Raw genomic sequence first — 224,295 nt, 5'->3', positions numbered from 1 at the left:
CTGAAGATGATGCTGCAATGTATATTAGTGTTTTTTTTTACCTTGAATGCACGTACTGTAAATATATTGTCCAATACAAAAATAGGAGCCTTTAAAATAGCATAATAAGGACACAACAAATATAAAATAAAATGTGTATTAACTTAAACTGGTTAGATTAAACTTTGAAGCAATTGGGTGTAAAATTCAAGATGAAAAGATCACTGTATTACAGTTGAACATGTTGGCATGTTTGGAATAGCATACTACTCATACTATTTCAGCAGTAAGCAGTATGTAAACTGCACACAATAGGCCATTTTTCGCCATATAAAGAATACCCGAATGATTGGTGCAGACTTTTATGGAAGTAATAGTAATAATGATAGTATCCCACTATGCAATATGCTTGATTTTACCTTTAATTTCAAGTGTGACAATTTATCAGAACTTTTAGCATTTCTTTCTTGAATGAGTGATTATTTTAAGGGGTGATGAATTGAGAAATCAACTTTCCCTTGAGCTCTTGATATATAAAAGATCATGGTAATATAAGAATATCCTGTAAGTTTCAGAGCTGAAAACATCTTTGTTGACACCAGGCCCAGCAAACGATCGATTTTAAAATGTCTCATGGTCTCATATGACGTGAGAGTGTATTGAAGCACCGCCTCAACAGGAGAAGGACAACGCCTGATTCTGTAGCCCCGCCCACCGACTCGTGCCACATGACAGCTAAGAGCAGTATAGAGCTAAACAGCTTAGAATTTCTAAGCAGTAAACATCCCACACAAGATTTTCGGATTTGAATTTTTAAGCATTCGGATTCCAATATTATGAATGCATGGATGAACTTCATTTTTAATGAATATCCAGCTCCCGTGGGGAAGACATTGCACGTAATATGTTCATTTAACCACGGAGTCGTTTGTAAACAAGAGACTGGATTTGCAGACAGGATGAGATTACATGAACGAATGAAGCAACACACTAATGTGAGTTAAAAAAAAACGTTTTTATATGTGATAGTATTGCATTGTTACAGATAGTTTGATATATATGTGTACGTGTCTAACTGAACATACGTTAGCACGCTGTCACAGACTGGAGAATACTTTATTTGTGGTGTTCTTGGTTCATTACTGTCTTGATGTGCGTTGTTCACACTCTTGACTCGATATTTGAAGGGCACGCACACGCGTGTGTACGGTTCGCGGTTATATTCATCGATCGGACGGACCAAGTAATGTTAATAAAAAATATCATTCCAATCAATCGCGGGTGGATGAGAGATGAATCATTGTGTTTGTTTGATAAAGACATTTTGTCACTGACAGGAGGAGCAGAAGCTCATTAAATATGCAAATCTTATCCAATCCTAGCTGTGGGCGTTTACTTCCAAGTCTTCAGTGTGGCACGGCCATCAAAACCGAGCGTGTCTTGAGAGAGCCTCAAAACCAGGTCAGAAAATAGCCTATTACTTATTCATTATGATGTTTTTGAATGTAAAAACCATGCGAACGCAATAAGTTGACCTCAGACAACAGTACAAAAACATGTAAAAAGCCAGTTCATGACCCCTTTAATAGGTTTATATGTAATATTTAATATATTTGCATAATTTGTACTCACTCTTAGGAGTAATGGGTATTTACAGATCCTCTGGATGGGTGCAACCAGGTAGCCCTCCAAAGAAACCTCCGTGTTCTTCCTGCCGCCCAGCAACATGCAGTTCTTAAGAGACAAAAAAGCAAAAGAAGTCAGAAAATAAAAGAAAAATCCTCTGTGCAATCTTTACTAACACTATTTATTTGAACTTGAGTCTTAGAGGGATGATAGAATGGCACGTTTCCCCTCAAGGTCACGGCTATAAAACTGCCATTAAATCAAATTCAATTACAACCGTATAGCCACCACAGCATGAGTTCAAAGACTTAGGAAGCAGTAAATCTAAGAGCGCTCGCAATCCCACCATATAGATTACCAACAATATCCTTTACTCCTGAGAACAGTGCTTTTATTTCTGTTTTTTTATCTTAACGCCTTTTTTTTTTAAACATAGCAAACCATTAAGAGCATAAAGAATGTTAAATACAATACATTAAACATTACCTTAATAAAATCACCCATGTTTACAGTAATGCACTTACAACAAAATGCGATATAACGATTGAACTGGAACAAATGTTCAAATATACACAAGTTTTTACATTTCTTAAATGAATCCAGATGTAACCAATAACATAAAGCTTCAAAAATTTAACCGAGCAGCTTGTCTTTAATGTATGTTTTAGTGTTATTGAGGGGGTCAGTGCTTTATTGCAGTACATTACAAAGACAGAGAGTTGAAGGGCACTCCTGTCAGCTCGACCAGAGGAAATGAATTTGTGTCGGACTCTCCAAGGAGCTCCCAAGTATCGCAAGAGGTCATAAGATATAGTATTACACACACATGCCACTGGCCCCTCAGTGTTAGACCTGACCTTGGCCCGGTCCTGCCCATTACAATGCCCATTAATGAGCTCACCGTCCAGGGACAGGAATAGGAAACATGTCCAACAAAAAACATGAATCTTTATCATGTGTATTAATGCAAATGAAGAAAGGTTTGGCAGTGGCTAGGATGATGAGCATATATATATGCAGCCACATCATTTTTTCACGCTGCAGTGCATGCAGGGAACCTAAGCACCAGGAAAGCAATTGTTTTGATATTATTGTGATTCTACAGTATACTGCTATATTTCAATAATTTCCTCCTCCTGGTCAGTGTGAAGTCACAGTATGGTACATTTTTAATTGCAATAATTTGCAGAACGTCTACTGTAAAAAAGACTATCAGTATGGCAACTAGTAGCTATGAATATTGTAAATTCACACCAAAAATATATACAAAGCAGCATTAAGTGTCTTACCAGCAGAAGCGTGCGTACTGTCCTGATCTTATTAAGCTCCAGCAGAAGCCTCTGGGCTTTCTCGTGGTTCCCACAGTACTCGTCGTAAATCTGAAACCTTCCTCTCTGAGGAGATACATGGACACAAAAACACAAAATCATAGCCAGTCACATTCAGGAGGCCAGTTCTTTTAAACCTGCCTATATGACTAACTGCTTATTCTGGGATTTCACTCCTCATGTCCTTCAGAAATCCAGCATCTCTGAGGTTTTGCCCAGACACAGACGAAAGGCTGCCGGATTGAATAATAAAGCAATAAAGTAGTGCCTCCATCCCAAAACCACAAAACAGCATCTCATCCGAAGGACCCCTGCAGCTCTTCCCTCACAACTAGCTTTTTGACTCAAATATACAATTTATTTTCAATGACACAGGAAGGCAAAGGTGAAGACCCTTTTTTTTTTATTTTGCTGTTCTTAAAAAAAGTTTTAAAATTCTGTTTATCTATATCTATACTAAAAACTGTATATATATATATATATATATATATATATATATATATATATATATATATATATATATATATATATATATATATATATATATATATATATATATATATATATATATATATATACACAGACACACTCACCTAAAGGATTATTAGGAACACCTGTTCAATTTCTCATTAATGCAATTATCTAATCAACCAATCACATGGCAGTTGCTTCAATGCATTTAGGGGTGTGGTCCTGGTCAAGACAATCTCCTGAACTCCAAACTGAATGTCAGAATGGGAAAGAAAGGTGATTTAAGCAATTTTGAGCGTGGCATGGTTGTTGGTGCCAGACGGGCCAGTCTGAGTATTTCACAATCTGCTCAGTTACTGGGATTTTCACGCACAACCATTTCTAGGGTTTACAAAGAATGGTGTGAAAAGGGAAAAACATCCAGTATGCGGCAGTCCTGTGGGCGAAAATGCCTTGTTAATGCTAGAGGTCAGAGGAGAATGGGCCGACTGATTCCAGCTGAAAGAAGAGCAACTTTGACTGAAATAACCACTCGTTACAACCGAGGTATGCAGCAAAGCATTTGTGAAGCCACAACACGCACAACCTTGAGGTGGATGGGCTACAACAGCAGAAGACCCCACCGGGTACCACTCATCCCCACTACAAATAGGAAAAAGAGGCTACAATTTGCACGAGCTCCCCAAAATTGGACAGTTGAAGACTGGAAAAATGTTGCCTAGTCTGATGAGTCTCGATTTCTGTTGAGACATTCAGATGGTAGAGTCAGAATTTGGCGAAAACAGAATGAGAACATGGATCCATCATGCCTTGTTACCACTGTGCAGGCTGGTGTTGGTGGTGTAATGGTGTGGGGGATGTTTTCTTGGCACACTTTAGACCCCTTAGTGCCAATTGGGCATCGTTTAAATGCCACGGCCTACCTGAGCATTGTTTCTGACCATGTCCATCCCTTTATGACCAGCATGTACTCATCCTCTGATGGCTACTTCCAGCAGGATAATGCTCCTTGTCACAAAGCTCGAATCATTTCAAATTAATTTCTTGAACATGACAATGAGTTCACTGTACTAAAATGGCCCCCACAGTCACCAGATCTCAACCCAATAGACCATCTTTGGGATGTGGTGGAACAGGAGCTTCGTGCCCCTGGATGTGCATCCCACAAATCTCCATCAACTGCAAGATGCTAACCTATCAATATGGGCCAACATTTCTAAAGAATGCTTTCAGCACCTTGTTGAATCAATGCCACGTAGAATTAAGGCAGTTCTGAAGGCGAAAGGGGGTCAAACACAGTATTAGTATGGTGTTCCTAATAATCCTTAAGCTGAGTGTATATATATATATATATATATATATATATATATATATATATATATATATATATATATATATATATATATATATATATATATATATATATAAATAAAATAAATAATAATTAAAAATATTTTTTATCAAATCATTATTTTTCAGGATTATTTAACCATTTAATGTAAATTTAAAATATTCTATTTTTGTTTATATTTAATGACCCCAAACTGACCCTTATATATATTTATAGACAGTATTCTCTAGAGAGAGAGAAAAATCAGCCTAAGCTGGTTTGATTGTCTCAGGCTGGTCTGTTGGCTGGTTTTAGAGGGCTTTTTGGACACTTTTCTGTTGGTCAGACTGGGAGACCAGCCTAAATCAGCTAAGACAAGCTTAAACCAAGTGTTGTTGTTTTTAGCAGGGATGTGTGTAATACGGTGAGAAAAAGAGAGAGTGGCAGACAGAGACTCACAAAGTGCAGGAAGCAGCGTCCCACTTCGTGATACGGGTTGGGGTCAGACTGCAGAAGCTCTTCGACCATGGACAGGAAGTCCCTGTGCACAGACAGGATCTCTTCCAGGTTAGAAAACAGCACCTGTTGGGCGAACGCATGCATGGAAATGTTGACTTCATGACTGAGGGATTCAGAGGTACATTGTCTGGATCTGGAAAATCAACAATGCACTTCAAAAAGGAAGGTCGAGTAGTGGCTGTAACAGTGCATAGCACTCTCTTTGAAATATATGAATGTATATTTTTCGGATAGCAAAATATCAAACTAAGAATTGCAGCACAAGATAAAAAAAAAATTATGTGTCAAAGGTATAAAGTAAAAAATTAAGGCAATTATTAAGACATTTGGTTTGATATGTTATATATCTAATTATACCTAATCACATTAAGACATTTTAAATGTTTCTTAAGTATCCAAATACCAATGTATATGAAGACAAGCCAGCTATGTGCTGATGTATAGTCTATATTCAATAACTCTGGTCAGTAAGCATCCTGCACACACATCCTCAAACAGGTATGCTCAGACATGCTCTAAAAACATGCAAACAGCAGTCTGAACTTGTTTACATGACTGAGTATTCAAGCGCTCCACAGAATTCCCAATTAGAATGCATTGAGTTTACTGTCACGCACCACCAACCCGGCTGAAATGTATTGTTTAAAGAAATAGTTCAAATTTAGCAAATCATGAATATGCAAATTTTGTCAGTTTACTCACCCTCATGTCTGGCACATCATGATTCATAATGAGAGATGAGAGAACAATGACGTTTAATGTCACTGATGTCAAACCTCACGGCAATGTATCCACCTTATTTTTCAATGTGAAAGTAAGCTATTTTCTGTGAATGTGCGAGACTTCTGATTCATTAGCCACTATAGGGAAATAACGAGAACAATAACAAAGTGCTATAACTATTTGCACTACAACTTAAATTAAAGCTGCAAGCAGCGATGAAAGGGCCCTCGCACCCGTGCCACCACCACCCGGTGGCTTTAGCAAAACAGAGCATGTGGGCAATATGCATTTAAGTATATAAAAATATAAAAGTTTATCAACTTATTCAAATTATCAACTTCCGAGAAGCACTGGCCCGATCGGGTAAGTGACAGTTACGTCAACTGACCCGAGTGTCTTTCATGCTGGCCCCATCAGGCAGTCCTTATTGTTGAGCCCTGTAGTCTTATCTAACATTTATATTTTATGTTAGTTTAGTTTTTAATTCCCGAAAACTATTTTTAATAGTTTTAGCGAACAATAACACACCTTGTTCGTCATTTTTTTAACCTCATTCGCTTATCATGGTATGGAAAAGAGCAGCCTGGGCATTCTGCTAAATATCTCCTTTTGTATTTCATGGAATAAAAAAAGTAATGCAGGTTTGGAATGACATGAGGGTGGGTCAATGACAATTTTCATTGTTTAGTAAACTATTCCTTTAATAAATATCCATTTTTGAGGTTTGAATGTGCCCCTAAAACCAATCGTGTGTCCAAAACTCACCTTGACAGTCTCCTCTGTGATATTCTTATCAATTTTAGACACAGCATACTGATTGAGGCGATGAAGCAGTACCTGTTGGGGACACAGGAAAGAGGAGAATGTAAATAGTCAGCAAACAGGCCAAAATGTCTTTCTCCTTTGCACGGTCATCCATCGGAGAAAGAATGAGTTGAATATCCAATTGCAGCAAGCTGGATGGAGGGTCCCTGACCAACTGAAAATACAGCAAACCACAGCCAATACTAACGATCCAACATGAAATCCAATTTCTCCTCCGGATCATGGACAGCGGGGAATACATAACAAATGCAATTTACAACCTTCCCAAGGAGAAGGGAAAAGATGCCATAATACTGGGGGTTTGACAAAACAGGACTTGAGATAAAAACAATAGGAAGGAAGAGTGACTGCATTTGCCAAGAGACAGAAATAATAAATACAGTAAATCTTAGGCACATAGGTTTGATGAATAGCTGTGTCCACAAGTCACTTTGCATGAAGGAAATTTCAGTAAACACAAATAAATCCTATCACACAGTAAGATCTCTATTCGGAATGCTGATGGGGAGAATCGTTTCAATAAAAACCAAACTATCACATCTTATCTGAAGCACACGCTCACACTGTCACACTTGCTTTTTCTATTATAAAACAGCCTGAGATAATTGGGCTGTCATGTCTGGAATCTGGATTATAAACATCTCAAAGCTGGCTAAATAAAAGCGTGGTATCTTGTGGTTGCACATCTTGTTGATCTGTTAATACGAGCGAGGCAAAGGCTTTCGGAAACTCATTCAGAAATGTCTGGCTTGTTTAATAAGCATGCTAAATACAGGGTACGTGTTCAAACAGAAACCAAAAGAACATCTTTCATGAATTCAGCACTGTTGAATTGCTTAGAGGTTTGTGATAATACACTTCTCAATGTTTTTAAAGACAGTTCAGATGTATTAGAAATGATTTTGCTGGTGATATAAAATAAAGACTGATTGCCGAGATCACAACGATTTTTCAAAAGAATGTGATTAGACTATTTCTTTGTCTCACAAATCACAAGCATGAGAGCTTCAAGAAAACAGTTTTAAGTGTTTTAGTGATTCAATTTTAGTGATTCATCTTGGTGAATCAGATTAAACTGTTAAATTGAATGGATTTCAAATTCTGATTGGAGTCATTACTCAAAAGTTTTCACAAATGTCCAGGTGTGCTTTCACAAATATAAAATACAGATACATAGGTAAATATTGCTGTTTATTATATGTAATTGTACACATACATTATCGATCAAAAGTTTGAGTTAGGTACAATGTTTAAAGGGGTCATATGATGGTTCTAAAAAGAACATTATTTTGTGTATTTGGTTTAATGCGATGTGTTTACGCGGTTTTAGGTTCAAAAAGTAATTATTATTATTGTTGCTCCTCTATGCCCCTAGTTTCTGAAAAGCATTGATTTTTACAAAGCACATCGGTCTGAAAAGTGCGGTGTGCTCTGATTGGCCAGTGCATTGTGATTGTAGAAACTGTAGAAACAGTCCTCCAAAAAATGTGCAGCACACAGTCGAATATTTGGCATTTGGGTTGTATTTGGAAGGCCAAACAAAGTAGTTGACATGGGGTGCCAGCGACAACAATATTACAGCGAGAATAAAAGTTATACCTTCTATGCGTAAACATTTGGGCGGTGTTATGAAACTCTGCCCCCACATACGACGTAGATTTGTGTGGGGGGTTGAATGAAGCGTTTTAGGAAGGTGTGGCTGAGCCTTAACTTTTACAAAGAATATCTCTTTGGGTTTGAGACTTTGAGCTTTGTAACTCTGCAGATCTTACACATGCACAAACTGCTACATAACACACTAAAGAGAAAGGAAAACAAGAAATCGCATCATATGACCTTTAAACATCAATATGAAGCAAAATACGTTTGACTGGTATAGCATATGAGCAGACATTTGCGAATAAAAAAACTTTACGGCGGAGTCCTTTGCTCTTAGAAATGAACAGCTTTGCATGAGGAGAATAAATCCAGGATTATTGCTCAAACACGTCTCGAAATGATGTAGCTGAAGTAACGTTACAGCGCTTCACTAGATGTGTTTGTATGAGTTGATGTGTGGGCGTCGACTCTGGATCATCAGTATTTGAATCTCAATAGAACGCGCAATCCGTGGGCGTGGTCGCATTAGCATTAGTAAAGTGGCTCGCGGGTGACTGACTTCTATCGCTTTGCATAAAGACAGATTGCATAAACACAGAATATTTGTTTTCGATTTGGTTTACATTGTTTGAAACCTGACATTTCAGCGTTTTTTTAGACATATGTCTCATATTTGTGAAACAAGTATTCACTAAGCTAGAGTTCCTTTTCTGAAGACTATCTGAATGAAAGTCTTTGAGAGAGAGGCTGCAGATCGCGCATCATGTTTGTTTTCTTTATTTTGCAAAAAGAAAAACCTTTAGTTTTTACTGTGACTGTATACAAAAAAATAGAAACTTAACAGATTATAATGATGTATAAAACTTGCCTGAATGATAAAAAACAACAGAGTTATTTGAGTCTCTTTGGCACTGATAAGAAAAAAAGAGCCGGCACGACCGCCGACTCGAGGAGGTTAATGTTGTCCCTTATGCTCACCAAGGCTGCATTTATTTGATCAAAAATACAGTAAAAGCAATAATATTATGAAATATTATTACAATGTAAAATAACTGTTTTTATTTGAATATATTTTAAAATGTAATTTATTTCTGTGAGGTCAAAGCTGAATTTTCAGCATCATTACATCACATAATCTTCCAGAAATCATTCTGGTATGCTATTTGGGGCTTAATATTTTTGAGGAAAACGTGATACTTTTTTAAAATTCAGGATTCTTTGATGAATAAAAAAAATCAAAAGAACAGCATTTATCAAAGCAATTTTGGTATCAATGTAAACACCTTTACTCTCACTTTTGATCATTTTATATGCATCCTTGCTTAATAAAAGAATACATTTCCTTTTTTTTTTTTTTTTAATCCCAAATGATAGTGTAAATGAATATGATTATATATATATGTATATGTTCATTTGATGAAAAACATAATTGTTTTAACCAAATATGTGATCTTCTTGCATTAAACATTTGGAATACTTTGCAATATCTGTTTGGTTGAACTGATTGCTACTCTTATTGGGAAAAAACACCCTTTTTACGTCATTTCAAAGCAAATACATACATACATACATCAAAATATACATCAAAATATATACTGTCAAAATGCTGAAAGTAATATAAAAGTACCACAATATTACTGTCTGATTCTCACACTGTGCCATCCATAGCAATGCTTTTTGTAAGAGAAAACCCTTTCCTGTGATGTATATTTTCTTGGCAGAAAATGAGTGAAGCATCTAGTTGGTGCTAATAAGTTAAAGTTAAATAAGTTTATTTTTGTAAGGTTTTAACTTATAAGTTATAAGTTTTTATCTGAATCACTCTTCATATGGATGAGAAACTTAAGAAGAGCTATTTCACTGAAAATGCTAACTATAAAAACTACAATTTAATGACAGTACAGAAAACGAGGCATTTCCTGTTAGCATGTCTGTCTAAAGGGCTGTGCTGTAAACAGTTAGTCCACACTGCAGAGTGAGTGGGTCAAATATCCAAAGAGAGGCTCTCAACCGGCATGATAATCACATGCAAACTGAATGTGCTGATTACAAGGCCAAGAACTAACCACTTATATATTTCATCAACTGAAATTAAACCGTTCCAGAACTCTCTCTAAACGAAAAATCCAAACGAAAGGGTGAATAAGGAAGGAGGTAATCAAACCGGGCTCTTGATTGCGGCTCGGCTGCGCAGCTAAAGCCTTGGTGCTGATTATGTTTCTGTAGCTGTGCTCCATGGATACACGATTAGCAAGTGTAATGAACATGCGTGTGGAGTGTCAGCGAACAGCACCTTCCATTGGTTTGATGGGGCTGCTACACAGGCGTGCTAACTGCATGTAACTTCAGTTCACATTTGCATATGGTTTCATGTCATCTGAGCTTTAGAACAGAATTCGTCCCACTGCGATGAGTATAACTGAGGTTCTGCAGCTTTTAACCTTGCACACTTAATACATTTCAATCCTAGCCCAATTTCCACAGCAAATGCTACAGTATAATCTCATTAGATGCCTATGGAACTACATGACCAATTATCCCTCTAATTTCTGTTTTTGCTTAGTAACTATATATATATTTCTGGCCTAAAATCATCTTAAAATGTGTTTAATTTCTCATTGCTGCAGTTGATCTGACACTGCCAGCCATTTTGGCATGTCTTGTCTTATTATTTGCGCTTGGCCCCGGTATTGCAGCTTGCAGCTATATTTTTGCTTTGTTTCCAGATTCAATCATAGGCTCGTTCTTACGTAGGCTACTTGAGAACATACACACATGCACACTCTTTCAAAACGATGCTTTAAATCTCTTGACAAACTAAAATACATAAATTACATTTGTATGTATTCGAAATAAAAGATATAGATTGTACTGAATGTCAGCTTGCTTATTTTGCTCAAGATAATGATTCATTAGGGTTAGTTCACCCAAAAATGAATATAATGTAATTTATTACTCACCCTCATGCCGTTCTGAAGTCTGAAATCTAAAGGCTCAGTGAGGCCTCCATAGGGAGCAAAGCAATTTACACTCTCAAGACCCATTCATGTACTAAAAACATATTTAAATCAGTCCATGTGAGTACAGTGGTTCAATATTAATATTATAAAGCGACGATAATATTTTTGATGCGCCATAACGACTTATATAGTGATAACCAATTTCGAAACACTGATTCATGAAGATTCGAACTGTTATTAATCAGCGAGTCGAATCATGATTCGGATTGCGTATCAAACCGCGAAAACTGCTGATATCACGTGACTTTGTCGCTCCGACCCACTGAATCGACTCGCTGATTCGATACGCTCCGAAGCTTCATGCAGCAGTGTTTTGAAATCGGTTATCACTACACTATAAGTCATTATTTAGGTTTTTTTGGTGCACCAAAAATATTATCATCGCTTTATAATATTAATATTGAACCACTGTACTCACATAAACTGATTTAAATATGTTCTCAGTACATTAACCCCTTAACTGTCACTTGCCCGTATACGGGCATTCTACATTTACTTCACTATATTACTATTAAATCCTAATCTAGTCATGACAAACTATATATCATTGGAAAGGTCTAAGGCTCAAGAATACATATTTGTTGATGATTTTGCAGAAAATATATATTTTGGAAGAGTAATGGATTAATATATGACAAGAGTGACAAGAGTTTGCATCAAAAAATCTGTATCATTACAGGAGTTTTCACCTTTGTAACAAAAAGTCAACAACCACACTTTTAATCATTCAAACTTTGATTTTCATGCTAAAAGTTCATAACATAAACATTGATTCTAGTATTTAGCCAAAAATATTCAGAAAATAATATTATATATAGAGAATATCTGCCAGATCAATCTTTAGGAATCACCAATATGGTGTGTCTAACCCCTAGTGGATTTCTGGAGGTTATGCAGCTAAAAGTCTTACAGAAAACTCAATTTTTGAGTTTTTGACCTAAAATTTTGAACACAACTTGGTTAGAATTTTGACTTTGACTTTCTGTCTTTTTTAGGCTGAAACCTATATTAATTTATATATTTTTTTATAAAATAATTAATATTTATTTCATTATATTTTTATAACAATAAACTTAAATTTCAATAACTTTTATATAATTTAATTCTATAATTTCTTTCCACTTCAGCAATAATCTGCCAAGTGTCTTCTTTTAAAAGAGACCAACCATAAGTCTTTAGTCCAAAGGGTTCATGAATTACAACCATTTAAGTTTGGGTAGTGCATTTTCACGAAATGCTCAAAAAGGGGGGTGACAGGTAAAATTAATGGATCTTGAGAGTGTAAATTGCTTTGCCCCCTATGGAGGCCTCACTGAGCCTTAGGATTTTCAACAAAAATAGCTTCATTTGTGTTCCGAAGATGAACGGAGGTCTTACGGTTGTGTGGAACAGTATGAGGGTGAGTAATAAATGACATTATTTAAGTCCACATGTCATGCAAACAAGAAACTATACTTTTTACCACAGCTCGAGAGCTGTTGTTTCAACCACACAACTTTATGATGCCGTTTGTGAATGTTCGTTGGAACTAGTGTCTCGGTAAACAACGACTGGTTGAACTATGTTAATAATGACGGAACTTGCTATAATGGTTAGCTAACAATGCTTTTCGGGAAACGCACCCCTGGGCAGTTTCCCAGGGTCAGATGGGATTTGTTAAGGAAATGTTACACATCTGACTACATCACAATTAGAAGCTGGTCTTATTAAGTTTTAAAGGGAAAATTTGAAAAAAGAAAGAAAATGATTTTCTTTCTTCTGCTGAACACAAAGAGAAGATATTTTGATGAATGTTATCAAACTGACTTTCACCATATGGACAAAAAAAGAGAGGAACAAAAACACAGGTCTGGAACAAAATGAGGGCGAGTAAATGACTGCAGTTTTGGGTGAACTGTCCCTTTAAAGTTCCTTGTTTTGTCTACAGCCATACAATGAAAAAAAGACTGAATCAAGTACCAGTTCTGAGAATGAGAATTGAGGAAGGTCAATGAGGAACTTTGAGGTGGAAAGGTGGATGTGATCCAAGGAGACGGCAGGAAAAAACAACTTGTCCCTTTTAAAGAACACTTCACAAATATTCAGTCCAAAACACTTACTCATGTACCCATGGATGTGCACCACAAGCAGACAAACTCACATACACCTGCTGGCCACTGTCTCGTCAGCTTCAGACGGATGATTGCTGCAGTAAATCCAGCTTTTATTAGACAGCCTGGTGACCAAATACGAGAACGTTCTGAACCAGCACAGAGCCATAAAGTCATTCTCATACTACCTTCAATGCCAGCAGGGTTTCAGTTAAGTTCTCATAGAAAAATATTCAGACTGCAATGCAAATTATAGGGGGCTTTGAGGGGTTTTGACCACCTTAATTTGAGGCTGGAACCCTCCAGAAAGAATTTTAAACATGTATGTATACCGTTCAAAAGTTTGAAGTTGTTTTTTTTGTATTATTATGTTTTTGAAAGAAGTCTATTATGCTCACCAAGGCTGCATTTATTTGATCAAAAATACATTAAAACAGCAATATTGTGAAATATTATTACCATTTGAAATAACAGTTTTTTATATATTTTAAAATTCAATTTATTCCTGTAATGTAATTTATTCAGCAGCCATTACTCCAGTCATTCCCTCTATTTACTGCCTCCAGGAAGCAATAAATGTACAGTGGCATGTGTGTGTTTGTATGGGTTTGAATATGTTTATGCATTTGTCCAGCTAAGGAGACATTCCACCCCCAAATTCTACACAGTGGCCTGGGCTCATGCTCTGTTTACTTCTCGTGTGTATACATGCATGTGGTGGAAATTACACAATGCCAGTCTTCATTACGTAACTCTTCAGTTACAGATAGACGCCATTCAGTGGCCCTGCTTGTTTCTTTATGACAGGCCATAGCTTTGTAACACCACGCACAGTTATGTACTGTAATACTAAATTCCAGCATTTATCTCATCCAATCTCTGAATGATATGAGTACGGGAGGAATAGCTGTCTGTCATTCTCCCTGAAAAATACTTTGCACACACAATCATGTTCTTTCCAACCACAACTTAAGTATGACAGACAATTGACAGCCCTAGAAAATAGTCATGATGGATAAATGTTCCTCCTCTGCAACAACACAAGACAGATAAAGAAATCAAACCCAAGCCCATCCAGAGAGAAACTAAATCACAGCATAATACAAGTCTAGCATGTACCAATATTACAATTATGGTCCGATAATTATTTTCATAAATTACCAATATACTATTTTGTCTAAATAAATAGAAAAATAATATTTGAATTGTTTTTAAATGCGATTTAAGCATCACAATGTTGTAATGTACATTGTGATAAAAACTGGATATTAATTTTGAGATTACCTAAAAAAGAAATTCTAGATGTAAGTGTTAAGTTAGCATTAGATGACGGCAAAGATAATCTAAATGTCAAATAAGGCCTCATTTTAGATATTTTATTATTATTTTATTTATCAGTTGTGTACACCTGTAAAGAGCATGCACACTAAACATTTAACATGTGCCGATATATATGTAAAAAAAAAAAAAAAAAAGCAACAATATCAGTTGTGTACACCTGTAAAGAGCATGCACACTAAACATTTAACATGTGCCGATATATATGTAAAAAAAAAAAAAAAAAGCAACAATATATCCATACCTATGCAAGACAATTTTATGGAAAATCTCCCTCTTTTTCTCTCGTTCTAAATGTAGTGGCCTTTAACTAATCCTGAAAACCTGAACAAAAATAGAGTTAACCAAAGCTCTACATTACAGGGTCCCAGAATGGAAATACTGCATGACGTTTGCGGTCAATCACAGGTAACTTTCGATAATTTTCGTGCCTGCTGAAATGCAGACGCTCTCCATTCAAAACATAATTTTATGAATGGGTTCTTTGTTCTCTGATGATCCACTGATTCTCTGTTTTGTGAATTGGGTCAGGCTTTAGTTCAGTCTGTGAAAGAAAACATTCAGAGTCTGCACCAAGTCCACAGCACTGCATTTAAAGGGTTAGTTCACCAAAAATATTAAAATGATATCCTTTTTTACTCACCCTCATGTCATTCCAAACCCGTAAGACCTTTGTTCATCTTCGGAACACAAATTAAGATATTTTTGATGAAATCCGAGAGCTCTCAGGCCCCTCCATAGACAATATTTAAAGGGATAGTTCACCCAAAAATTTAAATTAGCCCATGAATTACTCACCCTCAAGTCATCCTAGGTGTATATGACATTCTTTTTTCAGACTTTTTCAGTCTTCAGAACTGCAGAGGCACTTTTAACACTTTTTCCATAAATTGAATACGGAAGGCGATCGGCCAAAACTTTACTTTATAAAGTTTTAAATATGGATATTTTTCTTACACAAACGCATCGATTCGCCCCCCGGAGCAATGTGGAGCACGTTATTTGACGGACAGATGCATTTTTTATGGACTTCAAAACCAAAGCAACAATTACTGCAATTATAAAGCTTGGATTAGCCAGGACTTTTTTAATATAACTCCGATTTTATCCGTCTGAAAGAAGAATGTCATATACACCTAGGATGACTTGAGGGTGAGTAAATCATGGGCTAATTTTCATTTTTGGGTGAACTAACCCTTTAATGAACACTTTCAAGGGCCAGAAAAATGGTAAAAACATTGTTAAAATAGTCCATGTGACTCCAGTGGTTCAACCTTAAAAAGGAATGATGAACGAGAATAATTTTTGTGCGCAAATAACAAACAAAATAATGACTTTATTCAACAATTTCTTCTCGTCTCCAACGCTGTTCATGTTGGTCAACTCCTGCTTCAGCATCACATGCATGCGTCATGGTGCTCAAGTGAACAGCATCAGCCAATGGTAAGCTGGCATTCTAGTGTAGCTCTGATTTAACTCAGAAGCGCTGTACTGCATTTACTACATCAACTGCATAGGAGACTGTCATAGACGTGAAGAAATTATTGAATAAAGTCGTTATTTTTGTTTGTTTTTTGCGCACAAAAAGTATTCTCTCCACTTCATAAAATTAAGGTTGAGCTACTTCTGGACCTTGAAAAATAATGAATTTGGTAATTAAATAGCTGTCTATGGAGGGGCAAGAGAGCTCTCGGATTTCATCAAAAATATCTTAATTTGTGTTCCGAAGGTCTTACGGGTTAGGAACGACATGAGGGTGAGCAATTTTCCTTTTTGGATGAACTAACTTTAAAGTCAAGGGGTCAAATGTTGGCTAATTAGTATGTTAGCTAGTTAGCCTTGCTGGTAGTTGATGTAACTACATCATCTAGTTACAAAATGCATCTTTATAACAATTAATAATAATTGATTAATAATAAAGCATCATCATTATTAATTTTTGGAACCAGATAATAATCATCACCATCATCATTAACACTTTAAAAAATATATATATATGAATTTTATTTTTTAATCCTGAACATTTATCTGTATTTGCTCATCATTCCTTTTTCCAGACAGATGATGAACATAAGTCTGAGACCAGCCTCCTCCTTCATATACCCACACCAGGGCGTCTGAGGAAATGGTCTGTGCTTTTCTTCCTGTGGAGGAAAAACTCAATTTACCAGGGCCTATTTCTGCACAACATCAACAAAGCCTGCATGCCATGAGAGGCTTTTGCTTTGTGACAGTGTGAGACTTTATACCAAATTTGGAGAAAGACAGTACGAGCAACAAAACAGGCTTTTCATCGATGATCCAAAGAAGAGAATAAAACAAGCCTGTGTTTTATGGCGGCTAATAACACCGTCAGGATCCATCCGAGCCTCCGCAGACCCTGATGGGAAACATCCACAGGAAACACTTACTATAAATACATGCCCTGGGAGCTAACATGCTGGTTTGGGACATGCTAAAACCTCACGTGTGCGTGGCGTTGTCTTTGTTATTATTAACAAAGACAAGGCTATTTTTCAATATATGTTTTTTTTTCCACAAACGCCCACCTGTCTAGGTCATGTAACCCGCTTTTATCATGCGTCTTCAACCTCGGACAGTTAGACACCACAAAGCACTACACCCTGTAGAGAAGACTAGCAATGGTTTTTGGAGACAACATGAGACACTGGCTTATAGGGCAGGGTATGAATACAGACTGACTGATTCTCTATATTTCAAAAACAAAACGTCCATTTTGCTGAAAGAAATTCAAATGAAACGAAATTCTCTGCAAATTATACAGCATTGGCAGAAGGCAGTAATTATACAGTGTTTCAGATTAATTTAAACGGGTAGCCCTTCTTTTGCAAACTGGCTAGTAAGAGTCATTTGTTCATGAATCGGATGGTCGCGCTTGATGGTATGTTTTGGCTGAGAGTTCAAAACTGCGGTTCAAAAGTTATTAGCATAAATATGAGTGCAACTTTCAACTGTTGGTGGTGCTAGAGGGATTGAGTTTGAGAAGACTCCAAATTTGCTGTGGTTAAAGGGATAGTTCACCCAAAAATGATCCCATAATTTACTCACCCTCAAGCCATTGGTGTATATGACTTTCTTTTTTCAGATGAACACAATCTGAGTTATATTAATAAATGCCCTGGCTCTTCCAAGCCTTATAATGGCAAAGAATGGTAAATGAGATTTTGAAGGTCAAAAAGGTGCATACATCCATCATAAACTTACTCCACACAGCTCCGGGGGGTTAATAAAGGCCTTCTGAAGCGAAGCGATGCGTTTTTGTAAGAAAAATATCCATATTTAAATCTTTATACCCTTAAATAACTAGCTTCTGGCAGACAACCATATGCAAGTCGACTTGCGGCAAAAGAGTAATCTGTGACGCGATGTATGTAACTCGTGACGCGTGAAACCTTTATTAACCCCCCAGAGCCGTATGGATTACTTTTATGATAGATGGATTCACTTTTTTGACCTTCAAAAACTCATTTACCATTCACTGCCATTATAAAGCTTGGAAGAGCCAGATTTTTTATATATAACTTCGATTGTATTTGTCTGAAAGAAGAATGTCATATACACCTAGGATGTCTTGAGGGTGAGTAAATCATGGGAAAATTTTCTTTTTTGGGTGAACTATCCCTTTAATGTTCAGACTGTCCTCTATCTATAGGTGCCAAATTTTTATCTGTGTGACTAACAAGTGTTGTGAATCGTAATACACTGATCACGATGTATGTTTTTGATTCAGTAAAAATAATCATTTCATAAGAGTAATTTGTTTGTGAATTGGACTACACTGGTCACACTGTATGGTTTGAATTACTTAAAAATAACCCGTTCATAGGAGTCATTTTGTTTATGAATCAGATTACACTGGTCACACTGTATGTTTTTGATTAACTAAAAATAGCCAGTTCAGAGTCATTTGTTTGTGAATCACATTCCACTGCTCACGCTTTATGGTTTTGATTAATAAAAAATAAAAAGTTAATAGGAGCCATTTGTTTAGGAATCCGACTACACCACTGTATGATTTTGATTAACTAAACATAACCATTTCATAAGAATAATTTGTTTATGAATCATACTACACTGATCACACTGTATGTTTTTGATTTAATACAAAGAACTTGATAAGAGTAATTTGTTCATTTATTGGATTACACTAGTCTTTAAGCCACTAAAAAGAACCAGTTTATAAGAGTCACTGAATGTTTAAGCCTCTAAAAAGAACCAGTTTATAAGAGTTCATGAATTGGACTACACTGGTCATGCAGTATGTTTTCGATTAAGTTCATAATAGTAATTTGTTCATGAATCGGACTACACAATACGATAAAGACTGCAAACCCACATTCATTATATAGGTGGCATTTCATCCAGCCGCTAAAACTTGAAACTGAAAAGACTGATTTGGGGATTTTTAGAATCATTATCAGTATTGTTTAAATGAAGAATGTTATTAATAATTTGTACCTAGCCCAAGAGATTGTGTCTCTCAGCCAGGCATCTTAACTACCTTAACCAGCTAAACAGCTTAGTCAATCCTAGACCCACTTGACACGAGAACAGTAAGGCTATGCTGGTCCACCAGCTAAAGAGGCACAAAAGAAGACTGGAATTCTTCCTCTTTTCTTCTTATGTTTAAGAAGAGCTGCCATGTGACACCCATAATTTGAATCCCACTGCAGCTCATAAAAACGATATGAGAAGCGATGGCTTAAGGGCCATGATTGTGTTGTATCAGCTCCCATGACAAATTTCCAACTGTCTCAATGACAAACAAATATGCAGTGTAATAGCATTTCCAAATGCTTCTACACATCTCCTATTATTATACTCATAATAGCAAATTCAATGTTACTGCATGTGCATATCAAAACTTATTGTTGTGTATCAAGGGGTCAAAATCCCATTACAGACTGAATGCGTCTGAATGCCCATGGTGACAAGCAGAATTTTAAACTGCACGTATCAAGCTCAGTCAGCATGCGTGGCACACACGCCTGTGCTATTGATTTGAATTCTGTCTTGGGTTGTTCAATAAAGCCAATTTTTACTGGATCTGATGCTATTGGGGATCTTAGAACCTCAGAATTGGTCGCAATTAGAAAATGTGAGCGGAGGAAAAGAGAGAAAACAACTTTGTCTTTCCTTTTGGAAATCCCTAAAGACAGCTTGAATGTCAATGAAAAGGGCCGGCCAAAAGTGCCCCCTCCAAGTGTTCTGGGATCAATGCCATCTTTGTGTATGAATGAACAGTGGCCCTCACTAACCCCTTAAGCATGCCAGTCACTCCGCTGGAGGCTGGGACTAGTTAGCAGAGTACAAGAGACAGGGAAGATGGCACCAGCGGTCTGTCGCCGATCACAGTGGAGCCACAAAGGACGGTCCTGCAAAGGTTTGAGGTGAATCAGACTTTGGAAGGCACCATGGAGTCTGTCAATGAATAAGAATTGGGGCTTAGCTTTAAAAGCTGCACTTGTGGTTTCCCGTTCCAGCAGCTAGCCTTTAACTGACCTGTATGATGAAACAGTGCTCACTCAATTTGTCACCTGGGTTGGACTTTTGATTATGTGCGGATTGAATAACAAATCAGAGATAAAGAAGAACTGCAGCCAAGAATTGACAATTTCCTCAAGCTGTTTCAAGCTTTAGGTCTCATAATACTGTACGTCATGATCTTTCACATGCCTTTTTACAGAATACAGATCCCAGCAATTGTGCTCAAGAACACATTAACATGTTTCAAAGCATGTATACTTGATATAATCTAGGTACTTCCATGATCGGTTCGATTCAATGCATTTTGTCTTTTGTTCCTTTTAAACGGAGTGTCTATTTACACCAAGTGCAAATAGCGTGCCTTGTTGGCAAGTGCTATTCGCAATAGCTCCGCCTAACAATGCCTGGTTTGGCCAAACAAGATTAAAAAAGACTCGTGTACTCAATGTCTTCAGTGGTGTAGTCAGTAAACCATAAGGCTTAAGGATCTAGGTTGACGTGATCGATCCGGGTTCAAATCCGCCTTTTGCAGAGCTCACTCCTTTTCCCCATCACATATCACATCGGAAAGGCATTTACTTTCAATAAAAATTAAGAACAATTTCTAAAAATGGAAATAAAGTGCCTAACAAAATCATTTAATAATAATAAAAGCATTTATTGGGTAGAGTTAAGGGTAGGTGTAGAGAGGGCTTTTATTGTCCCATTAAAGGAACACGCCACTATTTTTGGAAAATAGGCTCATTTTCCAACTCCCCTAGAGTTAAACAGTTGAGTTTTACCATTTTCGAATCCATTCAGCCGATCTCTGGGTCTGGCGGTAGCACTTTTAGCAGGGCCTGAAAATAGTCCCCAGCACGCTCTCTGTGCAAGCAGATTGTCACGTTGGACGGAAGTTAGCCTATTTTCAGGCACTGTTGCTTAATTCCCTACCGTATTGGAGATAAATGTAGTAGCACGTTGATCTGCGTTTCGTGGGTCTTTAATGCAGAGACTCCCCTCGTGTTTGCAGTTTAAATATAATGATGCATTTAAAAGTTAAAGGCCAAACGTATCATTACAAAAGTTCACAATGCTGTTGCAGATGAAATATAATGTGGATAATATTGAATAAATATCTTTTCGTCAGGTCAAATACTGATAATTGCTCACTCAAACCCCTTAATCTAACCCTCTCTACTTGGCTTAACCATCGGACTCGCATAACCGTCATGTTTGTAGTTTTTTTTGTTTTTGTTTTTTTCGAATCGAATCCTCGTCCATCTCGCACTGGGGTGTGGGCAATATCAGCCATTAGAGTGCGCATCGATCTGCACTTCGAATTCTGACTGGAAATAGTAGACCATCCGGGAATCTTTGGAATACTCTTTTCAACATACTATGATTTGGGACATACTAATTATATTTTTGAATACTATTTAGTATGGATAGTATGCAAATTGGGACACAGCATGTGTAATATCATTGTGCCTGCTGCACCCATGGTATGCCAGCAAAGTTCATTGATTATTACGCCGGAATGAGAGTATAGTTCCTAGCCATGTCAGTCTAGAGGTCTTTTCATTTTCCGTCTGTCTTCGTACACCATTTATAAGTATCTATTCATTTTAATATATTAGTATTGTAACACTATTTGCACTTACTAGTGTAAATAGCATCTATCACTATTTGCACTTAATAGCATATTTTCTTAGCAATTATCGCTAAGAAAATATGCTATTTTCACTTTGTGTAAATAGCCGCTGCCTTTTTTAATACATAGTCTGTTTGCTAAGTATTTTGATGCTATATACACTACCATGCAAAAGTTTAGGGCCAATATATTTGGCATTTGGAATATTTCTCTCAACGATAGTTTGCGAAATTGTGGCAACATTTGCATAATGCTAAACAAAACAACAGCTGTTACACCTGATGCCTACATCCACACACTTGCTGGAGGAAAAGGAACAGACACTGACTTACAGCTTTGTCATAGCAGACTTGAAATTAAGGTCGCTGACTAATAAAATGATCAAGTTACCAGTGCTGACTCAGAAAACGAGAATAAAAACATCATGTGCGTCACAGAAACATGGCTCTGATTCAATGTGGTTTCACCGGACATATTTCAACCAGACAGAATCATGAGCGTGAGCAACAACAAAGTAGGTGGACTTGGCTATTTTGTAAATAACATATTGTGCACCTCAAGACATATTATTGTCAATTTAGATTCCAGACTGGCGGCCTGAACGTAAAGTTGATTAGTCTTGTAAAAATAGAATGACAATATTTTACAGACGTTACACGTTTGTTCTAAAAAGTTTCAAAAGCTTAGGACAGTCACGCACCCCACCAATGATGTCAGGACAACCATCAGTAGGAACGAGCAACCAACAGTACATCAACCTGGCGACCTCCAGCATTGAAATCACTGTCAGCATGAAAAGGGCTTTACTTATGTACATTTGTTATATAGTGTTCCTTTGCCACCTCATCTCTCATATAAACTTGTCATTCAGCATCTGTCTGCTAACACCTGGGGCCGGTTGCACCAGCTGGACGTACAACGTGTTGTAAGACTAGATTGGACCTTTTAAATCCTGCGTAGGACTAATACCTTTTACACAATCTAGGTATAATGTATGTTTGAGACTAAGGGTCCGTTTACACAACACTGTTTTGAATTAAAAACAAAAAATTTGTATGCGATTTTGTCCATTTATTTACACAACAGCGTTTTGGGGGCCTAAAAATGCAAACTTGCCATCTAAAGTATAAGCATGTTTATTTTAATGATTGTTTTTTTTTGTTTTTTTTTTCATATTTCTAATTTATTAAATATTCATTAAATTAAATATAAATTATGTATATCTATCAGCCATCGGTCACCCCGCTCTCTAATGCTGCGTTCACAACGAACGCGAATAGAGCGTCTGGAGTGAGTGATTTCCATGTTAGGTCAATGTAAAGACGCATTGACCTGCGTCTGAAGGTCCTGCGGTGCAATAGACGAGTTTAGCGCGGTGCGATGGACGCGATTTCGCCTCATTCGCATGTCCAGTTCGTGCAAATGACGCAAATTGAGTGTCTTGTGCGAGTGATTTGATTTGGTGCTTTTTGTGCATTCACGCGTCTGACGTGATTCCCGTCTGAACTTTGGCGTCTGTTCACACCGCGTTAACCAATTAGGAGCCTGCTAAATGGAGTAAGTGACGTGATAAACGGGGGCAGGCCCGCCCGGAGTCACTCATTCAAAACAGTGGCTGTGTTTAAGGACTTGGCACTTAATCTGGACTGAAAGACTGAAGGACCTTGGCGTATTATTGCATTATTATGGTTTGACAATGATGAAAATTGTGGTTACTGTTCTTTCATGCATCTAATAAAAAAAAAATAATAATAAATAAAAAAGTCACTCTTTCAACGGCTGATATTGGCAGTGTGCAGTCATATGGAGCTATATGGGCGCAGGACAGGCGTAAGAACCGCTGAAAGCTGCCGTCATCCAGGCACAGCTCCTGGACCGCCTCAAATGCGCGATTTATATGCACGTCCAATTTGCTTTGGAGTTACACAATTCCAATTGAGTGGATTCAAAATGTTAAGCGTCCAAATAGACACGAATTTGACGCTCTATTCGCGTTCGGTGTGAATGCAGCATACGATATCGGCATCGGTCATCAAAAAAAAACAATATTGGTCGACCAATAGTTATAAAAAAAGAATCCTCAGAATTTATAACTCGCAATTGCGGGTTTATATCTCACAATTCTGAGAAAAAAGTCAGAGTGCCAGAGGCAAACTCGCAATTGTAAGAAAAAATGTCAGAATTGTTAACTAAGAATTGTCAGAATTCTGAGGAAAAAAAGCAATTATCTTTTAAATTGTTTTATTCTGAGGCGAAAGCAAGCTTCCATATCAAAGTGCAAGTTTTTGAAAACTATAACGTTGTTGTCTTTGTGTAAACTACAAAAACTTGAATATGTAAAAACGGTACACAGACTCTATCGGCATGTGGTGTTTCTTTACAAAATTAAATTTCCAACTACTGTATGCATAATACAGCATTTTTTGTCATTTTCACAGACGTTTCTGTTTTTAGTACATGTAGTACATGTTTAGTAGAGTCATGTAAACACCCTAAATCTTAGGCCTATGTGTGCAGGATAAGCATCAACCCTTAAGATGGGTGTTTCTACTGCACACTGCCAACAAAGGTAACTGACCTAACACAAAATATCTGTATGAAATTATGTTGGAAATATTAAATATGAACATACTGTATATCTGGGATTATTAGCAGAAATTGTATACCATGTATCATCCTGCTTGGAGGGACAGTATGGTTGGAAATAATATTTCACATCTTTAAGTCCAGCATAGAGATTACACCCAACTTTTTTCAACCAGCTGGTGTAACCGGCCCCAGAAGTGTGAGGAAGCGCACGATGAGAAGGCTTTGTGGGACCGTTACAAGGAAGCACGTTGATATAGCTATACAGGATATTTTGGAACTCAGTCACTGTACAAACACACTATGTCAACTTTCACACAATGATTGTGAACTGTTGCCACAACAACAAAACAAAATAACAAAGGGCATCAAGAACAGACTTGATTTATAGCGGTCCCTTCATCACTTCCGCCAGTTCCTAGCCTTTCACTTTGCTCACTACCCTTTACTTCCATGTGCACTTTATACTAAATGTTCCTGTTTTTCATCTGAATTTCTCCTTTGGGATCCAGACATTTTAAGAAATTCCAAGAACTGAGAAGGAATCCCAAATAGCGTCACTACAATAATGTAAATAATACTGTATATTCTGATATTTTACAACTATGCCTTTAGATCAACATTTAAAACAACATGTCTTGAGTGTATAGAGCTCAGAAAAACAGAATCGATAAAAAAGAGATATAGAAAAACAGACAATTTTTCAAATAGCACACTTTAAAGTCAACAGTAAATGGTATTTGCTGTGGATTGGTATTTACTCTTCTGTAAATATAGAAAGATGCAATGGAGAGAAAAATGCTAGCATAAAAACCTGATAATTGGTTCATATTAAAGGTGCACTATGTAACATTTTTTCAGTAAAATATTCAAAAACCACTAGGCCAGTGTTATATATTTTGTTCTGTTGAGTACTTACAATATCCAAAATGTTTCCAACTATTTGTAAATCGTGAGAAAATTGCTATTTTAACCAAGGAACCGGGACGTGTGAGGAAGTTGCCTGTGCATTGCGTTACCCCTGGTTTCCGGGGTTTTATTTTGCAGAAAAAATTTGATCTTACTGCAGTGTGAACAAGTGTCATAGCAGCAGCCAAGCGAACGCACAGAGTAACGTCATAACTTCATTTTCAACACACTCAGATGTATATAATATGATAAACAGAGCTACGTTACCTCATACTCATGACCAGAAAAGCGTAAGTCTTGCCGGCGACTATGCTATAATAAGAGTCCCGCTCCTCGCGAGACGTGTGTTCCGCTCTTCTTATTAACAATCGCTCCAGCGGCCTTGCTCAGCTCCCACAACACTCAGTCCTGCTCTGCTTCAAACTACAGTAATGTTAATAATCGCATCCATGAACATGATTTCTGCCCGAGTCCTATCCTGACTCTTTTTCACCGGCTGTGAGGTGAAGACCACATGTCCCAAGATTCTGCGCTCAAACGTGGCATCATCAAACTACGCCTTTGTTTTGAATAGGCGACCTCTAGTGGATGGAAATGTTACATAGTGCAGCTTTAATAAAACAATAAAGGTTCATATTGAATTTAATCTGACAAATTTTACTCTAAAACACTGAAAAATATGCTTTTTGGAAGTAAAAAATAATTATATAATTTATAAGAAAAACATATAAAAATGGGGCCCTTTCTATGAAAAAAGTTTGGTAACACTTTACAATAAGGTTTCATTTCACTATATTAGTTTAAATGAACTAACAATGAAAAAAACATTTATTAATCTTAGTTCACATTAATTTCAATATTTACTAATACATTATTAAAACCTTAATATTAATTAATGTTAACTAACGTAACCATATTATAAAGTGTTTTCTGTATTTATTTATTTTAATAAATAAGGTTTCCAGGTTTTTTTTCTTACGATGTATATTCAACAAGAGTACAGTAAATGTTAAAAAAAGAGAATGAAAATAATTAGTAAAAAATATTGTTTTCAGAGCATTCACAGCACAGATGGTTCTTGTGTGATGCATTAGATTCATTTTTTTATAATATAATAATAGTTTAAAGGTTTAAATACTTTAATTTAGGTTTAATTATGTTGAATTTCTGTTGTTTTTTTACAGTCAATTTCTGGGTTCACAATAGAGAATGTTGACATCATATTGTACTGCAACTGCAACACTGCGAGTTGCTATTTCACATGACCACGTACACTGATTTGAAAGGCCACCTGGCCAAGCAAAGATGCTTCATTCATCTCCTGGACTAACAGCCCATATTTAAAGCTCATAGAGGACAAATATTCCCAGAAAAGGTCACGATGACCCATGCTATATTCAAATAAAAAATGACCAAAAAACATCTGACCATTGGTTTTCTTATTCAGATGCTGTCTTCCAGAGACTGATCTGAGACAGATGCCCTGGCATAGACTCTAGTCGTGTGGAGCGGCCCGTGTGCCTCCGCAGCCAGCTCTATGTGCAGGGGAAGCAGAGCACAATGTAAAAGGAGGGGAGGGGCAGGAAGGAAGGAAATCCTGCTCACACTGACACAAAAGCTGAAGGAACTCAACGGACAGAGCTCCTCGTAGACCCCTGTGCACTCACAAACATGACACACAAGACTGCACACCAATGCAGTGGGACAGAGATGGATGCAAGTGTAAAACAATTTCAAAAACACACAAGAGGTTAATTATGGGACATGCGTGCAGATCACTATATATACTGTGGTAGTCCCAGTAGAATCAAATCAACTGCTCCCCAGATGCATAACAACGAGATAAAAAAAGAATTGTTGGATGATGTCAATTGAGAGAAAGCCCCGGAGGGCCATAAACTAAATCACTTCAGACTTTTTAAACAGTGTGGGACTTAGCTGAAGCCGAATGATGGAGGGCTTTCACAGGTGATTAGACGCTTCCAGCTCAATCACGGAAACAAACAACCTCAAGACCCCAACAGCAGGAAGGGCACAATTCCTCCCCACCAGCAACGACTTCCTTGTTCTTAAGCACCGTCATGTAAATTCAGACTGAATGCCGAACCTCACCTCTAAATTCCCCCAGGGGCACAAAAAGCCTCTGTTCTCTTCCATGAATTGGACTGTCACAGGAATAGAAAAATGGCTGACACATTTTGCGCTCATGCTGTGCATTTGGAATGAGGCAACCTGGCCCGAGCATCAGGGAGCTAGTTAAGCATACTGCTTAAAAAGAGCTCAGGATAAGATAAAGGAAGGCCTCTGCTGGTTATAACGTCTGTCTGCGGCACATGAGAACTCCTCAGAACATACAGTGGAAAAAGAAAGCCAAACTCATTAGTAAGATTGGAATCTTAATGATCCTCCATGTAGCAAGGGGAAAATGCAACTCCTTGTAAACAAAGTACTGAGACATAATGGATGGAACATATGCAGGAGGTGAAAGCTATAAAAAAAAATGGCATAAGACAGGGACAAAAAGCGTGTTAAAGTGAGAAAGAAAGTGATACTCCAAAAAGGAGTTTTGCAAACATTTCCCACTTTTCACCCCCGGTTTCACATAGGGTATTCCCAAACTATAATGCATGTTTGAGCTGTCTCAAATGAAAGTAACTTGCACTGACATATCTTAAAAAAATGTTAGTGCCATTGTTTTGTCTCAAGATGCACACCAGTAATGTTCCTTTCTAAGGCATGTTTATAAAAGCTACTTAAATGTTCTAATTGAACTAAGGCCTAATCCTGGCTTAAACTAAGCCCTGTCTGTGAAACCGGCCTTGATGTCTTAAATGCTTAAATGAAGATTAATTATTTTATCCTCTTTATGCTGTTCTTTTTCCACCTTTAATCAAATACACGCAGTGGGAAAGACTATCATTCCACTGCAAATTAACCCATAGGAATGTGTCTTTCATTCATCAGTGTTGGTTGACGTACCTTTTCATTTTCAAACACAAAGATAACCTAAACTCAAAAGTGTCAAATTTGAGAGCAAATGTTTGGGACTCAAACACAAATGTCAAACACTGATTCAAACAATAAAAGTGTCTAAAGGAAACAAAAGTTTTTGAGGGGAAGAGGGCATGATGATCAAGCCCGCAATTTTCCAGAGCAACATATGGATAAATCAGGATAGCAAGTGGAAGAGGTTGAGGATGGAGAACTCTGACCCCAAGGGACGGGGTTGCAAGGTTCACTGCCTGGCTGGGAAAAGATATGAAACCCTCCCTTTAGTATTAGAGCTGGTCATGTGACACCAACAAATCAACAAGCCTCAGACTGAATGTAAATAAACAGCGCAAGAGAGAAAGGCTAGCAGAGCAATTCAAGCATATATTGTCCTAGTTGACATCAGATTTGTGAGAAGAATCAACATTTACAAGAACCAAATAATATTCTTAGGCTAAAAGACAAAATGTGATTTAAGAATGTGATGCAGTGTTTCCCTCAAGCAAAACTCACCAAGGCATTGCTATGCAATTCCTAAGGTGTTCCAAAATTTAGCATGCTATGTGGCAAAATTTAAAGCTACACAATGTATTTTTTTCCACTGCTAGGGGTCGATAACCTCTTCAAAACAATAACAAAGGCGTATATTGATTACGCAGTGAATGACGGTGGAATCATGGAACTTGGATCTAATAATGTTTGTGGGGAAATAATGTTTATGGATGAGTGAATGCATTCATGTTTTTTAACATGACTGTGGTATGAAGCAGGGCGCGATTACTAATAAGAGACAGATATCAGCGCCACATGTGAGGATATAAAGAAATTAGGACATTTCATTCTACCGAACGACCCGCAAGTGCTGAATTACTACTCATACAGGTCAGTTTATTTGACTAATTAAAACTGTGAGGAAACGCAATGTCGTTTCATTTGGTCTACACTATCTAAACTGCATTTTTATGTGTTGAAAGTTATAATGTTATTCTGTGTGTTAGTTTGTTGGCTGTATGAGACTAGCAGTAAGCTACATCAACATTAGAACAACATTCTAATATTTTATCATGTTGAGCTACATAACATTGATTCATTGATGCTCACCTGACGTTACGCAGTTGTCCACGTCTGTTGCCATGGTTTCTATGGCAGTAAAACCAGAAACCGAGGGTAACACGGATATGACGCCATTGACAGGCAACTCCCTTACACGTCCGAGTTCCTTGGTTAAAATCGAAAATTTCTCACGATTTACAAATATTTGGAAACATTTGGGATATTGTAAGTACTCAACTAAACAAAATATATAACAATGGCCTAGTGGTTCTGGGATATTTTACCTCAGAAATCTTACATATTGCACCTTTAATATTTTTGAAAAGAGTAAAGTTTCCGAACAAAAAGATGCATTTACTCTTTCCAGAGTCAAATTTGCATGAAAGTGCAATTCCTAAAAAGCGCTGATAGGAGTGAAAAGTTCTGCATGTGATCTATTGATGACGTGCAAATTAAAGAGCACAGACACAGCCAGAACATTTACATAATGACCAACGCGATCTACCAAGAGTAGCGCAAATTAACGTCTAGTTTAAGACATGCTTTTGGCCGTTAAATAATGGAACAAATGCCAGTAAATTGACTCACCTTGAATGATTCATTTAAATACTCTCCTCCCATATATTTTGTGTCTGAAAGGGAAACTCCTACAAATGCATATACGTATGCAATAAGGTCAGCCTCAAAAATAACCCTTTCCACACCTTTTCAGAACTAATTCTTTAGTAAATCCTGACAGTAGTTTTTAATGCCAAAAGAGGGTTTGCGCTGACGCAAGCAGTTAGTAAATCTGGCCCTTAGTCTTGTTCTGATCAATAAGGGCGTTTTCACACCTGAAAGTCCGCACCAAGGTCCGAACCGAAGTTCATGTTTTAATACTTTTTATATATTCGGTTAGTTTTGGTTTGGTTTCACATTGCAATCATGTGAGCGGACTAAAGAACTTTACATGACGCACTTGCGTCCACTCGTCATCATCTATGTGGGCGGCATCTGGACATTGATTGGTTTGTAAACGGACGTGCGTCTGACGTCAGCGTCTTTGACAAGAGTGAATGAACGGACGCATATCATCGTTGCCACTATTGAACAGTGCGCATTGCTTGACTATTTTTTTATTCGTTACGCTTAAAAGTGGACATTTCAAGCTTTATATACACATATTTCTCATGTTTGTGAGGCAAGTAGCTGCTGAGTTTCGGTTTATTTGAGACCCGCTCCAGTTCATGTGTAAAGCATGTGATCGCTCCCGTGATTATTGTCTGCTATAGACTATTTGCTTCTTATTTATTAAATCCAGGCAATTATCTGATTAAACGTTGATTAAAATTAAGATACAATTTATACAAAACGAAATTCCCATTAAAGAAATGCTTTCTAAGCAAAATCATACAAAATTTCGTTCAAAATTATTTCTGACTTTCTGTCTACTGACATATTGCGCATATTTTCACTTTTCATAATCAATGTAGCCTAGATTGAATTTAAAAATAACGTTATAATATTTAAACATAAACAGGAACTTCCTGTAAATGGTCTGAAAGTACGAACCATACAGAAAATGCTTTCACACTAGAAACGAACCGAACCTTTGTTCAGTTTGATCCGGACCGAGACTACCTCTTTTCGTCGGACCAAATTTCGTCTGTTTGGTCCGGACCGTGGTACGGGGGAGGTTTCACACCTGTAATTTTGATTCGGACCAAACTGAAAAGTCCGAAAATCCGGACCAAACAAGGTAGGTGTGAAAACGCCCTCAAACTAAAAGTCAATGGAGTGACCAAGTGTAAATAGCCCATTAGGCATTTATTTAATTATTTAAGCCGGCTCAGCACTAGGTTTAATTTGTGTTTGTGGGTAAGCTCGTTGCACTTCTATTTTCAGTCTAATGAGTCAAACAGTAGGAATCCTTAAGTGTCAAAGTAATTTCAAAAACTAAACCACATCATCTTCAAACAAATTTCCAAATAGACTAAGAAATGTCCACAGGGACTTTAAAAACTTGTGTTTACCCCAAAAGCAAAATAAAAGCAGTTGCAATTTGTGGTGCAAAATCCCTTTTTGAAGTTTTATTATTAAGCCTTTTAAAAAAGTACATTGGGTGGTCAATTCCTCTAAACCCACAGGGTATTGCGAAAGGAAAACGCTGCAGAGGGACCACTTAATCCAGAGCTAAGACTCCAGAGAACACATTATGCAGCGACATGGCTCTGTTTTTCTACTAAAGAAGGACATGAAAGCTTTCCCCGTATTCACTCCTGTTGGATTCGCTCTACGAGTACTCCTGCATTCTCGTGCTGGTCAATTATACTTCTTATTTGCTTGTTCTCTGAGTGACCTATATCATAAACAAAACAAATTTAAAAAAGCTTCTATTTCTCTCAGCAAGGCACTTCTTATAGAGGATCATCATTCTTAGCCTCCAGTTAAGAAATACAAACATGATTATCTGAAACCTCCCACTATCAGATCTATATCGAGCTGTTACATAAGCCATTCTAGGGATATCTCTGAAGATATCTTTAAAGAGACTTCCTCAGTCTCATGTGAATTGCCAGACACTGTTCTTGGCTAATCTGATATCCAGACACAATTGCGTTGCATGCCAAGTAACTGTCAGTCGATGCAGCTGGTATTTTACACTAAATGTCAACACAACAACAGCTTTAAAGAACAATTTCTCTCCAAGAACAAGACTAAAATTGATCTAAACGAGCCAACCATCCCCTGTATTCAAACAAGGCAACTTGTCCGCCATTGTTTCCGAATTTCTTCTAACCTCTCCGGAATTCCTCCACCAGGAAATGTACTTTGCAACAGAGGGCAAAGAGCCCAGGCCCTCGCGTCACAGCATTACCTCCAGGCCGGTTCCACCGGGGAGCCATATTGTCTGGAGGCGACCCCCTTCATCTAATTCTCACAAACACAAAATGCCCTCTGTTCAGCATGGCACCGGTCCTTTGGGCCCTCCAGGCCATGAAACACCACCCCCGACAGCCATTGTCCTCTACTCTTGTTATCATCTAACTTCACTTCTGCACAGGCTTCCTTTAGCCTCCCGAGCCTAAAACTCTACCTTTTTTTTTTTTTTGGTCCAGACATATTGAGAAATTCTGATTAAGGCACATGGGTATTACTGTGGAAGATGATCGGTTGAAAGCGATCAGTCACAGACCTGCAGTGGCACCCGTGGAGGCTTTGATCCTTGAGAGCATGTGGGTGATATTTCCCAGTGACTTGGATTGATAAAGTTCCCTCCTTGACCTCCTAATCACACTCGGGGGTAAAACGGCAAGCTTTCATCATCAAAAGAAGCACATTTTTTTCACTTCTGTTGAATGAAGAAATGATGTTTAGCGCTGGCAATAAAACAAACTGAAATGGTTGGCTCAAAGTAAACTGGAACTTTTAAAGTGAGGTTGCAAATCTGCTCAAAAACTGTCCAATTATAACATGGCAGGACATTTTCTCATAAACTCTTTTCCAAATGAAAATAAGTGACTGAAAACACTGGATACGATGAAAAAAAAATGTTGTCTTAGCACAATGGATTACTGACAGGTGCTCCTTTGTGCTCACCACTACCTTTTGACTACATCCAAATGTAGTCCGAGTGATCCCTAATATGACCTGGTTAATAAAATAGTCATAATTCATTATTCTGGAGTTCTGTCTCCTAATACCAATTATGATATCCTCCACAGGCTAATGATTTATTTAAATGGCTCGAAATGGTCTGAACATAATGATTTCATTTTGTTTTAATCAAAATTAAATCCTCTATGCCAACATAGGAACCACTTGCGACAGTGTGGAATGTGAGCATGTGAATGTGCATGAAAGGTGGGAAACATGGGTCACTGAACTGTAACCTAACTCCATAGGTCTTCAGAAGAACCTCAAGACATATCAATCATGACATGTATCATCTGGTGGTTCATTTAGACTTAAATCATTTCAGACTTCAGAAAACTCCAAGCGCATTTCATGCTCTCTTCAATTTCCGATCAGTATTTAGCTTCAAACATGAATCGGTGATTAGTCACTAATTTCCTTATTTAAACAATGTGTTGCTTATGTGCATGAAAAATTATGCCTTACACAAACAAAAAAAATAATTTCCTTTCCTTCCTGCCTTCGATTCCCCTGTCAGGCCGAAGGGCTCACAGTATCCTATCCCTTCAGAAATTGTATTAGTTGGTACAGTGACAGTCCCAGTTTGCAAATTTGAGGTTTTCACTTTCAGTCCACCTGCTCTGCCTCAGTTCTTGGCTCAGACTCAAAGGCATTTACCCACCCTGCTCACTGAGCCTTAGCAAATCATAGACAGATGCATCCCTCATGGAGACATCCAGTATGGAGATTATAATCATATATAACATTTAGAACATGTTCCTGTTTAAGATAAAATCCTTTAATGTTATCTTAATTTTCATTCGCACGTGTTGATATCAGTTGTTTCTCCTAGAAACAGCAAATTGAGAATGTTGCTCAAGTCATCTACTTCTCAGATATTTATCCTGAGAAAAAGACCCAATTCCTAGCAAGCAATAGCAGTCATGTCACCGTCTCAGTTAACTATAGACCCCGATATAGTCTGGCTATGAGTAACCCACTTCTAGCCAAAATAACCTTGAATTTGGTTGGTCGTTTTTGCCAAAATAACTTGCGAGATGTATAATATTCCATCATGTAAGCAAAGTCAACAGTGATTGGAAGGTGTTTGGTTTCATTTCTTTGGTTAGATGTCTATTCAATTTTCACTCACAGCCCAAATGTTTCCTTGTTTTAGCCAAGACGTCAGGGCTGCGTTTGGACGGCTATATTAGATGTCTTTTAAACACAATATTTATTCCTAGGTAATCTCTCATGTGCACCCTTTAAAATATCAGAAAAAGTTCTCAACGATGTCTGAAACTGTCAAGATTTGACAAGATAAAACTCAGAAATGTCAATACGAACCAAAACATTTATCATTAGATTCTTCCAAAACCATATTATGCAAACTATGCAGTCCACAGTAGCTTACAAAAGTCAACATTTGTGTCTATGTTAATTTTAGGAGAAACATCTGAGGCAACTTGATATGCAACTGAGAGCTAGTCTCCTGAGCTATGAAACCTTCTGAGCAACAAACTTTTTTCTCTGAAAATTCAAGGATTGACTGCGGGTCAACAATAGGAAGAGAAGCGCCCCATTGCAGAAAAAACAAGAAGCACACTTTAAATTGAGACAAATTACTCTGGGCTTAGATAGAGCTTCAAACCAAATCGATCAGCGGGATTGACAGGCATGGCACGGTCTGGGTTTTGAGGTTCACCGCGAGACCTTTGTTGCTGCTCATTCACTCCAAGTCCAAGCACACTAAACAGACGCGTTCAGTACAGCCCATCTACACTGCAAGCGAGCGACACACAACAAAACAAGAGCGCGCCCATTCAGTTTGCGAATTGGTGGCCATTCGTCCAAATGAACTCCTAAAACGCACATACTTTTTTGCAAATACGCATATAATATGCATAATACATATGTTTAAACCGAAATGTAAACGTTTCAACCGCGATAAAAGTATTTCTTTAGCCAGACGCTAAAACTGATGGGTAACCATAGCAACAGTACGCCGCTTGTACGTTTTCGTTTAAATATCACAAAAAGTTAGTTCTATAGTTAGTCTTTAGTAGGCAGGCTATGTTAGTTTAGCAAACTGAGCAAATGGTCATTTGTATGGTCCTACTGAAACATCTTTAATAGTCGACCACCTGAAAATCGATGCATAACACGCAATTTGCTTCCATTATAATCAAATAGTCACTGCAAGTTTACCTTTAAATCACACCGTTCAACAAACTCACTGCATGTTCGCGCGCAGTTCTGAACCATGATGCGCGCGCTTGCAGGTTATACGTTAATTTGATTAGCGTCCCGTGACAAACCTTATAGATGGGCTATATCTAGCCAACATATGAATATATATATATATTAGCTAATGAAACAATTATTCAAGTCGAACTTACCGAGAGAAACTCCAGCGTCCCAACATAATCCCGTTCGGTCTTCAGAAGTTCGTTCAAAACACAAACTCTCAAACGAAGCTGTTTCTCTAAATCTTTCCCACTTTCGGCTCTGTGTTCGGCTTTGCTCTCCTCAGTCATTTCGATGTTCTTAAGAGTCTTCAAAGTTGCAATGGGGGAAAGTTTAAACGAACTGACGCCGGCTGGAGGTTTGAAACATGTTTTTTTTTTTTTTAAAGCAGCGGACAAATTCACCAGAACAAATGAACGCAATTCAAAAACAATCTACGAACCGGCTGCATTCAGAAGCAGCATCAAAGTTCAGCACTAGCCTACTAGTCTACACGCCTGAGAAAAGTGTAGTAATGGCTTTTGGACATCAATCAAAAACTTTGGTCCATGTGACTCTCAAGACCTTCATCCTAAATCCAGCCTCCCTTCAGCATGAAAAGGACAGGAAATAAATGGCTGGGAATTCGTGCCAGCACAGTGGGGAAATGTTGATGACATTGGGGGTAATTACAAATGCGAGCCTTTCCCAGACTCCAATATTAGTTACATTACTTTGAAAACGAATGTCACTAAAGAGAAGAGTTATGTTAGTTATGTAACAGCATGTACAGTAATGATGAAAGAAAAGGTTTCAAATGCTTCACAGATTATTCGAGCTTTTAAGTTTTTTTTTCAACTGTAAAACTAAATAGAATTTTGAGAAACTTTTCACATCTCTATCATAATATAATAGGCTACTTAATATTAGCAAATATTTGTTTTATAAATGTTTTAATATATAAGTTATTTAGCATTTGAACATGTCCATAGTTAATGTGATGAACTTAGTCTGCAAATACTAAACATTTTAGAGCAATTACTGAAAAAAAATGTGTCCGTGAAGATTTCCATAATTTCTTTGCAGGTGCCATTTGATTTTATTTATTTTTTTATTTTATGAAATAAATGTAGACACTTTTGCAATGCTTCACAGATTATTTGAGCTTTTGAATGTTCTTTTTTTTTTACCTGTAAAACTAAATACAATATTGAGAAACCTGTCAAATCTGTATCATTATACTTAATATTAGCACATTTTTTTGTAAATGTTTTTTAATATACAAGTTATTTAGCATTTGCTTACCTGTTGTTTTCAGTTGATTGTTTTGAAATGCAAGTAAATGGAGCTTAACATAAACCATATAAAAGTGTCACACATTATTAAATCCATCTTTCCCTAAAATAATTAAAAAGCAAGAGATAGAAAGAGAACAAATTTAGACTTTATGAGCATCATCATCATATGTTCCCAGATTCAAACTTAGCATATATGCTTGTTATTTCACACATTCACTAGTTATTAATGCAAGAAACCCCCTAAAATCTATCAAAACTGAGGATGCCCTTTCTGCTCAGCTCTGATATTTGACTCTCAAGCATGGAGGTCTTAAAATGTGGCATATGCTCATGTATTCTCAGAAGCAGGCTTACCCCTACGAACCCTGTGCAGTGTCTGCCAAATTGAAATAGTCAATAAAAATTTGATAATCCGAGCCAAATATTTAATACCGCACAGTTATTGACTCACTGAGCACAGTATCCTCTGGAGTGGTCAAATCAGAGGCCATCAACTAGCCTGGGTTAAAATGTTATGATGTGACCTGATATATGTTTAGTTTATGAAGACATGGGATACAGCAGCATCAGAGCTGAGTGGGTAAGATGACACTTCTTGCTATCAGACACTGCCCTCTAGTGTTAGAAAGTTACATCTAAAAGATATGGATTATGGAGTCACTTTTACTCTTGGTCTCAATGGGATAAAATAGAACATAGATTGTAAAGTCAAGTCAACTTTATTCATAGCGCTTTATACAATACAGATCGTTTCAAAGCAGCTTTACAGTGATAACAGGAAAATGATGTTGATTCAGTTCATTTTAAAGATCATCAGTTATTAAATTAGTTAATTTCATCTATAAAGCAGTTCTGCAAAAAAATGGTCATCATCCAGCTCAGTTCAGTTCTCGTCAGCACAGTCAGATCAATGATATTGTTGAATATTAAGTTTCGCAAGCCAGACAATGGCAAGGAACCCAAACTCCATCGGGTGACAATGGAGAAAATAAAATAAACATATAACAGAAACATTTAAAATGATGCATAGCTGGTTATTGTTGTTGATATTAAACAATGTTAATTTCAGTAATATATATTGTGATCCCAATTGCTAATATGTCCATGTAAATAATTAAATTAGTTGCAGAAGTATCATCTTATGTCTTTATAAAGGAGCCTAGAGATTCCTGAAAAATATTTAATTTATTGATTTATTAAAGCTATTGATTTATTATCTTTTATTATAGCTATTGATTTATTGTCTTTTATTATAGCTATTGATTTATTATCTTGTATTATAGCTATTGTTATTTTATTATAGCTATTGATTATGATATCTTTTATTTGAGCTATTATCTGATTTATTATAGCTATTGATTTATGATTTATTATCTTTTATTATAGCTATTGACTTATCTTGTATTAGCTATTGTTATTTTATTATAGCTAGTGATTTATGATTTATTTGTGATTTGTTATCTTTTATTTGAGCCATTATCTGATTTATTAGCTATTGATTTATGATTTATTATCTTTTATTATAGCAATTGATTTATTATCTTGTATTATAGCTATTGTTATTTTATTATAGCTATTGATTTATGAATTATTTATGATTTGTTATTTTTTATTTTGGCTATTATCTGATTTATTATAAGTATGATTTATTATCTTTTATTATAGCTATTGATGTATTATCTTGTATTATAGCTATTGTTATTTTATTATAGCTATTGAATAATGATTTATTTGTGATTTGTTATCTTTTATTTTAGCTATTATCTGATTTATTAGCTATTAATTTGTGATTTATTATTTTTTATTAAAGCTATTGTTATCTTATGTAATGACATTATATAACAATAGCTATAATAAATCAACATTTGTTTTAAAGAAAGATACAAATCTCAAAAGTCACAATAAAATTGATTTAACAACTGATATTCAAAGTTAAGACAAACCGTATTTGGACACTTTATGGTTGTCAAATATGGAACATGTTCATAGTTAATGTGATCAACTTGGTTAGTCTGCAAGTACTGAAAATTGAGCAATTACTGAACAAAATTGTTTTAAAAAAACACCAAAAACATGACGCTTTACCATAATTTCTTTGCAGGTGCCACTAGATTTTTTTTACAAATGAAATAAATTTATACACTTTTATGGGTGGCTTAAATGTCCAAATACTTATAACATCTGCAATTATTCATTGTAAATACTACAATGCTCAATAATGCATGAGGTTTTTAAAAGAAACTCATAATGAGTCATGGCCAGGAGATGGCAGCTTTGTCACTTCCGTGGGATGAAGAAAAAAAGGAGGGACTGAGAATATTAAATCCTTCACTGAATTGAACTGACAGCATTGATGTGCCAGCAAATGTTTCCCACAAAAAAATGACCTACTAAACATGATAAATAATGCAATAATGAAATGAAAATGCAGGGGTTCGATGAGGATTAGTGGATGGAATATATCATTGTTTTTGTGTAACTACAATAAAAGTCAATGGAAAGTCTCCACCTGTCAGGTGTATGTTCAGTTTGTTCTAGTTTTGTTTTTTCCTGTACCCGTCAAGTGTTCCTAGTTAGGTTCCATTGTTAATTTAGTTACACACCTGTTGATTAGCCTGCTTATTGTATTTAACGTGTTGTATTTAAATGGTATTAAGTTTTCCCAGTTCTTGGTTCGTGCAAGGTTATTATAGTTTGTTTTTATTTTAATGTCATTTTCAAATATGCAAAAAATATATATTTGTTTCATTAATGAGTAGTTTTAGTAATTAAAGTATGGCAGAATTAACAGAACACTTCCAGAGTGAAGAGTGCGAAGTCTGCGAACTACACAAGCTGTGCTCCTGTGTATAATAGAATACATCCATGTGTATTTATATAGGCTAATATAGATGTATCATTGATCAAATTGTCATATTTGAAAGTGCTAGATTTTTTTTTTACTTTTATTTATGATATTGCAACTGTTGTGTCTTACACATCATACCCATGAACAACTGCATATAAATCAAAGCATACTTGGACTCAAAAGGGCGGAGCCTCGATGTCTTTTCACCATGTTTATTTCAGTCAAACGTACAGTACTGTGATGATACACATTACAGGAGGGTGAATTCCCCTCTCAACTTCCAGTGAAGGGATTGTGGCAAGCAGGACGGGCCCGAGGATGGAACAAGGCCAGTGGCACAAGTGTTAATGAGCGTCACCTGCACGCCACACCGGACTCGAGTCTCACGGAGGAGCTCCGGAAGAATAAAAGGAGAAGCGCGACAGTGCAAGACAAATAGTCCAGGCCTGGTCCTCTCTTATGTTGTGTTTTATTATGTTTATATGCGGGAGACGTCCATGAGGGGCTGCCGCTTTACTTTCGTTTTGTTGTTTTTTCTTTATTTTACGATTAAAGTTTGTTGAACGTTTACCGGTTCCCCCCTCCTTCTTCCCTGAGCCTTTAAAGGGGTGGTAAAACACGATTTCACTTTTCTAACTTTAGCTAGTGTAATGTTGCTGTTTGAGCATAAACAACATCTGCAAAGTTACAACGTTCAAAGTTTAAAGCAAAGGGAGATATTTGCTTTTAAAGAAATCAATTTCTAAGGACTACAGCAAACGGCCGGTAGGCGACTACAGATATTCCTCCAGGGTTGCTGACATCACCAGTCCCAATATTTACATAAACTCCTCCTCCGTGAATATTAAATAAGGGGGGCGAGGTCATTTTGTATTGCTGTGGGGAAGAGTTGTGGTATAGTTAGTAGGCTGGAGTGTTGTTGCCGCAATGCCGAAGAATTTCATCCGGATTGCAGGTCCACTTTGTTCAGCCTTCCTAGGGACGGGGGTGTGTTGCAGTGCGTTTAACATACATGTTATATGCATGTGTGTATGAGACAGACATGGTCGCATTTGCAGCAGATATATGCTGCCCAAATAAATCAAAGCACGAGACAGACAGGGGTCGGAGGAGAAGACCGGAAAATGTGACATAATGGACAATATTCGTCTGTATTTGCAATACACAAGCCGCAGTTCAGCTGCGCGAGACAAACACTGCCAGTGTGAATGCACAACGGGCACGCGCGGCTCCCGCTGCACATTTCACGGAGGAAAGCTTCCACAATCTTCGCAAGTTCAATGAGGGATTCGCACAACGGCTTGTCCTGAAAGATGGATTTAAAAACAGAAGCTATTTACGGGCCACAACCTGTAAGTATGATTTATTTTTCGTCGATGTTTTTTCCTGTAATAGTTCGTATTGTTAATTGTACGCTGTAGGAAGGAAGTAAACAAATGACAACGCTGTTTGGCTCTGCAAACCAGTTTGCTAAATGCTCATTCATACTTAACGTTACACGCTTCGTGACATCACGTAAAACGCAATTACGTTGAAAAGGTCACGCTAGACGCAGGCGGAAGTACCGAGTCAGTTTTTACAAATGAGCGGAAGGAGGACCTATCCACATATTCAAACGTCTTTGCGTCTGCGCCTGCGTCTAGCATGACCTTTTCAACGTAATTGCGTTTTACGTGACGTCACGAGTGCGCATCACTGAACAGAGCAAGGCGAGCATTTGTGCTTATAAAACTTAAACTTTATTTATTTAAAAAAAAATTACCAATCGTTTCGCTAGATAAGACCCTTATTGATCGTCTGGTCCCGTTTGATGTGGTTTAAAGCCCTTTTGAAGCTGTACTGAACCTCTCATTTGGACCTTGAACCGTTTGGGGTCTATTGACTTCCATTATATGGAGAAATATCCTGAAATGTTTTCATCAAAAATCTTAATTTCTTTTCGACTGAAGACAGAAAGACATGGATATCTTGGATGACAAGGGGGTGAGTAAATTATAAGCAAAAGTTTATTTGAAAGTGAACTAATCCTTTAAACGTGTAAAAAAACATTATCCAAAATAAACCATGGAGATCAATCAGATTCAGACATGCATACATGATCCAGAATCAGATCTAGAGGCTGAAATTGAACAGGAGAAGCTGCAACGACGACTACAGCAGGACGTCTCTATGGTATGTAGTACTGTAACTGTAACTCTAAATATACTTGCTTAAAGGCTTGTCATGCACGAGTTTTGCAACATTTGTGTGTTTACTCGTGGTTTGGTTTATGGACCATTGTATGCGATTTAATGTTAGCAGTAGCAAGAGGAACGGTTTTGCACGTCAGACTAGTGTGTGCTTGCTTACATAGAAAAAAAATGGAACAGTAGCGCATTTGAATGAACGAGACGATAGCTAACAACACAAAGACATTTGAAGCAGTTTTACTCACCACCAGCTTCCAACACACAAGTCACGACCGTGAACCTTAATCGCTAGAACTGCTCCATCTTTCAGCATTAGACGAGCTACAAATCCGGAGTTGAACTGGGGCTTGTTCATAAACCATCGTCGCCGAAATTCAGGGAACAAACAAAAACACTTGCACAACTCCGTTGCTGCTCCAGAAAAACAAACTCCATCCACTGTCCCATTAGCGCTGGGTTCTTTGGGAAGCTGTGGAGGGTTGTCTTGCCCTGACAACCAAAAACACACATCTTTGGTGACATTGTTGATTTCGTGAAGTCCTGTGACTGCAGCGCAGCCGATGACTTCCCTAAAGCCGAGCACAGGGCGTGCATTTGCTCTCTCGCTCTAGTCGCACGCGCAGTGCACCCTTCCAGGAGAAGAGCCCGTACGGCCCGTACAAGGACATTCCGCCCTTGTTGACGTCACTTTGGCCCATACTCGGAAAAAAACTTTCCGAGACTTATGAGAAACCGGAATGAGTATTTTTGGCACAGAAATACTCCATCAAACATCCAACTTTTTTTTGTTGAAACTTTGGCCATGTTTACATGGGAATCCAAGTCTTTAACAGTGTAAAAAGCTCAATCTGCATGAAACAGCATTTCAGCCCCCCTTTAATCTATTAATCATATTGAATGTTCATTAGTTGCTGATGCAGTAATCATTAATAAATGGTTTGCTCTTCATGATTCATACATTAACTCATGATTAACGGTGCATTAGTTAAGCATGAATGAATGCATATTAGTGCACCCGTATTGTAAAGTGTTACGGAAACATGACGCAGCAAAATGGCGATTTCACTGTAAGGGGACCCGCGGTGTATGTAGATAGAAATGGCTCATTCTAAGTTAATAAAAACATAACGGTGCATTATTTAAGGTTTATACACCACTGAAAACATAGTTATGTATATTATATTGCATTTCTGTCAATAGATCCTTATAAATACTACACACTGCACCTTTAAAGACTGTTCTGTTTATATGCTCCTTCGTCATGCTGTAGTGGCCAAAATTTATATATACACTCACCTAAAGGATTATTAGGAACACCTGTTCAATTTCTCATTAATGCAATTATCTAATCAACCAATCACATGGCAGTTGCTTCAATGCATTTAGGGGTGTGGTCCTGGTCAAGACAATCTCCTGAACTCAAAACTGAATGTCAGAATGGGAAAGAAAGATGATTTAAGCAATTTTGAGCGTGGCATGGTTGTTGGTGCCAGACGGGCCGGTCTGAGTATTTCACAATCTGCTCAGTTACTGGGATTTTCACGCACAACCATTTCTAGGGTTTACAATGAATGGTGTGAAAAGGGAAAAACATCCAGTATGCGGCAGTCCTGTGGGCGAAAATGCCTTGTTGATGCTAGAGGTCAGAGGAGAATGGGCCGACTGATTCAATCTGATAGAAGAGCAACTTTGATTGAAATAACCACTCGTTACAACCGAGGTATGCAGCAAAGCATTTGTGAAGCCACAACACGCACAACCTTGAGGCGGATGGGCTACAACAGCAGAAGATCCCACCGACGGGTACCACTCATCTCCACTACAAATAGGAAAAAGAGGCTACAATTTGCACAAGCTCACCAAAATTGGACAGTTGAAGACTGGAAAAATGTTGCCTGGTCTGATGGGTCTCGATTTCTGTTGAGACATTCAGATCGTAGAGTCAAAATTTGGTGTAAACAGAATGAGAACATGGATCCATCATGCCTTGTTACCACTGTGCAGGCTGGTGGTGGTGGTGTAATGGTGTGGGGGATGTTTTCTTGGCACACTTTAGGCCCCTTAGTGCCAATTGGGCATCGTTTAAATGCCACGGCCTACCTGAGCATTGTTTCTGACCATGTCCATCCCTTTATGACCACCATGTACTCATCCTCTGATGGCTACTTCCAGCAGGATAATGCACCATGTCACAAAGCTCGAATCATTTCAAATTGGTTTCTTGAACATGACAATGAGTTCACTGTACTAAAATGGCCCCCACAGTCACCAGATCTCAACCCAATAGAGCATCTTTGGGATGTGGTGGAACGGGAGCTTCGTGCCCTGGATGTGCATCCCACAGATCTCCATCAACTGCAAGATGCTATCCTATCAATATGGGCCAACATTTCTAAAGAATGCTTTCAGCACCTTGTTGAATCAATGCCACGTAGAATTAAGGCAGTTCTGAAGGCAAAAGGGGGTCAAACACAGTATTAGTATGGTGTTCCTAATAATCCTTTAGGTGAGTGTATGTGTGAAGAAATATGTGGGAAGAAGAACTCACGGTATAAATAAAAATACTAAATTATTTGGCAAGAAAGGCAAACTCCAGCATATAATTAAATACGGGTTGTATTGTGTTATACAAAAAAGGCATAGAAAAAAAGCTCATAGGAAATAGAGCATACATTGACTGCAATGTAATCAGTTATAGATATTTTGTTGGTTCTCCCTTGTTTTTGATTACAGCAGCCATTCCCATGTATTGACTCAATAAACTTTGCACATGTGTCATGCAACTATTTTCCAATAAATTGAACAAGGGTTCAAATGAAATAATTCTGTGGACACATTCTCCTGCACATGGGCAATATTCAAAACCGATTGACCAGATTTAGTCATTTTAACAATATCCTCCTGGGTTGGACAACTCTTTCCATCTGGCCATTTTTACTAAAACCAACAGAATAACATCTCATAATATAGCTAATAGTTGCTTCATAGTGATTTATTGAATTATAGGCTGGGAATAATTCATGCAAGATTGGTGTGATTTCTTGGCACAATTCGGTGTCTTTCATTGCGTCACGACACATGTATTGTACAATTGAAATGTGGAACGCATACATTAGTTTTACACTGCAAGCACAGCTTCACAGCATACGTACAAAATATTGAATATTTCATTAAAAAAATAAAGTGCGAAGAAGCCAATTTTTCTAGTTGGACACTACTGTATATACACACACACATTCTTTCCCTCTTTCGTTGCTCTTTTTTGTTTGTTTTTTGCTTAGAATCATAGCGGTTTCATTTCCCTTTGAAATAATGCCCTTATTTTTACATCTAACACAACCCCACCTCAAACATCTGATGTAGTATTTATCTGACCCATGACTGTGAAGAAAAACATTTTCAGGGCTATGACAGATAAAGTGCTATATAAATATGGGCATGTTTCTTCAAATTCATATTTCTGTCTCAGTTCACTTCACCCCACATCTCTTTCCAGTAGACCGGGGGAAAGTTTAACACACTAAATTTATTCAGTCACACACAAGACTGATGGCACTTGACAACTCAATAAAGTTCTCCCCCTGCCTAAGAAAAAAACATGTGGTCTTACCCATTTATTAATTTATCTATCCAATCAGAACGAGAGGAGGCCTATATACATACGACTCACCTTTGTTGCTCAATAGTTTTCTGCATCCCTCCACCAGCCCGAATCCTCACTTTCGGTTCCTATCCCAGCCAAGGAGTACGGGGGGTACGGGGCAAATTCCGAGCTCAGAGCCCTCCCCTCGGCTCGGACAGCACGCCAAATTGGATTATTTGTAAAAGTGAACTCATGAAATATATTTTATATATTATAGGCTAGACAAACACACACACAAATGCCTCCGGACTGTAAGTTGAATCTTTGAAGTGCCAGTTCATGGCTCAGGATTACACTCAGAATCCAGTACAGGTGTCTGAGAAGAGATAAAATAACACATGGTTAGTTCCTGTAGGTCATAACAAATATGGTCACACCTGTACACATAAACACATTTTCCCACCCTGAAGGAGGCCAAAAACAACAGTAGGAAAGCCAGGTCTCAAACCGATGTAGCCCTATAGCCAACTAATTCTTGTGGAATAATACGAGTTGAAGTTTTCCAGCACTGGACTGGTGTCAAAAACACCTTCATCGTCTCTATGATAGATATGACTTAGGTTCCTCCATCATAAGCAGATTTTTTTTTTTTTTTTTTTTGCAATGCATTTTAGATTTGCTATAAATGTTTATATTTTTAAATGTTAAAGGTGCACTTATGTAATATTATTGCAGTAAATCCAAAACATCCAAAAACCACTAGGCCAGTAATATATATTTTGTTCATCTGACTATTTAAAATATCCGAAATGTTTCCAACTATTTTTAAATCATGATAAATTTGCTATTTTAACCAAAAGTCAGGACTTGTGAGGGAGTAGCCTGTCAATTGCGTCTATCTGCGTTACCCTCGGTTTCCGGTTTTATTCTGCAGAAACGATTTACTATCACTGCAATGTGAACAAGTGTCATAGCAGCCGCCGAGCGAACGCACAGAGTAACAACATAACATCATTAACACACTCAGATGTGTCTAATATGATAAACAGCTGCTTTACCTCAAACTCATGACTGGAAAAGTGGAAATGGCGCCGGCGACTGTGGCATAATAAAAGTCCCGCTGCTCGCGAGGCTTGTGTTGTGTTTATCTTATTGACAATCGCTCCAGCGGCCTTGCTCAGCTCCCACAACACTCGGTCCTGCTCTGCTTCATACTAATAATCGCATCCATGAACATGATTTCTGCCCCATTCCTATCCAGATTCTTTTCCACCGACTGTGAGGTGAAGACCACATGTCCTAAGATTCTGCGCTCAAAGCTGCCGTCATCAAACTACGCCTTTGTTTTGAATAGGCGACCTCTAGCGGGCGGAAAAGTTAGTGCAGGAAGGGCTTGACATTAAAGGGTTAGTTCACCCAAAAATGAAAATTCTGTCATTAATTACTTACCCTCATGTCGTTCGACACCCGTAAGACCTCTGTTCATCTTCGGAACAGAAATGAAGATATTTTAGTTGAAATCTGATGGCTCTGAAAGGCCTCCATTGACACAATGGCACGGTTCACTCTCAAGACCCTTAAAAGGTATTAAAGACGTCGTTACAAAGTCCATCTCACTACAGTGGTTCTACAATAACTTTATGAATCGGCGAGAATAGTTTTTGTGCGCAAAAAAAACCTAAATAACGACTTACATAGTGATGACGATTTCAAAACACGGCATCATGAAGCTTCGAAGCGTTATGAATCAGTGAGCCGAATGATGATTCGGATCGCGTGTCAAACCGCCAAACTGCTGAAATTTGGTGATTCAAACCGCTGAATCGACTCACTGATTCATAACGCTTCGAAGCTTCATGAGGCCGTGTTTTGAAATCGTCATCACTATGTAAGTCGTTATTTAGGGTTTTTTTGCGCACAAAAACTATTGTCGCCGATTCATAAAGTTATTTTAGAACCACTGTAGTGAGATGGACTTTGTAACGACGTCTTTAGTACCTTTTAAGGGTCTTGAGAGTGAACCGTGCCATTGTGTCAGTGGAGGCCTTTCAGAGCCATCAGATTTCAACTAAAATATCTTCATTTCTGTTCCGAAGATGAACGGTCTGAGGTCTGACGGGTGTCGAACGACATGAGGGTAAGTAATTAATGACAGAATTTTCATTTTTGGGTGAACTAACCCTTTAAGCCGGTTCACGTGCTTGTCCTTCAGACAAGTAACGTTAAATCTGTCACTCACTTGTTTGAGTAAAAAATGTGCTTGTCCGGATTTATTTGTTTTTCCATAATATTATTAAATATAGGCTATGCTTCAGCTTTCATTTTATTTTTTTATTTGATCCAGAAATTTAATTAGAATAAGACACTATAGGGTTTTTACCAATCAAATTAAATTATTTACACACAAAAAAAATTACAACTGCATTAAATAATGTAATGAGATGTTTGAATATACAAATAAAAAATAAACTAAACCACCAGTAGGTGGCAGCAGGTGATGGTCTTAATGAGTGAGTCATTGAGATGATTCATTCAAATGGATGATTCATTCAAGAATAAGGCAGTCGTTTACGAATAGGTCATTGAATATTTGATTCAACTGATTCATTCAAATGCTGAATCATTCAGTAACGGTCTGTTGCTGTGAGATGAGTAATGGTTCTGCTGTGGTCTTTGTTTGGAACTATTTTTGCTGCTGAAATCGAACAAAAACAGTGAATATTGCATCTAAAATGTAAGTAACTTAATGTGAATTAATTGTTTATGGAACCGTCATATGAAATCAGTGTCATTTTCAGTCGTGATGGTATTCAGGAAAACAGCACTCTTGGTTCTATGATGTTGCTTTACTGTAGGCTATCATATGTTATGAATATAAAAACTCCACAATTTGTAATGTTAACCGTGTATGTTAACTGAGTTTCTTTGTATGCGCGGCGCTCATTTGTTGTGATTTCTCCTCGAGAGGCTGCGCGAGCATCAACAGCACAACCTTGTTACCGTCAGGTATACATTATATATTTGTATCCACTATCGATCGACACTTACACTAAATGAATGCAGAATTATTGTTGCATTTTGGTGATTCCCTAGTTACTTTTTGACGTTTTAATCAGCTTGTCCGGTCGGGCAAGTAAAATTCTCTTTCACTTGCCCCTTCAAACAATCCACTTGTCCCGGACAAGCGTTAATGTCGAGACCTGTAGCTAGTGCACCTTTAAGTTCATTCTGAGTCTCTTTTTGCGAATTTGACAAAATCTTATCTATGTTAGCCAGCTAGAAAATATTATCGTTGTGACTAAAAAACCATCAGAATGTGCAACAACAATATTCATTTACCCAACACTTTAATCCAAAGTGACTCACAAATGAGGACTTGCAAAAAGCAGTTCATTTATCAATACGAAGGTTCAGACATCGTTCAGAATATAACAACAGAAAAACACTGAAACAATGACAAAGCTATAAATCAGGATACGGCCAATGGTGGGATTAAAACATGCTATATAGTGGGAGCAAACATGTCTCTTTCCTCTATAGAGCATGAAGTCTGAAATCCTGGTGTCTGAAATCATGTGTTTTTTTAACTCTGCTTTCATCTTCTGAGGTTCAGCGGCAGATAATGACAGAAGATCTGTCTCCACTAGAGCGGGAAGATCAGTAGGAGGAGTGGGAGGGACGGCTCTCAAGAAAGTAAATTGTCTATCCCATCCACAGGTAATTTTTTGCTGGGTTTCGTCTTTCTGATACATTTTCTTCTCAAGCCAACTCTCTCTCTCACTCAAGCTTAATGGGACACAGATCTTGAGTGAGAAATGTGCAGCTCTACAACAAAGCCCAATCTCCCATAAATCATAGATCAGTTCCTCATAACTATGATGTCACCCTATTGGGGCTGTTTGAGGATGATAAAAATGTGTTTTCATTTGGTTCTTGCCTGTGGCTTTCACATTTTCTGAGACAGTGACCTTTTATCGTTTTTAGCACCAGGGCTTCACTTGCTGGTTTCTATTACATAATGACTTCACACAAGCTTCGCTCGGACTGAGATATATGGCAGGCAATAAAAGAATGAACAGATTTAAGGTCTCTCACCAAATAAATGTCTGGGGAACATGTGTGTTATACAGAGTAAAGGGACCGGCACAAATCAAAGTTCTACTTGGTCAGGCATTGACAAATAAGGACCCCAAGGGTGATTGATATACGCTTGAGTTGAACTTCGTCCCATTAGCATTTCTCACACGTGCATTCATACATACAAAACCGTACTAAACTCTGTTTTCAATGAATCTACGATGTGAAACAAACAGTGTAGTATGATTCCTGAACGAATGACTCTTATGAACCATTTTAGTGATTTAAAACAGAGCACAACCAGTACATGACTTCCGAAACAAATGATTCTTATGAGCCGTTTCATTTTAGTGAAACAAAAACATACAGTGCGATCAGTGTACTTCGATTCCCAAGCAAATGATTCATATGAGATCTTTTGAAAGGATACATTTTAGGGAAACCAAAACAAACGAATGTGACAAGGATAGTTCGATTCTCCAGGGATGAGTCGGTTCTTTTTAGTAAATAGTACTAATAGTAGTAATAATACTAGGACTAGTATTAATCGCAAGACTTTGATTCCTGGGCAAAAGATTCATATGAACTGAGAACTTTTGAAAGGATTCCCTTTAGATTCTCGAAGGAATGTAATGTGTCAGTTCTTTTTAGTAAATCAAAAAAAATACAGCGCACTAATACTAATAATAATCGCAAGGCTTAAAACATTATTATTAGTAATAATCATAAGACTTTGATTATCGAGCAAATGATTCATATGAGCTGAGATCTTTTGAAAGGATTACTTTTAAATTATTGAAGGAATAATGAATCAGTTATTTTTAGTAAACCAAAAGCATACAGCGCATTAATACTAATAATAATCATTATTATTAGTAATATTCACAAGATTTTGTAAATCAATACTCACAATAATCATTGTAGACTGTTTTTTTTTCATTTGAAAACTTGTATTATGTATTTATTTTAGGGCTGTCAAAAGATTAATCGCGATTAATCGCATCCAAAATAAAAGTTTGTGTGTACATAATATATGTGTGTGTACTCTGTTAATTATTATTTATATATAAATACACACACATTCATGTATATATTTAAGAAATATTTGCATGTATATACATTTATATAATCTATAATATATATAAATATAAATGTTTTATATATAAAAATAATATTTTTTTCTTAAATATATACATGCTTGTGTGTGTGTGTGTGTGTGTTTATATATAAATAATAATTAACAGAGTACACACACACATATATTATGTAAACACAAACTTTTATTTTGGATGCGATTAATCTTTTGACAGCCCTAATTTATTTACATTATTTAAATATTAATATTTTTTTTTTAAATGTCTTTGTATTATTCTTAAAATTACATCATTTATCAACATTTTCCAAATATTTATTCTAAAAAAATGTATTCAAAATATTTATTCCAAAATATATAGTAAAAGAATCATTACAAGGAATTTGAATCATTAAAATCTTTTTTTGTATTATTATTATTATTATATGTATCTGTCATTTCTAAACAAGGAAGTGTTTGCATGACTTGCCATTTCTGCGTCTGCAATCCCAACAGCAATAAAACATCAGTACCACGTTCAGTCAGTAGTCGTTTAAAAAAATCACGTTTACTTCCAAACCTCCAGGCTTGAAGGACTTGTGTACTTGGCTGTCTTTTACTACCACAAAGCTATAAAGGTGTTTCAAACGGCCCCTTCAGCATCCCTGCAATAAGAGACCCAAACAAACCACCTTCAGTCTTCACCGCCCACCCTGCTTATTTATTTAAACTCCTCTGGTCCTCCACAAACCGTGAACACGATCACCTCTGGTTGAGAACCGAGTCCTGAATATGCCACTGTATGTCAACCTGTCCATATTCCTCAAAAACACTTCAGGGCTGTTTTTATTGAGTGCAAAACTTAACCACGGGTCAGAAATATGATTCTGTTGGGCAGCACATGTAGGGAAGCTGGTAAACGGCTATTTTTGTTATTGCTGAACGCAGGGGTTTTATGAGTCTTTTGAATGTGGAGGGTACGGTGGCCCAGCAGTGCAACAACACAACGAAATTCCCAATTCCACATGTGGTTGAAAGGTATAATTGTATAAATTAAAACATTTTTAAACTCATTTTAACATTTAAAAACAGACATGTTCAAATTCCAAAGCTTGATTGTATTGGTAAGACTGACTTTGGAATTTGTACGTCTTCTTTTTTTATGTTAAAAGTCATTTTAATTAATATAAATTATACGTTTCAACCACATGATGACGTTCCCTTAGGAATCGTGCTTATAAATATGCAGCTATAATGCAATTAGCGTAATGCCTGAATATACAAATGTGCAATTAAAGAATGATAGAATATCAAATTTAAGTTTTATGAAATATTTTTGCACACCGCATTCCCTGGGAGTTCTCCTGCGAAGGCTTCGTTTTCCATTTAGGACCAGCTTTTCCAGGATCAGCTTTCCTGTCGGTGCCTGTCTGTGAGGGTAATTTGTTGCACAGTAATTGGGTGTAAAACAGGTGGCGGAGTGTTAACACAGGGGGAAGCATTTGAAAAATGTGCTGCTGCCATGCAATTACAAAGCCCTGCTGGTTCAAGACCTTTAACCGCACTACAGACTGATAAATACAGAATCAAACGGAGGAATGCTGTGGCTACAGTTGACGGGAGTCGCCAAGAACTGGAGGGAGCTACTCAAAACAAATGTCAGTTGCTACCTCTTAAAAGGCGTCTCTGGAATGATAAGATAAATAAAGGAAGAATTAAATGAAATCATAAACATAATCAGTTCTACAATCGGTTCTAGGGTCTACACTAAACCCTTCAACTTTCAAACTCCTTGGTGTATGAGAGAGCGACTCCCATGTGGTATATTGCATAAATGTTTTCATCTATATATTACATTTTATATTTAATATAATTAGCCTGGCAGATAATAAAACCAGCAAGGGGGGGGGGGGGGGGGGGTTGGGGGGGGGCAGACATACCTTGAAGGAGAGACCTGAGCCATGTCACTTGTCCAGAATTTCATAGAAACTTGGAGTGGGCATTCACCAAAGTAATTTGCACAATAACACGCTAAAACCATTCAGAACACTCAAGCCACTGTGTGTGTGTGTTTGTGTGTGTACATGTTTTTCTATCCCGGTGGGGACTTTAACCTGAATACACACAGACTTATGGGGACTCGTGTCACCGTGGGGACATAAATTGAGGTCCCCTTGGGGAAACAAGCTTATAAATCATACTCAATGAGTTATTTTGAAAATATAAGCAGAAAGTTTTGTGATGGGTAGGTTAAGGGGTAGGGTTAGTGTAAGGGATAGAACAGTTTGTACAGTATAAAAACCATTACGTCTATGGAGAGTCCCCAGAAAGATAGCTCCAGGCTGTCTGTCTGTGTCTGTGTGTGTGTGTGTGTGTGTGTGTGTGTGTGTGTGTGTGTGTGTGTGTGTGTGTGTGTGTGTGTGTGTGTGTGTGTGTGTGTGTGTGTGTGTGTGTGTGTGTGTGTGTGTGTGTGTGTGTGTGTGTGTGTGTGTGTGTGTGTGTGTTTATGTTTTTCTATTCAAGTGGAGTGATTTGGGGTAGGGTAAGTGTAAGGGGAGAGGATATACAGTTTGTACAGTATAAAAACCATTACCTCTATGAGAGAGTCCCCACAAAAGTAAACCAGACATGTGTGTGTGTGTGTGTGTGTGTGTGTGTGTGTGTGTGTGTGTGTGTGTGTGTGTGTGTGTGTGTGTGTGTGTGTGTGTGTGTGAGTGTGAGTGTGAGTGTGAGTGTGAGTGTGAGTGTGTGTGTGTGTGTGTGTGTGTGTGTGTGTGTGTGTGTGGACTGGTAATCATCACGTTATGGGGACAAAATGTCCCCACAAAGATAGCAATATCCGAAATCCTCATCCTTGTGGGGACATTTTTAGGTCCCCATGAGGAAAACATCTTATAAATCAGACTAAGTGATGTTTTTTGAAAATGTAAAATTGCAGAATGTCTCCTGTGAGGGTTAGGTTTAGGGGCAGGGGCAGTGTAGGGGGATAGAATATACGTTGTGTACGGTATAAAAACCATTACGCCTATGGAAAGTCCCCATAAAAGATGAAAACACTACATGTGTGTGTGTTTATGTTTTTCTATCCAGGTGGGGTGATTTGGGGTAGGGTTAGTGTAAGTGTAAGGGGAGAGAATATACAGTTTGTACAGTATAAAAACCATTACATATGAGAGAGTCCCCACAAAAGTAAACCAGACGTCTGTGTGTGTGTGTGTTAATTAAAAAAAGGTAAATATGTTGCAGTTAATTATGTGTAGCCTATATTAAAAAGGCAAATAAAAGAAGAAGAAAAAACACACAACATCCATGACATCTACCGTGACGAGGCAGAATTCCGCTCTTAATAAATTTGAGCACTTCCACTGATCTCACTCCAAACAGGGATTCGGTTCCCAACCCCTCTGACACTCCACGTCACGTGACCACACTTCCAAAAACACTTTAAAAGACTCGGGATACCACCAGAATTCCCACATGAATGATTTCACACCTCTACGTCAAGAAATCGTCCCAGGAGTGGATAAACAGGACAGAAAAGTCTCAAAGTTCCTTACCCTGGGATGAGTTTCATTCAGCATCCATATATGCACAGCGCAGCCTCTGATTAACTGCTGCAGAATCGCCGTTTATTCATATAATAACTTAATATGGCATTGAGAATTATCACAGACTTGTCCAGTACTGTTTTACTCGGATGTGTTATCATGTTCAGCACCGCGCTCTATCCCGTCGACTCTTACCTCTACAACAACCGTTACGTCGGGTAAGTGTTTCATTCATTCAAAGTTTTTAAACTAGTGGGAGAGATGTCTGACTCGCGAACGAATTGTATTGAACAATTGGACTTGGGAGAATTTGTAATTCGCTCAAGTGGACACAGAATATAATAACATAATCAAACACATAACGGTAAATTATAGTTTTTAACTACATATTTATGGGATTAAATAAAAATAGCGTGTAAAAAGGCGCACGCGGTGACTTTGTGAATAGGTTGAGTCCGAGTCGGTTGGTTAAAAAGAATCGTCCGAAAGAACCGATTCGCTCAAATTAATCAGGTGTTTTATTTAGGAAGAATCCAGGGCGTAGGGACGAGGGGGAGTAGGCTAGTTAAATAGTTTTGAAGCATTGAAGTGCACTCTGACTAAAGACTAGAGATCAGTCTGTCTCTTCTTATGTCAACACCAGCTTTATACGACAAAGCAGTTTCAGCGGGCCAAGATTTTTCCATTGCTGAGTTTGAAAAGCACTCCCTTTAAGTGACATCTTAAAGTATGCATTTGGTCTCTCGACAGGTATAAGCACGAAGTGCAAAGGACTTGGAGATCATAATGGACGCAGAATGACAGTTTAGCAAACATTAGGCGCTGTGTGATCTTTTGTTTATTTTTGGTAGATTATCAGGTGGTTTGATGATAATGATCATCAAGGATCAGATTTTAAAAAAGTATTATTTTATCTATAGGCCTAAGTGAATTTCCTGGCAGATATATGGACTACCTGTACTTATGCTTCTGGATCTATCACCAATGTGACAGTTTTTTTTTTTTTTTTTTTTTTTTGTAAATGTCATGGAATAGATAGTCATATATCTATATTAGACCTAGGTACTTTTCTTTTAATAAAAATGAGGCCTACATTTCCAAGCCTTAAATGAAGATTAATACATTTTTAAAAAGTCACGGAAAAGTAGACCTTTTAGTGAACAGTAGCTAAACCGTGTTGGGGAAAGTTACTTTTAAAAAAATAATGCATTACAGTATTGTGTTACTCCTTAAATAAGTAACAAATTATGCATTAGTTACTTTTTATGGAAAGTAATGCATTAAGTAATTGCGTTACGTTTTCTCACTTGGGCTGGGCTTGCTTGTTTGTTTTTTAATGAACAAAAAAGTTAAATTTTTGGCAAATGTAAAGGCTCTTTTTCACCAAAAGTTAAATGAATAAGCCTCAGGCTGACGGAATGTACAGAAGGTAGAGTAGGGTGACCATATTTTGATTACCAAAAACCAGGACACTCGGCCCGGCAATGAGATACTCAAATGATACTCAAAGTTTACTCAAAGATTCCTTATTAATTTCAATACATTTAAAGTATGCCCCCTCTGTATGGATAGAAAATTGTTATATTAGGACCAGGACAGGACTTGAAAACAGGACATTTGGTCACCGTAAGGTAGAGCTCAAACAAACCTTTCATCTGAGCTGCCATTCTGGATTGCAGAAGAATAGGACGCAGGAAAAAGTTCAACACTCTTACTTAGCAATAAGTAATAGTTACTTGAAAAAAGTAATCTGATTATGTAACATACATTACTTGTAATGCATCACCCTGACACTGTTAGTGAATATAACGTTTTAGCTAGAAATTGCTCTTGTTGAATAAAATCTCTATGAAATTTTAATTCTGTCATAATTTTACTCTCATGGCATTCCAAACCAATATGACTTTATGTGAGAGAGAAAACTCAAATAAAAAGTCACTATACTTTCATTCCATCTTTTTCCACATAATGAAAGTGAATGGTGAATGGACGTTCTGCCTAACATCTCTTCTTCTGTTCCACATAGAAAAGAAAGTCAAATACTGGTTTGAAACAACATGAGAGAGTAAATTATGAGAGATTCTTGGTGAATTTGGGGTAAATTTTCATCTTTCCCTTTTATTGAGTGTGGGGTTTTACTGCTATTCTACTTTTGACAGCTCTACTTTCCTCGTGTAACAATATTCATTTTATTTCCGCTTTATACAGAGACCTAATTTCATCAGTATATCAATGTTAAGCATTTATACTTCAATTTTTTTCCATAGCCTCATTTATGAATTATTCATGCAAAGGAGCAAAATAATTCACAAAGAGGCGAAAACATTTGTTTTCTACTTGTCAAGTTAAAATTTCAACGTCCCATCAGTTGGCATTTTTTACAAGGTAGGGTCCTATAAATCCTTTCCTGTATCGGGTCAGTCATTGTGTTTTTCTCCATTCCATCAGATGGATGCTTTACATTGGGCTATAAAACGCACCAATCAACGCCTCTTCACGTATGTGAAGGTGTGAAGCCAAGAGGCATAACATCATTCCTCACACATTCACACACCAATGTGTGATTGACTTGCCAGCTGACATCAGACAGAGAAGGTCCTGGATGTTTCACTATGTATTATCAGAGCCGAAGTCAGGAAATAGAAACAACCAACAGGAAACACTAAAACAGACCGAACTGGGGGTAAAATCCCACAAGAAGTCCCCTATATAGTAAGCAAAATGAATGAGAGCATGAAGAACCTTCCACCCTGCAGCTGAGGAGGGGTTTATTATTTATTTAAAGCATACGCAGATATTGCATGACACCACACAATAAAGATTCTGTGGGAAATACCATCCAAGACATAAAATACCACACACAAAGACATTACAGGTGTGGCGTCAAGCGCAATTTCCTCTGCTCTGCTCTTACCATTAGTGGGAGATGACGTCCTTAATGATGAACTGAGACCAGTTTTGTGGCTTTCTTGTGTAATGATAGAGCTGGCATGGAGCTGCTTCGCACAATTACACCACAAAAAAGGAGAATGTAACCTGGAGCGTCAACGTCACTCAAAGCCTAAAATAGCAGATTGCTTTTAGTGATGTAATGAGGTCATCTTTGGTGTGTTTTGAACCGTTTCAGAGAAAATAACCCTCAGAGATGCCTTTATGTGTTTGCTGGCTCAATAAAACTGTCTGCTGGCTCCGTTGCTCTTGGAAATATTAACATTAATCACTAGTGCTATCGCTCATACTTAGAGTTAAGGATTCAAACGATCCCCTAACGCTAAGTATTGAATTTCAGCATGACATTTGTGGTACAAACTTAAATTGAACCTCAAATCATGCAACAATTTTTCTCACGATTTTCACTCGGGAGACAATATAATGGGCAAAAAAAGTCCTATAGACGTACACTAAAATAAACACAGGATTTTTTATTTACGTTGAAAATAGTTGTCCTGCTTAACATTTTTGTGGAAACTGTTATGCTTTTTTTCCAGAATTCTTTGAATAGAAAGTATTATAAAAATATCTACTTTTGATCAATTTATGCATCCTTGTTGATTTAAAAGTATTAATTTATTTCAAGCATAAATCTTAAACTTTTGAATGGTATGCAGAGCGTATTACCTAAATAATCAGTGTGAAATAGAAATTAATTGGTTTTATATAACAATAAAATTGACTTGGTCAATGTATTCAAGAGCCAGTGTGTACTTTACAATGATTGCAATGCTTTATTTCTGCAGTGATCAAGTGTTCAGAATAATCCCCAGCAGCAACATAGAGGTTCAAGCAGTCAAACAGCTTTTCCAAAACCTGACGGTGAGTCCCTTATTTCTACAATAATGTAACATTCAAAATGTGGACCCACTTTATATTAGGTGGCCTTAACTACTATGTACTAACATTTTAATTAATCATTTGATACAATGCACTTATTGTGTACATACATGTTTTTACATTGTACTTACATTTTAAAAAATACCTGCATGTAATTACGTCTGTAATTAATTTCTGTAGTTACATTTGTAATTACACAGTTGGCACTTCCCTTACACCTAACCCTACCCTTAAACTTACCCATATCACCACACATGTCCCTAACCCTACCCGTATCCCACCTCAATATCAGCAAAGGTGTTTTGCAATACAATTTGAACACAGTAAGTACATTGTACTTATTTTTTGATGTAAGTGCATAGTACTTAAGGCCACCTAATATAAAGTGGGGCCAAAAATGTGAAAGCAACCATAAAAAATGAAAGCAAACCACATGGAAACTGATGTCACTGCTATAGAAGATGAGTTGCGTTATATGTGAACGGCAAATAATGTCTATCGAAACATTTTCACCTATACTAGGTAAACAATTTTTAGTTTGGCAGCGGCTGTTTACACTAAGTGCAAATAGCAATAGACGCTATTTACACGTGTAAATAGCAACTAGATTATATTTACACTAAGTGAAAATTGCATTTTTCTTAGCGATAATTGCTATTTACACTAAGTTCAAATAGCGATAGATGCTATTTACACCAGGTGTAAAAAGCAACTAGATTCTATTTACACTTTTACACACATTTACACAAGTTAAAATTACATATTTTCTTAGTGATAGATGATATTTACTGCAGATAGCGATTAACTAAGTGAAATAGCATACTAAGGGAAAATAGTGATATATTCTATTTACACCAAAAGTAGCACTTCTTTGCAATATGTGAAAATAGTAGCCTAATTAGATGCTATTTATACTTTATTTTTACATATACATACTATTTGCACCTATAACAGTGTAAATTATTATATTTATAAAAAATATTAAATGGATTCCACCTTAATGGGACTAATCCTACCCAATAAATGCTTTTGTTATTATTAAACATTTCGTTAGGCACTTTATTTCCACTTTTACAACATTTTCTTAATTTTTATTGAAAGTAAATGCCTTTCCGATGTGATATGTGATGGGAAAAGGGAGAAGAGCGAGCTCGGCAAAAGGCGGATTCGAACCCTGGTCGATCGCGTCAACATAGATTTTCTCTCACAAAATGCTTTGACCACAACTAACAGCAAACACGACATCGGCAGGAATACAGTAAGAGCTTTGCTGTGTTGCATAACAGCGTCATTCATTATAACGGCAGTTTGGGCAAGTGTGCAGATACACTCGCGACGTGTGATTGACAGATCCGAACATTATAAAGAGAGTGTTCTTTGATCGCTAATCTAGCATCTAATCACAATTTAAATAACAGATTTATTTCATGCTACTAAGAGAAACGATGTGAGGTTGATCGCTTAGTCACTGGCTTGATTCACGGATGCATAAATGATTTATAAAGAAAGTCTGTGTGAACTTGAATATATAGCTACACATCAGAAATCACTGATCACAGATCAGGCATTAATGAACACTGTTACTCACTGTTTGTGGCGGTGCTGTCGAATCCATATCGTAAAAGCCCGTGCTGACAATGCGAAACGGAATCCATTTTCTCCTAATTCTCTGGGCGGGCAAAGCAGAGGAAGGGGAGGTAACGTTTCCCTGTATGTCGACATATAGGGAAGATTCCAGATCGGCTCGCCTGAGCTTTCATTTTCTCAAAGGCAGAGCAGGACACCCAGAACTCGGTTTACATCTATCAACATTTCTAGCCGCGTAGGGACCATATATAGGCTAGGGGAACTCATATTAATGTTAAAAAACCTCATAAAAGGAAATTTTCATGCCATGGGACCTTTAAAAATCTTGTTTGGGCCAACCAGGCATTGTTAGGCGGGGCTAGTGCGAATAGCACTTGCCAACAAGGCACGCTATATTGCACTTGGTGTAAATAGACACTCCATTTTAGTTTATCACAGTGCAACAGTCCTTATCTCACCCCCCCCCCCCCCCAAATATACTCTGACACAATGAAAGAAGGAATGTAGTACAATATATTAAAAGGCAAATGTCAACAGTAGCCTTTCATTTCCATAAGGTTAGACTAGCTATAGCTTATAGTTATGTCCATTGACAGGTCATTCAAATTAGCTGTGTATTCTGACAAAATGTTTGTGCAAGCAACATACACTCTTAAAAATAAAGATTCTTTATTGGCATCAATGGTTCCTGAAGAACCTTTAACATCCATAAAAAAGGCTCGTTATAGTGAAGAAAGGTTTATTACAATGTTCTTCACACTTAGAAAATAATGGTTCTTTTAATAACTCTTTATTGAAAGGTTCTTTGGGGTTCTTCTATGGCATCATTGCAAAAACCCTCTTGCAACCTATATTGTTAAGAGTGTATACATCACAAATATTTCATTATATCACAACATTAATAATATTTAATTATATCATATTATTTAATTATATTATAATTAAGACGTCATGATGCAAAAAAAATCCATCTGACATTTTTCTTTTATATAAGCATTTTTATCAGGCTCCTAAGTTTAGGTTCAGTGATTTCACTTTAATGGCATCTGAAAAGGTAATTAGTCAGTTATGCCTTATTTTCAAAAATGTCACCAATAAGAGTAAGATTAAAAACGCAAAATATCAGACAGTTCTTGCATCTGAAGTCTTCATTTTTTCCCCTGTCTGCCACCTTTAATGTCACCACTCAGGATAGTCTCTAGTGAAGCATTTGAGGAAACTTTTCTCAAAGGGACATAATCCCCGTTCACAGGCAACATGAAACGGAAACAGGAAATATATTTAAGTGTGAACACATGCACCTCAGCTGATCGAAAACAAGATATACTGACTGTAACGGTTTAGTCCCAAGGAAGATTAAAGAGGTTCCAATAAAGGTATTTATTATATCAAACAAACCAAATTAATCCACTGATGAGCAAGTAACCTGACAGTGCGTGAAGAACGTAACAATACCAGACACTGAATGATAGGAAATGAGGAACTTAAAGGATTAGTTCACTTTAAAATGAAAATCACCCCATGATTTACTCACCCTCAAGACATCCTAGGTGTATGACATTCTTCTTTCTGATGATGAGGCATTACACTTTCTTCGAAAGTTTGAATACGGAAGGCGGTCTGGCAGAAGCTAGATATTTTACTTTATAAAGTTTTAAATATGGATATTTTTCTTGTTTGTTAATGAATGTCTGGTAACTAATGACTGGTGGGAAACTAGAACAAAGGGAACAGGTAACTGAAGAGAAACAAACTAAAAGTCCATGAAAATTAAACTAAGCAGTGCATGACACTGACATGGTCATTTGAAGAAAATAACCCTGTTGAAAAAAACAGCATATGCTGGTGTTTTAAAGCATGGCAGCTGGTTTGAGCTGGTTTAAGCTGGTCCTAAAAACTAGCTCCAGCTCAGGACCAGCTTAACCCTAAAGCCGTCTTCTGGACAAATGAGGGCAAAATTTTTTATTTTTTTTAAATACTTTCCTTAATCTGTGCGGGACAAAACTTGGCTACTTTTCCTAAGTTTGCCACCTGAACACACAAAAACAATTGACTCGATTCTACAAAGTTAAGTGCTTGAAAAAAAAAAATGCCTGCCTTCGTGGACAAAAATGGGCACCCATAGGAATGAATGGAAAAAAACTGTAATTCCGAGCATATTTTTTTTATTTGTCCAATAAAAATCAATAAATCCAACACAATGCAGATCATACATACACACAAATAAATGAGTGAGCCTGTACAACATTCTCAATGTGGCACACACACACACACTCAAACACACACATCCACAAAAGCATTGCATTGAAAGCCATTGAATTAGCCTATAACAGAGTGAGTTTTAGTTCCCATTCAGTCGGTCACGTTCGACGTACGTCGGACGTACCGACGAATCGGGATCACTTCTGGGAGCCCCTATCAGCTTTGAGCTATCTAGAACCGGCCAATGAACAATTGGCGTGCGAGATTTGCATCTCGCGCCCCGCCCCGCCCCGCCCCGCACCGCGGGTATAAACAGGAAGCGAGAGCGAATGCACGCTGTCATTCACTTCGGAGCCACACAGGCGTATGAAGGACTCTTCTTCAAACAAGACGAGTATTTTTCGCTGCTATCAAGCAAGACTGTCTACAAACCGGAGAAACCAGAGGAGGACGCGTGTTGGAAGAACGGCACCTTTCAGTGGGATCCGCGCTGAACTCATCGAGCTGCCTCTGAGTGCAGAAAAACTGCTGTTATCACAGCAACCTGTTGGTCTGGGTAGAGCGTTTTTCCTGCTGAGTGCACGGGCTGCACTAACAATCCCGTGCGCTGTCGCGTTTCCCCCTGAGTGCTTCAGCACAGAGCGTTTTCCTCACAAAAGAGCTTCACGGGTGACGTGCCGTCTTTTTCAAGATGTCTTACCACCCATGCGTTTCTGGATGCGGTCGTTCCCTGTCCCCTGCTGACGGTCACAATCGCTGTCTCACGTGTTTGGGCACACAGCTTGTGTTCATGTTCATGTTCATGTTCCCACTGCGGGAACATGACTATCTCGGAGCTAAGATCGAGACTCTCCTACCTCTGGGCTGGGGGAGTCCCCTTACCCATCCCACGAACTAGGTCTACCCCTAACCCGGGTGGACCTGCTTCTTTGGATGGCCAGGGTGATCTGAGGATCACGTTTAGGGCAAACCCGCCGAGTGAATCTCCGCAGGCCCCTATTCCCTCTGCTCCGCAGCCGGTAGAGCCTCCAAGGGAACCCGCTGGACCCTCCCACGGGAGACCAGTGGTGACTTTTGGAGCTCCAGCGGACGAACAGATGTCGATCGCTGCATCGGAGGAGGAGTTTCAGTCCTCGGGGGATGAAGGGTCAGTTGTACTGCCTCCCTCTGGGAGAGTGGCAACGGCTGCCCCGGACCCTGAGATGGCTGCTATGCTTGCCCGGGCCGCCGAAAGGGTTGGGCTCGAGTGGAACCCTCCACCGTGTCCCGAACCCTCTAGGTTGGATGATTGGTTCCTCGGGGTGGGTCGCGCTGGTTCTCAGCGTCCCGCCCCGACACCTTTCTTCCCGGAGGTGCATGAGGAGCTCACGAGGTCGTGGACGGCACCTTTTTCTGCCAGAAACCGGCGGAGTGACTCCTCCCCCCTCACTACCCTCGACGGCGGGCTACCAAGGGTTACGTGGGGATCCCGCCAGTGGAGCGCGCCGTCGAGATGCAACTGTGCCTCTAACTGGCGCGGTGACCCACGTCTCCCGTCCCGGGCCTGTAAGTTCTCTTCCGGTCTGACCGGGAAGGCTTACAAGGCCTGCGGACAGGCTGCGTCCGCGTTGCATGGCATGCCGTTGCTTCAGGTCCACCAGGCCCAAGCACTCCTTGACATGCACGAGGGTAGGCCTGACCCAGAGCTCCTCCGGGAGCTCCGGACGGCGACGGACCTCGCCCTCCGGGCGACGAAAGTCACCGCCCGTGCCATCGGTCAGGCGATGTCCACGCTTGTGGTCCAGGAGCGTCATCTCTGGCTAAACCTGGCTGACATGAGGGAGACAGATAAATATCGGTTCCTGGACTCCCCCATCTCGTCAGCTGGGTTATTCGGCGACGCGGTCGAGAGCTTTGCCCAGCAGTTCTCGGCCGCCCAGAAGCAGACGGAGGCGATCAAACACATCCTGCCCCGGCGGCCCGCTGCTGCCTCCACCCCGCCGCCGGCGGAAGCGCCTCCGACTACTTGTCGTCGAGGACGTCCACCCGCCGCCGCCTCCGCCCCCGCCAAGGCACCGCAGCAGCCTTCCACCAGCCGACGGCGTGGGGCCGGCCACGGGAAGGATGTCCAGCCCGCTCAGGCCGCTGCCAAGCCAGGTGGCAAGCGCCGTCGCAAGCGACCCTGAGACGGGCCGCCCAGAGATGGAGGAGACTGCTCTGAGGGAGATGGCTGCAGCACCACTCCTTCCCCCGGAGGAGGGCCGGGGGAAAATCTTTTGTTTTTCTGTTCCGCTGCTGGTCCCAGTACCAGCGGCACCCAAAACATCAATAAAAGAGCAGTTTCCAATATCTCTGGGTGCCACCCTCAAGTACCTCTCCCTTCGCCAGCAGGGGACGCCGGCTGTCGGGACGCACACAAGCGGCCTCCCCACACTCGCACGTCCCCTCCGCGGATGCAGGTAAGTGTTGCACAGCACACTCAGATCCCGCTTCGGGCCGCTCCCATGCCGTCCGAGCCGGATCCCTGCGTTCCGCCTCGCTGCCCCGCTGCGGGTACGTCTGTGGTCCCGATGGTCCCCCTTGCTCGGAGTCTGGGAGCCTGGCTAGCGCTTCCCAGCCCGTCTCGGTGGCTCATCCGTACCATCAGACTCGGCTATGCGATTCAGTTCGCCCGGCGTCCCCCAAGTTCAGGGGCGTCCACTTCACGACTGTAGTGGAGGCGAGCGCCCCCGTGCTCAGGGCGGCGATCGCTGTCCTACTGGCGAAGGATGCGATAGAGCCGGTCCCTCAAGCCGATATGAGGTCCGGGTTCTACAGCCCGTACTTCATTGTACCCAAGAAAGGCGGCGGGTTACGACCGATCTTGGACCTGCGATTCCTGAACTGGTCCCTTCACAGGCTGCCGTTCACGATGTTAACGCAGAAGCGCATCTTCAGGTGCATCCGTCCCCGAGATTGGTTTGCAGCGATCGACCTGAAGGACGCGTACTTTCATGTCTCGATTCTCCCTCGACACCGGCCCTTTCTGCGCTTCGCGTTCGAGGGACGGGCATATCAGTACCGCGTCTTACCCTTCGGCCTGTCCCTGTCGCCCCGCGTCAACGAAGGTTGCGGAGGCGGCCATTGCTCCCATGAGAGAGCATGGTGTTCGCATCCTCAACTACCTCGACGACTGGCTGATTCTTGCCCAGTCGCGAGAGCAGTTGTGCGAACACAGGGACAAGGTGCTCAGTCACCTCAGCCAGTTGGGACTTCGGGTCAACTGGGAGAAGAGCAAACTCTGCCCCACGCAGAGGATCTCTTTTCTCGGTATGGAGATAGACTCGGTCGCCATGACAGCGCGCCTCAACGAGGAGCGCGTCCAGTCGGTGTTGAACTGCTTGAATTCGTTCAGAGGCAGGACAGCGGTACCACTGAAACATTTTCAGAGGCTCCTGGGGCATATGGCATCCGCAACCGCAGTAACGCCGCTCGGATTGCTTGCTTCATATGAGACCGCTTCAACGCTGGCTACACAATCGAGTCCCGAGATGGGCGTGGCACAGCGGTTCCCTCCGCGTCCAAGTGACTCCGAGGTGCCGCCAAACCTTCGGCCCGTGGTCGGACCCTCTGTTTCTCCAGGCGGGAGTCCCCCTAGAACAAGTGTCCAGGCACTCCGTTGTCTCCACGGATGCCTCATCCACGGGCTGGGGTGCCACGTACAACGGGCTTGCAGTTTCGGGTCTGTGGACGGGGCCTCAACTGCAATGGCATATCAATTGCCTCGAGTTGTTAGCAGTTCGTCTTGCTCTCAGCCGCTTCAAGGTGCCGCTCAGAGGCAAACACGTTCTGGTCCGGACGGACAACACTGCGGCCATAGCGTACATCAACAAACAGGGTGGTCTACGCTCAGGGTGGTCCGTCGCATGTCGCAACTCGCCCGCCATCTCCTCTTATGGAGTCAGAAGCATCTGAGGTTGCTTCGTGCCGTTCACATTCCGGGCCTGCTCAATCGTGCGGCCGACGAGCTGTCACGTCAGCAGGTACTTCCGGGAGAATGGCGACTCCATCCCCAGGCGGTCCAGATGATCTGGAGTCGTTTCGGGGCCGCACAGGTAGACCTGTTTGCTCCCCAGAGACGACCCACTGTCAGTGGTTTTATTCCTTGACCGAGGGGACCCTCGGGTCGGATGCCCTGGCCCACAGCTGGCCCCGGGAAGAACGCAAGTATGCGTTTCCCCCAGTGAGCCTTCTTGCGCAGACACTGTGCAAAGTCAGGGAGGACGAGGAGCAGGTCCTGTTGGTCGCTCCGTATTGGCCCAACCGGACTTGGTTCCCGGAACTAGTGCTCCTTGCGACAGCACCTCCCTGGCCCATTCCTCTGAGGCAGGACCTCCTGACTCAGAGACGGGGCACCCTATGGCACCCGCGTTCGGACCTCTGGAAACTCCATGTTTGGTCCCTGGACGGGACGCGGAGGGTCTAGGTGACCTACCGCAAGTGGTAGTTGACACCATCACTTCTGCTAGAGCCCCCTCTACGAGGCGCCTCTATGCGTTGAAGTGGAACCTGTTCGTCGATTGGTGCTCTTCTCGCCGAGAAGACCCCCGAAGATGTTCGGTCGCATCTGTGCTTACCTTTCTACAGGATGGGTTGGAGCGAAGGCTGTCTCCCTCCACCCTCAAAGTCTATGTCGCCGCTATCATGAGCTCGTAGATGCAAATCATGAGCTCGTAGATGCAAAATCTCTAGGTAAGCACGATCTGATCGTCAGGTTCCTTAGGGGAGCGAGGAGATTAAATCCGCCTCGTCCTCCCTCCATACCCTCTTGGGACTTAACTCTGGTGCTAACTGCACTACAGAGAGAACCTTTTGAGCCTCTGCAGTCAGCTGAGTTGAAAGTTCTGTCGTTAAAGACAATACTCCTGACTGCGTTGGCCTCCATCAAGAGGGTAGGGGACCTGCAGGCATTTTCGGTCGACGAATCGTGCCTGGAATTCGGGCCTGGTAACTCTCATGTGATCATGAGACCCCGGCCTGGATATGTGCCCAAGGTTCCCACTACTCCCTTCCGGGACCAAGTGGTGAGCCTGCAAGCGCTGCCTTCGGAGGAGGCAGACCCAGCCCTAGCTTTTCTCTGTCCCGTCCGTGCTCTCTGGACTTACGTGGACAGAACGCAAAGCTTCAGGACCTCAGAGCAGCTCTTCGTCTGTTACGGAGGACAGCAGAAGGGAAAGGCTGTCTCCAAGCAGAGGATGGCCCACTGGATAGTGGATGCCATCGTCTTGGCTTATCAGTCCCAAGACGTGCCCTGCCCGCTCGGGTTAAGAGCCCACTCCACTAGGGGTGTTGCCTCTTCCTGGGCGCTGGCTCGTGGCGCCTCGCTGACAGATATTTGTAGAGCTGCGGGCTGGGCGACACCTAACACGTTCGCTAGATTCTATAGCCTCCGTGTAGAGCCGGTTTCTTCCTGTGTGCTCACTTCCCATAGTCAGTAACACCGAAGTGCCCGTTCTAGTGTCGGCTTGCTGCGCCATTCCCTCCCCTATGGTAGACGGATGCGTGCGCTTATTCTGCTCCAGTCGAGTTCCCCGGAACGGCGAACCCTGTTGAGTCCTCCGCAACCCGCGGCAGTCGGACGTGGCGGAGCGTTCGACGCCAGGTCTAACACTCGTATGCATTGGTGGAACTTGTGTTAGGCTGGGTTCCATATGTAGTGACCCCCACGGCGGTCCCATATGTGTATTCTTCCACGGTACGGCTCCCTACGGCGAGCCCGTGTCTTTCCCTCGGCAGAGTTCCCTCTGCCGTCCTAGGTACGTGTTGTCCCCCTCCTAATTGGCCGGGGCCACCCCTGGGACTTCCGTATGTTGTGCTGCCCTCGGCCAGCCCATACGTGTATTCTCCACATGTTAACTCCCTCTGGGCATGATGTGGCTTCCGCAGCTGCCTTCACAGGCACGCTTTCCCAGCGTTATCCAATACAGTCGGCTGAGTGGGTCTTGCGGAACAGCAGCTTGACTCTCCCTGCGTGAACTTTCCCGCCCGCATCAGATCGGGGTCTGTGGGGCTCATCGCTGGGCGCTGGAAGTGGTAGTAACTATGGCGTTTTCCATAGGGGATCCCAATTCGTCGGTACGTCCGACGTACGTCGAACGTGACCGACTGAATGGGAACGTCTCGGTTACGTATGGTAACCCTCGTTCCCTGAAGGAGGGAACGGAGACGTACGTCCCGTCGCCACAGTTGCTGTACCATCACTGCAGGTTGAGCCATTACGTGTGGCTCCTCAGTGAAAAACAGCGTGCATTCGCTCTCGCTTCCTGTTTATACCCGCGGTGCGGGGCGGGGCGCGAGATGCAAATCTCGCACGCCAATTGTTCATTGGCCGGTTCTAGATAGCTCGAAGCTGATAGGGGCTCCCAGAAGTGATCCCGATTCGTCGGTACGTCCGACGTACGTCTCCGTTCCCTCCTTCAGGGAACGAGGGTTACCATACGTAACCGAGATGTTTCTCACAGTCACTCACACATACACAAACAAAAGAATCAAATGAACCAATAACTGGGCAATAAAAAAATAAAAAATAAAAAAAATAACCTGTTAAAACATTGGTTTACAGAATTCAGCCCATATGCAGCCATTGAGTTATTACCAATTAATACCATCATAGGTCACCAGATGTCACCAAAGTCACCACATTTTTAGGTTTTAGCTCTCTGGACTTGCTGATATGTTTTTTTTTTTAAAGAAATATTAAATATAATATAAAAATAAGTATATTTTACATAATAAATATGGTACTTTTAGAGGTAAATAAATTAATTAATAATATAAAATAATGGTTCTTTTAATAACTGTTTATTGAAAGGTTCTTTGGGGTTCTTCTATGGCATCAATGCAAAAACCCTCTTGCAACCTATATTGTTAAGAGTGTATAGCCTACATCACAAATATTTAATTATATTACGACATTAATAATATTTAATTTATATTAAATTATATTATATATTATATTATTTAATTATATTAAGACGTCATGATGCAACAAAAAAAAAAAACATCTGACATTTTTCTTTTAAATTAGCATTTTTATCAGACTCCTATGTTTAGGTTCAGTAATTTCACTTTAATGGCATCTGAAAAGGTAATTAGCCTTATTTTCAAAAATGTCACCAATAAGAGTAAGATTAAAAACGCTAATTTAAAAGAAAAATATCAGACATTAATACCCCAAAAATCACAAAAAAGGCATAAATTGATAGAATTAATTTTATCAAAGAAGGTGATATAACATTTATAAAAAAACATTTTTTGGAATCACACTTGTGACCTTCGTGCCCAAATGTGTCCACGAGGTCGGGATTAAAGGCTGTTATGCGAGGGTGGCTTGAGGGTTAAACCAGCTCATGACCAACTAAGGACCAGCATAAACCAGCTCAAATCCAGCTGCCATGCTTCAAAACATACCTAACCAGCATATGCTGTTTTTTCAACAAGGAAGTGTATAAGCTTATCAACAGCTCTTAATAAAAACATGACTAGTTAGACAACACAGAGTATCACATTTAGCCCGAATCCAATTGTATGTTTTAATTTTCTGAATATTATATATTATATGCACTTTATATTTAGGAACTAGATTCAACATTATAGATTTATAATTATTCTACAGCTAAAAAGTTTATCAAAAAGTCACATTTAATTATTTGCTTTGACTTTAGTAACACTATAAAAGCCAAGTATTTAATTTAACTAATATTACTTTGTCGTAATGGCATGCTTTGTTCTCACAGTATGAACACATCCACTTACTATAAAGTAAGGAACTATAAGGAGATTCATAAAGTACTGATGAAATGTGTCTATGGTAAGTGTAATATGATATCAGAATATCATCTCAAACTGAGCCGTGCTGAACTTTACAATGCTTGGTGTGGAGAGCTCAAAAAATAACACTAACATAGAGAGGTTTTCAGGTCTCCACTCACACAGAACGGTCTGCAAACTATTATATCAATTTAGTCATTGATAGGCTAGTGTGCTACTTGGCCGGATTTTCTTTTGGCTGAAGTAAGGCAGGGGTTGGCAAACAGGTGTCCAGGGACCCCCGGGGGCCACAAGAGAGTTTGAGGTCTGCAGAGAGAAAAGAAAACATTTTACATGCCTTTATTATTAATTTATTTATTTTCTGTTTTGATTATATTGATTGTGAAAAGCTGTATGAAAAATAGAATCAAGGTTATAGATTTAAAATTGTTCTAATGGTTAATTGCAGAAAAAAAAGAGACACAGAAGTCAAAGTCATTATTTTTAATAATTAGTTTTGGCTTCAGTACAAAACAATATAAAAGACAATGATTTAATTTAGATATAATATAAAGTAAAACTACACCATTCTGTCTGTTTGATTCATAAATGGGTCATTATGCATCAAAATATATCTGTCTTTATATAGGGAGTCTCTCACAAGAAAATGATTTAGCATAAAAGCATGAAAAACATATTCTTGTCCCTTACGAGCAGTACTCTTAGCTGTGTTTAGTACATTTTACCATATTTAAAGATGCAGTAAGCAATTTCTGAGAAATTTGAATTCTACCCAAACAAACACACCCCTCCCTTCATTGCTCCGCCCTCAAAATGCACTAGTATGCAATGCATAGTGGATGTCTCTTTATCAGAGCTGAAGCGAAGGAAAATAATGCTCACTCAAAACTGTCCTGCTACTATAGCTAACATTACAACAACAACAACATATCGTGGTTCTGTGAAACATAGCAAAACTCACGTATGGAGCAGAAACAAAGTAACCTTGGCGTCTGTTTTCAGGCCTTACCGTTCAGGTTTCTCCATCACTAGAAAGCTTTTCTAATATTAACGCAGATCCTAAAGCTCTTACCTGATCATAACCCTTTTTCTTCTAGTGCTATTCCTCTGAGCGTTTCTTTTGTAATGTCTCTCAGCCATCTCTCTTTCTACAGTCTTTTTCAAATCTCCCTCTTGCTCTCTCTTCACCCATCATGAGTGGATACGCCCCTTACTGCTGACTGGCTACAAGTGTGTTGTGCTGCTCAGTCCACTCCACTTTCAACAGTGTTTCTCAGAAATCACCTTTAATCCACTCCACAGATTCCCACCCGAAATTACAACAGAAATTGCCTTAAAAAATCATGCAGACAATCATTACTAACATTCCAGGTGTTTTTTTTTTTATCTCCTTATTTTTTACCATCTGCTTTTTTTTAGAAGACATGTTCGTCGTCTCAATCTCATGTTTTCTTTGTGTATGCAAAATCTGTTTCAAGATATAGGCCACACACCATCAAAACAAACGTGTCAAGTCCGTTTCAGCTGCCAGTTTTGTGAGCATCTGTTAGGAATGCAGCACGGCAGTGAGGAGTTTTTCTGCCTGCACATAACCAGCTCTGAGTGGATCTGTTTTATGACAGCTTTTAATCAAGAGGCATGAATTGAAGGGTTCTTTTTAGCATATGTCCTATATTATTACATGCATATACACATGTCATTTTCTTGTGATGCCCCCCTGATATGCAAATACATATCGTATGCCAGTTTAATTCAGAACTTTTTTTTAGTGCACCATTTTAGGTCTAGAAATTGTATTTGGTGTTAAGATGGTGATGGTGGTCTAGTGGGTTAAAGGTGTCATGAACTGGCTTTTTAAAAAAAAATTATACTGTTGTCTGAGGTCAACTTATGACGACGTTCGTGTGGGTTTTACATTCAAAAACATCATAATGAATAACTAATAGGCTATTTTCTACCCTGTTTTTGAGGCTCTCTCCTGGAACGCTCAGTTTTTATGGGCATACCGCACTGAAGACTTGTAAGTAAACGCCCACGGCTAGGATTGAATAAGATTTGCAGATTTGCTTGAGCTCCCCTGTCAGTATGTGGGAATTGTTTTGAAAGCGTGTGGGAAAAATTAGCCCACTTTTGGTAGCCCGTCTGGAAAGCACATAGCACCGGGACGTTGGGCTTTGCGAATCCCGAATCGCAATGAACCAACAACACCACAAATAAAGGATTCTTCAGTCTTTGACAGCGTACTAAGGTATGTTCAGTTAGACACGTACACATAGATATCAAACGATCTGTAAAAAAAAAAAACGATCTGTAACAATGCAATACTAACACATATAAAAAAAAATTTTTGTCACATTAGTGTGTTGCTTTATTCATCCATGTAATTTCATCCTGTCTGCAAATCCAGTCTCTTGTTTACAAACGAATCCGTGGTGAAATGAAGGAACAATTGCGCAATGTCTTCCCCACATGAGCTGGCTATTCATTAAAAATAAAGTTCATCCATGCATTCATAATATTGGTATCCGAATGACGCTTATGCGGTATGTTTATTGCTTAGAAGTTTGATCCGGTTTAGCTCTATGTAGGCCTATGTCATATCAGGCACGAGTCGGTGGGCGGGGGTACAGAATCAGATGTTGTTCTTCTTCTGTTGAGGCGGTGCTTCACTACACTCTGACGTCAAGGTGTGGCATATTCTGAGATCGATCGTTTGCTGGGCCTGGTGTCAATAAAAGCTTTTCTTTGACTAACAAGGAAGTTTTCTGCTCTGAAACTTACAGGATATTCTTATATTACCATGATCTTTTATATATCAAACGCTCAAGGGAAAATTGGGTTCTCAATTCAGGACCCCTTTAAACCACTAGTGGGTTAAGTCACTAAACTGATATGCAGAAGGTTTGCTGGTTCGATCCCAGCAGTCGCCACCACCAGTGTGTCCTTGAGCAAGGCACTTTACCCCATGTTGCTCCAGGGGGATTGGCCCTGTAATAAGTGCACTGTAAGTCGCTTTGGATAAAAGCGTCTGCCAAATGCATAAATGTAAATGTAAGATGGGCTACTTGAATAGCTCTACTCTTTGCAATCTTACTAAATCGGCCTGTTGTTGTAGCCAAAGTCAACAACATAGTGGCTTGGCAGGCGCACAGAGGCGGCTGATGATGCAAATCTGAGGTTATGCTTCAGGGACTGGTATCTGGGCTGCTACAAAGGCTCCGGCATATGTTGGCAATCTAAAGTGGTTTTGTGGATCCACACAGAAATGGATAATTTCGGTCAAACACTGTGATCATGTTGGCCCGCTGAAGCTCTGTGAATGGGCTGAGTCAGCAGGTCTCTGATCTACAGATCTTACAGCACTGGGAAAAGCTTTATCAGTAATCTCAACTCTAGTTCAAAGGTCTAACCATGTGTGAAACTGCTTGAATTTCAAGGACCCAATGTCTTCGTAAAGATTGCTTTATCTGTTAATTTGTGTCCATGAGCAAATATATTTATTTTGTTTGTAGCTAAATGGAACATAATAATGTTATGAACATGTTCTTACGTTGATAGCATAATTTACTCAACGTATGATTACATAAACGCAAGCGAGATCTCTTAAATATCTCCATTGCTTCTGCTAGACAGCGGTGAGATTAATGGAGTGTAAATTGAGACATCTCCAGCTTCTCAGGTGCAAAATACGCCGGTATAATCTCACATGCGTCTCCTCAAGTTTCACAATAAATCTCAATAGTGTCTGTGTTCATATTTGCTGAAACACCAAATTTGCAATCAAAGGTTTAGAAGTAAGTCAAATGAAGTAATTTCTCAAACATTTATCCAATTCTATGAGTTGCATTCATTTTATAGCTATTGTCAATCGCTATTTTAGCAGAAACATTGAAGAAAAAGTTACTTCAACTTTAACTTGCCCTCTACCATAGCTCTCAGATTTAATTTGCAATTTTACATACTCAGAGTGTCATGACCAGTTATGAAACACATGAAAACCAATGTTATTTGATATCAATGCGATCCAATCTGGTCTGCCTAAAGACCACAACTGAGATTTGACAATGACAGTGATGTTTGAGAAAGATATTTCCATGGAAGAAAGAATGTCATACAGGTTTGGAACAACATGAGGGTGAGGAAATGATGACAGGATGTTCACTTTCCTGAACATTCCTGCTTGACTGATCTCAATGATGTTCTGCAGGTGGACCTTTGGCAGCCCAACAGCGCATCTCTGATTCGAGAGAACAGCCCTGTAGACGTTCATGTGGGACGGAACACGACGCAATGGCTGAGAAGACATCTTCACCAAGCGCACATACACTATGAGTGAGTGTCCTCTTTATCCGTTAGAACTACCATTAGAGCGAACTCCTCTCTCATACTCCCGTGGGACAAACATCAGTTTCTGGGGGACATGCATTAGAGTTATCTACTCGAATCCTTCTGACTTTGATTTGCGTGTGCTGAAGGATCCAGAAACGAAAGAATAATACAGAGTTCTCTTTCAACCACTCGCTCCATCAATCATCCAGATCAAAAGTAACAATGAAGCTTATCTCATGCGCCACAGCCAGCAACACTTTCATTGTCATCCCTTTTCCCCAGGGAGGCCTTTTCTTTTATATCTTCTCTCCTTCTCATGGCTGAGGTATTTGAGCATATTAACGGGCAGAAGTGATACCTCTGAGGATTCTGGGTAATGGGATAGGTTGAGAGAGAGAGAAATGTGTGCATCTAGTGCTTTGTTTACTCTAGTTTGGTTTTGACAGGTCATAAAGATAAATTGTGGCATTCCCATTCTAGCCAAAAACTAATTTTATTCTGTTTTTTCATGTTATATCTTTGCTCTGTTTGTGACAAGATGATCAATGTTGGTGATATATAGAGTCTACCTTTGAACCTTAATTAGGAGGAAACATGGTAACACTTTACTTAAAGCCTTTATATATAATGCATGCAGAATTTGGATTTTTCCCACCTTGTTCTCGGAAATAACGTCTGGAATGCCACTCAAAGTCAGACATTTTAACTTGGGTTACATCGATCAGCCCCAACCTCAGCAAGACGTGCTATTTTACATCACTTCCGAGATGTTGGCAAGTCCTGCTTCCAATGAGGATAAACGTAAAACGTCTCGGTTATATATATATAACATTGGTTCCCTGAATAGCCAGTAGCGCTTAGCACCGCCCCTAGAAATATGCCACGTACAAATGAAGCACTTATCAAAATGTATGGGAAAGGCCGGCATCGCAGCGTCTCACTCCCTATTCAGGGGACCAAGGTTACATAACCGAGATGATCCCTTTCATAGATCCACTTCGACGTTGGGAAGCCGTTGCTATGGGAACGATATACCATAACGCCTTCCGCTCAAGCTCAAGTAGATAAAACTTGGGAGCCAGGAGCCATCCTCACATCCAGACTGTTGAATTTGATAAAGGTGTTTGGAGATGACCATCCTGCCGCAACACAAATATCTTCCAAAGAAGAGCCCTTAAAGCGAGCCTGAGTAGAAGCCATTCCTCTGGTGTAATGAACACGCACACCTAGAAGTGAAGCCATGTCACACGCCTCATAGGCCGCAGAGATAGCTTTGGTCACCCACTGAGACATCCTCTTTTTGGTGACAGCAGCTCCTGTCACCAAAAAGGCTAAGCCACCGGACTGTGCGGTGGACATAGATCTATAAAGGAGAAAAGGCCAAGAGGCTGTACACCACTCACAGCAGAGTCAGGAGGGGAAAAAGCCTCCAAGACCACCTGCTGGAAGCAAAATGGGGTCGACGCAACCTTAGAAACATACTCTGGTCTAGGTCGCAGCAAGACTTTAACCACCCGGGCTGATTGAAAGCCTGCAGGTCTCCTATACTCTTAAGAGGGTATAGAGCCACCAAAAAGACTGCCTTAAGGAACAAAATCTCCAATGGCTCAAATGGATGGCCTGCTAGACCCTCAAGGACAGATAAATCCCATGAAGGAATTCGTACAGGGCGGAACTGCCTAAAACTAGACCCTTGCAGAAAACGAGAAACCAGGGGTTGACGTCCAACAGAAACACCTCCTATTGGCACATACTCAGCAGATATAACTGCCACATAAACCTTAAGAGTGGCAGGGGCTGCCCCCGCCAAAAAACGACTTTGCAGGAACTCCAGTATTGAAGGTTAAATAGACAACAATCAGATAGACCGCTATAAGCGCCACTCACCTGTCATCGCATGTATCCATACACTTTCCGAACCTCATCGTGTCCACCTGAGAGGAGTAATATACTGCTCTAAAAATACTTGGCTTAGAACATGAGCATCTCTTTCCGATGGGCAACAGAAAATTTGCTTCCTTAAAAAAATGAAATCTGATGAAATGGCGTGTAGCACACTGATATGAAGCATACGTGATGTATTTCTCAGGGTGATGCTAAGCGCTTCTGGCAATAAAATGATGTGATGGTATAAGGGCTTCAGACATTCGTCACACTGAAGGTGTTCCCATAGCGACGGCTTCGTAGCGTCTAAGTGAATCTGTGAAATGGAAACAAACTTTAACATTAGACGTTAATTTCATGTAATAATACCTTGGTTTTTGCTATTCGTCAGCTGTTTTCAAAGTGATTTTGTTGTTTTTATTCAGTTTTTGCCATAATTAACACAAAAACACGATATACTCTCATTGTGTTGTGGCGACATCATGTGGTCAACATGTGAACGTGACATCTGATTGCCTGGAACTCACTGAGGTCTTGGACATTTAATTTTGATACATTTGAAGTCGAACCTCATCTGGAACTAGAATAAGGCCCTCATTTTGTTTAGTTCTTTATCTATTGGTGTTTGTAAAATAACCAACAACATGATGATGATTGTGACCTTGATACAAAGAACTTTACATGACTACTTTCCAAGTAAACTACAGTAACTAAGTGCAAAATAATGCAGTAAATATATTTCAAAATATATACTTGTATAATATTCAAACAAATAAATAAAACTGAAAGAAAGCGCTTAGCAATGCTGCACGTGGCAAATGGGGAAAAGTATAATTAATTGTCTAATTAATGTGCATATTATATATGTATTTTAAAATGTGTTCATTGCTTCCTTAAACTTGTGTGTTAGATGCAGAAATTAGTCCTCTGATCCAAGTAACCCTGAAAACGGCCATTAAACAGTTTGATACACAGTGCATGTGCTTTCAACGTCCCCTCCCTGACACCCCACTGTCTCCACAGGGTGCTCATTTCCAATCTCCAAACCGAAATTGAGAAACAGACCGGATACCGTTCCTCCAGGAAGCGCAGATCAGAATTGCAGTATGACTATGAAGTGTACCATCCTTTGGAAGAGGTGAGGGAATGGGTGGAAGTTAATACACATGGTCATTTTTATGTAGTAAGATGAAGAAGACAGAGATCAAATAGTTTTTTTCCCCCCTGTTTGCCATTCTATCTTTCTCTCAACAGAAGCTTGATTTTCACAGGCTAACAGTCTTTGATTTGAGAAGTGCATTTGCATTTAGTTGTGGCCCGTGCTCAAGAAAAACAGATCTCGGGAGGTTTTCTTCAGTGCCGCCCCAACCCATCATTAAACCTTTACTCACAGATCTTCTCCTTCAGACCGAGTGCCAACTTCAACTGAACGTGTGGCTATACAATTCCAGCTCTGTGATTTAGTCGCATGACAAGATGATGAATAGGAAACCCTTCAGAGCAGACGAGGGCTGGATTACATTCACTTTTATGGATATAATTCCTGTAGTACTCTTGTAAAGAAAACATCTGTAAAGAATGCATCAATTAACACTTGAAATCTCGAGCTTAGCTTTCACATATTAAAACGAACATGTCAAGACACAACTAACCTTTTTACTCAAAAGAAAAAACTGTAACAAGAGCTCTGATACTACTGGTTTTGTGTGGGTTTTTTTGGTATAACTTTACCACACTAATTTAATAATAATTCATTTAATATAATCATTAAAATGAATTCATTCACAAACAAATTCATTCATTCATTCACAAACAAACTCATTTATTAATTCGCTCACTCATTCATTCACAAATTAACTCATTCATTCACGAACTAACTCTTTCATTCATTCATTCATTCATTCATTCATGAACAAACCCATTCGTTAATTTATTCATTCATTCAATCACAAACTAACTCTTTCATTCATTCATGCACAAACTAACTCTTTCATTCATTCATGAACAAACTCAAACTCATTTATTCACTCATACATTTATGAACAAAACGCATTCATTTATTCACTCATTAATTCACAAACAAACTCATTAATTCACAAACTAACTCTTTCGTTTATTCACTCATTCACAAACACTCATTCATTCATTCATTCATTCACAAACTCATTAACTTTCTCATTCATTCACAAACTCATTTATTAATTCACAAAATAACTCTTATCAATTGATTTATTAATTCACAAACAAACTCATTCATTTCATCAAGTCACTCATTCATTCACAAAAATATTCATTCATTCATTCACTCATTCATTCACAAACAAACTCATTCATTTAATCAAGTCACTCATTCATTCATAAAACGTATTCATTCACTCATTCATAAACAAACTCATTCATTCACTCACTCATTCATTCACAAACTCATTAATTCACTCATTCATACACAAACAAACTCATTAATTCACTCATTCATTCATTCATTCACTCATTTACTCATTCATTCACAAACAAACTCATTCATTCTTTCACAAACTAACTCTTTCATTAATTCTTAAACAAACTCATTAAATTAACCCATTCATTCACAAACTCATTCATTCACTCATTCATTCACAAACAAACTCATTCATTCACTCATTCATTTAATCAAGTCACTCATTCATTCACAAACGTATTCATTCACTCATTCATAAACAAACTCATTCATTCACTCATTCATACACAAACAAACTCATTAATTCACTCATTCATTCATTCATTCATTCACTCATTTACTCATTCATTCACAAACAAATTCATTCATTCTTTCACAAACTAACTCTTTCATTAATTCTTAAACAAACTCATTAAATTAACCCATTCATTCACAAACTCATTCATTCACTCATTAATTCACAAACAAACTCATTAATTCACTCACTCATTCATTCATTCATTCACAAACAAACTCATTCATTCACTCATTCATTTACAAACAAACTCATTCATTCTCTCATTCATTCACGAAAAAACCCATTCATTCAACTTATTAATTTATTTGCGAACTCTTGCACTTATTAATTCATTCATGAATAAACTCATTCATTCATTCATTCACAAATGAACAAACTCATTTGATAAAGATTATTTTGTGTTCCACAGGGGAAAAATAGGTTTGGGAAACCATGAGTACATAATTATTATTATTATTTTTTTTTTCAAATATATACAATACATATAATTGCCGTAGCAATTAAAATGAGTGTCAACGCCTTGAGGAGCCACAAATTAGTTAGAAAGGAGTGCAGTCAGACACCAATAAAAATAGGCCAGACCTGCAAAATTAAATGTGTATAAAACACAGAAACCCTAATGTTTGAGTTTGACTTTCTGCTGCACAGATTTACACGAAAATAAACTGCATGTTAATCAGAAAAATTTGGGTCAAAATCTTTTCATCCTTTTCCACAGATCCAGAGTTGGATGTTTGAGATGAACCGGACCCACCCGCACCTGGTGGACCTGTTCTCTATTGGTCAGTCCTATGAGGGACGACCCCTCTATGTGCTCCAGGTAAAAGGTGAAGGGAAAGATGGCTAAATTTATGGCCATTTAAAATTTAAAATAAACACGCACACACACATGCTGACTTACTAGACGTGTTCTCTGCCCCTCTTCTGTCAGTTAGGAAAGAGAACACGTCCCTTTAAGAAGGCAATGTGGATAGACTGTGGAGTGCATGCAAGAGAATGGATTGGTCCAGCTTTCTGCCAATGGTTTGTTAAAGAGGTATGTGTTTTCTGTTTGCCACGGTTCACTTCATGCTGAGATTTAAATCACTGCCAATCAAAAACACCAAAATGGTTATGCATAGTATTACAGTACAATAGGGTCCATTAACAATTGTATTATTTGCATTTAAAAAATGAATGTGAAGCATTTAAATTTCAAAATCATAATATTCCAGATTTTCAATGTGGTTAATCAGATGATTCTGATTGAAGATTATTTTGTGACTATTGCTAGACGACACACTTATAACATTCAATGTTTTTATAACATTCAAGATTTGTATTGTTCTGTTTATTTGTGTATTCTGGGACTGTTTCATTCAGTGAGTCTCTAAATTCCTCCCAAATGAATCTGTATAATACATCAGAGCCTCCCCTGAGCTCATCCCATAAACTAATACCAAAGAGTGCCTCTGTGCCACACAAATAAACAGCTCTCAGATCAGAAGCTAACACTGAGTGAGACAAATTTAGAATTAGATAGAGATCAAAAAAGAGAGGGATGCAATACATTCAGTATACCACTATGAGGCAGAACTACTGTATGACAGAGAGCTAAAGCTGACTGACCCTGAAGTGAACGTTACAGCTCTATAGTTCTCCTTAATTCCCCAGCACTCATGATTTTTCTCTTGCTGCTGTTGGATTAGACTTTACACATAGTAACACTGCATCACTGCTAAATTAAACCAATGTAAAATTGTTCATATTTTACAAGACCAAAGGGAGCTTTTAATTATTGAGGAAGAGAATCATCATTGTCAGTATAGTTTACACAGACACAGCAGCTACTTTATGTTTAAAACTGCATAGTAACATACTACTTCTACCATTACTTTTTTACCATAAGCAATCATAACTCCAGTCTTCAGTGTCAGATGATCCTTCAGAAATCATTCTAATATGCTTATTTGGTGCTCAAGAAACATTTATTTTTTATATTAATGTAGTAAACAGTTGTGCTGCATACATTTTTTGTGGAAACCACAATGAAACCATTACATTTTACTAACGATTCTTTGATGCATAAAACGTTTTTTTTTTTTTTTTTTTAAACAGCATTTATACTGTCACCTTTGATCAATATAATGCATGCTTCTTTGGAAAAAAAATCTACCTCAAACTTCTGAACGATAGTGTACATTTTATAAAATGCAGTATAAAGCAAACTTTACAAAATACTGTACTTACTTACTTTACTGTACTTAAATACTATATTGTAGTATACTGTACTTACTTAAAATACTGTTCCTAAGATCCAATACTGTACCCAAGATGGTTGGACTACCAAAAGTTAAGACAATAATTTATGCAAAATAGTTATTTTGTATTTTTATAGTTTTTTTATAAAGGTAATAACCAGATGCCACTCTTACTTAAATATGCATGAGGTCTTATGACAACACTGAAATATTTATTATGGAACACTAAAATATTATATATATATATATATATATATATATATATATATATATATATATATATATATATATATATATATATATATAATGAATAATCTCTTCATCACGGCACCTGTTAGTGGGTGGGATATATTAGGCAGCAAGTGAAAATTGTCCTCAAAGTTGATGTGTTAGAAGCAGGATTTGAGCGAGTTTGACAAGGGCCAAATTGTGATGGCTAGATTCAGAGCATCTCCAAAACTGCAGCTCTTGTGGGGTGTTCTCGGTCTGCAGTGGTCAGTATCTATCAAAAGTGGTCAAAGGAAGGAACAGTGGTGAACCGGCGACAGGGTCATGGGGGGCCAAGGCTCATTGATGCACGTGGGGAGCGAAGGCTGGCCCGTGTGGTCTGATCAAACAGACGAGCTACTGTAGCTCAAATTGCTCAAGAAGTTAATGCTGGTTCTGATAGAAAGGTGTCAGAAAACACAGTGCATCACAGTTTGTTGCGTATGGGGCTGCATAGCCGCAGACCAGTCAGGGTGCACATGCTGACCCCTGTCCAGTGCCAACAGTGGGCACGTGAGCATCAGAATTGGACCACTGAGCAATGGAAGAAGATGGTCTGGTCTGATGAATCACGTTTTCTTTTACATCACGTGGATGGCCGGGTGTGTGTCTTTTGCTTACCTGGGGAACACATGGCACCAGGATGCACTATGGGAAGAAGGCAAGCCGGTGGAGGCAGTGTGATGCTTTGGGCAATGTTCTGCTGGGAAACCTTGGGTCCTGCCCTCCATGTGGATGTTACTTTGACACATACCATCTACCTAAGCATTGTTGCAGACCATGTACACCCTTTCATGGAAACAGTATTCCCTGGTGGCTGTGGCCTCTTTCGGCAGGATAATGCGCCCTGCCACGAAGCAAAAATGGTTCAGGAATGGTTTGAGGAGCACATCAAGTTTGAGGTGTTGACTTGGCCTCCAAATTCCCCAGATCTCAATCCAATCGAGCATCTGTGGGATGTGCTGAACAAGCAAGTCAGATCCATGGAGGATCCACCTCACAACTTAAAGGATCTGCTGCTAACATCTTGGTGCCAAATACCACAGCACACCTTCAGGGGTCTAGTGGAGTCCATGCCTCGACAAGCCAGGGTCAGGGCTGTTTTGGCAGCTAAAGGGGGACCAACAAAATATTAGGTCATAATGTTATGCCTGATCTGTGTATATATACAGCTCTGGAAAAAATGAAGAGACCACTTAACATTGAGAAATCAAATAAGCAAGAAGAAGTATACTGCACAGTATGTACAGTGCATAGTATGTTTGTAGTCCACTCCAAACTATATGGAGGGTTAAAAGTCAAGGAAGAAAACACACCCACGTGTGTGTGTGTGTGTGTGTGTGTGTGTGTGTGTGTGTGTGTGTGTGTGTGTGTGTGTGTGTGTGTGTGTGTGTGTGTGTGTGTGTGTGTGTGTGTGTGTGTGTGTGTGTGTGTGTGTGTGTGTGTGTGTGTGTGTGTGTGTGTGTATATATATATATTATATTTAATTGAAGAATGACCTGTTTTAATGGGCTATGATTAGAGGAACTGCACACACACTGCTGTGTCCTTGTTCAGAGTATTTTGCTGTATTGAAGTTTATCTGTGGGGAAAATGAGACACATTTCCGGCATCTCTTGAAGCCTGACACGATTCCATTCACTGTGAACGCAGGCACTGAACTCCTATCAACACGACTCCAACATGAGACGACTGATGAATCAGCTCAATTTCTACATTATGCCTGTCTTCAACGTAGACGGTTACCATTACAGCTGGAAGACGGTAACTATCTGTTTGTCATATGTCTAGATCTCAACATCTCTTCTGTGATGTATGCTGAGCTTACTGAAATGAAAAGTTGGCAGCTCTGTGCTGTTAAACATGCAGCATGTTTTGCCTTTCTTTAAAGCCGCCAGACATATCTGTGGTTTCTCTCTTAGGATCGCTTTTGGCGGAAAACACGGTCAAAGATTCCAAAGTATCATTGTCGGGGAGTGGATGCCAACCGAAATTGGAAAGTCAAATGGTGTGGTAAGTTATTTAATCTAATATTAGGAAGAATCAAAAGCTCCACATTAAAGAGGCCTGGTGTTCATATAGGAAATAAATAGGCATTCCAGAGAATGTAGACACCATGAAGAGGCCTGACACACAGATGAAACGTTTATCAACAGAATGACATATTTATATCGAAAACTATCTTGTACTTGAATTTCCCTATGCAATACATAAGGACATTTTTCCAATTTTACTAATATGTATGGAAGCTTGTTTCTGCCACTTAAAAAAAAAGGTAATTGTGACTTTTTATCTCACAATTCTGACTTTATTCCTCGCAATTGCAAGTTTTAATCTCGCATTTCTCACTTATTTCTAAGAATTGTGAGATATAAAGTCAGAATTACAAGATATAAAGTCGCAATTGCGAGTTTATATCTCACGTTCTGACTTTATATCAGAAAATTCAGAATTGCGAGATGTAAACTCACAATTGTGAAATAAAATATAAAAATTTTTATTTTGTGGCGGAAACAAGCTTCAATAAAACTCACAATTGCAAGTTATAAAGTCAGAATTGCGAGATTTTTGTCCCCTCAGAATTGGACTTTATAACTCACAGTTGCGAGTTTATATCTCATAATTCTGACTTTTATATCTCACAATTGTGAAAAAAATTTCAGAATTGTGAGACAAAAAGTTGCAATTATCTTTTAAATTGTTTTATTCCATGGCGGAAACAAGCTTCCATAAATATGGTATCAAATTTTATCTTAACGGGATCGAAAATAACATTTTAGTTGAAGAGAAAGTATTAAAACCAAAAATTCTAACATCTAACATCTTTTTGTTTTTTAACATGAAAACTTGTTTTAGGGCAGATTCAGGGCATGTGCTCTGTCTGAAGATTTGCTTTGTGGTTCCACTCATTTGATTTTCTCAAACTTTATGCTTTTACAGTCTAGTTCTAATATGTTTCTGAAAGACAAAGGAATAATGCTCCCCTAAAAACATTCACTCTTAATGCATTGGTAGATACCTGACACCAAGATAGAAAATACATAAGTGTAGAATGACGATGAGTCAGCAAAATGCCAAGGGAGGAAAGTAATAGTCATCTACGACATGCAACCTTGGACCAGAAAAGTCAAAAATGAAATGTTTACAAATACATTTTTTGCACCTGCTGTCTTTTCTCTCTCTGATAGATGAGGGTGCATCTCTGCACCCCTGTGATGATACATACTGCGGTCCCTTCCCTGAGTCAGAGCCTGAGGTCAAAGCTGTTGCCAAGTTTCTACGCAAACACAGGAAACGGGTCAAAGCCTACATCTCAATTCACGCCTATGCTCAGATGCTCCTCTATCCATATTCCTATAAATATGCCACTATACCAAACTTCAACTGTGTGGTGAGTGATTTCTGTCTGCAGAACTATCTTGAATGTGCCCATTTGGGAGGGGATCATTCAGTAATTATAATTTCAGAGCAACTCAAAAACGTTAGATGTATAAATATATAGAGTTATTTCAGATGTTCTCACAGGCTGCATGCATAAACAATAAGACAGTGCAACCAGTGTCCAGTTTGCAAGTAAATAACTCCTTCTGTATGAACAAGTTATTTTACTGAATCAAAAAGAGTGCAACCAGTGTTCTCCAATTTGTGAGTAAATGACTCCTATGAACAGGTTCTTTTTACTGAATCAAAAACCCTCAGTGTAACCCTAGTGTACTCTAATTTTATGAGTAAATGACTCCTATGAACAGGTTCTTTTTACTGAATCAAAAACCTTCAGTGTAACCAGTGCACTCTAATTTGTGAGCAAATTATTTCTATGAACAGGTTCTTTTTACTGAATCAAAAACCCTCAGCTGATCCAGTGTACTCTAATTTTATAAGCAAATTACTTCTATGAACAGTGTACTCTAATTTTATGAGCAAATGACTCCTATGAACAGGTTCTTTTTACTGAATCAAAAACCCTCAGTGTAACCAGTGTACTCTAAAGAAGAGTCTCTCGGGCTCTGCTCCAGGTGTGACGGCACCTCTGGATGAAGGCGTGAGCGGAGGGGACCGCGACCTCGGATTCCAAACTGGGAAAAACTGGTGGCTGGTAACCTAGACTACATTCAAACGGAGAGAGGCCCGTGGATGACACTGGCAACGAATTGTGAGCGTACTCCACTATTGAGAGTTGCTGACTCCAGGAGGAAGGATTCCTGGAAACCAAACATCGCAACACTCTCTCCAAGTCTTGGTTGGCTCTCTCGGTTTGTCCATTGCTTTGAGGATGAAACCCCGAAGATAAACTGACACTCGCCCCCAGAAGTCTACAAAACTCTTGCCAAAATTTGGACACAAATTGGGGACCCCTGTCAGACACCACGTCCATCGGGAGGCCATGTAGTCGAAAGACGTGATCAATGACAGTAACCGCTGTCTCCTTGGCTGAGGGTAATTTGGGTAAAGGAATAAAATGAGCCGCCTTCGAGAACCGGTCCACAACGGTCAAAACGACCGTCTTGCCCTGGGAGGGCGGGAGGGCGGTAATAAAATCTAGAGCGATATGGGACCAGGGTCTCGAAGGGACTGACAGCTGTTGCAATAACCCATCCGGAGGACGATTGGAAGTTTTACCAGTGGCACAAACCGAGCAAGCCAAGACAAAATTGCGGATGTCTCGAGCCATAAGTGGCCACCAGAATCGTTGTCTTACCAAATAACTGGTGCGGTGCACCCCTGGGTGGCAAGCTATGCTGGAACAATGTCCTCACTGAATAACGTTGCACCGATTTCCCTCTGGCACAAACAAACGATTCGGTGGGCAATCGGGCGGAGGCGTTACCCCTTCTAAGGCTGATATAACCTTCGATTCAATCTCCCACCTAAGAGTGGAGACAAAAAGGGTCTCGGGTAAAATACTCTCGGTAGTAGACGGGCGTTCGGATTGATCAAAAATTTGAGATAAAGAATCGGGTTTGATGTTTTTGGAACCCGGGCGGTACGAGAGTGAGAAGTCAAAACGTCCGAAAAAAAGTGCCCACCGAGCCTGCCTAGAGTTGAGTCTTTTCGCGGTTCTGATATATTCTAAGTTCTTGTGATCGGTCCAAACAATGAAAGGTACCCCTGACCCTTCCAACCAGTGACGCCACTCCTCCAGCGCTAACTTGACAGCCAACAACTCTCTGTTACCAATGTCATAGTTGCGTTCGGCAGGTGATAAACGATGAAACAAAAACGCGCAGGGATGCATCTTGTCGTCTGTGGAAGAACGTTGGGAGAGAACTGCTCCTACCCCCACCTCTGATGCGTCGACCTCCACCACGAACTGACGTGATGGAGCAGGTGCAACGAGAATGGGAGCCGAAACGAAGCGGCTTTTGAGTTTGACGAATACAGCTTCCGCTGTATCGGACCACCTGAACGTCGTTCTGGGGGAGGTCAAGGCAGTCAGAGGCGCGGCTAGTTGGCTGTAGTTGCGAATGAAACGCCGATAAAAGTTGGCAAATCCCAGAAACCTCTGTAGGGCCTTACGTGAATCCGGACTTGGCCAATCTATCACAGCCTTAACCTTGTCAGGATCCATACGCACTCCCTCAGACGAGACGATGTACCCTAGAAAAGGAACAGACTGTGCATGAAAAACGCATTTCTCCGCCTTGACAAAAAGCCCATTCGCTAACAACCTCTGAAGCACTCGTCTGACATGCTGAACGTGATCCTGGAGAGAAGATGAAAAAATCAATATGTCGTCTAGATAGACATATATGAACTGGTCGACCATATCTCTCAGCACGTCATTGACGAGTGCCTGGAAGACCGCTGAGGAGTTGGACAGCCCGAACGGCATGACCAAGTATTCAAAGTGCCCCCTAGGGGTATTAAATGCGGTCTTCCATTCATCACCCTTCCTTATGCGAACCAAATGATAAGCGTTACGTAAATCCAATTTTGTGAAGACGGATGCTCCCTGTAATCGCTCGAAAGCTGAAGACATCAGCGGCAAAGGATAAGTATTCTTTACCGTGATGTTGTTCAGCCCCCGGTAATCAATACACGGTCGCAGAGAGCCATCCTTCTTCCCCACAAAAAAGAACCCCGCCCCCGCTGGAGATGAGGAAGGGCGAATGAATTTGGATGCTAGTGAATCAGAAATATATTTCTCCATAGCCTCCCTCTCTGGAACAGAAAGTGAATATAATTTGCCCTTAGGCGGAGACTCACCCGGTACTAAGTCTATAGCACAGTCATAGGGACGATGCGGAGGAAGAGAAGCAGCACGAGACTTACTGAACACTCTCCTCAGGTCCTGGTACTCCACGGGCACGTTAGATAAATCCACTGCCTCCTCCTGGAACACAGAGACAGGAACAGACGAACAAGCAGACACTAAACAAGACTCATGACACAAACTACTCCACTCAGACACAGTGTTGTGGCCCCAATCGACTCTGGGGTTATGCTTGGTGAGCCACGGATGTCCAAGAACAACGGGTGCCAAAGGTGAGTTCATGAGAAAAAATGTGATGGTCTCTGTATGATTGCCGGATGTGATGAGAGTGATGGAGTCAGTAATGTGAGAAATGTTGGGTAGTGCTTGGCCATTGAGAGCGTTGACGGAGATGCGGCGTGTGAGTGGAGAGAAAGGAATCTGAAGTCCTTGAGCCAGTTTAAAGTCCATAAAATTACCTTCAGCCCCTGAGTCCAGTAATGCCTTGGTGTCGTGCATGTGAGCTGCCCACCTTAGTCTTACTGGGAGGAGTGTAGATGATGAGGTCTTCTCAGCGGAGATCCCACCCGATAGTAGCCTCAATGTTACTACCGGGCTTGATCTTTTACCGGGCAGGAGTGGATGAAGTGGCCCACCTTGCCGCAGTACAGGCAAAGTTCCTGGGATCTCCGCTTCTCTCTCTCCTCCCGGGAAAGCCGAGCTCTCCCCACCTGCATGGGCTCGTGATCGGCGACGGGGCTGACCGTTTCCCCTCTGCCGGACCGGGATTCCTCCACGCCACGAAACTGGTGATTCTGCTGGAATCGGCCCATTCTGCTCAACCGAGCGTTGACTCTTAGCGCCAGTTCAATGAGTCCATTCAAGCTGGTTGGAAGGTCCAACATATAAATCTCCTTTTGGACACGGTCAGCCAACCCATGCAGGAATCTGTCCCACTGCGCCTCCTCGTTCCAACGGCACTCTGCGGCCAGGGTGCGGAACTGGATGGAATATTCCGACACCGAGCGCTCTCCCTGGCGGGGATCGGCGAGTAATCTGGCCGCCTCCTTACCCGCCGTCGCACGATCGAAAACCCTCTTCATCTCCGCGGAGAGTGCCTGGAACGAGGTGCAGCATGGGTCTTGACTTTCCCACACCGCCGTTCCCCAAAGAGCCGCTTTTCCAGCCAATAAGGTGAGAACGAAGGCCACCTTGGACCGTTCTAGATGAAATGTCTGTGGTTGCAGGGAGAAATGCATTGAACAACGGGTCAGAAATGCTCTGCAATATTCAGGCTCACCTGCGTATCCCTCCGGGGTGGGCAATCGCGGCTCTCGTGGGGAACTCTCCTCCGTTGGTATAGGCTGCACGGGCGGTGTGGGTGGCGCAGTGGGAGTCCTTAGCAGTTGTAGTTGACGGGTGAGCTCGGACACCTGCGTCACAAGAGCTTGGACTGCCCGACCTGTGTGTGCGATACCTTCCTCTTGTTGATCCATTCTCGCTATGCTGCGTGCAGCGAACTCATCCCAGCTGGTTGCGCTTGCTGCATCCATCGTTGGTCAGATCGTTCTTCGACAATGACAGGCTCAGGATGCAAGTGCAAAACGCTCTTTATTAAATGACAAGGTTCGCGGTCAAAACCGGCAGTCCACACACACACACAGGTGGTCAGACAGACACAAGCTGGATGGTATGGTGACGCAGGGACTTCGGTGGACAGACGGTGATCGTGCTCAATCCAGGTGTGGTGAATCCTCGTGAAGGTGCCCGTAATCCCAGTGCTGAGTGGAGAATCCAGAACGAACACGACGAAGAACATGGAACCAGGAACCAGACGACAGCGAGGGACAACCAGGGCAGGAACACACACCGGGGAAACCACAACGATCTGACAACATGAGACACCAGTCACTGCACATATAAAGACACAAACAATTGGAACCAGCTGGCGCTGCTGATCAGCAGTGATCAGTGACCACGCCCACAGACACAACACGAGACGAGAGAGAGACAGCAGATTCATGAACCGTGACATTACAGACATTCTTCAAAATATCTTCTTTGGTGTTCAGCAGAACAAAGAAATTCATACAGGTGTGGAACAACTTGAGGGTGGGTAAATGACAGAATTTAAAATTTTGGGTGAACTATTCCTTATATATAAATGCATTTTCAGACACATTTACTTATTTTTAGTAGGTTTTGCATTAGAATATGTATCAACTGGATGGCTGTTAGCCCACACAATCTTTTGACTACACTTATCCCCAAGCATCCTTAATGATCGACTGGTTGAATACTTGAACCTCTGCTCTTCCCCCTCAGGAATCAGCAGCCCAGAATGCAGTGAGCGCTCTGTACTCGGCTTATGGAGTGAGATACAGATACGGCCCTGCCTCCACCACGCTTTGTAAGTCAGGCAGTGGGTCTTTTCTTCAATCACTGACATATAGCTACTGCATATATGAGTCATCAGCTCTCTGTAAACCCTCTCAGTTAGACGCCAATCTGTTTTCTGACTCATGACTCTTTCTATATCAACAACAGTCATATGTCCAGATGTGATGTAATGTGTTTCTTCAACTTGCAGATGTGAGTTCTGGAAGCTCAATAGACTGGGCCTATAAGAACGGGATCCAATATGCCTTTGCCTTCGAGTTGCGCGATACGGGATACTACGGCTTCTTGTTGCCGGAAGCCCTGATTAATCCCACCTGCACAGAGACAATGAGAGCAATAAAGACCATTGCCTCAGGCCTGCTGAAGAAATGTACCAAATGAAACTTTTTACTTGACTTTCACTCTTTTTCTTATATCTTCTCTCCATCGATTTCACATTTTAGCCCGTAAGCCATAGCAATATCTACTAGCTATGTACAAAAGTGCCTGCATTTTACAACAACAAAAAATTTTTTAATTAGAAACTAAGACTTATTTATTTTATAAGCTACTTTTATAAGCTTTACAATATGGAAGCTTGTTTCTGCCATGGAATAAAAAAGGTAATTGCGACTTATCTCACAAAGAAAAAAGCACATTTTGTTCTCGCAATTGTGAGTTTATATCTCGCAATTCAGACTTTATTTCATTTATAACTCGGGATATACACTCGCAATTAAAAAAACTTAATTGTGACATTTTATAGCGAGAAGTCAGAATTGTGAGATAAAAAGTCCCAATTACTTTATTATTTTTATTCCGTGGCTGAAAACAGCTTTTTATTAAACAAAAGATAAACAGTAAAGTAATGCAAGCACTTGAATTGTGAACTAAATACCTAAGAGGTGAATATACAGTGAGCACTTGCTATAAAGACAAGCTTCAAAATAACCCAAAGAATGTAAATAATACATAGTGCATCTTACAATGGGTTTATTTGAGTGTAGATGCCGTGTGCAGAAGCTGACGCTAAAAGACAGACTTTGATTTTGTTTTTAAAAAAAAGAAAAGGTAAAGGTAACCTGGGAATTCAACCGCTCAAATGAACCAGACAAGAATACATTACATTTGTTGTTTTGTTTGAAGAAAAGCCTGTTAAAGTAACTTTACCTTGTATAACGAACTGTACTTACAGGGACAGTGTTTACATTTGTCAAGTCTTTGGAGTTTTATTGTAATAAGCTAGTATTTATTTCAAATATTGAAAATATCCTTTGTTATAAAGTGTCTTGCAAGTTGGCATTTGAGATTTGTTTTCATTGTACACTGACTTTTGTATGGTATTGTTTATTTTACCAACAGGTAGATTATTAAAAGTATTTTTATCATGATGTAATTATGTAAAAACAGTCCACAATCACCAACAGGCTGCATCCAACCTCCAAGAACGGATTATATTATTTGATATAAGGCCTAAATTCCAAATAATGATAAATTACATAACAAATGTGAGAAATAAATACAAGATAAGCGTGGCTCTTAGCCCATAGACCCAGTCCATAATCCATCATTAAAGGGTTAGTTCACCCAAAAATGAAAATTCTGTCATTAATTACTAACCCTCATGTTGTTCGACACCTGTAAGACCTCCGTTCATCTTCGGAATACAAATGAAGATATTTTATTTGAAATCCGATGGCTCAGAAAGGCCTCCATTGGCACAATACACTTTACACTCTCAAGACCCATAAAAGATACTAAAGACGTTGTTACAAAATCCATCTCACTACAGTGGTTCTACAATAACTTTATAAAGCGACGAGAATAGTTTTTGTGTGCAAAAAAAACCCTAAATAACGACTTACTGTATATAGTGATGACCGATTTCAAAACACTGCATCATGAAGCTTCGAAGCGTTATGAATCAGTGAGTCGATTCAGCGGTTTGGATCGCCAAAGTCATGTGATTTCAGCAGTTTGTCGGTTTGACACGCGATCCGAATTATGATTCGACTCACTGATTCATAACGCTTCGAAGCTTCATGATGCTGTGTTTTGAAATCGGTCATCACTATATAAGTCGTTATTTAGGGTTTTTTTGCGCACAAAAAACATTTTCGTCGCATCATAAAGTTATTGTTTTATTGAACTAACCCTTTAAGCTCATTATAAGCAATATCACATGAGAAATATCAGATATTCAGTTCCATAGCATGATTGCAACTGTGATGTTTTATTTATACACAGCTGTATAACTAACAAGTTGATATATAGCAATTATGTCTAATTCCACTGCTGGGTCCAGTACAGTGGCCTAACTTTGTTTTTTAATACAATGAGATGTAAAATAACAATTGCAGAAAAAAATTGCATTACAATGTCCAGAAATCAATAGTTTCAATAGTACACAAGTTTAATTTATCGACAGAAGTCATGTTGAATGTGATAGTTTCATCCTACGTCTACTATAGCCTAGTATAAGTAATATGATCAATGTATAAATATGCATGGAATGCTTGTGGTGTAATGGAAGAGATTTTGTTAAGCGCAGCAGAGGTTCTAATCCGCCCTCGTATAGTTTTTTTTCGTAAAACTAAATGTGATTTCACCAGAACGAACAGAGAGTCTCTGCAACGTCAACTTTCACTGTTGTTAGTTGCACTCAAATCATCCTTGTTCATATTACTTAAAAAACTCATGTAATCTAGTTGTTTCTACTAAATATGAGTATTGTCAGCTTTACTTAATAAGTGTTTGTTCAGTCAACTTAAAGGGTTAGTTCACCCAAAAATGAAAATTCTGTCATTAATTACTCACCCTCATATCGTTCGACACCCGTAAGACCTCCGTTCATATTCGGAACACAAATGAAGATATTTTTGTTGAAAGCTGATGGCTGAGAAAGGCTTCAGATAGGCCTCCATTGGCATTCAGTACATTAATACTCCCAAGACCCATAAAAGGCACTTAAAACGTCGTTACAAAGTCCATCTCACCACAGTGGCTCTACAATAATTTTACGATGCGACGACAATAGTTTTTGTGCGAAAAAAAAAAATCAAAATAACACCTTTATCCAACTTGTTCTTGTCTTCCGTGTGTGCCTCCACGACGCATGCACGAGAATATGACGTAGCGCCGGGGTTCGGGAATCCATGAAATGCACACTTTAACCCCATTTTGAGAATTACGCCGAGACCTAAAGCACGATCTATGTAGAATTCAACAGCTTAAATACGCACGTCTTCCTCTGCTTGTAAACAAATCGCTTCTGGGTCATGTGTCCGAACTCTGGATCAGCGTAATATTCTCGTGCATGCGTCGTGGAGGCACACACGGAAGACAAGAACAAGTTGGATAAAGGTGTTATTTCGATTTTTTTTTGCACACAAAAACTATTGTCGTCGCATCGTAAAACTATTGTCGAGTCACTGTGGTGAGATGGACTTTGTAACGACGTTTTAAGTGCCTTTTATGGGTCTTGGGATTATAAATGTACTGAATGCCAATGGAGGCCTATCTGAAGCCTTTCTCAGCCATTAGCTTTCAACTAAAATATCTTCATTTGTGTTCCGAATATGAACGGAGGTCTTACGGGTGTCGAACGACATGAGGGTGAGTAATTAATGACAGAATTTTCATTTTTGGGTGAACTAACCCTTTAACATTGCTGTGCGAAACGAACAAACTGGGCAGTGGATCTGTAGTTCCCAGCTTGCTTTGCAAGGGACTGCATTAGGAGAGTAAATGTAGGGATTAAAGTGTTATTTTATCTTTTTCAGTAAAGGGAAAGATGTTGTTAGTTTATGTTAGTGTTATGTGCAGTTATGTTAAACATTTAGAGGAGTTTTTGTAATTGAAAATGGTGGTTACCATTATGCAGAAGAGTGGTGCCTGTGTTTAGGCTGTGGCCACTCGTACATTCATGTATTGGATGGACTTCCTGTTCTCAATTAAGTTATTTTTTTATTTTGTTTTTAATAATATGCTTCTTGTTATATTTAATAGTTTTCCACTTACACTTGTAGAGCAAGTAGTTAATTTAATAAGGTAAATTAAATCAATAAATGTGTTCACCTAACATAATAAACTTTTATAAATTTAACATAACATTAAAAATAAACTGCACATATAAATATTATGTAACAGTGACAAATTCAAATGGTTTGTATTCACTTAAAGAAATGTTGTCAGCTTTACTTGACTTTCTTTTGTTCATATAACTAAATTGTTATTTGTAAAAATGACTCAATATAGTTGTGTGGAACCACTTGACGCTGCTTTTTTAAGTAAATTCAAATAATTTTTTTGAGTGATAAGCGCTCATCTGTGTGAAGACCGCACAAACGCAGAGAGAGAACTGATAACAGCGGCAACGAGCACTCTCAAAAACAACACCTCCTCTTATTTGACACAAACGAACAAATTGCTAATCAAATGGAGATGCTTCTTTCTATTAGGTACATCCGTGCTGCGAGATGTTTCAAAAAATGATGGGGACAATATAGACCCTGGCAAAAAGGGGTAAGGACATGTCCCACCCGCAAATTACGCCTATGCATGAACATGATTCCTGTCTGATTCTTTTCCAACGGCTGTGAGATGAAGACGACAACTCCCAAGATTCCACACTTAATCTCTGCATCAACAAGCTACGCCTTTGTTTTGAATAGGCGACCTCTAGTGGCGAAAACTACATAGCATGCCTTTAAAAATGTATAAAACATTATATAAAATTTTAGATATGCCCTTCTTATTAACCCTTAAATAAATGGTTAAGTATATTTATTAATTTTACGTTCTAAATTGTATAAAATAGACAGCATTACTGTATATATGGCGTAGCCTTGACTCATCCTCCACATTTGATGTCAGCTTCTTTGTGTACAGTGCAATAGCAGTTCAGGCATCTTGTGAATACAACCTGAGAATTACTCATCCTGGAGAGCCAAAAACAAACATGCTTGATGAAGAGCAGTTTTTCTCATTACAGAGAGGGATGACTCATTAATCTCTCTTAAAACCAGTGTAGAGAAGAAAATGATAAATAAAAAGTATGTATGAGAAAAAAAAGAGTTAGTGCCTAAACATACATTTGTTTACTCTTGGAGGATATGAAGGCCAGTAAATAGCATCTAATGACAAACTCAAATATGGTAAAATGAATGAAGAAACACAGTTTTGAGGTTAATTGATCTAATTATTTGTCTCTGGAAAATAGTGTGACGTTGTATATATATAGTAAACCATACTCATATTTAAATAATGTAATGGACTACAATAAAAACACTGCTTTAACCAAGCAATTACATTTTTATTAAAATGTGCAAAAACTTTTTTTCAGCACAAAATTCACTTTTAGCATTGTTTAATGTAAATGCATTTAGGTCACAATGATTTTTATTAGCTGAATCATGACTACAACAAACTCATCTGGGACACATGCAATTACAATAAAACACAACGATTAAACTCAATAGAATGAAAAGGTATAAATACTAGTAGTCTTAAAACAGAAGGAAATTCCCTCGATTTTTTTAAAAGTGGGTTTTGATTTATAAGTACATAGTTATACTTCAAACGTGAATGTTGAAACTGTGTCAAAACATAAATTGCTAACAAGTTGCTTCATAACTTATGGACAACATTACCTCAGATATTTATGAATATATTTATGACCACATGGACGCGACGTTTTGTTTGACGTATCGGACAACCAGTTCGCAGCTTATTGGTTACTTTTTTATTTAGTCATTTATTATTTTATTTTGTGTTAAAATCTGTCTTAATTATTGTTATTTATACTTTATAATTTTGACACTCTCTCACTCTGCCTCACTGCGGCCGTTTCTACGTGTGTGACGTCATTTCCTTCCAACATGGCGCAGGCAGCAGGTCGCTGATGGAAAACTGAGGGATTTACCCCACCTTCTGGCTTTATTTATGTTTCTCTATTGAGGACACCATCCGCCGGAGAAAAACTCAATCATACGGGAATATCTAAAAATCGCGGATACAGCCTCCGTTGGGACAGGTCCTCCTCCACCCGTCGCAGCGCGTCATGTATGAAGGCAAAAAGACGAAAAACATGTTTTTAACCAGAGCTTTGGAAAAGATCTTGGCCGACAAGGAGGTGAAAAAGGCTCATCACTCGCAGCTGCGCAAAGCCTGTGAGGTGGCACTAGGTCAGTATGATTTCGATGCCTTGATTGCAGTGTTTTAGATGTTTAAGATCTGCATGTGTGGCTTTAATCCTGCCGGTAAAGAAACGAGCAGCTTCAGAATCCAGCAGCATTGCGGAAGTTATTATCATTCTACCTGAAAAACGTTTCGAGCTAAACCTGTACCTGTTCCTTTAGCATGAAATGTCGATGTTTATGCTCCCATTGCTTGAATAAGTCATATTTAGTGCATGCACGAATGAGGAAACAGGTAAAGGAAAGCAGGAACTGACAGGGCGAGTTATTCCTCTTTGACAGGAGCTTGAGAAAGACCCTTCATCATGCGGGCGGTGCACAGAATAAACTATGATTATTCAATTACAGGATACTTTTCAGCACTAAAAGCATTGAAAATGAGTGCTTCAAATTAATTTAAGTGTCATTGGTTTTGTTTTTATATCATTAAATATAAAGACGAAGACCCACCTGTCATATTACAATAACATTCTAGGTTTTCGTACTGTATAAGGTTCTTGTTCGACACTGCAACATACAAACTAAGCTGTCATGTCATCTAGATTCGCGTAAATCTGTTTGCACTATTCCAAATTCCCCTCAATAACAACAATGACTGGGCAAGATGGAGAGAAACGCAGGTGGGGATTCGTGTTTGCAATTGTGCTGTCGCAGAATTACTTAATTTGCCTTTAGATAAGATGAGTATATATATGCTTATAGAGGTTAAACTATATAAAAATGTATAGAAGCGATGCGCAATCATTGTGCCTTGCAGTCACAGCCTCCGCCGAATTGTTCACTTGAATCGGCTCTTTTGAATGATTCATCTGAAACGATTGGAAAGCGTTTGTAAATTACTCGGCTTTAATGTAGCGCATTTGACTCAAACCTAGCAATTTAAAAGATAACCCAATGATAAGCGGCTGTATTTTGTGACGAATTATCTATTTCGCACATACAAAAAGAACTGGTTAAACTGGCGCGGTCGCTTTTGCGAACACTTTTGTTTTGAGTGATGACTTAAACGAGTTGATGAATCGGTTCATTTGAACGTACTGTCCGAAATAACCGATTCGCTGAAATGAATCATACTAGTTTGCGATGGGCGTAACGGAAGTGTTGTGTGCAGGATGGGGTTATGCCAGTCTGCAAGGGGTTGTTTGGGATAAGGTGAATGTCTCTGCCTCTGTCATGCATTTCTCATTATCAGTGGTCAATAATGCATACACGGTGGAAGTTGAATTACAGTGCATTATTAAAGAGGGAAGAAAGCAATGGCTTCCAGGCTCCTGGAATCACATGCACCATGCATTGTGCATGCAATGTTATTGGTTCAGATGGCTTTGAGGCATTACAAACGGTGCTTTTTTTTAACACTAAAATATTTGATTCGTCTGGAAAGCATTAATCACAGAGTGTGATTTTAATAGGAATGGGATACTTTGATGTCTGTGAAACAAGCATCTTTCATATTCAGAGATATTTAGGCTGTGATTCAATTCACGTACAAGGAGATATGAAGATCTAAAGGACAGCCACAGTCAAATGTAGTGGGAGAAAGTTTAATCTATTTCATGCCGCTTGGCAAACATACAGAAAACTGTGAACCCTTTTTCTCTGTGCTTGTTAGTGAATAATTTAGATGATATCTTGTGAGCTGTGTTTTTACACCACTAAGACAAAGTTCCCAGCGCAGGCCTTATCCTCGGTCTCTGGCTACTTAAAAGATGAGACAGGCTTACACTGATTATGAAGGGCTGATGTATTCAAAATTGTGAGATGGGCATATGAATAATAATTGTGGTAAATTATTAAAGAATGTTATTAGTTAACAGTTTAGCTGTGTTTACCCCTTATGAAAAAACACTTATGCTTTACAATATAGAGATTTTCTGCTAAACAGCACAGGATTTTTGGTCCATTTTTGCATATATAGGATTGCATTTGGCCTTTTTCTTTGATGTCAGAGTTTTGACAGCATCTGTCAGTGAACTTTAGAGAAATTCTGTGGTAATTGTCGAACCACAGTTCATTTGTCACACCGGAGGGGGTCACACGCCTGAGCACTCTGGTTTCATCTACAATTTTTAGCATTGCCTCCAATGCTATAGCCTATATCTGAACATATATTGAGGAAGAAAGATATATCATGGGAAATGTTTGTTTTTTCTGTAAACTAAGTCTAGAGAGGAGCGTTGCCGGAAAGTCTTGGGAAAAAATGGGTCGCTAAAAGGCTATGAGAGTAAGGTGTTTGAAATATTATTCTTTGCACATAAACAGCAAGCATTATTTTCATGTTGAGCGTTGAAAGTGTCTAATAGTCTGCTGTAGGACCTTTCTTTTAAAGTAAATGTGTGCTTTGGGAAAATTAGGGACTTAAAGGGATAGTTCACCCAAATATAGTTCATAGTTCATGTCATTCCAAACCTGTATGACTTTCTTTCTTCTGTGGATACACAAATTAAGATATTTTGAACAATCTTGGTAACCAAACTGTTTTGGTTACCATTGACTTCCATTGTGTGGACAAATTCAAATGAATTTTGTCATAATATTTTTCCTAATATCTTTTATGTTCCACAGAAGTAAGAAAGTCACACAGTTTTAGAACAAACTAACGGTGAGCGAATGACTTTCATATATTTGGGTGCACTATCCCTTTAAATATCTGCTTTGAATCCCAAAGTCGTCATGATGTACGTGGATGTTGATATTTTCTGAATGTGTAGATGGATTTCATAATGACAGCCTACATATAAGAAGAGTTTCTTGTCCCTTAAGCGCAATAAATACTCGTGGAACAGGTAAAACAAGTTCTTTTTTCAGGCTAAACCTCTGTTCAGGCCGAATAGACAGGACCCCGGGGCTGAGTCTGATCCTTTTTTTTTTCTAACCGCACATCAACCTTAACAAAACTCTGTTGAGCAATCAAGAGAGCTCTAGTTTGTCGTACAGATTCAGGTCTTGAATATTTTGATAGGCTTAGATTGAGCTCTTGTCTGATGTGGATGTGGTGTCATTACCACATGATTTCGTACTGATTTTTTTGATTCGCAATCGCTTGGTACATCAAGGATTTCATTAATGCGTAATGGAGACGACACCAAAAATCTTTTGCTCCCTACAGGGTCCAAAATTAACAACCGTCAAGCTCCAGTGCAAATAAAAATGGTCTTGAAGGCTACTTTTTGTCAGGAATGTTGTGTAATACATTGTTGTGTTGTTTAAGGTTTCAATTGCAATGCAAGAATTATTATTCTTTCCCATTTTATTATCTTTAAAAAAAATATATTACGCAAATTCACAAATTCACGCATGAACAGTAGAGGCGCAGCTCTGCTGTGCTGCCATTTTGGATAATGGTAGGATAGGACGCAGGAGAAAGTTTTACCAATAAAAACAAAAAATCTAGTCATTTTCATCATCAAAGGTCAGCAGCAAGACATTGGTAAATTAAATATAAAGATAGATTAAATGCATAAAAATAGTTGTTTTATTTAACATTTAATTATTGGAGGTTTGCATAGTATTCTGATTTTGCATTTGACTGATTTTATTCATTTTGAGGAGTACAGAATCTTTATTTTGCAAGTGAGAAATAAATGCTCACTATAATAGAACAACAACAACCATCATATTTACACACAACGCCTCTGCACTTATTTTTCTCAACATGGGGGCAGGAGAGCTGTCAGTCAAACTAATGTGAAAAGTAACTCAGATATTTTGTTGCAAATTTGAAAAGTATTGCGTTACTTTACTAGTTACTTGAAAAAAGTAATATTATTACGCAACTCAAGTTACTTGTAATGCGTTACCCCCAACACTGCTTACATGTATACACAGTCATCTTTAATGTAATAAGTGTTAAATGTAGCCAATCACAGACATATTTGTTGAGCGTGTGAACGCAGTGGCCAATCAGATGTGCGTAAGTTAATTACAAAACGGCTGAGTTTTTGTTCAGCGCAAGTTCGACACGCTCGCAAATCCTTTCATTATATCTAGGGCTGCACGATTAATCGAAATCAAACCGCAATCGCGATTTGGCTTATGTGCGATTATGAAAGCACAAAGGCTGCGATTTTTATAAAATAAATAAATGCCCAGCGTGTCAGTGAAGAGCGGCTCTGTGATCAGTAAACGCTGCTCCGTCTGAAAGACTGTGAGTTTGAGTCGCTTTTAACGTGTGTTTGAAAAAGCAACACATGTCAAACCTCTTCACAAACTAGTATGTGAAGTGTTCATAAACCTGTTGTCCAACAAAATACGTTTAATAACACATTTTAACTCGCTTCATATCGTCAGTCGAGCTGATGTGGCTTCTTATCACAGAATGTCAATCAGCACTGAATACTTTATTATTATGAAAATACAGAGAAGGCTTGAAGAACTCAAATACACCATATCTTGTCGCAGAAGTATTATCTTCATGTTTATTATTAATCAGTCAAAGCGTTTTCTATCTTCGTTTTATTCAGCCTACAGCGCAAGCTTTCCTTTAGGGTTTTCCCTATGGGAAGGGATTTCCTGAAAACTAACGATTACTTCTTCTGAGGCAAATGTGGAGTTACTGCTCGAGGACGCCCTCTGGTTTCCAGTATGAATTATACATTTATTTAGAAGTATTTTTTCTTCTTATTTTCTACCGAAAAGTTGACAATCCAAATGTTATTCTTCAATGTACAGGAGTTTTAATCCCCACAGTGAATGCATAAGAGGCTCATATTTCATATTAAAGACATAGACTTTAAGAAATTGATATCACAGATAAAAAGCACAGATTTTATAATATATTTTTTACAATAAATCCTTAGACCTTTCTAATGATTTTTAGTCATAGGCTGTCTGCATACTAACAGGTAACCCATCATTTGTTTTGTAAAATAAGTTTTCTAGTAAAATATAATTATAATTATTATTATTATACTGTTATATTTATTCTTAAATGCTATTTTAGATTTTTATATTTTTTTAATTTAAATAATGAAAATGTTATTGTAATAGTAATATTTCTTATTTTTATTAAGCAATAATAATAATTATTATTATTATTATAAGCCATATTAATATATAAACACAAAATGTTAAATACACACTTCTCATTTGTAAAAAAAAAAAAAATAATAATAATCACATTTTAAATCGCAATCGCAATTTTAACCAGAATAATCACAATTAGATATTTTCCCCAAATCGTGCAGCCCTAATTTTATCCAACAAAGTATAAACACAATGTCAATAAGCGATTCATTGCACAGCTTCATTGATTATAATTGGAGTTTTCGCAAGAATGCAGCTTTATGTGAATCGCATTGTAATTGACAGCTTCGGTGATTATAATGGCAGCAATAATTGCTCACTTTCTATATATAATATATATTTTTTAGCTACACATTGCAAAGTTTCTGGATTGACAACTGTATTTAAATGCGTGATTGAATCCGATTGAGTGTGAACCTTAGCATTAGACGGAACAAAATCTGATTCTGTCAAATGATATGTGCATCAAGTCTTGGAGTGTAATAGGCCGCCACTTTTCCTATGTATTGTGTTACTTTGTTGTTCATTTTATTATTAACTTTTAAATTCAATTATATATATTTTCAGATTTTTAAAACATATATAAATTAATCTAAGCACTTTGTTTTATGATCTGCACTGACACTCTGATTATTTTTTTATTTCATGAATAAATAGGATACTATTATAATATTACAAACTATTTCTTTGCATTTATTTTGGATTTATTATCAGTACTGGGCTAAATTCACATGGGTGAATGGATATTTTTGACCCATGGGTTTGCAGTGTATTACCAAAATAACACTTGTCCGAATAATGCTGATTTTGTTCCTCCAATATTAATTTTGAACAGAATCTCAAAAGGAACTTAGTTGTTTGTTTGTTTTTGCTACAGCCACTACTTTTAAAGCCTATACTATCACAAATAGACTAACTGGCTAATATTCAATCTACTCACATTGTCTACAAGAGACCTGTGAAAAAACTGAGAGTAACTAGTTGGATCGGATGTCCGCATTTATTATTTAGCTTTTTCAGACTGATCATATATTACTCACGCCTTCTTACACTTCAGGCAGCTTTTAGCCCTTTCAGCACCTGCACTTTTCATTTATAAAGCCTCTTAAAGGGATAGTTCATCCAAAAATGAAAATTATGTCATTAGTTACTCACCCTCATGTCGTTCCAAACCCGTAAGACCTTCGTTCATCTTCGGAACACAAATTAAGATATTTTTGATGAAATCCGAGAGCTCTCTGACCCCTCTATAAACAGCAATTTAATTAACACTTTCAAGGTCCAGAAAGGTAGTAAAGACATAGTTAAAATAGTCCATGTGACTCCAGTGGTTCAATCTTAATTTATGAAGCGACGAGAATTACTTTTTGTTCACAAAAAAACATAAAAGTAACAACTTTATTCAATAATTTCTTCTCGTCTGCGTCAGTCTCCTACGCTGTTTACGTTGGTCAGCTCCTGCTTCAGCATCACATGCAATGGTCATGGTGCTCACTAGGGGTGCACCGAAATTTCGGCCGGCAAAAATGTTCGGACGAAAATGGCATCATCGGTTTCGGGCCAAAATAAAAGAAAAACAGCCGAAAACGTAAACCAAAAAATGAATGTCACCCGCCCCTCCCATCTGTGCGCATTGGTGTGATCGGTCTGAATTTTGTGCGGGATTTCACATAACGTTAATTCTACACATTCCCGCAGATTTCGCGCTCGCATCTGAAGCGCACACACACACACACACCGCAAAAAAACCGCCTCTGACATACAAGTGCAAAAATGAGCTCCTTTTTCCAGCTTATTAATGGTTAAATACACTAAAAAATGTCTCAATGTCCATCTTGGTGAGTATTAACGTAAACAGTCGTCCAGTTCAGGAAGAATGTGTAACAAGAACAGTGTTCGGGTCCATGCATACATCGGGTCTTAAAGGGACAGCAGTTATTTATTATTCAAACTACAAAAAGACAAACGATCACCTACTGCTCTTGACTGATTAACTTGTGTAACTTTAATGGATTAATCTGTATTTAATTTTTTACAATGAAAAAATCTGTGTGTGTATATATATATATATATATATATATATATATATATATATATATATATATATATATATATATATATATATATATATATATATATATATATATATATATATATATATATATATATAATATATAATATATATATTAGTTTACGTTTTAAAAAGAAGCAATTTTCGGCTTCAGTTTCGGTTTTCGGTTTCGGCCCAGAATTTTCATTTCGGTGCATCACTAGTGCTCACGTATGCAGCAGCAGCCAATGGTAAGCCGCCATTCTGCACTGTATTTACTACGTCAACAGCCTAGGAGACTGACACATACATGAAGAAATTATTGAATAAAGTCGTTATTTTTGTTTGTTTTTTGCGCACAAAAAGTAATCTCGCCGCTAAAATTAAGGTTGTACCACTGTAGTCACATTAACTATTATAATAATGTCTTTATTCTGTTTCTGGACCTTGAAAGTGGTAGTTAAATGGCTGTCTATGGAGGGGTCAGAACTTTCTCAGATTTCTTACAGTTTTGGAATGACATGAGGGTGAGTAATAGTGAGGAAACTGGTTAAAAAGAAGTTCAGAAACTAGAACAAAGTTAACTTTTCTGAGTTGCTTTTAGAATCATAATATAGACCGTTTTTAAAGACTCACTAGGGTAATGCATTAAAAAGCTGCCACACTGTGTTCTTGCGGGTTTTTGATGTATTTTATGCTCCTGTCTGTTTCTCCCCACTATAAATGCCCTCAGATTTGTACCCCTCTGGTGCCTGAAAGAACATAGATGAATTTTTTTTTTCTCTCAAATTGTTCTTTTGAACTTTTTAGTGCTGTAGGACCCATGACCGCACATGTGTGCGTGCACTTAATAAAGAAGGTGGAATTAAATGTGTGTGCGAGGGCCGCCTGGCTTATTCCGGCTCTGCTGGTGAGTATTGTTGCTTTGTGGACACATGTGAAAGAGGGGAATGAATTTTATTTTTTGTGGTCCTGGGTTTACTTTTAAGATGGTAGGTGCATCTTTGCACAGGTGTCTGAAAAGGCTCAAAAGATATAGAGCATTTCTGTTATTAAGATGCTATCTAACAGGTTGAAGACCCTGCTAGACTACATCATTCTACTCGTTGCTCCAACCTGTGCCATAGTTTCATAAATAGATTCGATTCTATTTATATTTACAAGGTTGTGATTTGGTTCAATTCTGATTAAATTTGGCATAGATTATGGGTGTTTATCAGGTACACTACATGGCAAATTTTCTCACAGACAAAAAATCTCAACTAATGCTGTTGGTACTACATTACTGGAATATTGATGGTTAAAATGAACTGATTTGTACTTAATTCAATAAATTAAACATTTTTATAAAAGCAAATTAATAATTTTTTTTTTCTGTAATTAATCGCGTTTTTAATATTTTTATACTGTAATAATTTCACAGTTACACTCTCCAAATGAATGTAGAACCAATTTAAAGAAAGTATTTAGAAAAAAATATTTGTTGTAATGGCATAATTTTATGAATGAAGGCCATCACTGATACTAATGCAGCTACTGATGTCTCTATGAAAATTATTTAAAAAAAATGTTTTATTTAATTGAACTTAAAACTATCTTCATATAAACCCATTACAATAAATGTCAATTTACAATTTACCTGTGGTCTTCCTACCTGTCTAATAGGAGATATACAGAAGTTGAATAAAGCTAAAATGTTCTCTTACATTTGTTCTTTGATGCCATTGCCGAACTTCTGACCTGCTGTTACGCGCATCTCATCTCACAACTCTTTACGTTTTTTTTAAAGACTTTATTTAACTAATTTAAGACTGCTCTGATGGGAATATTTGACAAAACGTGCATTTTGGCATAATTCTGTGTGTTATTGTTTGTTTAAGCACGAAAGAGAACTTGATTCCGGTTCATTGTCTGTGTGCACGATACTTGCGCGCATCTTTCTGTGCATCGTGTGTGTACTAGACATTCACAGACATTGCGTTCTCTTTTGTCTTGTCGCGCTTGAGCGGTTTAAAAGGATTTGCTTGAATAGGAGCGTGATCATATAATGTAACGCTAGCCCAAGTACGACAGACAAAATGGATGCTGTTAATTGCGCTAAAAAAAATTTGCGTTAAACTGAAAAAATTAATCGCACGTGTTAACACGCTAATTTTGACAGCACTAATAAAAGCACTACGCACAATTACACACAATGCAGTTTTTGTAATAATAAAGTTATAATGCTAACTTTATATTATTTACATAATTATGTTTTTACTCCAATTAGTTTTTTGAAATGTAAACATTTAATTGGTGGCTGTCATAACTTGACAGATTTATTCAAACATACATTGAATATTAAAAAAATATACTGAATATATAATATAGTGCATATATTTACTCTAGCTCCTCTCTAAAGTTAATTTTCTAGCTAACTAACGGGTTTATAAACACTGAATGGCTTTTCTGAGGTAAATGTAACATTACATGACATTGATTACAAGCTGTTTTATTGACGTCTTTCCACGGTTGAAACACTGATTGAACGATTATGAGACTTGATACATATTTCTGTAAGCTGTACTGTAACGTCTTTTAACGTACCTTCTGATGTTCATTCATGTTTATTTCGTGCTGTAAAGTCCAGTAGATCTCTTACCAGACTCTTTGTTTCATTACTGGCCTTTGTAAATAATGCATCATCGTTCAGTTGCGGTATCTCATTCAGCCTCTGACAGGTGTTGAATTAATCATAATTCTACCTCAAGCTAATGAGAGACAATACCATTTGACCCCCTATTTCTGTCCATAATCTTTTAGTGTGTTTGAGATCATACTGTAGTTACATTGGGAGTAGGTAGTTATAGTCACTCTGGGTTAATAGCAGGCTGATACTCGTCTTGCTTTATATCACTCTAGAGTAAGGATGTGCTTTTTGGTCCTTTTGATGGCTTGTTGGCTTTTGTGAAAGGTTCAGACTGCAAGGTGCCACCCAAAATGCCACTGTAACAAATCATGTTTTGTAGAAAGAAAAGAATTGATGTGTTTTGTGTGTAGGATCATTACTATTCTGGCCAACACGATAACCTGGTAATTAGGGGAGAGGGGGGGAATAATCATTAGTTCCAGCCCTAAATTGATTCAATCTTAACATCAAGCTGCTTTCAAAAGGTGATTTACTCTATTTTGCTACCATAGACATCAGTGTTTATCCGAACTATACACTTTTATCCCAGTACTTCTGTGATAATATGAACTATTTTAACAGAAATAATGATACTATGTGGTTGAAAAGACCATTTTGTGAAGATTTTTCACACATGACAACTGCTCTCTCTGGCTTAGCGGTAGCACCAACGCTGATTTGAATGTTCACTACTTCTCAAAAATGTAATTGACATAGCTGAATGTTGTCATTTAGGAATAAGATCACATGGGTGTTTGAATCAAGATTGTGATCTTTTTCAATTTAATCTGGTTAAACGAGTTAAATGAGTGTTAATTAAGGCCATGTTCACACAGCAACAGAATATGGATATAGATGGATATATAGATATTGTCAAAAGTACCAACTTCGGCACCAGGTCGGTACTGAAATGTAAAAAATGTGACGATACCAGCATTTCCCTCTAGCATTTTGAGCACTGTCGAATGTATTATTAAACATCTCTGATTGGCCGTTGTGTTCACTCGCTCAACATATATGTCTGTGATTGGCGACAATGATCAACGCTTCAAAAACATGTTGTAAATAGACATCTTTGACGCTTTTCACCGAGCGCTTACACAGATTTCAAACACTCACATTTTAAAATTTCAGTACTGACTTGGTACAGAAATCTGTACTTTTGACAACACTAACATAGACGGTGCGATATGGCGGAATACTTCCCGCCTTCTAAATAAAAGAGCCAATCACCAGTTGGTAAAGTCAGCTACTGTTAAAAGTGCCTGAAAAATGTTTTTGTTTATGCTATTTGAGCATAAGAAACTACAGTTCATGTCAGATTTTGTTTCTGATTTGAACTATGTTATTCAGTTATGAGCTCGGCAACAGTTTTCGAGATTTTAGGATTCCCCCATTCAAATAGATAAGACTTGGTCTTGGATGCCCGAAATAGCTAATATGGTCGCCTAGTGAATAGACTTTTCTTGATAGGGACTTTCGGTACTTGCTTTCTCAAACAGTTTGGTTATTTACAGGAATGACAACTGCATTCTGTAACTGACATTTCTGTAACTGACATTCTGTCACGCCCGTAAAATTTTTAGGACTCGCAACCACATTCTCGAAAATCCTGCGCTGTGTGATTGGAATCGGACTCTGCAACTAGTTGTCCGTAACGTCATGCAACGCAAGAAAGCTGTCTCTATTGTATGTCGCAGGTTTTCATATGGGGGTTTCGGTAACTTCCAGCAATGGAGATATGAGCTGTGTCATTTTGAAGGTTTTAGATCATGTCACTGTTCTCCACCAGAGCTGCTCCCGTCAGTTTTGTGTTCAACTCTAGACTCAAATGCTCCGCTCTCCACCCAGATATAAAAGCTGCTGTCGGTTAATGAAGATTTGACTGATGAACACACAACTCGATTGGACTTTTGCGTGTGAAAAAAATAATACGACTTTTCAGTTTTATGGACCGCTCCATGTTTGATATTACTTTGATCACTCTCGCTATGGTTACTGGTAAGAGAATACAGACTTGACCTCCGTTGCACGTTCATATTACAGACAGTATCCGAGATGTTGCTGTTTGAACGAGACATTTCGAGACTTACACCTGTAAATAAATATGATTGTCAATCCCAAAAACTGACAGTGTGCATGTAGCCTAAATGTCACTGTTTCAAAAAAAATTTTTGGCAGAATAATTTTGTTTGCTGAAATTTCTGTGTATATCGTTAATTATATTTACGTTATGGCTGATAGCGAAACATGGCGAATTTGAAAATTCTATTTTTGTCTCAATTGTCATTTTAAATGCTGCATGTGACATTTTGTTCCATTACATTGTGCTCTGTTTTTAAACGCAAGAACGCATCTCAGCTAAACGCCTCCTAAAAATGTGTTTAATCAGAGTCAGCTGAAACCATTTCATTGTTTTGAAGCAGAAACCACATTCACAGTGCTTTTTTTTGTCACAAAAACCATGGCTGGTTAACCAGTAGACTGAATCCATGTGGTTACACAGCACACATGCACTTGTTTTAAAAACTTGTTTGTCACAGTGTTGGTGTGATTAGTTGGCTGGGCCACACCAGGTCTACCCTCAAGCCCCACATGTTGCGTTGTCCGGACAACCTCCTTCAGCATTTCGTGTGCAGAGCTTAAATTTAATTACAGCTGGGTATTTTCTCTTTCTCCTATACAATGCAACTGTCAGTGGCCCATTTTTCCCTCCTCAAGCACAGAGGACCTGAGCCGGGTGTTTATCTCTGCGGGTGAAAAGAGCACGTCTCCCCTTCCAATGGGGCTCGGCTTTTTGGAGGAGTTTGTGTTTATGTGCATGTGAGAGATGATTTGTTTGTTTTTGGTGGGCGGATGCTTGATACTTCAACTGTGGGCTAAATAGATACATTATGCAAATTTGTCTCTGATGTTGTTTACCATCCATAGACTGACAGAAGGCCTTCATGATGACACTATCATCAAGGAACCAGTGCCAAATAAAACAGTTCAAGGTCCCTAAAAGGCTACCTGGTAGAGAGGGATGAATGTTTACAGGCATTTTGAAGTGTTCCTTTTTTAAACTACAACATTTTGGTTTGGCTAGAATCTATTTAAGTATGGTGCTTCATTTCATGTTATGTCCGATAATGATAAATGACCAATTTGTGGTGGTCAATCATCATTTTAAATGCTGCAAGTGGCATTTGGTTCTATTCTGTTGTGCTCCGTTTTTAAATGCAAGGTGAACCAATGCTCTCACTCAAATAGTTTTCAGGCATTCCATTAAGCAAACTCAGCACCTTTTATGGTTAATACTTACACCTTTACTGACAGGTGGAGCACAGCCCAGGTAAGAAATTCTTCAGGCTTGTTACCTGGATTGATTTAGATAACCATTTTAAGGTCAGATTCACTCAACAAAAACAAGTTTGTCTGCGTGGTTGTGTTCACATAAAGCCTAATCTAATAATTGACCTAACTTAGCCCTAAAGGGTGCATATTATTTACCTTAAAGTCAGCATGAAATAAATTCATCTGTTTCAACTTTACAGTTTTTTTTGTAACTGTATCATTTTTAATCAAAATATCATTAGCCGCTTTTCCACTGTCGGGCTAGTGCGAGCCTGGGCTTTCAACGTTCCAGGCTGGGCTAATAGTCTCAGACCTGTAGCACCGAGCCCAAAACCACACTGCATTTCCACCCTCGGGTTAGAAGCTCCACAGCGCTTCACTAAAACACGCCCGTAACACGCCTCTCTGGAACAACGTCACACAAACACGTCATTTCGCCAACAAATGGTGAAGTTTTATCAGAAAGAAATTACTGGAAACTAGCGAGATCGTAAAACAAATATGATAAAAGCAGCATTTTTGTTGATTACTTGACCCCTTAACTGTCACCCCCCGTTTTGAGAATACACATGAAAATGCAAACTTAAAGGGCTGTAATTCAAGAATGCGTTGGAATATAGATCTGTCTTGTTTTAAAGCAGATACTCAGATATAAGCAATTCAAAATATGAAAGTATGAAAAAGTTAAAATTTACTGTAAATAAAAAATACTGTACTAAATATTTTTTTAATTTATATAAAATATATATTTTACAAAAATGTTTTAATCTAAAATTACTATATAATCAAAGCCATATGTCTAACCAAGTTGTGTTCCAAATTTGAAGTTGATATCACAAAAATTGAAGTTCCCATGAGATTTTGTTTAGGCGCTGTACCACAAATAGCATTAAATTCCATTGATAGTTTTTTTTTTTTGCTGCATTTTCCTGTAAATTTCTGTCCAAATGTCACTTCCATCACAAAACTGTCACCAAATATGGAACCTTGAGACTCAGACCTTTCCGACGATATGAGTTTTGTCAAGATTAGTAAAGATTTTGATTATGAAGGAGTTATTACAAATAAATCTTGTAATATGAAACATGACACCGCCCACTAGGGGAGGAGCCCGCTAGAAGAATTCAAAGTACCATTTCCATGGTAACGCAACGTCCAATTTCAAAACGATTTTCACAGGATGAATTTTGAGTTCGTAAGCTTTCGAATGATACCTAATTTATGATAATTACTCAATTATATGATTCGAAAAAAAGGCGATCAAAAAAAAGAGTGCCAGGTGTCCCGCCAGCGGGACGGTGACAGTTAAGAGGTTAAAGATTTAAAACACAAGCATCGATGTTTTACAATATTAAGTGATACATTGATCATAAATAATTAATTTGCACCTTAGTCACACAAAATAAAGTGGTATTTACCGTTATTTCACAAAAAAATGACACGTACGTATTCAGTCGTGTCTGTTTATTTGTAGTCGCAGGACAATATGTTTACATCACATTTAGAAAGAACGATAATTTCTACAAATTTTCCACCAAAAATACGACCTGAGGAGCTTTAGCACTCTCCAGTGACAGTCCCAATACAGTTATATTTTCAGTCAGAGAAACAGAGGAAGCTCCCAAAAAACTGGAGTTGCTATATTTTATGCAGAGCTAAATATGGATATCAGACAGTACGGTATAAAGAGATGAGACTTACTGACAGTTAAATACATTGATAGCCTAAATGGTTGGTCTGGTTTCCGCAAGCGGCCATATTTTCTATTTTTACTATGGTAGTGCGCATTGTCTTTTGCATCACATTTAAATATTTCTGCCTTATACGGTGATCAGAATCCACATAAGATCAGAAACAGAAGTTATTTCAAACACTTGCTGCTGCCTGAAATTGACTTTTGAGCTCAAGCCTGAGCTGACCAAGGTAGTTTGTGAGCCAAAAAACCCTGCATGTTGGCCCAGAGGAAGCCCCGACGAGGCCCGATCAAGCCCCCGGAAGTGAAAGTGGAAATACAACTGGCCCTGGCACGCACTAGCTCACCCGCTTTGGTTTTATAATGAACATTTTAATACATTTTTTTAAACAATTTTTTAAAGCTTTAGATTTTACAAGGTCACTTTGCTGAACAAACAAACAAACAAAAAAGCCTGCAATTTGCCATACTGTTTGTTCTGCAACACATTCATTCAGGGTATGCAGACCTGTCTATAAGAACTACCTTCTGATTCCTAAAGTTCTCTGCCACGTTTATTCATTCTCCATGCACATAAGCTGTCCAATCCTAACCAGGGGGATGCAACGAAAATACTAGGTTTGTAAGGCAAGAGTTCATTTGAATAGTTTCTCTGGTTGTCAAGTGTGCCGTCTCGGCTTGAATGTGTGCGCTTTGAAATGGTAATGCATCTGTAGGAGTGAAGGAAAAAACGCACGACAGCTCTCAGGTAACAGCAGTCACCAATGAGAATTGGATTGGGGTTGGTTGGGAGGCTTGGTTTTGGTAAAGTCACCTCTTTTAAACAGATTTATGAGTGATTATTTGTGCTCAAATCACAACGTCAACCCTCCTAATTGGGCACAAAAACTGTGTAAGGATCAGTCCCGTCAAGCCTCTGTCTTTCGCCCTGGATGTGGGAATGTGTGAAATCTCTTTGACTGGAGAAGATCAAGTAGGCAAAGTTTTCCAAGAGCCTGAGGGACTTGAATCCAGACATCTTGTGAAAGAAGCTCTGCTTGGATGTATCTGTGTCTTGGCCTGAGAGTTACAGGATGATTCCACAGGAGAAAGGATGAAGGAGAATAACGCTTCAATGAGACCCCAACTAAGGTGTCTACTAGGTTTCCATTCACTCACCCTCTGGCTATGCAAACGGCTTCTGATTGATTTTGTCTTGTAGACTGCAGTTGTTGCATTAGTGTTGCCTTGGCGTTGATCACATGGTCTACTGCAGAACTCCCAAAGGACCCTACTGTTTATCTTTCCCCAGCGATGGAGCTGCTGCATGTGTGTACTGCAAAACACAACCCCATCATCCTCTCTGCTTTTTGCTTAATTAATGGAACAAAGCTCTCCCCGCAGCTGGAGACTGAATTAGCTCAGAGAGTTGTTTGCCCAGGTGAGGGTGTCTCAGAGCAGTCATCTCATTCCCACCATGCTGTTGTCTAAAACACCAAAGCAGGATACCAGTAAGCAAGTATATACATATTTGACATTTGCGATCGAGAATAGAAATATGTAATTACAGAGCTCCAATGCAATTATTGCCAGTGTGAAGGAGAGAGACTGTCAACAGTCGGGGCTTTCTGCCGTCCTACCGAGTGAAGCTCCCCATGGTGTAGCTGTACGGAGTGACATGTCACGGCATGCTTTCAGCCCACCATTTGCACCATGAGTGAAAGTAAAGCTATTTCTGCTTCATTAGAGTTGGGAATGACACCTCCGGAGCTTATATGTTCTCAGGTAGAACACGGACATCAGTGTTGCCAGGTCTGCGAAACAAAACCAGCCCAATTGCTAATCAAAAACGCTTCAACCCGGACTGCAAAAATAACCAGCGGCAACAGTGTAAAAGTAGACCAATTTCGTGCTACTACTGTGCCAATTCCGGACAATCATCGACAATTTGGCATTAATGAAGTCCCACACAAGCCCAACATTTCTGCCCAGTTAGTCTGTTCCTCAGTTTCTGTTTTCTGTTTAAGCAAAGAAGACCTTTGATATTAGATCCGTGGCTTAACGGTTGACGCAAGTGCCCCAACAAGTTGAGACTTGACGCTCAGTTTGACACAGATTGTTTTCTAGTCCAAATTGTTTTCTGTCTCTATTGTACCATCAATAAATGGGATGATATATTGCTACAAGGGTTGTTATTGTCACTTTGGCAGGTTGAATTGTATATATAATATATACATCTGAAAAAAAGGCATCTGAAATGATAAACTAAGATGAGAACTAAGTGTGTTCTCATCTTTCTGACACCGAGTTGACACATAAACCCCTCACTCGCTCATTTAATTTGCTCCTGATGAATATTGTTGCTGTTACATGGCTTGAATTTCTTGTGGGATTGTGCGTATTGGGCATAATTTTACTCATCCCGGAGATTTTGTGCTTGCAACCAAATTGCGCGCACATAAAAAAACACCTCTCAATACTAAATTGAGTTTTTTTCGCGGCTTATTAACTGTCAAATACACACAAAATAATGTCAAAATACACGTCTCGCTGAGTATTCATAATACATAAACACAGTCAGTTATATTTTAAGTGAAAGTAAACTGTTGAGAAAGTAAATGCATGTGTAACAGTATAATGATCCGTTCATCAGGTCTTAAAGTGACAGCAGCCGAATGTACCTGCTGCCAAATTATGAGATAATATAAAAAATATCTATATGCCAGTTTTTCCCAGTCGTGTCGATGCCAAAATTGTGGCCAGTGAAAATGCTGAGTGGCTAGTAACTTTGGAAATCCACTAGCCACAGTGGCTGCTGAGCAAAAAAGTTAACGGAGTATCTATTTACACCAAGTGCAAATAGGTCGCCTTGTTGGCTAGTGCAGTTTACACTAGCTCCTGGTTGGGCCACACAAGATTACAAAGGATGTAGCAGTTTCAACATATTCAGTGGTGTAGTCAGTAGAACGTAAGGCTTATGTAACTAGGTTTTGACGCAATCAACCCGGGTTCGAATCTACCTTTTGTCGAGCTCGCTCTTCTCCCTTTTCCCATCACATATCTACGGTGGCCCAGTAGTGCACAACACAACCAAATTAAAAAAGGATACATAAGTTCACAACACAACGGAATGAAGCCACAACACAACGGAATGAAGCCACAACACAATGAAAAATCCACAACACAACGAAATCAAGCCACAACACAATGAAAAATCCACAACAGAACGAATTCAAGCTACAACACAACGAAATAGCCACAACACAACGGAAATGCTCCCGACCACTAGGGGACTCTCGGAATGCGGTAAAGTTAGTTTTCCTTGCTTTGTTCTATAGATTCGCCAATCTTACAAATATTTAAACACTACGATCAGTATTAAGTGTGTAGTTGTATATCGACATGAAATATAAATTAAAAATCACCTACGTGCATAATAGCTGCATATTTATACTCGAGAACGCTTTGACCCGCTGCCACAGCGCTAAGGGAGCGTCTGCCAATTCCACCAAGTTGAAACATATAATTTGTATGAATTAAATTAACTTTTTTTTAATTTTCAAATTCCAATGTTGTGTTGTGCATTATTAAGTCTGTTTTACTAATACAATCAAGCTGTGGAATTTTAACATGTCTGTTTTTAAATGTTAAAAGCAATTTTAATTCATACAAATTATACGTTTCAACCAATTGGTGGAATTGGCAGACGTTCCCTTAGCGCCGTGGTATCGGGTCAAAGCATTCTCGAGCATAAATATGCAGCTATAATGCATGTAGGTGATTTTAAATACATACTACATACTGTTAAAACTAATTGTGGTATTGATATCTTTGTAAGATTGACGATTCTATAGAACAGTGGCAACTTTACCGCGCTCCGAGTGCCCCCGAGTGGTTGGGAGCATTTCCGTTGTGTTGTGGCTTGATTTCGTTGTGTTGTGGCTTGTTTCCGTTGTGTTGTGGCTTGTTTCCGTTGTGTTGTGGCTTGATTTCGTTGTGTTGTGGCTTTTCCGTTGTGTTGTGGCTTGTTTCCGTTGTGTTGTGGCTTGATTTATTTGTGTTGTGGCTTTTTCGTTGTGTTGTGAACTTATGTTTGCTTTTTATATTTCGTTGTGTTGTGCACTACTGGGCCACCGTACATATCACATCGGAAAGGCATTTACTTCCAATGAAAAAAAATAAATAAATAAATCTAAAAGTGGATATAAAGTGCCTAACGAAATATTTGATAATAAAAGTTTATTGGGTAGGGTAGGTGTAGGGAGGGCTTTTATTGTCCCATTAAGTCCATCCAGTTAATAATTTTAATAAATATAATCATTCACACTCTGTTTTTATTGCATCCTGTTAATGTACAGCCATACTGAGGTGCAAATAGTATGCATCTCCCAAAAGAAAGTATAAATAGCATATAGGCTACTATTTTCACTGCCTTTACATGGTGTAAATATATCATTATTTTCACAAATAGCCACTAGCAAAAGTTAGTCAATCCCTGTTTATAGGATATTGGATATTTAATTCTTCATGCTCATTTCCTCTAATTTTATATTTAGATTACCCTTGCCATCTTATGATCACTGAAGTTGATCTTTAAAACACAAATAATTGTATAACCCTTTTAAATGTAGGCTAATCTTTATCAAATCTCAAAATGAATATGTATTTTTCACACTGTTGTGGTGCCTAAATTCACTTGTAGCATTTAAAACGTTTGTTTTAGTTTTTTCAGTGTTTTATTTGTCATTTATTTGGATAAAGTAGTAATGTTTTCTCCCTAGGAGATTGTAATCATACCATCAGCGACTTGGTAAGATCACCCAGAGTGAACGAACGCAGTCATCCTAGAGCCTCGCTATATCAATTATTTGGTTGCAGGTTTGGTTTACATTAATGCTAGTGTCATTGCTTGGGCTGGAGTGAATCATGGCTCTGTGCAGTGTAGGTGATTGTTGCATCATAGTTTTTTTTTTTTTTTTTACATTATTTCATCTTGCTGAACTGTCAGCTCTTGTCCTTAGAGAACAATTATCTCTAAGCTGCCATCAGCACATCCCGCGCTAATACATAATTCATACTGGTTATGAGTGTTTATTTTATCGTAAAGCACAACTGTTTCTGTAACATTCTCTCAGAGATGTTTTACACCTAAATGTGACCATGATAATAAGTTAATTTCTATAATTTGGAAAAATGTTGTCACATCTTTTTTCTTTTGATCAATGCATATGTGAGACTGGTTAGTTGACTAGTCATTCAGGGGACTAGTTAATTTTGAAGATATGTAGTTTTACACATCCCATTATATGACGTTCAGCAAATCTTATTGTTTGTTACACACTCTCGTTCTCTTTCTTTGGCTGCTGATGAATACAGTTGGCCTGCTTGAGTCTATTTATTTTCCCATGGCTATGCGGAATGCCGCGTGTCCCAGTCCAGGGATTCGCAGAAGGTCTGGAGGCCCTGCTAAACTCGACAGGGGACACAGGGAAGCGCCTTCTAATGTGGGTCAGTGCGGATTTAGGGTGCACAGACAGCTCTGTGCTCGTCGTTCACCACACGGACATTCATTATGTAGATCATTTCATTTGAAACCAGCCTCGCTAATGCTTTTTAGACAGTATTTGCTTTGGAATCCTCCAGACCCAGAACTGCATGAACTCTATGGAGTTAACAGAAGGTTTATTTATTTTTCACGCTTTTTTTGGAAATTCTGAGTGCTGTGTGGCACAGTCAGATTTCATCAGTCCTTTAAAGCTGATTGTAACTGAAAGAAACTTAATTATGCAGTGTCATAATATGTTGTCCCAACTGTCAGCTCAGAAAGCGTGGGCGCTGGCTGCTTTTCAAGAGCATAATGGTGCCAACTGTTAGAATGCACCGGTATGGGGTACAGTAAGACTGTGTTTTGTGCTACTCATCAGATTTTTAAGATGTATAGGATGTTCGTAGCTCAATGATTAAGAAGCAAGCATGGTTCAGGGCTCCAGACTAACTTTTTTCACTAGGATATCAGTGGCCCCCAACTGAAAGTTTTAGGGGCACAACCAGAAATTTTAGGGGCGCACACCGTAAATCAACATGCTAGCCAAATCTACTAATTTCCACTGTATTACTAATAGGGATCGGTATCGTTAAGGTTTTAATGGTATTACTACTCTTACCAATACTGCTTATCGATCCGGTACTTTAACAGTATTCTTATCGGTTCTTTTTATTATACTTTATTTAATTTTTTTTATTAAAAAAAAAAACATAATTAAGAACATAATTAACATGGCTTTATAATCTGAAAAATAAAATATCTATAGCAAAAGAAACCGCAAAGTTTGAACAAAAATATAAAACATCTATTTGTAAATGGACCAGTGTGCAGGCATTCGGAAGGTCTTAACATTAATATTACAGTAGAGAACAAACCTACAAAGAAATCTAATAAAGTAATGAAATGTAAAATAACACAGCATAGTTTTCACTGTATAAATTGATAGATTAATGCTTATAAAAGCTAAAGTTATTAATTCAAGAGATATGAATATTTTCTATTTGCCTTTTGTTCGATTCGAATTAATGGCTCAATCGTCAGCAGGTTTATTAGACGCTGCCCCTTTAAGACCGATCGAATGTAGAACTAATAATATCATATTCTCCTATTTCTCCGAACTATTTACGCCCATTTAAGATATAAACTGTTAAAATAACTACTCTCCAATCTCAATTTTTTGTATTTATTTGTTGTTTATTAGATGGTTTAGACGCGCACACGGAGCCTAAAATATTAAGTGCAAGTCGGTCCATTTCGCAGCACACACACATAAGCCGCCTTGAAGTTGGAAACAGAGTCTCTTGCGCGGATTATTGTGCATTTAATAACTCTTTATTATCAAACACATCCCGCAGTTTAGCAACAGTAGAGAGACTGCAGTTTACAACAATCACTGAATCTGACGTTTAGTTTAGGTTTAAGGAGAAATGACAGCGCAGCTGTGAAGGGAAGGATGAGCTCGACGGAACACGGCTATAGGAATAGTTTTACCTCATATCATCTTGTTATAATTCTTGGAAGCCAAAATCGAAAATAAAATTAGATTAATATCACAGCACATCCCTAAAGTTTAAGCAGACTAAACTTCTGTGTAGTTCTCTTGGCCATCGTCACTCATTAAGCTGACTGTGGTGTTGTGTGCGCTCGAGCTCCACGTGAAAGAGCTCTCGCTCGCTTTCTCTCTCTTCTGGATTGCGAATGGCAAAAATGCATCACGGACAAATTATTTAATATTATCTCATATAGAAACGGCTGGCAAAGATAGAATTTGCCAGACATAACGTCTATCAATTATAATTAGTAAGTGTATTTTCTTAATTTCTCCAGTACCGACAGCAGGCAAATTTACTGGTCGCACATGTGCGACTGGATGTAAAATTCAGTCGCACACTCTCAAATTTTAGTCGCAAAATGCGACCATTTAGTCGCACTCTGGAGCCCTGTGGTTGCAAGTTGAATTCCTGTTTAATTCCTTTAAGTCTATTATCAAACAGCTAATAATGATCACACATGCAATCTGTTATGGCAATATAGTGCCTGTGTTGAATAGGCATACATGTAAAATACAGTAGGACAGTGTTTAGTTCTGTGCAGTTGGTCTCATTATTTACTGTATGAATATGCACTACCATTCAAAAATTTGTCGGTAAGATTTTTTTTTTTTTTTTGAAAGAAATTAATACTTTTATTCTGCTCGGGTGGATTAAATTGATCATAAGTGGCAGTAAAGACTTTTATAATGTTACAAACGATTTTGGTTTCAAATAAATGCTGTTCTTTTGAATATTTCGCGGTTTCCCCAATGAAATATTAAGCAGCACAACTGTTTTCAACATTGATAATCAATACGCATATTAGAATGATTTCTTATGGATCATGTGACACTGAAGAGAAGAGTAATAATGCTGAAAATTCAGCTTTGTCATCACAGGAATAAATTACCGTTTAAAATATATTAAGATAGAAACCAGTATTTCACAATGTTACTGTATTTTTGATCAAATAAATTGGTGAACATAAGAGGCTGACAAACTATTCAGACTTTCTTTAGAACTAAAACTGTAGAAATATGGGTTATGGTTGATTAAATTCCTGTTTATTCAACGACACACACAGTCACGACCAGCAAATATTGATTAATACAGTTGAATTTACGTGACTGCATTCCTGTATATTCAATGTCCCAATACATGTGATTCATTTAATGAATGTATTATTTAATGACATAATTAAAATGACGCTCATGCCTCTAGATAGGATGCTTTTCTGTAAGATTTTACTTTGCAATTCAGCTGTGATGTAGAGGCTGTGATTTGTTTTCCTTGATTTGTTTGCTCAAGCCCAAAGCCTTTCTCAAGGTCAGTTCACTGCTTTCTCTTAAGATTAGAAAAATAAGTGCATTGAATGGACCTAATGCAATAGATTGAAAGGATACATTTAGACCAAGGGTGTTTTCAGTATTGAAATTTCAGGTAGCACAATACATGTTGTTGCTCTCTGGGAAATTATCATGTTGCTATGGTTTCCATGTTTTACCAGGGACAGTCTACCACTAAAACTGATTAAACCGATCTACATCATGCACTGCGGTGAACCCACTGACTACAGCTACTTTAGTTAAATCAAACCAGTCAGAGACCTAAGCAGGAAACCAAGCTCTTAGGAGAAAGGGTTCTATATACAATCTTAAAGGGTTCTGTCAGGCACTTCTTCATATATTTTAATATAATATCGTTTTTTTTTTTAAATATTCTTTTTTAATTTTAATTAAATGTTTATTAATCTTGTAAGCATGCTTTATCTCAAAAAAATAATAAAAAGAAATTAAATAACGCATTAAACATGAAAGTATTATGCAATCATCTGAGACATTTCTCCTTATACAGTACCTTTTTGCCATAAAGGATTGTTTAAAATTGAGTCAAGAACCCTAGGGATCTATAGCGCGAAATAAACATGAATGAACATATGAACGTGTGTTAAAAGATAGAGTACAACTTACCGAAATCCGTATCATGTCACATGGAATCACTCGATCAGTGTTTCAAACGCGGAAAGGCATCAGTAAAACAGCTTGTAAACAATGTAATGTAACACATTTACCTCAGAAAAAAACATCCAGTGTCCATATTCGTTAGTCAGCTAAAACAAATTGATTCTAGAGAGGAGCATTTTGCTAAATAAATGCACCATATTACATTTTCATTATAATTTTTTAATGTTCTTCAATATTTAATGCATGTTTGAATTAATCTGGCAAGTTTTTATGACAGCCACCATTCAAATGTTTATATTTCAAAAAAGATGTATATGATTATATGATTATGTAATTTGTAAAGTTAATATTATAACTTTATTATTATAAAAAATATTGTAATTTAAGTGTTTGTACAAATCAGTTCATTTTTACCTTTAATATTATAGTACAACTGACTCCCATAGTTTACAGCATTAGTTAAGAGATTTGTTTTCCCAAATTTGTTTCATATTTTAGATTTAACGCGAGATTTGTTTTACATTCAAAAATGTGTCATGTATTGTACCTGATATATATACAAGATAATCAATATTGAACCAAGCCTTTCCAAAGTTTTTTTGTGACAATGTATTTATTTCATTTAACTCATTGTTTTTTTTATGACAAAAACAAAATAGTTTTTCCGTTATCACAACTGTTCTAACACTGGTTATTCAATTAACAGATATTACTGTTACTAAACTCTGCTCAAAAGAAAACTACTTCCAAATTGATCCATATCGTGATACGTATCGTATCGTGACTTCAGTATCGTGACATTGTTGGTGATACACAGCCCTAGGGTTTTGGAACAGGGGTGGAAAAAACTGTGGCTCTTCGAAATGGCAACAACACGCTACCAAAGCAGATGGTCTTCTTCGTCTTCTCTAGCACAGCTCAACCAGGCATCGCCCCTTTTTTTTGAATATTCCGTGGGCGGGGATTATTTAAATCAGTGACATTGGCTATGTTTACATGCACACGTTTTGTTTCGATTGATGAATCTGAATGTAGTGTTTACATGAATAATGAATAAAGTGATCGGGTTGATGTGTGCGTTAATATGTCAAGCTTCTAATCAGAATAGATTTTTTGACATGCACACACTTCACAGATATAAATAGCTTCCCACTGTTTGCACATACTATTCTCCTACATTGCTTCTTTTATTTGTTTTGAAGAGCACACTTAATATTTATCTATTTCCAGAGATGACGGAGCGCATGAACCGTTACGCCGTGCTGTGCTGCTTATATTTATCAAACAGTAAAAACGCCTCTTCCAGGGCCTAAAATAAAGTGTCTGTGGTTGCGAGTATGAAGTGAGGACTGATGGAACCCACTTTACAGACGATGAGTGGTAGGAGAATTTTAGAATAACACACAAGTTATTTAACAACTGCAGTTTGTTCCGCAAGTCATACGTCATTACGCCATTGCTATGTCATAAAGTGCTTTGAAAAGTGCTTTCTGTTAAAGAGAATATGTCCCTTTAGAGTGGACTTTGAGTTTTGCAACCTTGCAGATGCTCAAACATCAACATTAAACACTAACTAAAGTTGAAAAAGTGAAAAAGCATAATATGACCCCTTTAATAAACTCAGTTGCCTAGCTTGCCTTCAGTAAATTCACTTAATTGTCTAAGAGAATGATTTGTAAAACTGAAATATCAGTTGACCTTATGTTTACTTTATTACCTGACACAGACAAAAATGTATCAATCAAAGCTCAACTTTGGGAATGATAGAGAAACAGGGAAAGGAGACTTGGGGTGCTTTCACACCTGAGCATTTGTTTCGGAACCTGGTGCGTTTTCTCCCTTGGTTCGGTTAGTTTAGGCATATGTGAACACGCTCGGATCCGCACCAAAACAATCGCTCCGAGACCGCCTGAATGAGGCTGTGGTTCGCTTGAGATGTGAAAACAATCCGACCCAACAGACCAAATTATTCATAATGGGAAATGTGCTATATAAATAGCAGTAGTGTCTGATTCTGTAAGTGAGTACATCATAGTTGAAAACCAAAAGAGTTCCTCTTCACCTTAAAATGTTGTGTACTTGCATTGTGTAACTGTAGTATATAATTAACAGCGGGAATGATGGCTACATTCGTATTGTGTTTGTGTGTGTCTCGACAGTTACAAATAAAGCCACAATAAGCTCATGGAGCGAACTTGTCAATCATTAAGGTTGGTTACCGTTCACATTTTAACCGGTACCGGTACCTGAAATTCGGTACCTTTTTTCGGTACTTTTGGGATGTTTACATAAATAACTAAAGAACCTGTAAGTCATTTATAAAAGTGTTATTGACATTATGCCAGAGCTGATCTGGTCGCTGTCTGCCATTGTCTGTGATGTTTGATTACTGTAATATTTACTAGTAAATAGTAGGCTACTAGGTACTTAATTTAATTCATAAAAACAACCATATTATTATTTTTTCTTTTTAATTTCATTTCTATGAAAAGATTTCCCACAAATGATGTGTAATGTATTTTCTGGTAATCAAATGAAGACATAAAACATTAATTTAATTTATATTTTAATTTAATTAAACTTTTTTTGTGCTGCACAACTGAGCTTTATAATTATGGTTAAAATTAAAACATGAGGAAAAAATTTAATTTATAAAAAAAAAAAACTTAAAAAATAAAGTTTTGATAATGTATTATTACTTTAGTGTTATTATTATTATTACATTGAGACATATATAAATTCTACTGTAGGCCTACAACAGTCATTTATTTGTCAAGTTAGCCGAACTTTTATTTTGACGGGTTGCCGTGAATACATTTTTAGTTTCTGTATGTTTATGATATGACAGTAGGTTTTCTCAAGTAAGACGGTAAAATGCTGATGAAGTGACTCTCGTGGCTCTGGAGATGACGTTCGTGCGTTCATGTCCTCATATGAGAGAGGCAGAGATGGAAACAAGCGACCGCCACGCGCGATTCTGAGTGTGTGTGTGTGTGTGTGTGAGGTAAACCCATAGACTGTAAACTGCGCATCTGCGCATTCATTCGCACAGAGACACGCATGATTCGTATTTAAATGGTCTTTTTGCGGTTTAATATTCATAGACACTAGTCTATATCACAATATGGGTTCTTAGGCACCGAAATTTTGTACCTACCGATTGATTTAATGTGAATCGGTACTCGGTAGTACCCAAATAATTCGGTCGGTGCCCTTAAAAGTATCGAGTTCGGTATCCAACCCTATCAATCTTGTTGATGGATGACACAGAGGAAACTCAGACCAATAAGAGGGAAGTTGTACTTGCTAAACACATTTTGGTACGCTTTGAGAGGTTGCATTGTGAAAGCGAACCGAACCAAGAAGAAAATGCAACAACATTTGGAACAAAACAAACGATCTATAGGTGTGAAAATGCCCTTAGAGAAAAAGAAAGGGAGAAGGTGACAGAGGAAGAGCAGGTGACATAATTTATGCTTCTGCCCACTCAATGTGGTTTTAAAGCTATTGTTATCCTTTTTTTGGCCTTCAACACATCTTAAAATGCACATAAGGAAATCAAAATTTTCTCAGGGGAGCATACCTCCCTAGCAAGATCAATTTTGTGACCTTGGTAATTCTAAAACCCTGCATACGGCCCTGCTAAACAGATCAAAATAAGAAATGCATTTATAAACTAGCCGATGTCAGTATTCGGCTAGTTGGACAAACTTCAACTAGTAGTCTAATGTGACCCATTTCCATTTTGAACCTGGTGTGTAAATTGGGAAAAGATACCGATGTTAGCTCTTTGTTTTCAAAGTGTAATTAGACCACCGCTGCTAAATTAATATAAAATGCTAATTATAGCTAATATTGAAGTATGGTACCAGCTATATCCCTAATATTTTTGGAAACTCACGCAGAGTGATGGAGAATGATCTGACTGTAAGCTGACACCAGCGCTCAATATTCTGTCCATGTTCGGTGGCAGTTCAGTGTGTTGGAGGGCTGTCTGTCAGCAGAGCGTGTAGATGTCATTATGCTGCTATACTCGTCATTGTTTACTGCCGAGAGGAGGAAGGACAGTGCTCTTTCTACAGTATTACATTGTTCCCGTGCCGAGCACTTAGTCATTCTTGACTGCAGCTGCTCGCTGAGACCACTTGTTTAGAATAAACATTTTCAATCCAAAACAACTTTCTATACACCAGCACAGATTGAAGTAGTCAGATATTCTGACCTGTGAACGGCACGGCTGACGTACGTCGGCGCAAAGTGCTTGTACGCTAATGAAGCCAGGTGTTAAAACTGATTTAAAGCCTAATTTATGTCATGTTGAAGCTTTCAGGAGTTTGCAGCGAGTACCTCCGACTCTGGGCCTCTCGTTAGTACATTTTTGCAACACTCTGAATGCATTTCTGATGCAGTTAATGACTGGTTTCAGAGGAAGAGGTGTTAAAGGGTCCACACGTAATTAAATTCTTTAGTGTTAGCACTGAAAATGGCTCTCGACAGAAGGATATTCTGGTAGTCATGTAAATGAACGAGCTGTCTGTGTGTTTGCTGTCATTGATCGAGCCCTTGCATTTTGTATTATAAAATATTTAGGTTTTTTTTTTGCCAGATTTTTATTTTGCTTTCAACTACCAATAATAGTGTGGAAAGGCAGGTGCTCACAGTTAAAAGAGCGGATGACCTGTTTGGTAGATTGTGCATTTACATTGGCTGGACCAGCCTATAATATAATAAATATAATATAATATAATATTTTTAACGTAGATCGATAGATAATTAATTGAATATAATGTACATATAAATATATATTTAATACGTAACGCATATAAATTACATTTTTAATTAAAATACCTAAAATAAATTTAAGGAATGTTAGTTCTAAAACAATTATACTGTAACATTTTCAGAATAAAAGAAATGGCCCACCCTTTGCAGCTATAACAGCTTCAACTCTTCTGGGAAGGCTGTTTCCACAAGGTTTAAGAGTGTGTTTATGGGATTTTTGTCACCATTCTTCTAGAAACACATTTGTGAGGTCAGGCACTGATGTTGGACGAGAAGGCCTGGCTCGCAGTCTCCGTTCTAATTCATCCAAAAGGAGTTCTATCGGGTTGAGGTCAGGACTCCACACCAAACTTGCAGGCCAGTCAAGTTCCTCCACACCAAACTCGCTCATCCATGTCTTTATGGACCTTGCTTTGAGCACTGGTGAGCAGTCATGTAGGAACAGAAAGGGGCCATTCCCCAAACTGTTTGGGAGCATGAAATTGTCCTAAATGTCTTGGTATGCTAAAGCATTAAGAATTCCTTTCACTGGAACTAAGGGGCCAAGCCCAACCCCTGAAAAACAACCCCACACCATAATCCCCCCTCTACCAAACTTTGCACTTGGCACAATGCAGTCAGGCAAGTACACTCTAAAAAATGCTGGGTTAAAAATAACCCAAGTTGGGTTGAAAATGGACTAACCCAGCGATTGGGTTGTTTTAACCCAGCGATTGGGTTGTTTTAACCCAGCAATTGGGTTGTTTTAAGCAAACATTTAACCCAACCGCTGGGTTAAAACAACCCAAATGCTGGGTTAAAACAACCCATTTGCTGGGTTAGTCCATTTTCAACCCAACTTGGGTTATTTTTAACCCAGCATTTTTTAGAGTGTACCGTTTTCCTGGCAACCGCCAAACCCAGACTCAACCATCGGATTGCCAGACAAAGAAGCGTGATTGGTCACTCCAGAGAACACGTCTCCACTGCTCTAGAGTCCAGTGGCGGCGTGCTTTACACCACTGCATCCGATGCTTTGCATTGCACTTGGTGATGTAAGCCTTGGATGCAGCTGCTCGGCCATGGAAACCCCTTCCATGAAGCTCTCTACACAGTGTTCTTGAGCTAATCCGAAGGCCACACAAAGTTTGGAGGTCAGTAGCTGTTGACTCTGCAGAAAGTTGGTGACTTCTGTGCACTGTGTGCCTCAGCATGTGCTGACCCCACTCTTTGATTTTACGTTGCCTACCACTTTGTGGCTGAGTTGCTGTTGTTCCCAATTGCTTCCACTTTGTTATAATACCACTAACAGTTGACCGTGGAATATTTAGTAGTGAGGAAATATCAGGAATGGATTTACTGCACAGGTGGGAACCTATCACGGTACCACGCTTGAATTCACTGAGCTCCTGAGAGCGACCCATTCTTTCACACATGTTTGTAGAAGCGTCTGCATGCCTAGGTGCTTGATTTTATACACCTTTGGCCATAGAAGTGATTGTAACACCTGAATTCAATGATGTGAAGGGGTGTCCCAATCATTTTGGCTATATATATATAAATATGAATATATGAATGATATAAAATAATTCATACATTTTAATATAAAATACTATAAAAAATAGAGTTTTCTTTATCTTAATATTTGTATTTAATTAATATTTTTAAGACCACTCAGATTTGCATAATGCTATATTGTATCTTAAGCTTCTCTTAAACTCTTTGTGTTTCCCTGGCAGTAGACAGTAAACAAGTCAAGTGTCTGATTAAGCCTGTATTTATAGCTGCTTTCAATTCAACCGCATTAGTCCCTATGGGGTGCTAGTTTGTTTGTTTGTTTATTTATTTATTTATTTTTTTGTTTACCACACTCATGTGACTGTTTTCTTTTTTTCTTTTGCAGAGGAAATAAAGGCGGAATCTGAGAAATTAAGGTAAGTCGATATCTTATGCCACACCCCAGCTGTTGAGATATTGAATGTGTATTTCAAATCTCCCTTCATTGTTGTCAAGTTCAATGCTTGTAATGCAGCGCTGACATTTTCCAGAGAGTAACCACACGCGGCCCCTTTGTGTTTTGTCTGCTGCCCTGCCCTCTTTGTGATTTGTGAGTGTGTGCTCAGTGCCAGTGAAAAACACCCCTCGCAGCCTGTGTTGTTAATGTGCTTGGAGACCTTGCTGTGTGTCTAGGACATAGGAATGAGACGTACTGTGCTCAGGGCTCTCTGCAGGGCCAGGGCAGCCCGTTCTAAAGTCCTACCTCACCTCCCTCAGCCCTTGATCTTAGAGACAGCATTGCATTCCCCCTCTGCATCCATTCATTCACAGCTCACCTGATTCAACCCATCTGTCTCGCTTTCATTTCCATATCCTTGTCTTTTGGTATTTCTCTCCTTTGTTGTTTACAGATTTCTGTTTTGAAGCAAGGAGCACTCCTTCCAAACCGTGGTTCTATTTTTAGTACCATTTTTTTTTTAATTGACAAACCATTTCTCACAGCAAAACTCTTTGTGAAAATGAATCTTTAACTACACTTTTTTTTCTTAGAAACATATTAGTGTGTAAAATGTTGGTTCAATAACCAAACGGATGGATTCATTGAGTTATTTGTACTGATTCGTCTTGATTCAAATAGTCTTTTTGACTAATTCATAAAAAACAGCCCATTGAAATAATTCGAAAATTAACATAATTTAATTGTGTGTAACACACACACACACTCATACTTTTTAATGTTTTTGAAAGTAATTTATGGTCTCCAAGGTTGCATTAATTTGATCAAAAATACAGTAAAACAGTTATATTTTTAAATACTACAATTCATAATAACGGTTTTCAGCAGCCATGATACTTGTAATCAGATTAATTTTCGATTCCGCTTATCGTGTGTGTGTGCGCATTGTAATGTGATTTCAAACATTTTCAATTGCAAGAAGACGCGAAAGAGAACTCAATTATTTTAATAATGTTTATAATTTATACTAGTTTATAAATATATTTATATATTTTTAAATACCATGGTATTTTTAATTAAAACCATAATGAAATGTTAGTGTTCTTTAGGCTTCTGATTTTTTTTGTAGGCTGTTGATTTTTGTTCATGAAAATCAGCTGTGACAAAACATTTTGCCAAAAGACACAGAATAAATATGTTTAACAAAATGTTTTTACCTGACTGGAATCGAAACTGGAAATCGATAGGAATCAGAATCGATAAGCAGAATTGTAATCGCTAAAATTCAAACGATACTCAACCCTAGTTTTCAGTGTCACATGATCCTTCAGAAATCATTCTAATATGCTGATGCTGTTGTGCAGTAGATTTACCATGTTAGTACGCATTTGTCGATTTGTACAATATAATGTAAGGTTTTATTTTTGGGGACATTTTAAGATTTTGAAAATGCCATATTCATGTTTTTTTCGTGATATTTTTCAGGAACGTTATGGGTTCAATGCAGGTTAAGCTCTCTCACAGGAAATGCATTTCTTTGGGCCCCTGGAATTTTCAAACATTTAAATACACACTGATTGCCTTATACATATTAACATACAGTATATGTGAAGCTATATACAGTAACTCATCACCATGCATCATTAAAGGGTTAGTTAACTCACTTCAAAATTAAAATTCCCTAGTATTTTACTCAACCCCATCTCATCCAAGATGTTCATGTCATTCTTTCTTAAGTCGAAAAGAAATTACGTTTTTTGAGGAAAACATTCCAGGATTTTTCTTCACATATTGGTTTTCAATTGCAACCAAAATGTTGAAGGTCAAAAACAATGCAGTTTCAAAGGTCTTCAGACACTCTGCGCGGTCCCAGACGAGGAATAGGGTCTTATCTAGTGAAACGATCTGTCTATTTAAATTTTTTTAAATAAAAATACTTTTTAGCCTAAATTGCTCATCTTGCATTGCGACGTGCTAGTCACACTAGACGTAGGCAGAAGTACCGCCCCCCTGTTTACAACGTGCACACGCGAAGACTAATACAAATGCCCTTTACCAAAAAACAAAAAAGGTATAACTGTTGTCAGACAATTTTGAAGATGAAGTGTTTTTTTCGTAAAGGGAGGTTTTTTTAGTCCTCGTCTTGGTCGCTTGGAGCGGTACTTCTATCTATGTCTAGTGTGACGTTTTCGACGTGATTTGCCCAATCACTAGCACATTGCAGAGCAGCGCAATTCGAGCAATTTAGGTTAAAAAGTATATTTTATTTGTAATTTTTTAAAAAATTGGCCTATCGTTTCACTAGATAACACCCTATTTCGCGTCTGAAGCCCTTCGAAGACCTTTGAAACTGCATTGATTTGGACCTTGAACATTTTGGTTGGAATTCAGTCCTTCCAGAAAAATGCGGCTTTTTTTTGTGATTTTTGCGGGCAAAAATCCTTGATTATGCGGCACGTTTTCTTAAAAAATGCGATGAAAAATGCGGGATATTTATGCAATTTTATGCGATAAAATTGCGGGAACTTGCAAAAACTGCGGTTTGATGAGAAAGAGAAAAAAAGCACTGCATCACAGAAAGTGCTGGAATATTTAAGTTCTCATCTTGTTTTATTGAAGACCTTAATAATGGCTCAATTTACAAAACATTTAGTCAATCAAGTTCTGTAGCTTTACAAAAGGAATATGCTACAACTTCTGAAAAAATTAATAAATAACTTCCTGTTTTACAGATGTCGCTATACAAAACAGACATTTGAGTGCTTCCAATGCACAAAGTGCAATCTCTTAAAGGGTTAGTTCACCTAAAAATGAAAATTCTGTCATTAATGACTTCCCTTTATGTTGTTGGACACAAATTAAGATATTTTAGTTGAATTCCGATGGCTCAGAAAGGCCTCCATTGGCACAATGTACACTCTCAAGACCCATAAAAGGTAGCCTACTAAAGACGTCGTTACAAAGTCCATCTCACTACAGTGGTTCTACAATAACTTTATGAAGCGACGATAATAGTTATTGTGTGCAAAAAAAACTAAATAACGACTTATATAGTGATGACTGATTTCAAAACACAGCATCATGATGCTATGAATCATCGAGTCGATTCATGATTCGGATCGCGTGTCAAACTGCTGAAATACGTGACTTTGGCGATCCAACCCGCTGAATCGACTCATTGATTCATAACGCTTCAAACCGCTGAATCGACTCATTGATTCATAACGCTTCAAAGCTGTGTTTTGAAATCAGTCAGCACACAGGGAAACTGCTTTGCTCTTTTGCTGTTATTTTTGTTGGCCAATGGGAGTTTGTGCTTCATCATGGTTTCACCGGTATCTATGGTTTCTCCACGGGGTTTGAAGCTTTTCGATGACGTTCGCGTCGGGTAATCACGTCACTTCAAAACGTTCCCATGGCAATAGGCGGAAATGGCGGCTCTTGTGTGAAGTAAACGAAAATTTTTCAACTTTCTGCTAATATATATGACTTTTTTTGCAACGAAAATGCGGGGATTATGAAATCATGATAGCCCCGCATATTTTGCACGCGGAAATAGGCAATTTATGCGGCGAAAGTGCGGCGTATTTGAAAAAATGCGGCCCCCGCATGAATATGCGGACTTTGGCTGATTATGTGTTAAATCAAGCGATCGCATAATCGCGTTTTTCTGGAGGGACTGGGAATTGAAAACCATTATGTGAAGAAAAATCTTGCAATGTTTTCCTCAAAGAAACTTAATTTCTTTTTGACTGAAGAAAGACAGACATGAACATCTTGGATGAGATGGGTGTGAGTAAAATGTCAGGACATTTTCATTTTGAAGTGAACTAATCCTTTAAACAGTAAAAAGGTATGAGCTGGAAAATTCTGCCTTTTCTCTTACCTCATAGTCTTCCTTTTGTTAAATGCATTTTTACAAATTGAAGCACGTTCAAAAATATTTTCTGGGGAAATCAGTATGCCACAAATGCTCTCATAAGATCTTAAATTGTAATCTTTTAAAAGAGCACTAAAGATGATTCTCTCTTGATGTCTCGTCGCTGCACAATGCTTACGGCTATTTGTGCTCTGCCTGATTACCAACTTGGTTTAACGCTATAGCAATAAGAGTCCTCTGGAGGGTTTGTTTTGGTGAGGGCAGAGAGAGAGAAACAGGGAGAGTTCAGGCTGAATGAGAGATGTGTGAGGTAATCTCTGGACCCGGTGGAACTCTAGTCTTTTCCCTTGTAGCTTGGCTACAGCTCAATTTATGTCAATTATAAATATGAGCTAGCTAATCCCTCCACAGACAGATTAATGAGATTGAATGAAGGAGAAGTGAAGAGAGGAGAGGAGGGGAATAGAGCCGGGCCAATGGGAAGAGGTTTATTATACTGTAGCAGCCTCCCGCTGACTCAGCCTGAGACGCGCCAGCTAACTGCGACCTCATGGGCATCAGTGGTTCCATGAAGAACCTTTAACATTCATGGGAAACTTTCCACGGCACAAAAGGTTCTTTATTGAGGAAAAGGATTCTTTAGATTATTCAAATGTTCAACAGTAAGAAAAATATTGTTCACTTAAAGGTTCTTTGGGATCCCAAAATGGTTCTCCTATGTCAATGTTGTCAAAACCTCCTTTTGGAACCTTAAGTGTACAACGTTACAATGTTTTTGTTTTTCCTATAATATTTTGTTTTCGCGGTTACCGATTCATTCCATGATTTAGACTTGATGTGTTGGATTCAGAATGGTTCAGCAATTATTCATTTACATATTCATAAAATTCACCATTCGAGTTTGTATACGACATAGGCATCATTTTTGTACTGTCTTTTCATTTTGTGTATGATACAAGCTTCAAATTTACAAAAATCTTCATAAAGAAGAGAAATTCTGTGGAGTTCGTATATTCTTTCGAACATTTTTTCTTACAGAATATTTTGGGGCTTTATCTGAGTGTATAGCGGTTCTTGCTGAAGACTCACTGATCTCTTGTAATATTAATATTTATTATATGTAGCTAGTGTTACGTTTTAGGGCTTAATATTTGAAACAACCCAATAAATTAATTAAACATCTTGCTTGACTTTAGAACGATATTTAAAAAGACAGACAAGAATACAAAGAATGCAACATTTTCTGAGAAATTTTCTTGAGTTAGAAAAAAACTAAGGAAATAGCAGTTAAGAATAATGTTATTCATTTAGAATAATGTTATAATATTTTGCAAATCCGGCCCCCCAGTTCTTTTTAACTAAAAAGATTCATAAAAGATCCCTGAACTTTTTTTTTTTTGAGTTTGTGGTTTTAATCAGACTCAGTCAGTGAATCATTCATAGTCATTACTCACTAAACCCCCAAAAAAAATTTGGATATGTCTGATCCTGCTAACTTTTCTGTGATTTACTTTAAGTTTGTGAGACTTAAATCAGTCTATTTACTGACTGACTTGTATGACAACTTGTAATTAAAGATACATATTCACAACAGAGTTTTGTTGTAATAACATGTTAGAATCATAATCAGCCATAATCAACCCTTCAAAATACTCCGATTTGAGGCACTCTAATCTCGAATGCTACATAGTACGGATAGCATGCAAATGCATCCCTTCCATTCCTTTGCTCTCTTTCACTCTCTCTTCTATCATGTTCCTTCCTTTAGTGCTCCATTTTACTCTTCATCACTCTACTCTACTCAATTCCATTCTTTTTATCTCCCCCATCCTCCTCCCTGTGTCCCACTGCTCTCATCAACTCGTCTTGCTGAAGGAAATCATAATGCTCCGTCCTAGCTAAACCACAGCAGTCCCAGCTTAGCCTGGCACCTCTCCAATTCCAATGCTCATCTCAAGTGGATACAGTGGCTGAATATAAAGCAAGAGTTTGCAGTCTATATAAGCATACAGTACCTATCAAAAGTTTGGAAACATTACAATTTGTTCATGTTTTTGAAAGTAGTCTCTTATGGTCACCAAGGCTGCATTTATTTAATCAAGAATACAGTAAAAACAGTAATATGGTGAAATATATTACAATTTAAAATAATTTTCTATTTTAATAAATGTAATGGGATGACAAATCAGAATTTTCAGCATCCATTACTTCAGTCTTCAGTGTCACATGATCCTTCAGAAATCATTCTAATATGCTGATTTGCTGCTCAATAAACATTTCTTCTTATTATCAACATTTTCGTGTAAACAATAGCTGCGTTTATATTACCCTTCAAATTGTGCAAATTGAAAATGTGAAAAATTTACCCAATGGAAACGCGTACATTTAGCAAAAACTCCCATATATAGCAAAAAAGTTCTCAAGCTTCCATGAGGTGGTTTTCCAGGCAATTCGAAAAAGGAATATTTTGCAAACCTGCAATGGAAAAAAAATGTCCCGCATGTACAGGTCACCTGATGTACGTAAAAGTCACATGATCATTTTGAATCCACAGTTCCTCTGTGAAATCGTGTACTATAACCTCCCAGAAATACCTCATATGTGGCAGCTTCCAAGTATAAGGGGCTTTCCTTGCCATTAATGCTTGGATAACACACCTACGTCTCCCAACATCCGATGCCATGATTTTTGGAATGACTTATCGTGAGAGGAAAACATTTAACAAACACAAAAATGTTTTTTATATCACAAACACAAAAAGGGAATTGCAACTTTTTTCTTGCAAATTCTCGCCATTTTGAGTTTACATAATTATGATATAATGTGTTATAGATTTGGGGTAGAAACTCGCAATTGCGTGTTAAAAAGTCAGAATTGTGAGATATAATGTTAGAATTGTGTGATATTATCTTGTAATTGCATTATAAAGTCAGAAGTGCAATGTAAACTCCCAATTGCATTATAAATTCATAATTGCACGATATAAACTTGCGATTCTGATGTTTTCTTGCAATTACGAGTTTATATCTCGCAATTCTTACTACTTTGTCTTTATAACTCGCAATTGTGTGTTTATATCAGAAATATGTAAACTTGCAATTGCGAGAGAAACTCAGAGTAGCGAGATAAAAAGTTCCAATTACATTTTTTTTTTTTTTCTGTGCCGGTAACTAGATTCCATGATTTTTGGAATGGTTTATTGTGAGAGGAAAACCTTGCATAACATTGGTTAATGGAAACGCCGTAATTTTGCAGCAGTTTTTTATCGACATTTAGAAAATATTGCAAATATTTTGCGCAAACCTGTAATGGAAGCCAGGCTATTGGTACCATTCAAACAATTGTGGTAAGATTTAACAAAAGAAAAAGAAAAAAATAATACTTTTATTCTTCAAGGATGCATTAAATAGATCAAAAGTTACAGTAAAGACATTTATAATGTTACAAAAGATTTATATTTAATAAAGGCTTTAATAAATGTCATAAATACATTTAGGCCTAATAAATGCAAATAAATGCTGTTCATTGAACTTTCTTTTCATCAATGAATCCTGAAAAAAGTATTACCATTTCCACAAAAATATTAAGCAGCAATGTTTTCAACTTTGATAATAAGAAATGTTTTTTTGATCGGCAAATCATCATATTAGAATGATTTCTGAAGCATCATGTGACACTGCAGACTGGAGTAATGATGCTGAAAATTCGTCTTTGTCATCACAGGAATAAATGTTAAAATATTCAAATACAAAACAGTTATTTTAATTTGTAATAATATTTCACAATAGTAATGTTTTTACTGTATTTTTGAGACTTCTTTCAAAAACAACTTTTGACAAGTACTATGTAAAAAAGTATATGCAATGCATTACTCATCATCAGCCATAATACAGTGTCATATCTTATATTATCTTAACTTCGGAGCTTTTTTCAGCTAACATTGATGTGCAATTAATTGAAATATATTCAATTAATTATTCAGCATATCATGTAGTTAATTAGGTTGAAGTGATTTTCAGCCCCTATTCAGTTAAAATGATGGACGCTTTTATTTTTGTTTTGTAGCCCACCGGCTGGGGACAACAAGTCAAGTTCCAGTACTCTGCCGCCAATCAAATCCAAGACCAACTTCATTGAAGCAGATAAGTACTTCCTGCCGTTTGAGTTGGCCTGTCAGTCCAAATGTCCACGCATCGTCATCACCTCTCTAGACTGTTTACAGGTCAGCGCCTTACAACAAACTCATGACAGGATTTTTCTTATGATGAGGATGTTTCATCTCATACACTGTGTTCATGATTTTTCAGAAACTCATAGCATATGGTCACCTGACGGGGAGCGCTCCAGACAACACAACCCCAGGAAAAAAGCTCATCGACAGGATCATAGAGACTATATGTGGCTGTTTCCAAGGACCACAGACGGATGAAGGCATCCAGTTGCAAATTATAAAGGTCAAATATTTTTATGGGTGATTGCTCACAAATATGTGGAGTAAATAATGCCATGTTTTTGTTTTTAAATTCAGAAACAATGCTAGCTGTAGGGTATATGGGTGATGTTCATACAGGAACATCAATATTGCAATATTAAAGTACATCTGGAAGTTATAACAGAAGTATCTTCAATAAGATAAATATTAGATAAAAATTTCACATCTCATCCTAACTACACGCGACGCGATACAATTCCAGCGAAAAGCAACATGTCTGTCCACACCAGACTACGAGATGCGACAAATCAATCAAAAACCACAGCCAATCAGAACTCTCGCGGAAAGTGTACGGCACCAGAGATTAATCTTGATCGCACTCGCAAGGAAATGGATTAGTATATAATCAAATTCACAAATATTACACCATTTAAACATTAATAAAATACATACTGAGTTACTAAAACAATCTTTGTCATAGAATATACTTGTTTGAACGTTCTTGTTTCCATTTGTTTTAATTATAAGGTCTGAGGTGAATTATCCATTGTTGCTTTTAGTACAACTGCTTTACAAAGCTGGGAGCGCTAAATGATGATTCAAAGTAACATTACACATTTTTAACATTAAATAAAGCACATAAACACTACCCGAGATTATCATTGCCATGTTTTGTGTTGCTATTTCAGCCGCAGATTCGTCGTGTGTCGCCGTCGCGGCTGGTTAGGACAAAAACTCTAATTAACATGGAAAAGATACATTTTATCGCGCGGCGTCGCATGTAGTTAGGACACGGTGAAAGATGCACATTAAAATTATATAAAAAAACTCCAGCAGAAAGAAAGTGATTTGAGTGATTACAAAGGATCAACACATAAAAATGAACAGATAAAAAAACTTGTATAGAGCAAATAAACAAATCGTATGTATTTTGAGTATGTAGTAGAGCTGCATGATATGGATGAATTGAGAATCGCAATTTTTGTGTGTGTTTCAAATAGAGATTACGATTCTCCCACGATTCTGAACAGACAACTAAACAAAATAACATGTAATTTACTAGAGCGAATTGCTGCAGTCTATTTAAAATTTGAATAAATGAATGAATGATTCAATGACTCATACATAAATACTTAATTTGTTTCATTACTGTATGAATCAGCGTTTTTTTTTTAACACATCTCTTAAAGGGATACTCCACCGTTTTTTCATATTAAACTGTTATTCCCTTAACTAAGACGAGTTGATACATACCTCTCTCGTCTCAGTGCGTGCACTTAATCGCTCCTACACAGAGCCGTAGTTCACTGACAAGCGGAGCCATATCGCATTAATTATCGCAGGCGATACGTCCGTGATGATTAATGCGATATGGCTCAGCTTGTCAGTGAACTACGGCTCTGTGTAGTAAATGCCGCTCCATCTGAAAGCAGGAGATGACGATTTACTACTAATCAAGGAACCGGCTTTACTGACGAGATGCGCATAACAATGTCATGCGATATATCGCCCAGCCCTACCTACTTCATCATTGCAACTTTGGCCCCGCCCTAATGGCGTGTTAGTGAGATGACGAATGTCTTGTTTACATTGTGTTTGCACTGTTAGTTATGATGAAAGCGTATATGGGCAGAAATCGAGTTGAAATGACGATATCACCACATGATACCTCATGCGCCCAATGTGTTTGTGATCGGCTACAATGCTCATCACTGCAACCTTTCATAACCCCTTTAAATAAATGATTCAATGACAAATACATTTTTTACAGTAACTTGTCACCACCTATCATTACAATCGTTATTTGGAGCGCCATGTCCCTTTCTAGAGGTGATTTACTCTATTTTACTCTTCCGTTGACATCAGTGTTCTTTTCTGATAATATGAACACAGAAATAACGATACTGTGTGGTTGAAAAGACCTTTTTCACACCTATACTGCTCTCCCTGGCTCAGCGGCAACACAAAATTCAAACAGATTTGAATGTTCCGGTGTGATTTTTGTCAAAGGTTTAATAGACACAGGCGAAACGTTGTCGTTTAGGAACGAGATCGCAACCTTTTAATGATTAATCGTGCAGCTCTAGTATGTAGGTACATCTCTCTGATTCTTTATGTGGAACTGCCCTAACCTGTAGTGCTCAGATTTCCATAGCGTCATTTGCCTAAGCTATTGTTTTACAAATCTCATTGTGGAATGTAGAGCGGCAGGACAAGCACGGCTTCTGAAAGCTGCTGAACTCCTTCATACCGCCACATGTCAAGCTTAATCTGTTTGAACTTTACTGAGATTCCCGCAGCTAAAGTAATAAATAATAACGCTCCCATATTGTCTGGATACATTCCTAGGATTTATCTCTACAGTTGTGGCTTAGCTTTCTCTGCAGTGACATTTGTGTTTGTTTGTCTTTGCTCCGGCCCCCGACAGGCCTTGCTCACAGCCGTGACCTCGCAGCAAATAGAGATCCATGAAGGCACGGTGCTGCAGGCCGTAAGAACGTGCTACAACATCTATCTGGCCAGTAAGAACCTCATCAACCAGACCACGGCCAAAGCCACCCTCACGCAGATGCTGAATGTGATATTCGCCCGCATGGAGAACCAAGCAGTGAGTGCATTTGACACTTCTCCTGTGGTAATATGGGGAAATGACATCCTGATCTAACATCTCTTCTTTCTTTTTGGTTGATGCCTCTCCTCCTCCTCCTCCCCCCCTCAAAATATAGCTTACAAATCACAAGATCAGTTGGTCTTTGGCATCAAGAAAGCGAGATCGTCAGGTAAAGAGTGACAGGACTGCCTTGAAATTTGCTTGATCTGAAGTATTTTTCTGGTTTGTGTACATCAGCTCCATCCGTCACTCTCGCACTCTGTTTCTCTCTCCGATCTCTCTCAGACGTCTAGCTCCAGTCTGCTTGCCTTGGCTTCATTGCGTTTTTTGCCTGCTGTCGTCCCCTCCATGACAAATGAGTTCCTTTCACCTGTCTTACCATGTTTATGTGTTGTGTAAGAGCTTTCTCTCATATGTTAGGCCCCGTTTACACCTGGTAGTAACATCCGTCTCGGATGATTTGTTCACAAGTGGTCAGTGAAGACAGCTGTTGACACCTGGTATTAATATTCGTCTTTTGTGAACGCGTTTGGGTTTCGAGGACAGAGTCTCTAATTCATGACGACATATGTTGATCTTTAGGACTGGGTTGCTTTTCTTGACGTTTTTGAGATGTTGTTTAGTCTTTTTGGCAATATTCAGCATACACTACTATTTAAAAGTTTGGGATCATTGAGATTTAAAAAAAAAAAAGTATTTTATGTTCTCCAAGGCTGCATTTATTTGATAAAAAATACAGTAAAAACTGTAAAATTGTGAAATATTATTACAATTTAAAATAGCTGTTTTCTATTGTATATTAAATGCATTTCTATAATGGCAAAGCTGTATTTTCAGCATCCATTACTTCAGTCTTCAGTGTCACGTGATCCTTCAGAAATCATTCTAATATGCTGACTTGCTCAATAAACTTTTCTTATTATTATCAATTTTGAAAACAGTTGTGTTGCTGAATATTGTGAAAATGTTCTTGTGTAAAATCCTTTGATGAATTTATTTGAAATAGAAATCTTTTGTAACATAAGTATCTTTGCTGCCACTTTTGATCAAATGTAATGCGTCCTTGCTGAATGTAAGTGTTAATTTATTCCCAAACTTTTAAAAGGAAGTGTATATCTTGAAAATGTAAGCTCTGAAATGGATTCAAGTGGAACAGAGGAACCAAACGTTTGTTGTAGGTTCCAAATGTTGAATTCAAATCTAGTCGAAATAAGGTTTTTACCACTTTTTTTTCAGTGTTTGACTAAAATATAAAATTATTTTCAATTATTGAAATTTGTAACTAAAATATTTATGTAAAGAATTTTTATTTTAATACATAAATGATAATTCTCATTGGAGAATTGTACAGAATCTTTTTAGTGTTTAGGAAACTTGGTGACCAAATAAAAAGCGCATTAAACGTGATATTAACAATGGTGCTTAATTTTACATACGGCTACAAAATCATTGCTGATATATTGTGAATATTGAATATCAAGAAGGGAAGAATGGAGGGGAAAAAATGTATGGAGGTATGTATGGAGGAAATAAAACACAGTTTTTTCCAAAACGCACTTAAAGGGTTAGTTCACCCGAAAATGTAAATTCTCTCATCATTTACTCACCCTCAAGTTGTTCCAAACCTGTATACATTTCTTTGTTCTGCTGAACACAAAGAACGATATTTGGAAGAATGTTTGTAACCAAGCAGATAGAGCAACCATTGACTACCATAGTAGGGAAAAAAATACAATGGTAGTCAATGGTTGCTCTATCTGCTTTGTTACAAACATTCTTCCAAATATCTTCCTTTGTGTTCAGCAGAACAAAGAAATGTATACAGGTTTGGAACATCATGAGGGTGAGTAAATGATGACAGAACTTTCATTTTTGGGTGAACTATCCCTTTAATCTTGCTATAAACATGATGTTTTTTGATTGGTACACAATTATTTTAGTAGAGGGTTAAAGGAATAGTTGCCCCAAAAAAGAAAATTGTCATCATTTAATCATCCTCAAGTTGTTCCAAATCTGTATGAATTTCTTTCTTCTACTGAACATAAAAGAAGATATTGTGAAGAATATGGGGAACTAAACTAAATACTATGGAAGTCAATGGGGTCCATCAACTGTTAGATTAGCGACATTCTTAAAAATATCTTCTTCGGTGTTCAGTAGAACAAAGAAATTCATACAGGTTTGGAATAACTCGAGGGTGAGTAAATTATGACAATTTTCACATTTTGGGTCAACTATTCCTTTAAATTGTATTAAAAAGAGGGTGTGTCACATGATTGTTGTCGAGGATGAGGACATGTTTTCGTGATGGGATCAAAAAACGTTTTAGACCTTGTTTACGAGCGTATTTAGGTCTGTCATTTGTGATTAGATCATCCGAGATGGATGTTGAGACCAGGAGCAAACGCGATCTGTCTCTATCTTTGTGGTTTAGATGGCTGCATGTGGATGAGGACAGTGGGGTGCAGTTTAGATGTTTCACGGTCGCTGCGCTGATCAAAAGATGCCTCTTTAAAAGTGAGGCTTGCGGTTTTGGCACAAGCAAAACACACTGTCACACTGTTAGCAGTTTGGACAGAGCGTGACACATTGTGACACAGCCAGACACATCATGCATAACTAATCAGCTATACAATATTGAAGATGTGTTTGTTTTGCCAACACAGACCAGACCATATCAGACCACCTGAATTCAACTGAAAGCTTTGGAGAAGGGACATCTTTGTCCCTCATATTTTATTAATAGGCATCTTGCAATAAAAGGTCCTTCTGGGTTTATGGATGGATGCAGTACTCAACAGTCTGCTTACTAACTAGGGTTCCATGGTATATCGGTACATAAAAGTTAAAAACTGAAATATATTCTGTCATTTATTTATTAGACAAATCCATGTGGTATGTTTAACAAAAGTATCTGCACTCTTTATAATGCAGAATTTAATTACTATATATTTAGATTTATTTATTATTTGTATTACCGTACTTTTTATGTATTATATCTATAATCTATAATACATTCAATTATGTAAACTGCAAATGATTTACATGCATTTATTTGTTTGTTTATTTATTTGCATATTCTTTCAGTTGAATTAAAAAATATTTTAAAAGTCTAGTTTAATTTTATGAGTTGCTAAGCCCTTGCTATCTTGCTAAACCAAGATATTGGTACACAATTTTTTTATTTTACTATATATTAGAGGCTGGTATAGTGCCAAAATGTAATTTATTTATTTAAATTGAATTAATAAATCTCTTAACAGCTCTAGTTACATTTTATGTGTTGCTAAGACCTAAGGTATTGATTAACCATCAACACCAAGGTAACGCAGGGTGGTATTGCACCAAAGCCAAAATATTGGTAATGATCCAGCCTTATTGATATCTGTACTCTAGACATGTCCAGTATGAAAAATAATATCTTAGTCAGTTGGTCTGAAGTTGTATTATCTACCAGCTCCATTCGAATTCAGTTGTTGTACATGGACTATTTGCACCCTGGGCAATTCTATTTATTTACATTTTTATTAATGATATTTGTCTTCTGAGACAGACTAAATTATTTATTTTGTCCTAAGGTAAAATCATCAGTTTTGGATTGCATAATGTGGCATGCTTGCGTCACTGATGGCTGATTTTTTTTTTGTTCCACAAAAGGAAGTCATACCGGTTTAAAACTACGTGAGGGTGTGTAAATGATGACAGAATTTTCTTTTTACACTTATCTTATTTTGAAACGCCAATGTAAGCATGTGTGCGTAGTTCAGATTGTCATTCCAGGTGCATGTAATCAAACCACCATCTGTCTCTATGAACACAGACATTGTCTTCACGTACAGTAAGATGCTATAAAGATCCTGGTCTTGTGTTTTTTTGTTTTTTAATGATGGGAACAACCTGTATTCCTAAACACAATTATTTGCCCCCTGTTCAGAGAAATGGATGTACATCAGCGTGGCTTTGGGTTCCCGGCCTCCCAGGAGGGAACATGAGTCTATAAACTCCCTGATACATGTTTAAAATGACTTGACCTTGTGTGTGTGTTCCAGCTGCAGGAAGCCAAGCAGATGGAGCGGGAGAGGCACAGGCAGCATTCTCCTGTCAGCCAGCAAGAACCAGAGTCTCCTGGACAGCCGCACACTGACACCCCTGGCAAAAGCCTCCCCGCCGAGGCCAATGGTGGACCAGGACATCAGGGCAGCAAGGTTGAACAGGGATCCCCACCGTACGAGAGTCCCGAGCCAGAGAACGGCACCGAATTCTGCCCTGCGGAGAATGAACAGACCGAGGCAGACCAGGCCACTGCAGCTGCGCAAAGTAAAGAGAAGCATGCAAACATGCAGAGATTAATTTATCTTTACGGTTTATGTTTATGTAAATTATTATGCTAATTTCTCTAAATGACTCTAGACACCAGTGGAATATTCTATGAGAGTGATTATAAATGTGACTAAAAGGTAGGGTTTAAAACACAATTTTTACCAAAATACTTTTTAAAAGCCTTACATAGATTTTAATTTTCTGTTTGAAGATTTGTTTATTCTCTTTTGAACTATATTTTTGTGTTTATTTATTGATTCCACTTTGTTCTTGCCATGAAAATGATGTGGCGTTAAAGGCATAGTTCATTTAAAAATGAAAATTCTGTCCTCACTCATACCCTCATAACATTGAAACCCAAAAGACTATGGTTATTCTTCGAAGCACAAATTAAGTTATATTTAAAATGTGAATTAAAGCCTAATTTAAATCTGTTCGTCATGTAAAGTGGTTGTATCTCTTCACAAGACTCGGATTAAACCAGTCAATTCATATGGATTTGATTTTACGACTCCTTTATGACTATTTTGGATCTTCTAAGCTTTACCTGGGCTTTAAATGGAGGGTGGGAAAACTCTCAGGTTTCATTAAAAATCATTAAAAAATGTGCTTCAAAGATTAACCAAAGGCTTTCATTTTTGTGTGAACTATCCCTTTAATTTAGCATCATTACTATTTTTAGTTGGTCTCTCCCCTCCTCTCAACACTGCTAGACACACACAAGCATCTCTGATTCCTAGTCATTATGAGTTAATCGTGTATTCAGGCTTGACATCAAAAATGATGTGACACTATTGGAAAACTGTGTCAGTGTCTCTCAGTCTTACGTAATTTTAAATGCACTGCTTTCCGTCAGAAGATCACCCAGTTACAAGCAGTATGGAGTTCCCTCTTAATAGCACTTATTAAAGTTATATTGGGAAACTGAAAACATGGATTTATTGTGAATACACAGTGTGCTTGGAGGGAAAGTCCTCCTATCGCATAATGAACGTCTGACTAGACAGAATTAGAAGCTTAACTGTACTCTTCTGTCTTTTAGATGCGGCAGAGCATGGCACGGAAGTCACCGCGGAAGAAGAAAGGCAGAACTATGAAGAGAAGGCACAGGAGATTGTACAGAGCATATTGCAAGAAGTCGTAAACACAGTAGCGGGAGGCGAGTTGCATTCTTCATATATATATATATATATTTATATGTGTGTATACATTTATACCGATGATAAACTTGAAACATGCAACATAGAACATGAATCAACACATGTACGCCTGACCAATGAAAACATAAACCAAGTGCTCTACAATGATACGTGAGACAGGAGTGCATGATGAATGAAAGAATGAACTCTCACAACAAGAGAAAACATGGAGCATGTTTATTTTATGGGTGAACTGTCCTTGAGGGAAGCAAATCTTATGTTGTTGGATAGCTAGGCTAGAGGCTGTTTGATTTGAGTAGTGATACACTTTTAACCATCCCATTGGACCCAGCCTGAAGTCTGTTTTACCATGTTCAGAAGTTAAGGAAAGCCGTGAGAGTGAAGCTGAACCAGCTGAGAGCATTCCAAACTCTTTGGAAGAGGAGGGAGGGTTGGGCAGCGACAATGAAAATGTTCACGCCAACGGCATCCCTGGCACACCCATTTCTGCGAGCTTCACGCCGTCCCTGCCCGACGACAGACTGTCTGTCTCCTCCAATGACACTCAGGTACCGATTTCCACTTCTCCCATGAAAGGTATAAAATAGAAAATGATCTTGCTTTGCAGCTAGTTTACGTAATTGTTTCTGACTGGATTGTGTATCCAGAACTGTAACTACATTGATTTAACAGTTGAATTCTTCAAAACTTTATTCTAGAGTTTGTTTGCAACGATAAAATCATATCATTATAACATAAAATCATAAACCATGATACCCTCTATAATAACCTAATAATTATGTCAAGTGTTGTGTTATATTAACAAACTGCTTATTGTGAAATGTTTTGTAAAAAATGCAGTCCTTCCTCATTTTTTTGAATGAGCAGTTGGAAGTAGTAAAGCATAGACACTTGTGAAGGAAAGTTGCATAAAAATGTATGAACAGAAAAATATATATATATATATTTTTTTTTTTTCTAAGCCAGTTACATAAAAACATAGATTGGTCTAATTTGACGCAGAACAGTAAGACTAATTACCCCTAACTAACTGTTAGTTGGTCATACTAGTTCTTAAGGCACAGTCTTTACATAATGGCTATGTTTATGCAACTGGCCCCTGGTGTGTTTCGGGTTTGCTTATAATTAAAAGTCCCACACTATACATCAAATCTGGATATTATTATTATTTGCTTACACAAACATTTATTCAACATAAACTCTTGTATCTTCTCTCGGGGCTGCCTCATCACAGGAAAGAAAGACTTAGAACATTATTTAACGTATATTACAGTATATTGCCAAAAGTTTTGGGATGCCTGCCTTTACATGCACATGAACTTTGACATCCCATTCTTAATCTGTAGGGTTTAATATGGAGTTGGCCCACCCTTTGCAGCTATAACAGCTCCAGCTTTTCTGGGAAGGCTTTCCACAAGGTTTAGGAGTGTGTTTATGGGATTTTTTGACCATTCTACTAGAAGTGCATTTGTGAGGTCAGGCACTGATGTTGGACGAGAAGGCCTGGCTCGCAGTCTCTGCTCTAATTCATCCCAAAGGTGTTCTATCAGGACTCTGTGCTGGCCAGTCAAGTTCCTCCACACCAAACTCGCTCATCCTTGTCTTTATGGACCTTGCTTTGTGCACTGGTGCGCAGTCGTGTTGGAACAGAAAGGGGCCATCCCCAAACTCTTCCCACAAAGTTGGGAGCATGAAATTGTCCAAAATGTCTTGGTATGCTGAAGCATTAAGAGTTCCTTTCACTGGAACTAAGGGGCCAGGCCCAACCCCTGAAAGACAACCTCACACCATAATCCCCCCTCCATTAAACTTTACACTTGGCACAATGCATTCAGGCAAGTACCGTTCTCCTGGCAACCGCCAAACCCAGACTCGTCCATCGACTGCCAGATAGAGAAGCATGATTGGTCACTCCAGAGAACACGCCTCCACTGCTCTAGAGTCCAGTGGCGGTGTGCTTTACACCACTGCATCCGACACTTTGCATTCCACTTGGTGCTGTAAGGCTTGGATGCAGCTGCTCGGCCATGGAAACCCATTCCATTACGCACTGTTCTTGAGCTAATCTGAAGGCCACACAAAGTTGGAGGCCACTCTGCCGAAAGTTGGTTACATCTGTGCACTGTGTGCCTCAGCATGTGCTGATCCCGCTCTTTGATTTTACGTGCTTACCACTTTGTGGCTAAGTTGCTGTTGTTCCCAATTGCTTACACTTTGTTATAATACCACTAACAGTTGACTGTGGAATATTTATTAGTGAGTAAATTTCACGAATGAACTTACTGCACAGGTGGGAACCTATCACAGTACCACGCTTGAATTCACTGAGCTCCTGAGAGCGACGCATTTTTTCACAAATGTTTGTAGAAGCATCTGCATGTCTAGGTGCTTGATTTTATAAACCTGTGGCCATGGAAGTGAATGGAACACCTCAATTCAATGATGTGGAGGGGTGTCCCAATACTTTTGGCAATATAGTGTATATAATATATGGATTTTACTAGTATAGGCACGATAATCATTTTATTACCTCTCGCTATCGTATCAGCAGAATCAAATATCGATTGACCTCTAATTTGTCTGTATTGATATACAAGTAAATAAACCAATTTCAGTACATATGTATATGTTGAATAAAACATGTATTATTAAGTATCTTAAACTTGCAGTTACTCTGTTTTGCAGTTGAATTTTGGTTATTTTGGTTTTGCTATATATAGACATGCGGTATTCATTTTATTTGTGTAGGTCTTTTGAGTCTGCAAAATTTGGTTTTGAAAACTCTGCAGAAAGTCTGTTATTAAACGCAAAGATATTAGTGTATTTTTTAACTGCCATATTGTATATACTTAATAGACTGTAATACCAGTTTAATGGTCTGTTGCATTTTTAACGGTTATGTGCTATATAGATGATGATTAATTTTTCCGGCAGTTAAATATGATTGTCTTAAGAGGCTAACATGAGCATTTCTCCCACAGGAATCAGGAGCTACCACTGGTCCAGCACCAGGTGCAAAGTTTTCCCACATTCTCCAGAAGGATGCATTCTTGGTGTTCCGTTCACTCTGCAAGCTCTCCATGAAGCCTCTTTCAGACGGTCCCCCTGATCCAAAGTAAGCCTGTCTTTCTAAATAAAACATCTGACTGTATACAAATGGAATTGTTTGTTTGTTATGCCAAATGTTGTTCCAAAAAATGACATCTCCAGTCAGGGTTCAATTGAGTTGTGGTTTTGTGGTCTCTTTTTATATTCTAACCTTAGATCTGTAATTGGTCGGAGACATTTTAGAGCAAGAGTGTTGGTGGCATCAGCTATTGTCCTTTAACAGGTGAATAGGGCTGTCAGAGGGCAAGAGCGATGTTCCTCCCCATCAGTTGAAGAGAAAAGGGAGCCATTCATCCTGGTGTGTCTTCAGAGGCAGTGAGGCAGGAAGCTTGTTTCAGTGCTATTGATCACTCTTTGTCAAATGGGATGAGACCTGTTGACTCCTTTTGATTTACCTCAGGGCAGGACTTGGACTTTATTTATTGGTGCATACTGAGGCAAGCGTCACTATTATTACTGTGTATACTTTATGATCAGGACAGTTTTTGACTAGAGGACAATAAAAGGGGCTTAAAGTCCCATTGATTTTTTTTTTAAGCACATGACAACTGCCTACAGCACCTTAGCAATGCCCTGACAACCACCCAGAACACAATAGAATTGACAGAGTTTTGTAGAGACACCACTTCACAATTTAATTCAGAAAATGTAGCTTTAGATTGTCATTATTATATAGCTTGATGTAGCATAGTTTTGGTAGCTAATACTGTAGAGTGCAATTGGATTCTGTTGCTGTATCGTTTTGAGATTTCCTGAAATATTATTAATGTTTTATTTAATAATTAAATTCCTAAAAAAATTATATTTGAATAAATCTGTATATTTTTTGTTTCTGTAATTAGTGGAAATCCAAAGTCCAGTGTTGTTTTAGTATTATACTATTACAGTGTGTGTTCATATTTTTAATTGGCTTTTATTTTTATATTTTTAGTTTTAGTAATTTTCTTGTGTTCTTTTGTCACTTTTATTAGTTTTAATTTTTATATTTCTATATAGCTTTAATACATTTTTTAGTTTTAGTCATTTTAGTACTTCAATTCAAACGTATTACAATTAGTAGCCAAAGCAACATTTCTAAATGTTTTTCATCTAATATTTATGTTTTATTTCAGGTTTATTTCTATTTCCCGAAAACGATACTCGGTTACTTAACGTAACCTCGGTTCTCTCTAGAAGAGGGAACGAGTATTGCGTAAGTTCCTTACGCTACGGGAAAGTATTCTTTCTTCGAGATTTCTGAAAAACCCAAAATTATCCTTAATTTTGTAACATTGTCAACGCAGTGCGGCAGCCTGGCAGACCATAGCAGGCTATTCCAGCGTGCTATTGGCTGCTCTGCTGGCAACTGCAGCAGCCTATCGGTGAGCCCGCGTGACGTGGCGACCAATGAGGGCGCTTCGCGCCCACCTGGCTTCATTTGCCTACAGGTGGGGCGTGGCCACGTGTATATAAGCAGGGCTCACGGGCTGCATATTCGGTTTTCTTAGTTCTGAAGCGTAAAAGCCAGCGGGGCGCACGGCAAGGAACGCAATACTCGTTCCCTCTTCTAGAGAGAACCGAGGTTACGTTAAGTAACCGAGTATCGTTCTCTTACGAGAGGTTCTCTCGTATTGCGTAAGTTCCTTACGCTACGGGAACATATTGTCAACGCCGTGCGCGCCTCGCATACAGCATATGTATCCCAGGGAACCGGGGACCATAACACTGCTCGGGCAGGGTGGCCGGTAAAGAAAAAACGGGCCACCACATATACAGACACTTCATTCGAACTGACGGGTGGTTTACGACGGGTGGTTACAACACCCTGTCCCATGAATGAGGGAACGGCACCTGCCGGTCTCCTTCAAATTCACCACACCTTGTCTCATGAATGAGGGAGCGGCAACGCCGGTCGCCTTCAAATTCACAATATCTTGTTATATGAGTGAGGTAACGGCACCGCCGGTCACCTTCAAACTCACAACAGCTCGTCTCGTAAATGAGGGAACGGCACCGCCGGTCTCCTTCAAATTCACATGAGCCTAGTACCGAACTTACTACCAGTATGTGAGCTATGTCTGCGCAGAATCACTGGGCAGAACCAACGGCCCTATTGAACTGATAACACTTTCGCCTGTAAGGCAGGAACTTCCAGATTGTAAAATCTCACGAACGTAGACGGGGAGGCCCAGCCTGCCGCCATACAGATATCGTGGATGGAAATCCCTCTGGCCCAAGCCCACGAAGAGGCCATGCCTCTGGTGGAGTGTGCTCTGACACCTAGCGGGCACTGCAGGTGTTTGGAAGCGTATGCAGTTGCAATCGCGTCCACTATCCACCTGGACAGGGTCTGTTTCGAGGAGGCGAGACCTTTAGTGCGCCCACCAAACGAAACAAATAGCTGCTCAGAACGCCTGAAGGCGGCGGAGCGTGTGACATAAACCCTCAATGCCCTGACAGGGCAGAGGAAATTGCCACCGTCCCCCTCATCGGATGCTGGCAGAGCCGAGAGGGAGATAATCTGCGCCCTGAAGGGAGTGCCGATCGCTTTGGGGACATAACCATGCCTCGGTCTGAGAATGACCTTAGAGTCATTAGGACCGAACTCCATACACGTCGGGCTCACTGAGAGCGCGTGTAGATCCCCCACGCGTTTCACTGAAGCCAGAGCTATCAGAAACGTGGTTTTCAGCGAAAGGAACCTTGGTTCCACAGTCTCGAGCGGTTCAAAGGGATGAGCCTTCAGGGCCTCTAGGACCAAGGCCAGATCCCATATAGGAACCGACGGGGGCCGCGGGGGATTCATCCGTCTGGCTCCTCTGAGGAAACGGACGATGAGCTCGTTCCTTCCTAGCGTGCTACCTAGCGTCGTCTGAGCGTACGCTGCTATAGCCGCCACATACACTTTGAGCGTGGAAGGGGACCTGCCCAATTCCAAAAGCTCTTGGAGGAAGGAGAGCACCCGCTGGACCCCACATTGCTGTGGGTCCAATCCCTTGGAAACACACCACTCAGTGAACACCGACCACTTAGAACTATATAACCGCCTCGTCGAGGGGGCTCTAGAGTGTGAAATCGTGTTCATAACCCCTTCGGGCAGGTCAACGGGTATCCGTTGGTCACCCATACATGCAGAGACCATCGCTCTGGATGGGGATGCCAAACTGAGCCTCCTGCTTGAGAGAGAAGGTCTGCTCTCAGCGGAACTGGCCAGGGGGGTGAGTGCGACAGCTTCACCAGCTCTGGGTACCAAATCTGGTTCTCCCAGCGCGGTGCTATAAGGAGCACCGGACGGCGCGTTTCCCTGATTTTCGCTATGACCTGGGGCAATAGGGAGATCGGCGGGAAAGCATACAGCGGGAGGCTGGGCCAAGTTTGGGACAGCGCATCCTCGCTTTTGGACAGAAACGTCGGGCAGCGGGCGTTCTCTTTTGTTGCAAAGAGGTCGAGCTCCGCTCTGCCGAACAGGCGCCATACCAGCTGGACTGTCTGGGGGTGCAGGGACCATTCTCCTGGGAGAATGAGGCCCCTGGACAGCTTGTCCGGGCCCACATTGAGGTGGCCCGGCACGTGCGCAGCTCTCAACGAGCGCAGCGAGCTGTGTGCCCACACGAGCAGGCGTTCTGTCAGATTGCCCAGACCTCTGGACCTGACACCGCCCTGCCGGTTCACGTAGGACACCACTGTGGTGTTGTCCGACCGGACTAACACATGGTGTCCTCGTATAAGCGGGAGAAACTGCTTGAGCGCGTTCTCTACCGCTATCATCTCCAAACAGTTTATGTGTAGGAGTTTTTCCTCGCTCGACCAAAGGCCCGAGGCTGATCTGCCCTCGAAAACGGCGCCCCAACCCGTGGTGGAGGCGTCCGTCGAGATGACCTTGCGGTGTGAGATGGCTCCCATCGTCACTCCCCTCTGGTACCAGTCGGCTACTAACCAGGGCTCTAGGGCTGACACGCAGCCCTGAGTCACTCTGATCCTGAAGCCACCGGACGCCCAGGCCCTGTGAGGCACTCGGGCGTTTAACCAGCATTGCAGCGGGCACATGCGCATTAAGCCCAGCTGGAGCACAGCTGCAGCTGAGGCCATACGTCCCAGCATCCTCTGAAACAGCTTGAGAGGTGCGATTTTGCCTGGCCGAAAGTACGCAGCCATGCGCCGAACTTGGCGCGCGCGATGGGGTGACAGGCGGGCTGACATTGCCACAGTGTCCAGATTCAAACCCAGAAATGAGGTTGATTGCGTGGGCACTAATGAGCTCTTGGTCCAATTGACCGTGAGCCCTAGGCTGTCCAGATGGCTGAGCAGCATTGCCCTGTGGGCGAGGAGCTCGGCCTCCGACTGCGCCAGGATGAGCCAATCGTCCAGATAGTTCAATACTCGCATCCCTCGATTTCTCAGAGGAGCGAGGGCCGCGTCCATGCACTTCGTAAATGTACGGGGTGCTAGTGACAGGCCGAACGGAAGGACGGTGTATTGATAAGCCTGGCCGTCGAAGGCGAATCGTAAGAATGGCCTGTGACGCGGCGTTATCTTGATTTGAAAATATGCATCTTTCAAATCTAGGGAGATTAGCCAGTCTCTCGGGCGAATATGCGCGAGGATCTGCTTGGTCGTGAGCATCTTGAACGATCTTTTCATAAGAGCTTTGTTCAGACGCCTCAGATCCAGAATCGGTCTGAGCGACCCATCCCTTTTTGGCACGAGAAAATACCGGCTGTAAAAGCCTGACTCGCTCATAGAGTGGGGAACCGGTTCTATAGCCCCTTTGCACAGCAGCGTGGCTATTTCTGCTCGAAGTAGATGTGCTACTTCCTCGCTCACTCTCGTCTCTGTACGCGCACAGAAGCGCGGAGGGCGGCGAGCGAACTGCAGAGTGTAGCCGTGCTTCACTGTTTTCAGCACCCATTCTGATACACCTGGAATGGCTTCCCACGCTCTCGCGTGCGCCACACGGGATAGAACGGCCTCCGGGCTCGAAACGCCGCGCTTCGCGGGTTTGACGGCCCGTATAGGAGGGGCGGGCGCAGTGCGCGCGCTCTCTGTGCTGTGGGCCAGCCGATCGCTCGCGATGGCTGGCCGCCCTACACACTGCATCTCTGCCGCTTCGAGCGGGGAGTGGCTTGTGTGCGGCCCTACACTCATCGCTCCGGCCACCCTGGGCGGAAAATAAATGGTGTGTGGCGTGGCGCGTGGCGCCTGAGGCATAATGTTCGCGAAAATGTGTGAGCGCGTTTGAGCGGGCACAACTCTTACGCGTGGAACATGACCGGTTAAGAGTGGCTGTGTGACAGCGCGTGTGGTGGTTAGTCGTGGACGCAAACAAGCGGACACGTGACCTAACTCTAGCACTCGAGCGGCCGGTGGCCGCTTTATGTGAGTGGGGGACACAGGGTTTATAGTGCTTGTGTGCAGGGGTGAACACAGAAAAGTGGGCACATTTACTGCATTTGAAACACATACGGCGCGAGCCGTGCGACCAGAAATAATGCAACTTTTGTGATTTCTCTGGTTCGCCGTAAAAACGGCGGTTATTGACAGGCGAGAAGGCATTTTTGCCGGCTCGTTGGCTGCGTGAAATCCATCTGCAGCAGCCACAGTGGTGGGGGCTGACAGGAAAAAGAGTTTTGACGGTGGTCCGGCCGCGGCGGGACTTAACCGTCGTTTCTCGCCTCTTGCTAGGAGGACTTTGGAGGCTCGGGCTTCAGCGTGATCCTAGGCCGGGGGCCCCGAGGTGGAGGCGGCTTACCACGGCTGGAAGAGCGCGATCTGGGGCGGCCGCTCGGTCTTCTCTGAGACGAAGGGGGCCGCGCTGGGCGCTGCGCGGAGCTCGTTGCTGGCTGGTCACGAGGACGGCGAGCAGCGGAGCTATTGCTAGCGCCGGGGCGTCGAGGCAGGAAAAGGTTCATGGCCTGCGTCGTTTTCTGCACTTCGGAGAAACGGTCGACGATCCCCTTGACCGCTGGTCCGAAAAGCCCAGACGGAGAGAGCGGGGCGTTTAGGAAGGCCGCGCGCTCTGTTTCTCGCATGTCCGCGAGCGTGAGCCAGAGGTGGCGCTCAGCTACCGTGAGGGAGGCCATAGAGCGTCCGAGGGCCTGTGCTGCGGTCTTGGTGGCGCGAAGGGAGAGATCCGTCGCGCTTCGCAAATCCGTGATTAACTCAGCGTCACAGCATTTCTCGTCCATGTCGCGGAGGAGATTAGCTTGGAGGATTTGCAGCACGGCCATAGAGTGCAGAGCGGACGCAGCTTGACCGGAGGCAGCGAAAGCGCGGCCGATCAGCGATGACGTCACTCTGCAGGCCTTAGACGGGAGGGCAGCCTTTGAGCGCCAACCAGAAGGCGGGCAAAGGTGCGCTGCGACCGCCTCTTCCACCGGAGGGATAGCGTTGTAGCCTTTCTCGGCCGCGCCGTCAACTTGTGAGAGCGTCGAAGAAGCCTGAGACGAGACCCTCGCGGAGAATGGCGCATTCCAGGACTTTGCGAGCTCCTCGTGAAGCTCCGGCAAAAAGGGTGCAGTCCTGGAGGTGGGCGCACGGCGGCGACTGTTTAGGAAGCATCAGTCAAGTCGGTTCGGCGCTGCCACCTTGGGCGGGGCCCATTCGAGGCCTAGCTGCTCGACAGCCCGGGTGAGAAGGCGCAAGAGTTCGGCGTCCTCACCCGCTCGAGAGCGTCCGGAGCCCCGGACTGAAGAGGACGCGGAAGACCAGTCCTCGCTGTCGGAAGCCATGAGGGAGCAGCTGTCGGCGCGTTCCGCGGCCGCATCCGCCTCATCCCCGGAGGCGGCAACAGAAATGGCGGCCTGGGGTGGGGGCGGGGAAGGCGAGAGTGAAGCGGGCGGGAAAGGTTCCGGCGAGCTTCTCTCTGCGAGCTCCGGAGTCCGCTGCGAGCGGCGCTTCTTCTTGCGCGGCGTGGCAGGGACTGGAGGGATATCATCTTCGAACAGGACGAGTCGAGCCCGCAGGGTCGACATCGTCAGTTCTTCGCACTCTTGGCATCCGCCAGCGTGGAGTGCGGCGGCGGCGTGATCACGGCCCAGGCAGAGAGCGCAGATCACATGGCGGTCCCCGGAGCTGAGCTGCGCGTGACACGAGCCGCAGGTGGAACGAGACATTTGTATCAACGCTCGGCTCTTTTTGTGAAAAGTGTGACGCAGCGGCGACAACACTTTGAGCGTAAAAGGATATGGGGCTGCCGGATAGCAGAGCAGGCACGGAAGGCTGAAGGTGGCGCGATGCTGCCGGCTTCCTCAGGCGCTGTCCTCTGCTTGCTTGTCTGCGCGGTCACGGCGGCGGGTTCCAGATCCAGCGATGCGAAGGGCTTCGCTGAAGAAAAGAAAATCGAATATGCAGCCCGTGAGCCCTGCTTATATACACGTGGCCACGCCCCACCTGTAGGCAAATGAAGCCAGGTGGGCGCGAAGCGCCCTCATTGGTCGCCACGTCACGCGGGCTCACCGATAGGCTGCTGCAGTTGCCAGCAGAGCAGCCAATAGCACGCTGGAATAGCCTGCTATGGTCTGCCAGGCTGCCGCACTGCGTTGACAATGTTACAAAATTAAGGATAATTTTGGGTTTTTCAGAAATCTCGAAGAAAGAATACTTTCCCGTAGCGTAAGGAACTTACGCAATACGAGAGAACCTCTCGTAAGAGAACCATTTCTAATAGTTTTAGTTAACAATAACAACACATCTGTAGTTGCAGCATTATTCTTTTCTCTTGAACAATAATCTACAATATATTTATGATTGAATACTTTTGGAGTTATTTTACAACTAATGTCTGCAGCAAAACATGTATTAATTTAGAATTATTTTATTGTTTTCTTAATACATGACATTCTTTGGGCAATAAGAAATTTTAAGTATTTAGAACAGTCAATAAAAATTTATTTTTAATGGTGTCTTTGATGAAAGCAACAAATTAAGATTTGTCTTTGCCCTTGGCACAAGTATTTGACATGGAATGAAGAATGAATGCATCAGACATTTTTTTAATTCACTTCCTGCAGATCCCACGAGCTGCGGTCCAAGGTCCTCTCGCTGCAGCTCCTCCTGTCCATCCTGCAGAACGCTGGGCCCATCTTCAAAACCAACGAGATGTTCATCAACGCCATCAAGCAGTACCTGTGCGTAGCGCTGTCTAAAAACGGTGTCTCCTCCGTCCCCGAAGTGTTCGAGCTGTCACTGTCCATCTTCCTCACCCTCCTGTCCAACTTCAAGACACATCTCAAGATGCAAATTGAGGTGCCTGAACTCAGTTCCCCCCGAATTGTAATGTGTTTGTGCATCTTGCCCTGATGGCGTCAGTCTGTGGAGTGTCTAGCTGACAGTGTGGATTTATTTGAGCTTGGGTTTAGGATGAAAGCTTGTAATTCTGCCTGTGTGTGTGTGTGTGTGTGTGTGTGTGTGTGCGTGTGTGCGTGTGTGCGTGTGTGCGTGTGTGCGTGTGTGCGCGTGTGCGTGTGCGCGTGCGCGTGTGCGTGTGCGTGTGTGCCTCATTCCAGACGAGTGTGTTGGGATTTGTTGTTTACGGTGTTTTGTAGTAATATTTCTCACTTAGATGGTGTTGTCAAGACTATTGAGCAACTTGATCAGTTACTGACTTAGTTATGAATATTTTAGCTTTTTAAGTGAAAACCAAATTTATGACCAATTTAAAAAAAAATTCTCCTCAGGTGTTTTTCAAAGAGATTTTTCTTTATATTCTGGAAACGTCCACAAGCTCATATGACCACAAGTGGATGGTCATTCAGACCCTCACCAGAATATGTGCAGGTATGAAAGGCTTTTTTAAAATCTCACTTTCAAAGATATTAGAGAGATTTTTCAATGACTTATTTATGCCATTTCTTCCCTCCCAGATGCCCAGAGTGTGGTAGATATCTATGTTAATTATGATTGTGACCTGAATGCTGCTAATATTTTCGAGAGGCTGGTGAATGACCTCTCAAAGATTGCACAAGGCAGAGGAGGCCATGAACTGGGTACAAACCCACTTCAGGTAAACACACGGGTTGGTTCATTACCCATAACATCTTCACTTCACTCACCCTCATTTAGTTCATGAGCTCACAAAATTTTAACAACATTTGAAGTGTTCTTTCCCATACAAAATTGTAATAATGTTTCACCATTTTACTGTATTTTTGCTTGGACTTTTAAAAAACATTAAAGATAAAAACACAAAAATATTAACCTTATATTTGCACATCTAAATATTTAGAAATATTAAAAATGTGTTCCTATTTGTTAATAAACTAAAATACAGCTTTATAAAACTTGGAAAAAAAAGGCACAGAAATCTCACATGGACTACTTTTATGATTTTAGAAGTTTAATAGTCCCTGTTCAAAATACTTTTTTTCTCACAAAAGAAAAATAATAATGCTGACTTGGAATGGCTAAATTACAAGAACTGTTCTTTTATAATAGTATTAGTGATCCTAGCTCATGTTGTCCCTCAGGAGCTGACTCTAAGGAAGAAAGGACTGGAGTGTCTGGTGTCCATTCTCAAGTGTATGGTGGAGTGGAGCAAAGACCAATATGTCAACCCCAATTCCCAGACAAGTCTCGGTAAGGCAAACCTTTAGCCTCTGTGGAACAAAACATCAATACTATCTCCTAAACCAGTATAATACCTGCAGAACCTTGCTTAGCCCCTCTATATCCTGATATGCTTTGGATCCAAGCGGTTGCATTACATATTCCAGGTTACGGCCCTGGCTCTTCTAAATGAGTCTCCTCAGAGTGCATTTATGCTGCTTTCCAGAGTTTTCTTTCTTGTGCAGAACCAAATGGATAAACAGTTGCTTTTGAGGACAGCGCACTAGGAGTCCTGTGCCTCAAAGAGAGGCAGGAAATGCTATTCGCCGTGATGGCTACGCAGGCCTTTCATCTTAATCAAACAGGCTTGAGGCTGTTATTCCTCACCGAGGCAATCCCTGACATCAGGGAGGCAGGCTGCAGGCTCCCTGAACACTGCAAAGCAGAGCTTTCTTGTATGAGCTGGGAACATGTGCCTGGCTAAAGACCCTACCTCTTCTGAGTGTAGGGCATTTAGGTCTAATCAAGCTTGGCTTTATTGGCTTTCAGGAGGAGAGGCTCTGATGGACTAAAATAAAAAAAATTCTCTGTAGCCTCAAGCCCACCTTAGGTTTTCAGATATTAGCCAATCTGAAACCAGAGAGTCTTACTTACTTTTAAATGACAAATTGACCACTGAAAATCCAAACACACCATTGGAACCACTCAGAACACCTTAGTAACTACTTAGCAACGCCCTAGAAACTAAAAAAACTATTGGAACCACACAGCAATGCGCTAACAACCTCTCAATACGCCTTAGCAACCACCTAGCAATGCCCTAGACACCACCCAGAACACCTTAGCAACGCCCTAGAAACGACACAAAAACAAACCTCTTGGAACCACATAACAATGTGTTAACAACCACTCAATATGCCTTAGCAACAACCTGGCAACACCCAAAACACTTTTGGAACTGCACAGCAATGCCCAACAACTACTCAGAACATCTTAGCAACCACCTAGCAATGCCCTAGAAAGCACCCAAAACACTCTTGGAACCACATAGTAATGCACTAACAACAACTCAGAACATCTTACCAACCACCTAGCAACGCCCTAGAAACCATCCAAAAACAGTATTGGAACCACCTAGATTTGGGCTAACAAATTGTCAGAACCACATAAAATATAAAATGTGTTTGTTTATTGTATGATAGTGGTAACCATTATTTTTTTTTTGTTTAATAAATATAGTATCCATATTATTTTAGTGGAAACAATGTTTACAATGGCAAATCTTTGTAAGAAACGGCTTTAACCTTTCATCTTGACCAAATTGCTAATCTTATATGGCCGTATGTCCTAATCGGCCAGTCAGATTTTTAGCATACTTATCTGGGTAACTCTAACTAATCAAGACTTTCAGGTTCTTGTACTCTCGTCATGCTGGCCAATCAATCTTTGTTCTTTTCTCTTAACGGACGCACATCAAAAGGGAGAGCAGGTAACGGCCGTTTGTAGTGACATTAGAATTGATTGCAGTAGCTATTGTTGCGTAAACTAGATAGTGGTCTCTTAATAGTTTCTTTGTCTTGTGGCTGTATTAGCTGTTGTATATCAAACAAGTAAATTATGTTTTGTTTGAAGCTTAAGACGAACGGGTAAGTATTTCCCAGCTGCTACCGGCTCCTCTGATCTCTTAGAGAGAGAAAACTATGAGAAATGAGGAAGTGACCCGACAGCTCATGTTACAGCGATAGCTACCCGCTAAATCTTTTACAGTGTTTCCAGTGTGTAATAAGACCCTGCAAACTGCAACCCTGGCCTCCACGTACCCAAACCGCATGTTTGTCTTGCGTGCACCAACTTCAGATCTGCTACTTTGTGTATTCAGGTCACGCTGCTCTTTCTCCAGTCCCCATCTTGCTGTTTTTGTGATACGAGTCAGCCGAGGCCAAAGACTTTATTAGAGAAGTGTTGTGTTGGGAAACTCGTATAGTGAGCTGAGCCAGAGAAAAGACTTGATACACCAACATGCATTTCAGCCAACCAGGACTCCAATGAATCATGCTGTCTCTAGTCCCTAGGCTGCAGGGGCTCATGGTGTTTCACAAAACGGCTCATCTTTTTTTTGCTTTCTCTGAAATTGCATCTGAATGTCATTCCTCTTCTCTCTCGATCAGGCCAAGAAAAGCCTTTAGAGCAGGAAACCAATGATTCGAAGCATCCAGAAACGATTAACCGCTACGGCAGCATAAACTCATTGGACTCCACCGCCTCGTCAGGCATCGGGAGCTACAGCACGCAGATGTCCGGGACGGACAACCCTGAGCAGTTTGAGGTCCTCAAACAACAGAAGGAGATCATAGAGCAAGGCATTGACCTGTAAGCCATTACGTTGGAATCAAAAACATGAAATCAATCTCTGCACTATACATGCTGTTGACAAAATTACTATCAATAGATATTTGTATGGAAATTGCTTAGTTTACCTATCTTATACCTATCTATGTCCAGTCCTGCCCCAACCCCAATTAAACATGCCTTAACCAGCTGATTAAAGTGATAGTTCACCCAAAAATGAAAATGTTGTCATCATTTACTCACGCTCATGTTGTTGCAAACCTGTATGAGTTTCTTTGTTCTGTTGATCACAAAATCAATTATTTTAAAGAATGTTTGTAGCCAGACAGTTGACGGTAGTCATTGACTTCCATAGTATTTTTTCCTACTATGGAAGTCAATGGCTACTGTCAACTGTTTGATTACAAACATTCTTTAAAATATCTTTGTTCAACCGAAGAAAGAAACTCGCGCAGGTTTGGAACAACGTGAGGGTAAGTAAGAAAGGAACAATTGATGATAGGCTGTTGAAATATTAGGAAAATAATTGTGCATTGGGTGTGCATTATTTTTCAATAATTCAACAGCCCAGAGTCAATTATTCTGCTTGTACTACGGTTATCACACCTCAAAACATTGTTCAGATGGTTTATTTCAAGACATTTTGTCCTTAAAACGCTTTTGTGTGCAGGACTAATTTCTTACACATCTAAACCCAAGCCTCTGTTGCTAATTCCAAAACATAATTTTAGAGCTAGTAATGGAGGCTTGAGCCACTGATAGCAGACTAATGCGGTTATTAATGCAGTGAGTTATTAGAGAGAGAGAGTGTATGTGGATTACCTCAGTTTCTACGTCTCTTTCAACAGTTTTCGGCAGCAGCGTCTACTAGTACGAAACTGTAAGAACGATGCCTTAATTACCTCGCTAGTGACAAATGTCATGTAGCTTTTAAGTTGCTAAACTATTTTACTCTTAAAATCATTAGAGCCGCACTGACAACACGTTTCTGTGCGAGTGTGTGTGTCCGTACTGTATGTTTACGTGTTTGAGTTGGAGAGCAGAGAGTACATAATAAAACGTAATTTTGTGGTAAAAAAACATGGAAATAATTAGTTGTTTTTATCCTATTGTTTACTATATTTATTTGCTTGGTCAGTGTTGTTTTGGGTTTTGGTTCTTTTGCTGTTGTAGGCTGTATAGACAGACATTTGAAATCATTTGGTTGAGTGATATGCAACTGTAACGTTAGTTAACGGGGAGGAGAATATCGGTTCACAACGATGTTTGTGGGTGCACGACATTATACGGGGAAGAAAACAGTATGGTGCTTAATTTAGTCCAGGAGCTCCGGTTGGATGATGTGCAGTTTGCAGCATATTTTAGACTTAACAAAAGTCATTTTGAAGACCTGCTACAAATCATTGTTCCGACACTAGCACAATTTGTTGATATACCGGCACCTTCTCTTTTTTTCTTGTTATGGAAACCATTCAGGTCTTGCTACTCGCTTGTCATTGGTCAGCTTTCAAAAAGGCGCACCAGAAAAGTTTACAATTTTTCAACTTAAAAAGACACTCTGAGCTGCAGAAAAAGACGTTGGCGTTTTAAAAAAGCACTCAATTTTTTTGAAAACACGGTTTACTCCATAGGATTATAATGTAAAATAGACACTGGCAGCTTCAAAAAAGATGTCAACTGTGAACACGCCCTGAACACATTCATCAACCAATCAGATTTTAAACATTCAACAGCCCCGTAGTATAAGTGATGACAATTTTCGTTTTTGGGTGAACTATACCTTTAAGGTCTTCAGGCATACTAGAAACTTACTGGCAGGTGAACTAATCTCTTCAGGATGTCGGCCCTCCAAGTGCAAGTTTAGATATCTTAAAGGGTTAGTTCACCCAAAAATGAAAATTCTGTCATTAATTACTTACCCTCATGTTGTTCGACACCTGTAAGACCTCCGTTCATCTTCGGAACACAAATGAAGATATTTTAGTTGAAATCCGATGGCTCAGAAAGGCCTCCATTGGCACAATGCACTGTACACTCTCAAGACCCATAAAAGCTACTAAAGTCCATCTCACTACAGTAGTTCTACAATAATTTTATGAAGCGACGAGAATAGTTTCTGTGCGCAAAAAACCCCCTAAATAACGACTTTAGTGATTACCGATTTGAAAACACGGCATCATGAAGCTTCGAAGCGTTATAAATCAGTGAGTCGATTCAGCAGTTTGGATTGCCAAAGTCACGTGATTTCAGCAGTTTGTCGGTTTGACACTCGATCCGAATCATGATTCGACTCCCTGATTCATAACGCTTCAAAGCTTCATGATGCTGTGTTTTGAAATCAGTCATCACTAAATAAGTCGTTATTTAGGCGTTTTTTGCGCACAAAAAATATTCTTGTCACTTCATACATTTATTGTAGAACCACTGTAGTGAGACGTCTTTAGTACCTTTTATGGGTCTTGAGAGTGTACAGTGCATTGTGCCAATGGAGGCCTTTCTGAGCCATCGGATTTCAACTAAAATATCTTCATTTGTGTTCCGAAGATGAACGGAGGTCTTACGGGTGTCGAACGACATAAGGGTTAGTAATTAATGACAGAATTTTCATTTTTGGGTGAACTAACCCTTTAAAGGTTAAGTGTATAAGTTTTGTAGCACTATCAGAACCAATTGGAATTAATAAAAATAATTGCTTACAAATAGTTTTCATAAAAACACTTCCCCATCTACCAGACAAACGGGTAGTCCCGCCTCGAACAGTTGAGCCAGTAGTTGAAATGTTGGGCTCAAACAAACAGAGCAATCTAAAAGGGTTCATATGGATTCCTGAGGAATCCAATTTCACTTGATCTTTTGAGATAAAAAGTCTACTATGAAATTCTACTGTATCTTTTGGACTTTTTTCCCCCAGTGAAAAAAGATACAGTGAAAATGGCTCGTTCTGAACTTTTGCAACTTTCACTTGTCAGATGGATGATAACACCTTCAATTTAAACATAACTGCCCGCATTTAGACTTCAATAACAGCTATTTGGTATTCAGAAACAAAAGAATAAAATTGATCAAAGTGTGTAGCACCTACAACTCTGCATTTCCTTCTCAGGAAACTGTTAAAGTGCAACTACCATTTTGTTTTATAATAGGGCTGTCAAAAGATTAATCGTGATTAATCGCATCCAAAATAAAAGTTTGTGTTTACATAATATATGTGTGTGTACTCTGTTAATTATTATTTATATATAAATACACACACATTCATGTATATATTTAAGAAATATTTGCATGTATATACTGTATATACATTTATATAATCTATAATATATATATAAATATAAATGTTTTATATATAAAAATAATATTTTTTTCTTAAATATATACATGCTTGTGTGTGTATTTATATATAAATAATAATTAACAGAGTACACACACATATATTATGTAAACACAAACTTTTATTTTGGATGCGATTAATCGCGATTAATCTTTTGACAGCCCTATTTTATAAATAAAAGCAGCAAAAACCACACATTTAACAGTGAGAGGGAGGTGACAAAACAAAATTATGACTCTTTTTGGTGCAAACACCTTTACTAACATCATAACATCAGGGGAAACCATGAACCCTTTCACAGACAAAAACACACTGCAGTGCAGACGTTACCTTCAGAATGCAAAATGTGAATATGTTGATCATATGTTCTATTTACCACAATGCACAGGTTCAACAAAAAACCAAAGAGGGGCATTCAGTACCTGCAGGAACAAGGCATGCTGGGAACCACGCCCGAAGATATCGCCCAATTTTTACATCAAGAGGAAAGGCTTGACTCTGTAAGTCATTGTTTACCTGCAATATTTTCCCTTGCCATGTTTCTTCCCTGTACTGTGGCCTAGATCCAATCCATTTTTACATTACAGCAGTATACTGTAATAAAACTCTCTGTAGCTGCAGGGCTTCCTGAAAAACAAAGTAAAAAATATAAAATAAATTAAGACGCTCCAGACAAGTGTTACCAAACTTCCACTTAGAGATGATTTGATCCTTCAGTGTGATGAATTGGCAACTCATTTGCTCGTTCATCCAGCCTCAAAAGACTAGCAGTAATGGGTAAAGACAGCCCCTTATATCTGCCCTAAAATTAGGGCACTTCAGCCGAACAGCCCTCAACCTCCTGAATGACTTGAGATGTGTGTGGAATACTTTGAGAGACGTTGCATTTCAATGATGCTCAATGATTTCTCCAGTCAGTAGTGTCTGTCAGTGTGGCTTTAGAATATAGCATGGAGCATGTGTTTTTGAGTTATAAAACATGATTTTTCTGCTATTTATTTCTCTACCTACACAATCAATATGTGACTCATTCGCTCTTCTGTTTCCAACATGACAGATCCAGGTAGGAGAGTTTCTCGGAGACAACGATCGCATCAATAAAGAGGTTATGTATGCCTACGTCGACCAAATGGATTTCCAGGGCAAAGACTTTGTGCCAGCGCTGCGCACGTTCCTCGAGGGTTTCCGTCTGCCCGGAGAGGCCCAGAAAATCGATCGACTGATGGAGAAATTTGCTGCTAGATATTTAGAATGCAACCAAGGGTGAGTGCGCCGATCCCCATCTGTTTCAACAGATTAACTTACATCTCTAATTATGCCGCAAACACTGCACTCAGTCGCTGTTTGTCTCTTTTATCTCTCTCCTTAGGCAAACACTCTTCGCCAGCGCAGACACAGCATACGTCCTCGCGTATTCAATCATCATGTTGACTACAGATCTACACAGTCCGCAGGTTAGTGCACCGAGTGCTGATTGTTCACTGAAATCTTCAGCGAATGCAGGATGCATTTTCTTTTCATTCCCGAGTCTATGAATGTTAATGTGAACGTCGGAGCTGGAAACGGCTGTTTGGCATTCAATCTTGATATGCGAGCGGAATAGCTAAATCTAGGGTGATGGATGTTTCTGAAACGCAACAGAAAACAAGAGGAAGAACGTTACTGATCTGTTGTTTCCTTTATCTTGGCACAGGTGAAGAATAAAATGACGAAAGAGCAATACATCAAGATGAACCGAGGTATCAATGACAGTAAAGATTTACCAGAGGAGTATCTCTCAGCCATTTATGATGAAATCGCAGGGAAAAAAATATCTATGAAGGAGACAAAGGAATTACATATCAAGTCAAATAAGCAAAGTGAGTATTTGGCATACCGACAAACATGGTGACAATATCATAGAATCAAATAAACTTTTGAATCATGTGCATAGAAAAGCTACGATTGGCCAAATGTCTTTTTGCTTGATGGGGTCATGGCAGTCCTTATAATTATTTTACAATAATGACTTGTAGACTGTACATCAGTGGTTCCTCTACCAGGGGGCCGGGGCCCACTCGGGGGCCTTAACAAAATTGGGGGCATCCAGATTACTTAAATTCATTTAAAATACGATAAAACAAGCTAAAAATCTGGATATTTGGCTTTTTTTATATGAATGTAATTTAAATAATTATTAAATTAGTAATCAGTATAGTTATTTATAATTTGTATTATATGTTTCTTTTTTTTTATAATTAACCAATAATAATTTATAATTAAAATAAAACAATTAAATAAATAACTTTTATATTTAAATACAAGCTATTGGACTTCCAAGCGAACAAATGAACATTTATGTTCTGCTGTCTCTAGAGATATAAGGAGTATTCTGATATTTTGAGGTGTGGTTTGTGTTAACTGGTGGAGCTTTTGCTACTGTCTCTGGATCAGGTGTGGCCAGTGAGAAGCAGAGGAGGCTTCTGTATAATGTTGAGATGGAGCAGATGGCAAAGACAGCCAAGGCTCTGATGGAGGCTGTGAGCCACGTTCAGGCCCCCTTCACCAGCGCCACCCACCTCGAGCACGTCAGACCAATGTTTAAGGTATTCTGTGCATGCACATACACATACATGTTTAAGATCTTCTGTGCATGCACTTCCACATGCATTCTGTTTGGATGCACATACCCATCCCATATTTTCTTGATCTCTCATAGCTGGCCTGGACACCCTTTCTGGCTGCGTTCAGCGTGGGTCTGCAAGACTGTGATGACACTGAGGTGGCTTCTTTGTGTCTTGAGGGAATCCGCTGTGCTATCAGGATAGCATGCATCTTCAGCATTCAGGTAATTTCACACATTGCATTAACCGTGGAGAGGTCATTTACTAAAGCCGAGAAAGGCCTAGCATTTGCTTGCATTACTGTTCAGTCTCTGTCTGAATAAGCCATTTTAAAAACTTTAAAAACAAAAAAAAAAGGAATAGTTATTATCCTTTGTGTCATTCCAAACCTTCTGTGGAACACAAAAAAGATATTTTGAGGAATGTGCATGTTGCTGTTTTCCATACAATTACAATAAATGAAGATTAGAGCTGTAAAGCTTCAAAAAGAATGCAAAAACATTATAAAAGTGGTCCATATGACTACATTCCAAGTCATATGGTAGCTTTCAGTAAGAAACAGACCAAACAGAAACCCTCCGAAAGGTTTTTGTTCTCTTTTGATTCGTTCCAGTTGGAGCGAGACGCATACGTTCAGGCTCTGGCCCGCTTCACGTTGTTGACGGCCAGCTCGGGCATCACCGAGATGAAGCAGAAGAACATCGACACCATCAAGACCCTCATTACAGTGGCTCACACGGATGGAAATTACCTAGGAAACTCCTGGCATGAGGTGAGCACTTGCCAAACCCAGCCCTTTGATTGGCCTGCATAGTTCCTATGCGCTGTGATCGGCAGATTTTGAGAGGTGTTATCATTCTCTCTGTGTGCGCTGCAGATCCTGAAGTGCATTAGTCAGTTGGAGTTGGCCCAGCTCATCGGAACAGGAGTGAAGGCTCGGTACATATCAGGAACCGTACGGGGGAAGGAAGGCTTCATCACCAGCACCAAGGAACAGACGTCTGATGAGTACCTGGGCTTGGGTCAGTCAATCACACTTCACACGAGCAATAACGATCATCTCGTTATTACTGAAAATGTTTGTTTCAGAAAAAGCACAGTTTAATAATTAAATGATTTTAAGAATTTAAGATATTAAATGATATGATGTGGATAAATGAATAGCTAAATGTTTAGATTTTTTTTTCTCTCCATTATTTAGAATTTTGGACTTAACAGATGAAAAGGATGCAGCATGGCAATAATTAAATGATTTTAAGATTATATTTATGTTGATAAATCCCTGAAATGTTTAACATGTTTAAATTAATAGATAGTTTTTGTACAGTTGTCAGATTTTTTACAATTTAGTTTGTTTGGTCTATAAAGTGAGTATGATATTGAACATGTTTGACAAAATATTGACTGAATTTAAAAAGACAAAAACTGTGACATTTAACACAAGCACCATCTGCATTGCAGCTTTTCCTTTTGCCATTGCATCATCAAAACGTTTTATCTAAAGCTTAAATATGATCCATTAAGATAGCTTTATCATAATCCAGTATAATTATCCAGCAGTGTGAAAATAATCCAACTGTGCTTTTTCTCACAATAGGAGGGAACGTTGATCGCAAACAGATCGCAAGCATTCAGGAGTCTATCGGGGAGACCAGCTCACAAAGTGTGGTAGTCGCTGTGGACCGGTATGATGGTTATCATTCATTCTGATGAACCTCATAATGTAACAAACACTAATATGCTCCTGGAATGTTATTAACGCAAATATTCTTCACTGCAGGATATTCACAGGCTCTACCAGACTTGATGGAAATGCTATTGGTAAGTACAAGACTTCGCATTAACATTTATGCATTTGGCAGACATGTATATTTAAGACTTACACTACTGTTCAAAAGATTTCTTTTAGAAGTCTCTAATGCTCACCAAGACTGCATTTATTTGATCATAAATACAGTAAAAACAGTAATATTGTGAAAAATTATTACCATTTTAAAATAAAGGTTTTCGATTTCAATATATATTGAAATGTAATTTATTTCCATATTGCAAAGCTTAATTTTCAGCATCATTACTCCAGTCTTAAGTGTCACATGATCCTTTAGAAATTATTTTAATATGCTGATTTTAGTGCTCAAGAAACATTTCTTATTATTATCAATGATGAAAAGGTTGTGTTGAGAAATATATATATATATATATATATATATATATATATATATATATATACATACATACATACATACATACATACATACATACATACATACATACATACATACATACATACATACATACATACATACATACATACATACATACATACATACATACATACATACATACATACATACATACATACATACATACATACATACATACATACATACATACATTCATTCATTCATTTTTATTTTTTTAAGAATTGTTTCATGAATTTAAGCATTTATTTGAAATTAGAAATCTTTTGTAAGATTTTAAGTGTTTTGCTAGGGGTGTGACGAGACTCGAGACACAAGATTGGGTTCACGAGAACGAGACAAGATTTTTGCACAGTATTTCTAAGAAATCCTCAATGACAAAATTCATGACTGGAAAAATAGTCTGCGGGAGCATTTTGAAATGTTTTAACTAATCATCTTGTAATGAATGTCATTTCAGTTTTACTTTCTGAGTATGAATGATCAAATGCATTGAAATACAACAATATACAAGCACTGTAACAAACAAACTCAACTGATTGGCTCTTCAGATCTTACTGTACATGAATTATGAGCTCCCAGAACTTCTGACTGAGGCTGCATGTGACCTCCTAATTGAAGTCCTTGCCACAAATTGAACATAGTAACAAAAAGAAAAGTTTTTTTCTTAGTCTTATTAAATGCAAACCATAAGTGCAACCATAATCAAAGTACTCTCTCAATATTCAAAGTGCAAACAAAGACTAACAGAGAGCAGAGCTAAGTTATAACTACACAGCCCAGCCTAAGATAGCTTTGATATTGGGAGACTGTAATTTGCGTGCATCAGGGAGACAGTGTTAATTTTGACAGCAAATTTTGATTTAGTTTTAGTCATATTTTAGTCACCTGAATTGTTTTTAGTTTAAGTCTAGTTTTAGTTGACTAAAATCTAATGAGTTTAGTTAAATTGTAATACATTAAGCATTTAAGCATTACATAACCAACTGTCACTTGACCTGACATTTTGACATCATTTTGTTTTTGACATTAAAAATACACGAAAGCTCAATTCACTTTTTTGTTTGTTTTTTTTAAAAACATCTATATAGTTTTTGTAACTTTCTATTTCTGTTTTAGTTAGTAGGCCATATCAGGTTAAGCCAAAGCTTCAAATTAGTTTTATTTTATTTTTTTAATTTCAGTTAACATTTATTTAATTTAAAGTAATGAAGATTTTTTTTTAATGGTTTTAGTGAACTATTATAACCCTGATACTTAATTGAATATTTGTCAAATACTGGTCTTTCCTCCTGACTATAAATTAAATGGGAATGAAATCAAATACAGTTTATTGTGTAACCAAAAACGAATATATAATGCGTGACTTTTAATTATAAACAAGCTCGAAATACACATTGACTCTTATTTTGAAATGCGCCTTACTATTGCAGTTGCAGGATGCTTCAAGTTCAGATGAGGGAGATAAAATATGCATTTTTACAATCGTCTAAAACATATTACTATATAAACCTCGTAAAGTAAACATTGTCATTATTCATCAGCATTAGTTCATAAACAATTGCCTGGCATAAATGTGCGCTATTCATTGATTGAACCGCTCTGGAGCGCTGTATTGGGGATGCGTGAGCCTGTAGAGTGCGCAACAGCGCCGTGTTTTCCAGCGGTTAGATCAGCACGCTCAAATCAAATGTGCGCATCTGTTACACAGGATATCAGTTTTGACTGGATCTCTTCCCTAATCGTCCCTCCCTAACATTTTCGTCTCGTTTTTATTTGTTGACGAAAATGACAGTTGATTTTCATCTTAGTTTTTGTCATCCAACACTAGTTTTAATTTAGTTATCGTCTCGTTTTCGTCAGTGAAAAAAGGTTGTTGACGAAAATTGATGAAAATTATTCGTCAACGAAATTAACACTGCAGGGAGCTCGCGTTTACTTTCGCTTTCGATTCACGATCGCACGTACGCTGTGTATAGGGAGCGGCGGTGCTGAGCGTGCATCCTACAAGATAAGACATTTATCAGACGCTTGGCTCTGTTGCGCATGAATCCTCCGCCATGGTCAACTTCTGTCAATCTTCTCACCTTACTCTCGTCACATTATCAGTGAACTGTGATTCCTGCAGCTCAGATGCAGTCGCACACAGAGCAGAGCAGACGTTTAAAATAGTTTAAAATTGAAGCGGCCGTTAATCCAACTGAATTAAATGGTTTTTATTTCCATATAAAAGCAAAGCTATAGTGTAGGATGTAATGTACACGTAGCGGTGGCATGTTCTATGCTAATTTCACCCTCACTTTATTGCGATATCGCGAGACAGCTTTTCGACGAGAAATCTCTTCCCATTTTAATTTTGCGAGATCTCGTGGCACTTGTCAAACCCCTAGTTTTTACTGTCACTTCTGATCAATTTAATGCATCCTTGCTGAATTAAAGTATTAATTTCTAAAAAAAAACGAAAAACTTTTGAACAGTAGTGTATATTGCATTCAAACTGTATTTTATCAGTATTTGTTTCTGGGATTCAAACCCATGACCTTAACGTTGCAAGCGCCACACTCCTTTCAATTCTGAGAAGATTTAAGTGACACCTTATTGTGTCTTGCAGTGGACTTTGTCCGATGGCTGTGTGCTGTATCGATGGATGAATTGGCTTCCCCTACACACCCTCGAATGTTCAGTCTGCAGAAGATCGTGGAAATATCGTACTACAACATGGGTCGTATCAGGCTACAGTGGTCCAGGATATGGGAGGTTATAGGGGATCATTTCAATAAGGTGAGTTCAAAGCAGCCACCAAATCAACGCTGGAAGGAAATCAGTCCATGAAGAGTGTGTGTCTCGGTGGCTTTGTATGATATCAGAGAAATCTAATGACGCTTTTAAATTTCACTCTGCCTGCGGGAGGGCATATCTAATAGATTGAAGAAGAGCCGAAAATGAAAACACAGCACTTTCGTTGCTTTAATGTTCCCCGTCTCTTTCACTCTCTGTTTTGGCCCAGGTCGGCTGTAATCCCAATGAGGATGTTGCTATTTTCGCTGTGGACTCTTTGAGGCAGCTATCCATGAAATTTTTGGAGAAGGGGGAGTTGGCCAATTTCAGATTCCAGAAGGATTTCCTCAGGCCGTTTGAGCACATAATGAAAAAGAACAGGTGAGCGTGTCAATTTACACTGCGATTAAAGTGAAATATCACTTAATAACGCAGGTCAGACCTTCATATATAGAGTGTCAGTTGAATAACCAAACAAATTGTAATGAATGCATGGTTTGACGTACAACTGTGCAAGTCTTGCCTTAAGAGAGGTTAGAGGCGCAAAGCTTGTTTTGAGCGTAGCTGTTTTTCTCTCTCAGGCAGATGTACTGCTTCTAAATGTCATCTTCTGAAGGGCTCTGTTCTGGATTCAGGAGACTGGAATGCCTTGCATCCACATATTTTTTTAAATCTTCATGTCATGTTCAGTGTCTTGTTTACATATATAAAATGTTCTCCTTTTAAGTGTTGGTAAACATTTTTGATCATTCAGGAAATGTATTGTAGACATAAACAAAGGTTTGGTTTATTAATCTAGCTACATTACATTAGGCTGACAAGATGTTGGGTCTGGGAACACACCATTGGCAGGGCTCAATCCGAAGGGCGGGAAAAACGGTTGTCTTTCAAATTCCCTCTGCACGCAATAGGATAGCGCTACAACCAACCAGAGCAACGAAGAAGGTGAAGCGGAGCTAGTTGATAAGATTAAACTTTCGCCGTATCCGGTCGACAAAACTGCGAACACATCTACCTTTCTTAAGAATGACTTCAGTGCTGTTCTTTGTTCTTTTCTCAAAGAAAAGCTTAACTCCAAGTCTTCCAAAGCCGATTCGAAAGACCGCTGTTCGCCAGCTTTTTTGTTTACAAGTAGCATGCGGAACCGCCGCAACTCTGCCGTCATTATGTTAAGCCCGCCCACCAACTAAATACACGATATGATTGGCCTGACCAGAGTTTAGTTTTTCCTGCTCGGTCGCAAGCCAACGGAGACTTGCTAGACGCCCTGGCTGCAAATTAGATTTGCTGCCACTAGGGTGCATCTAGATTTCTAGACTAACATTACATAGTTCTAAATTCCTTTCTTTAACATGCTTGGTGTATGGAACCATTGAGAATAACTAAAAAAAATGTAATCAAGTGACAGTAGATCCATAGTGTAACTTTTCCAAAGTCAAACTAATTTTCTGAAAAGTAGGCACTGCCTTAAAAGTAAGTTTAGTTAATCAGTGTGTTACGATCACTTTATTAAAAATAATTATTTTAGGATTATTTATACACTATTATAGCATTCATTAATATTGTGAATTTGATTTGTTTTTATATTTTCAGGTATCATTTTAGTTTTAGTGATTTGGGTATTTGATTTTGTCATTTTTATTAGGGTTTTTTATTTATTTATTTATTTTTATCTACCTTTGAATATAACTGAAATAAGTTTTTATGTAAATTTTTTCATCACATTTTTATATATTATTTGATTTCAGCTATATTTCAATTGAAATTTTAGTTTTAGTTAACAATAACAACACTGGTTATGAACAATTAATTTTAATAAATTGCTTTTAAGATTCACATTGTCATCACTCAGTATTTGAATTTTGTAGTGAAAAACATTTTATTAAATGCTGCTGTTCAAATTCAATTATGTAAAGTATTTCAGTTTTATTTTGTGTACATTTAGTACATTTTCAAATATGATGCTTCCAACTTCCAACATTAAATTTCTCATTGCGCCAAAGTAGCTAACTACTTTTTCGAAAATGTAGCCTGACTACTTTAAATTATATGCAGCATGGCAATCTTTACTTTCAAAGTAGCTTCTTCATCACTGCTATATTAGCTCATATGGACCCTGCAGTACTCATTAGGCTTAGTGAGTGAACACACACACACACACAGACACACACACGGTGTCAGAAGCCATCATGACTAAACTCCATGACTGATGGAGAAAAATGAACTTGTCTACACACGTTTGCCCCTGCAGAATGAGATGAAGAGAACGAGTGTGTGTATGTTTTTTTCCTGCTTTATTCACATGCTGCTTCTGTATCTACAGATCTCCTACCATTAGGGACATGGTGGTCCGCTGCATAGCCCAGATGGTCAACTCTCAGGCTGGGAATATTAGATCAGGGTGGAAGAACATTTTTTCTGTGTTTCATCTCGCTGCCTCCGATCAGGATGAGAGCATAGTGGAGCTGGCCTTCCAGACAACTGGACACATCGTCAGTAAGTGCCTCCATGGAGATCAAGGATACTCTGATTTAGGATACAAGACAGGAATAAATATTTAAGAGGCTTTCGTAATACACTGGGGTTCAATAGTCTGAGACCACAATTATTTATTCTTTTTTTTATTATTATTATTAAACCTGGAAATAAACAGAAAGTTTTACCACTTGAAAAGATTGAACACATAATAAAAAATCATAATATGGTTATACGAATCACAACATTGTTTCATTTATTATGAAAATGTTTGGTTTAAATGAGAAAAAGCTAAATTGAAAATTTTCACTGGTGGATCAACTTTTAGATTTTACTTTATATTACCTGCAATATATAGTTCAAGTACATATTTTATTTAAAAAATATATATTTTTTAAATTTAATTTAATTACCTTTTTTTTCTGTACACTATATTTGTGCCAGAAAGTGATTTAGTTTAGAATAATTTATATAATTATAAATAAGTTATTTAGATTTGATATTTATGGTATTTATTATTTATCATTTCCATACTTATAATTACACAGACTGTTTTTGCTTTTGAGCTTTAAAGGTGCAGTGTGTACATTTTAGTGCCATCTAGCGGTGAGGTTGTGAATTGCAATCACCCACCGCTCACCCCTCCCTTTCGAAACACATAGAGATGCTACGGTGGCCAACACAGGACAAAAATGTCGTCATCGGAGAGCACAGAGAGTGACTAGCGCTCTGTAGAGAAGTTTTCCGTTTAGGGCTACTGTAGAAACATGACGGCACAAAATGACGATTTCACTGTAAGGGGACCCGCGGTGTACGTAGCTAGAAATGGCTCATTCTAATGTAATAAAAACATAACGGTACATTATTTAAGATCTATATACACCACTGAAACAGTGTTAATTTTGACAGCATATTTTGATTTAGTTTTAGTCATAGTCTTTTGACTAAAATGCCATTTAGTTTTAGTCATATTTTAGTCACCTGAATTGTTTTTAGTTTTAGTCTAGTTTTAGTCGACTAAATACATACGATTTTAGTCGACTAAATCTACAGTAGATTTAGTCTCGTAAAATCTAATGAGTTTAGTTAAATTGTAATACATTTAAGCATTACATAACCGACTGTCACTTGAACTGACATTTTGACATCATTTTGTTTTTGACATGTAAGGCCCGTGAAATTGGTCCAATCTGCCGGTTCGCCAATACACAGGGAAGGTCACACGTGTTCTGTCCTTATTCATGCAAAGTATTGGTTGGTTAAATTTGTCATATATTAATCATATATTTACTCGTTTATTTCATCTGACTCCATAAATGAAAGGTTTTAATAATATCTGTGCCTCACTAAAAGTGAGCGAATGTTTGACTATTCCTTTTAACCATCAAGTGAACAAAGTCAAAATCAGTTTGAATAATCAAATGTAACAATTTATTATGTCAGGTAAATGTATCATGCCAATTCCATTATCAATTCAAAGATAATCGATACGAAACATCAAATGCTCAGGATTAAGTAAAGAGAAGATGTTCACCCAACTTTAAGAAGTACATGAGGCTGAGAGATTTCTCCCTCAGCCTCACGGGCCGACCTCAAGTACAGGAAAGGCCTCGAACTCTCTGCTGCATCTCCTTAAATAGCCAGACCTCTTTTACATGGAAACATGTGCTAACAAAAGAAATTTACATGCAGTGGTCGCACCTTAATGGGGGTTGGTGAACATTTGCTTGAGATAACCACCTTCTTTTCTAAGTCAGTTGTCCATAAATTCTTAAAACCTTATTACCTTTTATTTTATCTATCTGGATATGAGATATCTGTACCACTCACTTTGAGACATTTCAAATGACACCAAAAACATAACAGTCAATGATAAAACATTCACATTAAACCATATTCTTGTGTGAGTTATTAGTAGTTTGTGGAAGTGAGGTTGTGTGGGGACCCTTTGTCTCAGAATAGGGCCTCAACCAGTATTTTCAGTCTTACAGATTCCCTCCTTGATCCCGTGGGTCACATTCTGATGAACACTTACGGGGTCACAGTAAGACGTTTGTTATAATCCTTGAAGATGCAGCACAAAAATTGTTTTTGCAATGTTGGCATCTGTAGAAGCTCAGTGGGCTGTGTTCACCTGCAGTACACCTGTTCTCACCAGGTGTATAGCTTGAGTCCGGCAGGTGGATGGATGCGTTCAGGTTCTCTTCCTGTATTCCTGTGACGTGAGCAAAGTTCATAGAGTCAATCTGGACCTCTTGTGACTTGATCAGTTAACGTGTCATTCCTTCATGGGGAAACTTCCGCTTCCCTGGCACCTTCTCAACGATGAGGATCTGACCCTGTGGTCTGGGCAGACCTCAGTGGATGAAGGGGTTCTCCTTTGACACCTGAAAAGCATCTTAAATGTCCGATTCACGATTGAGCACATATATGAACTTACAGTCGTAAGGAAATGCATAGGAATGCATAATGCAAAATCATGTCATGTTCAATGTAAAATACCATGTTCATGTCAGCAAATGTGAGTGGTACATTTGGTCTCATTAATTACCTGATTTTTAATTACCATTCCAATAGTACTCCTATAGTGGGTCAATGAAGGACAAAGGAAGATCTTATAAGCTCTTATCCTGTTTCTAGAAATATTTCAATAAATGGCATTCTAACAAATCAACCAGTGCTGGGTTAAATCAACATTTCATGAAGAGTGTCAGCTAAATTTTGGTCTAACCAAACATAGAGATTCAATTGAATTGATGTCCAAAAACATTGTTGTGAGTAAATCAAAATAAGTTTCAGAAATTAAAATCAAAAGATTCAGAAATGTTTTCTGAATTACTCAAAGAAATAAGCAGAAATCAAAATTAAAATCAAAATAAGTTTCAGAAATGTAGCAAGTGGTCGGTGTAAACCAATCAATGGTTTTGTGTGAGAGTGTTTTTTAGAATGTCAGAGTGTGTGTGTGTGTTACATTAGTTGGCAGTTTGTTGTGAATAGCGTATGCTGTTCTTTGTGTCTCTGTTAGACAATGATCATGAGATCAACTCCACCCTGTGTGTGTGAAGCTATCTGGTCTACCCCAGGTGATGATGCTGTGAGGGTATAGTGATGGAGGGGTGTGTTCAGTGTTCATGTCTAGGAGATGGGTGGAATCTAATCTATAACAATTGTGTTGCAAATTTCGATCCAGTTCTAAACTGGGAGGTCATATTTATGCAGTGATGTGACAGTGTGACGTGTGAAAAGGCCTTTTATAATGTCTTTTCACCCATCTCCCGAGTCTCAATTCCGCTGTCATGGATTTGCTCCAGGTGGACTCCACCATTTTGCAGAAGTAAGCCTGAGACAGAAAACAGAGGAGAGCGAACCACAGATAATTCCAATATTTTAAAGCATTAAATTCAGACGTGTGGAATTCTTTTACTTGTTCCATTATCATGTAAGTTGCCATTTTAATTCCAGATGTCACATGAAACCGAGTTTCATTGACCAAGTCTGAATTGTTTATTATATTACATTTAGTTGTTGCACAATTGTTTGCTATTACCTGTGCCACAATTCTAGCCGTGTTTTTTAACGGTGAAAAATAAATGCAGACCTCTACCCTTTTTTGGCACTGGGTAGCACACAAACGAAATTCTGTTTCAGAAATTGACGATTTCGAATTGACGAAAGTCACACTTCTACAATTATTGTCCTGCTCGGCGAATGTAATATAATGTTTATTATAATTCAAGTTATAATATAATTATAAGATCTACATTCGCTGTTTCTCTTTTTTCTTTTCTAGGTTTCAAATACCTTTTCTTCTCATTTAGTCTTTTTAAATGGCTATTTTAACGTTTGATTCTTCCATTTACTCTTTTTAATTTGTATTTTACCCGCTCAATTTAGGAAACTATATCGCTCCGAGTTCCTCACCAAGGTCTCCTTAACAAGTGGTCAGTTCCGAAGATCAGGAGCTGAGGCAGTTGGCTAAATATCTAGGACTTTGCCGTACACGCGCAACAATCAAAGATATATTATATAGCCCCCTTGGATGCCCTTCAAGAACTCAATTCAATCTTATCATTAAATTAGAACCGAAGTCATCGGAAGCGTCCAAGCTAGGTTAACCTAGTCAGACTAACCCTTCCCCTCATCCGAGTCGCCCGCACACTCCCTGATATCAGTTATTAGCCGTCGCTAACCTCTGACGCACCCTTGTAGCAATATACGAATCCATTAATCTTATTTGGGAAAAACAAATCTCAGAGTAATTCAGAATAAATTCAAACGTGAGAATTTATGATTTTTGTTCAAAATTCAGAGTTGTTACGTTCTCTGACGCGTCTCTGGAACGTTGAATATGACAAGGTTTTGTTTTCAGATAGACACACGTGTTTAATTCAGTTTACACAGGACACATGGCCTAGAATACAACATCTACAACCTTTTTACCTAAGTGTTCCAAACTTTTGACATAATAGCATAACTTAGGGTCTATGCCATTATTATTGTTCTCTTGTACAGTGTGCATACTGCCAGTTGTTTCGCCTGGATGTATTTTAAGTTGGTACCAGGCGGTTATGTTGTGCATGAATGTGGGTGCTCGAGTGTATCCTGAAAAGCTTTCAACAGGTGGGTGTGTACTACCTGACCTACAGCAAATTTGTGGTGCACAATTTGGTTCCGGTGCTAAACCGGGAGGCCATGTAAATGTCTCTTTGGGTGTGATAGCAATTTTTGGCATGGATGGCCCCTTAGAGTATTTCCACACCCACCTCCCGCAATTCAGGTTGTGTGTGAGTGAAACCCTTTGGCCCAGTCTGATGCACGTGGGCCCTGATATTTTTCTCTCTTCCGGTCTCCATGGGATTGCTGCAGTCAACCTGGAAGACATGAAGAGGAAAACATTGACAATTATTTATTTATTCTGTGTACCTTTGAATAGTTTGCACTGTGACATGTGATACCATCTCAATTTTCCTTTTACGGATGTGGCCACACAGCTGTTGCATACAGCTTTAATTTCATATGGTCCATGCCATCGGGGCGTGAAAGCTCCTTGTTTCACAAAGACGCGTATCATTATCATGTCCCCTTCTGAGAATTTCACCTCAGAGTTTGGGTTGAATTGTGCATCGTTCATCAGATCTGACTGCTGTTGTTTCAGAGCAGCGTGTGCATGTAGCACTTCCAGCCTCTCTTGTAATCGTTTTAACACAGACTGTTGTGTTGCAATCACGTCGAGGTCACCATTTTGTAAGGCCCGTGAAATTGGTCCAATCTGCCGGTTCGCCAATACACAGGGAAGGTCACACGTGTTCTGTCCTTATTCATGCAAAGTATTGGTTGGTTAAATTTGTCATATATTAATCATATATTTACTCGTTTATTTCATCTGACTCCATAAATGAAAGGTTTTAATAATATCTGTGCCTCACTAAAAGTGAGCGAATGTTTGACTATTCCTTTTAACCATCAAGTGAACAAAGTCAAAATCAGTTTGAATAATCAAATGTAACAATTTATTATGTCAGGTAAATGTATCATGCCAATTCCATTATCAATTCAAAGATAATCGATACGAAACATCAAATGCTCAGGATTAAGTAAAGAGAAGATGTTCACCCAACTTTAAGAAGTACATGAGGCTGAGAGATTTCTCCCTCAGCCTCACGGGCCGACCTCAAGTACAGGAAAGGCCTCGAACTCTCTGCTGCATCTCCTTAAATAGCCAGACCTCTTTTACATGGAAACATGTGCTAACAAAAGAAATTTACATGCAGTGGTCGCACCTTAATGGGGGTTGGTGAACATTTGCTTGAGATAACCACCTTCTTTTCTAAGTCAGTTGTCCATAAATTCTTAAAACCTTATTACCTTTTATTTTATCTATCTGGATATGAGATATCTGTACCACTCACTTTGAGACATTTCAAATGACACCAAAAACATAACAGTCAATGATAAAACATTCACATTAAACCATATTCTTGTGTGAGTTATTAGTAGTTTGTGGAAGTGAGGTTGTGTGGGGACCCTTTGTCTCAGAATAGGGCCTCAACCAGTATTTTCAGTCTTACAGACATTAAAAATACACAAAAGAGAGTTCACTTTTTTGTTGGTTTTTAAAAACATCTATATAGTTTTTATAACTTTGTATTTCTGTTTTAGTTAGTATATCATGTTAAGCTAAAGTTTCAAATAAGTTTGTTTATTTATTTTTTTAATTTCAGTTAACATTTATTTAATTTCAAGTAACAAATATTTTTTTTAATGGGTTTTAGTTAACTATTATAACCCTGATACTTTATTGAATATGTGTCAAATACTGGTCTTTCCTCTTGACTATGAATTAAATGGGAATGAAATCAAATACAGTTTATTGTGTAAGCAAAAACAAATATATAATGCGTGACTTTTAATTATAAACCAGCTGGAAATACACCGGGACTCTTATTTTGAAATCTCGCCTTACTATTGCAGTTGCAGGAGCTCATTCAAGTTCAGATGATGAGATAAAATATGCATTGTTACAACCATCTAAAACACATTACTATATAAACATCATAAAGTAAACATTGTCATTATTCATCAGCATTAGTTCATAAACAATTGCCTGGCATAAATGTGTGTTATTCATTGATTGTGAGCCACTCTGGAGCGCTGTATTGGGGATGCGTGAGTGAGCCTGTAGAACACGCAACAGCGCCGTGTTCTCCAGCGGTTAGATCAGCACGTTCAAATCAAATGTGCGCATCTGTTACACAGGAGTCAGGACATCAGTTTTGACTGGATCTCTTCCCTAATCGTCCCTCCCTAACATTTTCGTCTCGTTTTTATTTGTTGACGAGAATGACAGTTGATTTTCATTATAGTTTTTGTCATACAACACTAGTTTTTATTTAGTTATCGTCTCGTTTTCGTCGGTGAAAAAAGGTTGTTGACGAAAATTATGACAAATTATTCGTCAATGAAATGAACACTGCACTGAAAACATAGTTATGTGTATTATATTGCATTTCTGTCAATAGATCCTCGTAAATACTACACACTGCACCTTTAAGTCTTCTAAATGTAATAAGGTACCATGCATGTAAAATGAGCAACAAACGTCTGCAAAGCTGCTAAATATGCTGAATAGTCATTGATATGTAAATGTGGGCGGTCGTAGGTTAATGTGATCATGGTTGTGACACCATTGCCATGACGGTGAGCTTTGGTGGATTGGGAAGGAAGATTTGCATTGTAAACATTTACTTTGAATTAATTTGTATTTGTATAAAATGCTGTTTGTTAAAGGCTCTGCCATCTCTTTTCACCTCACAGCGAATGTATTTGAGAAGCATTTCCCAGCTACCATCGACTCCTTCCAAGACGCTGTCAAATGTCTGTCTGAGTTCGCTTGCAATGCTTCTTTCCCTGACACCAGCATGGAGGCCATCCGTCTCATCCGCCACTGCGCTAAATACGTCTCCGACCGACCTCAGGTCAGTGCTAACGAGTGCGCTCTCCATAACGCTGAATTATGATCTGACCCCGGGTCAGGCTTTCCACAGATATTCACTGAATGGATTACACTTAAGGAGAGCACAAGGCACTTTTAATGAGGAAATTCTCATTACCAGGTGCCTTAATGAGAAAAACCCTAGGCCTTTAGTAAGTAGATGGAAAATGTAAGCAATCTATTTTCTGCTCTTCATGAAGGGTGATTGTGTTATGAGCTGAGTTTGTGCCTGTGTCTCTAAAGTGAAGATTAGCGAAGGCAACCCACAAGGAGACCTCCACCTCATCTCACCGAGGGTTGCCAGATTGGGGCAAAAACCTTTTGATCTATAAATGCAGCTTATAGTCAAGCGGCATGTGCTTGAGTATGTGCTAACATGCGATATCAAAGCAAATGTGGCTCTGTGAGCGAACTGCTTATGTTTGTGCCGGCAGGCGTTTAAAGACTGCACCAGTGATGATATGAACGTCGCGCCGGAGGACCGCGTCTGGGTGAGAGGCTGGTTCCCCATCCTCTTTGAGCTGTCATGCATCATCAACAGGTGTAAACTGGACGTCCGGACCAGGTCAGAGCCAAAATATTTTTTTTTTCTTCAAATAAATATATCAGTTTCAACAACATTTTAAGCAGCCCAACTGTTTTGTTTTTTTAACTGGATAATAATAAGAAATATTTATCGAGCAGCAAATCAGCATATTAGAATGATTTCTGAAGGATCATGTGATACTGAGACTGGAGTTATGGCTTTTGAAAATATATTAATTTAGAAAATAGTTATTTTACATTTGTAATGTTTTAGGTGCTGGTTTTGAAATGTACAGTATTGTCAATCTTTTCCCACTCCTTACAGTATATTATTGTTTTATTTGTCAGGGGTCTGACAGTGATGTTTGAGGTGATGAAGACGTACGGTCACACCTACGAGAAACACTGGTGGCAGGATCTGTTCCGCATTGTGTTCAGGATCTTTGACAACATGAAGCTTCCTGAGCAACAGACTGAGGCAAGTCAACATCAGCACTGAAATCTGTCCTAGAAGAACATAAGATCTCCCTTTTTAGGATATGTCACCAGCACAGATATTGCTTGGACTGGGACTCTCTCTGGCATTCATATAATCATATGGTACCCACTCCTGTATCTTCATGTCAGCACGGAAAACTGTGGCTAATGTTCGGGTTTGTTTCTTCCCACAGAAAGCGGAGTGGATGACCACCACCTGTAATCATGCACTTTATGCTATCTGTGACGTTTTCACGCAGTACTTTGAATCTCTGAGTGATGTTCTGTTAGATGATATCCTCTCTCAGCTCTACTGGTGTGTGCAGCAAGGTCAGTGTACACAATAGACAAGATACAATTGCAGTACATTTACAGTGAGCCTGTTGAGAAAACAATACACATTGTGCAAACTACTGATGACTAGAAGATTTGTGTATGGACAGTTCACTGAAATACATATGTAAATGATTACTTCAGGTCATAATTTCACTTGCTCATCTCTCCTCACAGATAATGAGCAATTAGCGAGATCTGGCACTAATTGCCTTGAAAACGTGGTCATCCTCAACGGTGAGAAGTTTAACCCTGAGACCTGGGACAAGACATGCAACTGTATGCTAGATATCTTCAAAACCACCATCCCACACATGTGAGTTTCAGAATTTATAATGGGTCATTTTACAAAATGAATGCCATGTATGTCCCCAGTGTACATGTGTAAAAATGACATTCAATTGTGAAAGAATTCAAAAATGACTTTTAAAAGTAATCAACTAATCCATAAATAAAAAAATGTATCCTTATGGCGTCCTTGTTTCACGAATGTGAACCCTTTAAAGATGAGTTTATCAGCAACTATTATCTTGAAATATCAACCCTGTTACTATGATTTTGTTTAGTAATCAACAGATTTTTAAATACCGGTACTCAATATTTGTACAAATGTCTACATTCAATTATCTTGTAGCTAAATTACCTGTAAAACTGTCAACCCTGTTACTGATTTTGTATAGCAAACAACTGATCAACATATAATATTTGTAGAAATATCTCCATTAAATTCTCTTTCTAATAAGCATCTTGTAGCTAAATTAACTGTAAAACAGTCACCACTTTTACTATGATGTTGTATAGTAAACAACTGATTATTAAACACTTGATATTTGTAGAAATATCTCCATTAAATTCTCTTTCTAATAAGCATCTTGTAGCTTAATTAATTGTTAAACAGTTACCCCTGTTATTATGATTTTGTATAGTAAACAACTGATTATTAAACACTTGATATTTGTAGAAATATCTGCATTAAATTATCTTTTTAATAAACATCTTTTAGCTAAATTTACTATAAAACTGTCAACCCTGTTACTGTTGGTGTGTACAGTAAACAACCGAAAATTAAATACTTAATATTTGTCCAAACATCTCCATTAAATTAAATTTCTAATTAACATCATCTAGCTAAATTAACTAAAAGTCAACCCTGTTACTATGATTTGGTATTCTAAACAACTTATTAAACACTCGTTATTTGTAGAAATATCAGCTGTAGAAAACAACTGATTATTAAATACTTCATGTTTTTAGAAATAGCTGCAATAAATATTCAGCCCTGTTACCATCAAACCCTGTCCACTTTCGAAGGCACACTTATATAACAAATATTTTTGAATGTATTATTTTAACCTGACATGACAATCCTATGAACTTTTTGAATGCATTATTACATCCCAACATAAATTAAATGTGTTCATTTAGCTTGAGATGGCACAATGCAATTGATAAGCACTTTAAAACGCTATATTTGTCTGTTCAAAATGGCAAAAATGTACTTCACCTTATCAAACTTTAAAAAGCACCTGCTGTATAGCTCTAACTATTTGTTGTTTACAGGCTATTGACGTGGAGAGCGGCTGGTACAGAGGGAGATCACGTGACACAGCTGGACTCTGATAAACAGCTGGTATGCAAATAATATTTCCAGACTGTGCTAAATGTGGAAGTGTTCATGGAGGGTCATCATACCCAGATGCTCTTCTAGCGCTGTGCTGTAGGAGTTCCTCTAATGCTATAATATTAATAATAAGTACTTATCTGGTGCTTACAGGACTCCATTTCCCAGAAGTCAGTGGATATTCAGACTCGATCAGATGACCAGCAGTCTGTGAACAGTATGGAGAAGGCTTTGGCTGACAACCGCAGACAGAGTCAGTTCAGTGTTGCTTTAGGCACGTATCATGGTGGCCAACCATTAAGATCATTGTTCTTCGTTGATTTTTTTGTTGTTGTTGCTTCATATTTCATAACTGAAAGATTTGAAGCTCAACAAAATTGATGAATATTGTTAATTGTAAATTTTAGCACTCATTATACAACTGTAACGCCACAAATTACCTATTAGAATCAAGTTGTCCAGAGACCCATGTAATCATTTTAATGAATCGTATTTAACAGTATTGTTTTAGACCAGATTTTAGCCTGATTTCATAATACACACAAAACACATTGAAACATATCAGCTGGTCAGCTGTTCATTTTGTGCTTCCAAATGTGACCTCCCCAGAAGCCCAGGAACAGAGGCTGTTTGCAGCTCTGCTCATAAAGTGTGTGGTCCAGCTGGAGCTCATTCAAACCATAGACAACATTGTGTTCTTTCCTGCAACCAGTAGGAAGGAGGATGCTGAAAACTTGGCAGCAGCACAGGTACCAGTTCAGGATCTTTACAAACTCTGATTATGAACAAATGTGTCAGGTTTTTATATATATATACTTTTGGCTACTTTTATTGAAAGGAGAGTTTAGAAAGAGAAATAGGAATGCAATCACATTGCCATATTGCGTCGCCCCCGTCAGTATTATTCTTATACTATTTTAGTATTTATTAATCTAGTATAGTATTTATTAATATTTTAAATTGTTATATTTTATTTTTATATTTTCAATTTTCTTTAAAAAATATTGTAATTGTGTTGTTGTTTTTGTCCATTTTTTTAAATATATTTATTTATATGCAGCTTTAATTATTTTTTTATATTTTTTTTTTTTCAGTTTTAGTTTGTCATTTTAGTACTCCTACTTATTTCGGTTAGTTGCCAAAGCAACATTTCTAATTTTCATTTATAGAGTTTAAGTTTTCAGTCTAATATCTAATATCTGTCTATTTTAATTCCCAAAAACGTTTTAAATAGTTTTAGTTAACAATGCCAACACTGGCCCACGAGTACAGCTAATTTTTTAATACTGTTAAAAAAAAAAGTGTGTGTGTGTGTGTGTGTGTGTGTGTGTGTGTGTGTGTGTGTGTGTGTGTGTGTGTGTGTGTGTGTGTGTGTGTGTGTGTGTGTGTGTGTGTGTGTGTGTGTGTGTGTGTGTGTGTGTGTGTGTGTGTGTGTGTGTGTGTGTGTGTGTGTGTGTGTGTGTGTGTGTGTGTGTGTGTGTGTGTGTGTGTGTGTGTGTGTGTGTGTGTGTGTGTGTGTGTGTGTGTGTGTGTGTGTGTGTGTGTGTGTGTGTGTGTATATATATATATATGGGTGTGTGTGTGTTTATATACATGTAAATGTTGAATTGATATGATCTAGAAAATGTTGCTAATTTGTTGACATTTCATCTTTTTATATATATTTTATCTGTCAAAAGAATAAAGGACCTGTGTTTAAAAAGCAAAATGAAACAGGCATAATGTGAAAGTAGTTTTTTATTTATTTATTTTTACTAAAAGTTCTGAGAAAAAAGTGGAAATAAAAAATAATCTTCCAGTTAAATTCTGCTCTATTAGTAATAATACGTTCAAAATAATATTTTATTAATAATAAAAGAATAAAGGTTTGCAAACCCCTATGCTAGGCCACAACAAACATTTATTGACTTGAACTTATTAACAGATTTATGAAGATTTTGTCTTGTGTATATGGTGTGTATGAAGTTATAGTCAGTTCTAAATGAAGTGTGTTTTCCTGCAGAGAGATGCTTTGGATGCCGATGTACATGTGGATACTCAGGACCAGGGAATGTATCGCTACCTGACCTCAGAACAGCTCTTTAAACTGCTCGACTGTCTGCTGGAGTCTCATCGCTTTGCCAAGGCCTTTAACTCCAATAATGAACAGAGAACCGCACTGTGGAAAGCTGGTCAGTACTACTGATTTTTTTGTTGTTGTTAGAATCTTGAGATCCAATAAATATATCCATTGTTATGACTTCATTTCTCAACATCTACAAAAGCCGCCACATAGCTTACAGGCCACGTCGTATCAAGTCCTCCGTTATCAGATAGTCACCTGTGTGGCCTAATGGAAAGTCTGTGTTACGTCTGGCTTGATTTCTTCTCCCGTCCCACATAAAAAGAGCTCATTGTGTCTCTGTGTGTGATCAGGTTTCAAAGGGAAGTCGAAGCCCAATCTGCTGAAACAGGAGACCAGCAGCCTGGCGTGTGGCCTGCGTATCCTCTTCCGCATGTACACGGACCAGAGCAGGCAGGACGCCTGGGAGGAGGTGCAGAGGAGACTGCTCAAGTAAGACATCACTGTCACGTTCGTGACTGGAACTGCTGTGCTCTCAGGCCCTGTGGCCATGTAAACATTATTGGGCTAATTACATGCTCATAGCTTCTGCTGTCTTTTGTACACGGTACAGTTCACATCTTCTCCGTCCCCATTTTAGCTTACAGGCGGCTTTTGATATGTTAATAATGGACTACCACTATAACAGAAATCTATGGCGCCCCTAAAGGGACAAAAAAATTATTTGTCAATGCTTTTGCGTTCTCTCACAATTGTTTTGTGTTCCCCCTAGAAACTTTGCGTTCTCTTTGTGCTTTATTACTATTGATATGAAACAAAGTCTAAGATTTCAAATTACATCTATTTTTTTAACGAAATTCAAAAACATATACCGTTTTGGCGCTGTGGCGCGAGATCGCTCTGCCGCAGCTCAGCTCAAGAGAACCGGCAGCGCGGAGCAAACATGAACGGATCTTCTCTTCCGCCTTATACCAGTTACAGCACGAAATAAACATGAACGAGCTTCTGAAAGTGTGTTAAAAGATGCAGGACAACTTACCGAAATCCATATCATGTCACATAGAATAACTCAAGCAGTGTTTCAACCGCAGAAAGACATCAGTAAAAGGGCTTGTAAACAATGTCATGTAACGTCACATTTTCCTCAGAAAAAACATATCCAGTGTCCATAAACTCGTTAGTCAGCTAGAAAAATTAACTCTAGAGAGGAGCATTTAGCTAATTATATGCACCACATTACATAGGATATTCATTGTCAATATTTAATGCATGTATGTATGAATAAATCCATTTAAATGTTTATATTTCAAAAACCTAATTGGAGTAGAATTATGATTCTGTAATTGTAAAGTTAATATTATAACTAATATTATATATATAAAAAAAACAATTAAGTGTCATTTAAGTGTTTATATACAAATCTCTTCATTTGTACCTTCAATATTATTAGGCTAATGTGGTATCAACTGACTCCCATAGTTTACAACATTAGTTCAGAATGTGTTTTTCTTGAGAACATTTTCCATGTATTATACCTAATACATATCCAAAATAATCGATATTGAATTTAATCGAAAATAATCGAAAATCGAATCGAATGGTTGTGAATCGAAATCGAATCGAATTGTGAAATTGGTGTCAATACCCAGCCCTAGTTTCAACTCATAACGGGGAACAAACAAACACACTTGCAGAACTCCATTGCTGCGCCGGAAAAACAAACTGCATCCACTGTTTCCTTAACCTTCTTCAGCTTCCCAAATAACCCAGCGTTATCTTTCCCTCACAACCAAAAACACACTTCAAACACACTTCCCGTCCTTCGGAGGAGACGTTAAATCGAGGTCCTGACTCTCTGTGGTCATTAAAACTCCCATGGCACTTCTCGTAAAAGTGTAGGGGTGTAACCCTGGTGTCCTGGCCAAATTCCCTCCATTTGCCCTTACCAATCATGGCCTCCTAATAATCCCCATCCATTGAATTGGCTCTTATCGCCCTCTCTCCTCTCCACCTATAGCTGGTGTGTGGTGAGTGCACTGGCTCCGTTGTACTGTGACTGCCGTCGCATCATCCATGGATGCTGCACACTGGTGGTGGTTGAGGAGAGACCCCTGACATGAGTGTAAAGCGCTTTGGGTGTACAGTAGTACATATGAAAGTGCTATTTAATGCCTCATTCATTCATTCATTAGTGACATTGTTGATTGAGAACATGAGAATCCAACTCTTTAACAGTGTAAATAAGTCAGAATGCATTTCAATGATTTTGAGAAATCTCATACTGCACCTTTAAGTCTAGAGTCCTCAAATGTTCAGAATCTAAAACACTCGGCAGTGCATTAAAAGCCACGTGGGTTCTTCATTCTAATTTGTTCATTTTTATGATGGACAAAGGTCATTCTGCCTTATATTTCCTGAAGTGAGAGTGTGGGATTGCTTTATTGAATTGGGATTGGTTCTCTGGCTTGAATCCAGCAGAGAAAGACTGTTTCATGCACCATTAGGGCTTTGTTTTGTTAGATTAGTTTGGTAAGAAACATTAGTGTTAGCAAATTAAGTTTTAAAACAAGAAACTCACTTCACTGAGCACTAATTTGACTCTATCCCAGTCTCAGACCTGTATCCTCCCATTTGGCATGACTCTCAGACTACACTGCTAATAGGGTGCAGTCATGAGAAAGAGGGCAGGTCAGACTCTGACTTCCTTGTCTGCAGGAAGACACTAATCATTTGCGGTGTTCACCGAGCCCAGCGGCCCAGCAAGAGACACGCTTAACCAGGCCAAAGGGGATTTAGGTGAGATTAGGTCATGACGATTGAAGGAAGCTGCAAGGCAGATGGGGGGTTATATAAGACAATGAAGGGGAGGAGCCTATCAGAGGTCATGACAGAGGTCACCAAGCCTATATTCAAGACAGTTTTGATATATGTGTAATATTTATTTATAAATCTTAAACCCTCTCCCTTTTCTGTCTGTCAGCGTGTGCAGTGACGCTGTGGCTTATTTCCTGACGCTGACGTCTGAGAGCCACCGTGAGGCCTGGACCAATCTACTGCTGCTCTTCCTTACCAAAGTGCTCAAGATCAGCGATGACAGGGTGAGTGTCTGATTCACTGCAGATGCATTTCCCAGCATTTCCCAACTGGGGGTTTGCGATCCTCTAGTGCTTCATGATGGAACTGCAGTCCATGCCATTTAAAATGATAATGTATCAGTTTGAAAGCATTTAAACTTTAAACTTCAAGGTAAGTTTTATAAATCTTATATTTTAGCATGAATAATTTCAGTCCTAGTCTCTGGTCAGTACTGCATTTGAGTATACTTAATAGCATTTAAGTGGAAAAAAATTATTATATAAAGTTTTGGTTACACTATTATTTTAAAGTGATGTTGTTACAGTGTAATTACACATAAGTGAGTAATATTAATTAACAAAATGTATTTATTATAGGTTTAAGATTTGGTTTAGGGTTAGCTTTTTGTAATTATGTATGATTTACTCTTATCACTATAGTAAGTACAGGGCTCGACATTAAGCCTGTTCACACACTTGTCCTTCGGACAAGTAAATCTGTCATTCACTTGTCCGAGTAAAAAATTTGCTTGTCCGGATTTTTTTTTGTAAATATAATCTATTCTGAAGTAATATTCTCACCAGTATTCAATCAGCTTTGACATATTTAAATATGCATATTTGTGATATTTTTACCTTTTTATAAAGGGCATTTTTCCATAATCTTATTAAATATAGGCTATGCTTCAGCTTTCCTTTTATATTCTTAAATTTGATCTATAAATTAAATTAGAATAAGACACTATAGGCTGTTACCAATCAAATTAAATCATTTACACTGAAAAATGAGATTATTTTCAATATTTTTGAATATACAAATAAGAAATGTTGGAAAGATGAAACTAAACCACCAGTAGGTGGCAGCATGTGACCTTCTTAATGAGTGAGTCATTGAGTCGATTCGTTCAAACGGCTGATTCATTCAAGAATTAGGCGGTCGTTTATCGAACAGGTCATTGAATCTTTGATTCAACCGATTCATTTAAACGTTGAATCGTTCAGTAACACGACTTTGCTGTGAGATGCGTTACGGTTCTGCTGTGATATTTGTTTGGAACTATTTTTGCTGCTGAAATAGATAAAAAACAGTCCATATTGCATCTAAAATGTAAGTGACTTGATGTTAACTAATTGTTTATGGAACTGCCGTATAAAATCAGTGTCATTTTCAGTCGTGATGGTATTCAGGAAAACAACACGCTTGTTAGTGTGATGTTGCTTAACTGTATCATATGTTATAAATATAAAAACTACACAATTTTAACCGTGTATGTTAACTGAGTTTCTTTGTATGAGCGGCGCTCATTTGTTTTCGATATTCTCCTCGAGAAGCTGCGCAAGCCTCAACAGCACAACCTTGTTAACGTCAGTTCGTTTTATATTATTATCCACTATCGATCTCCACTAGGCATGTGCCGGTATCAAATTTTCATGTTGCGATTAATTGCTGAAGCTTTTATCACGGTATACGGTATTATCACGATATTGAAATAAGTTGCAAAAAAAGTGTTGTCATACTATAACAGGTTAAATCTTTCTTATAACAAAAGAACCAAACATTTAAATACAATAAAGCAATACACAAAACTGTATAAAGTAAACAAATATTTAAAACAGATTAAAGTGCAAAAGAATTACAAAGAACAATAGGTATGCTGAAATGTACATTTAACTAAGATTAATACATGCTTTAGAAGTATTTTTCATTGTCAGTTTGTTAATGAAGGAACTAATGTTAAATACTTGTATTTAAAAGCCTTGTAAAGTGTATGATTGAACAACAGTCAGAACATATTCAAACAATATCTAGGGCATGTAATTTAGTCCAGATTAAAATATAAAATGCAAGTTTGAAAATGAATAGCCTTAAGTCTTTAAGTATTATGTATTAGGTTATGTGATTACTGGAGAAACGGCTGCATTTCTGCTGTTCCGTCAGCGGCCTCTGCTGTCGAAGAATGAATGTGCACTTCAGCGTGTCTCCTCATTCCGCCATGTGCTCGGCTCATGCACGGTCTATTTACATCAGTGCGCGTTCCTCTTTGACATGTTTTTCATTTTAAACGGTTGATGGGTAAAGTATTCTTAAAATTCATTCTAAAAATCGGAATAATTCGTAATAAATAATTATTCACGGTATTTTGAAGTGCCCACGATAACAATATTGTGCATGTTCATTATTGCAGTATATCGTATTACCGTTTACCGGCACATGTCTAATCTCCACTTACACTAACTGAATGCAGAATCATTATTGCACTTTGGTGATTCCCTAGTTATTTTTTGTTTTGACGTTTTACTCAGGATACTTGTCCGTCAAGAAAGTAAAATTATTTTTCACAAGCGGACAAGCGTTAATGTTGAGCCCTGAAGTACATAACGTCTAAAGCCCCGTTCACACCGCCAGCGACACGCAGTGACAAAGCGACACGATCCCATTCATTTCAATGGAGCGCTGGCGACTTCCGGCGACACGAGCGACAGTGACCGTTGGCGATAGAATGTGGCCGTGTCAAGCGACACGAGACAAGCGACAAAAGTTCAGAAATTTCAACTTTATGCAAATGAGAAGCGATTTTCGCGAGCGACAACCTATAGGAGTGAAGTCATTGGAGTGCACGTGATCCGTCTGCTGTACTGCTACTGCGGTGTCGTGTTAAGATGGAGGAGATGTTGATTTTAGATGTTAGCAATTTCCCTGTTCTTTACTATATGTCTCTGTGTACATACAGAGACACATTTAAAAAAAAATGATGCATGGAAGGACGAGGGTGATCTGCTAATGACGTTTATAGGCAACCCGTAGTGGGAACGCCCACTAGCGACATGAATCTCTGGCGCTGGCGACATGCAGCGACATCATCGCTGGCGGTGTGAACGGGGCTTAACTCTCCTTAAAGTGTTACCAAAATATGTGTGTGTGTGTGTGTGTGTGTGTGTGTGTGTGTGTGTGTGTGTGTGTGTGTGTGTGTGTGTGTGTGTGTGTGTGTGTGTGTATATAAAATAAAGACCAAGTTTCACATTATATGCGTTTTATTTTGATTTATTAAATACAGGTCACCGATTCCCTTATTCTTTTGACATATAAAATATAAAAAAGAACAAATGTCAACAAATAAGTAATATTTTCTAGAGCATATTTTTTACACACGCACGTATATGCACATATATATTTACTTAATATGTAAGCTATATAAAATATTTAAATGTACTTTGTTTTTTAATATTTAGTAAATGTTTTTAAATACTTTATATTTGTTAATAATTTAATACTTTTGTTTTATATTATTATATACACTACCGTTCAAAAGTTTGTACGATTTATTTTGTAAAGAAATTAATATTTTAATTCAGCAAGGGGCTCATTAAATTGATCAATTGTGACAGTAAAGACTATGATAATGTTACAAAAAAAAAATATTTTAAATAAATGCTGTTAATTCGAACGTTCTATTCATCAAAGAATTCTGTACTACGGTTTCCACGAAAATATTAAGCAGCGATGTTGTTTGCATTGATGATGAGCAATATTTTTTGAGCCTCAAATCAGCATATTGGACTGATTTCTAAAGGATCATATGACACTGAAGACTGGAGGAATGATGCTCAAAATACAACTTTGCCATCACCGGAATAAATAACTTTTTAAAATATATTCCAATAGAAAACAGTTATTTTTAGGGCTGTCAAAAGATTAATCGCGATTAATCCAAAATAAAAGTTTGTGTTTACATAATATGTGTGTGTGTACTCTGTTAATTATTATTTATATATAAATACACACACATTCATGTATATATTTAAGAAATATTTGCCTGTATATACATTTATATAATCTATAATATATTTAAATATAAATGTTTTATATATAAAAATAAAAGTAAATTCTTAAGTATATACATGAATGTGTGTGTATTTATATATAAATAATAATTAACAGAGTACACACACATATATTATGTAAACACAAACTTTTATTTTGGATGCGATTAATCGTGATTAATCTTTTGACAGCCCTAGTTATTTTAAATTGTTATAATATTTCACAATATTACTGTATTTTGGATCAAATAAATGCAGGCTTGATGAGCATAAGAGACTTCTTACAAAAACTTGCCAACCCTAAACTTGTGATATACTTATTTTAATAATTTAGTGAATGTAATAATAGTAGTCCATATCACAGAAGCTGGATCCTTTTAACAGAAAATCGTTTCAATCCTAAATCGAACTAATTCATATCATTCACATCATTAAAGCTCAGTCAGGGTACTAATCATCAATTCGTCATATTTGTGTTCTCTTTGCAGTTCAAGGCCCACGTGTCCCGATACTACCCTCTGCTTTGTGAGATCATGCAGTTTGACCTGATCCCGGAGCTGAGGGCCGTCCTGCGCAAGTTCTTCCTGCGCATCGGATTGGTGTTCCAGATCACCCAGAGCTTTGAACCAGATCAGCCTCCGGGTGTCCAAACTCCCATCAACGCCTAGAAGCAGCAGCAGTGCCTGTCCCTGAACGCTACAGACGAGAGTCTCCTCTTTTCACCTGCTGTCTGAAACACTGCAGGACACGATCATCCGATCTCCTCTAACTGACGAGGAACGAGGAGATCTAGAAAACGTCCGATTCTACGGTACTGAAATCAACCCCCCGCCTGCCCTTTCAGGATCTGCTCTGGACAAGCAGCCAATAGCAGAACAGGAACCGTCTCCCACCCACCGGACAAATGACCAGGCCTTGTACAATAGGATCCAATTATCTAGAAGATCGTGAAGATGCTGAATATCGCTACTACTATACGAATCGCTTGACCTTTGAGATCTTCAAAAGGTCCAGATATATTTCAAAACAGTGTCTTGGCATTATATTAAAAGCTGTTTGAAGAATGACAGAGGGGTTGCATATCAAGCAATGTGATGTGATGTTTCTCAAGTGAATCAGATTGTTTTGGGTTTTTTTGTCTTTTTTTGTTGCATTTGCACCGCTAATGGCTAACATTAGCATAAATAACTCCGAAGAAACTAGTTGTACAGAATTCCAGCTTTGTAATATAATCTCACAACACTAGATTTTGTTTTTCTGTACCCTTGTTTGTTTGTTTGTTTGTTTGTTTGTTTCTCGGAAATTTGCTGCACTTGTTTTCTTGATCAAAATGCACTGGAGATTTTTACTTTTGTGATAAATTATTGAACTATGCCATCTTTCCCTCCATAACTGTCCAGCTAGAGATTTCTAATACGATATAAAATGATTAGTTCGATTTACTCCATTTTATATATGCTGACACTTTTTTAATTAAACACAGAGGGCAACGGAGATCCTTCGAAAAGGAAAAATACTGGAACTTGAAAATTGTGGGTGACTTACATGTGAGCTGCATCTGAATCACTGGTTTGTATCCCTATTTGAAGTTTGGCTTCACTCTACGTGTACAAATTTTTAAAAAAAAGTTAATATATTTAAAATCTTCTCTTCGGTTTTGGGGGTGGGATGTATTGTATAGAAATTAATGATAGCTGCGCTTTAAAACTGTTGATGGAATAAGGATCTGAAGCATTCCTGACTAGTGAGGGTAAACTGTAATGGTACAGCCCTGTAAAGTTTTCTATATGGAATAAAATGATCTGTACAACTCTATACGACACTGGTCATCATCGCCGCACACATTCTAATCAGGTCAGAGGTCAATAAAGATTTGGAACTTGGTGCATTTGCCCTGATGAATTTTGAATCCTTTTAGGGCAGGGGTTTTTACTAAGTGACTACCAATATAAAAAGCCTGAGCTTCTGGATCTTCAGAAGAGTGAAAAATGTTGATGAAAATGAAATGTTTCTTGAGCATCAAACCAGCATAGAATGATTTCTGAAGGATCGTGTGACACTGAAGCTGAAAACTCAGCTTTGTCATCACAGGAATAAATTACATTTTAAAATATATCAAAATAGAAAATAGTAATTTTTTCGTAATTTTTATTTCTCCACAACAAACGTCACATTGTGAGCCGTTTGAAAATGACGGAATGAGTCCAGCGTGTGTATGTCAAGAAATACACTACACTATTTTTGAAATCAAAATGGACAGTTCTTATTTTTTATGGAAAATTCCAGTATTTGCAATTTTGTAATTAATTGTGCCGATCTTTAATCAAAATAACTTCTAATCGGAATAACTAATCTCTTCTCTGATTATGACGTGTTTACTGGCGCGAGTAGGGATGCTCTTTTTAAAACTCTATTTGGTGCACTTTAAAGGGATAGTTCACCCAAAATGAAAATTCTGTCGTCATTTACTCTTCCTCGTGATGTTCCAAACCTGTATGGGTTTCTTTCTTCTGCTGAACACAAAAGAAGATATTTTGAAGAAAGTTTGTACCCAGGCTGCTTTGAGGGCACCATTGACTTCCATAGTAGGAATGAATCTTCCAACATAAAGAAATGTACATGTTTGGAACAACTTGAGGGTGAGTAAATGACAGAATTTTCATTTTTGGGTCAACTGTCCCTTTAAGCAGTCAGAACCTGTAATCACTTTTTTGAATTTTAATTTTTTTATTAATGTACTTAAATTATCATGTCATTATTTGTCCCATTTTTATCAAAATATTTTTTATAAATATTATAAATTAATAATACAATTTATTAGGCTATAATCTATTAATTAACCTGTCTAAAAAAAATATCATTCTGCCGAGCTCTGATAATGTATGGAATATAATATTAATATATTATCCATAAAAAAAAAATATATATATATATATAGGCCTATAGAAGCACTGTTGTGTCTTGTCACATAGACCGGTCTGTCAGCGCTGCTTCAAGTCAGACAGTCTGAGCAACTGAAATGCTTCTCATAAAGTGTGCAGTTGGCCTGGGGTTCATCATGAGTTACTGGACAGACCCATTGATACCTTTTTGATATTCAGCTCTATATCTGGAGATCCTCTTGCGTTCAAACAGTGAACGCGACGCGAGCTCATGTTTTAAAAAAAACCGCGCAAGTTTACAGGCACAGCCCATGTTCTCCAGACTCCGCCGCTATGGCAACAAGCCGCTAAAACGCAATAACGCACAAATGAGCTTCTCTACGACTTGTTGTGAAATAGATTTCTTTATATTTGCTATCCGTATTCTCCACACTGCACTCTCCTTGTGTTTATTGAACTATGTGTTGAACTACAAATCGCGTCCCGTATTGGTTTGATACAGGACGTCATTTTGCTTGTAAATACGGGACGATTCCGTATTTTAACGGGACGGGTGGCAACCCTAGAAGGTTACAGTAATCATTAACTGACAGTTTTGGGAGACGCGATTTCGATGGAGGTCCTGCTTTGTCATAACACTGTACATCACGAGAGAAATAAAGACAATCCCTACTTCCGTTTCATGACGACTTTAAGACAGTTTTATGTTCGCAGACATCATGTGCATTACAGGGAAAAAAATACAGCGTTTAAAAATTCTTCAAATATTTTATTAAGAGTCAATAGACTCAATTACATTACCTTCATTTTTATACAAGTTTGCTTATGCTTGCATAAGCTCATATTTCCTACTTACAATTCATCTGTAAATAATCATTAAAAACATCACAAATTGCTTGCAGCATTGGAAGTACAGATCTCTCACCTGACAAACAAACAGAATTCATGCAGTTTACACATTCATACACTGAAGCATTAAAGTTCATTTCTCTCTGACTGGAGGGAACAGACTTGACTAATGCTCCAAAAACAGACTCTTAATACTACAGGAAGTGTTCCGGAACTTCCTAAATGTAATATTTCATTTCACGACAATTTACAGTCTTAAAGAAACTTGACTGATAAATTGTTAACGTTCATCTTTGGCCTCATGTATACGAGTTTGTTTAAACTTGTTCTCTATAAAATAGCTGTACAAAGAGATTTAACCATGGTAAGTGGATGGCCCTTCCCAATCCTGGCCTGCATAGTTTCGGCTGGATGGCCTGCGACCGCCCATGAATCTCTTCAGCGTATCTGAGGAACTCGGACGCAACCAGGGCTCTGTGGCAATGGTGTCAATGGAAACGCGTCGGTTGGTTGCAGGAGTCTGTGGCCATAGCTCCTCCCCTTCCTCAGCTGACATGTCCCCTAGACAGCAAAAAAAGATACACATCTCAATGCTTCTGATTAACTAGTTTGTGTTCAGCAAGCTAATGATTTAGCATAGCACTAACTGTTTAAGAGAAGCTAGAACATCGTTGTTCAGTTAGGATTCTAGATTACCCACCCTTAAATGTCAGATAAAAGTTAAACCGCTGTGGTTGGTCGCATTAACCCAATCAAAGAATGGAAAAGAACCTACTTATACTACACCCTAAAAGTATGTACTGTTTTTGTGAAGAAAAAGTACATACTTTTGAGTGTGTGGCAGAAGAGTAGGCAAGCTTTGGGACATACTACTGCATCTTTAAAGGAACACGCCGAAGTTTTGGGACTTTAGCTTATTCACCGTATCCCCCAGAGTTAAATAAGTCCATACATACCATTCTCATCGCCGTGAATGCTATAACTCTGTCTGACGCACCCACCGCTAGCCTAGCTTAGCACAAAGACTGGAGGTAAACGGCTCCAGCTAGCCTACTGCTCAATAAGTGACCAAATAACGCCAACATTTTCCTATTTACATGTTGTGATGTGTAGTTACGTTGTGTACTTAGACCGACGGTAAATTAAAAGTTGCGATTTTCTAGACCGATATGGCTACGAACTATTCTCTCATTCCTGCGTAATAATCAAGGAACTTTGCTGCTGTGCCATGGGTGCAGTGGCGCAATGATATTACGCAGCGCCTGAAAATAGTCCCCAGCACGCTCTCTGTGCAAGCAGGTTGTCACATTGGTTGTGTTGAGGGAAGTTAGCCTATTTTGCGCTGTGTAATATCATTGCGCCGCTGCACCCATCGGACGGCAGCAAAGTTCCTTGATCATTACGCAGGAATGAGAGTATAGTTCCCAGCTAGCCTTGATGCCAGCCGAACTTAGCCACGCCCACAACATTTGAGCTCGGGCAGTTTGGTCTGGACTTGATCCGTAGAGGAGTAATTATGCCCAACCAGAAACAGTTCGGACCAATGAAATTGTCAGGGCGGGCTTTAGACGATGATGGACAGATGATCAACAGTAACGTAATCATCCACGTCACCAAAGAGTGCTTGGGTTGAATTTGTTCTAATCCTAAACGGAGAACTTGTTCGTATATATGCATTCACCTTTACTATTTCTCTCAGAAATGATGATCGTGTTGGTCAGGGTTCCCACTCTTTTTCAGCGATCATTTTCCAGGACTTTCCAGGATATTTTAAATTTTACTACAGTGAGAATAAAAGACAAGGATCATTCCTAAAGTAATATATTGCTCTCTAAGTCTTTAAAAGGCGCACAGTTTATTGCCATGACTTAACTATAAAATCAGTTTTTAATATGAGCTCTTAATCATACATTATGACTAAGGAAGCTTGTTTCCGCCACAGAATTAAAAAAAGGGTAATTGTGACTTATCTTGCTATTCTGAATTTTTTATTTTTTTTTTTTTGCAATTGTGATTTTCTCGCAAAAAAAATATTTTTTCCCTCAAACTTTTTGACTTTATGTCAATTCTGAGAAAAGTAATAATTGCAAGATATAAACTCGATATTGCAAGAAAAAAAGTCAGAATTTCGCAATTCTGACTATATCTCAAAATAATTCTGAGTGAGATCCCACCCCTATGGGCGTTGGTTATGGGGTTGAAAACATGCAGAACTGGCTCCTTTAGTCTATAGCCTCTGGCCAAAAATCCTCCAATGACACAAAATGACGATATTTGCGTCATCGTAGGATTTTTTCCAGAAATAAAATGCATAATTCTCTCGTCTCAGGGGGATATGAGGGTGGAAAGTACCATAATTCCAATATACTACCGGGTTTCTACTGATACAAAGCTTAATGCTAAATCACTGAAGTTACCCTTTAACTTTTTTTAAAATAATTTTCCAGGACAACAACAAGTTTTTCCAGGACATTTTACATTTTCTCTAACTTTCCATGTGTTTTCCAGGACTGGAAAATGTATCATACATTTTCCAGGTTTTCAAGGTTTTCCAGGACAAGTGGGAACCCTGGTTGGTAAGTACTCTGTGTATCCTTAAAATCTTTTTTTACAACAACGGCAAAGATCGTTTACACTCATCTTTTTCTTCTAACGTTACTTATTCCAGTGTGCGCGCAGACAGGGTTGCCAAGTTTTTATAACAAAACCCGCCCAATTGCTACTCAAAACTAGCCAAAAACAAGCCCAATAGCTTTACAGGGGGGGGGGGGGGGGGGGGGGCTGCCTGCTAAAATTTGCATTCCTGGGTCTGTATATCACATAATTGGGGTCGCTTCAACCTGCGGACTTGGAAAACAACCCGCGGACTTGGCAACACAGTTGAGTTCTGTTGACATTTGACAACTAATGTAATGCGTCGGTCGATCCGTTGCTCTGATTGGTTGTAGGTCTATCCAATTGAGGTCTTTCCTGATTCGGTTGAAACACGCCCCATTATCACAGCCCAACGGAGCAGTATCAGACTCATATTCTGACTAGAATTGAAGCTAGTTCCTAGCCATATCGGTCTAGAAAAACGCAACTTTTCATTTTCCGTCGGTCTTAGTACACGATGTAACTATACACATCACGACATGTAAATAGGAAAATGTTGGCGTTATTTTGTCACTTATTGAGCAGTAGGCTAGCTGGAGCCGTTTACCTCCAGTCTTTGTGCTAAGCTAGGCTAGCGGTGGATGCGTCAGACAGAGTTATGGCACGCACGGAGATGAGAATGGTATGTGTGGACTTATCTAATTCTGGGGGATACGGTGAATAAGCAAAAGTCCCAAAAAGTCGGCGTGTTCCTTTAATGAATGGACAGCTCTGTCGTTTAGTTACGTGCATCCTGTCACCGTTTATACTGCCCTGTCAATCATCTTATCACAGTTAAAATCCTCCAAATTCAATGTAATTTAATTTCCTACCGTATCGGAGAGAAATGTAGTAGCACGCTGACCTGCCATTCGAGGGTCTTTCATGCGGAGAACTCTCCTCGTGTGTTTGCAATTTGCATAATGATGCATTTAAAAGTTAAAGCTACACCGTGTAACTTTTTTAGTTTATTCTTAGCTAAAAATACTTAGTTCTCTTTCAGAAATATATGTGCTCATTAATGTATATTTACTTCTTTCAAGTAATATAGTATTCTCGTAAGTTTATAATATGCCATTGAAAATACATACGGGTGAGGGGTTCGAATACCGGTCGCCATGTTGCCCCTCCATTTTGAAAGTACATTAGCCAAAGAGGGACATACCCTTAAATTCAAGCTTCGCCTTTCGCGTTTTAACACTCGATGGCACCGTGTCGAATGTGGACGAACTGGAAGCCATGTTAATCTAAATCGGCCACCGTAGGAGTTAAAACGAAATCGGAATTGAGAGGAACAGAAACAAAAAAATTCTCTGGATGGTCATATACCTTTTCACCACTAGATGGGGGAAAATATCACAGTGTAGCTTTATTGACCAAATGTATCATTACAAAAGTTCACAATGCTGTTGCAAATGAAATAAAATGAGAATAACATTGAATAAAGAATTTTTCGTCAGGTTAGATACTGAAAATGAATCACTCAAACCCCTTTATCTAAACCTTTCCTACTTAACTGTCGGACCCGAACATCTGCCATGTTTGTAGTTTTTTTTAACACTTTTTATCCATGTTTGTAGTTTTAGAGTGTGCACAGATCTGCACTTCGGATTTACAGCGGAGACAATCCGGGTATCTTTGTAATACTCATTTCAACATACTATGATTTGTGACACTAATTTTAAATTTCGAATACTATTTAGGACAGATAGCATGCAAATTTGGATGCAGCATTTGTCTAGAGCTCCATATTAAGCTGCAATATTGACCAGACCATTGTAGTCTGGCCGGGCGAGAGTAACCAACCATAAGCGATTATCCTTCCGGATTCAGAGTTCCTGACCTGATCTCCAGTCATGTTCTCTCATGTTGTTCAGCGTTGTCATCTTGTTCTTTGTGCGCTCCCTCAGCCGCTCTATTTCTGTGCTGGTTAGCGAGTGCAGTGACTGGTTGTCAGGACCACTGTCAGGTCGAGTGTACCGGTTTACCACATCCTATCAACAACAAAATAAAGTACAGCCATTCAGCGCTTTATGGATGCATTCAATAAAACAAAACAAAAAGTCTAGCTCTGTTCCAAAACCTGACTGAAGGCTTCTAAAGAGTAGGTAGGCTTCAAAGATACCTTGTTTTGACCAAATTCTAAGGCAGAGAAGACAATTGCTAGTAGTAGACATTAACAAAAAAACCAGCTTGTGTAAACCGTATTAAAACAAATTGATATTAAATTAAATAGGACCTGCGTAATTCTGCTGTGGACAGCATCTTCCTTTGGCAAGGCCCCTTAGAGTGCATTAAATGCATGCGTAACAGACATAAATGGCCAGTAAGAGCTGTGCGTGTAAGCCTCACACCCCTGGCCTCAAGAGGCACACTAGAGACTGTGGTCTTTAGCCTCCTTGTTACCACGCCTGCATCCTACGCCGGAGACCCCGGTTAAAATCCTGCTCTAAGTGGGTCGAGCAGGACCGGTTACACATGCCCAGAGAAAAAAAGCATGATACTGATCAGTTGAACACTCATTGTTGTGCATTATGCGATAGAATGAGTGCACTGGATAATGTCCACTATGGTTTGGTACACCACTGCAAAAGGCACTTCCCTCAAATAATGCACTATATAAGGGTCTAAGGGTCAAATATGCATATCTACCTTTTCTATATAGGGGGAAAGGGTTGTATGTCTGAATTCACAGCATTCACAGCAGTAGGCATAAAGACCTACTACTTCTAAAGTGTGCATCTAGTGTAGGCCTGTCACGATAACAAATTTTGCTGGACGATAAATTGGCCAAGAAATGATTGCGATAAACGATAATATTGTCGTTCTGAGACCATTTTCATTTAAAATAATGGTAATGGCATAATAATGCAGGTACACCTTTTCAAAGATCAATAAACTTTTATTTCTAAAGACTATTTAACACTGAAAACAGAAAGCTTTTTAAAATATCCAAAATAAATGAACAAAACAACCAAAACAAAAATCAATGGACTCTCAGTCTGTTAACAAAAAATGCACTTGAATAAACAGCTGGGAAAACTGCAATGGATGATTGTGTTTTAGGTAGTGCTGGGAATCGATGATAAAAAAAAAATAAATAAAAAAAAAATAAAAAAAAAAACGCATTGTTTTCTGTAATTAATCACGATTAATACGTTTTTAAATGTTTTGATATTGTAATAATTTAAGTTACTCTTCAAATTAATGTAGAAACAATTTATTGACAGCATATTTTAAATATGTGTTGTATTGTCATGCATGTTTTTATGAATGAAGGCCAGTATCACTGATGTCTCTATGCTGTTAGACATATACAGAAATGTAACAGTTATCAAAACACCTTCCTTAACTGCATAATTAATAAGTGAAATATAGATTAATCATCATTAAAGCTACAATTTTCTCTGTTCTCGTTGTTCTTTGATGAACATTAATGACAGGCATCATCAGTGCTCCTGTCACTTTAAGAATGGCGCAGATCTCATGCGCTGTGACTATCCTGCGCATCTCATTCCTCACAACTCTTGAAATTCATTTAAGACGTTATTTAACTAATTTAAGACTCCTAATATGAGAATACTCAAAATTCTATGTGGTGTTGTTATTATTGTTTGTTCGTGAGCTAAAGAGAACTCGATGGGAGCAGGAGACTGGCGCGAGTCTGTCTGTGCGTCGAGTGTGTGTGTCAGGACATTGACATATAGCACATTCTCTTGTGTCTTGACTCTTGTCGTGCTTAAGCATTTACATGTATAAGAACGTGATCATATAATGTAACGCTCGGCAAAAATGGATATAAAAACGGACGCTGGCAATTACAGCGGCCGGAAAAATTATCAAGTAATTATTCAAAGTACCTACTGAGAGAGTATGTAATTTCGGTCATAGCCAAAGACAACGTCGATTATACTTTGTCCGACATCTAAGTATCAATAAACTATTTTACACAATATTTGTGTGCCACGTTTTTCATCATGCCAACATGAAACTCCAATGGAATCAACCGTGAGTCGAGATGAGCACTATTTTTGCCTATGTAGAGTGTTCCAAATCAGTTAGTTACAAGATTCCACTGCAGTTAAGATGCAGGCTTACAAACATATTTTTGCATTGCACAGTCTAGCATAGAAAAACTATGGAAAAGCAGCGCAGACGTGTTTGACCATTGTGATATCGTCTCTTTTTCAGCGTCTCGCACATGACATGCTTTTCTAAAAACATAACTATGCCTGCATCCAAAATCACAATCAATGCGTGTAGTAGACATACTACTCTACATTTTCCACCTACTATATAGTAAGGAAGTGTGCAATTTCAGATGCAGCCAATACTTTCCATTTTCCCCCCACATATTCTAAAGCACCACGTTCTGTTGAATGACAGTTTGGAAAGTAGCTGCCCATGTACGATATGATTAGCAAGGCAGCTAAGTTTTGGAACAGAGCTAATGACTTTGCCTTGGTCAAGTGAGGTTGTAGTTGTGTACAACTAGGGTCTCTTACATCAGACATGTCTCCCTTCCTAACTGCCGGTCTCGCTCTCTGGTCACGCCGAGATTGCAGACGGAATGAATCGCCACTAGGGTCTGTGAAGAAACAACTGATTGGTTATTTACAGCCGACAAATGTTCAGCAACAGCCGGCTCTGCAGTCATTCCTCTCTCGAGGTTCTCTCTAGCTCAAAACATGCACGATTCAAGCAATCAAAGCTTGGTAATTGAAACTGAGCAAATGAAATGGCATTTAATGAATGAGACTGAGACTGGTGACTGCTGATCTCTCGGTGCCGCTGAGGACAGGCGTTATCCTCATCCCAGAGTCAATCTCTCTTCTGTCTTGTATTCATAGCTGTCATCCGTCCCTGGTGGCAGTGACAGCAGCTGTCTGACGGTGGTGTCACGCATTGTCTGCTGTTCATACTGACACACGCTCACCCATACTTCCCACAGACGTCTATTGTTTCTAAATGATGTTAACTGATGTGACCCAACTCTAATGCTACCCATAAAGTGTCTTTTAAATTACAGATCACATTATATTACTATAGCTAAATGGTTAAATTAAAAATGACCTAAAAATCATAATAACATGATTTAGAGGTAGGATGCAGGGGAATAGGATCTTGCATGTCATTGAGACTGTGTTGCACAAGCACTGTAACTCAACTTACGTGTATGTGTTTAGTTTTTTTGAAGTATGGCCTTTAAACTATATATCAAAATACTTCATGGCCGAATATGTTCTGTGTACACTCTTAATGGGATAGTTCACCCAAAAATGAAAATTCTGTCATCATTTACTCACCCTCAAACCTGTATTACTTCAAAATATCTTTTGTGTTAAACAGAAGAAAAGAAGAATATTGGTAACCATTTGACTTCCATTGTGAGGACATAGACACTGATACATCTCTCAAAACTATTTATTTTATATTCAAAAAAGAAAAAGTCATACAGGTTTGGAACCACACGAGGGTGAGTAAAAGATGAACGGTTTTTTATTTTTGGGCGCACTGTCCCTTTATGTATTATGTATACAGGTGGATGTAGTTTAAATGTAATCTAAAAGTCTAAACTTTTCAGGTGAAAAAGCATTTGTGACATGTTGGTGAGTAAAACGCTTCCCTCCGTTTTTCATTTTAGGGGAACTTACCAATAAAGGCACTCTCTGAGTCTAACAGCAAGCGTCTGCCCGGATCCTCTGCAGAATTCAGCCTCTGGGGGGATAAACACATCAATAAAGACGTCAAGTCAATAGCCAGAACCGTCAGACAGTGCTAACGGAGTGCAGATACCCTTTAAGGGCTCAGAAAAATGGGTCAGGAAAAAACATAGTCGATTTATTTGTGGCGCACAAGTCAAGGTAGACCCACCTGCTTATGATGCTGCTGTCCTGAAGACACCACATCAAAGTAATCTGCCCAGGGAAAACAGTTTTGAGTTTATATTTTATATTCATATATTCAGTAAATATTAAAAACTTACATGCGGGGCCGGTTCTAGGCATGGGCAAGGGTGGGCTGAGCCCACCCAAACGTCTGCCTTGCCCACCCAATCAGAATCTAGGAACTGATAGTGTTCATTTGTTTTTTACGATCTGAGATGGGCTCTGTGTTGAACGTTTAGATGAAGGGCTGTAGAATGCCCCAAACAATCATAAAAATAACACCAGAAATGTGCAGTATTTTTTCGTTTATTAAAGGAACACGCCAACTTTTTGGGACTTTGGCTTATTAACTGTATTCCACAGAGTTAGATAAGTCCATACATACCATTCTCATCTCTGTGCGTGCCATAACTCTGTCTGATACACCCCCCTGCTAGCCTAGCTTAGCACAAAGACTGGAAGTATATGGCTCCAGCTAGCCTACTGCTCAATAAGTGACAAAATAACGCCAACATTTTCCTATTTACATGTTGTGATGTGTATAGTCACAGCGTGTACAAATAACAAGGTTGCATGAGACAGCCATCTTATAAACGTATACATACTGGGGACTATATTATCACTTATCTAACTCTGGGGAATACAGTTAATAAGCCAAAGTCCCAAAAAGTGAAACTGAAAATAACGGCGCAGCGTCTTATAGGCTGCGCGCGCTTCCGTCTGTAGCAGAAAAGCAGAGGCTGCAGTCACGAACAAAAATGTGTAAAAATATTTGTGTGCTATTAAGGTAATTACGAGTTGTAGTATTTGTGAATATGTATCTTGCGGTGTGGTCATGAATATGCCGCTCTGATTTGATTTTTTATTCATGCCAAGTTGAAATTAGCTTAAAAAACTTGCTCATTTAAGAACGTACATGTATTGCATGGACAGAGCTAGAACATAATGTAGCTAAGTGTTTAAAATGCATAAGTGTTTAAAATGCAAATGCATAGTTCAGTTGAAACCTTGCCCTCTTTGGCTTGCTGTTGATGCTGTAAACTGAATGTACTGTTTAAATAACAGCACTGAAATAAAAATGCACTGTTTATCTTTTAATCAGTTTAGGGCCATTCACACAGGATGCGTTTTAGCGGTTAAAAACGCAATATGCAGGTCTAGAGAGACGGGGGTTTTTTTATGTTAAATGAGAAGATGCGAGCGCTACAGTCTAAGGTGATGTTTACATTAAAAACGATAGAAAAGTAGTGCAATAAAATAAAAAAAACATCCTGTGTGGCATTTAATTGCCCCTTTCCACGGAATTAAAGTTGCATTCATTTCTATATTAACATGTAGGCTTCCATTCTGTTTTATTTCCAAATAATTGCCAATAATTCTGACATCAAAAAAGCCCATCCCTCACAAACAGACTGACCAGCAGCTCTGCCCCTCCTCAGGCTGTTGATGGTTCGTTGCTGTTGTCGTAACAGAGCCTGTTGCTGGATATCTAGACTGTGATCATCACTGGGGGGGTCAGGATATGTCTGCCGCACCTCCTCACGAGATGCACCATCTGATAACACAACAAACACACACAGATAAGAGTCATCCTCTCCTCCAGGAATACAGCATCACTGACAGATAATGAAGGGATGTTGAATAGAGATATGGACAAATATAATCACGGAAAACACAGACTCATATTGTAAAACACTGTTGTCCATCACACATTACAGGAGAACTGCAGCTCTGCCATGGCCAAACCAGCTGACACAGAGATGTAGAGAGAGAATCAGAGCTGAATAAAGAGCATGACAAAGCAAGGGCATGGAGCCATGCGCTGAGTCACGGCTCACAGAGATGCTACTTATTTCTCTCCTGCTGGGGGGTTTGATGACTGATACGACCATTCAACCCATGGGGTGAGCTGATGGAGAGGAAGAGCTGTTGAATCCATCTTCTGAGCAGATTAGGAAGTCTTTTAACCTTCTCCTCTGCTCAGAACTTGGATGCGGACATTGGATATAAAACAATGCAGCTTTCACTGACTCCAGGTTTTTGCTCTTGGGAATTGGGATGCAAGTGTAATTGATTTTAAGCCTCAAATTTAAATTCCAACGATAATTCATAGTAGCTAAAATAGTATTCTCCTGTTGAATCCTTCTCGATTCGCATCTGTGCTAACAACCCCAACAAAATATAGATTGCCTACTTCTAACAGTGGTATTTTATTATTATTATTTATTATTATTATTTATATAATATTATAGTATTTATTAATATTTTAAATTAACCTTTATTTTTTATTTGAAGTTTTAAAGTCATTTTGATATGTGCTTTTTTCTATTTTTTTTTTTTCATTTTCATTTTTAGTTCAGTAATTGTTGTACTTCAACTTAAAAATATTATTTCAGTTAGCTTCCAATGCAACATTTCTAATTTTCTTTTAATGTAATATTTAAACTTTATTTCAGCTTTATTTCAATTAACAAACCAAATATTAATAGTTTTAGTTAACTAACTATAACACTGATTACCAATGGATCCTTTTTTATTAACTTCATCCATCCATCCATAAAATCTATCCATCCATCAGATCCATTCATCCATCCATCCATAAGATCCATCCAACCATCATATCCATTCATCCATCCATCCATCTATCCATCCATCCATCCATAAGATCCATCCATCCATCATTCTGGATCTTTAAAGTTTAACTTAAAAGCCTGAAACCTAAAATCCATTTTACGGCCAGTCAGTCAACATGGCGGCCATCTTGGCATGTCACTAATTTAGCCAGTGTGTTAAAGTGTGACCTCAAAATGTATTTGGAGAGCAGATGGCAGTTTTTTGAGGTTACACTGAAGCTAACAAAGGATCGGAGCATCAACAACAGGAAACGAGTGCGGCTGTTGGTGGACATTTGAAGTTAATAAAGGCTGGTGAATGGGATTTCGGGAGCCATCATGGCTGTGAAGAGTCTTTTTGAGAGTGAAATTACAGGCCCATTGAAGTCATTGTTCTGCAAAGGTTTTTCAAGCAAAAGACAGGAAACTCAGTGTGACATTTACCTCTGTACTTCAGCTGGTTAAACTGTTGTAGGTTGTGCATGTTGGAAGCTGCAATGGTCTGGGAAGCCGGCCTCCTGGTGGGTACTTGTTTGCGTAGTCTTGCCACTTCAAAGACATCCTGCGGGAGGTGTTCTCTTGGCCTGTTCAATATGTAAGGCATAATGCACAGTGGGTCAGGATGACGAAACAAACCATGACGGGATGATCAGGTGCATCATTCTGAAGGGATTTATTTTGTAATATTGACCTGTTGACTGCACATTATCAACAATGTATTACATGCCTACTTACCAAATATACAAATATACCATAGAATATTGTTCACTTAGGTTGTTTGTGGAGGCACACGTGTTCTGAATGTGTCTGTGCAGGATGTTTGTTTATTACCGTACCTGCCATGAACAGGAGGGGTGTGGTCATTTCCATTGGACTGTATTAACTGTCCCTCCAGACGTCTCTGTTCACTCCGCAGCTGCCTACGCAAGGCTGATAACTCCCTGATCACTGTCTGCTTTTCTTCTAAAACACAAAGACAGTATAAAGTTCAGGGACTTTGCATGCACTCTAGCCATCGCAGCTGTAAAGGACAGTGATATAAGTTACCTGTGGCCCTGATCTCGTTCCTGCGGGCAGGCACCGGGGGAGAATGCGGTGCTGACATCGAGCGCATCTAATTCAAGACAGACAGGGAAAACTGTGATTAGTTAATTTACATGTCATTCCCTCAGACGTTCCCGTCTAAAGTGGGCAGTTCTTGGCCAGAATACGCTGCAATGTGGACCCTAATTTGGTCCTTCTTCAACAGTGGTTGATTTTTGTCATCAAAACTAACAGATTTGAACTTTTTTTGTTTTATGTCATTTCCACCACAGAAGGCAGTTAAACACAATATTCTCATTTGATTTGAGATGTGGCGGAAATGACAATGAGGTGGGAATTTTCATGACTTTTAGAGGCAATTCTCCTGTGATGGTGATGCATGTACATATACACTCACCTAAAGGATTATTAGGAACACCTGTTCAATTTCTCATTAATGCAATTATCTAATCAACCAATCACATGGCAGTTGCTTCAATGCATTTAGGGGTGTGGTCCTGGTCAAGACAATCTCCTGAACTCCAAACTGAATGTCAGAATGGGAAAGAAAGGTGATTCAAGCAATTTTTAGCGTGGCATGGTTGTTGGTGCCAGACGGGCCGGTCTGAGTATTTCACAGTCTGCTCAGTTACTGGGATTTTCATGCACAACCATTTCTAGGGCTTACAAAGAATGGTGTGAAAAGGGAAAAACATCCAGTGTGCGGCAGTCCTGTGGGCGAAAATGCCTTGTTGATGCTAGAGGTCAGAGGAGAATGGGCCGACTAATTCAAGCTGATAGAAGAGCAACTTTGACTGAAATAACCACTCGTTACAACCGAGGTATGCAGCAAAGCATTTGTGAAGCCACAACACGCACAACCTTGAGGCGGATGGGCTACAACAGCAGAAGACCCCACCGGGTACCACTCATCTCCACTACAAATAGGAAAAAGAGGCTACAATTAGCATGAGCTCACCAAAATTGGACAGTTGAAGACTGGAAAAATGTTGCCTGGTCTGATGAGTCTCGATTTCTGTTGAGACATTCAGATGGTAGAGTCAGAATTTGGCGTAAACAGAATGAGAACATGGATCCATCATGCCTTGTTACCACTGTGCAGGCTGGTGGTGGTGGTGTAATGGTGTGGGGGATGTTTTCTTGGCACACTTTAGGCCCCTTAGTGCCAATTTCTGACCATGTCCATCCCTTTATGACCACCATGTACCCATCCTCTGATGGCTACTTCCAGCAGGATAATGCACCATGTCACAAAGCTCGAATCATTTTAAATTGGTTTCTTGAACATGACAATGAGTTCACTGTACTAAAATGGCCCCCACAGTCACCAGATCTCAACACAATAGACCATCTTTGGGATGTGGTGGAACGGGTAGCCTGGATGCCAGCCGAACTTAGCCTCGCCCACAACATTTTTACACGGGCAGTTCAGTCTGGAATGATCCGTAGAGAAGGAATTATGCCCGAACAGAAACTGCTCGGACCAATGAATTTGTCAGGGCGGGCTTTAGACGATGATGGACAGATGATAAACAGTAACGTTATCATCCACGTCACCAAAGAACGCTTGGGTTGAATTTGTTCTAATCCTAAACGGAGAACTTGTTCGTATATGCTCCGGGGTATCTCCGGGGGAAAAAAAGGCATTTGGGGGGTAAAATGCCTTTTTTCTCCGGGGGAAAAAAAGGCATTTGGGGGGTAAATTATGTGTTATTTTGGCAGGGCTGCCTGCTAATATTCGCATTCCTGGGTCTGTATATCACATAATTGGGGTCGTTCAACCCGCGGACTTGGCAACACAGTGCAGTTGAGTTCTGTTGACATTTGACAACTAACGTTATGCGTCGCTCCGTTGCTCTGATTGGTTGTAGGTCTATCCAATTGAGGTCTTTCCTGGTTCGGTTGAAACACGCCCCATAATCACAGCCCAACGGAGCAGTATCAGACTCAAATTCTGACTAGAATTGAGTATGACGACGTCAGGCTATGGAACGGGAGCTTCGTGCCCTGGATGTGCATCCCACAAATCTCCATCAACTGCAAGATGCTATCCTATCAATATGGGCCAACATTTCTAAAGAATGCTTTCAGCACCTTGTTGAATCAATGCCACGTAGAATTAGGCAGTTCTGAAGGCGAAAGGGGGTCAAACACAGTATTAGTTTGGTGTTCCTAATAATCCTTTAGGTGAGTGTATGGTTGAACATTAGAGGACAAATTAAACTAGTGAGAGTGTTAAGTGTTTTAAAGCGATTCATTTCTAGTGTGCCCATAATTGAAGAAAACACCCAAGCATTGCTGTCTAAACGGCATGTGAAGCATGATTTAATTGTGTGTCACTTACAGACACAGTTGCAGAGGAGCGGTGGCTCTCCACCGATGGAGGTCTAGGCGTCTGCTGACGTAGTTGCTTCTGCAAGGCTGGTAGGGGTGGTGACGGTGCCCTGTGGACCTTTTGGTATTTGAGAATGATGTGTCAGTACAAAAAAGGATGTTTGGTTTGAGGTAAAAGCCTTATGAACAAATCTAACAGACTTAAAAATGTGCACCCTTCACCTCCAGATGTGTCTGCTGCTCTCTCTCGTGTCTCTTCCTCAGGACGTCGTTCTCCTTCTCCTCTGCTTCTTTCTTCAGTTTCTCAGCCTCTTTACGGCGCTCTTCGGCTTGCCTGCTCAACTCCTCATTTTTGGTTATTTGCTGCAAAATGTGTGACAGAAAGGAAGTGCATCCTATGACTCTGTACCTTTCTTTCAACATAAGGGTGGTCATATTTTCAGTTCCTCAGCTCCTTTTGTGCGTGAAATCCAGTCATTCCAATAGGAATCTCGCATGATTTCTCTTACTTTTCACATTGACCATCACAAAGCTGCTTGGTTTGAAAGTGACTTCTGTGTTAGCTGTGCTTTATACGTCGCTACGCTATTGACAATAGACAATGGAAGTTTTTTTTTAAGGTCAAGGGCTCAGGGTTAGCATGGTCCAGTTAGCCCCTGCTGGAAGATACTGTAACTGCTCCATTATGAAGGCAAAAAGCATATTTTTTTCATTGATGGCATCAAAAATAGCTGCTTGTTAGGAATCATAAGGGATAGTTTTTATCAATTATGCCATGTTTGGTTAGAACACTGTGTTAAAGGTCAAAGTGAATACATCGTCCTTACAGCAGGCCATTTTTGGGATTCATATGATATAACTGCAAATCAAGAACCTCTTTCTCTTTCCGACGCTTCCTCTCCTGCTCTTCTTCATACTCCCTTTCTATCCGGGCTCGCTGTTCGGCCAGCCGTCTCTCTTCTTTCTCATCCTCGAGCCTGCTCAGCTCCCTCTCTTCTGCCTCCTTTCTCCTCTTTTCCTCGATCTGTTCATCCCAAAGATGATGACAAGGTGAAATGGCAAGCCAAAAGCACAAACAACATAATACAAAGCTGACTGAATGAGGCAAGTGGGTCCGTACCTGTTGTTTTAAACAATCTTTGTACATTTCCTGGTCATGGAGCTGCTGTGGAGTCGGCAGTTCGTTGAAAAGTTTACCCCGTGCTTGTACAGGTGGCTGAGAAGAGAAAACACCTGCAGGCTCTACAGGGGTAGAAAAGATTTGGGTTTTCGCAAAGGTCTTTTATTTTTAGCTTCTAAAAGGCTTGATCCACAAGGTCAGAAGTTGCCCACCTTTTTTAATAATTTTCATACATGGTTATATTTATTCTTCAGTAAATATAAATAACTTGTACATATTTCTTTGTATTTTCCTAAATTTCTATTTGTTTTATTTAGAAGGTCACAGACCATATGCAGTACCATCAGTGACCACTGGCTGAAAACCTGCTCTAAGTGGATGTCATTACAAATATTTAAAAGTTCTATTCCAAGTAAGTTACACACTTTTTGTGATTGTGAGACAAATTGTAATTCAGTAGCCACAGTTACTTGATGCATAAAGTGAAGTTACTGTCACCTGTCCTAGAAGATACTGGAATCTGGGCCACTCTGCCTCCGGAATCATATGCTTCCACATTTGATTTATGCATTCGTTTCAAATCACCTGGAAACACAGAGACATAACTATGATTTAATTACTGTTATGAAAAATAAAATCACTATGACTGATGCCACAAAATTTCAGTATCAGTATGACAGTAAAAATGGATGGATGGATGACAGATAGACAGAGAGATAGTGCATACAAGTTACATAACTACATTATATAGCTGTGTTCGGAATTTTCAATACCCCTTGTAACATCTGCATAATTATAAATTAGCATTTAAAAAAGGATTATAAACACTATAGCCCTGTAGAAACTTATTAACAAATATTTAAGTATATTGAACCTTAATGAGCATCAATTACGGTTTGTAGAGTTCTGTGTTAGTGTGTTAAGTGCCTCTCTTGACTTGTTGAATATGTCAGGGTTCCCACATCTTTTGACCAATGAAACCTTATCTGTGTCTTTTACATCTTTTACAATCATTCATGATTACTGGGGAAGGATTTCACTCACAAAGAACATTTCTAGCTGATGAGATATTTCTGAGTGAGGCAAAGCTAGAAAAAGAAAATCATATTCACTATAGGAATTCTCATGATTATTCCTTGACTTTTTTTCTTGATTTTCTACATGACTGTAGGAACCCTGATACATATAAACATCTGTGTCAAATGTCAAATAACTTCAGAGTAGTACTAAATAAAACAATAAAAATCCATTCGAATTTGATTAATATCTGGCAGATTCAAAGGGTATGTAAACAATTAAAAAAAAAAAAAAAAAAGGTTTTCGCAATACTCCCACTAATGGTCCACCATTTGCAGATTGCACTAGTTAAAGCCTTATTAAACTGCAGTGATTGCAGCTGACAGTGCACAGGGAGTTGACTGAGTGAAGTGTGAACTGTGCATGCGTACTGATGAGATTTCCACGATCGTCCCTAAGAGGGGCTCCTCCTCCTGCTCTTCCCCAGGGCACGTAGGCCTTCATCTCAGCTTCTAGTTTAGCGTCATACAGCTCTTTTTCCACCTTCTCACGATACCGTCTCTGCTGTCGTTCTTGAATCTGTGCTCCAAAATTCAGATAATTAGGCTTTGTTCACACAGTGCATCATCTGATTTGTTTTTCAGACAAGAAAAAAAAAAGTTTAAATCCTATCTGCCGCATATTGACAAATGAAAACTGAAATAAAGTGTTTGTTCTTCAATCTACAAATAAACTAAATGGGAGAGTTGGATATGAGGAAAAAGTGATGCCTACCTGAACAAAGCCTCAATGTCAAATATTGTAAGAATATAACATCAAAATCAAAGTAGCATTACTCAACATGTTGTAATCAGACTTTAAATGTAACCTTTGAGAAGACTTTCAGTGAACAACTTTAAAGTAACCCTAATCTGCCTCTAGATTCCCCTTACCTTGGGAAATAGTGGATTCTGCTCTGATCTCTTCCTGTCAGACTGCTGAAGTTCTTGGTGAACTCACTCAACAGCACAGATTAGCATTCAAGGCCATCCGTCTTCAAACCCTTCCCTGCACTATTTCAGACTCAATGATCTTGTAACCAGGCAGTTAAACAAACATCTTTCCAGCTATATACCTTTTAATATCAAGTTCCCCTGAGGAAATAGAGGAAGATAATGCAATTTATCCTCCCTGAGTCCTTCTCCTGTGTCCACATTGACACCCACTGAGCGAAACTTAAACCTGCAGCCGAATCAAGCATGTCACTTCATTACATCTATGCTTTGCAACAGTATATCACCACGTTCCATAAATATGGTACTTTTTGATGTCCAATTGCAGTTTTAAAATCATTAGAGGCACAAAATTCTTTTGTTTTGTTTAGTATGAGTCAAAATCTGTTAAGGGGTAATTAAATGCAACAAATCATGTGAAAATTGATCATCTTTTATTGGAAAATAAAACAATTGTATCAAATTGCCTTAATCTTCTAAACAACTGAGAAGGCAGCCATTTTGAGCTTTAATATTGCAACCGACAGTTTTTGACAGACGTGATGATAACATGCGTAAGGGGTGATTTTAATTTTTTGGGTAATTATAAAACGAGCTGGAGACGTTCAAAATGCAGTTCATTATACTTATTTTTTATGAAAATGTATTTCATGGCTTAAATAAATTACGTTACTCAGAGACCGACACATTTGCCTTGTCAAAAATTTTACATTTAGCGGTCACAAATTCATTGACTTGAAAATCAGGAAAGGAGTGGTTTTGATGCACAAAGTAGTTTTTATTGTCTCTTATAACTAAAATATTTTATTTAAAGCCATAATAGTAAAAGAAAATCACAAACTGTTGTTCCATTATTAGCCCTTTGCAGATTTTGACTCAAATAGAAAGCTTTTATATACACTACCGTTCAAAAGCTTGAGGTCAATACGATTTTTTTTTAAAGAAAATGATACTTTTATTGAACAAAGATACATTAAATTGATCAAAAGGTGACATTTATAAGTAAATAAATGCTGTTCTTTTGAACTTTCTATTCAAAGAATCCTGAAAAAATGTATTGACAAAAATATTAAGCAGCACAAATGTTTTAAACATCGATAATAATAAATAAATGTTTCTTGATTACTTTTTAAAATATATTACAATAGAAAAGTTTTTAAATTGTAATAAAATTTTCACATTATTACTGTTTTACCTGTGTTTTCTATTAAATAAATGCAAATTGGTGAGAATAAGAAACTTTTTTCAAAAATATTTAAAAACCCCAAACTTTTGAACGGTAGTGTACACTACTTTCATCTAACATAATTCATTAAAATTATTTAATTTTAATTAATATAATCTTAAAAAGTAGCTGGCTTTAATAAAGATGCCTGTATCATCCCTCTTTAAAGGCTTAGTTCTCCCAAAAATGAAAATTCTGTCATTAATAACTCACCCTCATGTCGTTCCAAACCTGTAAGACAAATCATCTTCGGAACACAAAGTAAGATATTTGACAGCTATGCAACTACCACTTTGACGTTGCAAAACATTCATAAAGAGACAGTAAAGCTAATCCATATGAATCGAGCGGTTTAGTCCAAAATTTCTGAAGAGACTTGATCGCTTTATATGCTTAACAGATATATTTTAGGCTTTTATTCACATATCAACATTCATCAATGCACCCATAAGTTGTGGTAATCATATTCTGTGTCTCTTCAGAAAATTTGGATCTCACTGATCCGTTTTATGAACTTTTTGAAGCGTCAAAGTGGTAGTTGCGTAGCTGTCAATGGAGAGTACAGAACCGTCTCCGATTTTGTTAAAAATATCTTCACTTGTGTTCTGAAGATGAACGAAAGTCTTACGGGTTTGGAACAACACAAGGGTAAGTAAATGATGACAATTTTTTTTTTTGGGGTGAATTAACCGTTTAAATGACTTGTCCCATGTTGGAGTTTTTGACTTTCTAAACTGTATAAAACAATTAAAATGCATTTTTGAGCATTAAAATGTAAATCTGTGTAACCCTGTTACTGCAGCTTTCCTTAAAAAAAATCTTTAAACTAGGGGGATTAAAATAATAATTTTGACCATTTCTATGGCATGACAATTAAATAATTTCACACCATAAAATATTGTGAAAGTACCTGCTGCTTAAGGGCTTCCTGATAGTTAACAGCACTTTCCATGGGCTGCTGCAGCCGCTTGGAAGAAAAGAATGCTGGTCCCGAGGGAACAACTCCAGCATGGCTGATCGGTCTAAGGAAAGACAGAGATGAGCATCATGTTATTCTGGTATATATGAATAAATGTGCCCCCTATTGGCACCTCAACATAACTTAAAATTACCAAAGCAACATTATAAATCTATTTAGAAATTCATATTTCCACAGAAATTTTGACAATTTTTTTGTCATTTCAATATGAAAGTTATGTATGAAAAATGTGCCTACTGTGTGAGGCCTTCAGAGGGAGGCTGCAGAACGTGTGCTTCTGGAGGGATGTGTGACTGTTGACCCCCAGCTGGTCCATCTAACACACAAAAAAACAAACACATTTTAAACAGGCATTCAACAGCTATATTTATCATGAAATAAATGAAACAGCTATATTTATCAGGGGACCCAAGCTAGAATGCATCTACTGAAGAGACAACTTTCATATTACAATATAATACTACTCATAAAGACTAACAACACAGATATCAATAAAATGACATAGCATACATTAGCACAGATGTGTTTAGTTTAACCAGATTTGGTATAAATGATATTTGTGATTATGCTAAAGCAAAGATAGGCCACTTACAATTGGCCAGATTGGGGTCTAGAGGATTTCTGGCTCCATAATAGTAATATGCATTATCATAAGGAGTTTGATAGGAGTCAGTGAGGGAGGGACCCAACGGAGGACGTACACCTGTAATTCTGACATCAGAGAACAGACGCATTTCATTAAACATGCAACAAAATAGTGTCTATAGTATTATTGAGGCATATTATTAAATACTTTAACTTTTGTTATTTCAGTTAATTCAGTTCAATCTCAGTACAATTGTTACTTCAGTGCAAAATCTAGGAACACAACACAAAATCTAACACAAACCTTGGAGCAACTATTTCCCCCAGGGTTCTTGAGAGGCTTCTGTGATTGTCTTCAGTAACAGGGATGTAACCATTGGCCCCAAACCCTGCTCCAGCCTCCAGGCCAAGGCCTGATGTGTTAGCCAGCCGGCTTAAGACAGTGGTGTGGTCCAGAGACGGAGACTGGAAAGCAACACGAGGTCTCTCGGGGGGTGCGCTCTCCCTTGGTGCTTGTAGAAGTTTCTCTTCTTTGAGCCGCCTGGCAGAGTCAGCCCTGAAGAGCTCAAGACCCAGCCCTGGGTGGTAAGGCACATCCCTTCTCCTGCCCTCGTATTCCCGGGTCACGGCACCAAATTGTTTGATTCGGTCTGGCTGTGGGAAACAAGGTGATATAACTGTAAATAGGAGCACAGCAGTTGTTGCACAGCTATGGCTGCAGTGAAAATGTGTTAAAGCCCAAGATACTGGGTCAATCTCAAAAGTTCCAAAGTGAGAGAAGAGAAAAATTTACTTGACGTTTGAACACAATATTACAAGTCTTTTAAAGTCATACAATAGTTCTGTGTGAGGAACAGGCCGAAATTATTCACTGATAATCACCAATTTAGAACATTGTGAATGTGTTGTATGAACAGGATTTTTTTTGTTGTCCTTCTGGGAACTTATTTAAAACAAAAGCTGAAGAAAGCTTCTTTAAATATTTCTACTTACCCAGAAAAATAACAGCATATAGGTTTAAAACAACATGAGGTTGTTGAAAACATGTTTTATTGATTTTCTATTTGAAAAATTCCATTATGGAAAAACATCTTAATAGTCATTCAAGAAAATTAAGCAAATTTTTCAAACCATTTTGGATCATTCATTTTTATGACAATTTAAAAGACAAAATTATATATTTTGTATATATTATTATATTATTTCGCATAAAATGGGCTTAATTTTCTTTTTTTTCACAGAATATTTATGCAAAATATTATTTATTTCCTATTCTTTAATGTTGTGAAGAATTCATTCAAAATGTATATTTAAATATAAAGTATGAAAAAAAATCTATACAAATATATAAAACAATGAATTATCAAAGTTATCAAAGATTAAAAATCTGACGACCTTCACCTTCTTTTCTGGATCAACAGCGCCTGTTGCAGCCACTCTCATCTCAAGCTCCTTTTCCCTGAATAATTGAGTTTAGATGGTCAAGTGAATATTTGAGGCCATAAAGATTTGAATTACAATACCCACAAATCAGCATATCAAATCGTTTCTCACTTCCTTTTGTTCTTCTGTTGTTCGGCTATTTGCTGTAGCAGCTCAAGTTTGTAACGTTCCTTCCTCCTCTGAGAGGCCCCATCCCCTTCAGTAGTACCTATATGACCCAGTCACAGAAATTATAGACACATTTTTATATATATACACCGTAAATAAAGTTTTGATTTGACCTTACCAATCATGAGTCCTGTCGCAAACTCTGTCATCTGGTCGTTGACCGATCTGTTTTGCGCTCGAGTCGGTGCTTGTAGACTACAATAAAATCACACAAAGCAAAAAAGGCCATAAAACTCCATCCAGTGTCTTACACTAAAAACACACCCTGATCGCTGCAGCTCCGGCCAAACCATTACGTCACATACACACACACAGTGGATTAAAGAGCCTGGCTGCAGAGCCATCAGATGCTTTGAGCCTCTGCATCAACACCAATCAATACAATCCTACTGATAGAATGGATAATAAATCCAGCCGATCCAACACAGCAAACTCAGCGTTTCCAGTCTCTGCATTGTTAGAAACCCTCAGACTTAATAGTTCAATTCTACAAAATATTTTGAAGGTAAAATGAAGGCTGAAAACAAATCACCTCTTTCGATCTTTTCTGCCACAGGCAGACTCAAAAGACAGAAAATTGATAGGAGGATTTATAAAATACAGACTCCTGCTAGAGTAATTGCCACTTCAGCGATTTGATTCACTGCAGTTTTATTTTCACTGAAAAAAAGTAATTTCACTTAAAGTAAAGTTGGCTTTAAACCCAGATTACTCTAATTGCAGATCAGTGCTGAGGTGATGTGCTGTCAGGGTCTGTCTATTCTCCTGATGACAGCCGTCTGCAATAACTGTGTCTAGTAAGGAAAACTTTGAATTTAACAGAGATTACATCCTCTAAAAATGCATACAACCCTTCTACTTTCTACATTTGTTTATATTGGCTCTTCATCTGTTTAAGCTATTTTTATTTGAATGTTGCTATGGTGATGAGTTATTTTTCCACAGATATAGTCAGACTGTTAATTTCACGTCCTCTACAAGTTGTGAAAAACACCATCTGCAAATGCGTTTTTTTTTTATTATTGCAAAAAATAAGTTTAAGCTTTTTTTCCCTGCTTAAACCATCTTCTTTTCATGTACCGGTATGTATTATATTACACTACCCTTGAAAATATTTGGGTCAGTAAGATTTTTTTCTGAAAAATCAACAAAGCAGCATTAAATTGAACGAAAGTGACAGTAAAGAATGATTTCTGAAGGATCATGTGACACTGAAGACTGGAGTGATGGCTTCTGGAAATGTAGGGTCTCATCATTACTGGAATAAGTTACATTTTTAAAAATATCAAAATAAATTGTTTTTATTTTAAATTATAATAATATTACACAATATTGCTGTTTGTATTTTTGATCAAATAAATGCAACCTTGGTAACATATTTATTTATGATTTAAAAAATAAATCATAAATAACATAAGGTAACATAAGATACAATTTTCTTTTTTTAAAACCCAAAAGTTTGAATGGTAGTGTGTGTTAATGACAATGGTAAGGAAGATGGACATTAAATATTGATTTGAATTCAGCAAATTATCAAGGCTATATCATTAATATATTAAATAAACCAAAAATATTAAAAATTTTATGCAAGCAACTGAAAATCTAATAAATTAATAATGCATGGGACCTAAGTCCCTTTCAAGGTAAGTCAGTTCACTCGAACTCAGAATTAAATATCACATTTCAAATCAGCAACAAAATCTGACATGAACTGTCCCATAAATGTTGTTTCTTATGATATGATCAAATAGCATTAAAAAAAGCATATTTTTTTAGGCTAGACGAGCTAATGTACATGTGCGGTCCTAAGCAAGAGTTTTAGGTTTCTATGGGAACCAGAGCTTCTATTGACAGCTGCAGTGATGCAATGACTTTACCAATCAGCTATTGGCTCATTTACTTTAGAAGTCGAGACTATTCCGCATTGCAGTTTCGCCCATTCATAAGTAATAGGAGTCTATAGTCTTTGATGGGACTGGATTACATGGTCAATTTTGTGAATGATAAGCACTATTATTGTGTGTAGGGCTGGGCGATAAACGTTATCATATCGATAACGATGATGCACTCTGGAGATTTTAACTCGATATGTATTAAAACAGCCTAACACACAGCAGAAATAAAAGTGACAACAGCCGGTCAGTGAATGTCACTAATAAATGATTTCTGTGCGTCTCTGTGTGAATGAACTACGCAGTTTCGTCTGATATACAAACTCAAACATGGTGTTTTCAGCGTCTGCCGTCACAATATGTGAACACATGAACTCTCAAGTTCATGAACACAAGCTTTTCACCTTTCATTTGAGAAAAACAACCGTCAAATACACGAAAACTGAAACAAAGATCTTCACGACAAACTGTCAAAAAAGTTTGGTTTAACTTCAAGAAATTATGACAAATCTTTCACTACTATACTAAAATGTGCTTATCAAAGTAATAATAATAATAATAATAATATTTCTAAGGAAGATATTTTTCTTCTGTGTTTTTAAATTTATACAGTTCTGTTGTGCAGCATCTTCCTTGACAAATTAAAAATGCAATGTTTGGATGTAAATTAATTGTTATTGTTATATTTGATTACATTTTAAAGGCTTGATTAAACTGTTAAAAGTTTATATAAATTTGTATTAAATCACAAAACAAATTTAAAAGAATTTAGGGAAAAATAAAATTGATTTCATGGGGCCCTAAATTAAAAGGTTGCTACTCTATGGAGTTTAATTGTGAACAAACAAGTTTACATTCATTCTCAAGGTCTAACATATATGGAAAGCATGTCCTTCCCTATTAATAGTAAATATTAATAATATTGTGATAAATATCGATATGTATGATAGGGCTTGTCACAATATTTTTTTTCCATAAGCCCTAATTGTGTGCCAATCCGTGGAGCTTTCGTCAGAGTTCCACATGGGCCTAATTATAACCTATATATTTAACTAGAGATGGAAGTCCCTCAAGAAAATTCTTCTTATTATGCTTCCTAAAATATAAACAGATATCAACTTCTGAGTGCCACCAGAATAAACAGGAAGTAGAAGAGAGAACTTGTAAGATGCACCTGTGTGAGCTGTGTTTTCCTCCTCTCCTGTTTGCACCAGTGTCTTCCTGTACATTTCTAAGCCTTTCCTTCTCTAGGAGTTCGATCTCCTCTTCAGAACTGGTGTGATCTCGGTGAGGGCCTACCCAGCGATCTGGCGTCTCTACCCACTGTCTCCGTGGCCTTGATACCTTAGGAACTCCGGAAATGGGCTCAGTTAGAGTAGCAACATCCCTCCTTGAGAACACGATGTTCTCTGGGCCCTGACTGCCCCTTTGCGCTTGTACCTCTGGAGAACCAACAGGGTACTTTGGAGTAATCGAGCCAAAATTATCTCTCTCCAGGGCCTGACAGAAACATAAGCTGAGAATTAGAGGATTCAAGTATGCGGAGTTTTAAAAACGCTTAAATTGTGGTTCAATAAGGACATTTGTGAAGGTTATTTATTCCTAGTGTTGCTGTATTGAACATAATATAGTTTTATTTCATTCAAACCTGTGGAGTACTTGAAGTTTTCCCTAGTTTCTGTCCTCCCTCTTGCCCTCTGAGAAACAGATTATACTCCTTTTTCCTCTCATCTTGCAGCTTTTCCTGGATAGATTCACAAAAGACAAAACCATTACATTATGCTTTTTACTCTTTAGTGTGTATTGTTGCTGTTTTTGAATAAAAAAGGTCTGCAAAATTATAAAGAACAAAGTCCAATTTAAAGGGACAGTAAGCACTGTCTTTGAGAGTTTTCTTCCAGGTATTTACTCGTCACAATATTCCTCATTTAAATAACTCCCAGCCAAGACATACGCAAAAAGGGGGCAGGCCTGGTTGAGTTGCATTAGTAGCGTGTTAAAACTTGCGTGTCCACCTAAGCATTTTTAGTCAGCTGAAAATACCTGGCTGTTGGCCCTTGAGAGCGTTTTGGCAGCACAGCATTTTTTCAGTTGAGACCACTGATCTATATTATAAATGTTCTCTATATAGATCAGTGGTTGAGACGCTTTGCTTACTATGATACGGAATATCTGTGGAAGTGTTACTAGTATCTCATTTCACAGATAGTTTGTTTCTGTATTGTTTCTATCCAAAAATGTCGATACATATTTGCATCTGTTGACGTTGTACAAGCAGAATGTGGTGTTTGGTCAGTGTTGTATTTGTCCCACCCCTCCTCCACTGTGATTGGTCGGCAGGGTAAAAAGACAGTGATGAGCACTGCGGTTTACCCAAAGTTGAACATTCTTCAACTCTCAGTGACCGGTAAAAAAAAGCTTCAGCGTGAAATAGACGTTCAACGCCTCGTTGCGCTCCTGGCGTTTTAAAAACGCGAAGCTCCCGTTTAAAACATTTGGGGGGAAAAATATCCTAGCCTCTGGGAAAACGCTTTGGTGGACAGGACACTTGGCCTTATGGTAAGGGGCGTGACATTTCAGAAACATGATCGAAGCGATTGATGAATCACAACACACTAGTCCATCCGACCAATTAGAGCACATTATGCATTTCGGAAGGACTTCATAGAGACAGGAACTAAATGGAGCGTTACTGACAGACTGGGAAGAGAGGTGCTGCAACAATGTAAAATATGTGAGAACAAAATCAAGACTTAGTACACACAGATACACGTTTAGCTGTATACATAAAAATGTTGTATCATAACAGAGTTTCGTCCAGACGGATCCAGTGTTTTGGGAACCTGAAACCACTTTTTTTTTTAAACCAGATGCAGGAGTGGATAAATCCGAAAACGTCACCCTTGCGTGAAACAATGACGTCATCACCCCATGTCTCGACCCTAGTCAGACACCACATGACATGCTCCAAGTCTTCTTCTCCGTTTTTAGTGCATCTCTGTGGCAGAATTACACTGCCACATACTGGTCTGGCATGTATACTACATCATTTTGAGTCCATTTACGTGGTTTTGTGTGTATGCAGATATTACTTGAGACAAGAAAAAAATATTGGATAGGGAAAGCTCTGGCTTTGTGTGGATGTGGCCTTAGTAAAAGGGCATAATAGGTCCCCTTTAATAGAAAAACAAAAAAAAATTCTGTGGTAATAATAAACGATGATCAAATAAGACTTTTATGTTTGTTCAAATTTGAAATGCTTACACAAAACAGATCTGCAGTCCAGCAATATACTGGTCGCCACAAGATACCTTATCCATTAAGCGTAAGCAAATAATTTTTCATGTCACTGAGGGCTTGCCAAACAGAAAGGGTGGGTCTTTGTGCAACGGGCTGAACTGGGTCATGGCACAAAATGCAGAATTTTACCTTCGCTGATCTCCGTTCTTTTATGGGGAGAGACATCATCTGGGACTGTGGAAGTGGATCAGCAATCATTTGATTTTTTTTCTAAGAAAGAAATGACGATTAAAAAAAAAATACACATTTCTTTTTAAAATATGATTAAAAACAGCAACACAAACTATTTAAAGCTGTAGTTTAAAAAAATGTGTGCAATAAAATCGTTATTGTATGTTTTAAATAGTTATTGTAAGATTTATTAGCATTATTATATTACATATTTCTAAAAGAGGAGCATACTGCACCTCAGACACAAAGCGCCGGTAATCAAGACGTAGCTCTTGCTTTAACTTCTGCTTTTTTCGTTCATATTCCTCTCCCAGAGGTAAACTGAGGCCAAAACTCTCTTCTGGAAATAAGACAACATGAAACATCTCCAACAGCATTTATAAATAATAAAGAAAATCAAATAGACTAATATCAAATACTAAATATATGCATTTTGCCTGAAATTACACATTTATTGAAATATAGCCTGCCTTTGGTCTGTTTGGGTTGTGAAGGTATTTTGTGAGCAGGTTTGATGGTCTCCTTTTTACCAAAACTTGTCTATGAAAGATGGACAAGTAATAAAACAAAGACTTTTCTTGAAATATAAATATATAGACATATACAAACGTACGTGTTTTATTTTAAAACACCCAAGCAGGGTGTTATTTTTTATTAGAAATTAAGCTCACCTTCATCTCCATGTACGGTGCTTCTTCTGTGTTCGCCCTTCTCTCTTCCATAAAGTTGCTGATGTTGACATTCATATTCCCAAACCAGAATCAGCCGTTAATGAACAGCTCTTCACAGGAGAGAAGCAGTTATCAGATAAAGCTCTTGTCGATAACACAGACTGAATATGCTGCTCTCTGGGCATGGAAACAAAGAAATACTTTAGAGGAGAAGATGGAGCCGACGTGGAGTGCAGGCGCTGCAAACGCAGAGGTTGTTAGGCAACAACTCAACACAACACACGCGCCTCAACCTCCCACACTTTAAGACAATGGCGTTATGTCTCAAAACCTAGTGATCAGCCCATCGAAGACAGCATTCTGAGCGATATTCAGAATCGTGAATAGTCAAGCAAAATAAACCAGTGCGATCGGTGCAACCATTTGCCTGTAACGTTACTTGTTAAAAATCTTGCTTGTCCTGGGTTTGATCCGACTTTCGTTTATCTAAAACTTTTAAGAGACCGTCTTAATGGTGAGCAAATGTCAATCATATGAGATGTCTATTAATATTATCTTGCGCCTTATGTGGAACTACTGCTACTAACTAATTCTCTAATCACCATTCAAAAGTTGTTCTCACAGCTGACTATATGCATTTCAAAATAAAAGTCCTACTTTTATTGACAGATCAGGGTATATTAACCAACAATTATATAAACCATAGCACTTTTTACAGAAGAAAAAACTATAACACTATCCACATATACAATAAGAAAAAACAGAACAATGAATACAATAAAGAAATAAGGTTACAGCATCCATTAATAGGACAAACTAGATTGATCCGCTGTAAATAATTTATAATTAAACTTAATTCAAATAATTACAAAAAATAAATACAAAATAAAATAAACTAATTGCGATTACAGTTTTTCTCAGTCGCTTTAGTACATTTCTCAGATCAGAATTGAAATTCTCAAAACTACCTGTTCAATCTTCACATCACTGTCACTTGTGCACATCAAAAAAGCAGTTTCTCATTTCTTTGAAGGAGTTGCAAATGCTTTGGTACATCCATGCAAAAGATTATGTACAATTCTCTGCTGTTTCCTACAGTATCAATTGCTTATGTCATGTTGATCAAAATGTATTATAATGGGTCTCTGTTGAGTGTTGAATAGTCTCGCCCCCCACAACATTTAGGCATTAGTTCATAGCATAAGTCTTTACATGCAAAAAGTTGTTCTAATATGTCAAGCATATTTCTATCCATTTCCATTAGACGTTCACATTCTACTTTTGTTTTTTTCTTTGTGCAATGCAGAGCTGTTTTTTCCTTTCTATATCGCAATGACATGGTCTGTCAACAAATTACAGTACAAACAGTAAAAGCATAAATGTGAATCTTGTCCAGTCTCTTGCAATCAAACTCCCACATACACTAAGATGTAACCTATAATTTACAATAATTGTCATTAAACTTTACCCATAGTTTACATCAGAACATACATCAGAGTACACTGTTATACTGACAACATGACTAAGCAATTTGACTGTCTTATCCATATTCCATACACAATGACACAAGGACTTGTCATTCTGATGGCACTGACATGTTGACACAGATATTTACTTTTGAGAGATGAACTAAGGAGTTTGAGGAAGAGACTGGCTTTTGCAGGTAATCCATGGTGTTTTGCTATTTGTACAAATTGTTTTAAGAAATGCACTTACTGTTTTGCAAATATCGAGGATGATTCGAGAAATGTACCAAAGCGACTGAGAAAAACTGTAATCACAATCAAAATAAAAGTTTGTGCTTACATAATATATGTGTACTGTGTATAATTATTATATATACACACTCTTTAATGTATACATTTAAGAAATATTTGCATTTATATACTGTATATATATTTACATCATTTATATTATATATAAATATAAATATTTTATATATACATTATTTTTCATAAATACACACATCTGTGTGTGTGTGTGTGTGTGTGTGTGTGTGTGTGTGTGTGTGTGTGTGTGTGTGTGTGTGTGTGTGTGTGTGTGTGTGTGTGTGTGTGTGTGTGTGTGTGTGTGTGTGTGTGTGTGTGTGTGTGTGTATTTATATACGTAATAATTATACTCAGTACACACATATATATTATGTAAACACAAACTTAATTTTGGATGCGATTAATCGCGATTAATCGATTT

General features: G+C 38.7%; 4 protein-coding genes across 8 annotated transcripts in view; 2 read left to right on the top strand and 2 right to left on the bottom strand.

The window, feature by feature from the left end:
• prex2 (phosphatidylinositol-3,4,5-trisphosphate-dependent Rac exchange factor 2) overlaps positions 1-35,969 on the bottom strand; it is a 198,951-nt gene extending 162,982 nt beyond the window's left edge. Inside the window, exons 1-5 of the mRNA XM_079805796.1 lie at positions 35,543-35,969; positions 6,742-6,813; positions 5,194-5,316; positions 2,895-2,999; positions 1,612-1,713 (exon numbers count right to left, since the gene is read on the bottom strand). Coding sequence (XP_079661922.1) covers positions 1,612-1,713; positions 2,895-2,999; positions 5,194-5,316; positions 6,742-6,813; positions 35,543-35,680 — 540 coding nt within the window. The 5' untranslated portion in view covers positions 35,681-35,969. The remainder of the gene's footprint in view (positions 1-1,611; positions 1,714-2,894; positions 3,000-5,193; positions 5,317-6,741; positions 6,814-35,542) is intronic.
• A 17,939-nt stretch (positions 35,970-53,908) lies between these two features.
• cpa6 (carboxypeptidase A6) lies at positions 53,909-91,008 on the top strand. Its single transcript, XM_079805706.1, has 11 exons — positions 53,909-54,202; positions 57,722-57,797; positions 73,600-73,724; positions 76,629-76,743; positions 79,059-79,160; positions 79,272-79,376; positions 82,501-82,611; positions 82,770-82,860; positions 84,036-84,238; positions 89,366-89,450; positions 89,631-91,008. The coding sequence occupies exons 1-11, from the start codon at positions 54,087-54,089 to the stop codon at positions 89,819-89,821; spliced, it is 1,320 nt and encodes a 439-aa protein (XP_079661832.1). The 5' UTR covers positions 53,909-54,086; the 3' UTR covers positions 89,822-91,008.
• Positions 91,009-95,266: 4,258 nt separating this feature from the next.
• On the top strand, positions 95,267-192,416 carry arfgef1 (ADP-ribosylation factor guanine nucleotide-exchange factor 1 (brefeldin A-inhibited)). 5 transcript variants are annotated; one of them, XM_079806584.1, is made up of 39 exons: positions 95,267-95,604; positions 126,073-126,103; positions 134,069-134,225; positions 134,311-134,457; positions 136,864-137,043; positions 141,096-141,363; positions 142,409-142,525; positions 142,884-143,074; positions 145,508-145,641; positions 153,623-153,857; positions 154,289-154,388; positions 154,475-154,614; positions 155,078-155,186; positions 157,325-157,526; positions 161,225-161,336; positions 161,894-162,099; positions 162,206-162,290; positions 162,530-162,695; positions 163,270-163,421; positions 163,535-163,663; positions 164,053-164,211; positions 164,317-164,461; positions 165,037-165,124; positions 165,220-165,260; positions 168,252-168,421; positions 168,648-168,799; positions 170,742-170,914; positions 178,208-178,368; positions 178,820-178,950; positions 179,259-179,388; positions 179,582-179,717; positions 179,898-180,036; positions 181,281-181,350; positions 181,495-181,615; positions 181,951-182,090; positions 183,344-183,512; positions 183,757-183,895; positions 186,384-186,501; positions 190,788-192,416. In XM_079806584.1, the coding sequence occupies exons 1-39, from the start codon at positions 95,481-95,483 to the stop codon at positions 190,965-190,967; spliced, it is 5,547 nt and encodes a 1,848-aa protein (XP_079662710.1). In that variant the 5' UTR covers positions 95,267-95,480; the 3' UTR covers positions 190,968-192,416. The 5 variants fall into 5 exon arrangements, with proteins under 5 accessions (XP_079662710.1, XP_079662708.1, XP_079662711.1 ...); XM_079806582.1 differs by having other exon boundaries at positions 164,011-164,211; XM_079806585.1 differs by having other exon boundaries at positions 181,495-181,594; positions 190,788-192,406.
• Positions 192,417-193,932: 1,516 nt separating this feature from the next.
• Positions 193,933-222,746, bottom strand: cspp1a (centrosome and spindle pole associated protein 1a). Its single transcript, XM_079806728.1, has 28 exons — positions 222,106-222,746; positions 221,905-221,974; positions 221,671-221,774; positions 221,393-221,473; positions 219,612-219,707; positions 219,138-219,463; positions 216,190-216,266; positions 216,015-216,111; positions 215,862-215,919; positions 214,765-215,114; positions 214,468-214,586; positions 214,113-214,191; positions 213,807-213,918; positions 211,111-211,258; positions 210,161-210,247; positions 209,663-209,784; positions 209,417-209,566; positions 208,765-208,905; positions 208,553-208,660; positions 206,212-206,278; positions 206,001-206,127; positions 205,609-205,748; positions 203,970-204,107; positions 202,539-202,582; positions 202,319-202,382; positions 201,170-201,252; positions 198,508-198,658; positions 193,933-194,591 (listed from the first exon to the last, which is right to left on the bottom strand). The coding sequence occupies exons 1-28, from the start codon at positions 222,178-222,180 to the stop codon at positions 194,386-194,388; spliced, it is 3,420 nt and encodes a 1,139-aa protein (XP_079662854.1). The 5' UTR covers positions 222,181-222,746; the 3' UTR covers positions 193,933-194,385.
• Between the last annotated feature and the right edge of the window lie 1,549 nt (positions 222,747-224,295).

This window comes from Gobio gobio (assembly GCF_949357685.1).
Source record: "Gobio gobio genome assembly, chromosome: 23".
NCBI classification, from domain to species: domain Eukaryota; kingdom Metazoa; phylum Chordata; class Actinopteri; order Cypriniformes; family Gobionidae; genus Gobio; species Gobio gobio.
The sequence above is the reverse complement of the archived record's forward strand: the minus strand, read 5'-3'. Positions and strand labels throughout refer to the sequence as shown.

Excerpts from the sequence above, each read along its gene's own strand:
- cpa6 (XM_079805706.1), top strand. The coding sequence starts at position 54,087 with ATGGCATTGAGAATTATCACAGACTTGTCCAGTACTGTTTTACTCGGA. Across the intron at positions 79,161-79,271 it reads GACCCCTCTATGTGCTCCAG|TTAGGAAAGAGAACACGTCC; the intron begins GTAAAAGGTGAA and ends CTCTTCTGTCAG. Across the intron at positions 82,612-82,769 it reads ACCATTACAGCTGGAAGACG|GATCGCTTTTGGCGGAAAAC; the intron begins GTAACTATCTGT and ends TTTCTCTCTTAG.
- arfgef1 (XM_079806582.1), top strand. The coding sequence starts at position 95,481 with ATGTATGAAGGCAAAAAGACGAAAAACATGTTTTTAACCAGAGCTTTG. Across the intron at positions 182,091-183,343 it reads AAAACTTGGCAGCAGCACAG|AGAGATGCTTTGGATGCCGA; the intron begins GTACCAGTTCAG and ends GTTTTCCTGCAG. Across the intron at positions 183,896-186,383 it reads GTGCAGAGGAGACTGCTCAA|CGTGTGCAGTGACGCTGTGG; the intron begins GTAAGACATCAC and ends TCTGTCTGTCAG.
- cspp1a (XM_079806728.1), bottom strand. The coding sequence starts at position 222,180 with ATGAATGTCAACATCAGCAACTTTATGGAAGAGAGAAGGGCGAACACA. Across the intron at positions 221,975-222,105 it reads CACCGTACATGGAGATGAAG|ACAAGTTTTGGTAAAAAGGA; the intron begins GTGAGCTTAATT and ends CATCTTTCATAG. Across the intron at positions 213,919-214,112 it reads CCCTCTGAAGGCCTCACACA|ACCGATCAGCCATGCTGGAG; the intron begins GTAGGCACATTT and ends GTCTTTCCTTAG.